Here is a 288358-nt window from a genome sequence, read left to right as displayed (position 1 = left end):
CTGGACCACTGGCACAGAGCTAGGCCTCTGGTCTGGCCTGCTGCAACTCTTCTGCCATGTCACAAGGCAAGAGAGAGTCCAAGATGACCACTAATTGGAAGTGGCGAGGTGATTTGATGAGACTGCAGGGATATTCTGGTTTGTCACAATCTGTAAAGGCACTCACATTTCAAGGGTGGCTGCCTTCAAGGAGGAGTTAACACCGCTTGCACCGCTTAACACAGAGTTCTCATGACAGAGCACAGTTGCCAGTATCATTGTAACTGAGGTTAAAATCAGCTAGACATTTCAGGATGAGACTTATTTCCTCCACCAAAGCCATTACAGCACAGAAACTGTATCTTCAGCAATAAGTCATGCAAGAAACTATACCAATAATTTATGTGAACATTGTCATCTAAAGCAGACAGAGCAGCTGACAAGCTTGTGATTGTAGAATCATACCTTAGCTGCAACTGGATAACAGACAGCACCACATTATGCAGACAGTCATGATAGAGACCCTGTAAAAGAGAAGATGAAAATTCATAAACTCGGAGCATAAATCAAGGTCAGAAAATAGTGATTCCATACTCAATCGATTCCCATGGTATCTTCACTCCCTACAGCACATATGATACTATTTCCCAACTACTTTCGTCACACTCTTGAAGTATTTTGATAAGGGGCACAGGGAAATGGAGGAGGAAAAAAGATGCGTGTGTCTGGGTACATGCCTGGGCCTAAACATGTCACATTCTTACATCTAATTCTTTTCTAGAGTGAAGCACATGAGACATTTTGTCTAAACCTCTATCAGTTTAGCTGCTCCTCTCTCAGACGTGCACATTACCAGCCACCCACTTGTAAAGTTGTAATTTACACTTGTGTACTAAAAACAGCTTGAGACAAACACACATTAAAATTACAAATGCTGAGGTCTTCAAAGTGTGCCAGTGGTTGGACTAATTTACTGAGATGTCCTAAATGTAATAGTAAGCCAAAGACTAGTAGTTAAAAGCTTGTGCACCAAACAAGTATTTTTTTTTTGTTTTTTTTTTTGTTTTGTTTTTTTTCATTATGTTTGTCCACATGTTTTCTAGAGCTTTCTATCACATGTAAGACCAACTTTGGTGCTTTGCCTAAGTAAAATTAAGATCTTTAGAAACCAATTTACATTGTAAACACACCATGCAAATCTTATTTGCTGTGTTGGGGGTCTGTGTGCACAGTGGTTGGTTGTAGGTCTGAGCATGGAGATTCAGGGAATTTCCCTGGACCACCACACACACGTAAACACACACAACACTCAACCCTGCACCCAATGACAGTATGCCCCCCTGGGGAGAATGCCCACCTCCTGACCTCCTCCAACAGAGGGGTCAAAGGGAATTTAACACGAGGGTCCCACATTCCTCCAAGGTGATAATTGCTGTAGCTGCTGGCAGGGGGCCATCAGGCACAGGGTAAACAAGCCATGACTCTCTGTGTGCCCCCCCCCTTCCCACCCAGCTAAACACTATGCATGGCTGTGACCTGGATAAATTATGCCATCAAGCCTGGTGTGACAGGGTGTCATCCATTGCTGTGGAGCGGCTGTGTTTGGTGTCTGAGCACCCAGGTGTTTCAGCTAACTGTAACTAAACCATCAGCCAGACAAGCCACTTCACACATGCTGCCAACTACAAGCTAGAAGCTAAAGGGAATCTGTGTTACAAATACAGTTAGCTCAGAGCTAAGTAGAGAATCCACACAGAACAACAACCCTGTAACAACAAAATCTGTGCTGCCTAATCACACCTCTCCATCTTCTCTGTAGCTCTACAACCCTGGGAGCAGGTTAAGGAGGAAGTGATGGATGCAGGGAGGAAAACACTGAGATCTGCTCTACTCCATCTTCCACTCTGGGTCTGTTTCCCTCTCCTGCTTCCTGTTGCATGGGTCCTCATCCTTATCACAGTGCTCACAGACCAATATGTCACTGTCTTATCAGGAGAGCCTGACTTTTTAACTTATAAGTACTATCCAGAAAAACAGAAACCTGATGCAAATGTAATACTTCGCATTTCTTAGGGACCAAATATAAACACATCTTTAAAAATATGATTGTGATATTCTACATTTTTCTTTTCAACAACAAATATCTTAAAAGAATAAAACCAACAATGAATTTATCCTATTGAACTTTCTCTATATAGTCAAATCCAGATATAGCTTATTCCTCTGTGCCACAGATCTCCATCATTGCGAAATTACACCATACACCATTGTGCTACCATAAATACTGCACCAAATGTGTATTAATCCATGGCATAAAATAGTGCCCTAAACATTTTCCAGCTTCTTGAAAACTATGACCTCAACCTATTTTTAAGAAAGTGCTTGGCCTTTTTAAAAGGCAAAACCATTCATTTTAAGGCTCATTTGTGAAGATTAAGTTTTCAATGGGTACAAACGCGTTTGAGGTTTCAAAGCACACAACAGACTGTTGTATGTTTTGCTCTATGTTTTGTTATTGCTGACAATAAAAATATTTTTTAAAATCTTGACTATTGTGACAAAACATGAAATACTATAAAACAGAAAGGAGAAAGAAGCTAGGTTTAATAAAAATATACATGTATGTTATATTTCAATGAAAATTTAATCAATAATCTATAAAAATGAATATTTAACATGAAAGATTGATATTCTACATTTAAAATACTAAGAGATTGCATATGTGCTGATGTCCTGTGCATTGTTAGCAGTGATTAGTTTAGATAAGGAGAGGGCCCTGGCAGTGCCGTTGTTTCCTGGTTTCTGCCCACATGTGGTCCCCCCACACAGTCACACACTAAAGCTTGTGGAGGTTATAAAAGCTGAGGGGGTGATTAAGAAACAGGAATAATGGCCTCCACAAAACTTGGAATGCGTTTAACTGCTACAGCAGCTCCGAATCACTCTAAATCGGACTGCTGCCATTAATATCAGGGAAGTATTCTGGTGCTCTTGAGCAGGGGATATTACAGGGGTTTTAACATGATTTTCAAAGGTATTCGTCCTGGGAAAAAACGAGGCATGATGTTCTGTAAGGTTTATGATTTATGTCCGAGGGTGACCAGGGTAAACTTAAGTTGGGTATATCTACAGCTGTGCTGACCTACCTACCAGTTGTGCTTTGTCGGAGTTTGGTGGATCCTCCTAAATCCAGGATTTAAAAAGTCAAATATACAAACACCTTTACCTCTCCCCTCGTTCTCACATACAGACACACCAAGAAGACAGAGCAGTAGAAAGAGTTACAGTTGACTGCTGCCTGCCTGCTAAGCATGCCCAAACCCCAAACCCCATCACTTTCCTCATTACTGGAGCTTCATGGCTTTTTAGGGCTCTGGGCTTTATCGGGGATTTCACATTTCCCAGACTGCCACTTGACATGGCTCACCCAGCTGCCAGCAATCAAGTAGCAGAGGGCAGCAGCAAGCTGACTGAGTCTCCAGGCTGCACCTTGATTTGAGAATTGCACATCACAGCCACTGGCCCCGCTAAGCTTCGGTAATTACAGGCCACACATCCCATCATGCCTCCAATCCTGTTTCTACCCCACATCATACACTAACCTGGCATAATGGTTGGAGTGCAAGGAGACTGCATAGAGAGAGATGGAGATGGTCATGGGTCAGGGGTAGCTTTTAGGGATGTGGATCTGTGCCTCAAAAAGCATAAAGTATCTGACAGAGTTGGAGAAAGAAGTGAGAATATGTTCCACTAAGCATCCATACTGTCAATCTTAAGCAGCTGCATGTAGGCAACATCCTTGTATGTGTTTCTATGCATGTCTTTGTATATATATGGGTGTAACTGCAACAACAGTACACACATTATGTGTGTGCCTAATTGAGAGGTAAGCAAAAAAAAGTTGCCTTTAAAGTTACCAATAAATATCCTGCCTGTAATGTTAAACACCTGCCCGTAAAGCCCAGAGGAATGCTAAATGAAACCAAGTTGTAGAGCCTGTCTCCTGTCTGGGGTCTCAAGTCAAGACAGCAGGATTTGTAATGGCTGTAACCAGGATTATTGAGTTCAAGCAGAACAGCCAGGAAGCAAGAAAAAAAATGACATGGTCGGCAAGGTTATTTTTCTCCTTCTAATGGCCAGTAAAATGATTCATGTGTGTCCCCTCTACAGTGAAGAAAAATATTCCAGATTATTCTTCAAATTAATTACAAAGCAGAATCAATGCTAAAACACATAGCCTCCAAATTATGTCAAAACAGATAACGGCAGGTTTTTTTTTCCTTTTTTACCACTGCTAAGTTGTCAAAGCTCGTCACTGAGTGTTTAAACACAAATTGTTCCCAAACATCTTTGTGCAAGTGTGAGCTAGACAAAATAAGACAAACAATTGATATAATTCAAAACAGGCCTTTCTGATCTTCTCACCCTCATACCATACAACACCAACTACTTCACACATACACACACACACTCAAGTACACATGCATGTTCATGCATAAAGGTAATCATGCATATATGTGCATGCATTAATGCATAGGTAATTAATATATTCACAAAGACACATAGTCATGGCAGGAAGAGGCTCCGACTGTGTTTTGGGGCATCAAAGGCTGAAAAACAGCAGCTGACCCCACAAGCCAGAGACACCGTCTTTTGGCCTCATCTCTGGTTTCGATTCCCTAAACTCCTGACGCCTTCCTCCCACTGCACCTGTCGAGCACCAATAGACCCCCTGCCCAGACCCTTTCACCATAGAGAATATATGGCCCTACTCCCTGGTCCAGTCTGACTAATTACTACTGACCTCAATCTGGCCCCAAGTGCCAGAACAGGACAGGGTGTTTAGCTGCTTTTGCCTCCCTTGACTGAAGTCTAGCTCAGCAGTCCTTCCTGTGTGTGGTGCCTCTTCATTCCAAAACAAGAGCCTGATAAGGCTGACTGAGCACAAGCTTTTACTTCCAGTCACAGTCTGCCCCATTAAAAGCAGAGATTAAGCACTGCTGTCTACACGCAACCATGAATAATGAAACCATCACTCCACATAAGCAGGTGACAGCAATGTGAGTTATATATACCAGGAATCCCATAGGATGTAGGTATGCTGCACACACACATGCCAAATGGATACAGTAGCAACACTCATATATTACTTCACAATGCAGAAGACTCAGTTATTGCCAATTAAAGATATTCAGTGATCCTGACTGTTACTCTAAGATATGATTAGCTTTACTGTTATTACACAGCAGGATAATTTATTGACAGAAAAGCAGAGGCCCAGGTGCTACCAAGTGTTTTGTACAAGTGCCTTTGGGAACTACTTGAAGGAACAGTGTGCTGCACCCTCACAGCCTGCACAGAAGTTTCTTTGCTACTATCCATTTAAACAGCAGTCAGCACTGCTGTGCAGTCAGTAACATGTAGCCCAGGTGTAGCATACGACACAGCAGATCTGTGGGAATATGTGTTAATATTCCTATAAATGTGTTAGCATTTCGGTTTAACTGTTAAATTTCAACTCATTGTCTGGTAATGTGAAATAAGGAGAAAGGTCACATTGGCTTTTGGCAGGCAGTGCTAGTTTAACAAAACCTGACTGCTAGGTATAGTTCAAATTGTGTCTGTATAATATCATCAACAATTACTACCTGTAAGGCAAACACTGCCCTCTCTACTTAATATCAAGCTAAGTGCTGGCAGTCTGGACATTGGGAGGTGAGTTGATGGAAGCATCTTGTTCATCATATTCAAAAACCAGTGTCCATCTATCCACCTGTTTTTCACAGGCAGCTGGAATTATCCTATGCCATATTTTAAAGGTTTTTGCAGTGTAGTTGGAGTTCAAGTGAGGATATGATCATTTAATATTTCGATGTTATTAAAATGTATTTTTTTAATGTCCAGACTGAAATAAATACCAACTGATCAAAATTATTATGACATAACTTATTTATTATTTTATTCCTTAGTCTTTGTTCACAACTTCTCTCAAGTTGAAATTTTATATAATAGTAATACATCTTTTTCACCTGTAATTGTGCAACAAACCCTCCCTCGTACTGCCTGCACACAGCAGTAGGCTGTACCTGACGTGAGGGTGGATAATAGCAGACACCACGTGACTGCAGCACTTTCCGTCTGGACTCACGGCGGGGTTGGTCAGAGCCTCCCTGGTGAGGACGGCACACACGCACTGGAAGGATAAAAATAGACGCCATTCATGTGCTGAGAGGGGGCTTACAAAGCTACGTGATACACATCCAACTTGGCGAACTTCATCCCAACCGTTTTTTTTTTTTAAATTAAAGTTACCATCAGGAATCAGCCTTTAAAACAATTTGCTCAGTTTATTGTATCGTATGCGCAAAAGTGCACCGACCAAACCCCGCACGGATTTCCCTCCTCCACTTGCCATTCAAGTCAAAACAGAGGTGTTTTCTGCCTCGTCGCACCACACTCCTCACCCCGTCTCATAAGGGCGACACCGACACGAATCGTTAATTCGCACATTAAGTCCTATCGCCTCCGCTACGCGCTGCGTCACCGTCTTCAGACAGGAGCAAAGTATGGCACCACATCTGAACTTGCATGAATGAAAGTGACGGCATTATAGCACTCAGTCCGGGTTGGACTCACTCAGCCTCCAGTGCGTCAGTCTGTCTCGCCTGTGTGGCGCTCTCCTGCATCCTTCACTGAGCATCACTTTGTGGAGCCGGTGCGAGGCATCCTCCTTTAAAAAACACCGGTCCTGGACATCATAGACAGCCCGTCCTGCGACATATTTTTAGTTTGGACCCGTTGATGTCACTTCCTGCTTGGGTAATAGCCTGTCCAAATGAGTCCAGGGATGTGGAGGGGTGTTCGGGGCGCCGATAGCGGGAATTTTCGAGGTCAAGCGGCAGGCGAGTTCACAAGGTCATGCATGAGCGAAATTTCCAAATGTAGACAAGAAGAACGCTTGTCTAACAGATGACAACTATCATCCCATCTGGCTCATTCCAACTGTGCCCTATACTTTTATATAACCAGTCACATTTACATCATCCTACCCCCCTGCGATGCGCCAGCGAGTTTCATTTCCTGGTACGCTGTGCGCATTTATGGCCGCAATTATGCAACAATGAAGGCAATATCATTACTTTGCTGTTTTGACGAGTACTGTGCATCACAACGGTTAAGAATATCACATTGCACATGAAGCACCTGTTGACATCAAATTACACTAGTGTTAAACTCGTGTAGGTGATTTCAGATGTCTTGTTCTGTTTAAAACAAGCTCATAACTGAGTCTGACTGTACCACTCACTGCAGCGTTTAAGCTCCAAGCTACTCATTGCTTTAAGTAGTGTATTTGTCCTTGGACACATGTTGAGTGAGTCATAAGGAGGACGCACATTCGTCTGGGTGCCTGGAGGAGACCGTTGCTCTTGTGTGATGAGGAGCTGTGGTAAGCACACTGAAGTAGTCTGCAAGATAGGAGATGGAAGTTGGTTTTAAGACTTGACTCCTGCCAAGAGCACTATCCTCTTTCCTTGCCCTGGTTGCTCTTCTTTACCTTTGAACCCAGGCCCAGCAGCCTATCTCTGATCTACAGAGGTTCTCCTCTTACTCCATCTCCTCGCAGGCCCCTGTGATAGATGACCATCAGCATGCCAATACTGCACAATATTTCAATTTCCTGCACAGGAAGAGGAATTTAAGGGGTTGAGTGAAGTTCAGAGGCACAGTGTGGTGCCTCCAGCTCACAACCAGACCTGAGATCCAAACTCTCAGCTGAGAACATTCCAGAAACCAGGTCCTCTCTGTGTCAACAAAACAACTCCTGCTGCCATTGTCCTGCCTGACAGACAGCAGCACAGAGGACACTGACAGGACACCCAGCAGCCATCATGAGTGCAACATTACAAAGATAAAAGATTGCTTTATTCAGAAGTTCCTGCAGGGTCAGGCCAATATTTGCCTGTATTGGCTTGCTGAGATACTTGCTGCCCATGTGACAGGTTTCAAAGGCTTCTATAATTATAAGGCTCAATTTCTGAATAAATAATCATTTTTGGAGCATGGTGAAATTCAAGCTAGTAATATTTTAACAACACAGTTTTGTTCTTGATGTCACTGATGTGCCCACCTGCTAATAGCTGTGGATCACAATGTTTGATTATTATTGATATTAAGACTGTACTCTGTAAGTTATTTAAACACCAGGCAAATATTTGTTTGTTGAGTATGAAAGTTACAGAAACAAATCATCACTGGTGTTTGGTGTTTTGCATACCAATTTAAAAAACTAAATCATTTTTTAGGTAAACAAATGTACTTTTGAAAATTTCATTTATTTTTCATATACTGTAATATTCAGAAAGATAAATGCACACAAGCATAATGAAGCTGTGTGATTTGATTATGTGGACTAGTTATATTTATATGCCACAGTCATTCAAACAAACAGGATTATTCTACATTGTATTGTATCTATGTGACTAAAGCAGGCAGATAGCCAGTGTGTTGGACTGTGAGTACATACAGCCTCTGCACAAGTATACCTACAGTGTAGCATTTTTTGATAGGATGATGCTCAGGTTTGCCTGTGTTGTAAAGGCCTGTGATTGGCTCAATCAGTCAGAAGGCTGTGGGAGGCAGGAGGACACGCTGTGAGGCAGGCAGTGCGACCTAGTGGTGGGAAATGTGTGTGTGGTGCAGAGGGGAGTGCACTATGGATCACAGAGATACACTCATGAATACATATTTTCTTTCTTATTCATAGATACACGCAAACAGATACTCCCAATGAAACCCACATGCTTTGTTAATTAACTGTATAATAATTTATCTTCTAGAAACACATGCTCCTAACTTCTTAACCGTGTATTTTATCTAATGTTCTCAACGTAGTGTTCCAGGTTTATAAATAACACAAACTTCCCTGTAAACCACCCACGCACAACTCAATGCTGTCTAACTGTATTTCTTAACATTTGTTATGTCAGCCCACCCTTCTTGCCCCTCCACACCATCCCAACTTCCATCCTCCCACAGGGTACCCTGTTTTAAACCAAATGGGTCTAATAATCGAAGTTAGGAGCTTTCCCAAAACAACTCATACTGGACTTGCTGTTTTTGGAGATGTTCAACCTTGGAACACAATTTAACCCCCAGACCCCCTTAAAATTGACAGATTACCCCACCCTTCCAGATGTGTTTTAGCAGAGATTGATAGGGTAGAAGGAGGAGCTTTGACAGAGGGGGGCTGCACATAGATGGGTGGGTGGAGCTGGTCACCAGTTTAGGGAGAAAGAGTACAGTGTTGATAAGTCCCAAAACCAGGGTTTAGCAAGGGCCCAGCTCTATCAGTGCCAGGACCCATTTTGCCTTAGAGGGGATTAATAATGAATTAAGGCACTCCCACCCCCCTTCCAAAAAGATACTCATGCATGCTAATGCATCCATTATTTATAGTGTGGATAGAGGATGACTAGTGATGGCCACATGCAAGTGGGAGGGAGTAAAGATAAAATGAGGAGGTAGGGGTTTCTTCCCCCCCGAATAAAGCTACTAGGCTCTGGAAGCAGCATCCGCCCATTGTGACTGGGCTGGAGCTGGGTGGGGATGGGATTGGGAGTCGATATGAACAAGTAAAAGGAGGTGGGGGGTAAGGGGGCCTCTCTGCCAGACAGGCAGCTCACACATAGGGTGAGGGCGGCCAAGTGTTGTGGGGGGAGGGGTGGATTAAACAAATAAATACATGATAAGAAATAATCATGCCGAGGAGGGAGGGCGTGATGGAGACAAAGAGGCTAAGCTGGATGAGGCGGAGGCGAGTTAGTTAAGGCAGACAGGATTTTCTGTCTGGACAGACCCCATTCTTGACAAAAACAGATGTGGAAAACATTAGAACTTTCTGGACTGATTTACTTTAAAATGACTGCCTGGTTTGAAAGTTCACAATGATGATATCTTCATATAGATGCTAACAAATAGCTTTTCTACTTTGTCAGCATGTCCAGATCAGAAATAATCTAGATATATCTAATAAATGCCACCTGCAATTTCAATGGCAGGCCTAGCAAAAAATATTAAGAAACAGAGGATGATTAATAAAACGTTACACAAGTCCATGCAGTGAAAGTAACACATGAACTAAAAAAAGTGTAAAATTGTATAATGCACAAGTGTAAAGGTAAGAAATAGAGGAAAAGTGTGAAGAGACTCCTTTCATGTGTGCACCATGCCAGGTATGTGGTGATGCAGTACAGAAAGGATCAGGGCGACTAGACTGATAAGATAGAGCAAAGCACAAGCCAGATGTGCTTTCTACCCTACTGATCTCTACATTAGCATAGATACAGAGTCATCAGCATGGCAGAGCACTGGTGTTGTGAAGATGACACCAGGGCTATGACACCCCAACTCATCTCCATAGATACCACTGGGGCCATGCAGGTAAATTATATATCAGGCTTATCTCTGCTGCATACATGGTGCATGTCATTTTGCCAACAAGCTGCTACCTTAAGCTTTAGTAATTCCTGTAAGTGATTCATTCCTAATACTGCTTTGGTTGTCACAGAAACGAAGAAATTAAGGACTAGTCAAAAAATCTGTGCTCTCATTGATTGTTCAGAAATGACTGCACAGTCACTGGATAATCCTGGAGACGCTACTTAGAGTTCAATGTTCTTGCTTCATGTGTGCATGAAAACACATCTGCTCAAGATGTGGTGATTTCTGGGCTTAGAGGTTATCTGTGCCTTTTGCAAAACCTGTTTCAGTGGATTTGCTCTCACAATTGAAAGTACTGGCTTGGATTCTACCTATGACATGCTAGTAAAGCAAATCCCCTAGAGTTAGCATGATGGCATTCTAAATGGTTGCAGCATAAATGGATCAAATATTGTTACATGAACTGTATGATTCATGAACAATGCAGGTAACAGCTAGACATCCATTAATGGCAGACATACAACATGTTTCTCAACAAGTAGCACTGGAGGCAAGACCTCCCAGAAGGGACAATCTGCATTGTGCAAACATTGCAACCTCTGCTCCCCCAACAAACACAAGGTGAGACACATAAGTGTTTTTAATACCAAAACCTCAACCACACACAGGAAAATCCATAAACATTGGAATGATGTCAAAACAACATTGTGAGGTTTGACGGTTTTAATTTTCCACTGCTCAAAGTAAAAATGGCTCTTGCAACATTTCCTGCACCCCTGGTGATTTTTATGACAAATACAACAGCAGCTTAATTATACATGTGACCACCACCATAAAAGCAGAACCATTAACTACCATCTTGTTAACACAGAGAACCTGCCTTTAAAGTGCTATAGAGTCGCATTTTAAAATCTTTTCACTCAGCGCCTGTCTGCTATGGCAGATTGGCAGCATTTACAGAAAATATAAAAATTAACGTGGCAGTGCATTTACAACTCTTGCATGGCGATCTGTATTGAATGAAGAGGATAGTGACATGTGAAGGTAATTCTGATGACCTACTCTTGATGTACCAGCTAAAACATAATGAAAGACATATGAGTTAGTCACATACAACCTAGATACACACATATTCAAAAAACAAATCTGCGCCACAGATACTTTTGTTGATTTTGAGTTCATCCTACAGCTGCATGGATACAGGAAGAAAGGTGGCTTCTGATGTCCATGACCTGCCCCAGCATGTCCAAGAAGAAAGATTTTGAGTCTCCAAATAATACTGAACTTCCAACCTCTTCCCGAAGAGATTTTGGTTAAATTTCAAAGGCTTCCTGGTTTTATATTACAAGCCAAACACACCCCAGCTGTACACAAAGTGGCCAGTCTCAATGAGACCCTATGGAGGCAGAGGGTGATCAGACACCCCTTGATGTAACCAAACATCCCAGTTTAAACCAAAGTGAACAGAAGGATGCCATTGATGTTACTGTTTGCTTAAACAGGTCAGCATTCACTCATGGCAAGTGTGATATTACAGAAAGTAATATTACCACGGACTTCATAGAATGTGTCAATCTCTTGAGTGACACAGTAGAAAACCCACAACACCCCTTCCCCACTCCCATCAAGCAGCACTCATGCAAAGATGTATAGCCCTATGTTAAGCAAATCCATTATAACTCCTCCTATATTTATTGTCTTAAAGCCTGCCTTATGTGCCCCAACTGCCTTTAAAGACATGTTAAGAGAAAAGATCTCTGCCTTGGAATGAGCTAACGTAATTATCATAGCAACTGGCAGTGCTCTTTAACATGTCAATGGTACTTGGCCTGCATGCATAATTTTGCTGTGTTATTGTGGTGGCCTCTGTGTTTCTCACTGACAAAAACCCAAACCACAGGCACGGGGGCCTTTTGTCATGGGCGCATCCATCTGGATCAAGGCCATTAGAGGATATTTGCACTTCCTCTGTGGCTCCTGGCTCTTTTTGACATGCAGCAGAAGGACCAGGCATCACCCACCAGTGCAGGGCCAATTGAGGTGCAGATTGACCAGAGGGACAGTGAAGAAGGGCAGCCAGCAGGGCAGCACTCCTGTCAAATCCAGTGATGGACACCCACGTGGGGGCTGGTAGTCAGCCTGTGGTTTCTGAGGTCCTATAGCAATTGATGGGACATGACGAAGCAGGCGCCCTGTTTTCATTCTATTGTCCCTGGGGATGTTGGAGGGTGTATCAGAATGTCAGAGGCTCTTAACTACAGCACACTTCTGGTGTCAACTGCCTAGGATATACAGCTGCCCCTTGCCTGCCACACATACAGAAAGCAGTAGCGAACAAGCATACTGAGTCTTAAAGAAGAAATACACAATGTACTGTTTTTTTGTTCAACCTCAATACTGTACATAACTGTATGGGAACTATATGTTGTGAGCATGAGTTACAAGAAGCTAAGAATGCAATCTTCACACAAATGGATAAATGGTGCCCTTTGAAGCAGTGGAAAAGTGGCATAGTTAGGCCTGATGTAGTTAGCATCACAGCATTGACAGGGGCTTTAAAAATGTGTTCATATGTGTATGTACACGCATGTGTGTGTTTCCTGTATGCATGTGTGCACAGGTGGGGAGGATGATTAATCGTAAAAGTATAGACTTCTATAGACATATGAAAAAACATCTCTAAGAGACATATCAAATAAAACCAATTCAGCTCCAACACATAAACCCGTTAGCTGTCAATCCATATCTCCCCACATGTAACTTATATGCTTGTTGCTGCATACGCAGCCTCTCTCAGCTGTGCTGGAATGTTGACAGCACAGAGATAGGAATCTTGATTTGATTAAGAGTCAGAGTTGAGGGTCTAAGCACTGGAGCCAGTTCAGGCGGGTGGGCAAGAAGACTGTTGCAAAAGACGTGAGGTGGAGGGAAAGAGGCAGAGTGTGATGGCAAGGGGGTTACCTGTGGCCCTGGCTCCAACTGGGAGTAATTTGGAACAGACTGCTCCCAATGTGTTCATTAGGTTGTGATTGGGCTGTGCGCAGGTGGGGAGGGCCTGCCCAGCCTGACGCTGAATAGTCCTGATTGTGCCCAGCATAAAACGCCATCTGTTTCAATGAGGGCATGAAGGGGGGAAATAGAGAGAGAGAGAGAGAGAGAGAGAGAGAGAGAGAGAGAGAAAGAGAGCGAGTGGGGAAGGAGGAGGGAGCTACCGGTGAAAAGTCATGTTTTATGATGTCTGGACAATTTTTTGTAGTAACAAGGGAACAAAAATCAAGAAAAAGTTGGTGGTTATAAAAGCACAGAGATTTTTGTAACACTCTTGCTTGTCTTAAATTTTCAAAATGTGGAATATATAAAAATAATAATTTTGATGCAAAAAACATTAGCCCATAAAGCAAATGTATGACATGGTGTGAAATTTATTGCAATGTAACCAAGCTTTGTGTAAAACACAAGTAGGTCAAAAGTCGTTTAATCTAGAAAATGGCATCCAATTCCAGTCTAAATGGCAGGTTTCAGTTGAGCCGTGGCTTGCCACTGTGAAGAGACAGCTGAGGAGACAAGGGGATTGGAGATTGGACAGCAGAGTTTATTTATGGGTTGCCTGCTTCAAAGCTGGGATGTTTTTGGTTAATCCTGTGCTCATACCAAAAGCAGACATACAAATATTAATCTAGGTGTTTACACACACATTTACACTCACTACTTTGCTGTAGACACAGCATTAGCCAAAATCATATTCATAGGTTTTAGGAGGGTAAAAACACAGTAGACAAAAATATCTTTTTACTCAGTTAGTCTCTCTTTCTGTCTGTCATTTTCTTCTCTCTCTCTGCAAGGCCCTGGGAAGAAAAAGGAGACAGCAGAGGAGAGGAAGGCCACTGTTTGCTGCTCGACTTTTGAAGCGTCTTTATCGGGCTTGGCAGCGTTGTCCTGCGTGTCCAAGCCTCGTCGGGCTTTTCATCCTTTGTGGTTTCCAAGGTGTGTCCAATGCACTGGAGCTTTGTGTGGGGAGGGAGATGACACATCACATTCTGTCTTCTGTCCTGAACTGGGGGATGGGGGGATTGGGGGTCTGTATAACAGACGGGGGACAAAAAGCAAACTTATAGAAGACTGCGGTGCTTCAAAGCTGCAATGCACAAAGGCGTATAAAGCGTTACTTCATGCAGAGTTGTGCCAGATGTAATTGCGGGGTTCCTGGAGATAGAAAATCACATGCAATGCCTAGCCCCGCCCATGACACCATGAAAAGGCTGTGGCAAAGACGCTTCAACTGCAAAGGGGGGAGAACAGAAAAGTTTGCTTCACTTTGATGCACAATAAACAACTGAGTAAATAACTTATGTCCTGATACAAATCCCCCACTTGCTGCCTCAAAAACGATCATTTCATGTGTGAAGCCTGATAGATGCAGGCAGACTGGCTGCCCTCATTAGAAATCAGGAAGAGTAGAAACTGCACAGAGCGACAAGTGATTCCCCTCCCCTTTTTTGCTCTTCCATCACCTTCATGGTATAGACTCTATCAAGTCTGAGCACTGCTTTCTACAGAAAATTACATTGATTTATTGTTAATAAGCCCAGAGGTTGGCAACGTTAGCATGGTGCATGGCAAGACTAGGTAGGCTGTAGTTTTCTCCATCAACCTGACTAGTCCTCATCTGTTTCCTGTGGCCTCCTGCTGAGATGGAACGGGTGTTGAGTGTGCATTGTTAAATATGTTTCAGGGCACAAGCGCTGCCATTCTCAGGTACATTTGCACAGCTTGCTCCCTGATCAGTGTATGATGTGTGTTTGTGTGTGCAGGTGGGTTTGTGCATGTGTGTGTTTGTCTTACTGACAATGAACAGTGATGGGTGTGGAGGAAAGGGTGGTGCTATCACTTTAGGCCCACAGATGGGGTTCCCATAGGAGGGACACGCCCCGGTGTTTTTCAACACAGACACGAAGGCAAGCATGGCAGCAGATCCATCTTTGCACCTTAAAGGTTCAGCCCATACTTCTATAGCCAGAGAACAGTAACTTCTTCTTGTCTCTTCATGTGTTATGTCCAAAGGCCTCCTGCTAGGGATGTGAAAACTGCAGTGTCTCTATCCACAAGGTCAAGGCTTAGATGTCTTGCACAAAAGATTTTCTTTAGCAGGGTTCATTTTAAATGTAACAGAGAAAACTAAATCATGTAGAGCTTCATCAAGGTGACATAGAAGGAGCACAATAATAGCATATAAATGTAGCTCAGTGTCTCTCATCTTTGCAGGATGGGTTTACTCAGGGACCCGTGTTTGTTTTACAGACTATGGACCAGAATTCAAGTTTACTTTATATCTTCACTGCAGTAAGAAGGCCTGGGTTTCCTCTATACCAGCAGAATTACAATGGCCTTTCACAGCAGTGAAATCTTGATTAGAGTGGAAATGAAGGATCTGGTGTATATCCAAGTGATATTAAATGGCACCTGGCAGAGCAGGGGCGCAAAAGCCTCACCCAGTACTCCTTTGCATATTAATAGGCAGGTACTCACGAACATTGGTTTACTGTAGAACCACAACTTGCATGCAAAGCCAACAGATGAAATATATAAAATAATCATCAAAAAAGAAAATGAATTGCAAATGGAACGGCAGGGGAACATCCAAACATGTCGCCACTCCTTGTATTAAAATGGCTGCCATTAGCGAACATGGAAACGGATGAAGGTAAATGTTACATGCAAATACGGAGGAACATATTAGATCAACATGCACCATAAGCACAGAAATAATGGCGATATATGCACTGAGTGCAACAGTGTGCAGCAATCATATGGTGACTCACCACTGCAACCTGTGTCAAAGTGAAACTTTTGGATTAGCTGTAAGCTGTTCTCTTCAAATGTACACACCATTCTCAGGTCATAGAACAAAGCACAAGGGCCAGCAAGCAGGTGTCAGAGGTCACGGTATCCCAAGGGTACCTTAAGTCTCATCCCCAAAACCTCTAACATTTTTCAAAGGCCTCCTGCAGCCTTGGCCCTCATCAGCAAGTGCCCCCAATGGCCCCACGCACATATGCACTACCTCACACTCCTCTCTGGTGGGTGAGGAGGGAACCTGAGTGCATCACCTGGAGGACCCAGTACGTGACAAACAGGCTGGGGCCCAGTGGGGGGGGCAGTAATGATGCTGAGGGGGCAAAAAAACATACTGGGGGCAGATTTCATTTTCTCCTTATTTCACAAAGGCTTTTCGCACATTCTTGTTAGTCTCAAAGCCTTGCTGTAGAGGGTTTCACCCCATGAGAGATAATTACTCCTAACCTGCATGGCCCTGTTAGCTTGGGTTTATGTACACATTGACTCATATTTCAAATGTTCTATCACCTTAGTTTTACTCAAGCAGAACCTCAGTAAAAAATTCTGTTTGCATAGAGCCAGAGAGTGATCTTCCCTTACATTTCCAACTTTTGACTGTAGACACTGACAGAAAAATAAGCTAAACTTTAACCACCACCAGCTTAAAGAACAAGGACAATGAAGGACAATCATTTAAAAAAGACAGGAATACTACTCATACTAATCCTGCATTCATTTGATATATCTGTGAAAGTGTCCATTGGGCCTTGATAAAGTGATGTGGTTAAAACCACTGATGCAGCAAATCTAAACCCCCATCCCCTTGTCTGTCCAATCAACCATCAATAAAATCTCTCCTCTTCACTACTACAATTACAGCACTGGCCCAGTCCTGTGTTACATAGGGAAAGGAACTCTGTGGCCCACTACGTTACAGGCAAGAGGGTGAAAAAAATTAAGGTGATCTATCTTACAGCAGATTATACTTTATCCGAGATGAAGGGTTTAAAAGGAACGAGCGTAGTTCAGTCATACTAGCTGCACGGGACAGAATTAAGATGTTGTAGCGTGGGATGAGGCAGTTATGCATACATAATATGTTGAGGCTGGGACCCCCTACTGGGGAGAGGCACGACAAAGCCTCTCTAACAGCAATACCTCTGGGACAGCTAATGATTAATTAGCTTGTGTCATTAAGTGAGGCAAATGTCACCCGAGCTTCCTGGGGAAGCTGTCACACCATGTGTAGGCTACTCACAAGTTTCCCCCTCAGGTGCTGGTGAAGTGGGGGGGTGGAGGGTAGCGTGCTGTTACTAGTCAAATCCTGACATCTAGTGGTCAAATGTAAAACTACATCAAATCACCAGCTGCCACAGTAAAAGTCCATACAGAAAACTTTTTTCCCTTTGCTTAGCAATATATCTTAATACAGAAGAAATTATTATTATGCATATAACATATAGCTAACATTTCAAACAACAGGAGTACAACAAAAAAGTTATCCAGATTTAGACTTGGGATTATCGCATGATCTTTGATTCCTTAACACTAAATTAGGTGAGGTGACCTCTGACCTTTAAATGTCATTCACCTCATTGACCATTGCATTGACGTCAAAATCAATGAGCTAATACTCGCTCACAAGTTTCCAAGTTTGTGAGGAGGCACGAGCTGGCATGTGGGGCATGCCTGGCGAGGCAGCCACAATCACTCAAAATTCATATATATAGTTTTTTAAATAATACTTCGTAGATTTAAAAACTAGAAAATCTGTGATCTCAAACAAATCAGCAGACAATTTAAATTCTCTTACCAATAATCCGAGATCCAGGTGATTTTCTTGCCATGTTTGGAACTAATCCATATGTGAGAGACCATCAAAATAGTAGTTAGAGCCAAGTTACCTCTTACCCTATTTTCCCCATCAGCTGACACTGGCCTGCAAACAGAGGATCACTTAGCCTGATTCTTGTGAAGGTCACTCAGCACTGAATCCTGGCCTACTATAAGACCAGACCAAGGAGAAGTGAGAAGGCCTCTCTCTCGTCACCAGGGAGTGGCAGCACAACATGGAGAGGCTTAACACACACACACACACACCTCATGTCTGTTTATTCACGTCTGCAAGCACACATGCACACGCACGCACACATACAATCTGCCTCACACTCACATAGACATACGCATACAAAAGCACACCTGTCAGGGCCTTTCCACTGTGTGAGCAAAAGCAAAGAAGTCTGGCCCCCCCTCTGTCTCTCTGTATGTGGTATCCCATGTCTGTTATATTAAAGCAAATGCATTCAGTTCCCACTTTCTCATCTGAAATAATGGCATGAGCAATTTTCACATTTAGGCAAGCAAGGACACATGCAGTCTCTCTCTCTCTGTCGCTCGTTCTCTCTCTACTTAATGAATGGAATCGGATCTGGGCCCCCATGGTTGCAGTCTAATCAGCCTTTGAAGATTTCTACAATTTCCAAATTAAAAAATAAAACTAAACCTCCTTACACAGATACAATTTTTTGCAAAAGACACCAGTAAAAAGACATCTACTCATATCCATTTATACATTTACTCATATCTACAAGTGCATGTGATTTCTGTGTTATTTACCTTAGCCAAAAGGGCCAGAGGCCTTGCCAGGAACCTCCCAATTGTGCCAGTCTACTGGTGTGTGACGTCCATTTGAAGGGGAAATCTGTCAAATAGAACGACTGAATTAAAGTGCACTTTGGTCCGGAGTGCTCTCTCTTTGCCACTTTGCACCATAACATGTCTTGTCCTAAAATAATTAGAGTGAGGCCTGGGTGGTGGAGTGGCCGAATCTTCAATGGTAAAAAGAAGGAATGGTCTTGCTTTGAATGGATGTCTCCCATCTTAAAAAAACACTTTATTTCTTTACACTTGAGGTTTGTTGTCTTTTGTGACTATTATCCCATTCACCATTTGCTTTCATGCAGCTGTGCCCCTCTTAAAAAAGTCTTTGTGCCAGCACCATGAATACAGGGAATGTGTCCGTGGCAGGTAGCCCTTATTGCAAGTTAATCTCCTGAAAGAGCCTCATACAAGTACTTTTAAATTCTCCCCGAGCCACAGAAGGCTCATCATCAATCGAGCACTTCTCCCCTTTGTTGGGCTGATGAGTGTGGTGCATGGCCGGTGACAATGGCTGCCAAGTGTGGCAAAGTAATCACCTTCTGGGGAAAACACAAGTAATTACTTCTAAACTGTTTGGGCTTCAGAGACAACTGCTATTGTGCAATAAAATGAAAGGCTCCCTTCAGAGAGCAGCACTGGATGCTCTCAGTCTGTTTGTCATCTGTTTGTTTACAGAGATTTCTATTTGTAGTTCTCCACTGCAACAATGCTTTATCATATATGTGTGTTGTGCATGCATGTGTTTTTGACCCTGTGCCTATGTACTTTTTCACCTATGTTTCACACAAGAGACAGCACATATCAACATTCCTCATGCATACAAAAAGACACTTTGCATGGTATAAGCGATAATGTCAACAGCATGTTCATTTCAGGTCAGCAAGTATAATGTTCTATATAAAATGTGCATGTTAATTAAACACATTACTGCATCCAACCAGACCTGTATTCATCCTATTTTCAGCTAATAAGAGCATCAGAATGACTATTCCCAGAACTGCACAACAGACAATATTTTTTGTGGATCCAGTTCAAATGTTCATGTGTTTAACTGAACACATCAAAGATAATTTTGCAATTAAATTTAATCGTCCTGTCTGTATACTGTCAAAATATTATTTTTGTAGAAAAACTTTCAGTATACTGTAGGAGACCTTATATTTGCTCATTTGTTCAAGTATGATTTCTAGTAACACTAACAATCAACTCTATCAGCACTGTAATAGTTCTAGTCACATTTATGCTTATTTTAAACTGTCCTAGTTATGGACATTTCATTGTATTTCATCATATAATTTCCTTATTTTTATACAAGAGCTACAGTAAAATACTTATCTTACCAGAGACAGAACTCTGATTTTCGCAGAGAAGCTTATATAAACTCCTGATCACACAATATGCCAACACTGACAACAAACACAGTATATGAATTATGCTGCATGTAGTAGAGGGACATAACTTGAAGGTTTTTGTCTGAGAAAACATATTGTTCAAGGAAAAATGCATAATAGACATGCCAGATTCACAATATGGATATTAGCAAGTGAAAGATGTATGTATATATATATAATATTTATTTTTTTTATTATGTGTAATATATATATATATATATATATATGTATATACATATGCTGTTGACATTATAGCTTATACTGTATATAATCTATTTATTTATTTACAGGGATCATCAATAATTACACACAAGAAATGGCATTAAAAAAAAATTAGGAAGTTAAACTGTCCTTCAAGTATGTAAGACTCAGACATCAGCAGCACTTACTTTGATTTCATCCCATCACTTTGACACAGCAATGTGGACCAAAAAAAAAAACATGAATTCAATTGACAATTAATACTTTTATTACATGGTTAAGTCTCTTTGGCCCATTTTAAATGTTAAATTAATTATAAATAATGGCTGGGAAAATTGCTGCAAGATAAAATGTTGCATAAACATTGCATTGTAGTTGAACTCACGTGTGTTGTATCTGACTTATTCCTATCATTGACTGATGTTTGCATTATTTTTGCTTTCTTGTTTAGTATCACATTGTTTTTTATATTGTAGCATATACTCATGCATGCTAATACAGAGTTTGTGTCGGTGGTTGTGGCAGTGATTAAGAATCTGTTCTTTGTTTCTTCATTCAAACCAACTTGTTCTTAAGGAGACCCTTTAAACTGAGTCCAATTTTGGTCAGCAGAGGGCAGAAAACGTCAAAACAAGCTGATAGACAAACACATCTCCCAAACACAAAACTGAGTTATTGGGACGAAAAACGCTTCTATCAGACACAACCATTGTTTTCTAACAATTGAAAGGGTTGTGTTTTATCAGCTTGTTTTGTTGCTTGTTCTCCTTAGCAGCCAAAAAGTTCCACATCCAGTAAAAAAAAACAAAAAAGCATTAACATTCATTTGGAGTCCTGTTCCTGACCAGCTGACTAACAAAAGACGAATATTTGATCACATTTTGACTGTTTTAGTCTCTGCCAGTTGCTAAAAAACACACTTTGCTCTTTAGCTTAGCGCTGTGGCACTGAGAAAAAGACAGGAGGCAGAGCTGGAGGTAGCAGAGCTGAAGATGTTGAGGTTCTCTCTGGGAGTGACGAGGATGGATAGGATCAGGAATGAGGACATCAGAGGGACAGCTCATGTTAGATGTTTTGGAGAAAAAGCCAGGGAAGCCAGATTGAGATGGTTTGGACATGTTCAGAGGAGGGACAGTGAATACATTGGTAAAAGGATGCTGAGGTTAGAGCTGCCAGGAAGGAGGCCTAGAGGAAGACCAAAGAGGAGGTTCTTGGATGTAGTGAAGGAGGACATGAGGATAGTTGGTGTGGGTGAGGAGGATACAGAGGATAGGGTTAAATGGAGGCAGATGATTCACTATGGCGACCCCTATAGGGAGCAGCCGAAAGGAAAAGAAGAAGAAGAAACTCTTTAGTTTAGCGCTAGTTGCTAACGTTATGCTAACCAGGCACAGAGCTAAGCTAGCTAGCTACACGGCTAAACAGCCAGGTATTTTCTAAAATTAGGTGATTTGTGGGACAACAGCGTTACAGGTCACTGCGACACTTTTGTTAATAACATTACAATGTCATGTTATAGTTCCTTTACTCCCATCTGGCCATACATTACAAAAGGCAAAAATTGTTAACATGCTAACGTTAGCCTTATTTCGCTAAGATGCTGCAGACACAAATCAACATTATCATTAACCCGAAGTCAAATTTAACCTCAGTATTTAACGTCACTCACCTGTTTTAGTCTCCAGTAACTTATAAAGAAACGTCTTGCTTCTTTACCTACTAGACTGCTGTGTTGACCATGCACTGCAGCTGCCACAAGGTTTGTTAATGTTACTTAGCCCCTTTTTACCGACATTAAATCAGTGTTTATACAAGAGAGCTGTTTCCTGCTGAAAACCACTGCACAAGGAGCCAAACAGCAAACTGAAAGTGTTAGAAAGAAACAAATAGCAGCTGGCAGGTTATTTTCTCTGGAGTCAGCCATCAGTAATTGTTTTCTAATGTAACTTACCAAATCTAACATGCTTAATGGTATTTTGGTCAGGAACAATTCCTGTGGTTAATATGTTAACAAACAACTGACTGTGGGTAACTTGTACACAAACAAAACAACACTAGCATTCATTTTAAGTGAATTCAATTTCAATTCAATTCAATTCAATTTTATTTGTATAGCGCCAAATCACAATACAAATCATCTCAAGGCACTTTACAAAAACTAAAACTAAAAACCCAACAATTCCCTTATGAGCAAGCACTTGGCAACAGTGGAGAGGAAAAAACTCCCTTTAACGGAAGAAAAAACCTCAAATGCGAAGTTTTTTTTAGCTCTGCTCTTTCCTCCATCTCGTCCCACAGACACACTGACTGTTTAGTTTGCTGGATGCTATTTGGTGTGGTCACCAGGCTTTTGGTAACTTTACAATTTGTGCCATTTTGTACTGAGTGGGTGGTTTATCCTACACAAGACTAACAAGTGTTTCATGTGGCAGTTACACCACACAACTGAACAGCAGAGGTGAAGAGAGAGAGGGAGAACAGGTTGTGCCTGCAGAACTAGCCCTTCCTGCCCATTGTGTGTTTGATTGTGTAAACCCATAGGTTTCAGTGAATGACAGTGAATGGATAAGACTGAATGACAGAGCTGGAGACAGAGACATGGACATATGACACTACTGTGAACATTCATTCATGCTCTATTACCAATCTAATAATCCCATGAGGCAGCAGGCCTGTGGGTTTCCCTTTGAACCAACATAAAGAACAAGGAAACATGTCCCCACCTTTTTATGGTCACCAAAATTTAATTTGCAATCAAAATCTAAAACACAGGCTATTCAAGAGACACATCAAAGAGCTTTCTGATAGCTCGGATAGAGGAACGACCTGAAATAAAATAGCTAATTATGAGTGTAGGCAATGTAAGCTACATGCTAATTGGATTGTACATTGTTGTGCCGCTCTGATTTTTCTGTGCTTTTTAATTAAAACCCATTTCTAGAAAAGCATTATGAAAAGTCTATATGAAATAAACATTCATAGTTTTTGACGTTGTAGTTATTTGATCAGAAATACTAAATGCAAATAAATGTCTCTTGGTACAATGTGGTTGTTGTTAACTATTCAGTCTGTTACATTTTAGGACAAATCATCGAGTGAACAGTTTCTCAGCTGCTGAATGAAAAGCCTGGAATCACTGTAATAGAATACATTTCCTTTCTTTCACCTGTGAAGGTTTTAAAATTCAAACTTATTGCAAAATAAATGATTTGCTTTAGGCCAAGTGTTTCTATGAAGTTTATTCATTCATTATCTATACCCATTTATTAGAGTCACGGGAATCTGCTGGAGCTTATCCCAGCTCTCTTTGGGTGAAAGGCTGTTTTATATAAAGTTGTTTTTTAGCAGAATTGCACATTGGTTTATTTATTGCTATAAAACTACAAGTTAGGTAAACCAGTAGAAAACTTGGAAAGGATTGTAACTCTGCCCTTTATCCTGTGCCTGTATAAATCCTGAAGGACGAGTGCAAAAGCTGAGCTGAGGAGGTGCAGAAAGGAAGAAATCTGCATGAAGAAATTAAAAGGTGATTGAAAGCACAGAGCAGTGACTAAACATTCTTCAAATGCCAGTTCAAAAGTCATAAATAAGCTCTGAAGCTCATCATTTTAAGCCCACATGAACATGAGGTCCTTAAAATGTTCTGCACAAAAAATAACATTTGAACACTTACAACTTAAAAGTAGGCAAACCTCATCTGTTTGTCCAGGACAGCTATAACTGGACCTTTATGTGTAATTATATTGTGAGAAACCATGGTACTGCTGCGATATTCACAAAATGTTTAAAAAATACATACAGGATATGCTGTGTTTCTGGATTAGACCCGATAGAAGAGCATAAAACAACCCTGTTTGTTTAATAACATTTTACTTTCAAACTTCCATAAGGTATTAAGATATTTTACCAAGTAACAGCTGTAACACCTGGGATTTGATGATGGAGGTTGATTTTAGACCTATTTTGTTGCCTGCCTGCCCACAGCCATACTATGATATATCATGCCATATAAAAATATAGCATGAACAGCCCTCTTAGTTTAATTTACAGATCTGAGAGCTAACCCTGTTAGGCTATATGGAAAATTATATTAGTGTAGGGGGAGAGTACAAAATTAAAGACATTTCTTGTTAGCAGGTTTCTTTAATTAACTATCATCCATCATCTATAGCCATCTATAGAGGGCTGCTGAGACTGACTCCCAGCTGACACTGGGTGAGAGGCATGTTCAGACCTCATAGACCACTGATAGTCTGCGTGTATTTTATTTCCTCTGAAAAGTCAATCCAGAAATGAAAAGTGTGGACAAAGCTTGTTGGACCTTCAGATGCCACCATGTGTCAGGAGGAATATGGTGAACATTGCACATTCACAACAAAAGGGGGAAACGGATGGGAGGGGGTCGGTGACAGGCTCCAGCGGGGGAGATTTCAGTGCAGGTGTCCTTGGTTTTCTGACACCTCGGAGACAGGACCCGACCATAAGTAGCCTAAGACTGTTGAGCAGGATTCAAAGCAGATAAAATTATAAATGTTTGAGCTGCCACGAAATCCGAAAAGAGCAGCGAAGGAGCGATATGCTAGTCTGGATGAGAGACCCCCGCTGGGTGAAGACACGCAGCGTATGTTAGCTGAGCCGTGAGAGCTCGCTGCCACTGGCTGAAGCTGAGGCTGAAATGGGAGCAAAGCGATGGGAGTGAGCATCCTCAGGCAAATCATCGCATCACTGATCATTTCAAGGTATTATACGTCGGTTACAGATTAGTGATCCGCGGTCGCAGTCGATCCTGGCGGTTTGGACGGGGGCATTATTGTCGCCAGACAAAATCCATGTCTCACCCTGCAGATGTGGGCTGCGAGACGAATAAGGCCTGATCGGAGGGTGACACGTTCAGGGATTAATCACCGATCAGTGAATCAGAGTTGATAATCTCCAGCATTACGGGGCACTCATGGATGGGTCTACTGGACTGTTGTGGATGATAGGTCATGTTTGCAGAGAGAATAATGAGAATAATGTGATGCATGTTGAATGTTGAAATCCACTGCTGTGACACCCTGAAAAGCAAACATAACCTGAACCGGTTTTCCCTCATGTTATTGTGCTGATCAAGATGGCACTAACCTGACTTTATGTCAACAGTGATGCACACATGCACTCGGTGTGCCTAGTGTCAGAGGAACAATGTCGAGCTCTCAGGCACTCAGTATGCACACAAATTACACTAATGTTCCCTGGGAGCCCGGTTCCATTGGTTCCAGTCAGGACCCAGTGTGGTCCTCCATAGTCAACAGTGTGGTGAAGATGGTGCTCATATCTGTTATTGTTTGTGTGTCATTGTTTGGGAATGTGGTGGTTCTGCTGGTGTTCCAAAGGAAGCCTCAGCTCCTTCATGTGGCAAATCGCTTCGTCCTCAACCTCCTCTTGGCAGACCTACTCCAGACAATATTAGTTATGCCCTTTGCCATTGCAGCGACCGTGCCAGGCGTGTGGCCGCTGGATGCCAGACTGTGCCAGGCCCTGGTGGTGCTGATGCACCTTTTTGCTTTTGCTGGGGTCAACACAATTATAGTTGTCTCTGTGGATCGCTACCTGGCAATCATCCACCCCTTGTCCTATCCCACACGTATGACTCCACACTTGGGCACCAACCTAATCATCTGCACATGGGTGCTCAGCTTCCTGCAGAGTACACCACCACTGTATGGCTGGGGGGCCATTGATTTTGACCGCCATCACAATTTGTGCTCAGTGGTGTGGTCGTCTAGCCTGTCCTACTCTGCTGTAGTGTCCACTTTCTCTTTTTGGCTCCCTGTGCTCATCATGCTCGGCTGTTACTGGATGGTGTTCAGAGCAGCTCGGAGACAGAACGCTCTTGTGCACCCCATACAGACACAATCATCCTCCCAACCCTGCCCACAGGACTTCCAGGGACCCAGCAGTCCACAGCAGCAGCCCCAAGCCCAGCAAGGAAGTTCACCTGACGGTCCCTACTCAGCCAGAGGATGCTCTGTTCGAGTTAAGCACAGACGCTTCCACTACCACTGCAAGGCTGCCCGTGTAGTTTTTGTGATCATGGCTTCATATATTCTTAGCATGGGGCCTTACACCATACTGAATACTATATCTATGAGCAACAGAGCTGCTGTACCACCCTGGCTGTCCTCCCTTGCCCTTGTACTCTTCTTCTTACAGTGCTGCCTACACCCTTACATTTATGGTTACATGCACCGTAGTGTGAGGAAGGAGTTCCTAGCTTTACTCTATGGGCTATTCTGCAAACAAGGCCGTCCCAGCCAGAGTTCTGCTGTGGAGAGCTGCTTCACTACTACAGAGGGTCGCTCAGGGGCCCGCCCTCACCTGCCCAGCCTTGCTGCCAGAGTCCTCCCTCTTCGGACTTGGGCAGAATGCACAACATCCTCTTCTCCCACTTTTGAGAGGAAGTCAAGGGACAGTTGTAAAGAAACGACCTCTACCAGTGTCAGCTCTGAGAGGGAGCTCACAGTCCAGAGCAAACAAAGCACATAAACTGCCTTTAGGATACATCAGTCAGACTGTAATTAGTGTCATTTGAAAAGCATGACATACAGTGTGTTCAAACATGAACAAATATTTCTTCTTTACAACAGGGTTATTCTTTCAAAAGGTAGCTGGCAGTAGAAATAGTAGTATACTTCTACCTTTTACTATTTTTTCCTCAGTCAGATGAAATAATTAAACAGTGGTCTAATATATCTCTTTGGAAAAACTTCATCCATGTATTGTTGAATTATGAATTTGAACAATAAGTATTATTTGATTTTCACAAGTCCAAATCTTGAGAAACACATACTCTTTGTTTTATACATACAGTAAATGCAGTTTTAATATTAGAATGTGCAGTTGATAAAGTTTTGTCTCTAGAACCTGTCATTTAAATGTAAGCAATTGTTTTATTAGCTATTCCTATAAAAACATTTCAATCAATCTCTATTTTCAAAAAGGTTTGAACTGATAAAACCATAAACCATTTCATTTCTATTTTACACATTTGCCTGCAGGCCTACAATAAGTGTCACTGGATTTTATTTTCAATTTATAGTTGTTGTGTTGAGATAGAAACTGCTATGTTGAATCAGAGTGGTTGGTCTCCTGACCACTGTGGGCCATAGATTTCTCTGATAAGGTATTGATCTGAAGTATCTGCACAACTTTTGAATCTCCTTTAAACTTTCCATGTGTTGTATTCTCTGTGATCCTGCCACAGGACATAGGACATACCATCCTTGTGTTAGTGCGAGCAAACTTTGCCAGCGACTAATGAACTCAGGGTATGCTTGTGCCCATTTCCGTTCATAAATCTGGTGAGTAAACATAATGTTTTTACATCCGCAGTAACTCTTCTTAGTCTAAAAGCACCTTTTGAATAAAGGAATAGAAGAATAGCGATTCATTGTGTCTGTCCGTTACAAAAGGCTTGGTGACTCCATTTCTGCCAGTCACACATAGAAGTTGGTCTTAGCCGCTATGTTTCCTTTAACTCAGCTTCAGCTGAGGTGGAAATTTACTTCAGCATACTTTAATATATTTTGAGTAAATTGTGTGGGTTCCTTGCACCAGTTATTTAACGTAGGCTGCACACCACAAGATCTTATGTAACACAATTCATATACTCCACTGAACACATGTAGATTTGTAAAGATACCTCATGAGTATTCAGAGTGGAAAAAACCTGCCCGTCTAAAGCCACAGATAGGATGAGTACTTGTGTAAGTGTTACATACTTACCCTATGTCTCAGAAAAACAGTTCATTTTGTTGTTTAGGTAGATCGTGTGTTGCCAAAGGATGTCATAGGTGCATCACAATTAAACAGTCGACCGATATGGGTTTTTCTACGGCTGGTGCCAATACTCTTTGAAAATAACCCCTTGTTTTTGGACGATATGTTGGGTTGACTTTCTTTTAATGGGTTTCGGCACCAACTGAACTGAATACATTGGTGCTGATTATATTAATTAATCGATCAAACACTAATTACAATATGTGCATCACTTATGTCTAGTCCCAATGGTTTCTTTCATGAAACGAGAACATGTATTTTGGTGGATTTGATAACACAAAATAATTATAATACTATGGTATTATGAGTGACAATCACACTTGTATAATAACTTTATGTTTTATCTGCAAATAGACAAAATACTGTTGTATAAGTGCTTTAAAACAACATTTTTCTGATTTCTGTCATGGATTTGTATTATTTCTGTTTTTTCAACATCAGAAGTTGTCTATTGTTTAATAAAAGAAATATATGTGACTTATACTTAATATGTGTAATCGTAACATGTTTCATTTCACATGTAAGTGTTTCATACCAAACAGAAGGCTTAAGTTAACCACAGTTGCACATGTGAAAACCTGTACATGTGAAGTCTGCGGAGTCAGGTCTGTTTTTGACACCAGGAAATACAATATACTATTTAACCTTTAGAAATCCAGGGATTTTCAGCTAAGAAAATTACACAAATCAAATTAAGACTAGACAAATACATTAATGACATGATGTCAGTACAAATAAGAAAAAAATGTATCTTCCTGTCAGTTGTAACTGGGTGCCACTCCCACAGAAATGCACAGCCCAACCAAATGTGGAAAATCATGACCAAAAAATGGTAAGCATAGCAGACCTCTTTAAACGTGTCTGACTTATATGTCACAATTTTGTGTTTTGGTTTCCACCCAGATAAACTATAGTTAGGAGCTAAAAACTGAATCCTATGGCCTTTTGCGTAGAAAAAAAAACTTAACATGTATCAAGAGCTTATGTATGTAAAAAAAAAAAACAGACTCCTCATATGGAATTAACTGCATTTATTTGTAAAAATCTTATCACCTTGGGTGACGACCCCGCACTGCTTAAAGAAAAAGGCAGCAGTGTTTTATGTAGTTACTATTAAGCAAACTTCTTATTAAAATCTAACAGGGTGCATCTTAATGGTGTATACATACTTAATGAGTCAATTCATGGACTGCATTATGATTAACTAGGTGAGAATCTCTCCTACGGCCAAACAATTCAAGCATGTCACCGAGCGAACGTCTTTGAAGTGCAACATACTGTAGCATATTCGTCTATGATAAAGATGTGCTTCTGAGTGCACCCTTTTTTTTTTATGCAAACTTAAATGTAGCCATCAATACAATACAATGGACATGTATTATAGTAATGTCACTGTTTTATATAATTCCTTAACTACAATACAGGCTGGTTTTTATTGATTTATAGCCCCATCTGTACAGCTAAATAAAACTCCTAAGGAAGGTTACATAATGATGACAAACTTTAAGTAGCATTCTTTCACTCGTTCTCTATACAGTATATTTACACAAAAGTTTCATCATTACAATACAGGAAATGAAAAACAAAATCATACGGGAATACAAAAGCAAAATACAGAACATCTTTCTTTAGAAAATTAAAACAAGACAATTAAATTGTTTCGTTAAATCCACCAAAACAAACTGCTAACTATAACAACCAGATCTCCGGAACCCTGACTGATTTTCAAGGTTGCACGCAAAATATTACTGGTCAACAGTGAACACAAAATTATATATATTTTTGAAAAGCGTAGGTTTAAAGCACAAAAGAGGATGGGCTTTGCTCTTCAGGTCTTTTCTATGATGGTTTGAGTTCAGAACTTTGTAGACCACTTTATCACACAGCCAGCACTGATGATGCTAGAACTGCAACTGCAAGTAGTCACTTTTTCATCTAGTCCACCTTGACCACACTGTAGATCTTATTTACAAACCAGAAACAGGCAAAGAAGCCAATTGTACCTGAAAGAACAAGATGCATTCATTATTTGACACATTACTACACAACATACAAATAAGAGAAAACACAACGAGCAGCCACACTGACATATTTAAAATATCGAAGTGGCACTAACAAGTTTTGAAATCTGTTTGGGGCCAGTACGAGCCTGTTAGGTGTTACTGTGCTAACCAAACTCCATCCAAACAAAGTTTGAAAAATAACTTTTGACAGGGTTGGGACTACAATTGCCACACAAGACAGCAAAGACACCAGCCGCAGCACTTCACTTTGTCAGGGAGAGAGCATGTTTGACTGAGCTGTTCCAAAATACGACTGGTCAAAGTTCTGGATCAATTTAACTGAGTATAAAAGTCTGATCTGACTGCTCAATGGGGGCCATGCAGCACAATCCTGAATTATTAAATTGTGATCAAAGTTGGGATGAGGTAAAAAGTACAGGCATCAAAATAAAAACGTAAAAATTGGAAATGAGAGAGATTTGGATTATTTAGATCAAAACCGGAAGCAAGGACAGAAACTGATAATCTTTTCCTTCAATCCTTGGATTATTTCTCAGTGATAAATCTTCTGACACCTCATCCCATTGCTACTTACAGCGCTGTCTTAAGATAGTGTCAAAATGTGCTGCAGTGACAAGCAGGGATACAGGCTAACTCATCTGGCCTAATGACAGTATAACACAGGATATATGTCATCATCTGACATCATGGTGAGCCGTATATTTCCGGATGACATAAAGACTAGGCGTGTATTTGCCTGTTATCTCGTCCTGTAAATTATTCTCTTCATGCCCACATTCTTAGTCTCATCTGAGAGGGGGTGAAAGAGAGCTGGACAGGGCCAGAGGATGCTGTTACCATGTCAACTACCTACCTTTCTAATAATGAATGGTACATAGATCTGCACAACCTTTATCAAACAGCTGGACTTTGAATGCAAGCATAGTTAAAATGTCGTAACAGTAATCATCAGAAATCTGGAGTGCATATAGACCTATTATAATATTTCTAATTATCATCCAAAGCAACGAGTAAATGTGGTGCCAGCTTCTTTTGATCTACAGAAAGAAAACGAACAAAAAGGAACTCCCTGATAAAACTAGGCTCTGGGTTGTCAAACAGCAAACCATAGACAGCAGAATTGACCCAAATAAGTCAGCACAACTAGATCTGACCAAGAGGGACTTTGAATGTTCGAGTCTCATTTCCCTAAGTCTCTCTGATTTTCATTAAACTTCAAATATAAAAATGACAGTTCAAACGGGACCCTTGCAAATAAATGCTTTTCAGCTTCATTGACACTGTGTCTGAACTGCCAGCACAGAAACAAGAAGGCCAAGGCTTGGCTTTAAACTGAATGACAAGCAAACAAATATTTAACAATTTGAACTTTGACCTGCTTCCTGGTCATTTACTGTATGTCACAGAAACAGGATAAAGATCCTGAATCTTCACACTACAGCTGAAGTGACGTTAATTTAAGAAGACTGAGCAAACACTAGCACTGACATCTACCAACTACACACCCCTTTCTGATGCTAATACAGCATGGTATGTTAGGTAAGCTATAGTAACTAAGCTCACCATTAAAAGAAACCATTCCCAGTATGATATTCACACATCTTTTCAATGCATCAAGACAAGAAGGATATCACTCTGGCTCCCTAACGTGCTCATAAGTCACTTAAAATCAAAGCCTCACCTGTGAAGAGAAAGAAGATGAGGACCATAATCATAGTGTATCCAAAGTAGAGGAAGGTGCTGGCTGCTCCAATTATTTGCAGCTTCGAGAAGAAGTAATGCACAGCATAGATGAAGAGATAGACTGCTGTAAAGCCACTGGTCAGGAAGGAACGCCACCACCAATGGTAGTCCTGGACATTAGTGATAAAAGAAGACATTTTAGAATGCAGATATGAAGATATCTCAACTTTAGTCTGAATCAGATGAAGAGAAATAAATAAGTGACATTGCTCTTGATGTAGTTAACCCGATGCAGCCGTCCTATTTGTACTTAGGGCTCTACAGTCATGTGAGTGAAAAATATGGGTATGAATGTAAGACATTCAGAAACATGATAACAAGAAAGGAGAGGCTGTAAAATCCTACTTAAAACTTATATGTACTATTTACCATGAGATTATTTTTGATGTTATAAAATTGCTACTATAAAAGTGTTAAAGAATTGTGATAAATGAGTATTCAGGTACCTCAGCACATAGGTGGAAGTAGCAGAGGAGAATGGTGGCCTCAGAGCAGGTGATGAGTAGAATAATGAAAACCAGAAACAGGAATCCAAACATGTAGTACATCTGGTGAGACCTACAACACCAAAAAAAAAAAAAAAAAAAAAAATTTTTATTAAGTGGTATGTGAATATGTAGCAAGGAACAAAACTCCTCCTTACTTTGCCAGTCAAAATAGCAATGCCTGTCAGTCAGGAAAGGCTGCATTCTGGGCTCCTTACCAAATGCTGTTGAGGATGAAGAATAGCTGGATAAAGATGCAGCCGAAGGGCAGGATTCCACCCATTACTATACCAGGGATAGGTTTAGTAAAGAAAGACTGCTCAGGAATTTGACGGGGGATTTGGTTGGTTCGCACCGGTTGCTCAATAGCCTGCACAGGAGCAGAAAAAGAGATGGAACTATTACAAATTTGAATCTACTAGCAATAATTTCAAGATGGACAAATAGACAAACTCACAGGTTTCTTGAATCCAAAGTAGGCACCAATGAAGGTGAGGGGCACAGAGATTCCAAACCATAGGGCCAAAATGGCCACCAGGGTGCCAAATGGGATTGCTGCTGAGGAACCCTCCACCCAAAGGATCAGGTTCATCAGGAAGAAGTCTGCAAACACAATACTAGGGAAGAGAGGTAGAAAAAGAACAATGACACAGATAAGATAATAGATGTGAGAGGGACAGAAACAGTGTCCACAGCAAAAGAGAGGGTATATACAGTGTGATGTGTAACTGCAACACTTCAGGGTAGAAATAAAGTTCAAAAAATGAGAGAAATAAGCTTAAACTAAGCCAGTGTGTCATGTGAGGATACCCTGGGCACAGGAGTGCTGTCAGCAACACATTGGTCTTCCACTTTTCACCTCCAAAAGCTGAGAACATAAACAGTTGGGTAAGTTAGGCTAATCATCAGAATCAGATTTATCACTAAATGTGTTGGACACAGAAGGAATGTGACATTAGTTCTATGGTGCTTCAACATAAGTTAACAATATATACATATAAGTAAAAAAAGTCTGAGTCTTTTCTATGAGGTTTTCACTGGACTTACTTTTGTAAAGGCGTGCAGAAACATAGCCAGCAGGCGTGCCCAGCAGAACCCAGAGCACCACGGCACATGTCATGAGAGCCCCTCTGTTGGCTGGTGACAGGAAACCCAGACAGGCCAGGACTACAGAAGACAAGCCATTAGCACTGACTTTGACTGGTGTTATCGTGACAGTTCCACATAACGTCTTGCAATAACAATTGTGTGTGCAAGGAACACGTGACTTAGGTGTCAATCTTTAACGCATAACGTGTTGAACATGAAACACAGCACTTAATAATGAAAACTAATAATAATGAAACTATTTAAATCTGTGAAAGAATTACTGGCGTTACATATTAGAGCATAATGTCAAATAGTCCTTACAGAGCGTGATGAAAGTCATGATGAAGATCTGGGTGCCCTGTCCGAGAAATACAGACAGCAGCATGCCCTTCCTGGGTGGACGGAAAACATCCCCATGTACCTGCTTCCACCCTGATTCTTCTTGTGCATCCTCCTGAGAAGGAAACAGACAGTGGCACAGCAATGGTCACAATCAAGCATTTTTTTGAGTTTAGGAGCCATAAAAATAAAACTTAATTGAACTTAAGTCCCAGATAATAATAAATGAAAATATCAAATGATCAAAACAAGAGCTTCACCGTCCACCAAACATTGAATCCTATAGTACCTCCAAATCAGATAACTGCTCACAAAGCAAAATTAGGTGAATGAGAAAAAAACCTAATTTTCCAGAAGCTGCTACATTTGTTGTAAAAAAAAAACAAAAAAAAAAAAAACCTGTCTGCTCCAAAGTACAAGCCCCTTTATTCAAATTTAAAAAATGTCCACACCACATTTCACATTCTGTTATAATGTACCCATTTGCTGCAATCATACACCTGAAACACCTGATTTAATTGTCAGTAAAAGTTTTGTTTAAAACAGCTTTAGGTAAGCTTACATACGTGGGATACAGAGGAATTTTCCTTGGTTAACAGAAACTTTATAAGGTCTGCCTGTGAAATGTAACAAAATATTTTTAAACCTGGGTGCAGACAGTGCAGAATAAAGCATTAGCCATATAACTCTGACAAAGGTCAATACACACAATTATGGCCAGTTGAAAACTTCAATCTCTAATATTTGTGAGATAAATGTTTGAGTTAATTAAAAATCAAATACTTTCATAACCAACGGTGGGATAAGAACCGCAGATATTAACTGGCTGTTTAAAGCCCAATAACATAAGTTCAACAATGCACTGTAGCTAACAAAACCCTACTCTTTAAAGTTGTTAGCTTGGAAATATGAGGTACAGGCTTCTGTGAATAGTTTATTTTGCATTGTGACATCCTGCAGTACACAAAGAGGACTAGTGAGATTCAATCTGTACCCTTATGAGTATGTTTTTGTTTTCATTTCTAACAACTGCATCTTAAAGGAATCTTCTGGTATATATCAATAGTTCACATCCACATATGAACCAGTTCTAGCTGAGAGAGATAATAATGCCTTTACCTGGTCCACCTGGTTGTATCTAGCAATGTCCTTGTGCAAGGTTCTCAGCATGATCATGGCAACCATACCGGACAAAAAGAGGACAATGACCAAGGAGTTCATGATGCTGGAAAAACACAGAAGACATTCCCTGGTATCAACTAACAAGCATCAAGAGCCACAGTTTTCAAGAGAGTTTCTCTGGTGAGAAATATCCTCATACCTAAACCACTGGATGTTGGTGTGAGGCATGGAGACCAGGATGTAATCCCACCTGGAAGCCCACTTGATTGAATTGTTTTCCTGTAAAAAGGTAGTATATTTGTTGGAAAAAAAACATTCCACACAAAATGTTTCTCTCAGTTCCTTGAAAGGATAATGTTATCTCATATATTATGTCAAATGTAATTAGTCTCACAGTTTAGAGGCTTACCTCAAATGTAACAGAGTAGGTGTAAACTATTGACACATCGTTTTCAAACTCCCCGGGAACCTCCATTGGGTTGGCTCCCTCACAACTTGGGTTATTCCCATCTGCCTGTTTGATACTGTTTTGTACAACAAAAACATCGATCTTAAATTATAATCTGGATTCGGTAATGGTGAGTTTCATTCAATTGACACTGATATGGCTCAAAAGATGAAATCAAAACATGATTGCATCATATCCACTACCAACCAACATTTACCTCTTTGGCTCCAGAGTGGCAGCAACCAGCCGAGCCCCTCTCCATCCCTCCGACTCCCCACTGTGGTAAGTGATCTTGATGTCCACATGGTTGAAGACGTAAAATGTGTTCTTCTTGTTGAACTCAGACTAAAATAAATAAATAAATAAATTAATTAATTAATTCAGGTGCTCAGATGGATAGTACAGTATAAGACTCGGAAAGAAACCTCTGCAATGCTGGGTATCTGCTATAGCCAATTTAAAGATATTTATGAAATTTCTTCCAACTTCATCGTGCATGAAGGATTGTTACAGTGTATCTGTAAGTATCATTGAATTATGTTAATGCTCAAACTTTCTGTGAGCAGCACTATCAAGTGTTTTCATTATATGTGAATCTGACCTGAACAAAGGCCAAGAGCAATTTTGGGCTATGCCTCCTTACAGACTTTTCTTCAATTCAGAAGCTTCTTGTGAACATCATACTCAAAATCTTTGAGTGTTTTTTTATAGATCAAAGTAGCTCTATGCCCACATGACACCATTAGCCTAAGGGTAAATAGTTAAAAACGTATTTATTATGGAGAAGAATAGCACAATGGTGTATGTGTTATTAACTAAAACAGATTGTATTTGTTTGTGATTCTAACTTAATTGAAAAGTTGACCATATTATAGGACTGAATTATACATTTCTTGGCACCATGTGTACTTTATAGCTAGTCACAAAATAAACAAAATTATATTTATTATTATTGAAACTGGGAGACTGGGAACTAATTATACTCAGATATTTTAGTAGGTGTGAAATTGCGAAATTACTGTACCTGAATTATTGGACAAATTCAAGTAGTATAAAAATGACAATATACCACAAACAGATGACCACTTAGGAAAAACGTAATATCTTAAGTGGACACGTTCAAGGACAGAAAACATGACTCACATTGATAACACAAGCATCTTTAGCTCTACCATCTGACGTGACAAGACAGCCAATAGGGAAGCCAGGGTTGCAGTACTTCTGACCATCTTCCACGTCATAGCACCATGTCACTGGCATGTTGTCAATGATCCTAAAGAGAATATGTTTTCATGCCAATTTGCTTCATCTTAATCTTTATCTTTCCAACTTCCATGCTACAAAAATGCTGTAACTCACGAGTAAAGAATTGTAGCATGATGCAGTATACTGTATATTTTACTAACCAGTGGTGCTGGTAGTTCAGTTGCATTCCCATTTTCAGAAAATCCAGTTGGGTAGCATCCTCTTTGATACCTTTCTTGTAAACTTTTGTGCACACTGCCTTGCACTTCACATCTTGTTTGAAGTTGAACTGGAAAAGGAAAATGAGAATCATGTTGCATGAAGGGAATACATTTAACAGGTAGAGGTGATAGTCATCATGCTGGCTTAGATTTTTTGATAATACTCACTTTGTATGGTGAAGACTCAATTCGTTCCCCAAAGAGCACCTGTCCAAGATTCTCAGAAGGCCTCATTTCCTTCGCATCCTTGCAAAAGTCAAATCTTTAACAAATACACAGATTGACACACAGAATGAGAATATGACACTGAGCTGGGAAACATATCTCAAGACATTATAGAAATGGCATCAAAAGAAACTAAATCTTACTTACACATCATACTCGTATGGCAGTACTGATTCCACTGAGTCCAAGCGATTGACAAACAACTGAATCACTGTCTGTAAAGAAGTAAATAGTTTGTTACTCACGTTGCAAAAAAAAACATTGTCCTACAAGTCCTAAGTGTAGGCTAGAATCAGCCAAGATCATGGCTGCGAGTGTTGAGTAACTAGCAGGACAAAATTTGACAGAATGCCCATGTTTCAGGTCCATTTATACAAATAATAGTATTAAGTAGTAAATGACTTAAGTCCTAACCCATGACTAAGTTATGGAATATTGTTATACTGAACTCAAATACATAAAGTACCAGTCTCATTCTCATTCAACGCTTTTTTCTTTTATTTTCTATATTGCAGAATAATACTGAAACCATCAAAAATCTGATTTCACACATATGGTGTTGTCTACTATGAAAAAGGTGTTAAATAACACAATAGACACTTCAGATTTTACATTGCTCAAAGCACCCACTGCTTTTATAACAGCTATACAAAGCAGTGACAACATCTTAACCAGCTTCAAGAGGTGGTCACCTGGCGTGGTTTTCAATTCACATGTGTACCTTGTCAAAATGTAAATACTGGAATTTCTTGATTTCTTAATGCATCTGAGTTGTGTTGTGTTGTGCCAAGGTAGCGTTGGTATACATCCAACAGCTCTACCTGTCAGTTCCTTAAAGTTTCAAGCAATTTGGGAATTTCTTCAAATGCAGTCCAAATCATATGTCACACAGACAAATGACCCAGTGAGACCAGTACTGCATCAGATGACCTGGCCTCCACAGTGACATGACTGAGATCATTTGGGATGCGCTGGACTGCAGGGTCAGGGAAAAGCAGAAAGTAATACTGACTAATACTGATGTCTTGGTCAGCCCAAAACTACATGGATTTCTCCAGTGACACGTTAGCAGAGCAATGACCACACATCTTCCTTATTTATCAGTGGTAACGTGCTAACGTTGTCCATTTGGGCTGGTACTATGCAGGAAGTGTATCTATAACTATATTCCCTTGGGTAAGTCAGCGAGAGCCAACCCCCACCCCACTAAAATCAGCAATGCATTAGAACATGCCAGTTCTCCGATTCCAGGTAATAGTCGGGGCCCAAGGAGAAGACTGGCCAGCTAGCAAGGTTAAGGAAGGGAGCAAATATATATGGATATGTCCATTCAGGCGTCAACAGGAAGGCCACTCCATAAATAAGCCTGTGAATCCTACGTATTCACCATACCTGGCAATCTCCACCACCGCCGTCTTCACAGAAACTCACTGGGGCCAAACCCGGAAGATAAAACGCTGAGCACGTACAGAACAACGACACTAGTGAATAAACCAACAGAAAACCAAAATTGATCCGCGTCTTCATTTTTATCACGTCCACGATGCTCCGAAGACCTGGGTGTAACTCTGTCAAAAAAGCGTCCTCCTTTTAACGGAGGAAAGGGTTTTGTGGCTGTTTACGGTTAGCGGGCTCTGTCTACGGCTGAGCTGTCCTCCCCAGTAACGTCACACGCCATCAAGTTACGTGGAAGCTACGCATTTCGCACCGGAAGTAAAAAGGTTTATCTTCGAAATAAGTACGTGTACTAAGCAGTCCGCTTGCTCAGTAGGAGTTCCGCATTTATCGACGATGCTGTTAATGCAGAAAGCTTTTGTGGGATAGTTTTGTGCACATGCATAATATATATACGATTATAAAGTCAAATCACGCAAGGCCTACACCGGCATTTATTTTACTTTGAAAGGAAGAAAATCAGCTATATCCCAGGTAATAACTGATGTTGCAGCCCGATACGTCGTTTTTCTTCAGTTACTTTGGAAAAACACTACACATAAGTTAGAAAATACGCTTTATGGAGGAAGGGCTACAACGGTGATGCAAAAATAAAAGTAATAAAATGAAGCAAAAAAGGAAGGAGACCTATACTCAGATAATAATCGATCATTGCAAAAGGCAGCTGAGTTAGACGAGAAAAACCGGAAGGTGTTGTCATGATACAAACAGCTCTTGTAATGAAAATGGGAGAAAGTGTAAAACATCTTCTATTATATTATTATTGTATATAACATGGTTTCCATTAAAACGAAGCACAAGAACAAGAGGTAGCTACTGGTGTAGCCACGTGTGCACCTGCATGGCCTGTTTCTGTCTTTTTTCAAGCCCTGATCAAGGTGATATGTGAAGTCGAGTTGATACTTGAAATGAAGTGTTGGGTTTTGTCTTTCTAAAATTCTCAAACAATAATACTCTATGAAATAAAATACTTTTGATTTTACACATAAATGCTTAAATTGACTACCATATTACCTTGTATCATCCGGTGAATCTCCCATAGCCCCCCTGCCTCTGTAAGTGACACCAGCCAGAGGGTCAGAGTGTCTCAGGTTGCTGGCCCTTTGAAGAACACAACGTAACATGGTTGGAACCTCATCAAAGTCCAAAGCCTGACAGCTGTACGGATAAAACAGCTTGCTTTGGTGATTTGGTTCACTGGTTGAGATCCAGGGCCAGAGGGATAGTTGGTTAAATGACTTGGATCATTATAACCAATGTGACTGACCAATAAAACTAGAAAACCAAAGTCTAAGTGGTGGGAAAAAAGAGAGAAATAAAGTAAACATGTAAAATTGAGGTGCTAATTGGTGAAAAAGAGAAATAGCCTGAAATTTTTTAATCAAATTCTAAGATATTTTAAAGGCTCAACAGCTGCTTGTCCCAAAATGAGTCCCAGCATCGAAAAACAAGGCCAAACATGATTTATCAACAGATTGTTTCCAGCATTGTGTCACAGCATCTATCTGTGTCCAAAAAATAAACTTAAAAATACATTAAATTACATTTTTAAAATTAATTTCTAGAGAATTATCCAAATATTTACTTTGCTTTAGATTCATATTCATATATTTGTTTTAGCTTAGTACCTGTTTTTCTCCTCTGAGTAGTTGAAGTTGCACAAACCAACCACTAGATGGCAGCCTGGAGGGTGAACCAAAATCTCAATCTTTACTTAATACAAATACATTGAGTTAGTCTTCATACATGTCACTGAAAACACAGACACGTTGTTTTGTCCACAAAGTACAAGTCCTGATGACTTACAAAGGATGTATTAGATCTCAAACTGAAGGAACTGACCTGCTGACTCTCAACCGACCTAATACCAGCTGGTATGTGCTGACAAGCCTGTTGATCCATCCTAAAGTAAATAGGGTCCTTGTGTGAAAATAATGGTCTCCATGAAGGGTGGGAGGACCCAGATTTCTAAAATTGTTAAGATTATTAAGATCATTCTTTGCCAGATTCTGGTTGTTGCCACTAAATTTGCAAGCAAATGCTGGGACCTACTGTATTATCCTAACCAATAGTACACTGTAATATTGACAAAGGGATGTCATTAGTCTATCAGATTTTTGAGCACTACTGCCTAACTTGGAAATCATCTGATTTAACATAACACACCCATATGGGAACACATGACAAAAGCAGCTCTACTACCACCTCTCGATGTGTAAAGGTATTCATATTTTTGTAGTCTCATAAACTAATCACACACCTTATGTCGCTTTATAGATTTTACCTTTAATTACATAGCCAAAGAGAACGAACGAGAAAATTGAACTTCAACCAACGGTTATTTTCAGTAGAGATCGATGTCTGATTACTGAATATTTTTTTGACAGTTGATTGTTTGCTTAGTGAAAATTCTGAAAACAGTCAATAACAGTTGTGTGTCTGGAGTAAAAAGTTCTCTCTACTGGTGCTCGTTGAGTTAGCACTTTATCCATCCATCAATTTTCTAAAACTCTTATCCTGGAAATATCAAGGGGGCTGGAGCCAATCCCAGCTGACATAGGGCGACAGGTGGGCTACACCCTGGAGAGATTACCTGTCTTTCACAGAGCTGACACAGAGACAAATATTTACACTATTAGCTATGGCCAATTTAGAGTCACCAACAACACCAACACCAATCTGCATGTCTTTGGATTGTGGGAGGAAACCACAGAAATATATGTCAATCATAAATGTAATTTGTCCACTCATTATTTAGATGGTTATGTTACTTTTGGGTATCAGAAACTTTTGTTTGAAAATCACTTGACATGAAAGTTTATTGTTATTTCACTTAGATTCTGTGGTGCAGAGTGATGTACAGCATGTGCAGAGTTTCATGTTAATCTGCGAAAAGGATCATTAAACAGGGGGTTGTTCTCTCAGTCTTGTTCGCGATGTTGACTGTAGGGGGCAGTGCTGTGCCTTGTGGCGTTTGTTCTGCTGGGAATAGAAGGACAGAAGTGCGGCAACCATCCGTTGTTCGCTGTAGTTTTTACACGGGGGGCAGCGGTATAGTGTCGTCAATTGGGCACGTGTTTGCATGCTTTAGTTATTGTATTTACGTTTTAAAACCAGAGTGCTCTCATTAGTGAAGCTAAGGTTCTTCATCAGTGGCTGGAGTACTTGCAGGCTACTGTTAGCCAAGTAAGTAGCTAACGTTAGCTAACGCTACAATCGTTGGCATCGTTATCGCCATTTTGCGCATTCAACAGTTCAACACTTTCTCCAGCAGCAAGGTAAGACACATGTAACGTGTGTTTTACACTTGTGTGTAAGGGAGCACAATTTCAGGGACGTTGTATAAGCCTTACGTTGTTTCAGGTGGTGGATTTTACACCATGGCAGAGGCGGACCGACCAGGGAAGCTTTTCATTGGCGGACTGAACACCGAGACCACCGAGAAGGCCCTGGAGCAGTACTTCAGCAAATATGGCAGGATTGTCGAAGGTTGGAGCTATTGTTGGCTGATGTACTGTGTCTTGCTTTATTTTTCATCTGTTAAATATGATATTATTGATTAATTCTTCTGTTTCGCGATTTAAAATGATACCAGATGTGTGTGTCCTACAGTGGAAGTAGCCTGATTGTAATGGGGTCAAATGTGTCTGAATTTAAAAGGCATCAGTGTGAACTAAAAACTATTTTGTCTATTTTTTTATGACTGTAATGGAGTCTGATGCATAATAACAAGGTCAATTTTTGCTCCTTTACTCCAATCTCGGTTTTCAGTTCATAGGAAACAAAGATAGTTCCTATGCAAATGACCTTATTTACTGTAAAATGGAGTTTTTTCTTATGGCAGAGAAAACCAAAAACCTTTGAACCATGGCTGCAACACGGCAGATAAATCTGTAAACAGTGTCCACCACAGTCGTTTAAAACAACTAATGAGGGCAGTAATAAAAACAAGACCTTGTCCAACTTAAACTGTTGCAGAGTAGGTTATAGTACCTTTGTCTGTGATGTAATCAGTCCTAAGCTGTCTTCTCACTCAGTATTTCCTGATTTCAGTTTTGTTGATGAAGGACCGTGAAACCAACAAATCAAGAGGTTTCGCTTTTGTTACTTTTGAAAGTCCAGCTGATGCTAAGGATGCAGCACGGGAGATGAACGGAAAGGTAAGAACTTTGCTTAATCTGTTAGAATCTTTAAAAAAAAAAAAAGAAATATGTATGAAACTAATTGAAATTGTAATTCTTTAACCACAGTCTCTTGATGGAAAGCCTATCAAAGTGGAGCAGGCAACAAAGCCTCAGTTTGAGAGTGGGGGCAGGCGAGGGCCTCCACCCATGCACTCTCGCAGTCGTGGTCCACCAAGAGGCCCTCGTGGTTCCAGGGGAGGTCCTGGTGGCATGAGGGGCCCAGCTTCCAGAGGTACGTTTTTGTTTTTGTTTTTTGTTTTTTTTTTGGTCAGTTAAGTTTGTAAAGTTGTGGAATGTGCACCGATGTTAAGCCTTTTCTATCAATGTGTATATTAATAATTGCATTTCTTGTCTGTGAAAAAGACTACTATGATAATTCAGGGAATGTAGAACCCTTCTTTAAAGGGATGTCATCCAGAGGTCCACCTCCGATGAAGAGAGGACCCCCAATTCGTAACGGAGGTCCACCGCCCAAGAGATCTGCACCATCTGGTCCTATGAACAGGCGTAAGTGAGGAAAATCTGTTAATTCACCCTTCTATCCCAAGCATTTATTTATTTATTCATTCATTATTTATACCACTATCAAGGGGTATAAATAATGGCTCCCCTGGGGGGGCTGGAGCCAGTCCCAGCTAACATTGTGCAAGTGAGTGTACACCCTTGAGACTTCACCAGTCTGTCACAGTGCTGACGCATGGAGAGAGACAACCAGTCACACTGGAGAAAATATATGCAGACATAGGGAGAGCATGCATAATCCAAAGAGAACAGTTAAAACCTTCTTGTTGCGATGTGATAATCCTAACCACATCTCCACTGGTTCATCCAAAAATCTGTTAGTAGTAATATGAATCAATCAGTCAATGCACCCACAGATTTGTAAGTAAATAAGAATGCTGTACTGGCCAAATACCAACACAGTTTTGGAAACATCTGAAATTGTTAGCACTTACCTTGAATTTATCAATTTTTTTTCCTTCTTACATTCGAACAGATTTAATAACCTCTGATCTTATCTTACTGTCCTTCAAGTACCTTGATGGGGTGTATGTATTTATTTGGTGATTGAATGAGCCAGTTTGCCATACTTTGTGTGTTCCAGCACCTATGTCAAGGGAAAGGGATCCTTATGGTCCACCCCCTCCTCGCAGAGACTCCATGATGTCCAGGAGAGATGATTATCCGTCACCACGCGATGACCATTATAACTCAAAAGATAGGTAGGACATTTGATATATACTTTTATATAAAGTGGTGTAAAACTGTTTGGACAAGCTTTACTTTCTGCAGAATTTAACTCAAACCAGTACCTGGAGGTTTTACAGATTTATACAGGGTTTGTCAATAAATATCTGTATCAGAATAACATGAATTATGGCTCAGATTGAGTTTTTATGCTATTTAAATTGGATTAGCTTTCCTTTATATGTGAGATGTCCTGTATCTGTCAAGATAAAACTCGACTGAAGGTTTAAGTCACATTGGTTTAATAAACAGTAACTGTATAGTTCATAGACAAAAGAAAAAAAAAACTGTCAGCTGAAATGTGATATTTGTTTTAGTAATAATTTTTGTCAGTTACTAAGTAAATATTTAACATCATGGTTACAACTCTGGACTTGTGCTGTATTTTACAGCTACTCCAGTCGGGATTATAATTCCAGAGATTCAAGGGACTATGGACCTCCTCCCAGGGATTACTCATACAGAGAATATTCCAATTCCAGTTCCCGAGATGACTATGGATCATTGTCAAGGGGATACAGGTAAGTGTATCACTTGATGTGAAAGTTAGAAAAGGAGACTGGATCTCACTTGGTCATCAAATCATCTTTTGCTATTTGCAGTGATCGCGATAGTTACGGGGGAGGCCGTGAACCCAGAAATTATATGGACCGTCCAAGTGGTGGCTCCTACCGAGATTCATATGATGGTTACGGTAAGATATGACTTCATGAGTGTAATCACAGCAAATAATCACAATGGCCCAAAGAAGAGCTGCGCAGATAACCAACCAAGTCATAGCACTGAGTACCGCATTCTCCAGTCTCAAGAAGCTTCAGTTTTTCCCCTCCTCAGAGGAAACAACGTTGCAGGCAGCCTCTTTAAACTTTTTTTTCCTTTCCCTTTGCTACATGCCTGAATTGCAGTTCAAGTTGCATATTTTCATGGCACAATTATTAGAAATGTATAATCATTAGCATCTCAACTGAAAAACAAAGTTGTGACCACATATCACTAGTACTGCTGCATCCATCAAAAGAATCAGTATCTTTGGCAATATAATGCAGAATATGTAATGTGTCCCAGAGAGTTTGCAACCATAAGGAACCCCAAAAAGCCTTTGGAAACATCCGTTGACAACTCACTGTGTGTGGCCTAGCAAAACACTCCCTCAAGGAGTAACCTTCAAAAAACCATCAAGACAACTCTGAAAACCTCCTCCTTACCTGCAGTTCTAACACTTGGATCTCTGAAAGGAAAAATGTCTACTGAAATCAATGGCATGCTGAAATGGGTAGCACTGCCCATTTATTCCCTGTGCTTGGATGTGTTACTCCACATGTCAACTAGATATCCAGGTTAAATTTAAAATATCATAATGGGACATTTAAATGTCTTCCATTATTTGAGTGAATAGATTCCATTGGCACAAAATGAGCACTTGACAGTGCAATAAAATGTTTAAATGAAACTTTGCCAATTACCTGACCCATTGACCCTGCAGGTAACTCTCGCAGTGCCCCACCTTCACGGGGCCCCCCACCATCCTATGGTGGGAGCAGTGGAAGCAGTCGTTACGATGACTATGGCAGCAGTTCCCGGGATGGCTATGGCAGTCGTGACAGTTACCCCAGCAGTCGGAGTGAACCGTACCCACCTAGCCGTGGTGAGCGAATGGGCAGGCAGGAGAGGGGCCCAGCTCCCCCTGTTGAGAGAGGCTACCCTCCTCGTGATTCGTACAGCAGCTCAAGTCGTGGAGGGCCACGTGGTGGCCGTGGTGGCAGTCGAGCCGATAGGGGAATGGCTCGCAGCAGATACTGAACTGGACTTGGGAAATCACAGTAAAACAAATTCCCCGTGCTCAGTAAATACGTGTTTTGGAAGAAATCTGACACCACCACAAACTAGCCATGTCTAAATCTGTGGAATTTGACGCTTAGCTTTGAATTGTATCTTGACTTTCCCAGTTTTTTTTAATGTGTAAACTTTTTTTTCTAGTATTTCTCTTGCTCATGTAACAGTACAGTTACCAAGTGAGTGTTAGTTTTTGTACATTCATTGCTGTTGGAATCTGCAATGCCCCATAAGTCTGGCTTTCCTACTCTAATAAAGCTTTTAGTTGTACCTTCACCACTGCTCATCAATTTTCCAAACATCGGAGACAGTAACATGAATGTAAAGCAACAACATGGTCTTTACAGAGTTCTTTGTAAACCTTAGGTGAGTCTCTGTTCGTGCTATATAAATAGTCAAGTAACTTGAGTTCATTCTTAACACAAATGTGCTTCCAACTGGACCTTACTGTTTTCAAGAGTTAGGCAAATGTTACTGTCAAAATCTTCCAATGTAGTTTCCTTGGAAATGGATCCATCACCCTAGAGCCATTTGATGGCATGCAACGACAAAACCAAAGGCAACAACAAATGCAACTCGACCGATAGTCAACAGCTGGTAAGCAAAGCAAACCTCTTTGTTTCTCCTCTGTAAATGAGTTTCTCATTGTCCTGTATTGCAATCTCCACTGAAAGGGTGATATTCAAGACAACTTCAGGAGACAAAATCAAAAAGGAGGTCAACTGAATGGGCCTTTTTCATAGTAGTCCATTATCGTCAGTTAAAAGTTGTCAGAAGTGCAGCAACATCCCAAGACGTTTCGTCCTTTGTCAACAGTGAAAGTTTAACAGCCATTTTGCCAACTCAGCCTTCAAAACAATGATCCTTTTTGCCTAACCAGTCATCCAAGCTCAGTAAAATGATTGGCATCAGCGCATTTTTAAGTGATAGATAAAATATCTAGTTAGCTGTAATTTTTTTTTCTTGTAACATCTAAATTAAGAGCCTTTCAGTCTGAAAACTTTTCACAAGCATGCCAATTCAAACAATGGAGACCTCTGGAAGAACACCATCGTCCTAACATCCAAACTGGAATCAATCACTGAAATGAATTCGCAGTCGGACTAAGGACTGAAAAACTAATTTTCATTTTATGAATACATTATTAAAGGGTGGACACCATGTTAATTATGTGTTCTTATTGCAGGATGAACATCTCCAAGGCACCTACCACTTGCAACATACCGGAAATCTGTCCTGAAGTTGATGGGCCAATGAAACCGCAGTGCATCAGTGCAGGTGTGTTGATCAGATATTGCCTATCAGTCATATAGAAATGCTTTGTTCTTTTGCAAATTTTTTTAAATTTATTTATTTTTCCATGGGAATTTTTACAAAATGTACTTTTTGAAATGTTATAAAGGTTGTGCGATAATGGATTAATATTCCTTCAAAATTCAGCTTTTTCAACGATTACTCCGTTTTCAGATGCCGCCTCAGGCTTCGGTTGAGAGTGCTAGCCGTGTGCTGTCTTCAAGCGGAGCAACGTGTTGAAAGTGAGAAGAACACAAGCAGAGGAGTTATTAAAGTTTACAGTACCTGACGTTTTCAATAAAGACTTTGAAAAGAGACTTGTTCAGTTTTGTCTTGCCATGAAAGATTAATACAATTAACACAACTGTCCCCAGACTGAGATGTTTGTGATATGTTTTTGTTGTCATTTGTCTATGATCATTTTTGGCTTCAGTCTGCTGCTCTTGAGCTGCAGTACATATTTCAAAGAGCTGATGTTACTACTGGGCAGCATGGTGGCTGAGTGTTGTCTCACAGCAAGAAGGTCGTGGGTTCGCGACCCGGCCTTTCTGTGTGGAGTTTGCATGTTCTCCCTGTGCTTGTGTGGGTTTTCTCCAGGTGCTCTGGTTTCCTCCCACAGTCCAAAAACATGTATGTCAGGTTGATTGGTGACTCTAAATTGCCCATAGGAGTGAGTGTGAGTGTGTGAGGTTGTTTGTCTCTATGTGGCCCTGTGATGGACTGGTGACCTGTCCAGGGTGTACCCCTGCCTTCCACCCAAGGAGAGCTGGGATAGGCTCCAGCAGATCCCTGTGACCCTGGTTAAGGAATAAGCAGGTATAGATAATGGATGGATTCTGTTACTTTGTCTCTCTCATTTTTAACTGAGCTACAGCTAGTGATGTAGTAGTGTGCAGCTTTTATTGTCAGAAACCTGCTGAAAAGAAAAGATTCATTTTCTATTAAAAATACTGTACTGTATATACCAGTGAATATCAGACCACAGGCCATGCCCAGTCATTGCTTAGTCTGATTTATTTCTAGAGTAGGTGGTATATTTTTTTGTCCTCTAGAGAAATCTGATACACATCAGATATCACTTCCCTAGTGGCGTTTCCTGATCCTCACTGCATTTTATCTTATTATAAAATATGAGAGGCTATACCCTCTACCACTATGTGCTACTTTGCAGAGGAATAAAACACAACTGTATTGTTGAGGTGCCTATTTGCCAGTAGGGGTGATCATCAGTTTTGCGTGTCTAAACAGCGTCGTCCTTCCCCCACAGCCTCTTTTTTTTAACTTCTAGCAGAAGTGCGGATGTGAGTTGCATATTGATACGGAACAGGCCGCCAAATTATTTATCTTTTAAAGCAACGCTTGCTTAGGCAATGATCATTTTGTGGCGCTATGAATCCAGAGGAGCAGACCGTAACGTGGTTAATATCCCTAGGAGTGCTCAGCTCGCCTAAAAAGAATATAACGGACCCGGAGGAGTTTCTGAAGACGTCGCTGAAGGATGGGGTCGTCCTGTGCAAATTCACGGAGCGCTTCATACCTGGCTTCACGCCTAAGGTGAGCTGCTGGTTTAACTTCAGGCAACAAATAGCAAACGATAGGCGGCTGAGGGGGGTGGAAGGGGGTTGAAAACGATACCGAGGAGAACTTCTCCCTGCGCCAGGCCTTCAGTTTTTCTAGCGCACAGTAACCCACTTGTGCCGTCAGGCTTTTATACTCGCCTCTTTTCGTTTTCTGTTGTTGTTGTTTTTTTTGGAGGGGGGACTATGCATCGAATTACACCTGCGTTTGGAAAGTTTTCAGATGTGAGATCTGGAGATGTGATTTCCTGTGAAGCTAAGAAAATGTTCCGCATTCTTGAGCCGAGAGAGTCGGTGTGAACACCCACCAAAACAGAACAAATTCAGCAGCAAGAGTGCGCGAAACACTGGACAGAGACCACAGCGCAGCACTTAAACTTCACTGACGCTTCTTAAAAACACCTTTTCCTTGACACGGTAAAAATGATCGATTCAGTAACACATGTTTGGTTGTTGAGATGCCAAAGTTGATAATGACAAATAACAGTTGCGAGACAGTTCGTCACTTCCTTCTTAAAGGCTCGGCTCTTCCCGGCGCGGCTCTCCGATGTCAAGGCAGCGTCAATAAGTGGAAACTGCCAAAATAAACCGGAAGTACTAAATACTCTCCTTGTAACGTTAACATTTCTTCCTAATATGTTGTCTTTTCTCATTTGTTGTTATACACTAAACTTTACTTACAAGCAGACAAAGGCCAAACGTGTCGTAATGTTTGTTGTTAAAAAAGTTGGGACACGGCCGCTGGTTAGAATTTTATTTTGAAGTTTAGTGAAGTGAGCGGATGTTGTGCTTAAGTCTTTTTGTTTTGACATTTTCGTGGTGCTAATGGTTATGTTTGCATGAAGGAGACTAGGAAGAATCCACAGTTATTTTGTTAACTGTAGGTTTCCACAGTCCGATCACTACTATACTGTCTCTTGACCCGGTTGTATGTGTGGCTGAAATGACAGTACCTGCGGCCCGAAGCACCACAGAAGTGCTTGTGTCAGATGTCGACCTGACACACTCAACCGAGGGATTTTTTTAATGTTTATTTCGTGTGTGTGTGCGTGTGCTCAGTATTGCCAGGAACCAAGAACCGAAGCCGAGTGCATTTCCAACATCAAGGAGTTTTTAAGAGGATGCTCGTCCTTGAAAGTGGAGGTAAGTTTCATGCACACAGGGTAACGATGTTTTGACATGAGCTGACCTTTCCTCATCTCCTGATTTCAGTCTCTTAGCCCACTGCAGTTTGCACAGAGGACTTAAACACACTCTTGATTGTGCTGGGATCTGCTTACCCTGCTGACATATGTTTTCCTCACACGACCATGTGGAGTGAGACACACTAACAGGCATGCTGTCAGTCACTGCCACTGACCAGACACTGGCTTTTATGACTAGTGCCTCTGTTTTCAAATTGCCACAACTTTTCATCAGCTTGCGAGGAACAGTTTACTTCCTTGTAAGTTCATTTTCTGTTTCATGTTACTGGGCCTAAAAAAATACAGGCCTGCCATGTATGCAGGCCTGTCCTAATATTGGAAAAGGGGCAAATCACTTGCAGATGTTGGGAGTTTTTTCTGTCTCAGTACCATCCTGTTTGTGACTGCCACAGTGGACAGCAATTCCTCCTTCTGGCTTTATAAATAATCTTTTTTGGTTTCTTTAAACAGCTAATTGAGTCATCAAACCTGGCTCACTGCAAAGTGAAGTGGTTCAGTAGTTCTGCCCAGCTGGCTTGTTATGTCTGGGAGGTCCCCTTTGCTTTTATCCATCAGCCCTGCCCTAGCCCATAATTAGACGTTTTGCGGCCAGCCAGTAGCTCATGGGCAGAAGTTTTTGGAGAGCCACTGACAAATGCATCAGCTCGGGGATGTCTGTGGAGCTATGACGAGCCCTGACCATCCTTTGGTTACTGATGGGATCAGTGTTGGAGAACTCTGCGTCTGGTTTTTTGACATTGAAAATAGTGCCTTTTTGTCCTGTGACTGTATAAAGAGAGCACTCATACTGCTTTCACTTCTGCCCTCAGATGCAGAATGGGGAAGTGCCATTTACTGTTCAAGGCCCCAGATTTTTTTTTTTTTTGTTGCTATGCTTTAAATTGCCAGACATGATTCATTTGCATCAATTCTATATACATTACTGCAGTCATTCAGAATAGTATGTGCTCATAACAACAGTCAAGGTCTCAGTACTGGTGATGAATGACCTAATTATACTTTTATTTTGTTTTATCAGGGCAAAGGGGTTTCTTCAGTATTTTCTGCTTTTGATGCCTGTTGTGTTCCAGCGATTGATTTTTTTTTTTTTTTTTTTTTTTAACTTTATGAAAACTGTCATCAGTTGTCTACATTTTTGTAATTATGTATATCTCTCATCATATATCCAAAGATGTAATGGTGACACTCTGAATGATGATGTACGCAACACATGGCCAAGGCTGTACTACTCAAACTCTATATTTAAGATGTTTTATTTAAAATGTGAAACCTTATCTGCTGAAGGAAAGCAGATAGCTGTCTGAGACAGAGCGAGCAAGCAGTGTGCCTGTCAGTGTGTGAGCATCTACAAATGCTAATGACTGTAGTACTGTCAGTTTTATTGCGAACTGCTAAATCACGAAATATGGGTCACGCTTACCGTGTCAGTTTTCATCTGTCTAATTTCAATCCCTGTGTGCGTTTCACTGTGTGTACTTTTCTATTGCTTGTGCTACATCCAGGAACGAGCTTCTCTCCCCCTCTGTGCATTACTGCTCAGATAGTAGTGCTTGTAGTAATGTAGTCCTTTTTCACATGTGATGGATTCCAGAATTTATGAACAGATTTTTGGGGGGTTTGTTGTTATTATTGTTGTTGTTGTTATTTTGGTGTAACTGAATTCTTCTGTTCTTTTTCTATCCAGGGTTTTGAACCAGAGTGGTTATACACTGGTGAGAATTTTAGCAAAGTACTGAACACTCTGCTGGCTGTCAACTTTGCCACACAAGGTAAGACCTTTGACTCCCCTAATGAGTTGAATATTTGTCATCACTTAATTGTCATCTCTGAAAGTAGAGAAATAAAAAGAGTGAGTAGTAGTTTTAGTTTTACATTTCAGTATTCTGATGCATTAAAGCAAATGAGTATGTAATGCCACAAAGAAAAACATGAATTCAGTTTGTTTGTATATATTTAAAAGACGTGCTTGTTAAGCATTCACACCTCCCTTCCTGCTTAATGCAAACATTCCCATACATAAGCTTAGATAATAAATAAACACTACACGTAGCATTTTGGGTACACTGTGATGGTGGTGATTTTGTCCAAGCAGCCATTCTACATCATGATTTGGGTGGCTCAGCCGTGAGCAGCTGGGATGGCAGTGTGTGTTTGTGTCATGCTGGGTGCTGTGTTCACTCATGTGCATCCGTAGCTTGATATACCCCGAATCACGTTCTGCTTTGTTCATTTTTTTTTTTCTTTTTCTGCACTTTCCGAATAAGCTCCTGTATGAGTCTAAATGCATAATGCAGCTGAATACCAGTGAATGCCTTTTAGTCACACACATACGGCTGTTTCTCAACTGCATTTCTCCAATGAGGATGCAGCATAAAATGTTTCGCAGTGCAGCAACTCTTCAGCAGTTTGGGACAAATTGCTTAGCTCGAGAGTCCTTGTTTGGGGGTACTGACAAGGTAATACCAGTCTCCCTCCAGTTTCTCCTCTGCCAGACAACCAACAGCAGAATTATTTAGTCAGGGTTTTTATACCAGTCCACACCTCTGCATTCTTTTTAATAGATGAATAATGTTCCAGGCTATTTGAGAACATCTGTGTCCTCCCTGTATATAAACAGTGTAACGGGACATGTGCTTTAGATTGTTCTTGAATGACAGTGAAGCCGACGCGTAGTATTAGCTCTGCTGCTAATGATGAATGATTGACTAGTTTGCTGATTATGTTTTCTGATTAACTGATTGGTTTAGAAATGTTAGCACATTGTGAAGACAGCTATCACAGTTTGCCATAGCTTGTTTTGACTAATAGTAAAACCCCAAACATTCACTTTACATTAACAGACAAAGTCACCTGCTGCACTTTTGTTTTGTGATACATGGCACTTTGTTAATGCAAGCTCAACCTCTAATGTGCAGATGCAAATGAAGCAGATTAGTCACATATTAGTTAATATGATCTAAAATAAGAGTGAGCCTCTTCCAAGCCTTGTTTTGCTTATTCATATCTGTGCTCAGCATTTGTGTTTGTTTAGGTTACATGCTTTGAGCATTGCCTGTGGACACAAATACATAACCTCACAGCTTAACTGACAGAAGGGCTTGTTAGGTTTCTCTGTATGTTTCCTTTTAATTGTGTGTGTGTGTTTGTGTGTGTATTTGGGGGGCAGTTTGTGGGATCCATGAGGTCTATCAGCAGTGGTCTGTCCCACTGCTTTCAGTGTCCTTTTCATCATATTGGTTATGCCTCACTGTGATGCACCCTGATGTCTCAACATATGGAAAACAGTAGGGAATCTCTGTCCTTTTTCCATCACATCATACATTTAATACATTTCAGATGATGTGCTGATTTAGGAATAAGCGGGTATAGATGATGGATGGATGGATGGATGGATGGATGATGTGCTGATAAGAGTGCATGAATAATGTTGTCACTTTTATAGCCTCTGAGCTAACGTCCTTATTGGATCTAAACCAGAGTGTATTGGTGAGTGCACCATTTATATATCATTTATATTTTTTGTTCTTTTGTAATTTGCACAAAGATTAGATAGTAGGCCCAGCTGGCATCCACTTGTTGGGGACTCTTCCGTTAGTTTGTTTCTGCTTGTTAATCTGTAAGAGGTTGCAGGGCTGCCATGTGTCACTTTTCAAGTGAGCGCTGGCAACAAAATTGATACCTCCATCAGTGCATCTCAAGGATTGCACTCACCCTGCAGGGCATCTGGCATCCACCGACCCTAAATCTTCTTTTCTTTTACTGCAGTGGTTCAGCTTTGACACCATAGAAGGGTTGGACGTCTGTAACATAAATTTAATTTTGATTTTCTCCACAAGCCACGCACTAGACCTCACTTCAGATAAGAGAGAGGGGTGGAGAAAATTATGTTAAATACAGTATATGTCAGTCAGAATCAACATATTTGCTGCAATAACTCTTCATGCATGTTGCCTTCATTTTTTTATGCTGCTTGATCTTTTTTTTGGAGCTGTGTGCCAGTTTTGGTTAAATCAGATGAATCTGTCAGGCACTGTTAATGCGTGGCCAGAGAGTGTGTGTGGGGGTGTGTGTGTGTGTGCATGCATATTCATGGTCCTGAGGCTGCGCAGAGCACTGGACCATACTCACATGATTTATCATGTTGTCAGCCCCAAGGTATGTGCACCTGCATCAGCTGTGATGATGATGTGTGTATTTTCAAGGTAAAGTTATGCAGTGTACCTGATGAGAACAATGCATGTTTAAACATCAGTGTAAATGAAGTACCTGAAGCTTTCCTCTGTGTGTGTCCTTAGACTGTGCTGGTCAAAGGTCATGTTCGCAGTCCGGTGCTCCCTCTCCTAGTCAGTCGACATCTTCGCACACACTTTCCTCTGCCAAATCCAAAGGCTCTCTGCGTAGGCAATCCAGATCAGTGGTATGATCTCCTCCTCTCTGTCTACCTGTCAATTTTCCGCATTTTGCACATTTTTTTATTTGATCATTTACTATTTATTTACCTGGATAACTACACATTTATTCCCTCACACATAAAAAATAGTACTGTCAAAATGTTACAAAGCTCTAGCCAAATATAAACAAAGCAATATTTATTCATTGCAGCATATTTATATGCATACATGCAGATATTTTTGCAGATGCACTTTATTGTGTTGCTGACTGTTTCTAACAGGAGATGTCTGAGAACGGTGGCGGTGGGCAGCTGATGGTGAAGGCCCGCTTCAACTTCAAGCAGAACAATGAAGATGAGCTGTCGTTCAGTAAAGGTGAAATGATCCTTGTGACGCGGCAGGAGGAGGGAGGATGGTGGGAGGGCACGCTCAACGGCAAGACAGGCTGGTTCCCCAGTAACTACGTCAGAGAGGTCAAACCCTGTGGTGAGTGGGGTCATGAATGCATGGCGCTGGTGGTGTTAGCAATTTCAAAACTTTGTTACAAACATTTTTGGATGATATACACAAAATATTTTTGTTAAACCTGCATGGTAATTTGCATTTAACACCTTGACAGTGGTGTCGTGGCATTAATTATTATTATGAATTAGTTCTGCAATTATGAATTCTGAGGAATTGACCAATCCTTGTTGTTTATCTCCTCTACAGAGAAGCCAGTGTCTCCAAAAGGAAGTCAGCTGACCAAAAATTATTACAGTGTGGTGAGTGTGTGTATGTGTGGGACATTTTCAGATGTGTACCTGCATAAACATTATACACTTTCCTTTGGTCAAAATTCACATTTGCTTGCTTTTGAAAAATAGATGGCTTATCAGATCAGATGTCTGGGTGGAAGGTGGCAATGAGAAAATATTATATTTGAAATAGTGTAATTTAATCAGTCTTTTAGATAGCCGAGGAAAATGAGTTGCGATCTGTAGAGTGATGGGTTTTACTTTGATATTACAATGCTTTATAATCTTCAAATCTGAGTGTCTTTGATTGCCATATTACAGTTTTATTACATTTTCTTAACTAAGTCAACAAATAGGTAAATTTCATTTCAAATGACCCTTTATGACCACTTTGACAATATTGAAGTATTGTGGACTAATAAATGCAAAAAAAAAAAATCTGATTTCCCAGATTATTAATCAGATCTACCAGATTTTATTCATTTTTGGGGAGGAATACTAAATGAAACCTTTATTGTGCTGATTATGCTGCTTTTGCAGGTGGTACAGGACATCTTGGAACATGAGCGGGAGTTTGTCAAAGAATTACAAACATTGCTGAGTTGTTATCTGCGATCCCTGCAAGCCAGCGACAAGTAAGAGCAATGACAAAAAGATGTGATGGCTCCATTAAAGGGCAAAAGATATAAAGTCAAAGGGAAATGTGGATTACCGGGGAAACCTCTTTTCCACTTTCATCATTGAAAATTATTGACTTTAATAGTTAACTTTCTTTTAGCATGGATGTTGTCGGACTGTTGTTATTGTCTCTGCTTATGCTACATATGTATATATTCAGGCTGAGCACTGCAGACAGTGCCACCCTGTGTGGAAACCTGGAGGAAATCCTCACCTTCCAGCAGGGACTGTGTGTGGCTTTGGAGGACTGCACCAAGTAAGTCATGCACTGGTGGGAAAACACTGACACATGAAACTACTGGAAATAAGTGGCTACTTTTAGGGAAGGAAAATGTGTTCATACATATAGGAGGGTATGGTATGCTTTGAGAAATTACCTGTAAGAACTTGTGCAGTCTAAAAAATAGCACTTAAATTCTTAAAATAAGTATTTCAACTGTAATTTTATCATTTTGAGGTTTAGGCCTCAAAATACAGGGATGGATAGAAAAGGAAATGTCTTCATTTTGACTGAAATGCAGTTTAAGAAATCGTAAGATATTATGGTTCTGTGGCTTTCTTTCACTTGTTTGGAACAATATGATCATTACACACATTTGACTTTGTGTCTTTCCATATTTGTCTCGCTTCCATCCTATCCCATCCCTGCTTTTTCCTCACTATTTTCACTTCTCTGACCTTGTTTCTGTTGCTCCAATGTTGCAGAGTCCCAGAGGGCCAGCAGAGAGTGGCTGGCTGCTATTTAAACCTGATGAGTCAGATCAAGACTCTGTACCTGGCTTACTGCTCCAGCCACCCCTCAGCTGTCTGCATCCTCACCAACCACAGGTCAGTGTACACAAACATGCAAAGACATACAGTACCACGCCAGGTATGGCCTTGCTTATGACTCACAAAAGTCACAAGGGTAAAGTGAGAAGAGCAGTGAAGATTGTTAGTCTTTGTGTTTCATGGCAGCTGCCTTAAGCCACATGCAGTAATTCTGAATAATGCAAAGTATAGTAAGTATAATACAAAAGTGTAATATAAGCATGCAGGTTGGAATTCCCACAAGGATTTGAATGAGATTTTTTTTGTATAGGAACTGAGAAAAAAACAACTAATTTCTGTTGCCTAAAATGATCATTCTTCTTTTATCTTATCGTATTTCCAAACTGTCAGACTTTTTGATTCCCACTGCACGGTGATTAAGCCGATGAGCGCTGTAATATAGCTTTCAGCCACAGGGTGTCAGGCGTCCCATTTGCAAATGACCAGGAGGCTGAAGTAAGTCTGAGTAGCTCCACCGAGTCCCCTGTTTACTGAACGTTTCCTTCAATCCAGCTGTTAAAAAATGCATCATTCTCACTGAGTGAGATTTCTGTATTGCATCGATGACTTTTGCAATAACTGTTCGTGGTGCAGGTTAAATAATAAAAATGTGGGTGATTTAGAAGCATATTGTCAAGTTGTATAATGTGTTTTAAAGTTGAATTACACACAGGAAGCTGACTGTTGACAGGATATATAGAGTTGTGGTTATGATGACAGGCAACCAAGGCGCTTTTTCACAGTAAGCACATTTGCATTTCAGTTGCAAGAGTGCATTTTATGTTACTTTTAGATTTACCTGATGTTGCCAGTTAGTGTTGCTACAGGATATGATATGATTGAAGTTTTGGATCTTTCTAAGCATGTTTGCAGTGAAGTAAACATGCTCCAGTTGACAGCAGAATTTTAAAAACCATATTGACACCAACCGTTAAGAAGTTACAAAATACTGTAACAGCATTAGTGGTTTTAACAGCGGTGACAGATAAATGGAAACCTTGTGGTTGCATTTCAGTTTAACTAGCGATAGGTTGAAGTATTTCTTTCTTGGATTTGCTCTTACACAATCTGAATTCAGTACCAATATTACATTCTTACTATATTTTATTACAGAAATTAGTTTAGCATTTAATTGTATTTTGCTATACTTGGAAACAGTTACCTTTGTCTAATGTGGCTTTCACTGTTTTTATTTTAGAATACGTTTTAGACGAAAAAGTGTAATTCAACTCTCGGGTCATCCTGACCTGAACCTGCACAGTCAGGGTACTCCTCTGTACTCTGTAGTTTATTCCCATAGAAAAAACCATTACCCTCAACTGTACATAAAAAGGATGTGTTTGCATGTGTTTAACAGTGAGGAACTAGACAAATTTATGGAGAGCCAGGGAGCAAGTGCTCCAGGAATCCTAACCCTGACAACCAGTCTCAGTAAGCCCTTCATGAGACTCGACAAATATCCGACCCTGCTACAGGAGCTGGAGAGACATGTGGAGGTAAAGGCGCAAATATCTGAATATGTGTTGACACAATATATAATAAAATATTGTACTTTATATAAAGAACTGAAAATATTAAAATGTTGTATTCACATCTCCTTTGTACATTTGTGTCGCTAGAGTATAGTTAGTTTTTACTGTTATATATTTTGACGTGATTAACCTCCAGTACTTGACCATGAATACCTTATAAACACAAATCGGAAGCTGCGACCCTGATGAATTTGTGTCTCACAGTGCATCTTCTTGCTTTAAGATTCATAGCACAATGCTTTGATTTAAGTTGCTGTGTGTGTTGTTCTCTTTTCGCCACAGGAAGCCCACCCAGACTACCCTGACATTGTGAAAGCCACAGCAGCATTTAAGAGTCTAGTGGTAAGCATGGACACCCATAGGGCTGATGATTAAACTAGACTTAAATTTTATTATCTTTGATTAAGCCTTAAATAGGGAACAAGCCTCACTTTAACAGTTCAATTACTGGGCTGTAAATGCTCTGGATTATATTATTATACACACGTTTTTTTTCAAACATTTATTTCAGCAAACAAATTAATGACATGAAAATGCGGCTGAAGTAACAAGTAATTTCTCTTCAACGTTTCTCATCATCATTTCTGCTGATAATGAGCTGATTAAAATAGTCCAGTTAGCTCTTTAAGCGCTTTCTATGATTTCTACACTCAAATATCTACAAATTTCACTATCAGGCACCGCTTTGGTGAAAGCTTAATGAAAGTGTTTGAGCTTCGTCTCTGTTGCATGTTGAATGATCATGTTGTTCCTACAGTGGGTGTCAGCTGAAATGCCATTTTAGAGGAGTTGGATTAGAAACAAGCAACCGCCTTACACCTGAGTGAACAGTTTCCCCTGCATAGCCCTGAGTTCCTATCAAGAATAGATGCGGTGACTCACACACATTTCTTCAGTAGGGCTGCACAGGAAAGCATGAAACAAAAACACAATACTATAGTAATTTGCAAGTTTCATTTTTTTTTTTTTTTTTGTGTGTGTGTGTGGTTGAGTGGGTAGACGCTGGAGAAATGTTAGTTATGTCTCTGTAGTGCTCATCCTCTAAAACCTCTTTTTTGTATAATGTGCAGTGGAAATGGCAGATGTTGCATTGTCATTTTTCCTGTTTGAAGCGGGAGAACCCCTGTCTAACACCTGAAAAAATACTACTTTATTTTGCAGGTTACTTCTATAGCTGTGACAGAAAAGATAAAAACACATACTCGATGAATATCAGAAGAAAACAGTTATGTTTTCTAAAGCCATGTGCATGGTGGAAGACAAATTTCCTGAAGTTCAGTATTATCTAAAAGTCATAAAAACACAAATGTTACTTTTAACATTAAGCAAACACTTATTTTGTAAAAGTAGGTATCAAATGTTTGACACTGTGGAACTTCAACTGAAAACATTTAGCAGTCTATAACTCAAAGATAATTTGTCCAAAACAGTACTGTGTGTAATTTCCAGTGAATTATGAAACTTTTTGTCATCTTCATTGGCTTATATACTGTGTGTGTGTGTGTGTGTGTGTGTGTGTGTGTGTGTGTGTGTGTGTGTGTGTGTGTGTGTGTGTGTTTAGACACAGTGCCAGGAATTACGGAAGCGCAAGAATTTGGAAATCCAGATCTTGTCAGAACCTGTGCGAGGCTGGGAGGGAGACAGCATGAAGAGCCTGGGTCATGTGGCCTATATGTCCCAGGTTCACGTGAAAAATGGGTCCAATGAGGTGAGAAATGTTTTGAGGTTTGATGCAGTCCAGGATGACTATCAATTGTCACCTTCTGCATGTCATTAGAAAGCATAAGAAAAGCTGTTATTTTATTTAATCCATTACTCAACTTAATATCTGCTTTATTAGACATAGAGACAACTGTTAGAATGTTTCTGTCTGCATCTTTTCCATCTCCAAAAGACTTCGAAATACTTTAGCTGCAGTCAGTGCTTGTAACAATAAAATGATCATATATATTTCGTACGTCCCCTGTTCTCTTACAGCAAATATTAGACATGTACATGATATAATTTTACATGAAAAATATGTTCTAGGGTTCCCAGCCTCCCCCAGCACCTATGCACCATGTGTGCTAAAAATGTTCCTCCATTTAACCTTGTCACTTATTCAGTATCCCCCTCAAGTGTCAAAACAGAAACCTGTGTAGGCTGTATGTAAGCTTTTTTGTGTGGTTCCTGCGTTGGGGTCGACTTTTATGTGGTAGTTGGAAGAAAACCCCAGATACACATTTGGATCCACCATGTTTTAATCACTGCTTAAAGCTTTCCAACCACCATATACTGGTCCCTGTGTTTGTAACGCGACTCATACTTCTTGTCAGCTCAGCCTATTTTTTGAGTGAGAAAGCTGGTATCTAGTTGCTAACCTTAGCTCAACTAAGCGTCAGCAACAGTGATGGTTTTGCATCAGTGGGCGAGAGAGAAACTGGTAATTGGTGTTTGAGCAACAAAATGAACCAGTTTAGCTGCAGCCACTTTCCTTTCTGTGACAGTAAGAAAGCAGTGGCTACGCATGAAAGCGTTTAACCAGCCAACCTGCTGCAATACATGTCTGCATGAACTAGCAGTTCACCACATCAACCACATCTTTTTTGTCTCTGTCTTGCAGGAAAAAGAGGAACGCTATTTGATGCTTTTCCCTAATGTGTTAGTCATGCTCTCTGCCAGTCCTCGAATGAGTGGCTTTATTTATCAGGTGAGGTACAGCATCTGATCCATTTGGGTGGTCGACCCAAATTGCAACGAAACATATTTTCTTTGTTCCCTAGTGGAATATAGCCATGCAGCAGTATTGCCATAGCTTTTAAGATTTATGTTGTTGCCCCAATGAACAGGTGGTGAGTGGAATTTCATTAGAAGCCATCAAGTAAAAACAACATTTAATATTTAAACTAATCTCTTCCCTGGATTGTATTTGGGTGTCAGAACTCTCAGAGGCCTATTTGTTAAAGCCCCAAAATCTCTATATGATATAGCTGAAGAATTAAATGACAGTTTTCATTATTGTAGTCACATAATACCAACTCATTTCATTCATTTCAGGTAAAAACAAGACATGCTACAGGTTTGCTACCTATGACGTGTCTTATTTCTTCTCTTTTTGTTTGTACCATTCAGGGAAGACTGTCACTGACAGGCACAACAGTTACAAGACATGTAGAGGATGCGGACAATGCCCAGAATGCCTTTGACATCACAGGTAATTGATATTGATCCATATGGCATTAGTTCACCAAACAGCTCTGGGACGGTGTCTTCAAAACCCTTAAGTTCTTACAGTTGTTGCTTCAGTGCCAGTTAACTAATTCATATGAAAGTGCTCTGAAAATTAGAAATTTTAACCAGCTATGAAATTGCACTCCCTGTAACCTCACCTGTTCTGGGGTTTGTACACAGTCGGTAAAAGAATATTAAACTTGCTCCACTTTTTCAAAGGACGTGACTTTTGCACCTTTGTTGATCAGGACAGTATATGACAGTGTTAAGCTTATATTTACTTGTACCTGCATTCCCGATATCAGTTGCTCTGTCTGTTGTTGGTGGTGTGGTGGTTAACACTGTTGCCTCACAGCCCAAAGTTTCTGGGTTTGAATTGAATGTGTGAACCTGAGGTCTTTCTGTGTGGAGTTTGCATGTTCTCCCAGTAGGTTTTCTCTGGGTACTACAACATCCCAAAATCCAAATGCAGACTGGGGTTAGTTTAATTGATGACTCTAAATTGCCCATAGGTCTGAGTGTGACACTATGTGTCAGTCCTGATAGTCTGGTGGTCTGTCCAGGGTGTACCCCGCCTCTCACCCAGTGTCAATTGGGATTGGCTCCAGCCCCCTACCCCTGTGACGCTCACTGAAGGAAGTGTGTTTGTGTTTATGTGTGCTGCAGGAAGCATGATCGATCGTATTACAGTGTTCTGCAGTAGTGCTCAGGAGTTACAGGAATGGCTGGAGCACCTTCAGCCCTTTTCTAAAGGAGGCAGCCCTGCAGGGACTATTACAAAGGTTAGGACACACGCATACATACAATATGAAGTCAAAACAATACTGAAAGTGAGCCATGCACTGCTGAAGTGTGAAAAACTTTTTGATCATATTCTCACCTTGAGGTGACAAACATAACTCTTCTTTCAGTACATGTATAATTCTCACACACACATTTCTCTTCCTGCGACTGTCCTATTTAGAATGTAGAAGGCAAGCCACTGAGCACAGTTGGGACTCCCACTCACCTGTCTCACCTGGGCAACCTCACCCCCATCAGTCGTGGCCCCCTGGAACCTCCGAAGATCAGCAAGCCCTGGTCCCTTAGCTGTCTGCGTCCTGCGCCACCCCTCAAACCCTCTGCTGCACTGGGCTACAAAGAGGTAGGAGGTTATAGAGTTGCACAAATAAACCTACACATGTTTGTTATCCATTTCCAGTAAGCGGACAATGCCCGCTGTGTCTGCATTCATACAGTGCGTTATTAGTCAACAAGAAGACCCCCTCCTTTACATGTCTTTTTCTCCTCCTCTCTCTACTTTATTCAGGCTTCCAGTTTTCTGTTTGACACAAACCTTTCCACCAAACACACAAATAGCACAAGTAGAGCTGATACACAAAGCTTTAATTTATTATCAGACTATGGTACTATTCAGCAGTAAAATATACAGTAGACCAACTACATGAGAATAGACTCAAGTGTCAAGTCCTTATGGTTATTAGTTTTTGGTTAGTGTTCTTTTGAAACGTCATTATTATCAGAATAGGTAGAATCTGTCGATGGGTTAGCCACCTGTGATAAAGTAGCGTTCAGTGTGTGAATTATAAACACACTCTGTGGTCACAGGCTGTCAATACCTTGTACTGTAACAAGAATTGAAAAAAACTGTCACATACATTGGATTAGCACTTCAGCACCATGCGTGGGACAGCTGGATACAGTAGATGCAGACTGAAAGGCAGCAACAAACATTGTAACACTATTGACAACATTATTATGTAGTAAACAGAATAGAGGTAGAAGAGCAACACAGGCTGTGCTATTGTTCTATTCCAGTAATACCAGCATGATCACCAAGTCTGACTGGCATTCCATTGCGCCAGTGGTTATGAACTTCTTGTCCTCGATGAGTGTTATGAGACTCACTCTTTGATCTGCGTGGGAGGTTGAAGTTATCAGTCAGCATTTTAAAACTTTCGATATACACGCACACACACGCGCGCACGCACACACACACAACCCTGCACAAGCTCATTCGTGTCCACTGTGAGAATAAATCGGGCTTGCGGGTCTCTGGGACGTTTCTGCTACTTTGCAGAGATGCATGCATAGTTTTCTGAATGCATAACCTTCGTTCTGCCAGTTTCTTCATTTATATATCATATTCATATTCTTTATATGTTCTTTATATTTATAAATAATCACCCTATGCTACATTGACGAAGAATAGGTGAATGGCAGTGTGGGTGTACAAATGTTCACCGTTAACTCTCTGTCACATCCTTCTTTCACCATATTTTTCATGCGCATTTCCCTTTTTGTCTTTTTCTATCCTGCCTCTATAGAGGATGTCTTATATATTGAAGGTAAGGTTAGCTACACCCATTTGTGTGTACTTCTATTTTTATGAGGACCACTTTGAATATTGAACCAAGGCAGTTAGACTTTATTAGGTTTAAGGTTTAAATTAGGTTTAGGTTAAGGTGAGGTTAGGGGTTATGGTTAGGCATTTAGTTGTCAGGGTTGAGGATAGGGCAATAGCCGTGGAATGCATTTTACCATTGCCTGTCCTCATAAAGATAGAAGCACAAGGAATTTGTGTGTGAGTGTGTGTGTGTGTGTGTCTGTATTTGCCCCAGTGTTGAGCTAGCATGCCATTGCGCTGTTTGCATCACTTCTCCCTCATTGTCATCTGTTGGTTTCCTGTTTTCTGCAGCCCTGCCTGTCTCTAATTCATTTCTCTCATTCCTTGTAGTGAAGGAGCCCCTCACCGTGCACAGTGTCACTAATTTGTTAAAAAGCCATTCTGATTCAGCTGTGGTAGGCATTTCTCTTAGCTGTGCTATTTTTAGAAACGTAGACAGAGTGCAGTTAAGTATTGCCATTCCGCCCTGAGCATATTTGGCTAGGTGCATCTGAATCATCAGCAGCCCTAGTATGTTGTCATGAGGTAGATTATGTCCCTTTTTAGGTCAGTTTAATGTTTCTGGAAAAACTGTTGGGAACTGCTTTTTCCATGCTTGAAGGGTAGCAGTTTAGAAGACATCACAATGATCTGCGTCCATAATTCACCAGGTGGCCTTAAACAAAACTGAGATTGAATGCTGAAGCTTTTTGTCTCAACACATTATCCTGGCATTGTTTTTTTTTTTTTTTTGCCAGGGTCTTGTTTGAAAGGATCTTGTGAATTTCTTCTTCTATGTGGCTGTAAAAACCAATAATGTGACATGAATATTACAGAACGTGTGTGCGCTGTGCATAGTGCACTACCAGTCTACCCCTCAGAAGCAGGTGGTTTGCCTGGAATGCAACCGTTCTCGTTACCAAAATTGCAGCCACTAACTTGCCACTGGGACACCACCCTACTGGAGCTCTCCTCCCACTTTGGTACACGACACCCTAGCGCACCAAACCAGTGAGGAAAGAAACTTTATGCTGCATGCCTCCATTTACATGAAACCCTGAGCCTCTTCAAAGGCTCTCAGAGACTTGATTTAGTCAGTTATTCCTCCTGGTTCTTATGAGTGAGTCTGTGGTAGGTTTATCATGATGCACCATGAATGGGTTTACCATCTTTTTCCCATTGTGTGTTTGACTGAGCTTCTCCATTCCAGCCAAGGACATGGGGAAAATGACATTATGCAAAGTGATTATTTTTTATAAGAACATGCCATTCATAAATCATGTTATCCGCACCCATGAGTACTTCATTATGACTAGACAGTTATTTTCCAGTTAGTTAATTATTCATCAAACCTCAACTTTAGAGAGAAAACAGAAGAGAAAACAGTGGCTGCTTCAGTTTTCAGATGCGTAACTCAACCCAACAATAAAAGAAGAAAGTAAAAAACCCATCACTTTTTATAGATTAATGTAAAACATTTGAACTTTGTTTTTTATAGTTTTATAAAGATTGTACACAATCATAAGTATTCTTTCTGCTCTTGTTATAACTGTAGTACCTTGGAAGAAATATGGAAATTAAAAATCTTTTTCTTTTTGTTTTGTTTTGTTTTTTTTTGTTGTTTTTTTTTGGTACAGCCTTGCTAGGCCAGATTCCTGCTGGCACAGATAGATACCTGGCTGGTTTTGTCACAGTCATCACCATATGCTTACTGCTGTGTTTGTTGATGGTATTTTGTTTGTTAATGTTGTTTGTTTATAAGGGATGTGCTTCCCTGTGAGCTTGCATTCTGTTTGGTTTGGAGCCTTGGCTTTATCGGTGTGTGTTGCAGTGTGTGTGAAGAGAGATGGACTGAATTTAATGTTGTACTCCTTCAGGACTCCAGCAAGAGCCCACGGCCCATGAAGAAGTTTTTGCCGGGCAACAGGAAGAAAGAGCGGAAGCCATCTGATGACGATGTTCAAATGAGGAAAAGTAGGAGTTTTGTCTTGCTACCATTTGCCATTTTCAGATGTTTTTAATAGTATGTAGTATGGAAATTGAGCAAAAGACCAAGTGCCTGTTCTTAAAAAAACTAAGAATGCCTAGGATCGTATTCATGATATTGATGAGCTCTGGTTATTTCAGGCACAGTTGCTCTGGAGGAGGATGCTCAGATACTGAGGGTGATTGAGGCCTACTGCACAGGAGCTAGCCTGCACCAGAGCACCACAGGTGTGGGTTTTTCCATAATGGATAAATCGTTTCTACAGTGCATTATTAGATTGCACATCTTAAGCCACTGATACAACTGTAAATCAATTTTTAAAGTTTATTTGTGTATGTATATGCAGCGGTGCGGAAAGAGTGCATCCCTCAGGTGCTTCTGCCAGAGGAAGAGAAGATCATTGTAGAGGAGATGAAGAGCAATGGACAAACAGTTATTGAGGAAAAGTATGTGCAGTATTACCTTGGAAAATATTTATTTTGTTGTGACAGTGACAAGTAGGGCTTTGTGATTAGCTGTATTTAAATTCTGATTTTCCCTGTCATTAATTTCAAAAATATGATCCTATTTATGCTATGCATTTTCACACAGAATCAACACTGGGTTTGAAGCCAATATATGCTTCCTATACAAATGTGTTAGTAAATTCAGCTTTTACATTTGAGTTAAAAATAAACATTGATATTGTTTTGCAAAGCTGACAGTATTTTCTTTGTATTTCTTTCAGGAGCCTTGTCGATGCTGTGTATGCCTTAAAGGATGAGGTTCATGAACTGAAAAAGGTGCAAACTTTTATTGCCCACTGTGTTAAATATGCTCAAACACTTCGCCAACACAGTGTGTGTAGACCGTTTAGCATGTGTCAACAACATAGGTCTGTGTCCTACTTCTTAAGTGTTGATATTTTTGTGGGTTGCAGGCTAAATGCGCCTGAGCCTATGCCGTATTATTTGGTCAGGGGCAGATATGAATACATGAGTTCAAACAAATCTAATATCTGATATAGACTTTTTTTTTAATACACATACTATCATAAAAATGAATTTATCATAATTTACAACGAACTAGTGAATGGTTTGAGAAAACTAAAAACTGGAATGTCTTTAATTTAATTTGAAAACTGTAAATAAAACATAAAAATCTGTATAGGCATAAAAAATGTAGTCAAATATACATTCTAAAAGCCACCAATAAATTATAAATCATTTTTTTTGTAATTTCTAAACATTGTATTAACATTAATTAGTTCTTTAAAATGTATGCATTTACAAAAGATAGCATGACAGTAAAGTAAGAAGTGTTCATGGAAGTCATAACGTAGTATGAGCCAATCATATGATAAATACTGTCATTGTCTGAATATTTACAGGAGAATAAATGGATGAAGCAGTTTCTGGAGGAGGAGCAGAAGTCTCGCAAAGAGCTGGAGAGAGTGGTTCGAAAATTGGCCAAGCAGAAGAACGATTGTGCTTGGGATGACAGTGGCCACTGAACACATCCCAGCAATCACCCTCGTCTTAGTGCTGTGTGTATGTGGACACATTTGTGTAATCATGCTTCTAGACGGGACAGGAGGTGTCAGGTGTGTGTGTATTTGTGTATCTGTTTACGTTGCATCTCTGTATTTCAGTCACACACAGTAGAGTTGGACTCTCTTTGACAATGATACTTGAAGTTTCTTAACTTCATATGCTGGAGTTTTGTTTGACATTTAAGCATGACAAAATCTAATCTGTCTTCCTGACCCAGCCTCAGACCTAGACCTGAGACTACAAATACACTTCCTCTTGAAACAGCTCATCTATATGAAGACTGATAAACAGATGTTTTTAATGTACTGCCTCTTGGCGACTGTCACTGTGAACACTCCGCAGCAAATGGAACAATTTTGGACCATGACAAAACAATTTATCCACTGCTACTTTTGCTTAAGTTGGAAATAGAAAAGGAGTACAAAGCCATCAAATTGATGATTTGACTGATTTTCTTCTCTTCAAATCATAACTTTTTTTTTTTCCATTGTCATATTATTTGTTACAAGGAAAATGGATTTAGCTTTCATGGGTATGTGTGATTGGATTTTTTTTTTGTAACATCTAGACATTCATATTCAAGTTTTCAGACACTTTTATAGGTGTTTAAACAAGTCAGACAGTTGAGCTTCTTATCATACACTCACTTGTTTCCAGATGCACCTCTTGACTGTTTATTTAAAAACTGCATGAATGTACAGCGTTTCTACAATATGAATTCTGCATCAGAAATGAGATAATCAAGATATTCAGATATATAGTCCAAAGCTATCAGGGATGCAGCTGCATAATAAAATAGAAAAGACCTAACATTGTATCATTTATTATATGAAGCGTACGCAAATAATGACAGAGATGTCACCCTTACTCGTCTTACTAAAATATGTTCAAGTATCATTTTAACATATTAATTACATAGCCTTGTTTTATTTTGGATTTTTAAAAAAAAAAAAAAATCCTTTATTTATTGTTCATTCAAGCATTTAATTGTGGAGTTAGAAATACTGTAGTTTAGCTGCCTTTACATCTGTCTCAAATTTTCTTAAACTACACTGATGTGTGAAGGCAGAAAATATATCCTTGTTTTAGTCAAGGCAAAATATATATATATATATTTTTTGCATCGCAATAGAGGAAAAAAGTCTTTAATAATGAGTCTGACTTGAGAACTTGAGGTTTTTTATTTGCAGCCTCCTAGCATGTTCCTGTAGTGCAGATGGAGACAGACTGAGGAAATGGTTTGTAGGTGTCGAGTAGATCTCAAATGTTTAAGTGCCTCCCGAAAGGGTCGATAAACTTAGAGAAGTTTAAGACCAGACTGGGACTAAGTGTGTGATTTATTATTGAAAGTGTCAAAGATGGTTTGTTGTACTGTTTCAGTGAGAACGGCTCAAACTTATATTGGGTCTGAAAAACAAATAGGACCATGTGTGTTATTTAAAATGCAGTCTCTTCCCAAGAACCCACAACGGTACATTTCCTCATGAGGTTGAGTGTGCTCAATATCGACACTGTTATCTACTCTCGCTGCACTGCAGAGCAGCAGTGGATTTTACTGAAATGCAATAAGTGACTGCTTTAATGACGGACCTCTGGGTTAGTCACAGAATGGTAGGCCAGGTTTGGAGAAATTGCAATAATGATAAATGAATTAACCCAATTTAATAACCAAAAACAGCCAGACCATGTTGTTTAGAAACTTCACATTTAGGCTATTGATTATGTTCCATTTGCATTTATTTAATCAAGCCTCTTGGTATTCACGCTTGTTTACAAATCACTGACCATGTCCCAATTTTCATCACCAATGATCCAAAATGTAATAATATTGCAATACTGTACAGTCCCTGTTAGGAAGTGCCATCTTGCACCTCTTGACAGGGAGTTAAGAGCACTGTGTAGGGTACAAGGCAGCACTGGTACATCTGCACCAGAGTCAATGTCTTGCCTAAGGGCACTAAAGCAAGGTACGAACTTGCTCAGGTGCTGGAAGTGATCTTGAATTACTTTTTCCCCTAGGATGTGCAGTTGGCAGACAGTTTCTCCTCAGATTTACAGACTCTGTTTCCTGTATAGATGCGTGACTCTGTCTCATCATATGTTTGTTGATAATAACGTTGTGTGGTTTTCACCATTTATTATGGGTAAGGGGGGTTTATCTCTGGTTTCAATTTGCTTATCTGAAATGACATCTCCAGACCACTGTGTATTGTTTTTGAAAGGTTGTTCTATGCAATTATTGTTGCAGATATTGTAATGCTTTGTTTTCTAGCCACTCTGTACTTTATGTTTGGTATGGTCATTCTTTTATTAAAAATTTAATATAATAAGCAGAGTTTACAGTAGCTTGTGGCATAAATTTCAATTTAGTAATGGAAATAGAAAACTGCAAAAACTGACCACACATCATGAACTGTGTCTTCCCTCATTCATACTGGAAAATCCACCAGGTTAAGCTTTTCCATGCATCATTCAGCGCATGCACGTTTTGGGAGTTTGTAGGTTGTTCAGATTCTGTAGGAAGAAACCCTTTACAGGACGGAAGGAGTGACTAGAATAGCTGACATCCTGTGAGTGCACCCCCTCTGCATCTCAACACACCTCCAGAGGTTTATACTTTCCATGCTGTTCTACTCCACCACAACACTGATATATCAGACGCTGCTAGGTTTTGCAATGAGGTGCTAACTTTAGACTTGCAGCTTTACTTTTGACTGGGTAAGGGTACGGGGTAGAACATTTGTATATTACTCATTAAGGGTTTTTAAAATGTATTAGTCACCAAGTGGGGATAAAGTTACTTGTATCTGTTTTCTGTTGAGTAAGGTGAAACCACTGATTAACAAATACTAGGTCAGATGATTTTTTTTATATTTTAACTCATATTCTATAAATAATCCCAATATTTGAAATTACTGAGCACTATATTTAAACTCAATTTGTACTGTTTCTTAGGCAACTGTTGGCCTATAGTGAATTCAGTTTTATTCTGTATAAAAATCAAAGAGCAGACTTTTATGTCTTACTCGAATTGCGTAATCCAGAACATGGTATGTTACAAGTACAATCAATTGTGTCAAACCTACAACAGGATTATGAGGTAGTTCCTATAGTTTAAAGCAAACTCTACTACCACATCTCTATTACCACATTATAATAAAAAACAGAAATTAAATATACACTGTGATTGATTACACAGATCAAACAGGTTGATTAATGATTCATATGGAAATGAACAGAAACCAGTGGCTGCCTAGAAAGAAGGAAAGATACAAAAAGTGGAAAATGGAAAGTCTGTAGTTTGCTCTGGAGAATCAGAAAAAATGCTGAATATTATTTTGAATTAAAATCAAACTTAAAAAAAAAATATAATGTCCTTAAAATAATCAGACGTTGACTGAATTGCTGTCCACGGATTGTCTGTGCTATAGCATTGAAAGCAACATGCAGTGTGATACGTTTATAATTCTGTTAAAATTACTGAGTTTTGGCACCTTTCTCAAGAGGTCGCCTAGTTATTGAGTTGTCCTGGTTCTTGTGGCTTAGTACCATGAGAAAATCTACTTTTGCTTTGTGGTTTATTGTATCCTAGAAATTTAACAACCACAGTAGTAGAGACTGAGCCAAAATGCAAAATGCATTGTGGTGTGCATTTTCTTTGGGGTACTTCTAACTTAAATACACACAATCACCTTCATTCAGATTCGTGGCGTTATTGGTTTATAGAAAGAAAAGGTACAGATTTGCGGTGCTTTGGTCTGGATCTTTCAGTCTAATGTCTATGTCCTGTATTTCGAACTCTTGAACTAAGTAGACAGAAAACAAACTGAGGAGAGGTGAAGAAATAGATAAAATATCAAAATTTTTTCATTGCTGTACATCATGAATAAATACAAAACAGGCACAAAAAAATATAACACAGACTATATAATAAATTATACTTTAGATTATAGTTTATGTGGTCTTCGTCTCTGAAATCCACAAAAAAGATTTCATTTATTTAATCATGTTTTCAGTAGATTTAAATCCAAGTCCACCGCCTTAATGAGTTCCTGCTCTTCAGCTTAGGGTCATTCACTTGCTCGTCCTACAGTTTGTAAATCCCAAATACTGTGGCTCCTTCTTCATAGTCCACCAGTGAAAGATTTTGTACCCAGACACTGAGTTGGTTTCCTTTCACCAGTGTGATAACCTGTCCCTGCGTGGCTGAGCACATGTGAGGGATCTCTGTGGACCCATGGTGACTGTTCAGGTTGCAGTAGGCCTTCATCACAGTCTTTTCCTTTTCATTCTCATTCGTCCTCAGTTTGATTAAACTTGCCAGTGGGAGCTTAGAGTCACCCTTGGAGAAAGTCACCTTGGAGTAAACATAGTAGAAACCAGACTGCTGGATTGTCAACCAGTTTTCGTGGTAGTAGTTGGTTTCCTTAAAAACTGAGTGGCTTGTGTCCAACTGAAGGTAACCCGCTAGAAAGACAGAGGGAGAAATTAAGAAACATTATAGAGAGTACTACTATTTTTTGCACTGAAAGAAAATCCAAAATATGGTGTTTTCATTGTGCCCTACCCTGTGATTCCTGTGGTTCCTTTGCTGATTGCTTCTGCACCACCACATGTGCCAGAGGTCTGTGGAAGGTTTCTTGTTTTTCTGATGCGAGTAAAGCAGCTAGAAAAGCAAAGAAACATTAGGTCAGAATCATTTTTGAGACTGGATGAAACTGATTTTGTATGAAACTTAAAGTATGAAATTATGTTTAGGGACAAATAAATAAAATTGATGTACCTTGTACAGCAGATGCAGGGAGTTTTCCCTGTAAGAAAAAAAAAAACATTACTGAGTGACAGGTAACATCTATATATCTATATCTATACACACGTATTTTATCAGAATATCAGAATATCAGACCTCATGTAATGCATTTCTTGCTTTTAAAGCAGAGTTTTGCCTGCTTGTCTATTACACCAACCAAAAGTGTGAATTAAAAAGAATCTGTTATATCACTGATATAAGCAAACACATTTGCTGCTTTTCATAAACGACTTTGTTTTTTAGAGTGAAATTGAACTAATTTGCTATTAAAATTGAAAGATTTGATTTAAAAAATCTGCCTGATTTTTAAGTTTTTCTTTTACCATCACATTTAGTGAATTTAGTGAAGTAGTGTGAATTTAACTTGAAATACCTTGGAAGATTAGTATGTAATTACTGTAAAAATATATGCAACAGTCACACTATCTATTACTTGTTCCTGTTAAAATGTTTGACTCTAAAAGAGAAAATATTTACCATGTTGAAGGTTTGGTACAGATAGATGAATCCTGTGACAGACAGCACTAAATGCAGCACCACTACACCAACCAAGAAACGGATGAGAGGCTTGCTGTGGCCTTGTGATGGAAGTGGAGTCGGGATCAGGACCCGATCGGACCTGTGAAGGCGTGGAGGTACTGGCGGTGGAGCCAGGCTGGTCTGGTATGTGTTGATCATGGTGGAGAGGAGTGGTGAAACCTAGAGAGTCCTGGCGCCCATGACATCCCATGCACTTCTACACTACTGCTCTCTCAAGCAACTGGGTTTTACTCTCGCTACTTCCTGGAAGATCTGAACAGGCAGAACTGTGAGAGATGTGACCTTTGATGGTACATGTGTGTACGTATACATGCATCTGAAATACCTATTTGTGTTTCCTCCTTCCTTTCTTACACATATGCCTCTGAATGACACACAATGTCATGTGACCTAGTGTTATTTAGTAATTTTATGTCACTGTGGAAAATGAAAACCAAATTCAGATATGAAATGTAATATATAATATAGTATGCTACTATGAAATGTAATATATATGTAAGTACAATGGTAGTATTAGTAGTAGAGGCAATATTATCCAGAGCATACCCCAAAACCTACGTATTGAAAGTTCAGTGGTTTTGTCAGTTTTTGATGCAGCGGTCTGCAGTTTTGTGCTCTACATAAATGATCATGGAAGCAACAAATAGATATGATTAAAATAGTTGTGGCAGAAAGAGGAAATAACACACTTGCTGTAAAATAGGTTCCACGATAAAACATCAGTGTAATGGCTCAGGCAAGAAAAGTCAACAACCCTGCAGTTCCAAAAGTCTTCTGCTCATTTTCACAGTACTGGTTTGGTTATTTGGATACGCACTTCACAAGGAATCTAGAAAGGACACATTTTAGTCTGCAGCGGCAAAATAACAGATCACTATACCTTGCTCAAAACTTCCTGAATTTGTTCAGTTTAACGCAAGTTGAAAATGTTTATCCATAGACAAAGTTTTCAGTTTTAATAAAAAACCGCAAAATCTGTGAGCGCTTCTTGGTTGTGGTGGCACAGTTCTCTGGAATGAGACCCACTAATGTTTTTCATGGTACCCACACGGCCTAGTTAGGCTAATGTGAAACGTTTTTTATGTGGCACATTCACACAGTTAGTGACAGTTTGCTGCATACAACCAAAGGCAACTGAACCGATGTACCTACATCGCTATTGTATTATGATTTTATGTGTACGAAGCTGCAGGATTTGTTGGTTTTTGTCATTTCTGCACAGTAGCGGGTCCAAGTTATCTCCAAGAGCTTTGTTTCACACATAAACCTCAGAGCATTAAAACACATATTTACAGATACATAGATAGTTATATTTATGCTGGATTAGTTACCCAAACTGGAATATAATGTATAAAAAAATACAAAGAATTGTGTCAATTCAAGACATAATTCTATAACATTAAATCTCAAGTTCTTGTATCTGGAGGAAATCATAATCAGCAATGTGAAACAGAAAAAAACCTTGACGCTGTTGATATAAATGTCATCTCTGGGAAGCAGGCAGAAGGTTCCACACACTGATTACACATTTTTTAAGAAAAGCCTAAGGCAGAGCTCTGAGTTGAGGGGCAGCTGGTGTCCTGACTTGCCAGCACAGTGTCTGCAGCCCATTTATGGGCTGCACCTTTAGGTGCCATTTGAAAAAAAAAGTAGGTGAGCAATAGTAACACTTGCTTTCGCAATCTAAGAATACCTTGCAGTTGAGTAGCAGCAGCAAAGTGCAAAAATGACAGCCTTTAACTGCCAATTATTTGTGAAACAGGTTTATTTAGAGTAAGTTCTACTGAAGTGGGATGGAGTCCGTGGGAACTGAGTCAGGAATGTATCCAGACGAAACCCCACTTGTTTCCCCCACAACAGTTCCCTCATTTCTTCTCCTGCTGGGGGAATTAATTGTAAGATTGTGAACACAGAGTTGTGGCCTCTAGGATTATCTGCCTGAATTTAGTTTCAAACCATTTGTTATTCAATGATTTTTTATCTGTGCTCAGAGCAGGGTGTTCATATTCCCAGTATATAAATACACAAATGCAAAATCACCAGAATAAAAGTCAAAGTCAAATTTGTATTTAAGCTTACTTGAGCAAATGGACTTTACTTTCCACAACTGATCATATGTATTTTATCTGTACGTCCGAGTACGTCAATGCAATGTATCAATCTTGCCATCAGGTGTCACTGTTGTTCATTTTGTGCAATTTGGTGTTTGATGCTCTTTACAAAGTCATTAAAAGCGTTGTTTTTTTTTTTTCATTTTATTTATGTACATTAGGAATATACAGTATACAGTGGCTATGTGTATTGATATCTTCATGGTTTGTCTACTCACTGCAGTCTTTAAAGATTACCACAAGTTTAGGAAAAAGAAATAGTCATCAACATAACATCACTGTCCTTCATTTTTGTGTTCATTTGGACATATAAAAATATTTTTAACAATTAAAACATCCTGCATTAATATTTATACAATAAAAGCATCACAATGTTTACACTTTAACTTAATACTGGTCTATTTACTGGTGTAAGACCACTAAGAAAATGCCCTTCTTCCAACTCCAATGGAAAGGGAGTAATAACCAATGCAGCGATCTACAAGAGGAATGGCAAAATAGAAAAACAGGTTTGTCAGAGATTGTTCCCTTTTAGAAAGGTTCTTCCTGTTGGCGCATGCTGAGGTCATTTTGCTGAGCACAGGGCAGAAAATAGAATCACTGCGGTTTTTTCTGTGTGTGTCACACTCAGAGGCCTGTTTGACAAGAAAATATCTGAACAGAAATTGGTTTCACAGAGCTACAGGTATAATGTGGAGATGAAGCTGTTCACTGTCCCTGTTGCTCCATTCACTCTTTCTTCAATACCAGTACAAGTCCTTCTTGTCCAGACGCCGTCCTGGTGGAGAGGACACAAAATATCAGTGATTTCTAAGCAGTTTCAGTGGCAGCATACTGATTATCATCTTTTTAACACAGAAGTGTTTCTCAGAACAAGATGTACTAATGTTTGAACAGTGACCAACAAACAATTTAGGAAGTCAGAAACTAAAATACCTAACAAGTGCCTATAGAAATCCAGGTAGGTTATCAAATGCCTAATACTTCCTTCATATATTTAACCCTCCATACTGATCACCCTTTTAATGAATCGATCATGATTACACCACATAATTACGCCCCTTAAATAAACATGAACATTTTTAGCTGTCCATTAAGTGGTTTTTGATGCTAGAACAGTAAAAAATGAAATTGGTTGAGTAATGTGACACCTCTACTCTCTATGATGGAGGACAAAAATTAGAAACACACAGTTACATTATAAGAAAGTAATAGTTATTACTTACATGTCATTTAGTTTTGTATTAGGAGTTCAAGCAGTATTCTAGCAATATCCACACATTCTGAAATCTACACTAATGCTACATGATGCCATCCTTTCATTAAACCCTAAACAAGGCAACCCTGCTAACATTGCTGCAAGCCACAAGAAGAGGAAGAACTTAAGTTTTATCAGTTTCTCTGTCTGAAGTGCAATAATTTCACTGCTCAAAAGTTTTTTTGACCGCACACTCACCAGGTTCAAAGCCTACCGGAGGCTCCACAGACTCTCTAAATCCTTGAGGCACTGTCCAGCCGGGAAGCAGTTCTGGCTTAGAGCTGGAGGCCATGCTAGGTGCCATCTCCCCCCGGTCACTATGCAGTAAGTTAAGCAGGGAGTTGGCGTATTGCTGTCCAGTAACACTCAGGCCGTCCGGGGACAGAGAGTAAGCAATGGATGGCATCCCTGGAGCCTCTACTGCCCTGGCACTGAACGAGTGCCATGAACCCGTAGCATCATCTGCAGAGTTGAAAGGTAGGAGACGTCCTGCTGCAGGAGGGACCTGTGGCTCAGTGTAGCTGTCAACAGCACTGCCCTGACAGGAGCTGCTGCTCTCTGCAGGGACAAAAAAACAAGCCACGCAGTGGGGATGACTAGCACTGACTCTTTGTTGTTGCTGTTTTTTTGTCAGGTCAGAGCATGTTATTTTTGTGTGCTTACCCATTTTTACAGTTTTGCGAATTTTCTTTGTCTTTGTTACTGGAACCTTGTCCTTGCAGACTTTGCTGAGAGCGCGGGTGAAGTGAGCGTCCACCATGCTGTTGATGTCCCCCTGGAAGTAAGTCAGGATGACACACTGGGAATGCTCCTCTATCTTCACAGCCAACGGACTGTCTGTTCTGTCCTCCATGGGTCAGCTGTGACTGACTGAAAAGAGAGACAAACAGGATCATTAGAGCAAGTTCTGAATAGATTATTATTATTGCTACATTTTTCTATTGCTAAAGTTTGCAATGTACAATGTGTGTACTCACTACCTGGTTTATTTCTGTTAAGAAATCCATTTGATGGTAGCAAGATATTTTTTAATTGCTTTAAAGTGATGAGAATATATTTTAGCAACTTTTTCATTTCAATTCATTGCTGTTTAAAATCCATATCAAAGTTTTCTAATCTGTTTTCAGAAGAATTTTAAGCTTAACTTGCCCTGGGGAATTCATGTCATGGGTGGCTGACATGTTTTTGAAGCAGGGCGATTGGAGTTTCTCATAAAATGTACAAACACTTCACACAACCACACAATATGGGTCCATCTTTTGCTCAGAAACAATGTCTTTTTTGGAGCATCTTATAGACACAATACATGAAAACATACATAAATGTCGTATAATGAGCTTTAATATTTCTGTTTCTGTGAGTTGACTTTGCAATGTGTTGCAACATGAGTAGTATTATTGGGTTAAATATTTTGTATTGTGTGGGTTTGAACAAGCAGGATGAAATGCATTTGTAGTTCCTTTTTTTAAGAAGAAAACATTAGATCGCATCTCTACATGTATCCAAATGAAGGAACATGATTATATATTATATATATTATAATCACACAGTATTATAACCAAACCTGACTTGTGAACAAAGAACTAAACCACTGCACCATTACACGCATTTATATTTTAAGTAGCTTCACTTACTTGACCTGATGATTGACCAGAAAACCAGGGAGTGGTTCCTTGCACTGACTGGTTAATCAAAGCAACGACAAACAGAGGCCAGAAGCCAGAATTGTTGGAAAAAATATCAGTGGTAACATTGAGTAATCGATTAGACCCAAAGAGCCATGCCTTTCCTTTGCTCACAGATCCTCCAAAGTAAGTTTGATGTGTGTGTGACTATAGGAGGGTGTGTGATGCTTCACTAGTGCAGACAGCTATGAACAGAATGTCATCCTGCAAGTTCCACCAGAACCTGCTGACACCTTATTAAAACATTCCTCAGTCGCTCTGTTGGAAAGTTGTACACAGTTTAACAGTAGCAGAGACTGGAGAAGCTAAAGTCCATATTGGATCAAAAAAAAAAAATCATCATGGATGTTAGAACAGAGAGTAAAGCTTCATGAGCTGTGAAACAATGCAACAAAATCATGCCACAGACACACACACTACACTTAAAACAAATACAGACTTTAGAGAAGACATAAAGTAAAGAATCAGCTGCACATCAAGCTGTTCATGACATTTTTTCTTTTCTTGACTGTAAATAAAAATTCAGTCTGAGTTCAAAAGTCTGTTAGTTTATGTGCTTGCTGAACAGATTTGATGTCTTAAACCAAGGTAGCACAGGAAATGTAAAATGGCAAATAAGGTCAACGAAACTAATAAGATTTTTTAAAAATCTGATGGAAATAAATTTGAAAATGAAATGACAGGAACAGTATAAATGTCAAGGCTTTAAGAAAAATACTGTAAAATGAGAGCTCTTGTACCGAAATATGGTTTAATTTTATTTTACAAATTACAAAAAATACATTTGGTTAGTCACTCTCCTTTCTATTGCTTTTCTATCTCATTCCATTTAAATGGAAATCTCTCATAACATCTTTGTCTGCAACATTATCTTTTATAATTAACATTTCGACAACCACTAAATGTTATTTTTGTAAGCAACAGAAATGCGGTTATATTGTAAAAGTGGACACAATGAGTAGAAATTACTCTTTTGATGTAAACTCTATATGTAAAGTGTGGATCTAAAGCTGAACATTCATCTAATATCACTTGTGGAATAAAAGCTGTAGATTCAAGTCTTTCAAGCTGTTAAAGAGCTGTTTAGATTTAGGTTTCACTGAGATCTACAGATCTATAGTGTATAGTGAATGGCAAACTCACACCCCCTAGTGGTAGTGTTTTGAAGCTGATTGGGTAGAGGAGTCAGAGTCCTTCCTGATGGCAGAAGTGTTGTCAGAAGCAAGTGAGTCACATTTAACAATATTTTTCTTCATACAGTGCCCACCCACTGTCACGGAGCGGCTCCAGTCTGAACAAAGGAGGCAAAATAGAAAATACAATCACACACTGTAGAAAAGCTTCACTTCCATCACCCATCTGACCATGATTAATGTCACAAGCACTCAGCTGCTTTACAGTAGGTACCTGAGTAATCAGTGGCTCTGAAACGTCCACAGCACAAGTGGAGTCTCCACTGTTTCCTCACATTTTCCTTCATCAAACAGTGGAACAAAAATACAAAGAACCCTGGAATCAAGCAGATATAATAAGCACATTCCTATATTACTTTACCACTCATTTTTTTAACACTACAACATGATACACAGCTCCCCTACATACTTTTCTATGAATTGAAGAAGTTGTATCACAAAGATGTAAATGATACACAACTACAGCTCATATTTACCCTGCAAAGTGTTGAAGATGGAGAACAGGTACAAAAGGACCAGTTTTCCTGGTCCAAAGGAAAAGAAGCCCATTGACCATGTGAGACCGAGCAGGACAGTGAGACTGGCCACTGCCCTCAGGTCATGCAGAGCACTATGGTTTTTTGCTGACAGTTTGTTGGCCTTCATCTGTCTGATCTGGATCAGAACCAGGATGAAGACAGAAATGTTGCACAACAGGATGAGAAGAACAAATGTCACCACCGTCACATAGAAGAAGATGTCATTCTGCAGCCAGCAGCTGAGGATGGGAGACAGTTGGTCAGTTTTCTTGCCTTTCCTTTTTGCAATTTTCTTGATAAATTTGTAATTTTATGTAATTATAAAACCTAATCCCAATATTTTTTACACAAAATTTAATGATAATAATGATTTCAACTACAGTGCAGTGACTGTACTTACAATGGGTGAGTGGAATGAAGCACCACTGCAGTCTCTTCACCACCACTATTATAAACATCTTTATTTATGGCCAGCACCAGGCTGACTATGACCAGAGGAATACCTGTGAGAGCATAAATCCTCATTTATTCTGCTTATTCAATACAGTTCATTAAACATATTCACTGACTGTGACCATAAGAAGGTACTCCTCTTTTTAATCTTGATGTTGATATTATAAAAAATAAAGTTCATTTGCTTCTTCAGTAAGGGGTACTTGAAGGTTATATCTCACCCCATCCTACAGCACAGAACTTGAGGATGTAGGAAGGCACATAGCTGTTAAAGACCTTGACCAGGGCGAAGTACATGTGCACAGCCTCCAGGCCCATCCAGGTGAAGGAGGCCAGCAGGAAGTAGTGCAGTGTTGCAGCAGTGGCAATGCACAGGCCATAGTTTGAGAATGATGACAACCAGGAGTCAAGAAGAAAGAGCAGGCTCAATCCCAGCAGGGCAGCTGACAAGTTGATGAGTATCTTAGATGGGTAGTCTCGACGCAGCTTACTGAGGTGTATGAGGGATAAACAGAGAGACTTAGGGATAGGAAGATAAATGAAAAATCTGAAATCTTGAGGTCCCTTTGCAGACAGGCAAGATTTCACACATGTTAAAATTCTATTAAAACATAGATAAAAACAATTCTAGTCAATGTCTACTTACTATTTTTTCTGGATCATTGAACAATGTCGTGATTTCAAGACTGTCAATGACCATTTCTTAAGCAGCAAAGCTGGGAATTGAAATCTAAACATGTTGAGATGTGATCAATAGATAAGTGTCAGCAACTTACTCAAAAGAGAGGTAGGTGAGTAAAGTGATACCCAGAAAGATGGAGGATATACCGCAACCAACGTATGAGATCATTGTCAGTATGTAATTGTCTGCATCACTGACGGGGGTCCTGGATAAATCCTGAAACACAGTATGCAAACAAGACAAAACTTTGACTTAAAGGTTCAATGTATAATATTTAGTGATCTATTATCATGATAAAATACCAACTGTTTCTTGGTAGTCTTTCACATTTTACACAATGAGCCTTAAAAGTCAGCATTGGTCAAATCTTTATCATAGCTGATGTTGGCGCACCCTAGTGGTAGTATCAAATAAGACTCTAGGGTCAGCAGGGCAAACTGTTCCACCAACATAATTATTTACAAAATAATCATATATTAAACAAAAATGAATCATACAATACACAAGCAGACAGAAAGTGACTACACTGCACACAGTATGTTGGTGCTTGTGGGACCCTGGTTTCATTTAGAAGAAGCAGATCGGTGACTCACCAGGAGCACAGCGAAATGTGTGAGGTGATCGCAGAGACAGCTGGTCTGATTAGACGAAATACTCCAGGTTTCACAGCCTCTGCTGTTCCAGCCTCCTTGCCCATCTGACACAGACACACCGAAAGAACGCACCTTTGATTAAAGCTTCTTATCAAGAGGCACATAACGTCGTGTCTCTGGTTCATAGCTCTCAGTGACTGAAATTCATGTAAATCCAGCTGTACACATATAAAATGTGATAAATGATTATCATCTCACCGTTCTTCTGGAAATCCCAAAACATACATTGTACCTTATCATCCGGCTGTAAAAAAAAAAAAAAAGGGAAGTCAAATACAAAACCCTTCTTCTTACTGATGAACCAAAAAGCATTGCTGTAATTTCTCACCTGTGTGAGTGTTTGATGGCTGAGGGTCACAACCACTCGATCCGTCAGGTATGAGACATGGCTGTTATTGATGCTGGCACATACTATATAGGAGTTCAAAGCCCAGCTGCTCTGTGTTGCATTGGTTGTTAATGGGTCCTATTAAAAATTAGATGGTTGTCAAATTATAATAATTGCACTGCCAAATTTGATAAGTAATCATTGTTTCTTAAAGGAACAGTCTGATATTTTAGGACATATGCTTATTCAATTTCTTGCCAACCTCACTACTAATCACATGTGTGTATTTTTAATATGAAGTTACAGACAGAAACCAGTTAGCTTAGCATAGAGTGGAAACACAGAGAAACAGCTAGCCTAAAAGAGTAGAAAAAAGTAGTTCTTTTAACACCTCAGTTTTTATACAGATTAAACAAATCAGGTATGCTGTGTTCATTATTGAACTTAAGACATGATAGTAGGTGGATTTAGTTATCGTTTAAAAGAACAGGGCTTTTACACATTTCTAATCTTTATGCTAAGCTAAGCTAATAAGCTCCTTGCTATAACTTCATCCCACAAATATAAAAGTGCTGATTGTATCACTGAAAAAAAGTCCCAACTTTTGAAGTGTATGTGGTGTATGTAAGATAATGTTTCTTCAGGTGAAGGTAAAAGGGAAAACAGCAAAACAACAATAAAAATAATAAAAGGACGATATAACAAAGAGAAGAGATAAATGCAACCACCTGAAAAAGTTCATCTGTTGCATAGAACTGAAACTGAACACGAACTGTCTTTCCCTCACCAGAAGGGAAATAGTTGTGGAGCGCAGAGGGTAGAGAGATAGTTGCCACTGTGTCAGGGAGTGGTTTATTCGCAAAGCTGTGGTTCACAAAAGTCTGAAAAGAACAACACAATTGTGAATAACACTGCTACTTGATATCCACAAATACAGTCTTTATAGTCTTACCTCTGGGGTCAGGAGAGCTGAAATGGATGACACACCAAAAGTGAGACCACTGAATCCATCTGGATCCACATTGATCATGGAGAGGGCCAGTGAGGGTGCTGTTAGGCAAACAGACTTATCTTGGAAATCCATATTGTCCCCTATTCTCTCTGTCATATTTAGGACACTTTAGGACAAGAAGTGGATTAACAACAAAATAAGATTAGAAAAGATAAACTATTCCAAATATGATTATTGATCAGATGCCCAACTCCCTCTCTACTTACAAGTTAGCCACTGGTGTGACGTCAGTTTTGGAAAGCAGGATATCGGCAACTATATCGATGATGTTGGCTCCAACAGCGGGCTGAATGATGCTCATATCAACCACTTCACTGAGCTTCTCCACCACTGACTCCAGCTCAGAGGAAGACAGCTGTTCATTGTCACCCAACTGAACAGCCACAAGGTCCTGAACCATATCCACCACCTCAGCTGCATTACCTGTGAATAATATCATTAGTGCTTTTTGTTGTGTTTTCCCTTTTTTTTTGTTTTGTGGTTTTACTGACATTAGAAGATAAAGAGAAAAAGGGGGAGAATATGTCTTAATTTAAGAGCTTTGGTAAATGCTATTTATAATATTTTATATAATATTACAAGAACCTAATAAAAGAGTATGCGTAACTCATCCACTTACCAGGAGTGACAGTGATGTTGTTGAGGTTTGACATGTTCACAAGTTGGTTGCAGTTTGTCATATCAGGCTTAGCCCAGCTGGTCATGTCAGTTTCAATGTCTAGCTTGCTGAAAAGAGAAGATAATCATAGTGAACAGAAATAACAGAAGGCAGAAGACAATAAATCTTTCAGGTCTGTTTTTGATTGGTTGAGGGTCTGATTTTAAATTAAATTTGTGTCTTGCTTCCTCAGACATAAAATTAATTCCTAAAAACGATTGATAAGAATTAAAACCACCTGTCTGATGAGTGTGTTATTAACATCCATAAAACTGATTACCCATATTATTTGGTCTCTTCTGCCCTTTGATTGATATTAAAATAAAATTTTAATATCAGAGGTAATATAAAGACATTTTATAACCCTAATTGCCTTAATACTTCAATGATTTATGGTTGTGTGCAGAATGGGAGAACTGGCTGGAAAAATATGTTGTAATTGAAGGGACCTCTTGTATTGCTAAGCTCTCACTATGGACACAGATTGTTTTGACAAAGATGAAATGGGCAATATATTAAAAAAATGTCCATGCTTTTATTATACTTTATCACCATAGCAAATATTGGCCAAGCTGAACCCTGAATATTATTATGCTTTCCCTAAAACAAACATTCTTTATTAATACATGAAAAGCATTTTAATAAACTCTCGTATAATATTTTATAATATGAGTCAATAAAACATGAGTCATTTTGTACATAATAGCAAGCTATCCTAATAGGTGCCATCACTTATTTTTGGCGTTTAGTGTGTTTAGGTCATTCTATTGTAAGTTGGCAATCAATGTTTCAAATACTAAATCCACTGTGTAAGAGGAAAACATCTTACCAAAGCCTATAGGCTCTTTCTGAATTTGGTTTGATGCATCCCATTTCTTGGTTGACTTGTGGAAATGCTTCAGGCCAAATATATGTTCCATAGATTGTTGTAGTGGTGACTTCTAAACAGTTTTTTGGCACTGAAAATGAGAAAAAATATATATAATGAATGCTACCAAGTCCTGTTCCCTAACATCATATTTTTATTTGTTTTAGAAATCCATCTTACCAATGTGCTTGATTGCCACATTCATAGCTTGAATAATAATGGATCCATTTTCATACTTTCGTGTCAAAGCAGCATTAATGAAGGTTTCAGTGTCTGCAACACTGTTTATGTTGTATTCCTGAACATGGAAGATGCAGTAATATCTGTTGATGAAATGCACAGTGACTATAACACTAGTACCTCAATCCAGTCAGTGATGAATTAAATACAAATCCATCAATGTTACAGTCAAAACAGGTAGAAGATGTGGCTTGTGGCGTCATAATTCTTTCTTGTGCAGCCACTTACTGTTGGTCATAAAAAATCTAAAAGGAAGAGAACAAAGAAATATTGCATTGTAAATATCAACTATTACAGTAGTATGAGATAATACTCCTAGGATTGCCCAAAACTGTAAAATGAATGACAGGTCATTTGTATTTGTTGACGAACTGCTACTAAAATGACGTGCATACTTACTGTTAGTCCTTTATAGAGCTCCATGTTTCTATGAAATATTACAGATGGATAGCTGGTCAAATACGAGCTATTTTAAAGACATTATATACCACTGATTATATATATATATATATATATATATATATATATATATATATATATATAATATGTTATATACAGAAATGAATTTAATGGGACTGACCTGCCAGCATTCTCCTTTATGATCAGATTCAGTACGACCATGTTGCCATTCACCTCAAGTGCTTCTTTTACCTTTTGCCAGAATAGAACAAATGAGTGTAGGAAATTTTAGTATTGGGGATTTTACAGTGCAGTTGTATGAGCCTCTTACCCATTTCTTAATAATATCCTTTGGGTTTGTAGAGTTGCCAGTCATACTTAAAGTGAGATTAACTCTGAACAATGTATCTGGTCCAACTGCAGGGTTGAAGACAGATTTGTGTATTTGGTCATTATAACTAGTTCAAAGAGATCTGAATAAAACGGTTTAACATTTTACGTAAGAGCAAAAAATGGTGGTGTGTTTAAGCAGCTTTTGTCCTCCATAGACTCCCTACAAAGTCTTGTTCTGTCCTCACCTTAATTTTTGTGTGGAATTTGACTGGGTTGAGTTGAATCTAAATAACTGGCTCTCTGTGTTGGACCTATGATAGACTGTTGATCCGTTCAGGGTATAACCCACCTCTCGCCCAATGTCAGCCAGACTCATTCAGTGATTTGTTGGGATTTTAAATATGTGAAGTGAAATCAATTAAATCAGCAAGTAAAATCGCTCAAAGTCCATCCTGTCAGGGGTTAAAGGTTTCAAAATTTAGATGTAGTTGCTTGAAGTTTTTATCTTGTATTCACTATGAATTTTAAACTGCTCCTTGCTTTCACCCTGTTCATATTGTTACTGTTTTTCATTTATTGCAGTCAGTTTTTTGTGTGCTACCGTCACCTAAACTGTTTTTTGTTGTCTCATTGTGTTTTTATGGTTTTTATGTTTCATCTTTTCATGCTGCTTTAACTGCACGAAGAGCTTCCTCTTGTGAGACAGCAAAGAAGTGACGAGCTGAAGAGGAAACAAGAATGAAGAACATGCAAAAACAGAAGAGAGTAATTTATGAGTTATTTAACTAACCAGCAGTCTGGTTGAGATCTAAAGGATCCCCCGTTGTTGACACGTGAGCAGGTTGATCTGCCAGACTTTGAGTTGAATCTGTTTTTGTGAAATACATAACATCTTTTGCAATAAAAAATAGAAAAATAAATTTAAAAATATAAAATTAAGAAAATAAAATTGATACTCTTATTACAGATTAATCATTGTGGCAATGGCATTGTTAGTCTACATCACTTCAGCAGAACTACATAGGGACGTGCTTTATTCTTTCTTGCATGATCACCTGTTGCATCAGTGTTGACTGCTGTTGGTGGTACTGTTGCTGCAGGGAATGAGCCTGAAAGAATTAATTCCATCAATAAGTGAAACTTTGAAATAAAAATGGAAATTAAGAATATTAATAATAACAAACTATGCTGGAATGCAATTTTTAAAAATAATTTCTTGTCATTCATTCTGTGTTTTTAGAAGCACAGGTGTCCTCTCCCTCTGTCTACTTCTCTACACAGGAGTTGAATCACTTTAATTTGTCAATGTCTAATTAGTAATACATTTTTTAACATGTGTATTTTAGATAATAAATAATAATAATCTTCATATGACATAAACATCCTTTTTTGCAGACAATAAAAATGATTTTTTTTTTTGGTTAATCTTTGATTGACCCAGTAATGCACTAAACACAACAGACAGTTCATTTGCCATGTATATACCCACCAACAGGTAGTATGCTGAAGCTATTAGAGTCAACTGTCAGGTTGAGGAAGTCATAAGAGAAGGTCGAACTCAGTAACTTAGTGATCTCTGCCTGAACTGTTTGTACATTAGCAGCAGGATTCACATATACATAGACTTCACAGTTGAAACTGGGAGGGGAAACACAAGCACAGATTAAATCTATGTTACATGAGAACTGCAGCTATATACACTATATTATCATAATGCTTGTTTTGTCGTAAGGTTTTTTTGTAGGTCTTGAATTCATCTTACCATTTGTCACAGGTGGATAATTCTTTTGATCCCTGATAATACAGATTTCATGTTGATTAAAAGATTATTTTATTCACTTTCTCACAACTGATTGTTTTCCTTGTAAAATAATATCATCTCGATCCAACAAACATTTGTTTTAATGTGTTTTTCTCTTTGAGAATATTGTTTCTTTCCATGCAAAATCAAACTGAGGAGTGATGTACCTGAGAATATTGCACGTGAGAGCCATAATTATTAACCACATGGCATGTATGGCTATATGGGAACACAGATAAGAGAAATTACAGGCAGGAGTGTTATTCAGAAATGCAATCATGATTGTATCATACAGTACCTTTATCTTTATAATGCACCAATCACTTTTGTCTTTCACTGCCAACCCACATACACAGAACATGTGCTAATGTGAAGCTATTCTAAAGCTGTGTTACCTTGGGGATGGCACAAAGATGTCTCGGACAGAAATGTTGGAAGGGAAAATGCTCTCCAACTGATGAGAGATGTCATCAAATGCAAATTACTTTTAAAGACAAGTCTGTCTGAATTGATTGTTCTTGATCACTGGTCACCAAATTCCTTTGACATATTCAGTTAATTCTGCATACCCAGTTTCTTGTGACTCCCTCCGGTGACAATGAACAATTTCCAGGTGTTGTGGAGTGAACTATGAACGCCCACAGTTTGATTTTGTACTGTGACCATTCTAAAAAATACACAAGTAAAATTACAACAATAAAATATAGAACATTTCCAGTGAAAAATGTTACCCTATCAACAAGCTTATAAATCAATTATTGCTGAACTCAGCAGTGTATAATCCGCCCTTCTAGTTCAGCTCTCACCTCTTGTTATGTGAATATGTGAATAAACACATTAATTTTAATTACAGCTCATGGATGATCATAAAATGTAACAGAAAGACTTTACAATATATTTACCACAATACAGGCTGTTGTCAGGCACAGGAGGGCAGGTGTGTTTCCACTGCCGTAGATCCCAGCTCACCACATCTCCGTCTGCACAGCTTGGCCTCCTCAGCTCCTCAGCTCCCCATTCTCTCTCCCATATCCCGAACAGACCAATGTCACCAAGCAGGTTATTCCCACTCTCTTGCTGCACTTCACCATTTGCGTCTACATAATGAGACACTCCCAGAGTCAGGGTGCCATTTTGGGCCAGTTCTTGGCGTAGGCTGGGCTTCACTGGGGCCTCATGCAGACAGGTTCCATTGATGTAGATCCTCAGCCTCTGGGCTTGGCCTGACCAGGTAAGACAGACAGAGTGCCATTCATCCAGTTTGAGTTCCACTTCAATGTGGTGTTCTTGTCCAAACAGCCATACTGTCAGATATGAACTTATACCACCAAGTCCCAGCTCTATGTCTTTACTTCCTGGAGCTTTGTATACAAAAGCTGTCCAATGTGTTGCAAAATTGCGGCGTAGGAGTATGCATACACTCAGCTCCTTAAGGGCTGGTAGCACAGCATCTGGCTGTAGCTGCCACACACATGGGCGAGCATTGAACTGCACCTTCTTACCCCAGAGGCTGGTACTGGCTGAACCTGCTGAAATGGCACCAATGATACAAAAGCCCAATTTGTGAAACAACAAATATCAGTTCAGAACTGTACATATTTTTGTATTTATGGCTGTTACTATGAGTTATGTTGTACTACTTTAAATAGTGTCAAGTGTTTAAAACGTTTCAATTGATCTAAAACCTTACTTGTACCCAGGAGGAGCCCTGAAAGCTGTATACACAGACAAACAGTTAGAGAAGACACACTTCTGGAGGGATTCATGACAGCAAACAAAAAGGCCATTCAAGTGCTCGTCTGCTGAAAGGTGACAACAAGGTAAAGAGTTCTTTTCATTTGTATTCATCTTAAAAAAAGCAACACAATGATAAACTTAAATTTATGTGGATAAATACATAAGTGAGACTTACCATGGTCTTCTCTTTGCAGTGATTAAAGCCAATGTTTAAGGTATTTTTTGACAAATGAAACAATTGGTATCAGTTCAGAATAAGCTGGCTGAGCCATGAGTCTGCGGACAGGCGTCATTTAAATGCTCTATGAGAAGATCTCCACACCCTCTGCCTCTAGTTCACTAGTTACTCATTAAGCACTGGCAATAAACATAACTAACAAGCATGATTATATTAAAACCACCACTTCATAAATCCTTATTCAAATCAAATCTAAAATTTCCAATTTTAACACATTTTAGTCCATATTGCTTAATATAAATGGGACCAGTTTTACTTTAGAGTTCCAGAGGCTTAGTGAACATTTAAATGGGGATAAATCTCTTGAATTTTTATAGATTGAGGGAGATGTTGAGAAATAGTCTGATATGGTGCACACCTTTGTTTATATAAATATGCACAGATGAACCACTAAATCTGATAGATTAGAAATGCTAACTACAACAATAATTTTTAGGATGAATATGTTGATGACCCAGGTGACAAGTTTGTGTGTGTGTGTGTGTGTGTGTGTGTGTGTGTGTGTGTGTGTGTGTGTGTGTGTGTTCTATATCAGCTTGCCGCTACCATAAATCTTCTGAAGGCAGAGTGATATTCTTGTCCTGCTCCTGTGCTTTACTACTATCCTCTAGTGATATCTGCTCAAACAAATCTAATTGGCTTCTCACTGTGATGTATGATGGCAGTGTTTGTCTTGTTGTGTACAGGCCTGAAAGTAAGGCAAGTCCATAGTTCAACTTTCCTTTAAGTCATTATAAAACCAATGTATGTCAATAATCCCACCTTCTTACATCCATAATATCCTGTTAGTGTGAGTGTGGTGAAAAGGTTTGAACAAGGAGGGACAGGAGGTTTTTGTCACTTTTATGGCTCCATACCACCACAAAGTGGTCAAAGACTGTATTGCACCTGTAGGATTTCATCTAACTTTTAATGACACATAACATGGGTGTCACCTTCAGTATGCCCCTCCTCATCTAAGGCAGTACCTATAAGGAGAACAGCTCTTTTAAAGGTTTATTTCCATCTGCACACACACAAAGTCTCTTTGTTTGGAAACAGGTTCAGTAACAAGGGTCCTATTCATGCATTTTGATTCCCTTCTCTCCTCCTCCTTCCCTGCCAGAGCCAAAACGAGTGGGTTCCCCAGAGGAAACATGAGAAGACCATGTTTGGCATGATGTGCCCAGGTAAGGGACTTGAAAGTCCCCTATTCATTGGTCCATTGGTGAATAGTTGAGTTGGGAATCTCTTTTACGTCACAAGTGATGTGGAATGATGGGGATTCCCATAGATCTCAACCCACCACTTTACCTCTGCTGAATGGGGAGTAGTTTGTAGGGAGGCAAAGCACAATGACATTGCTAGCGGCAGATTAGTGATTAGTCTATGATCGATACACTATTTATATGAGGCATATTCAAAACTTGCTGAGTATATTTTATTTTGTTAGCTTTTGGCCTTTAGAAGTTTGCATTTGTTTGGCATCTATTGTCTTTATTATGTGTGATTTTCTTTACAAAAGAGAACACATGCTTCTCTAGGGTTGCAGTGTCAGTGTGCCAAGGAAAAGCGTACCATTCAAAGAAAGATGGACATTTTGCCAACAAAGGCTTGGCTCTATGCTGCCCTGTTCATGGTAGGTGACATTTCAGCAGTTTCTTTTTACAGATTTCAAAAACTTTGAGTGTCTAATCTTGTATTAATTTAAAATAATCACTTTTTTTCTCAGGGGTAGAAAGTACATTTAGTACTGTGTGTAAGTAGAGCTATTTGAGCTATTTTATCTTGTATGTATATACTTTGGCATTTTTTTGATGGTTTATACGTCTACTCCATTACATTTCAGAGGGAAGATCTATTTTTTTCTTTAACTACATCTATTTGTCATCTAGGGTTATAAAATATAATGCTTTTATCAGTGCAACCTGTATACTTATTATATCAATTATCAGCTCATTGACATTTTAACAAGTTGATTTATACTTGTAATCTAATAGTACTACTTTCTACTTTTAGATACTGCTTTTACTCTAGTAGAGACTGAATACTTCTTACACTGCTAATTATTTTTAATGTGCATTTCCTCAGCTTTGGTGTGTGCTGGTACAATGTGAGCCCAGTTGTGATCAGACAGAGTTTTTACACACTAATGGCTCCTGTGTCGCTTGCCCTGTTTGTGGACCAGGTGAACAGCTCTCAGAGGTAACACTTAACAGCACAACACAGCATAAATTTTCCCCCTTAGCTTTCCTATTTTGCCAGTTTTGCTACTTGGCTCCAAGTTGAAATTGTACATTGTTCTCAGGATTGTGGTTTCGGAGATGCTGGTATAGGTGTCTGTATGCCATGTGAAAAAGGGCACTACAGCTCAGACACTAGTGTGGCTCCCTGCAAAAGATGCACAAAGTGCAGAGTGCTGAACCGCCTGGAGAAAAGAGCATGTGCTGCCACTAGTGATGCCATGTGTGGGCAGTGCCTCAGAGGGTGAGTTACATCTGCAGAGCCTACCTAAACAACAGATAAATGCAATTAGTGGCTGTTTTTGTGTTACGTTGTATGAATGTGGTTGTGTTTACAGGTATTATGAGCTCAGGAGCATGACAGGGGAAGTGGAGCTGCCCTGTGTGCCGTGTTATAACCATGATACAGTTCATAAAGAGTGTTTGCTTTTTACAGCTCAAGGCTCCAAATCAGGTAAAATCCAGGGCTACACCATAGATTGAATTACAGTACAATGTTAATAGTGAAGTATAAATAGTTTGTTGTCTAATGAGATGCCATCAAGGAAAACTACTGTTCTCTAGCAGACAGTGGAGCCACTTTGTCCAGAGGAAATTTTAAAGAACCTGAAGAGAAGAGTGAGTAATCATATATATTTTCATAAGAAAACCTTTTTTGGTTTCAACTCTTGTAATCAATTTAACTTTATTGATTATTTTTTCAATAAAGGGGTAAAAGAAAGGACACTTTCAGTGGTCCTGATTGGTTCTGCAACAGCCTTCTCAGTTTTCCTCATTGTTTTGCTGCTTTGGACTTTCATTCTGACTGCTGAGCGATTCAGTGAGTTAAGCACATATTGTTTGATATTCCTTTTACTTTCCGCATCTGTCTTTTGTTTACTGGACTGGATTTAGATAACATAAGATTGTTACGATACTCAGAGCAGGTTCTGGAGTACCGTCCTGGGCCTGAGGGACTTTTTTCTGCAGCAGATCTCCAGGACACAACTCTGTCCAGCCGCACAAAGAGAGCAGAACCACCAGAAACTATTTTAAACTCACCTTCTTCAGCTGAAGATCACCTAAGGTACTTTGCAAATATTTCATACTGTATGGTTAGGCTACTCTTTGAATATATAAGTAATTGTTTACACTACATTCAGAGCCCTCAACTCCATGAACCACGAAAATGAGATGTATCCTACTTCCATTGTGATTAATGTTACCACCAACATCAAGCCCTCAAGTCAGAATAAAGAGAATATCACACAGGAGGAACAGCGAAGCAGCTGCTGCACCACAGAACAGGTACAGTGGTCCTGCAAGGATAATATGAGAATCAGTACTATTTTTGAATTACAGTTATTATTTTTCTTCTTTTTACGTGTTCAATGTCAGATGGAGCAAAAGCTGCAGACAATATGGGAGTTGGCTCAAGGTATGCAAGTTTTCCTCAAGCCTCACATCTACTGGATAACTAGTCGCTACTCATTTTGACCATTTAGGAGCCCATACATTTTGCCCAGGGGCCTCCAAGCAGATTAACCATTCTATGAATAAGTTCAGATGTTGGCACTTGTTTCTAAAGCATTGGTGATTGTAGTTTAACTCTTTCCATTCTGTGCAGATCAGAGTATTGAGACGCTTAGCTATGACTCAATCCAGGACCTGTCCCTGCTCCTTGACACTGTGGACAACAGGAACACATTAAGGAGACTGGGGCAGTCTTTGGGTGTCCCTCCTCAGGTCATCCCTCATCTTCAAGGCTTCCAGGACCTCTTTCAGTACCTGCGCACCTCCACCTACACACTACTGCCCCATCTGGCCCAGGCTGCTGCACTGTTGCCTAATCCTGAAGTTGTTTCTGTGATACACCGAGCTGTGATGAACAGGTGACCCCCATAGCCCCCGTGATGTGTTACCAGCGCTCCAGTTGTTATGTGGTGTTTCAAACTCACTTTGTATGATGATACTGTTACCAGCAAGATTACTCAGTATACCTTATATACATGGTTGGGACAAGAAGGCATTCTACATAGTGAAATTAGCTGATTTTCAATGGACATTTTGTATTTTTGAAGTTGAAAGAATTGGCAGGAAAGTAATAGCTTAACTAATGGATTGACTTTTTATTGATTTTGTTTATTTTACAAGTTTCCTCTGAATAAATCAATCAGTATATTAAAACCGTGTGACTGGTTAAGTTGTGAGAAGTCCTTATTTTAGCCTCAAGTGTTAAAAAACTTAAACAATTTTCAGGCCAGTGCAACTGAGCCCCACATGTGGTGCTACTTCCTGTTTACCATGTAAAACAGATGAGAGGCCTTCTGGCTAAAGCATGTGAGACAGACCAGGACAGAGGGTGTAGTGTTCAAGGGTAAAAAAAAAGCATAAAGCCTTGAGAAAAGTTAGTCTCTTGTTGGGAGAAGTTTGTCAAATGACCATTTTCCTGATCTCTAGCTTTGCAGATCCTTCGGCCCATTAGCTCTGGTAAGATTTCTCTTTTTCATCACTTCCTTTCAAATATCCTATTTCAAAACCAAATGTCTTATTTAGGTGTACAGATCTTTCTTCTTTGGGTTGCCCCCCTTTCTTCTTCTCTAACATCTTTCTTCTGCTCTGGGAACTCTAAATTTCATAATCCTAATGAAATATATTTTATATCATGAAAGTACTATTTAACTGAACTTTCTTGTTATGTCTGCTTTATTAATTGACTCCCAGACCTATTTAATGATCTTGTCAGCATCTCCTGTGGATTTTTAGCATGCAACAACTACCCGATAAACGCCAGGGGGCGCTGTCTGCTGTCACTTCAACTCTCTCTTGTTTCTCTTCCTTAGATTATGTATTCAAGTGATGTATCACTATTTACTAATAATTGACAAAATGGACGCTTCGAGCAACTGTTCCTCAGTGGTGGAAAGTACTTTTACTCGAATACTGTTCATAAGTAGAGTTTTAAAGTACTTGTACTTTACTAGCCCACCGCGGTGCAAAGAAAAGTATTGCACTTTTATTCAACCGCATTTTTTCAACTTTAACTGCTAGTTATTCTGCATATTGAGATTAGTAATATAAAAATTAAAAGAAATACATTATAATGTATAAGATAAAAAATATTGATCTTTGGAGGGAAATTCAAAGTTATCCAGTAATATAAAAGTAGGTTAAGTAAAATTAAACATTACCGATTGCAGCACTAAAGTTACATACAGGTTAAAGCAGCAATAATTTGAATCCACTAATAAATACTAGGCCTAATACGAATTGGGTGTTTCGACTATATTTTAATGACATTGCGTTTGATATTTGAGTAAAATAAATTAGAATTAGCTTAAAGTTGGCTGTAACTGACTATTTATACACTGCCATATTGTAACTTGATCTCATCTACATGTTTTTAATGTCGGATGTACAAAACTCTGAAAACTTTCCACTGACGCTGCCTCTTGCTTGCTGACAGGTTTAATCTATCTTCCTGCGCGCGGTGCGAGCGTGTTTTTAGTTTCCGGATAAAGTGTCAGAGTGAGACCTCTTACACTCTCACGGTCTTTGATGTCCACGTCCCCGCGGTGTCCGAGTCCTGCCGGCTGTGAGCTGTTACGCGCCCCAGCTTCAGAAAAAACAGAGAAGGAAAACTTCATAGAAATGGCGGAGGGCACAGCGACTCTCAAAGGCTTGCGAGCCCAGATGGGTAAGAAAATCCTGCCGGTTGTGACTGTTTATGTGGCCCTGCTGTGTGTTTTAGTTTCGGACTTAATTTGTGATGTTTGCTGCAAGCTGCTCCCGCTAACCGGGTTATTTGAACGTGTTGCGACGCGACCCGCTTTTCTGGCTAGTAACGTCGTTAGCTGTCCGGTGTCTGCTGACAATGGGCGCGGAAAACCTGCAACCTCTCCCCGCATTAAACCACAGAAATTGATTTGAAATGCCGAAACCAAACTAGCCCATAGTTACTCTGATACCCCCGGAGAAGCTAAGCGAGCTGGTTTAGCTAGTTAACTTAGTTAGCTCATTGAAGTTAGCTAGCTAAAGTTGTGAGGTTATATTTTGGAGCCGCTTGACATCTTTCGACTTTTCTTGTCTTAGCTCTGCTTTACCTCAGCTTTACTGCGCTTCAGTCACGTTGTCTGGCACGTTGCTTTTGTGACAGACAAAGTGTAGGTGCTGTGTATCTGACAGTAGCTTAGATAACTTGGGGATTATTGTCAAAAGTATCAGGAGGAGGTCAGGAAGCGGCTTGCCTTTAGGTTCATGTATTTCTTTTTATTAAAATTGAAAACACCTATTACATTTGCAGTTTTGTAGCTTCCTGCTCAAAACTCATATGCAAAGTGATCTTTTCTCTGCTATATTCCATGGTCGCCACTTGTGCTTATTTGTTGACATATGACATAGCCCCCTCCACTCTCCAGGGATCATAACTATAACAATGTCTGACCTGAATTTCAGATAAAGCTGGATTGTCAGACCTAGAGCTCTGATATGAGAATAAGGCCGCATAGTTGCATTGCTTGACATGCAGAGATAAAGCTTTGGTTGAACTAGCAGCCCCATGTCACGATGCACTTTGCGTTTTTGTTTACAGTGCTATGAAAAGTCTCTGTTTGAACCAGTGCTTCTCATCCATGTCTCAGCTGGCCCCTTCCAGACTGTGTCTGCATTTGCAGGCATGAATGCACAGTTTGTTATATCTTACGCTGCAGTTGGACTGACAGTTTTCTAGTATCTTATGGTAAGAGGGAGTTTCTGCATAGCCATTGTGGGTGTTGGCATGTTTTACTCCTGGCAAAAACCACATTTAATGTTGATCATCTTCCTGTTTCCGTTCAGTTTTCCATTCACTATTTTGAATCTGGAATTTACATCCACCCAGTTCTCTGGTTTTATGAAAATATCCATCATGTTTAGTGATTTGAAGAAAGCTTTGTGAAGAATAAAATGATGTCCAGAGGTTTGATTGGCCTTCAGTCAGAGTAAAAGGCTAATAAAATAATGTCAGGAATCTAGCCCATGTGCATGGGTATTTCCACAAGAATGTGAGCAAGGAGAAAATATACCCTGCTATTATGAAGCGAGATCATACTGCTGCAAGTCACACTGCAAGGTTATCGTGATGCTGGCTCAGCAATTGCTGCTGCAGAATTAAAAGCATGAAAAATATTTCTGAACTGGTTGGATTTAACCAAAGGAGGAATTGAACCCGCCTCAATTTCATTTTTTCTTGGATCTGTCCACTTAGATTTGCTGTCCTAGCTCAAATACTGTACCCCTGTTCTATTTTAACCTTTTAAATTGACTGATAGAATGTAATACAGTAAACAAACTACAAAGATTTGAATAGCAAAACATGTTCATTTGTATAGACTAGAACTAAAGTCAGTCTTGCTATTAAAAAAGTTTTGTTCATAAGTCAGTTCATCAATTTACAGTTTGAATATCATAAATATTTCTAGTTTATTTGGGGGATGATTTGAGGAAATTCACATTTAAAAACAGCTCAAAATTGTCCAGTTCTTGAGTCAGTTTTCCTGTCAACACTGGAACATAGCAAATAACTACAAAACACTAGTATGTGCAGTGAGGCACAGTGCCAAAGTGTAATTCAATATGGTACTCAAGCTTTAGGGAGTAAAAAAAGCTGATGTTTTGGTTCAGTAAGACCTGTAAACCAAATAATTACATGTCAAATTATGGTCTGCTTCTTGGCATGTAACAAGTACTTACAGAATAGTATTCATTTATTGTCACCTTGACAATTTCTATAGTATTTGCCTTTTTGTAATATATATCTCTAATTTCTGCTGTTACCATAAAGAGAGTTTAGGTGAAAGGCATAAAGTTTCAATAAACAGGAAAACAAAAAAAGTAACATAAAACTGTAAATTGTCTATAGTATGTGATCTATTTTAACATGGATCATAAAGGAATAGATAGTCAAGATCTGAATTGATAATTATAACAATGAATTTGGAAATGATTCAGTGATTTTTATTGCCCTTTTCTTCAAGAGAATATGGTCCACTTGGAAGAGGAGACTCCTTGGGAAACTGTGATGTGTCATCATTATCCTGCTAGTACTACAAATAGCCAGGGCTTACCTTTGCATGATCAAGTCTCAAGTAATCCCGTAGAAGAGCTAGTGTGTTTTAGCATGCACATTTGTGAGTTTGCATCAGCTGTATTATTCGAGGATTGGAGTCGGGAATGTGGTGCTCTGTGGCATGGACGGCCAAGAATGTTAATGTTTTTATTCTTGCCAAGAACAATATAAGGCAGTCTCACTGATCGGGGCATAATTAAGCACAGGACAAGAACTAATTGATTGCTAATGTCAGTGAAATCATCTGTTTTAGTTAGTGTAAATAGTTCTTGTTTACCATTCGTCAAATGGTTGTCCACCCTTCCATTTAGCGGTGCAGACACTTCCCGTGCAAAAAGCTACTTAATTATACCATGCTACAGGAAACAGTAAAGCATGCGTTTTGAAGGAGGGACAGAAAAGAGACCTTAGCCATTAATGTAACTATTCCTTCTCTGTTATGCCATGTGTAGCAGTGTGTGAGACAGAGATTGCTGAACTATAGTTGACGATCTTGCTTGTTTTTTAGGGAGCTAACATTTGATAGCAATCGACTAAAAGCGTTATGATGTAATCCAGGCTGGTCTGTTTCCTGTGTAGTGTTTTTGTTTGGGCTGCAGAGCCAGTTCATCACCAGGTGGTATTGATATAATAACCCAGCAGCACACATGCTGAGCCACGTCCAATTAATAGCTACTGTATTTTCTAGACTATAAGTCACAACAGAGTATTAACCGTAAGTCACATTTCTAATTATACTAAGTATTGTATAAATTAGCCTATAAAAGAACATAGACTTTAAATAACATCAAGCAGAAGTGCAGTATGAAATTCATTCATTCATGTCAAGTAACGTTAAACAACTGTGCCAACGTCGGGGTGGGGGGAGATGAAGCGTCGTTTCCACCTCCTCTCGCAGGTTGCCTGAATGCTGACACTCACTCCAAACTTTGTTTTAGCTGCAGACCTTATTACCTGCACTTTGAAGTCTGCAGTATTGCTCTTTCTTTTGGGCAGCACTTTCACTTGTGTTACATGAGGAGTTATAGTTTAGTATTTTTACTTTTTTGGCGGTACAGTATTATATTCAGTTGACTCAAGAGTGCTGAGAGTGTCATCTAACACCAGTGACTACTGGACAAAATTACTGTAAATATACACCTATAAGTCGCTTCCCTGTATCATTTGCAGGACAAGCCAGAGGTACAAAAAAAAAGTGTGACTTATAGTCCAGATGAGATGGATCAAATTTTAACAGAATGGAAGTATAGAGAAATATTACAGTCCACTCACTGTAGACTGGATATTTACCACTAAATGTTTACCCAATAATATAGCTACACACCTGAGAAATTGATTATTTAACTTAGATGCGGCCATCCATCTGTATGATGTATGCTCAGAGGCCAGTTTAATTACTAGTGTTGTTGTCCTTCTAATCTGAGTCTGTTGATGCAGCAGCAATGATTTATGTTAATATCTGTAAATCTCCATAGTGATGGAGTGGTGAGAGATGGCTCCTCTGATAGACTCTTTTCATTTCTATGAGCACACCTGGCTCTCTTGAGGCCTGTTGGGAAAACGGGATCTCCTCCTCTCTCTGATTGCAGCACTTCAATCAGCACATGAATGTGGGTGTCAGTGGGGAGTCTGCTCATTTTATTCCAAGCTGCTGTTTCTGCCTTGGCCTTTTTGTACTTACTGTGCCTCTCTGATCACTACACCTCAGTAAATTCAATGAGTAGGTACATTAGTGTTTATGACAGAACAGCTTAGCCTGGCTAATACAGCCAATGGTTTTATGTGTAAGAAGAGTCTGCATGGTTTTAGTTTTAAAGCTGTCTCCTCCTTAGCCCTTTTGCTTTCCTCTAAACATCAGATAATGTCCTTTGTCAGTAAGCCTGCCACTTCATCGAAGATTGCTATGCTATCGAAAGTTTAAATTGTCAACTACATTGTTTACACAATTTTATGCAAGTCATTACTGTTTGAGCAGCCCCTTCATAGATTTTATCCTGACTATATTGTGGATTGAATGAAATAGGTTTCATTATTACTAATGAAGAGTATTGTACAACCAAATATGTTGCTTGTAAGTTGACAGTCAGTCTGGCAAGTAAGTTATCAAAGCTTTATTTATTTTTGAATGATCTTGTCTCAGGCCTAATGTACCTGAGAAGTACTTCATTCATCCGAATGCTGCTCTGTGTATCACTTAGCTTACACTGTTTGGCATTTATTTATTGATCCTTTTGTTTTTGCCTTTGTAAGAAGGTAGAGAGAGACTGGGAAATCTGCGTAATAGAGTAAGATACATGTACAACAAAGATTCAAGGCTGGGACCTTTCAGTTACACAATCACAATTGATCACTGCATTGCAAGTTTTGGCATGATGGCATCTTGCCTTTTTTTTTTTTTTCCACAGCTTTTTTTGGAGACATAAATGTTAGGTGTTTTTCTTTGGAATATAGATCTGCTTCTTTATGTCCATAGTACCTCATCTGTGCTTCCTGTCTGTTCTCTTGAGTATTTTTTGTGTTATAAAGTTAACTGCAGTTTCACCAGTGTCCTCATATGCTGACCTATACTCTCTGTTTAATATTAGGCATGATACACTATTTACATGCACCATAGTTGGCTAAATAAACACAGAACTTGCATATAACAGCAAGATTATGCAGGTTTCCTTTGTTTGATGTGAGATCAGAATTGGCAATTAATAGATAATGAAACAAAACCAGTTATTCTTGCATACTGAAAAAAAAAATTTAAAAGTCCAGTCAAATCAGAGGCATCCTATCTTCATTTACCCAACTTTTGGCCTACGTGCCAGATTGGCTGATGGAGGGAGTTTACTGGGAATTAGCGGTAGACTTTGACCTTTCATAATCTTTAACTGGAGAGCACTGATGCTGCTACAGAATACATATCAATGCATTTGTGACTGCTTATCCTGTTAGCAGTCTTTTTTTTCTGTTTGTCTCCTGTTCATTCTGATAGACCTTTATTTACTGTTCTTCAGCCAGTTATCCAATGGGAAGAACCAGTGTTTTTGTGATTTCCAATGCACTTACTACAAATTGCTTACATTGCGACTAATAAATAATAATAAACTATTTTAAAGCATACAATAATTTGTTTAGACAGGTACTGTAAATGTGTTTTTCCTTGCAGAAAGAAATTGCTTCGAGTTGTAAATGCCTGAATTTTAAGCGGCTTACTCACAAATCTCAGACGTCAAAGCTTTTAAAACAGTTTGTGCATTTTATTTCATTATTAGTTTAATCATCATGGCATCAGTAGAATTTTATGTTAGTAATGGAGATTGCAAGACTTTGTGTTTGTCAGTAATATCACGTGCCTAACCATCATATTGCCTCTTTGTCAGCAGTTCTGTAATGCTGAATACACACTGACACAGAAGGAAAGAGACCAGAGAAAAGACTGATAGTATAACCCCTAAAGCCCTGAGTGTTTCCTTCCTTCCTGCCCTGGTATCTGCGAACCATGATGTTTGTGACCCTGTGGAGGTCCTGTTAGAAGAGTTGATGAATTAACTTCTTTAAACATCTGGTTTCTCTTCCTAAATTTGATGTTGGTCGATATTCAGTGGGTAAAAGAACAGAATGGATTGTACAGACACATTTTCTGTCTGTGGTGCTAGAAGGCACATCCTTCCAAGAAAAACAGCCCAAATAGTTTAAATACACAGAAGGATGACATATGTACACGAAGACCTGATATTCTGGTTTATCAGGATGATAGACCAGAGGTGAGTGTGTAAGTGAAGAATATTAATTTCAATAAATATTTATTTATAGAGTTCTGTGCTGTGCTCCACTGTGTGTATTAGCTGTATACCAGGAGGTCCACAAGGATTTGATTCCAAACATGTTTCTCACACCAGCCCTTCCCTGTCAGCTTGTCACAGAAAGCTGTGTCTGGTTGGATGCAGCGTTGACCATGGGCTGGGGGTTATGGCTGGTGGCTGAATAGCTTGATTGTTCTGTAGCTTCAAATCCATTGAAATTCCTTATAACTAGAGAGAAAACAAAAAACAAACCTCAGATTTACACTTGATTTGAGTACCCAAAGCAATTCTCTTTCCTTGATTGATGTACCTGCTTTGTCCGTCATGGTGCGATATGACAGTAGTTCTCTTTGTGTAAACTGTGGTTGTCTGTGTGTTTTCCTACATACAGCTGCAGCTGCACAAGCACAAGCTGAGGAGCGGCGCAGCCTGGCAGGGAATAGTCCGGGACCTACAACTAACACACCAGCCAAACCTCAGGGGTGTAGGCCAGGTAAATGACACCATACCTTGACCTGGAAACTGCCTTGTCACCACACTGTTGTTTTCCATAATCTGAACCATTAGATGCAACACAATCCACTTCCACACCCTCTCAGTGTGGCTTACGACGGGTAAACAGTAGTCATCGTCTTACTATTGTAACAGTTGACCAAAGCTCATCAAAGACAGTGACATGCACACATCAGCGTTCCTCATTCAAAGCCATTTTTATCCATCCTTTGTGTTCTCTATATTTGCATGGCTACATATATTTTATTCTTTAATCTTGTACTCTATACACACATATGTGTTTGTAGTCATTGACGGTGCCACACTGAGAATAGACGATCGACTGCGAGTGGCAAAAGAGAGGCGAGAGGAGGCAGAGAGACAGCACGGTAAGCAGGAAATCCCAGCGTCTGTAGAATTATTTTAGCCAAAGCCAGCTCTAATCTCTCTTATCTGTATGTAAAATTGACCTTGTTAGATGCATCGACATGAGACAAGATGTACATCTTGTTAAAACAGTAAATCATATTTTAGTACCCAGAATTGATTTCTGTTGCAGGTAAATGGACATAAATACTGTGGATATCACCTGTACAAATATTTTTAAACCCTTGTTGGCTTTTAATGAAACAATCATTGAAAGCTGTTCATACGCATGCTGTGTGTTTGGTTAGCTTTGAGAGAGTCTCAGATCATGGAGCGGGAACGTAAGGCAAAGCTGCAAGTGGAGCGCCAGATGGAGGAACGTCAGAAGAAGGTTGAGGAACAGCGAAGGAAGGAGGAGCAGAAAAGACTGGCTGTGGAGGAGAAGAGGAAGCAGAAACAGGAAGAGGAAAAGGTAGCTGTAACACTGGTGGAGAACCTTAGAGCAGAGCATGTTGCAGTACTTAAATCGCAGCACAGGTCATCTTCAGGGCTCACTGTGGAATCTTTTTGCATTCTCTCCATGTGCAATAGTCAGTATACAAAAAAACAATATGCTATGGTGTACGCAAAATAAAATGCTCCTGGTTTGGGGCTAAATCTTTGACTGCTGTAAATAACTTTTTTCATTCAGCATTTTCCTCTGACTCTGTTATGATGCAGGAGCACTACGAGGCAGTGATGCGGCGAACAATGGAGCGTAGTCAGCGAATGGAGCAGAGGCAGAAGAGATGGTCCTGGGGAGGACTGTCCACAGACTCAGATGGACGAACAGGTAGAGACTCTTTCCTCACTTTTGTGATCAGTTTGACTTTTCTCATCAACTTAAAGTTCTGCATTAAAGAACCAGTTTAGATGCATAAAACTCCTCATCACGTGTGGCCTAAATGGTCAGGTTCAATGTGTGCTATGTTTAACCATAGCCAGGGTGCTATTCAGCCAGTGTATATGAAAGCAAGTTAAAGCATTTTTTCCTGTCAGCAACTAGCAACTGATCATAATTTCAGATAAAATGATTTACATTGTTGGATTCCTAAGCAGACATGGTTCAATAAAGAAGGACACAAAACTGTCCGTTAATTTGCCACCTGAGATTCTAAATTCTCAGGCCAAAGTATTTTTAGTCACTAGGTGTCAAGCAAATTCCAACCACTTTCCTGCTCCATCTTTCTGTTGAATGAAGGACGTACCTCATCTTCTTGTATTTTATCATTCCTCCCTGAGAGCTGTCTTATCCCACAGGAGACTCTGATGCCAGCACCTCATCTCCAGTAACTATAGTTATCTCCCCTGCCTCTCCAGAAAAGCCACCAAGGACACGACAAGGTTTTGTTTGTGGATAATTTGCTTACCAATGTAGCAACACAGCATGAACTGGCACTAAAACTGTCAATAGCTTGTTTGCTTACTGTTCTTCCCACCAACCCCCACTTACAGTCTACCTGGCTGGTTTTCACTGACAGGTTTTCTATTTGGCCTGTATTCCGAATGTGCCTGGGGCTGGGTGAATAGCTGGAAGTGTAGCTTTGAGTATTTCACATACTTAACACTGTTGAGCACTTCCAGGGTGCATGGGTGACTTTGCATGGGAGCCCAATCAAATGACACATGAAAAACAGAACTAATATCACCTCTGGATCCCCTGGCACAGATCCTGTGGTGTTGTTGATGCTTTCCACTTTAGATGTAAAACAGTACTTTTACTAATTAACAAGGCCTGGCTCTGAAACAGCTGTGATATGGTTTGTGAAAAATGTACATTCAAATGACATTTAACAGCAAATGTGTCTATAAATATTATATGTTTTTCTAAATTTTCATCAGAAAATGTTTACCATGTTAGCCGCACATTTGATGGATGGGTTAATGGGGATTAAACTGGTCTATGTGTCACCTATTGGATATTGGGGATTTTAGTATTTTAAATAATCTTGCACTCCCTTTTGTGCTCCCAACTGCCCTCCACCATTGGCTAACCTACAGTAAAACCCCCTCCTCCCTTGTCTGTATTTCCTCCTCCCTCCTAGCAGACAAGCGCTCCACATCCACCATGAATCTGAAACAGCCATCTGAGGCTGGCATCAGCAAACGCCTATCCTCCTCCTCTGCCACCCTGCCATCTCCTAGCAAAAGTAAGTGTCTCTCCCCCCCGCCCCATCTGCTCCTTCTCCCACTTCCCCAAATCCTACTCTCCAAGTATTCCAGTGTTGTTTTCCTAACCAATGTACTATGTTTCAAGCAATCTGTTATGCACTAGATGAATGTTTTTCTGTCATTTGTGATTCTTCGTTTACTGAAAGCTACCAAGTGACAAAATTATAGAAGATCAACACAAAACAACACAAAAAGAACAGGCTGGTAAAGTGCTCTAAAGTGCTCTAGTTTCCTGTCTCTCATTGTAGCTATGGATAATCTGATAATGATCACCATGGCTTCCCAGTTGTGCTGTATCAATTTATGAACCTGAAGAACTGACTCAAATTTTCAGAATCACACTGTCTCAACCATATACATATGTCAGATTATTCGTTAAAATAATTTGATTAACAAGAAGTGTATTTTATTTTGAAATAAAAATGAATCGACACAATCATTTGATTTATATTTTTCCACAGGTTCTAAAGGCTGCCAGTGCTATTTCCTCATTTAACTACTCTTTACTTCTAAAATGTTTAATAAATATGCTCAAATTCTTCCATTTCCAGGTCTATGAATATATTCTAAAAAGTGAGAGACTTCTACCATTCACGTGAAAGCCCTGTGTAACCCGATTGGGTGTTTCATCATTGTCTCTCAGGTGTTAAGCCGAGGAGTTCATCTTGTAACCGGTTGCCTAGCAATGGCAATGCTGCTCAGACCAGTAAGGAAGATGGCAAAAAGCTACAGGTGGAACAGACAGGTGCAAAAGATCTCCTCTCCATCCCACACTATACAGTGCTGTTTGCCAAACTATTATAAATTCAGCTCTCTTGCTGCTGTGGAAATCACATAGCAGGCTGACTTAGTGCATGCCAATTGTTTAAACACAGCATTTGTTTATATTAACACAAAAATTGGCAACTCTGATTTAGGCAGTGTCAGGTAGTATGATCAGATTGAGCTGTTACAATTCTTGTGTTTGTGTTTAGGCATTGTCTTTGAAACTGGGGCATCAGCTGGTATCTGTCCTAGCCTGGTGACTCACATAAAGCAAACGAAGTGCACATGACTTGCAATCTGTCTTTGGGGATTCCTTGTTGACTCCCTCCCAGTGCCTGCTTGGCTGTAACTCCACTTTCATGTCTGTAGGCACTTCCGTGAAGAAGAGAAGTTCCTCCCTCACTCGAGTAAGTGTGGGCAGAGCACAGACCCCTCCCCAGCCTGATAAGGGGACAACGGATGATCAAGGTGGCTAGCATGAACAATCAGCAGTAATTTTTTCATGCCCTTATCAGTATTGCTCAGACATCCCTCTTTTAATAACAAATATGTGGCTTTGGTGTTAATGGCTTGCTCGATCCCAATCCACTCGTTTTTTTTTTTTTTGTTTTTGTTTTTGTTTTTTTTAGTGCAGTGGTATGAAGATATGAGAGTCTTTTAACTGACCACCTCTTCCTGCTACATGTTACCTCTTTACATCAGTGTTACCCTATACTCAAAAGTCTCTGACTGCTGACTTACACCCTAGGCAGCTGCTAAGCTACTCTACACTTTATTTCTTGGGAACACTGTGTTTTGTTTCATGTATACCCTAATCATTCTGCCTTGTAACAGATTCGTACTGTGTCATGTTTCTCACTGACAGCTGATTTTCCTTTTTTACTTTTCTATTAGTGTCAACCCCGGAATGCTTTTGTTGTGTGGCATGTGAGCGCTAACACAGTGTATTGTTTTGTTTTCACAAAGTATTGATTGTTTTCTCCCTCCCAGATGATGTCATAGCAGGATTTAAGTAGCTGGGCTCGTGCTTCACTTTGGTGTGTGTTAGTGCCATCCAACAGGGCACCCCAGATCACAGAAATGACTACAGCAGCTCAGTGCAGTTTGTGTTTTGCCATTAACCACCAGTGCTTTTATTTGTCCCATAGCCCTGTCAGCCTTGGTTGGAAAAAAAAAATGTCCCTTTTCTGTCCAGTTGTACGTACTGTGGTTAACCTTACCAATTATGCAACACACCTAGAAGCATTCATACTTGGCTTTTCTCATCTGCAATTAAAATGTTTGCTTAAACTTATTTAGCCCCAAATCCCCTTACACACCATTTTCTCTACCAGTGTAACCTTATCGCAGACTAATAACCGAGAATCTTAATACCTGACTGCAGAGTAGTGAGCCGTGCTGCTGTACTCAAGGGTCTAGCACTTATCAGCTAACAAACAAATCTGTCAGTAACAGATGTCCTCTCAGTAAGAAGCTCTAAAAGGAAGTGCAACTTTTCAGTCTCATACTGAAGAACTAGCATATAGAGAGAGGTGGTGAATTCAACACTTTCAAATGTTCTCCTTGTATGGTTTCTACTTTGTCATTTATCAATCAACAATGGCCTAAATGTGGAATTGCAAATTTTTTTCGTTTAGGAAACAATAAGTCCTTGTTTCTCAGATCAAGGTCTGTCATAGTACTTTTTAATATGCTGATTTGTTCAGTATTGACCGTATGTACCACTAAAGGAGTTGTGATCAGCCTCCTTAGTTTATCTTGATTTAAATTTGGCACCTTCTTTATTACAACCATAGAAATGTTTTCACAACAGACTCCAGACTCCTGTCTGGTCACACCCTCTTGCACTGCCACTTTTTAGGCTTTGGTCTGTTTCACTTCTCATCTTCCTACCCAATAGTATTCCTCCGTTGTCTACAAAGTTCACTAATGGTTTGTTTTCCCCATCAGCACATTTTCCTCTGCCTCAAGGAACTATTGATTTGACCTCACTGTCTTCTTTGACTACAGTTTTAACTGATCTGTCTTTGGTCTGTCTTAGTATTCTTCCATTGCATCCTTTTACTGAATCTCACTGAAAGATAACATGATAAAGACAGTTGATAAGGACTCAATGTAAGATTACTGAGACATATAATAACCTTTGGTTTTCTAAATTGATTTTCTCCTCCTGGTTAAATCACATGGTGACCTTTCCAAATTTCATTGACCCTAATCCCTTCTTTGTTTTGCCTTGTCATCCCCCATTCTTGCCCACTCTTTTCTTTTTGGCCTTTTCGGTCTTCTGTTTTTTGGGTGATTTTTTTTGGCCGCGTAGCTCGCAGGCCACCGGCCAGCATTGTGGATGGAGGGGTCCTTAGTCGTCTGCTCACCCCCACCCAGGCCTCACTAGCTAGGAGCAAGAGTGCCGGCGTCCTGTCTGCTGATGGAACAGATGCTACAGGTAACCTCCCCATAGGAGACCCAGACAGAGAGGATGGATGGAAAAATTCTGGTCCTTTTTATTTACCCTCATTTTATTAGGTGAAAGTCTGCCCAGTTGCTCCCAGCGTCACGTTATTAGAGTTGATCTCATTCCAGTGCCCAGTTGCAGTTTCATGCTTCTTGGTGGTGGTAGAGTTACAGAGGTTGCTTCTTGTGTCTAAAAGCTGCTATTTTAACAGTCACCTGTTTGTGTAATATATGTGCAGTAATTTTCAAAGTATATCATGTGAGAGAGTAGCATTAATAAATACTGACACACATGGGTCGAGCTCACATGCACGCTGTCTGATACAATTGACTGTTGTGTGGGGAGTTGTGCTGAGCAGGGCAGACTTGGCAGGTGGCATTTCTCTGCATCTGAGGAGCTTCGGAGCCATGCTGGGAGATTTGCTCTAAGCAGCTTACCTGTTGGTTCAGAATGAGACTGTTGTGCTATAGCACGTGTTCTGTTAGTGAGACCAGGATCCTTGGTATTCCAGTTCACTGCTCTGAAATAGGAAACACTGGCATCTCTATAGAATATATTGGCTTGTACTCACACTTAAGCTCAGTACATTGAATTTTTTTTTTTGTTGATTGTATGTTTGACAGGCTAAAGAAAATCATACTATAAAGCACTGACTTGCTCAAAGCAGCAGCTATTTTCCTACAGTTGGTTTTAGATCATGGTGTTTATTGACTATTCCAAACCCATTAACAGCTATAGATCTTCTGCTAAGTATAGCCCCAGTAGAAACATGACACATCTGCATTAGCAGCAGCAGTGGTAGTTAATGGCAGGGTGAATTTCTCAGTCACCATAGCTGCTAAGTATGCAGTCAGAGCGAATTACGAAGCACATTTGTGACCGTGCTGTAACAAGGAGAGTTCTCCAGGTCATGGGATTAGCATGGCTAATCCCTCAATCTGACACAGCAATCTCATAGTCAGTGGACAACAGTATTTCCTCTCCGCGCTTTTCATCTGTTGTCACCACAGGTATATACTTATTTAGCAGCATCAACGTTTTAGTGCAGCTGGCCCTGTTTAATTGACATTTGTTTGTTTAATTTTTTTCATTGCCTTACATTTTCTAGACAAATGCTGTTTTGAAAGCAGAGCAAATATTGAGTTACTTTAACAGTATAATAATAGGAAGCACTCAAAGACTGAAAATTACTGTCACTTTTTAGTCACTGTGACAGAACACAACAAACAACTCTGTACTAATAAATCTATGTGTACAGTGTCAGTGTTGTGCTGTGTTGGTGGTAGGATCTGCTTTGTGTGTGCTTATCTGTGGTGGTTGATGTTGAGATTTTTGTTTGGGGTTTTTGCGAATTTGGTGAGCTGTCTGTTCTGCATTTCTCCAGTGATATCCAATCCAGCCAAAGCTTCAGAAATCAGGCTGTTGCCTGCCCCAAGAGCTATATCTAACAAATCACATTTTTGTGTGCTCTTGTCCCCTTACAAAAACATTCTCCTGCATTTCTTTCAACCATCATCTGCCCTCCCTTCCTGTCTCGCTTTCTGTCCCACTTCACTCTTCCCCTCCACTCTTTATTCTTCTCTCCCTCTGTTCCTTGCTGCTTTGCTGCCCAACTCGGCTGCTTATCGCACCTCCAATTGGTTGTGCTCCCCTGGTCCTGCGATGACTGTGTCCTTTACCAGAGTGTCACCTGTGTCCTCGCTCAGCCTCTGCCAGTCCCCTGCACCCACCGCGCGGACCCGTGCGCAGCCGCAGTATTGACCGGCAGAAGAGTGGCATGACCAACTCCGCCTCAGCTGACGGAGCCCTCGACCCTTCACTGGTGAGAACCTCTCTTGATGTTAATGTTACTAACACCACTGGTTTACAGATGGAAGCTGTTCAAATCGGTTGTTTTTAAAAAAAAAAAAAAAAGTGTAAATGTTTATTGACTAGTTGAAATGAAAACTTTCACTGCAGCTAGTTCTGATGTCCTCCTTGCTCCCTTTTAAAGCTACTTTTGTATACCCAGTTATTTGTATACCTTACATGGCTGTTCACATATAGATAATTAGCACACATGTAAAATGATGGATGAGGTAGCTGACCGGCTCATATTATTTTCCAGAGAATGACTGTTTGTGCAGGACTGGAAAGGAAAGTTACTCAGTGATCTGATAAAAGCTGAATTTAGTGGGTCAGGTCACTCATATTTTTGCATAATGCAGAAGGACCTTGAGAGCTTGATGAGGGAAGATGACAATCTGCTTTTGGAAGTAAGATAGATATATTATCACAGAAGCTTTTTGACATTGTTGCACAATACAATGTTATACAGCACAAGGTAGTTGCAGCAAAATAACAGTGCTATGCTTGTGAAACTATATTATGCCAATTAATGGCATTATTATAGTTTTATTTCAATAGGAAAATGATTGAATTTGACATATTTGAAATTGATTTAAAGTTTGGTAGCGCTAAAAGAGAAAGAACCCATTTCCAGTAGCAAACTAGAAACTAGGCTGAAGTTGAAGTAATGATAACAAATGCATGGCTCCTGCTGTGAAAATATATTGCTGAGACAATGGAACCAAAGACTCATTTAAAGATTTAAATGCACATGGCTGGCTCCATTTGCCTGTCAAAATACTTCTGCAGGATGCTAACCATAGGGAAATGTTGTTCCTCCTGCTGTTCCTTGAGCTTTGCCGGTCACCCATAATTACCTTGTACATACATTGGCAGGATCTTATCTTATTTACTTATACTCTTAAGAGATTTATTTGTGTTGTCTCTTGGAGGCCTGTTGTGCTTGGCTTTTTCTCATAACCTGCCTCTTCCTCCCCTGAAGATGTGAAAGCCCTCATTGTCGCAGCATGAGACAAAGGGATCCACTGTGGCCTGATTATAGACAGATCATCTCATGCAAAGTAGACCCCACCCTGACCCTTTGACTTTTCTCACTATCTCTTTGTCTCCTCAGCCTGCAGATTGGTGTGGAGATAGAGATTCACAGTCTCATGCTTATCACTCAGGCGTTGCATGACATTTGAGTTTAATTGCTGCTTTGAAGTGAGCTGAAAAATACACTACATGGGTTTTCTGCAAGTGTCTTTGTCTCCATTCTTTTGTTTTAGCAATGATATGAGGTGTTTAGAGCTGCCATGTGAAAGTAATTGGCTGTCATTGTGCGTGTTTTTACAATCAGTTCTTTCACTTATACAGTGACACTGTGTCTATATGCTGTTCTTGCTGCAGTGCTATGTTGACATCAGTGGGAAATGAATCTTATAAAGCTGTACAGTAACCTGTTTACTGTCCTGTTTTTAATTTCCTGTTTTGTCAAGATGATTATCAAGCTGTGTGACCAGAGATGAGAGCAGTTGCTTACAGAATATGCATTGTATCTAATGTTACTCTGCTTCATTACAAACAGCTTAGGGTGGAACAGGTCTGTGTACTTCTAAGTGTCACATGTTTGACCTTGCTGTGCCCTGTTGTCATCATGTTTACTGTACCAAACAGCACATGGGCATTATTAATAGATTAATGAAAACCTGACCAATGGCCTCTTTCACTCTAGCAATATGTAAATGTTTGAGGTGCCAGTGGAAAAAGAGGAGGGAAAACATTTTATTAAAATGTCAATTATCAATTTATTTTGTTGGAGTCTTAGACATAATAGACATGAGTTTTTTATATGTTCTTTAGGATTTTGAACTTTTATTGACAAACTTCACATTCTGCCCAAATGTAAGGATAATTCAGTTGAACAAACCAGTGATTTGGTTCCCAGAATGGGTCCTGACTGATCAACATTAGGGATCAGAAGATGACTAATGGGATAAATGTAAAAAATATGTACAGTGTTTACTTTTTCTCTTTTGTTTTTCTTTCATAATACTGAACACCTTCACATCTTTGGGGTATCTAAACACAATTTCTGTTTAGCTCATCATTAGCAATGATGAGGGATAATAAGTAATCATTCATTTTAAGGGAAATTCTGAAGCACCTACTGTACTTTGAAGAGAAAAAGTTTGAGAGGGTGAAAACTCCAGCAGTACTTGAAGCTTAAAGACCAAGTTTATTACCAGCCCAGCACAGCTAAGCTCGTTGCCACTATCCTAAACATGCTAATCTGATAATCCACAAGCATGGATCAGTTTTTAAGGTTATGGAATTATTCTTTTTGGTGTTAATGCTGCTTGTGTGCCTTCTCTACTCCTGTGTCTTTTGTGTGGAACCGCAGAAGGACAAGCAGTTTACAACACCTAGAGACCAACGACCTGCCTCCCCATCCTTAGGACGCAACCGCTCACCCTCCCCAGCCCCAAGTCCAGTTCCAAAGAGGACGCCTTCACCATCAGCAATCAAGTACAACTACCATAAAATGTCTTTTTAAGTTGTTGGAGAGATTGGTTGCAGCTTTTCGTTTTTAAATATAAAACACAAAGGAACTCAGCTTACATTTTGTTCTTACAGACAGAATCCCAGGACTCGCCCACCCTCACCTGGTGCAATGAAACAACGCCCACCATCCCCCCAGCCTACATCAAACAAACCCCCACCCATCCAGAAACCAGCTCTTACTCCAACAGGACCTACCACTTTGCGAAAGAGGAACTCCAAGTCCAGCGATCCATGTTCTGCACAGGTTCCACTGTCCTCTGATACCAGCAAGACCAAAGAGAAAGATGGTGAGCAATTAACAGTGAAGTGAATTCAGCCCCCAGTATAAATGTATGTCTGTACTCCATAAAAATGTATTAGTAACATGAAATATAGCACCATATAAAGGCAGATTTTATTTAGCTAGTATCAATATTTATGAAGACTGGCCGTTTTTCTCGCAACCACCATGTTTATCTGGTGCATCCAGATATGGATATTTCAGAATGTAGTAACTTATCAAATTATTTAAAAGCTGTGAAAATGTTTTAGTTAAACTGACAAATTAAATACCTCACAGATTAGAATACTAATCTCAGTAATTTACCAATCGCATTGTTTCAAAAGGCATTTGAGAATTACCATTAATTATTCCTCTTCATAATTTCCCTTGCCTTAATCACATACTAATTTATACAGCATGGCAAATCTCTCAGGATAGACCATAATTATAACCTCATAGCAGATGTCATCATATTGCCTAACCCTAATGTGTGTAAAAGAGGACAGAGATTATTGGGAAAGTCACATGACAGTTTGCTGTGTTTGTCTGTCACAGTTAGCCCACTGTACCAACCTGGCATTCTCTTTTCTCTGCCATCACTCATTCTCCAAGCACTGGTTCAAATAACCGGCCCCATGTGCTAACATCTGATCATCACTACAATGACAAGTTGATAACAGAGTGAAATAGAGTGCTAAATATTCATCTTTCCACCTGTCAGACTCTAAGGCCTCCATGGGCACCAACTCTGCTGCTGAGGCAGCCAAGATCCTGGCAGAGAACCGCAGACTGATGCGAGAGCAGAAGGAGAGAGAGGAGCAACTCAGAATACAGAGAGAGGAAGAAGAGAGGTGAGAATATTGAATATTGAAATGTCCATGTAAATCTCTCACAAAGGATGATTTTTTTTCTTTTTACTATGTTGTCATTTTGGTTTTTACATAGCTACAGGAACTACATTAGTATGACAAAGTACTAGTGCAAATGCTCATTAAACTGAAAGTATAATTAGCATGTTTCTTCAGCATGTTGGAAAAGTATTCTCTGAATATTCACTGTTGGTAGTCACCTTTACTTATTTGTGAGTATGTTGTTAACCCATTTGCTGCTGTTTCTTTACTGTCTCAGGCTGAGGAAAGAAGAGGAGATGCGTTTAGCAGAGGAGGCTCGACTGAAACGCCTGGAGGAAGAGAAGAAGCTTACAGAGGAGAGAAGACTCAAAGAAGAAGAGGAGGCTCGCCTAGCTGAAGACGAGCGGGTGAGACTGGCAGAAGAGGAGGCTTTGAGACAGGCTGAGATGCAAAGGGAACGGGAGGAGGCTGAGGCCAAGGCTCAGGAGGAGGCAGAGAGAGTCCGTCAGGAGAGAGACCGCATCATGCAGCAGAACCAGCAGGAACGCATGGAGAGAAGGAGGGTATGATGGAGAATCTTCTCCTTATTTGTCTTTCTTTCTTATTAAGGTATAAATATAAAGATATAAACAAGGAATGCTTCATAATATTACAGTACAAACAAATAATGTAAAATGCTCTCATTTCTCTCAGAGAATTGAAGAAATAATGAAGAGAACTAGAAAGGGGGACCAAAATGACTTGAAGGTAAACTGACATTTGTTCAGCCTGTAAAACCTTTGGTGTCTGTCGAGAAACTCTTTGAGTCTTAACATGCTGATGGTGTTTACTGTGTAGAGAGATGACGATAAATGCACACAGGAGAATGGAGATGAGGCAGTGGACCAGATGAACTGTGAAACCAAAAGTGAGTGTTTTTGTCCTCTGGATTTCTCATTGATGGCAGGTTCAAAGCATTTTTAAATTTGCCAGTGAGAGTGAAGGCTTTTTGTGTATGTTTGCATGTGCTTTTCTTCAGCATGTTTGTGTGAATTTACATAATTCTCTGCATTTTATGACTTGTCTCATTCAAATCCATTTTATTAGTTGACGGCATAGCCCAGACATATGACGCAGACATGGAGGTCAGCAGAGATGAATGTGTCCTGTCCTCCGGTGAGCTGGTGGCACAACGAGAAGGCAGTGTCAATGGAAAACCTGAGAATGACAACAAGGAGAATGACAATGGCATAAGCCCAGATGAGACCCATGCAGTAAGGTAATAATATAGAAAAGATGGTGCCCCCAAAACCTACACAGAAACTGAAGAAGGCTGTGCTGACAATATTGTGATTGGGAACTGCTGGAAATGATGTACTCTGAAATACAGGTGAACCTTCCCAGTTTACCAGTTTGAATGAAAGGTAGAAATGAGTGGACTGTTGCCTTTGGCCTTTCTGTGGGATTTGTTTGTTGAAATAAGCGAAATAACACCAGCCTGATCCCCTGTTGGACTGGACTCTAAAACAAAGTTGTGTTATGCTGTGAGAAATTTGTTCTTCACCACACAAATCACTTTCCTAACCACCTGTCACTTCCTCTTCCCCCATCCCCTCTCCAGTCCAGTCTCTAAGGGCCCCCTCATTGAGGGCTCTGAGTTTCTGAATGAGCAGGACTCCACCAAAGTGGATCTAGTGTCTGGTTTCAATGGTAAAGCCAACCAGTGGAGTTTCGAGGAACTCATTGACCACAACCTCCACTCTAAGACCCGGCCGCTGATCGAGGCAGAGGACTGTAACCAGGTGCTGATCAGCTGCGACGGTAGCTCAGATGGGTCTAGGGTGGCGTTTGAGGACAGCACCCTGCATTCCTCTAATCAACCCATAGAAGCCTTGTCAGGTGAGGGATGAGTCACGCTCATTATTCTACTGGGACCTCTCCAAGACAAACCCTTACTCTTTTCTTCTGTCTCTGTAGAGATTTGATGTTGCAGGCATCGCTGAGAAGCCTCTTACTGTTGCACTCCTAAAGTTCCTGTCCAGCTGAGCTCCCTAAAAACGACCTACCAATTCCAGTTTCTTCCTCTTTTCTTCTCCTCCTCCTTCCACTGGAGGTGGCACAAGATGAAGTGGAAAGACCACCCAAAGTACTACATTTGCACCCTACATGATGAGGAAAGAAATTTATAAAAATTATATATTTAAAAAAAACATAATTTCAGGGAAATTCCATATGTTCCTTCAACATGCTTTCTTTAGGTCTATTTCCTCTTCCTCTTGTGTCAGATTTTTTTCTATGTTGTGTCTAATATTGATTATGTTTTTTATGAATTCTGTCTTTGTCAGGAGTGCATTGCTGTAATTTATTAATTTTGGCTTCTTTTGGTATAATTGTTCTCAAGTGTGTTTAGTCATTATGTTGCGTGAGAACGTTTCAGGACACATGAGTTGACTATGAGGCAGTCATCGTGAGCTAATGGAAGGAACAATAATACATTCTGTTCTGTCAGGGGTCGGGGAGGAACAGCATCCCAGGTTTTGCATGAAATTTATCTAAAACTACTTGACCTGCTGCTTTTTGCAGCACCCAGTGATACTGCCTTACCATTTCTTTCCTAGCTTCTGTTTTTTAAGTGTCACCTTAAAATTCAGAAAGTGTTTGTGTTGAATGTCATACCAGTTTAGCAGTCTCCCATCATGTGCTTACAGTTGGGGGTGGATTCTATGTTCATGCCACACTTCACTTAACAGATCTCTGTACTCTCAGCCATTGTTTTTGTGTATAAAACACACACACACACACACACACACACACACACACACACACACACACACCTGTCTCCCTGTGATTGCTTCTGTGACCACTAGAGGGACCCAGGAGCATAATTGTTGGATTTGAAGAGTGGTGAAATTCATGACAATACTGTACTGAATTCACGTTCAGCGATGTGTCTGCAGTTCTGAGCTTGTTATCCATTTAGGATTTGCTTTTTTTTTTTTTTTTACATATGTATACAGAATTTATGTTTACTAACGTAAGTTGAATTAGAATCTGAGACATATGCAGTTTTAGTCTTATCTAAATGGTGACTCCACTGACTGTGTCTCTTTCATACAAATGTTTGAATAACCATAACTGCAATATATTAACGTAAATAGAGTCCCTTAGTTTCATTCGTGGCTGCTTTTGAACTTCTTAAGGCGGCATTCGTTTGTTACTGAACTAACCTTGAATATTTGGCTGTTCTGTCGTGATGTCCAGACTTGATCTTGGCTGAAAGTAAAAATCAGGTCTTCAGTGGTTGTAACTTTAGCTTTGTCAGCTCGTCCACACACACTTTTCCATCCATGTATGTATGTGTGTGGTTCTGTCATTAATTCCATTTATTTCCCACTAACCTAAAATCTGCTGCTGCATTTGACAAATGCATTTCAACATTTTTTTATTTAAAATTTGTTTGTTTATATATGAAAATGCATTTCTACATATATTTAAGTGTTGTTATATTGTGTACATAATCAGTATTAGGCAAATGAAGCCATGTTAGGGATGGAGTGGCGCCACAGTTTGGGTAATTGAAGTATCTGTGACTGTGCTATAGTTTTCTGTTCTCAACTTGGCCCCTGCAATAGGGTAGTCAGGTTAGATTTGGGCTGCCTGGATATCCACTATTTAATTTAATCCCCTTTCCCCAAGACCTTTGCAAAACAACGGTCCAAGTGGGGACCCACTATATGTTTTTCAGAATATAGGTTGTGTAATTGTGTGTGTATATTTGAGAGCTTTCATCTATGAGAATTTCCTCAGTCCCTAATTCTGAATGTTACCCAACAAAGACTCCATATCTGACCCATGAAAACAGCTGTGACTTTGCCTCACGATGCCTTCAATGCTGCCAAATAGGGCTGCTGTTCTGTTAGGCATTTCACCTCAGTTTATAAGCATTGCACCGTGTCGTTTGAGACAGAGAACTACTAGAAAAAAATATGTGGGTCTGACAGTTTTTTAAATACTGTTTTCCGTGTAATGAAATCTAAAAATTCCTGTTGTTTCAATAGTCTGAGTACAAAGGTTAGGAACCTTGATTTTTGCATTGTTCTCTGCTAGCTAACTAAAATCTCTGTACATAAAGGATAGGGGCTTTTAGATCTTAGCTTTTATTAATAAGCTCAAAGATTGTAACAGACTTCATATGCCGTCCTTCATTATTTACCATGGCTTCCAGAGCTGACCGCTTTTAGCTTTCATACATTATTCATCTAGAAAACACAAGTGTTTGCACTGTCGCCAACTGCTCACTGTTAGAAAGAATGGTTACTGAGAAGTAGCCGTTAATGTACAGACTCATTGGAGTGGTGTAATATTCTGAAAGAAAAACGTCATTTGTCTTTGGTTTGTTCCCATTCAGGTGTTTTAGAAATTTCATTAATAAACTCAAAACAAAACCTGCCTGAACATAAACTCCCCCCTGCAAAACATTTCCTACCCCACTTCCACTCATTAGCAGCACTTCTCTGGGGGCTGTACTAGCTGCTGCTTGAACAGATACTATATCTTTGTCAGGTGCTGCTGGATCTTTAAAGACTTGAGTACAGAGCCGACTGTTCTTTAGTCCTCAACATTGTCTGTAACTATAGGATAGAACCGTGCCTTAGATTGAGAGCTATTTTTGTTGTGTCACAACTAAGAAAGCTTGTCCTTACCTCGGCCTCGACAATCAGTTTACCCAAACAGGGAAACTTCGTGAATATGAATATTTCTCTGGAAGATTTACAAACTAAGTAGTTCCCTGTCCACAAATAAAACCTGTACGATAAATATATCTAAAGTGTACTGAAATGAAACAAACTGTTAAAACAATAAAGTGTTGCAAAAATATTCCGGTGCCACATTTTAATTTCTGTTATTTTCTGTTGTAAAGAAAAGACAGACTTCATGTCATTTCCTCTTTTATTCCTGTTTTGTATCAACCTTTTTTTGCCTCTTGTATACATGAGCAGTTTATATTTCAGTATCCATCTCAGAAAAAAAGTCATTTACCCTCAGACATTTTTGAAATAAAACCCCTTCAAACATTTAGAGATGTAACAGACTATTAATCAAAGCTGGTACATATGAGCAGCAGTATGCATGCCAGAAGCATTTTATTCTGTATTACTTATTCCAGTAAGGCACTAAAAAGATTTTTGTTTCATAAAACTGCAGAGTCCTGGATAAGATTAGATTAGGAGTGCATATCTCAATTCCACAAAAGAAAATATGTTGCCATGTTAGTACACAACCCCTGACGCTAAAACACAAGCTGCAGTAATATATTTGTAGATAAATGGTTCAAGCTAGTACATGTTGAAATAACTGCTAGTCTAACTTCATGAAGAGAAGTTTCACCAAAATTGACTTTTGACATTTTTAACCAAAGGTTTATCTCTTATTTTGAAGCCTCAACTTCACACTCGAAAAACCCCAAACAGTGGAGTTATAGAGAAATTGCTGAATCACAGTCTAAAAGTCAGTTTTGGTGTAAGTCCACTTTAAGCATCGATGCGCTGCAAAGCTGTGTGATTCACAGCTTCTTAGCACAGTCAGGGCAGTAGATGTTATCTGCATGTATGACAAAGCGCTTGTTGGCCAGTGAGAGGCTGCACTTCTTGCAGTTGAAGCAATACTCGTGCCAGGAGTATCCCTCATAGTTCACCACGTTGGTGCCGTGGCCAAACCCTATACAGACAGAGACAGGACACCTGTCAGCACAACTCAGGTAAGGATGATAACAGAGACTATATCCAAAACTTCTCTATCATTCAGCACAGATTGGGTTTAAATAGTGAAAGATTTGAGATTGTAATTTAAAGCCCCTTTTTTAGGCTGTATTGTCATATTAAAACAATTGAGTTTGAGTTCTGGTGTTCAGATACTCCCATGATGCTGTAAACTACATTTAAACTCTTTCATGATGTTTCATTTATGCTCTTTGTAATATGTCAGTAGATTATAATCTATCAGAGACCATTATATTTGAGCAGGAAACACCCAAAGGAAGAAAACTAAAGTAATAATGTTTTCATTCGGTTTTCTATTAATCCCACAGTATTATTTAGGACGTCCAGACCTGTGATGGGGTTCTTGCAGCCATGGCACTTCTTGGCCACATCAGTCTTGTAGCAATCCACGCAGTAAACGTTGTTCTCATGGGAAGTGAAGCGAGCTCCTGCCAGGGGTTTACGGCAGGTGTTGCACACGAAACACTCAGAGTGCCAGGGCTGATCCTGGTAGCTGATCCCTCCAGAGGTGATGGGCTTTGAAAAACAGAAAAACTTTGATCATGATCTGATCTCAAACCTGAAGGCTATTCAACTGAAATAAAGTAAAGTGAAACTATATTTTTTTACCATGTAAGTTTTTATTGGATTTATATTGATAGGACACTCACTGTAGGAGGTAGATGAACAGATTATTATTATTGTTGTTGTTATTTTTTACAATAACAAATCATACACAATGTGACAATCAGTGCTTGTACCTGCTTGCAGTGGAAGCATTTCTTGGCAAACTTCTTGTCATGGCAGGGAGCACAGTAGATGTCATCACCCTTGGCCAGGAAACTCTGTGTGCGGATTGGCTGCTTGCATTCAAAGCAGGTGAAGCATTCCTCGTGCCACACCTTGTTCTTGTACTCCACGTTCTGGGATCCTGAAACACAAACACACACACACAAAAAACCAAACAAAACAAAACAAAAAAACATTTTGAGCTTATAGCCTCTTAACCACTGTAGTTTTTCATTGTTCTTTCTTCATAGTGCATCAGTTTGCGCCAACTTTTCAACTTTATGATGCTTACATGGGGTTAAATATTAAAATTCAAAACCACTTTTTTTTAACTTCATCTTTCAGTCAAACAGAAGTCTTCTACATGTTCGTGTAAAGTCATAGGTTTCTCTAAATCTAAGCCTGGTATCTCCACTGGAGTGTATATTACAGTTCTGTGGCCTTGAACAAACTTTGTAGACACATTAGTTTGTAATGAGTTAGCCTTCAGCAGGCTGCCACTTACTGAGGGGATTTAATGGATATAAATGAGAAAGCTTGCTATTCTAGGACCTCCAAGGTAACTGGTAATAATGAGTGCTCTTTATGTAGAACTTGACTCAATTATACTGAGCTTTGTATAGAGCAAAACAATATCACAGAGAGGTCAAAACAGAGATCAGGTGCAGCAAAACAACCTTACAAACCAAACAGACAGAATCAGATGTAAGAACTGATTATATTGATTTACACTTAAACTCGTCAAGGACAATAGTTGCATGTCAATACAAATCGATTGACCTTTTCATTCTAAAGATTGGTTCCAAATGTCACCCACTTGTCAGGAATATTTATGACTAAGAAAGAAACAACAATAACAAAAAAAACACCCTAATGTATTACTTATTAGGAAAATGCCAAAACCAGGATCATGCACCTTATCAGAGCTGTGTGGTTGTGATTCTGACTCAAATGTACCAACAGCTAAAACCTAATTGGCATATGGTATGTGATGTCACATGTTTTTAGTTGGACCTCACTCACTCCAAACCAAGTGCACAGATGACAACAAAAATACTGAAATCTTTAGTGAAACAACCAAATAGTTTTAATTGAAAGCTGTTTGCAGGAGCACACTGTGCATAGTAAGAAACCAATGGAGATAATAGGCTTTAAGGGCCTTTACAACACAATACCCACCTGGCATGACCACCTTATAGCAGCCCTGGCAACGGTTGCCATCCACGATGGAGCTACACTTGCCACACATTATCTTGCCATCGTCCCGGGCGCTGAAGGGCTCACTGGCCAGCGGCTTGTAGCACTTGGCACAGCGGAAACAGTCCTCATGCCAGTAGCGGTTCTTATGGTGCAGCTCCTGAACAGGGACAGGAGGGACAAGGTGAGCAGAGGTGCCCTCAGTAAGTCCTTGTGCAAACCTCATTAAAGTGGAGTTTGTTTACTCATCATGTGGACTGAGGCTCGGGGCCAAGACACCAGCCCATGTGGAAGGTACTAAAGTGGAGATGCAGTGAATTGGGATGTGGTGAGACATGAAGGAATTAGCTGGCTTAGTGATCCATGAAACATTTAGGGCCTTTTTAACATGATCTATTTTGAATGTCACGGTGAGAAAGCACAGGTGTAAATGCTAAAAATAAGGATGAATTCCATTTAGCTGCTTCAGTTTCTACTTTTCCTAACATGACAAGTCAACTTTCTGCTGTGAAAAAGGCCTTAAAAGCAGATAAGTCTACATATAGATTTTTTTTTTTGTTGTTGTTGTCTTTCGATTCTGATAAGAATCTGTCAAAATCCATAAAAACTAAATAACTGATGTGGAGCTAGTCAAAGTAAGACTTCAAACAAGAGGTCAGACCAATTGATTTTTAGGTTGTTTTTTGACTGAACATTGCTGGCCAACACAAACTAAGTATCTCTAAATTTTGAAATTTTGATTTTGGACATATTAGATTTTTCTTGTGAAAATTCTCATTCTTAAACTAAGTGAGCAATTTCAAATCCTGTAATCTGAAAATCATTACAAAGATTAACACAGGACTGTTTTTCTTATCTTGTGAAAAATGTCAGTCAGTAAGATTAAACCTTTGAATGAAATGAAATGTTTTCAGGACACATTTTATGTATGTGCTGTACAAAAATTATACTGTGTAAAAACATCTGCGTTTCATCTGTCTACACTTGACCTCTAAAGTTTGTTAATATGTTATTTAAATGCTTTATGTCTTCACTAATACACCCAGACACACTGTGTTTTCACCTTGGAGTCAGCCCCAATGGGGCGTCGGCACTCGGCGCAGGTGTTGGCGCAGAGCTTATCAAAGCACTTGGTGCATACGTGCTTGTCGTCCTTCTTCACGTACTTCTTCCCGTGCAGGTTGTCACGGCAGTAGTAGCAGTCAAAGCGATCAGTCATGGTGGAGGTGAGATAACTCCTGGGACCTGTAAAAAGGCAAAAGACGGTCAGATGATGCAGCTTTAATCTTCCCTACACGTCTGCTGATTTTCCACTTGACACCAGGTGGGGACAGTATTGCCTTTTATAATAACCCCCAGGGCTCACTGAACAATGAAGGCCAGTGTTAAAATGTCCCATTCAGCATTGATCAATATATTTTATCTAAGCAGTAAAGCACTTTAAACATCATTAAAACATTCAAGTACTTTACAACATGATGAAAAAAGAATCCAAAAATAGTGACAACAAATCCTGCACATTTGTGGCTGCTGGTCAGTGAACACCAAAGTGATGCTGAAAGCAGTTACTGTAAATCTGACCTCTTAAAATGCTAAACAAATCTATGTATGATCTTCTGTGTTTTCCCATTAGGACACAATGAGAAGCAGCTCTAACAGCAGCATACCTAACTGATGAGGGCAGTGTGACTGTGGTAAAAAAAAAACACATTAAGTAGCCCACAGATGTCTGCTTGTTGTCTGCATGCTTTCAGGCTTCCAGACATTTTATCAAGCTCTCCCTTGAAAGCTTATGTCATATTTTTAGACTGTCTGGCTCACTGCCTTTAACCCCCATCCAGAAGACCTCCCGGCCAGGTCCAGCACAGTCTCTCTTTTGTCTGCATTTTTGGTCAGGTTATTTTATTTTGGCTGTTAGTGTAAACACTGTAAACTCAGTTGCCCTTGTTTCTTCATTCATCAACATTCTGGCGTTCCAATCAGAAGCAGCGTCCGCTGGGAGCAGACTGAGTAGTTTCCTGGAACAAATGTGCACAGGGTGGAGTGTGTGGAGCTTTATCTACATTTGCATCACCTTAAAGCTCTCTCTCTCTCTCTCTCTCTCTCTCTCTCTCTCTCTCTCAAGATGTCAGGGAGAGCAGCTGAACAGTAAGCGAACTTTAGCAACAGTGATTTAGTGGGTGACAGATATCACTTTAATCCAGTTGAAACAACAGGAGCAATGGAGGAAACAATGGTTGGAATGGCATTTTGTCCTAGTAACCATAGGGACAAGGAAAATATTTACAAAAAGGGACTGCAGCTATTTAAGTGGGATGTGGTAAACAGCCGTGTGAAAGAGATGAGCCTCCAGGAGTGTGGTATGTGCCCCTGGTGTGTGTGTGTGTGTGCGAGGATGGATGGGATGGGGTTTTGAGGAAGTGAACTATCTGCAGCTGTGCACCAGGGATAAAGATTGGACTGAGCCCTGACATACCTCACCTCCATTTAATGGCACCGAAACAGTCAAAACACACACGTTCCAATGTGGTCATACACACACACACACACACACACACACACAATACTCGGGTCTCATTACTGGGCCCTGCCAGGGCAGAGATCTATTTTAGACTTGAATTTTCTATTTAAAGTGTGTTGACCTTCCAGAGGGGACAAATGGAGAGGGATGCAGAGTGGCAACTACTGGAGCTACGCAGTTATTGTGGTTCCAGTTGAAACACGTCCAGCATTTTAATCTTTTGTAAAAAATGGTGTGACAGCTGCCCCCTGTCAAACAGGCATGGCATGCACTGTCGTTCAGCTGTGGAAGGGAGCAAAATAAACCACTGTGATCCCTCTGAAGCAGAGTCCTCTTTAGTGAGAAAGGTCAGAGTGGGACCAGTTTGAGAGATGAGTCAGAGACTGGATAGAGTGGATCAAAGATGGAATGACACTAACAGTGTATCAGCTAAATCAGCGGCTAAGTTGTTAAAACCTTCTGTGCTTTTTTCACTTTGGATAATGACAGGATGCTTTTTTAAAGGCAGGTCGCCTACAAAATCAAGTCATTTCAACACAGTCACAGCTTGTTATTGTGGTGCTATGGAGACAAAGCAAATGCAGTGCTAACAAATATTCAAAAAAGTACAGCATAAACCGGGAACAGCCTGTACTTTTGTCTTTTGTGAGCCCCAAACTGTCATAATGTGCAAAAAAAAAACAAAAAAAAAACACACACACAATTAAATACTCCCTCAAAATCAGTGCATCAATATTGGCACTGTGTAATGTAACTATACACGCCTCCCCAACCAGAGGAACATTTTTGAGTTTAAATTTAGGCATTCAAGCATTGCTGCCATTCTTTTTGCTGGGAAACATAGTTTGAACATGTCACACACCAACAAAACAAACAAAGGCTCCAAAAAGCCATGTGGACCTCTGAGCTTGGACATTAATTTAACAGTTGCAGCCTGTAAACAATAAATTTCTCATAGAAATTCTTGTGTTCATTAGAAAAAGCTTCACTGAAAAATATATTACAGTTTAGTATCTAAATGGAATAATAATAATGTGTATCAGCTCTTTTTATTACTTCTAAAGCTAAATCACCCATATAAAAATACACTGGATTAACTGAAAAATCCTAAATACAATTTTTGGAAATACCAGGTTTTCACAGGACAGCAACAATATGTTAAACATTCTTTTACAAACTCACCTTATATTTAGGAGAATTCCCCCTGAGCTTACACATACGAACAATTTTGAACCTGATTATGAAAAATTATCTACTCACACCAGATTTGTAAATGTTACCTGAATGTTTGTAGAAGGTCATGTTTGGTTCCTGTCAGGAAGAAACAAAGGAACAAAGAAAGACAGGACACAAGGGCAGGAGGAGACAGTAGCATCCACAGAGGGTCAAACCCAGAGGCCACACAATCCCATTAAGCTATGAGGTGGCTGTATATACCCTTCTGTGACCCACACACACACACCCCCAAACCCATGTCCAAATCCAACCTTCGGCCCCTGCAGTCCTTTTTAGGGTATGCATTAGAGAATAGGGTGATGCAGAGGAGATAGATTAGGTGATACAGATTGGATTCCACTGCTGTAACATCAGAAGGTTTGAAAAAAAGAAAACAGTCTGAACATTTTGAAGGATAGCCACGAGGGATAACAGATATTCCCACTGCCCCAACATTAAAGGTTTTGTGTTCGGAACATGTAGCAATGACATGTTGGATCTTTCAACATCATAACAAAATAGATGCCTTGAAGGAGGTGCACATTGATATTACTGACTTAATGTACAGCATCCTACAGTATACTACGTACAGTAAGTATCCCTTCTTATATCTACATGATGGTTTATATATATATATATATATATGTGTGTGTGTGTGTGTGTGTGTGTGTACACTATCTATGTATCCACTTTTATATGTTGAATGTTCCAGAAGATAATGTGGTAACTGTAAAGTGAGCCAAAGTAGAGTATTTTTATGTGTGTGGCCTGTTTACCAGTCAGTGATGGATTCCTCTCTGTGTTGGCTTTGTAATTCTTATTCCAAGACAGAATATTTTCTAAAACCCCAGGATACGTCCACTGGATTCCTGAGGGAAATGCAAAAAGAGCATGAATCCTCTCACAAAAACGAATGTTGTAATAGTGAAAAAATTCCCTCCCCCAACAATGATACACGAAGCTCAGGACCAGAAATGGTCAGTTTTAGGATCATTATGAGTAAGTTGTGTTTGTATAGATCTGTTTTTGGTCGATACTCCTCAGGGGAATATGTGTCTCCTGAGCTGCTTAATACTACTTAATACTACACTATTTAAAGTTTGGCTGCTGTTTGATACTTGACAGGTAGTATACACTAGGTTTTCCTTTGTGCTTTTCTGCTAAAAAGAGTTGCCTGCTGCATCTGAAATCTATGTTCTGAGAGCAGTTCAAGTGAAGAAAAACAATGAAGTTATAGGCTGTAAACCAAAACAAAATATAAGAAAGATGCTGTAGAGCTGAGGGGAGATCAGATCAGATGATCATTTTTGGTTTGTTCATTACCACAGGTTGACACTGCCAAAATATTGTGCACTTATCTGATTCTTTGTTATTAAATAATGTTGATTATAGCAGTTTAAATTCATTTAAATGTTTAAAATCATTTAAATGACTATTTTGATTATTTCCAACTAACATGATGATCAAAATCATCATAATCATCATCATCATCATCATCATCATATATTCAGCAGCATAGCAAATGTGGCACTTTACCCTGAGCTTAAATGCAGAAACAGAGGATGATTATGGAAACGAGAGGAAACAGACAGCTTCAAGAAATGAGCTCTTACAGGAAATAAATTAGACTCATGATAAACACACTGAGCTCAGTTAGAAACTGCTATACCTTCCCTTTAAAATAAGAACCACTCATCTTTTAACTCTATTAAATAACCATCTTCAAACATCAAACACAAAGCAAAGTCAATACATTGAACTAGATTGTGTGCATCTGCATGTTTGTGCACTGTTGTTTAAAGGACATATGGTTGTAATTACAGATTTGATTTGGTCCATTACCACAGAGCACAACATTATATTTATCCTCTTTTTATAATCTGTTATCCAATTAGTCTAAACCCACAAAGACTAATTAATGTGCAGGAAGGCGCCATGTCTCCCTGTCTACAACAATTTGCCCAGTAGATGATCTGCTCTGTTTCTTCTCCACATCTATTTCTTTACATACTTATTTAAATCTGTTTGTCCTTGTTTCAGATGTTTTGATCTCTCCCCTCATCTCTTCTTTCTCCGTTGTTTTTATCTGTTTTTCCTCACCTGGGTGCATCTTGTTTTGGTCTGGCGGTGCAGCATTAAGGTAATGTGGATTGTGACAGTCAGAGGTGTGTAGATAGACTGAACAGGTGGCTAAACTCTTCCTAAACTAAGAATTGACAGATACAATAATGATGATGATGGTGCTTAACAAAGAATGGAGGCTGCTGAAAGCTGCATGATCTTGAATGTGCACAACAAACCACTGTGCGCTCATTACGTAACAATTACAGCGACTGACAACAAATACCACTACAAACAACATCAACTTTCAAGTCCAGGCAGAAAATAGTAACTTCATAGTTTCATGGTCTTTTGTCTTCTTGGATTAGTTTCAGTTTCATTCTTTCATCATGTTTCAATTGTCTGACCACGCTAACACACGTCTGATTTTACACTGTGTGCTGCATGTTAACTATCTCATCTGGTGACTGTGTGACTTCTACAGAGTCACTGCTGATAGACAATAAAGCTGGATAGATGGATGTAGCACCCACCATAAAGGCCCTGCTTTTTAAAGACAACACATAAGGAACATTCAACAAAACTTTTCCAAATGACAGAATCGTGGTTATAGTATTGGTGATTGAGTAATTTTCTACGTAGTTTCAGAAAAAAAGAGCATAAAGCTTCAAAATTGTCCAAACAGCTAATGAAAACAGACAGTAATATTAGCTTGCACATACAGGGCTTGCTTTTTGAAACTCATCAAAAAACTCTGCATATCAACAACTGTTTGGTAGCTGTTGCTTCCTGGCTACAAGTCCATCACCCTTCACCTCTCAAAAAAAGATAGATTTGAGGTTTGGCAACATACAGAAACAGGAAATCCGACATGTGCTTCCTGAGCAAATGAGAGCAAAAATATATGACTGGAACAAGCGAGCCACCCCCTTTTCACTAATAGCAACAGCAACAAAAGCCTTGAGTATGTGTCTGAGAGCTCGTTTCTCAACGTGACCTCTCCCCCTGGACATCCATGTGTTTTAGTCACTCTCCAAATCTGGTTAGTGGGCAGACAGACGAGTGACAGACTGAGCCACACTATCTCTGTTAGGGGAACTGTGACTCACCAGGCACAGAAAGAAAAACGTAGCGTCTCATTTGTCCACACAGAGCTCTATTGCAACACGTACACAAGGTCAGCAAGCAGTAGAAAAATCAGGGTGTGGCTTCAAGACCCAGACACACTTAGGTCAAATATTTGTGGTACAGGGGGACTCTGTCAACACAGTAACACTCCAGGATATGGCCTGGATAAGAGTGTTACCAGCGCACACACACACATGCATGCACACACACACACACAGAATAACTTTCAGATAAAACAAGAGCATTTCACCTCTCACATGACTCAAGGCTCTAAACACAGAGAGGTTGAGAGCTGTGGGTTCAGTTTTTTAGCCTGGATACCCACAAAACATAAGATTATATTTTTTTTCATGGACAGCGCATGTAATTTCCTGTGACATTTTCTGAGACTTGCATCACACAAACCTCAGTTTTGATAGCAAATGAAGCTTTCAGTTTGTACATTATATCAGTAAAAAGAAAAAAAAAGAAAACTTTTTCTCACCTCCTTTATCTTCCCTGAGACTTTATTAGTCTTTTTTAGCCTCGGCTTTATCTTTTCTGGCTGTATGTTTATGGTTTGGGGCATCTTTGTATTTTATTAACTTGACTAAAGGAGAGACCAGACATAGAACTGACTTTGTGCTGCAAAAAGACAGAATGTGCATGTGGGGGAAAAACAGTTCGAGCTATGTTAAACAAATGAGAACAGCAGAAATGAACCAAAAAGAACCCAGACTCCAGAGAGATGTGCGTTTTGCTGTTAATACATACAACATTTGCTTACTTAAAGTCAATACTTTTATCAGTAGCAGAGCAAATTTGTGTTACTTTACATTTTCTTACATTTTAATTCAAAAGAGGATGTGAGTGCATCTCATTGCTGCATAAAATCAGAAATACACTGGTTTCTCAGAAATCTTACAGAAGCTATCCCCATTTCTTTCTGACTGTCTTCCTCTTTCATCCACACAGGACCACAGCACAGGACAATTACTTTGACATCTGCTAGATAAGATGTCGCCTCTGCTCAGCTCGGCCAGCCCACATGGACAAACAAGCAGAATTGCCTATTTAGGAATCTTGTGCTGAACTGGTGAGAGCGCTGTTTCATGTGTTTCATCAACTCGGTCATCTACACTCTGGCACAACCTCTTTTGCTCTTCCACTGCCTTTCTGCTCCATTTTGCAATAATAAAAGAGATGATGAAACGAAAACACGAAGGCACCAAAGCTCCCAGTTGCCCTAGCGTGACAAATGTCCTCCTGCTGGCTTAATGGAGACCTCACAGCAACTGACATACAGCAGCTTCACTGAATAGCAATATAAATTATACACCAAATACCAGGCCAGCTACTCTGTTGGATTTGCCCATTGCTTTTGTGCTAATTTCAAAAACTAATCAAAAACTTTAAATGAAATACTCCTAAGATATATATCACTGTTAAAACACATCCATTAAAAATAGCTGTGTTTTTAAAGCTGAAATAAATTATAAAATTTATTACTTAAATTATATACGTTTTTATGGGTTTTAGAGGATGGTGAAGTCATACTGGAACCACAAGGAGGCCCGGTGTGCCAAAGAAAAGACTGTAATCTCCTGGTCTCTTTAATGACATCATTCATTTGGTTTGGCAGCTGCCCAAATCTGCAGGGAGGAGACCTAACAGTTTCACATGGTACCTTTGGGCTCTGCTGTTCATTATACAGTCACCAGCATCACTGCAGTACAGTCTTATGACCACACACCATCTGATGTGCAGGATAAATAGTTAAACATCTGTTGCAGTAGAACTGCAACTGTTCCTACAGTGCTGCGTTGGATTGCACTACACAGTATTGTTCAAGGCTTTATGTATGAAGGAGGGGTAGGCAGGTTAGCTGAACATCATAAGCTTCAGTAATAGGTCGATTGATTGAAGGAAAACTGCATCACACGACATTATATAGTGTAGTATGACGCAATAAAAATCTTTACTTGGGATATGTATGGAATATAAGTTTTGACACATTGTCTTATAGCCTAAGCTCGACTTTATATTGTAGTTGGATGCTGGCATAAAAACGTTACTCTGAAGAAATCAGTAGTTGTCAAATTGAGTATAAAGTGCAGTACTTCCCTCTGAAATGTAATGATGCAGAAGTACAGAGTATCATAAAATGGAAATTCATGCGTACACGTTGCCAACCCCAGAACTGTACTTAGGTATGTATTTGAGTACCTGTTGGGACCTACTTAGGCTTTAGCACCGGTGTTTCTGTTTTAAAAGATCATCCCTGGGAATAAGAATCACTCACTAACAGACAAAAGGTGAAACGCGGCGCGACAACATATAAGTGAAGACATATAAGTAAAGACGTGCCATGGCTGTGACAAAGAAGCACATCACCTGTTGCGCAGCGTAACAACGTGAGCAAACTGGATGGACTCAAAACAATTGTTCGCACTTTTGTCTGGTTTTTTTTAAGAACCTCCGTGAAACTGAGGCTGTAAGTGACTTCGTATATCCGATAAGGTAATAGCTGCCATTACGCATTTGGCATAACTGTTCCTTAATGGACCAAACAGAATTCTTGTGATAAACTTTTTCTGTAGCGCGCCTTGTTTTATAAAACCTGAAGTGATCTGAACATCTGCCTGGTAACCTGAGTTAATAACCAGCTGTGGACTTTGGACTCACCTCTGCAACGCGTATAGAAGAAGCGCCTTTCACTCGACACCAGCAGCGCGTCCGGTGGGTTTGGCAGAGAGGTAAAATCTGCGGAGGCGACGCAGCTTTAAAAGACAGGGAGAGGAGAGAAAAAAAAAAAAAACAACCGCAGGACATGTGCCAAACCTCTGTAAGCGCTCATAAACAATGACTTCAACCAGGAATTTACAAGCTCTTAGTAAAATTCTCTTTGGCCTTCCACTCGAAGCATAGGAGAGTCACTAGAAAATAAAATCATAGCTTTTGCGCATCGGCATCAGCAAACCGGAGGATTTCTCATGTTGTTTTTTAATTAAGAGGCAGGTCAGGCAGAAAACGTTTATTTCTGTTCACAAAAGATTTGCTGACTTGTTAATTGAATACACTTTGTCCTCCTGTATTGGCCTCACTCGTCTCCTTCTTTGGTAATGAATAGGAGAGGTACATCAAGATGACTCATTCTTAACCCAAAGTAAATACTTGCAGCCTGTAAACCTAACCCCTCAAGGTTAATCCATTACAATTACAAATCGGTGATGAAATTCCCCCATAGTTGTTCCTGTTATGTAACACAAAAGCTTTTAACACATAAACGGTGTCACTGAGACAAAACACTTATTTGAATCATCGTTTGAACCACATCCAAAGTGTATCCATCCCCCGAGATAAACATCTAAAAAAGAAAAAGGTGAGAGTGAGGATGTATTTCTCTGTAGAGTCAGGATGAAGGAATGAGGGGAGTATTTTCAGATCATATTATTTTGTGTTTAAGGCTGTCAGGGTTACTCAAACATCAAGCCTAAAAAAAAAAAAAAGACTATTTTATGAGCTGCAGCTTTATTTTCCTGCAACAATGTGTAATAAATATGTCTAAGCTCCAGATAGGTGACCCCTCACTCTGCATGTAAATACTGTACACAGTGGCTGTATCAATATATTTAGCAAGTATAATCAAGTTACTGTAGATGGGATTAATGCTGAAGTAGTCACATGGTGAGAAGTTTCACTGTGTACATGGTTACTGTGCATTTTACTAAACAAACAGGAAGCTGGGATGCATTCAAATGTAACACAGGATGCACAGCGTTAAATACATCTGTTAACCTGTTATTGCTGTAAAACAGTCTAAAGTGTAAAAAACACAGTCACTGAAGAATGTGACATGAGTGAGGCAGGAGTCTGAATCAGATTTAAAACTGAAGATACAGAGAGAGATCTACTGAAGCCTGAGCCGAGTGCTCCTCTGAAGCCACAGTTTCCTCTCTGGTCAGTAATTCCACAATACGGACATTGGTGAACAGACTGGAGGGAGTTGTGTCCATATTAGGAATATGTTACCTGTTACTTGTCATCAATTGAGCTGGGGAGAATAAAATTGCATCAGTCCAGGCTGCAAAAGGTGCAGCTTTGTATTATTGTATAATTTAATCATAAGATAAGCATGGTGTTGACTTCACATGGTGAATTCATTTTTTAATGATTACAACATTACAACACAAACTGGAGACGGTTTTACAAATCTAGGAATATGCACTTATTGTCACTCACATGCCTTCAAGACATTATACACATTTTATTATTTTTTTTACCTGTTTGCAATATTAGAGCAGTGGCTTTAGACTATTGAGTCTGTGTCTACCTGTTGCTCATTGTAAAAGGTTGTAACAGTGTTGGCCAGTTCAACTGAACAGTTGTGTTTTGAATAACTTTTAAAGCCCTGGAAAGGCAAAACTCTTCAATGTTCGACAATAAAAGTAGAGAAAAGTCTGGGAAATTCATTTTTACAGCAGAAACAGTGGATGTGTCATTATATTATCTTGTAACCCTTCATTCTGGCCTGAGCCCTATGTTGGGAAGGACATCACTCCATATTTTGGGGGCTAAATCTGCTGCTGTTGTCCAAAGCCAGCCAGCCCTAGTCTAAAGTCAAGTTTATCCCACTCAAATATTTGAAGATTTTGAATGGCTTGCAGACTTGGGACCATTCTAAGGCTATGAAGATTATAAACCTGTATAAAAAGAAACCCCCTTCAGAGATTTATATAACTCAAAATCAACTGTGGCAATAATCTTGTTTCAGTATTTCCTGTGGATGGGATTATCTCCAGAGCTTGGCAGCTACATTCCTACACAACTGAGACATCCAGTAGAAACAGAAACCAGGTAAATGAGCTGGCCTTTACTGCAAGAGCTTTAATCAAAAGCACAAGCTTCTGTTTATTGACTGTTGCACGCACATGAACAGGTGAGAGTATATTTACACAGATGTAAACAGTCAGTACCTGCAACACAGAGGACAAGAGAACATAGTATCTCGTTCTCTCATTCACACACACATACAAGTATACTCATTCACATACACTTGCAGGTATTAACACACACACACACACACACACACACACACACTTTGCAGTATAAAGACAGAGTGGACTGTCAGAAAACACAGAGCACAGCAGGCCTCTTTGGTCAGCTACTTCAAACAAGATTTCCAGTGATCAAAGCCTATCACAAGTCACCATTCAGAGAACAGAGAGAAAACACACTGGCAGAGCAGCAGGCAAATACCACAACCTATCAGAGCTTTTGCAGATTTCACAGATTTTAATGTATCATTTGAAGAACAGTGGCACACTGCCAGTACAGTATATATTCTTTTCTTTTTTTTCCCCAAAAGGGTCCACTGTCAGCTGAGGGTGAATGATTCATGCACTGTAGAAGTCATGGCGACTGCATCCAAAAAGCAATTTGTTGCAAACACACACACACAGTACTGAATGGACAGTATGGAAGGACTGTCTCTGCAAAGTGGAAATAATTCTTTACAAAGTACCACTGAACCAACTTAACTTCTACTAAATACTAGTTCGCCATTCAATAATCTCATAAGATGTTCTTTTTCATAACTGTGAAACACAAAGTGAATAATATAAAAGCAACTGTTGGATAAAACAAACAACAAAAACAATAAAACAAAAACATTCTCAAAGCATGAGTGCAAATTATTTCGTTTTTTTAAGACTTTATCGTTTCCCTTCTATAATATAAAATTTAATAGCACAAACAAAAAGTATAAAATGCTGGAAAGCATAAATCTTTTCCTGGGTGATGTGGTGTGTAGATGCCTGATTAAAAAAAAAAAAAACAAAAAAAAAAAAAGTGAACACTTTGAATTTGAAGTTCCTGCACAGCAGAAGATAACTGTGGAAGGAAGAGCGATAACTTCCTTCCACCTCTGTATCATCCCCAACACATAAACACATAAACACACACAGCCCCCTACCCCCCACCGAAACACAAACACACTCTATCAGCCCTATTCTCTGCCTATCCTCTTTTTTCTCACTTTAAAAAAAAAAAAAAGATCATACTTTCATACTTTTGCCACCACCCACTTTGTGTTCCATTGGCTCACCAAAAGGGCAAACCACCAAACCGTCATGTTCAGCAAAGTCACGAAGTGTTTTCTGGCATCTGTCCACATCAACACTGCGTTGCCACAGCGACAAAGGCTTCCTGTTAACCTTGCATCAACAGCTGCTACACTCTGCACCCGGAGGAGTTCGGTTTTTCTTGTACACCCACCAAAAATAACCACCGCACATAAGACTACAATTTAAATGGAACACATCCAGCATGAGAACCCTTCCAACAGTGTTTATTTTAATGGTTTTATACATCTTGATGTGAGTAAAACTCCTGATAAGCATCCAGCATGTAAACAACATCTATTCCAGCAGTCGCCACATGATGAACTGCACAGTACCAACACAAATATCTGCTCATATCAGGGATGAACTGATTTAAATGATTACCCAGCCTTTCCTGTTCCTATTCACAAATTTTATTACCCTACTTCTATAAAATCCAGGGCTGCAACAATTACTCAATTAATTGATTGAGAAAAAAATGCATCTGCGACAATTTTGATATTTTGAGAGCTGATTAATTGTAATTTTTAAAGCAAAACACCCTGAAGTCAATGCATCCAGCCTCTCAGATGTAATAAATTTGCTGTCTTATTTTTGGTCTTACACAACTGAAACGTAAATATCTGTGCATTTGACTGTTAATCAGAGAAAATACAACATTTACATTCACATACTGTGTGTCAACTTAGGCTGTGGGAAACTGTGGGGAGGGGGGTAGATTAATCAGTGAATCAAAAATAGTTGGCAGACTCGTCGATTAATTATTATTATTATATTTATATTATAAAATATTATTTTTGGAAGTAGTCCTAATAAAATGAGTCAGTTCTCTGTTTTGCTAAAATTATCCTCACTTGTGTGCTTAGCAATATCATGGTACTAAGTTCCTTTAGTGTCAAATTTATATTGATTTGTTTTTTAGGTTAATTTATTAAGAAATTTTGATTCAAATTGTTGACATCAGTGAATTATTTTTTAAAAATGTTTGCACAAAGCAAAATGGGTATGAAAAATGTGACTCAGCTTAAAGTACCTAAAAAAAAAAAAAAAAAAAAGAATACAAAATACTTTAGGGTCATCTGCATTTGGTTTTCACAAAAAGTCAAAATGCAGGACAGACATGGCACTAGGTTTTCTTCATCTGGATCTCCTTCTCACGCCAACAGCACTTCATTCTGCTATGGGCGACGTCAGCTTCTAAAATAAGGTGTAAAGTCCCTCTCCATTCACAGTCAAAGGTCACTGGTAGAGATCCACAACTCTCACTGCCAAGTTACTCTGTATCAGTGGCATCACATTGTTACACACTATTTACAAGTGAACAGCACAAACTGACAGCCCAAACACCCACTGAGTATATTGCTACCTTGTGGACAGAGGTGTCTGGTTTGTTTTTGTACATTTTTTTTAACTCTTTTTTTTCTTTTTTTACAAAGGAAAAACTACAACCACAGGGCCACCCATTCTGAGCTGGCTCTGCTTCCCAGAGCTGATCCAGTATGAGTCACCAGGCTTTAAACTACAATTCCCAGGCACTTGATTGTAACCAAATGTACAGTAAAGTTGTCCACTGGGTCAGCATGCCTCTGATGCACAGAGAGAAGGCAGCAACATTCAAAGTCAGACCCAAAACACAAAAGCCCTCAGCCTCCCAGACAAAGAAACAAACAAGCATCCTCAGCATGCATATCAAAGTTATATAATACTCTTTTGATATACTGTACATCAACGAATTAGCTAGTTGTTGGTACTTGCATTTACACAATAACACATGCTTCTAGACCTCTGTAAAATGCTACAGTAAAGTAACTGACACAAATTTAAGCCAAACAAAGCGAAGCTGACTTTCAATTGAATACCAAAAACCCTAGAAATAAATAATAAACTATATTACAGTTATGGCAAATGACAGAGAAGTGTGGAAAGGAGCACAATGAGAATGAGGTAGAGACAATGATTTGCCACTAGAGGAAATTAAAAAATTTAACGATCAGGAAAAGTGTGTGTGTGGGGGGGCAAGAGGAATGAGGCGAGGTGTAAGAGCAAAAGAACCAAAGTGAAAGAGTGAAAGAAGGAGAGTCAGGTACTGCTCTTTTGCTTCATGGCTCGGGTCAGTCTGAGTCGGACGGTTGTCTGGGTCTGCGTTGAAAGATTATCTTCACATCCGCAAGCGGTGGTGGGGATCTGTGAAGGGGGGCTCAGAGTCATCCATGGGCAGCACCAGACGTGTGCCCCTCATCACCAGCTCATGATCTCCAGACGTTAGCTCTCGGTCTAAGTCATCAGAGGTGGCACCAGCAAAGGCTGGACCACTGCTGGTGTGAGCGCCTGTGGCATCTGTACTGACTGTAATGTCGCCGTAGGTCAGGTTGATATCGCCATCTGTCAGGATGAGGTCAGAGTCGTCATCCTTCAGCTGGCCCTCATTCTGGAGGAAGATGAAAGATGTCAGATAGTCTATCAACATCACACAAACCAAAATAAAACACAGGATGTGACTTTGATGCTCCAACAAAATACCAATAAATAATTCTGGCCTGTATTTATTAGCTTTTCCTCTTCTTCCTAGTAAAACCCATCTTTCAAATTGAGCTTCTGTGCTGAACGATTCAACACAAAGACTTTTTCCATTCATTAATACAACATAAAAAAAAAAGAACACAGTTTGGTCAGAAATAGCTCCTGTATGAACCAGCATCTGACCTCATAAGCCTGAGGGCTAGTCAGGAAGCGGGCGAGGGGGCCACAGCATGGAGGCAGCGTGGCCGTGAGAGGGGGACCACTGTGAGTCAGGATGGGCATCAGGAAGCTGAGGAGGGAGCCTGAGTCAAGGACATTTACATAGAAAACAAGCACTGACAGACAGTTATTAGACACCACCAACACAAAGACCTCTGTGTCGTGTGATCACCGAATGCCAAGCAGATCAAAACAGCCAGTCATTCATGCTGAAGGCAAAAGTGCAAAATGATCAAAATTACACTAATTTAATTAGGTCATTTTATAAGATGCAGTTAACTTCATTACATTCATAAGACTAAACCAGTGAATGAGATTTGTCTTTTAACCTATACATGGTACTCCCTCTGCTGTCTCACACTGTGAACAACAGTAAACATGACTATTTGACACTGCTAGCAATCACCCGGTAGCCTTCATTTACCCTTTGTCCTCAGGTTTTGCTCTGTATTAGTGGTTTGTCAGACTAACACTTTGTGACTGTGTGATGTGTGATTAATAACATTGCTTTTAAGTTCCTTTAGAGACTGGCCATTATGACCATTATGTGTTCATCTGTCATGACAACTGTAACAAAATGCTGATAAAAAACAGTTATCTGTCACAGAAGGATACTGGTGGTCGAAGTTGTACCAAATTCTGAAAAGCCAGGCACTTTCTTGTTTAGTGCTTCTTCTCTCTGAGCCTTCAGTGATACTCATCTAGAAAACATTGGTAATGTTTTAAAATATTTTCTTATGGTCATTGTATATCTCAGTCCCATTATATTTAGTCTTTCTCAAGGGCCACACTCACAGAGTTATCTTGATCAGAGTCTACTCCCACTCTGTAAAAAACAACAAGAAAAAATTCATATGAATCAGGTTCAATCAGCATTTCTCAGCTAGACCTGTGTAGTGTCACTGAACAGCAAGGTTGGTGTACTGTATATAAAAAGCTTCAAGCATTAACCAGAGCATGTTCAAAGGTTGTACTGAATTACTGAAGTAACTCTTGGAGTTTAAACCTGATCTGAGAATTAGATGACCTAAATACAGAGTCTGGACAATCATTATTAAGTAATAAACAAAGTCGAGGAGGAGGGGCGGTACCGTATACGCTGGCAGGACAACATCTGGGTGGTGCCACCTCCACAAATCCAGACAGTGAAAAAGACCACGAGTAGAGTGGTAGAAAACATCATCTGACGGGCATATGTGGCCGTGTCCCGGATGGACAGGGCAAAGGTCATCGCTCCTCGCAATCCTGAAGACAAGTGTGTCATACACAAACAAGCCATAACAACTTCCAATGAAAAACAAATCAGGTGATCCCTGTTTACAAGTCTGGTTATCTTTTAATCTTCTCGAAGTGAATTACAAGAACTTGTAAAATATTCAAAGTGCATCAACTTGGTGTAAAAGCCTAATTTGCATGTAATTCTCATATTCTTAACTTGGTGTACATTGAAATATTGTACAGTACATGATATGTACATGGCATCCACATCTGTACACCACCAACCTGCAAACATCATCATGTGCTGGAAGTTGGATCTGATCTTGTTGCGTCGTCCCAGATTAAGAAGAAATGAGAGCGGGTAAATGTTAGCAGCTCTTCCCAGGAACACTGCCAGCTGGGTGGGGATGAGGTTAAGGAGAGGGCAACAAAACAAAACGGAGCACTAGAGAGCCGTCCTCGCTCTGTGCCAAGCTTATTTTACTACAATTTTGAATCATTTACCATTTCCCTTTTGGTTAGTTGTAATGCTGTTGGGAATTTTTTTGCCACCTGAAAAATGCTGAAATAGCACCATATTCCTTTTCTGCTGCTAAAAAGTGAGAGAACACATCCTAATACTGTGACCAAGCACTGGAGTTTCAGGCTTTGCGTGCAGCAGGTAGTTATGTAAGGTAAAGATACAAAAGCTCCAACAATGAACATCGGGTTAAAAACGTGGTTCTGGAACGTGAACAGGGTCAGACCCATGTAGGAGAAAATGAAGTTCTCTGCCAGGAAATTCAGCAGTTCGAATAGCTGCGACAAAAAAACAAACAAAATCAACTACTTTAGGTAACAGCAGCTTAAATGAAAAAGAGAAGAAAATTACAGTTACCAGGAAACACAGTTAAAAAACAAGATAAAGACTTGAAAGAAGAAAAATAAATTAGCATTGTTTTCAATAATAATAAGAATCTAACTTTACTTTCAAAATAAAAGGGCAAGCACAACTAAAGCATATTGTGAGAAAGAGCAGAATGAGCAGTGGTATGGTCTCACCTGTTTGGTCCTGTCCTGGGACTCAGGGGACAGGTTGTTGTATGTATAGTGGGCCTGAGTGATTCCACAGAAGAGCACTGCCACCACACCTGAGGGATGGAGACATAAACAATCCAAAGTGATGACCAACATGTATGTTCTCCTCTGTATCTAAACTACTCATCAAATTCTTAAAATTTAGTCAAACCAGAATGGATTGGCAACAAATGAAAACACATCATGCTATCACTACCAGTGTTTGTGTGTTACCTGTGAAGCCACAGGCCTCAGCCAGCAGGAACGTGCTCCATGACATGAGGAAAAACAGAGCTGTCTCTAGTAGTTGGAAGTCCCTCAGCTTGGTGAACTTGGTCACGTACAAACAACAGTCAAGGATCTTAACAAAATATTTAGACTCTGCATTAAATTCCTATTAAACTTTTATCCATTATTTATTTATGACATATAATAAAATAAAGCAACTCTCCTTTTTAAATACTCTCACCTGTTTTGCTTTGTAAAGAGGATTAATTGGACGCACTGATCTTATTCATAAAAAATATTTTTTACTTACATAAAAAAAAAAGATAACAGAAAAGATATGAGAGCAGTGACGACTCCGGTGGCCACTCCCAGAGCAAAGGAACCGCTGAAAACTCCGAGGAAGATCCCAAAAGACTTCAGCATTGCCATCACCTCAAAGGTGTGACTGTTGTCTCCTTCTGGCTGGTACGCTACTATAGACCTAATGTCATACAAAATACAACCATTCAATGGCAACCATTTATACAAAGTGTACAGAGAGTGTAAGTCATGTCCCACTTTAAGGAAAATAACCACTGACTGTATACAATAAACTGAAACCTGCATACAGAAAATATAGTAAGAGTTTTTACAACATAACTGCCTAAAACGTACTGCAAGTAGTTGTCCTATTATGCAAATATTGTACAATCTGATACTTTAATAGGTCTATGTGTGTAGCATGTATTGTTGAAAACATTTCTGGTGTGCTTTTGTTGCATAAGAGCCTTTTCACAACATATAACTCTCACTCATATAAACTCATAAACTGCAGCACTTAAAAAGAAATCAGAGTAACACAGAGGTCAGAGGGCTGAAACAAACAGGATAAATTCTATTGGGATAATTCAGTGTTTATACTCAACTTATAAGAAACTGGCTTGCTTAAAAGTCTACTGAAGTAATATTTCTGTGTGTGTTGTGTGTGTGGTTATGCTTTTTTTTTTTTTTTTTTTGCAAGCGACCCATATATTCTGTGCAGATTTTGAAAACAATAATTAAATTGAAAAAATAATTCACAGTGGGAGATGGATAAAAACATGTTTTTTTGGTATAAGAAAATGATCTAGATCTTTCTGAAATAGAATTTTGTCCAAATAAAGAATTCAGGTTGGAAAATGGTGTGGACAGAAAAATGAAAATGTGATGGTGAGGTTTCAACTTTAAATCAACTATTGGCTGAGGATAAACACTGAACTGTTTCAAATAAGCCATGCCCAAGAGAGCAGGACATCAAACGTTGGTCAAATAGCTTTTGAAAATAATTTAGTTTCTTGGTTTTGAGTTGGAGTCTGGGATGAGATAGATTTTACCTCAGCACAATTATTTAAAATTTTAGCAGGCTAGTTGTCAGTACAAAACAGCAGTTATAAAAATTATTTTTTCTTATATGTTGTTGAGGTAATTTAGCAATAAAATGTATTGTGAGAGGCAAAAGCTTTTTTAAAATTATAGTTTCAAATACTACTTGAACCAAGCTCCGCACACTCACAGGACAAATCACCAGGCATTTTGTCTATAAGCACACCTGGCATCCTGCCCTCTCCTTGATATGTATATATACAGTATATTCAAAGATAATAGGAATGTGTTTTTAGCTGACTCACAGCATGAAAAATTAACCCAGAAAAGCAAAAATTAAATCAGTAAATAATGAAATGTTCAGCATTTGAATAAGCCACAGTGTAAAAACAAGCTGCTGGTGATTTGTCATGTTTGTCCCAAGGCACTGTAAAAGCACTCAATGCCAATATTCTACTTAGTAGACCAGTTCAATGGGTTGGTCTGAGTCTCTCCACTGGAACCGGCCCCTTCACTGTGCCTGCTATTATAATTTACTATTCTGTGAAAATAGGAACAGTGAAAATAGGAACACTGAGATTGAAATAACAGGAGAAAAACTGAGTGTTACCTCAGGGACCAGATTATGTTTACCACAGCGTTAATGAGAAGCTGATATTAGATTAGTTAAAGGTCAGTGATGTCTACCATTTGTCTTTAGATAAAACCAATAGCCTTGCAGCTCCAAGTACATTCAAGACAGTTTGGGATAGATGCAGACTCATGGGGTTGTGTGTGTTGGCATTAAGACTCACGAGGACAGAACCACGGCCACTGCATCGTTGAGCACGCTCTCCCCGAACAGCAAAGCATACAGGTCTGCATCTACCTGCAGCTCGTTGAAGATAGCCAGGACAGTCACTGTGACACAAAGACAATTTTACTGTATCATATTCTTCCAAACTACAATTTTGTCATACCAGTTTCTTCCAGGGTGTTTTTCCTTATCTGATTTCCTTATCTCCTTTTCTTATTTTCTCAGTTTTATACAAACTTGCTGCTCCACAGTTTTGTCCTCTTTGCATCAGCTCTATATTCATTTGCATTTCAGTCAGACTGGTGAAAACGTTTCACCATCAAAGCCACACCCACAAGGAAAGCAATACTGGTAGACATTGGAAGCATTTCTAAGCATGCTTCTTTTCGATTTGTTTTCCTTGTAAATGTAGTGCATCCTCAGAACACAGTTAAATTGGTATAACATAATATGCAACTTTTATTGAGTTTTCATTTCATTATAAATTGTTTGTACCTGTAGGCAAAAAAACTACATACCAGGGTCTGTGGCAGAGACAATGGCTCCAAAGAACAGACAGTCAGTGAAGAAGAAGTCTCCACCTAGCTGTCCTACCTGCTTCATCAGCGTCACACAACCATACATCAGCAACCTGAAAGAGGAAACAACACTGACTTCAATGGCAATTATGGTCACTTTAAAACCAGAGTAATTGACAGATATAAATTCTGATTTAGTATAAAAGGTTTTCACATATTCTGGCTACAATATAGATTTGTTCATCAGAAATCAAAAGGGAGGTTTTAAGAAGTTTTCCTTTGAAAAATGGAAAATACTTACCCAATGAAAAAACAGGAAATAACTGTCCCCAGAAAGGCATAAGCCAGGATGGATCCCATGTTACGGAAGAAGTGTCTCTGGAAGACAATTTACTAACAAGTTAACACATCAAGTTATCAGTGTACTGACTCTAATCTAAGGCTAAACGTATTGTAACTATTTTCTTCTCTAAAGTTGGATTTAGCATTTCTTACTGATATTGATCAAGAGTCAAAGTGTTGAAACCACTCACTTTGCAATAAACAAGTATTTACTACTATACCCTTTTCAAGCTGTAGCCAGCATGGAAGATGATAGGTGGCAGAAGAATGTTGAAGAACACTTCAGGGTCAAAGGTCACCTGAGTTACACACACACACACACACACACACACGCACACGCACACGCACACGCACACACACAGTATCATGTTGCAGTTCTGAATCACTTGAACTAGGAGTGAAATATTAATACTTTCATAAAAGACACATCTGAGACAGTAAACATCATGTATGAGACTGAGTTGGTGAGAAGGAGAAAGGGAAGAGGCCCAAGACATCCCAGTGAGGACAGTTTTTACATGTAAATCTAAAATGCTCACAAAACACCGTCTCAAAGGCAAAGGACATTAGACCATAGTCTTCAATAAAATCTGTCTGTAACTTTTCTACACATCTCAGGGTTTGTGCTCCTGCCACTTATTTTTAACCAGATAGTAACAATAACCCTTTTAAGAACAATTATTATATTTAGTGTGGAGAATTGATGGTACATAAAGACACAACAACATATAACATATTTCATTAAGACCATAGCTAACAATTACTTTCACTTGAGTGGCTGTACCTTGCGCAGCATCTCATTATCTTGCACGCTGTTGACCTCGTTGGCACCGATCTCCCCTTTTAGAGTGTACTCGTAGAATTTGCCGCTGACATTGACCAGCAGAGTGGCGGGGCTGGCATTAACGTGGCAGCTCATTGTGACATTGCTAACATCCCGGGGAACATGGATGCCGTACCGTAAGACCACGCCAACAAGCAGGCCTGGGAAAAGAGACAGAAAGAGAAGCAAGAAAGGAAGAAAGAAATACAATAGTTAGCCATGTGCAATGAAATCAAGGTCTGAAAAAACATTCGACAAATAAAGTATATGTGCCGACAAATTGCAATAACTTTGAAGATGTTTTTAGCCACAACTTTCTTAAAGGCCCTGTACAGCCACAATCTTGTTTTCAGTTACCCAGTCTGATTAGACCTGAGGTCAGGAGGAAGCTGAGTGCAGCTATGCTGAGGATTGGATGTTGCCAAAAACTACAAACTGAAAAGCTAGAACAGAAGTTGAAAACCCGGGAGGGAACTGTCAGACAGGCGGAGCATGTGCAGACCTACCTTTGAAGAGGTCTGCATGTTTATTGTGACTTATCAAGCAAGAAAAGCTCATATTGTTAATGATGGCTCTGTTCTGTTTAGCACTTTAGTAAAAAAAGTCAGTGAGTACAACACACAGACTCTGGAAATGAAACACCTGAACAGAATGCAGTCATTGTTTTTGTTAACCACAATGGGACTTTTTCTACTATGGCATATCTAATCTCCTCTGGTAGAATAGGATACAGAACTGAAACCACCTTGTGGGTAGACTATGGGTGTGTCTCTTTTCAGCAGTTAGTGAAACCTGTCATTGTATGGAAAGACCTGCTTCTAATCCATTCTGAAAGTTATTTTCTGCCATAGATAGGGAGACTGGCAACTCTCTAGATCCTGCTATCAGGTGTAGGCATGGCTGATCTTGGTGACTGAGTGAGGAAGCAAACAGTCACAGTCAAACATTCATGGCTTTTTCATGCTACAGTAGTCCAAAATACATGGCTGCAGAGGAGGTGATTACACTGCCGTAACTAAGCTCGTTACCGGGCCGTATCTGCCTGCAACAGGCGGGTGACCACATGCACTAAACTGCGCTATAGTCGTTTACTGCCAGGGCTGCATGTGTTGAAGGCCGCTGCTGACATGAAATGGTGTTAATCTACTCATCAGCACGACACCATAAGTAATGGCACTGGTGACGTCTCTCAGTCACGCTGGAGCAGCTCACCGTAAATCATCGCCAGCCCGGTTTCGTGCAGGAACCTGAACCGCCGGTGCTTGAACAACCAGATGGTGAGGATGGTGAGGGTGAGGAGCATGATGAAGATGAGCAGGTCCGCGCTGTCCTGCCTATGGCTCTCCTCAGCCTTTTTCTCTGTTACGATGTTCTCCATGGCACTGTCCTCCTCCTGAGGTGCTGATGCTCTGCAGACACAGATGCAAACAGACAGACTCACTAGCAGGAGCAGCCACAACGTCCTCGTCGCCCTCCAGGCGCCGTCGACAGTCACAGGAAACAGCATTTGGGCTGCTCGGCGGTGAAATGATATGGTGTCGTCGTGGACTCAAGGAAACTTTGTGCAAATATTATTCACGAGCTGGAGGCAGTAGTCAGCCAAAGACGACAGCAACAGAGGAATCGATTCCGGCCCGGAAGTGAAAACTAATTTTTCCAGAAAGTATACCACGTATACTTTAAAGTAAAAGCACCGTTGCTGCATGTTAATCGCTTAAATCAATTCTAACGGATAATTCTTAGCATAGCATACAGTGTTGATTTATATGACTTACACATGAGCAAAGATACAAAGATATAGACTTTGTCGTTTTTCAAGAAGCTATTGTTTTAGCAAAAGATACGAGTTGAAACTGATGACTTTTATTATGAAATGTTTGATATACATAACAGGAAGTGAGGTGATGTCATTTCTGCTATATATATTGACGAACGTGGCGTTTAAACGAAATTACAATTTAATGTTTAATAAAAATGCTTTTGGTAGGACATATAAAGGTTATAGTCCTGTTTTTTTAAAATATTTTTTTTGTTTCTATATCATTATTTTTAATATATATATATATATATATATATATATATATATATATATATATATATATATATATATATATATATATATATATATATATATATATATAGCACATCTTTGCATCATCTAACTAGCTGCGACTTTAATATTTCACAATGTTATTTCACATGTTAAAGTTATTTAATCAACTGCGCTTACCGTTTAACAAGTCTTGCGAGTCGCGGTACAGTTTATCGGAAATGTTTATTATTATTTATTTTTTGTGGGAAAGTTTATTATTACTAGTGTTAATTCAAAACGCCATTTATATGTTATAAAGTTTGGAGTTATATTATATGACATTATTGGAATTTAAAATTTAACTGTGTGACATATGATGGGGTGTGTGTACAAGGTGCTGAAAAGTCCAAGGAGCCCGTGAACGTAGCAACAGTAATGGCTGTTTCATGTAGCTGAGTTGTGTCGATTTTAATCAGCGTTTTGTATGTTCACTGTTTGTCGTTGAAACACATTTATGCAGCTTCATCGTACAAACTACAAAAACGAAGATGACTTCGAAACTGAAAGGTACGTTAAAATTTAGTAGCTGCTAAGCTAACAACAGCTAGGTTCCCGTTTTGCACCGATAAAGCGAGTGTGCGTTAAGCTAACTAGCAACATCAATTAATAGTTAGCTGTAGAATAACATAAAAATAAACAACAGGACACAGTTCATCTGCTTACAGAACGATGTGAGCGATGGTGTCCATCATTCAAGGATTTTAGTTGTTAAATTACGTTACATTATTGTAACACTAACTGTGATAGATAGCTGCTGTTAACGTTGTTTTTATAGTTAGCTACCGTTAGCTAGTATTAGCAGTTTGGCTGCTTTATTACTTATCACAAGAAATTAAAAGTCAGCACTCAAATGGGATACACGGGATATATTTCTCTTCTATTCCCTAGCCGTGTAGTGGACTTAACTGCTGATGTACTCTAAGGAGATTTCATTAATTTTATTGTGTAATAAATACGTAGTAGCGTTAGTACCAAAGCAGAGTATAGCTAAATATTACAAGATACAATAAAAATTAGTGCATTCATAAAATCTCCATAGAGAAACTAAATAAAACTATGACCTACAAGAAAATATTGTTTCAGAGAGTTGCAGCTTTTCTCTATTTTTAGTGTAAGGCCTTTAATTTGTTAGAAGTGGCTATATATGTCCTAAAAGGTTTAGTGTGAGGTTAAGGACCTAAAACCTCATAAAATGCTGAAGAACCACAGCCCAGACATGGTTGCTTCTGTTAGTTCAACATATGCAGAAAGAGGATCATCCTAATACCAGCCGATCTGAACTTTGTACTGTAGCCGCAGAACTCACAGTATGCTCCTAATGAATTATGACATTATGGTTTTCTGAATGCATATCAACCACAAAGGGAGGTGTTTTACCACTTTGGTGATGTGCTTTGATTCTAGTTGGAAAGGTCGGCTCTAAGAATAAGGAAGATGCTCCTTATGAGTTGGAGAGCCAGTTTGTCTTGAGGCTTCCTTCGGTGAGACTGTTTTACATGCAGTAATTGATTATTTCTCTGAAATTCAGTGTGGCCTTTAACTGAAAAATGATGTGGGTTCATCTTTTTTCTTGTACAGGAGTATGCATCTACAGTAAGAAGGATTGCCCAGTCTAGCAGTATGAACATGAAAGACAGACTCACCATTGAATTGCATCGTAAGCATAATACCGGTGTTTGTCTGACCCGCGTGATGTCACTGTTCAAACACTAATTTAATTTGTCTTTAATACCTGTTCCCTTATGTAAGCTGATTTCCTTATATTATGAAATGTGTATATTTCTAGAGTGAAATCAAAATGTTGGTAATTAGGGGTACATGATATCTACATACTAGCACAACTAATTTGACTGATTTTTGTTTCCTCTTTTGTGGTTATATGTTAATCATTACATCTGTCGAAAACAAATTTGAAGTGTCATTACATTTACTAGTAAATAACCTTATGCAGCTAATCTTATACATGTCTGAAAACATGTTTTGTGCCTGCATTGGAACTGTTTTTCAAGTTAACACTGACTGCAGTATCCTAATGGCAGTGGCTACTGCAGCCTCACTCACAACATCTCATTATAATCAATCATGTTGTCCTGCTTATTTGTAGCTGATGGTCGTCATGGCATCGTGAGAGTGGACCGTGTCCCTTTGGCCTGCAAATTAGTGGATCTACCCTGTATGATTGAGTCTCTGAAAACGGTGGACAAAAAGACATTTTATAAGACTGCTGATGTCTGTCAGGTAAGCAATAGCATTAAATATACTGAATTCATTTTCAATGGATACATTTGATGTTCTTCAGTAAAAAGTTTTTTCTTCATGGTCACTACTGTGGCATTAATTTTAAGATGTAATGTATCTAATGAATAATTACAATTTATTTCATGTATACTGACATGTATATCATGTTACATAATAAGGTCAAAACCCAACAATCCCAGTTGAGCAAGCACTTGCTGACAGTGGTATAGAAACCTCTTAACAGAACAAGGCTCACTGTGGGTGGTCGTTTCCCTTGTTTACTGATGGTAACATTTGTTGTTAACAAATAAATCGATAGCATTTGTTATTATATTTTAGATACAAATTGTCCCTACAAAGTATATTAAACACTTTTTACTTTAACAATATCTCACCCTTTCTTATAATATAGTAGTACAGGAGCATTAATGAAAGCAGAATGTAGCAGTAATTTGCCTCTCATGTTTGCATCCATGGGTTAGATGCTGGTATGTACACTAGATGGAGACCTTTATCCCCCTTTAGAGGAGCCAACTGGCACTGACCCTAAGACCAAGAAAAAGGACAAAGACAAGGACAAGAAATTTGTTTGGAACCATGGCAGTAAGTAGACAGACATCTACATACATCAGCTTTTTGAACTGTTAATGGTGGCAAGTTGGCACATCAGCAATGCAGGAAACATAGTATGCCCTGCACAGCTGATTGAGTCATTTGACTTCACTAATCTTGTTATTTTGGTCTCCAGTCACCTGCCCTCTGAAGAACACACGTAAGAGAAGATTTCGGAAGACTGCGAAAAAGAAGGTTTTGACATTTCCATTTGCCCTTCAGCACTCCCCTCCCTTTCCCATACATCTCTTTAGCATCCTGTCTGATAATCCATCCCTTTCCTAGGCTCTCTTCCAATAAGACATTTACATTTCATAAAACAGGAACTGTGGTGAAAGTGAAAACTAAGATTTACATATAAATAAAGCCTTTCCATCATAGTTTACCCCAAAGGTATGCAAAAAAAAAAGCAATTTCACTATTGCTTTGATCAAAGTGAAAGCAAGTGTGCTTGAGCACTACACTTCTACTTTGTCTTTTGAATAAATCTTCCTCAAGGTGCAGAGCCAAGCCATATTGATTTGGGCCCTTTGGTTTTTAATCGCTAATGTGCTTCCTGGCATGCGGCCAGCTGCTACCTTTGTGTGTGTGTGTGTGTGTGTGTGCGCATAGGTGTGGGCGTATATGTGTGTGAGAGACAAAGACAGCAAGAAAGATGCTATGAACACTACATTGGTCATGTAACTCTATCTCTTTCTCTCTCACAGTACATTGAATCTCCTGATGTGGAAAAGGAAGTGAAGAGATTGCTGAGCACAGACGCTGAGGCTGTCAGTGTCCGTATCCTTTTAGACATCTACAAATATTTTACACGCCCATCTTTAAAAAGCCCTGAAAGCAGCAAGGCTGTACATGACCATGCAAGACAATGCAGGAAAAGTACTACTGGTTCAGAAAGGGAGTGTTCGCTCTTTAATGTAGAATTAGCTGGAAATTATTTGTGCTGTGAGTTTGTCTTTTTAGGACAGTTAACCTCACTCCCACCTCACATCCAGAATAGGTTGATCTAATGACCAAACAGGTGTACTGACTCCTGCCTGCCTCACCTCACTTCACTCTGTCTAATGCCTTTGTGAGAGAGATGCACTTTGCAAGGGTGCTATTAGCGCTCTAATGAAACTCTAAACTTGCCTGACAGAATAGGAGCACAGCATGGCTGCTTTGAGTGGCTGCTTGCTGTGTGTTAATTGAGATGGACTGTTCATTATCGTTGCTTATTTGGTCAGAGTGAAGCTGGGTTCTAATTATAGTTTTAGCTTTTTCATGCAGTCGCAGACATACACATGGCAGACTAATGAATGTTAAAGTTAAGACAGTTCCCGTGGAGTATCATCTGGTTTTTACCCTTCAAGTCTTCTTCAGAGAAGTGAAGGCTTTGAAAGACTGCAAGTCTTTTAGTGTAGGACTTCTGACAGCTGAGGGGGCTCCACAGAGAGTGTGTTGACCTTAACTCTTGATGTTTAGGGTGGGAAGTAATAGCAGAAGATGAGTCCAAGGAAGCAGATCAGCACGGCTCTCTGGCCAATCTGGACTCCTCGCCTGGCACCTCTGGGCATAAGTTGGGTCATGGGTCCTCTGGTAAGTGAAATATGTTTCTTTTAGTAAATGATGGTGAACAAGTTGCGAAGTGCTTCATTAGCACAGCAGTTCCTCCACTCAGTTAAGGCAGTAAAAGCAGCATGTATCAGTACCATGACCACACGTCCTATAGGAACACAAAGCACTACATTTTTAGTAAATGGTTTGGGTCTGTATTTATATTTGATTTTGTTTTCTTTTTTTGGCCAAATATGCAGTCCACCTTGTCAGTTTCTTTGTTTTTTTCTTTTTATATACTGTATCTTGACACATATACTGTATATCTGCAATAAAAGAATATTGGCAAATTTAAAATATACCATTTTGATACAAATATACAATGTCATTTTGAATGGATTTTTCTGTTTTTGTGGCATAAATGTACAGTTGCTTTGAAATGGCACAGATGGGGCTTTCAGTTGACCTGACTGTTGCACAGTGCTTTCTTCAGTGCTGATTCCTTTACTAGCAAAGGTCTTCATCATTTTGAACTTGCACACTACCTTTGTCATTCCTGATAGCCTCTGTTCCAGTGATATGAAATGGAAATAGAGTGCACTGAAGCATTAGTTTACCTTTGGCTTTAAGATTATTTTTGCCTCTATATTCCTGGCACCTGGGTGCACAGTAAATGCTGGAACTTTCAGGTGCTTTTAAAAAGTGCTATAACAGTGTTGAAATAAGTGATTTGTTTTTTTTTTTTTACTTCTCTGTGAATGTAAACAACAATCTGTAGTTAGTTCGTGCTTCTGTGAATACAGTTCTTTGCATCTCAGATACTTGGTTTATGTCGCACCACAAAAAACACTAGAAGTATTCTAAATTGATTCCATCTTTGCTAATAACATGCTAATAACGCTCACATTTTCCTCATGCCCAGCCCAATGTGACGAACTGAGGAAGATTTTCAATGACATCAGCAGCTCCAGTGAGGACGAGGAGGACGAAGGGGACCGGCACGAGGACGAGGATCTGAACATCATGGACACAGAGGATGATCTGGTCGGACAGCTCCAAGACAAATTCAACGAGTCTGATTCTACGCAGCATGAAAGTGACAGAAACAGCCAGATAGGTGAGAGAATAATCATGTTTCTGGAAATACTGTATCAGTTTAAAATTTTAATCTTTAGGGTATCCTTGCATATTGATAATTGTAGCTTTTTGAAATGTCCCTTTATATAATAATGAATTTTATGTTCCTAACATCTAGGGCCAAAAAATCTCAAAATGGGTCTCTTTATTTTTTGAATAAAAGTTACTGGCTGCTAATTTTCAGTTATAGTTTGATGTAGTATAGTATTCGTTCGTTTAATAGAACAAGTACACATCCAAACTATTAGGTAAATAACTTTTGGATGTGTATCTTTTTGGTGGGAGTTTCAGGTTTATGTAAGCCATGCTGTACAGTCTGTGTTTATTCATACTTAGGTGGAGCAAGCAAATGCAGCATTAGAATTATGCAGTCATTGCTCAGGTACTTGCTTGATGACTTTAGTGCAGATTTGGAGGCTTGAATTAGTCAGAGATGAAATTAAATAAAACCCACCTCAGATATTTGTCAAAAGAGATGTCAAAATAAAACCCATAGCCAGGTATCTGGTATTCTAATCAGAGCTGAATTTTCTAGGTCAGACAGCACACACTCAATCAAATAAGTAGCCCTATTTTCACTTAAACACACATGCTGGGTCCTTGCCCACAAAGACGCACACAGCCAGCTCTCAGCTCTCCTGCTCCCACAACCTGTCTGACAGGAGTTGTGGTTTAGCGTGTGGTTCAGTCAGCTGTCCCACCCTGACAGCTCAGTGCCTCCTTATCTACATACATGGAGCTGCCAGTCAGTTCTCCTGGTCTGGTCCAGTACTCCTGTATGTTTCCAGCAGCTGTGTTGTATGAAGTGAGTCTGCAGGGACTTCATGCTGCTTGTTTTTGAGTATTAAATGGGCTGTATCAGAGTTGGGGGAAGCAGAGGATAAATACAATTAGTTTGGAAGATTGCTGATTGTGATGGAGCCACACGTTGTCGTGATCACTTTGGCTAGACTTAATGAGAGCTCTCAGTGGAGGTTAGAGCGGACTGATTTAGTTCTGTCTTTAGCGCTTTGGACGGCAGGCTCACGTCCTTTTAAATGAATTTGTTGTTCTCATTAACAACAATTTGTCGAACTAAAATGCAGGCATCCTTGTGGTTCTAAGGTGCATTTCTTGTCCTTGTGGCTTTCTGAATGCAGTGTCACCTTCAAATTGTATCTCATCTTCTTCTCTTTCCAGTTTACTCTGTCTTGTCTTCACTGCAGAAAAAAGCAGTATCATGGATGATGTGATTATTTAAGAGTTTTTTGACAGTTCTGACATGTGGGTATACTGCTGTGCATTGCAGTTATGGAGTATCAGGTGCAGATCAACAGCATCAAGACCAAGCTTCAGGATACCCGTGCCCGAAAGAAGCAGCAGGAGGAGCTCATCATGAAAGTGGAAAATCAGGCCCTCAAAGTAAGCAATGAAAACGCATACGCATACGCACACACACACACACACACACACACACACAGACTAGGTCTGCATCTGCAAAAACATAAAAAAGAACATGCAGATGAGGCTGGAGGCAGAAGTCTTTGTGCAGGATAAGATATAAAAAAAAAACAGCTGATTACACACAATGTGGAGGCCTTTTTATATTATTTAAATATTACATTTCTCCTGTCAGCCCTTTACTGTATAGGCATATCCATGCACCATAAATGGCATGAAAATGTGTTGTTCTGCCAAGCACTCTTTAGCAGGGCAGAGCATGAGCAGACATGGTCCGTTTTACATTGCCATTTGGAGATCTCATTGCCCAGTGTGTTGAGGCTGTCAAAGCCCCATCTCCAGTCGTTATTATCACAGACACAGGGAAAAGGTCAGCTGTCTCTGACAGGCATTCCAAGTGGCCTTTCTCTCAGAGAGGAGATAGTGACACAAGCAACCCAGGCAGACACATTTAAAGCCTTTACAATTTAATGAGGCTCAGCATGTCGACTCAAACAAATCTTGTTTGTCTCTCTCCTCTCTAAGAACCGATTCCAAGCCCTGTTGCATGAGATTATTCAACAGGAAGAGCGAGAGATGGAGCAGGTAAGAGCCTTTTCGTAAAAGCCAAGGATCAGTGCTTGCTGTGAGCTTTCCACAGCTTTCAGCATTTTGCATGAATTTAATCTTGTATGAATGTCAGATACCATGTTAGCATTGTGCTTGGTGCCCTTTTTAAACCCAGCAGTTTTCATTCCTAATAGCAAAGTTGAAATTCTATCATTTGAAATTTTATTTGTAAGCGGCACTTAGCAGAGTCCTTTTTGCAGATATGGCATAGTGGCCACCCACTGTCTTGGGCGGTTGTTTATATTGATAAATGAAGAGAGCAAATTCATGTGAAAAGACATGTTAATCTTTATCCACTTACCGTCCGATTACACCCCAGGGCTGTTGGGCAGCTATCACACCTTCTATTTTCTGCTCCAACAGCTGGCCTCCCTGCAGGAGCAGCTGGATTCACTGATAGAGAAGTGACCACTAGGGGGCAGCCTGCATCTTCAGCCACACACACACCTTGACACCATAAAGAAGAAGAGGAGAGCCTTCATCCAGGAAGGAGAGAGTCTTCATTAGCTTACTTGCAATGTAATCTGTGATACCCTGTTACTTTCCTGCATTACATTGTTGTTGTTACTGAATTAAAAAATTATTTAATGAGCTTAAAGGAGATGAATAGCTCTGTTTTAAGCTTTTCGTTCCAATGTTAACTGTTATTTCATTTTTAAATCTTTGTATTTCATTTTCTGTATGAAGAATAAACTACAGTGATACAATAAAAACAAAAACTTGCAGTTTCATTGTGTCACAGCACTGATTTTGACAGAATGTTTAAGACAGGATTTTAGTATATCATTTTCATATGTAGATGAACTTTTCCCAGTGTTTTTACAGTTTAAAAGGCTAAAGCTCAATGCAGATGCCTCTCACTGAGCCCGAGAGCTAAACCACATTATGTCATCAGATTGCTCTCCTTCCAGAATGATCTTTACCTGCTCGAGAATGACCCGGGCCTTTCTTGTACGTGTGGTTCTGGACTCTGTAGTCATCCCCCACCTTTCTCCTCTTTTCTGTGGTGGTTGCCCCACCAATCACAGGGTGAGACAAGGGATTAGCTCCTCAGATTAAAGTGGCCATCTCCAAACCCTCTCTAATCCTACCATCTGTCAGAGAGCAGCTAACCAACCAAGATTCTCTCCATCACCTAATTAGAAAGCCAGGAGAGGGCAGACTGAGAGGAAAAAGAAATCACTAAAATACACAAGCACTTTTCTGTCAGGTACCGCCAAAGGCAGAGTGATAATGGAAGAGACATACCTTATGAACTATCCTGGAGTCAGGAAGAAGATTCTGGCTGGAGGCACGGGACCGCTGCCACACTTTCCACCTGGGACAAAGGTATTTTAAATCACATTTAACCTGATAACTGAAATAATCGGCTACAAGATTCAAAGCCATTATGTTGAAGAGAATGATTTCTTGCATAATTACTATTATGGTGTAATTAATGTTCCACAGAAAATGTCTCTTTTTAGCTGTGTGTTGCTTTGCCCACTGCAATTAACTTCTGTTGAATTATTCATGCATTGAGGAAATTTATTCTGTATCTGGCTCTTACACACAGAGCAAACATTTGGTTGACCAAATTGCAACATGTATTTTGGCACTGTGTCTCTGGTTCTGTTCGTCCACTGATCTCCTGGTCACTGACGTTTTTCCCCTTTAGTCACATCCAGCCATATGGCACAGAGCCTGAACACTGACAGATATTTTCCATGACAGTGCCAGCACAAATTTCCATTTACCTGCATGTCTGTATTACAGTGTGTCTGTGTGTTCGCTCCCCAGTGAGGTGATTCCCAGTTGCTCACAGTTAAGAGACTATTATATGCAATCTGTCACACTATAAATAGAAGGTTACATGTAGCCAACTTCATTTTGCAGTCAGAATGACGAAAGGCTTACACAAAGGCTTTTACCACTTGTGCACAAACATATGGAACATGTCTGTGTATGTAGAAGTGTCTGTCTATAAATCTATTGTGATGGCATTCATATCAAAAATATATGTTGTATGTAAAAATAATGAAAATAAAAAAGTAAATGTGTATCAAGCTTTAAAAATACGATTCTCTAATGCATGGGTTTGTTCATTTAGCCAGTAGTGAAAAAAGGCTTTGAAAGTTCACTATTAATGGACAAAAATTAACATTTGCAATGAAAAGCAAGAAAAACATGGGAATCATTAATGGACTGTCCACAAGGGATTAGACTATTATTATTATTATTACTATTATTATTATTATCAAAATATCCATTATTCTCTGCTTTCTAAACCTTTGTAACCCTCCATTCGCCTCCTTCCATCCAAGCTGGTGTTCCACTTCCAGACACTGCTGGACAATTTTGAGCGGACAGTCATTGATGACAGTCGACTTACTGGCAGGCCAGCTGAAATCTTTGTGGGGAAGATGTTCAAGATGGAAGTGTGGGAGACCCTGCTGACATCCATGAGGATTGGAGAAGTGGCTGAGTTCTGGTGTGACGCTATTGTGAGTTTAACTGCACACACATACATCCACACTTAGATATTTTGACCCTAGACGGGGTCCTAATGAATGTTCATGAGTGAAGAAGGGAAGCTTTTGCTCATTAAGATGCACATGAATCAACTTTTTGAAGCCTCCTAAATGCTCACTATTACAAACACAAACAGAACAGTCTTTTGTGCAAATTTTAACAGTGTTCCTTCTGGAGAAAAGTGACATTTGCAAGTATAATTGTGGCTATGTCTTGTGTTTTCCTTGTAGAACTGATTGGCACAGACTGGCGGCACCAGGGGGTTAGCATGATTAAGAGTTTCTATGTTTTGCTGCAGTTCCTTTTTATGTTTTTGTTGACATCTTCATTTTGCAGCACACAGGGTTGTATCCGATTGTGTCCAAGGGAATGAGGTTGATTGCTCAAGGGAAAGACCCTCTAGAGGGCCAAAGACACATGTGCGGCATGGGAAACCTGTTCCACTATCATTCCACTGGCTTCCCAGAGCTGGATGAGCTAATGAAAACACCTCAACCACTTATATTTATCATGGAGTTATTGCAGGTAAGCACTAGTGGCAAAATACTGCACTGTATGTCCCACTAATTAGGGAAAGAAGAAAAGACGAGCTGTCTTCTGTTTTTTATTTTTCAATAAACAGCATTTCCCATATTTTAATATCTTTAAACATATTGTGACAGTAAAAAAAGACACATTTACTTATTCTTCCAACCCTCTTCCAGATTTGAGACGCTCCTACACACTACACTTTCTGTCCACTGACAGCAATGACAAAACTCAAGCATCTTCTGGCTAGAACATTCAGCTTTAAAATAAGACTTTATCCAGGAAGCCTTAAACTCACCAGCGGTTCCAGCACTGGCAGCAGTAAATTAACAGCTTCCCATTTCAGATAGACTCACAGTGCTTTTCTGTGCATGAGCTGACACCGTTTCACTGATGGAAGAAGTACTCAGTTCTTTTACTTAAGAAAAAGTAGTTATACTACTATGTAAAAATACTCAAGTATAGGTGGTGCATTCACAATTCCACCTGAAGGAAAGTACTATTACCAGAATTTATTAAAATTTTTCTGAGTGCTCATTTTGCATAATGGCTTCTAAGGTCCTGAGTGATCACTTTAAACCCTTTAATGCCTATGTGCATAAGATAATATTTTATGCATGCACGCTATCAACAAATTAAAAAATACTTTTCATTTTATGAGACTTAATGGATTCTGTTAGTGTTTTTGCTGGATAAGTTAAATAGTTATCATTACTATTGCAGACTTGTAAATACCAGCCCGCTTTGCACAACTCCAACTCTAATCAGCTACATTACTGAAAGTGTCTGTATGTATATATACATACTGCACTGTACTGCACTATATATACTACTATGTATATATATATATATATATATATATACACTAAAATATACAAATATATATACACATATATATATATATATATATATATACACATACAGTATATATAGTGCATTCTCCCCTGAAATGTAGATGTTTTGGATACTATTATTTAAGTACATGTTTGTTCTGTTTTGCTCTCACCTTGTCCCTGCTGCTTCCAGGTGGGAGATCCCATGTCCTACCACAGGGAGTCATGGATGATGGAAAAGGATGAGAAGCTACAGATGGTGCCGGTTCTTCACATGCAGGGCAATGCACTGGTCAAACAGAGACAATTCAGAGAGGCCGCCAGCAAGTACAAAGAGGCTGTGCTGCTGCTGAAAACAGTCCAGTCCAGAGTGAGTGAAAGATTAAGAAAGAAAGATGGGATAGGGAGGGAGGTGATGAGTTACATGCAAACTTGTGAATGTTTTCACAGGATTTTAGGTTTTTGGGACATGCAACTTGTGTTTGCCAGTAGGAGATCTATGTGTTACTGTCTTGCTCTGGCAAAGGAAAAATAAGGGAACGTTGTGGAGGGTTGTCTAGGATAAGAGGGGGATGTAAGGAATACTGAAGGGAGAACAAGTTGTGTATGAGATGTTTTGATAAGCATTTGCAGAATTCTTTTGCACATTTTGACAGCTTTAGACATATCCACAAATTTGATGGCATGTGTGCTAACTGTTAGATTTCATTATCCTTTAGTATTTCACAGCCATGACATGTTTGAATTTGTGTGAAAATATTTAAACCTGTTGGATTCACCCAGTTTTTTTAAAATATGTGTAGGAGATGCCAAGCACCATTTCAGCACTGATCATATTCTTTTTCTTCCATCTTTGCATGTGTGTGTAGGAGATGCCCGGTGATATAGACTACATTAACTTAGGTCGAATGATTGTGCCCCTGGAGTTGAACTATTGCCAGTGTATGTTGGAGCTGGAGGAGTATTATGAAGTTATAGAGCACACCAATGAACTGCTGGAGAAACACAAAGGTAAAGGCATTATAACAATTTTTTATGGCATTTAACAGGGAGAGAAGAGAGTGGTAACCATTTTCTTATCTAACTCATCATCAAGAAAGCAATGAAGATAAGACACAAAAAGTATTTCCAAAAATGTCAAACTATTTTTTGTAAACTACATGAGAAGCTGCTCAGTCATGAGTAAAATAAGAGCATAAGAGTTACTTCCACTCATGAATATGAACTCTAAAAAATTTCAAAGGGTTGTAAAAACAGGTCTGATGCTTGTGGCTGGTTTATTGCAGTAGCTGTTGCATGTTTCTGCTGTGTATTCAGTGACTGTGTAGGAGGGCTGAGGACATTACTGGGGATTTTACAGTTGGTCTGCACTAGGAATTGTACTGTCATACCCATAGCTACTCATATAATCCTAGAGGAGCTCATATGCTGGCAGTGCCTCCACTTCAGAGCCTTCTGAGTTATGCCCCTCACCCAAAGACAGGATCCACTGAGGCAGTCCTTATTTTACTGTCTGTCTCTCAGCCACTTTATATTTGTCTTTGTGTGTGTGTAGCATGAGGAGTGAGTGTGTACAGTTGTGAATGTGTGTGCTCGCATGATGTGTGTGCTTGTGTGGCAGCAGGAGGAAAGCTGTAAATGTGCTTGTGAGTGAGCATGAGAGTGACATAGTATTGTGGCTGGCAAGAGTTTCTGAGCTCCAGTGGCCCAGTTCAAGCTGTCGTCACGAAGCTGCAGCTCCATCCAACAGCAGCACAACTCCACCTTTCCCTCTTCTCCTTTTCAGCCTCTTGTTATCTCCCTTCCTGTCTGTGCCAGCTGTGCCTTCAGATTAATTTACCCTCTTTTCACACTTGTGTCCCATTTGCTTCTCTACCAGTATTCTTCTTCCTGTTGTTTCCCCTGCCATCAATAGCATGTTGTCTGTATCAGTTCAAGCCAGCCACTCTACTGCTGTTTCATCCCTTCAATCCAGTTACTCTTTAGAAAAGCACCCAGTGGTTGCTCACTGCAGTGTCTCAGCTTTGGCCAGAGGCAGCAAAGAAATCTGTTTAAATACTGTCTGAATGAAGATTTAGCGTAGAGGGAAATTAAATACAGAGGAACAGAAGAATGGATCCATCACAGAGTAACTAAAACAAGCACTGCTTCCATTCTGCTCAAAGAGGGATAGTGTGCAAGAAGATGTGTGTGTGTGTGTGTGTGTTTGCATGTTTTAAAAGCATAGTCTTACAATTTAGGGAAAATGCTTAGCAAGTAGCAACATGTTAATCAGTCAGCTGGACAAGAGAATTTTGTTCTTGCTGGGTGGAGCTGTACTGACTGTTTCCATGTTTCCAGTCTTTGTGTAAAGCTAAGCTACTGACTGTAGCTTCACGTTTAGCCTTCTGCCAGTGCATTTCCAAAAATGTCATACTATTGTTTTGAGGCATAACAACTTAGTGAAGAATAAGAACAAAGCATGTATGCATTTTGGATTATATTTTTTTTGGATTTTGCATTATATTTTTTGTTTTGCAAACTCTGCTGAAGAAAAATACACATGCAGAGAGTACACACCTTCACACCACCCTAAACATAGACAAATCACCACCTCAGCCTCAGCAGACAGGTGTGTTATTGAATATCTAGGTTAGACATCAATAACTCTCTTTGTAGCTTTTCTTATTTTTCAGTTGTGTGTGTTGTGTTTTTTATTGTTGTTTTTCTGTTTTTAAGACTGTGTCAAGGGTTACTACAAGAGAGCCAAGGCCCACGCTGCCGTGTGGAATGAAAGGGAGGCCAGGAGAGACTTCAACATGGTGGCCCACCTGGATGTCACTCTGGCCTCTCTTGTCAGTCGTGAGCTGAAGGCCTTGTCGGAGCGCATGAAGGAGAAGTACTGGGAGGAGAAGGAGAAATACTGGAACATGCTGGAGAAACAGAACAGAAATGCAGATCAGATGGAGGAGGGTGAGGAGAAAGAAGGGGAAGACAAAGGAAAACAAGAAGGCAGTGAGAGTGCAACTACAAAGTGTAAAGATGAACCAGGGAAAGATAGAGGTAAAGAGGAATGTCCATTCAAAGGTGAACCCGGAGGATATAAGGAAGGTCCTGTAAAGGCCACACTGGCTGAGGGAGCAGATAATGAAGAGGAAACAAGAAGCTTTACTGAGATCAAGCTAAATGTTTCAGATAAAACAGAGGAGAAGGACTGGCAGCAGATGTTACGACTGGTCATGTTGCTACAGGATGAAGGAAAGTTCCTTATTAAAGAAAACCACTTTCAGGAGGCTTCTGGGAAGTTCAAGGAGGCCATAGAATATGTGGACTGTCTTCAGAATACGGTTAGTGGAGCCAATTACATAGCAAGTTTTATAAAAGCATGCACGTATGAAATGTAAAACAATGATGACTGTCCAGATGGATGTCAGAATTGATTCTCACCACATTAACAGCCACTAGCTCAGTTCATTCAGTAGAATGCATGATCAAATGTGCCAGAAAGGAGTCTTACAAAAAGACTGTGGCTCGTAAACTATAATCATCTGTCACTGTTGCCTTTTTACTGAAGAGCAGCTGTGTTATTGTAGGTGTGGTGGTGAAGGGAAAAGCAGAGAAAAAGGCACTAAAAATAACAGCTATCCACAGAGTATCATTGTGACAGTGCTTGCCTATGCTCCTTTTCTCCGTCTTAAACTTCTGCCACACCTGTCTAACTGCCAAATGCTTTTCACACAGAAACTCCTTCTTCTCATCAAACTCGACCTCTTCCATTTTGATTTCTCCTCCTTTTTAATACAGTCTTCTGCCCCTTACCTCCTCTCTCCAACATCAGCATCTTTTTTCATCATCCGTAGAGACTTCAACTTTTGTCACAGTTTTACTCTAGTTGTCTTTTCATTATTTCCTCTGCTGTCTATCGCTAACACCTCTTCCACCCTCATCACCCTATCTCCCACCCAACCTGTCCTCTCTCTGTACTCAACAGGTGGATCAACAGGGTGAGGACTGGGAATCACTGGAAAAAGTGCATCTTCCGCTGACTCTTAACCTCAGCCAGTGCATGCTGGAGCTGAAGCAATATCAGGAGGTGGTGGAGCTCAACAATTACCTGCTGAAAAAGCATAAAGGTAAAATATGTTAGTGAAGATGAAATTTGAAGCTGGGATGGAAAAAAAAGACATTTTGATACAGGAAAATGTACATGAGTATACATTTATTATACATTAGTTTGTCTTTTATTGTACTCTATAGGTAACTTTAAGGCAGTGTACCAACGGGCGCGTGCACACGCTGCTTTGTGCAATGAGGATGAAGCTCAAAGGGACTTTGATATGGTGGTGGAGTTGGACCCAAAGTTCAAACCCTTTGTCCAGCAGGAACTGAAAAAGATGGCTGAGAACATCCGCACCATGCACGCACGCCAGAATAAGACCTACTGGGATATGACCCAGGAGAACTGGGGGCCTGATGGAAGCAAGGCCAAGAGAGCAGTAAGAAAGAACAACAAATTTGTACAGAAAACCAGAGAAGTGAAAATTGAAGCAGATAAGAAGGCAGAAGAGAGGAAGATTAAAGAGAAATCTGTTGAGACTGAGGGAGTGGATGATGTAGAAACAGAGAAAAATCCAGATGCGAAAGCAGGACAGAGTAGTCAAGTGCTGGGGAGTGGGGGAGCGAGTGAAGAGGGGTTAGATAATGAAAATATAAAGAGCATTGTGTTTCATGGAGACTGGCAGGGCGCACCGGATAATCGAGCAACTGATGAAGATACTGATACTGCACCCACTGGCATAGAAAAAGATAATGTAGTGCGTGAGAGATCAGCATACGATAAGGCCAGGAAGAATGTCAAATGTCAATCAGGTGCTGCACAAGGCCCTTGCAAGCCAAGGGAACAAAGCCACTAGTGATAAGGCAGGACACAGTAGCCCTTAATCAGAATAGACCAATGGGTAGAAATTGTTTTGCGTAGAGCAAAAGGCCACAGGGATGAGGGCCTCATAGATCTAAAGCAGAAAGAAAAGCAATATGAATGCAGAAAGTAAAACAGGAGCAAAGAGAAGTGATAAACGGCCAAGCCTCACGTCTCAACAGGAAATATTGATTCTGCTGCAAACAAATCCAAATTTAAACACAGGAAGAAAAATTAATATAAACAGCCTGTGTTTGGCATCATTCTGAGTTAATTTTCATTATTCAATTCTCAGAGGGATAACTGCAGGCACATAAAAAATCCCCGGCAGACAGGGAGTTTGGCAAATACAAAGTTTTTATTTCTGTACACAAAGAGTACAAAGCAGCCAGTAACCCACTTGTTATTACAGTAAAAAGCCTTCCTTCAGAAAACTCTTTATACAGATTAAAAACTCCACAGAAAAGATAGTAAGACATGTTTGAGTGCTGGACAATAACATAAAAATAAGCCAATAAACTTTTAAAAGATTAATGAGGTATATTAATGGTGATTAAAGAAAAAAAAGGAAACTGCAATTCACCAGTAAGGTCTGAGTGTGTGTATGTGTTAGTGTTATCAACACCTTGTTTGAGGTTAGATGATTCAATGCCCTGTTATTTATGAGGTGACATACAAGCGCATGTGTCCTTGATACAGTACAAGCTCAAAAGCAACGATGATATAGAGAGGCAGGTCTGATGCAAAGGCAGGAGAGTAATGATGGGGTTTGTTAGCATGTTGGGCGACTACATGCAGTAAGAGAAATCTGGAAAGAAATAGCAGTGTCCTCTGGGGTGACTCTTGGAGAGTGTTGTTCTTCAATCACACAGCTTCAGTCACGCCACAGGGAGCAGGATGTGTATTATTGGTGTGTGTGGGGGGAATATAGCCAGCCAAGTACTAGAACTGAAATTTGTATATGGAGCAGACATCAGATGATCACACAGTCAGACAGAGCTGAGTCTGCGTATGCGACGCTTCAGGATCACTAATTTAGATGCTGGCGTCAAAGAGAAGTAGAGTTAAACATGGGGACAAATGTATGTATGATTTTAACTCTGTGTATTTATTTCAGTCTGCCTCCTCTTACAGTTAACACAACAAATACAATGTCTCTGTTTTTCCCGTTACATCATTTTTATGTACCCACATCAAAAAGTATGGAGGTAAGACTGTGTGAAGCCTCGCTGCTCGTCTTTGTTCTGACTTGTAAGGGCTTTAACAAAACTCCTAAGCGATGCTGGTGCAGAGATGGATTCAACAGATGATAATGACTATCTTCAGCAACAAAACAGCGGCAGGTTTAGTGGAGGTGGAAGTGAAGAAGAGGAGAGTTGTATTTGGGAAACAAGGCACTGTTTCTTGCTTCCCCTAAGGCTGTTAGCATTTGTGTTACAAACGGCACATCACCTTTCCAACGAACAAACCTGTGGAACTGTGTCCTTGGGGACAGTTCCCTAGCAACAGTATCAAAACTAATAGGCGATGAGTGCTGAGGAGGATGGGTGTCAAATATGAGCATTATATGTGTGGGGGAGGAGGGTGCCTTTAATGAATCAGCTCATGGGATTCAAGCTCATGTATATATATATATATATATATAGGTCGAAGTGTCGTGTTAAGGTTAAGGATGAATACTGAACTCTATATCTGTCTATTCTGTGAGAACAAGACAGTTATTATTGCAAAGAAAAACAAAGTCACATCTTACTTGTTTTGGACAACCTCTTGTACTGTTTCAGGAGACTTTGCTGTGGCAGGCACATCAAAGTGGATCTCTCCCACCAGCTGTCAAGATTTTTTTTTCCCAACTTTTCTTTTTTGTCTCTCAGATCTTTCATCTCTCAATATATGGGTACTCACGCATTGTGATTCCCACTTTTCCATTCTGCCTGTTACTCCAAATTAACCACTGGACATTGATACACAAACACTCCCGATGCAGTCACCTTCCCTGAATTTAAAACACCCACAAAAGACTTAAGTCTGGTTTTATATGGATTCAGTATGATTTTAAGGCATTTTTCTGAGAAATAGAAACAAATAATAACTTGGAACTTCTGATTTTAATTATTTATAAACTACTGACTGTGTATAGGGCTAGAACAGGATGCACCCTATGACCCTGGTAGATTCAACCACTCATTCTCTCAGAAATCTAAAAGCAAGCAAGCATTAGCAAGGGAAATATGTATAGCACATCAATAGCTGCTGTTCTTCTCAAATCTACAGGAAAAGGAGGCATTATTGAGGATGAGGTCAGTGTAGGACGGATGTTGTGGTGCTGTGCTTGCAGCCCTCTATAATGTCTGGAATTGGCTTTGACAAGAGAAACTATGAGCTTCAGCCTGGCAGCGCTATCACCTGGAGCTCCTTCGTTCTCTTTTTCTGCACACTCAGATTCCGGTGCAGTTGCCTGCATGCTGATATTTATCAGTAGACATTTCCTCAACAAAACCCAATTTCAGTCCCAGCACAAACTGGCTCAAAACTGAGAGCTTGTCTGAGGCCTGGGAGCCAAGGAGATAAAATGGATCTCCATTTTTAGTAAAGTGTATGTTGTCTGCATGTTTGACACATCACATATAATTGATCATGCAATGAGCAATTTGTGTATTTATGCACAATGAAGCAAAATAAACAGTAAGTGTGGATACAGCAGCATACGTGTGTGTCTGTGTGTGTGTGTGTGTATAGTGATTGAATGCTTCAGTATGAGCATAAAGGGCTCACTTAGAAGAGGGGAGCAATGAAAGCGACAAGCAGTTAGGGAGGATTAGTAGAACACAGTGTGTGTGTACAGAGGCGCTGTGCTAGCGGGCACTTTGGCTGTCTTAAATAAATCATGGATTTAACTGATGATGTGTCATTCTCACAAAGTAAATAAGCTCGTTGTGGGTGCTGTCAACTCCATGAAAATCTGCATCACGCAGCCACATGAAATGTAGTCAGCCCAGCCCTCATCTAGTCCACACTGGTGAGCTTTAACTCACCATCTCCCTTTTAGAAACAAACATAACATTTAAGGGAAAAAAAACACACACAGAGAAGAGACAGACATTCTGACAAAACAAAGGGATATCTTTTTCATTCCTATGTGCATTTTTAAAGTTCTTTTCATGGAAGGTCCAATTTGTGCTATGGACTGATATAAAGCTTCACACCTCTGAACTACTACACAAATACTGGTAAACACAGTGTCTTGGCTGGGCATTTTCCTTTTCTTTAGTCTCTCCCTGACCTGCTGCTAACGTTAGTTTCCTTTGGCGCGTTAACATTGCGTCAGGCTGTGCCACTGAAGTTATCAAGCACAGCCTGGCCAAACGGACATCAGCGTGAGCCTTGAGCAGTTTTATGTGAAAAAGGCTTTTAGTGCACAAAGTTCCAGTGAAGGGTTAACTCTGGGTATCGTAGCCACAGCAGTGGTCACATGGCCTGGTGTATGGTGGCCTGACCTCAGCTACATGGAGCTGGTCTCTCTGCACTCAGGCATCCTTTCAGGCTTTCGCTCTACTCCTCCAGGCCCACTTGGGGTTAGATGTGTGAGGTGGTGCCTGAAATTAAGAAATAATAGAAGAATTTTAGAAACACATGCACAAGACTGAGGAAATGTTCTTGGTTATAACTGAAAAGGCTATAATTATGATAATCCCTTTCTCTGTTCTAGTTACAGGCTTTGCAGACTGCCCAGAAAATTGCATTTTCAATGTGACGGGACAGTTTGCAACACATGTGACAATGACATTCTCTCTCTGCTACTGGCACTGTCTCTTTATCTTACTCCTCCTCACTGCCATTTAATCTCCCTATCCCTATCCTCAGCTATCGACCCTCAGTAGTTCATATTTACTCTCTTCTCCTACGGGTGATGGACATGCAGCTAGTCAGCCTTTGAAACACGTGGTGCTATAGCAGCAAAGATCTGTACAACCAGGACGAACTGACCCGGTTCTGAAGGGAAGACATTTCTCAGCTGCTCGATGACCTCCTGGAGCTGCAGTACTGTGTCCTGTTCATGCTCCATGTCATCTCCTAACAGACAAACCACACACACACACACACACACACACACACAAAAGTCACACATGTACTGGATGCATGAATTACAGGAGGGATAAAAGGGAAAACATTCATTGGCATGCATACAGTATGTCAAGCATCTGAGGCTGGCTGCACATTGCTAACCTGCTGCTTCAGTGTCAGTGGTCTCTCTGCTGGCTGGCTCGCCGTGGTGACACCCTCCAGACAGAGGAGAAGACACGGTTGACGGTTCTGAGCCATTGGCCTCTGAGTCATCTTTGGGCTGTTTTTACAAATTCAATGCAATATCATTTGATGCAATTTTTTGCTTATATCCATCATGTTTCAGACCTTTCACATACACGTTACTGTGATTTTAATGCAGATTACAAAATTACAAGACAGATTACAAAATAGTGGATTGCCCTGGAGACAGCAACATTGTTGAAAACACACTGATAGATGAAGGGATGTCTCAAATAACAACGTTACATAATTAAACCCTTGAGGATATTATATGAAACCTCCTATCCTTTGCATTGTTTCTAGCAATGCTGTAGCAATACTCAAGAGGTGAGTAAGTTCAGTAACTGCAGTGAAACTGAAGTGTCTGCAGAGATTGCAAAGAATTCATACATGCATTTCATATACTACCAGGACAGATTCTACAGATGTTATTTTTTGAGGAAATGAAACTGTGATATTGGTCCAGGGAGAAAGGATTATATGAATTAGATTTTTTTACCCAGGCATAAACCAACTCTTGCTCTGCAGCCATCACTCTTCCGCTACAATCCTTTTTTTTTTACCACCTATTCTCAATTTCCTTTTCAGGTCTTTAACCTGAAGAAGGAGCATCCTGTTTGTCAGTGTCTTTCTCCTGTTGTCTCAATCATTTTGTGTTCTTTCAATTCAGTGACCTGCATCTGCACAGCACCAAAAATGTGCTTCTTAAAATAGTAACCTAGTAACCATGTGTTTCAGCTCATATTCATGTCTTTCTTACACCTTTCCTGTAGACTACAGTAAATCCTTTTTTTATTATTATTTATGCTCCAATGTCTTAAGGCTTGTTTTCTTTCTTAACTCTTTCCATACTGTACCTTTGTGTTCTCCCACTACTGGTATTTCTGTCTTAGAATATCAAATCTCCAAAGCCCAAATTTGACATTTTCAGAGCACCTGTACTTTTGCATATTTTCCACATATGACTATTTGCTGTTTTATAAAAATTGTATGTGACACACTGCACTGAGTTGCATAAAACTGTATATTACAGTATTTAACACTCCAGGTAAGACATCACAAGGGTTTATATACTCTCCCTCACCTTGTCCACATGGAACACCAAAACCCTTCATACACATGGTAGGAGATTCCTTTTTGCAGAAAACTGTGAACACCATCGCTACCTTGACAAAACGAAATGTTCCAACGGACTGTGTACTTTAGCTCCTTAATGGCCTTAGTGTTGCTACTTCTGGAAAAGGCCCAGGTAAGATCACTTAGTGCTAGCTATTGCCATAAAAATAGCTGAATTGCTTATTTGCTACTTTCTTGACCCATGAATGTGTATGACAGATTTTCTTTTATGGCTAATGTCCTCTTTTTAGGTAGATTTATAATTCTTAAACTTGTACTTCTTTTCATCCCCCTAAAAGTAAGTGGTGGGAGGGTAAAGGGGGTAAAAGTCCAATATTTCCTTATGACTTCCCTATGCAATTGATTAGAAATATAAGTACTGCACCTGAAAACTGTACTTAAGTAAAGAATATAGGTGTAGTATTTACACAACTGCTCAACTTTCTCCTCGACTGCCCATCACCTCTTGGATGTGTACCTGTAGCAGTAGCTCCCTGAGCCTACGCAGCTGGGACTCCAGCTGTTTGTTGTGGTCTTCCAGGATCTGCATGCGTGTCTCCAGGCGCGTCTTGTGTTGTCGCAGGACTCGTGCCTCGGCCAGGAGCTCTTCATCCTGCTGCCCTCCCGCTGTGGGTGAACCAGGGCCACCCTCTCCAGCCTCAGTCAGCATGGGAACTGACACCGCCTCTTCGTGCTTCCACTTGAGCCGCCTGTACTCGCTCAGCAGCACCCTGTGGACCCACAACAGATGGAGGGAAAAAAGTCAGATCCACAATTCTGTGCAGAATACATACAACTATACTACCAGTCAAAAGTTTGGACACACCTCCATTTTCCCAGATTTTATTGAAATTTACACAGTGTAGGCCTACTCTGAAATTAAAGCATAGAACAAATAAGCAAAATTTCATCTAAAATGTTGACTCACAAAGTAGCCACCTTTTGCAGATACTGTATAACAGCCGGACACACTCGTGGCATTCTCTCTACAAAGAATATCAATTATTATTCAGACAGTTCTTCACAGCCCTGTTGCAGAACTTCCCACAAATGTGTTGCACTTTTACGTTGCTTTGCTTTCACCCTTCTGCCCAGTTCATGCACGAACAAATGTGTATTCTTTAATTTAACAAAAATTAATCTACAGAAAAAGACACACATACTATGTTATCCTGCTACATAGTGACATTACTGTGTTCAGTCGGTTAGACAAGACCTATTCTATACAAAGTATTCTAAAACTCCAGTACAAGAAATCTACAGATTGATTCTATTATTTACAATTAAGTTAAAGCTGGAAATGAAGATATGCACTCTTCAGCACCATAAAGACAAGACTAAGATCATAACCCAACTGAAGACAAGAGAAAACTAATCATATCAACCGTTCACATAAAAGTTGACTCTGGTAACCAATTAAGTGAATAAGAGAAATGAATTAGCTTCTTTTATAGAAAATATTTGAGCCTCTTAGCTACCAGGACACAACAAATTCATCACATCTCTATGTGGTTCAGAGATACTGTACACTTGTATCGCACCAGCTAATCCATAATAGGCATTTGTGTCCTTTTTGCAAGACACCAACAGATTGTCAACCCAAAGCATGATTTAGTTTCCATCACCACATTATTTCACAAGCTCTACTGTCAGCTATGCACAAAAAATACTTCTTGTTAAGGCTGTTCAATTGGATTTAGGGTGTGAAAGTGTCTCTCTGCAGGAGGTTTGCAAATGGCAGCAGCCATACCAAAAAGCGTGGGAATCCTATAAGTAAACATATTTGTGTTATTATGCTTCTAGAGAGCTTCACTGATGAAAATCACTCCTCAAACCAAACTTTTACATGTCTGCTAGAAATCTTATCCCAAAGCTTGATCTAAACTTCATTCGAATTTATAATCAGATCAAATTTAACCCAATTCTCAATGCTGACAAAATAGCTAATTTCACAGATGTGATGGAGTCGGTGAACTTTGTTGTCATATAGCAATATGTGCAATAAATGTGGTTCAAAAGGATTTATTTTGGGTGAAGAATATACAGTACTGTCTCCACCACCCAGACAAAAGAAGAAAGGAACCAAGCTCTGAGCTCAATGCACTATGACATAAAGAATGTTTTTGTTTTTTTCCCTGGTACAGACCTGTTCTCATTCTCCAGGCGGGCCAGGGTGCATTGGAGCTGCTCCTTGTCCTGGTGCTCCAGGTGAGCCAGCAGCATGTGCTGTCCACAGGGTGAGTCATGGTCCAGGGCTGGGCTGGAGTGACGCAGGAGGTACTGATCTTCATCCCTGAGTCCCCCACAAAGGAGACAGCACACTGAGCCACCAGCACACAGCCACCAGCAGCACAAAGCAGAGCCAGGGATAGCATGGGACAGCATACAGGCCCAAGCAAGGCAAAGCAAGCTGGATGAGAACAGGTCTTACAGGACGAGACACAATGAAACAAGAGTGGACACAATGGGATGGGTCACTGTGCCAGGTTTACAGTCCAAAGATTGAATGTTCTGTAATAAACTTGGCTCAGTACAAAATAAGAACTCATGCACATTTAGTACAAATGGAAAGTGGATCTAAGCCACAAGATAATATACTGTCCAACCAATAAAGACTTTATTGATAATGGAAAAGAAAACATAACGTGTACTGTAGATCTATAATAGCAGACCTACGGCTTTAAAACAGTAAATGCATCTATGAATGCTTGGCAATTATTTTAACACTTTGTCAATTTATATGCTACAATTATGCTTCAGGCTATAGAGCCCACAATGTTTAAGCCATAGTCAAAAGAAAGTTACAGGCTTTAGTTTGTAATATCAAATTATGCATCACAGAAGTGTTTATAGGCCTAGTTGAAACAGACGGAGAGATGAGTGGATCCACCTTAATTAAATGATTCCTTATCTACTGTAAAGTCTGTTATTTAAGACATCCCACTTAATCCTTAGATGCACTGGTGGAACATGGATTTTACATTGATTTCTTATGGAAATTTATAGGGAACATTGTTTCTCCTGTCAAAGATAAACAGTATTTACTGTATTTACTGTAGACCACATCTGTGCTTTCAATTGACCAATACATCTTAGGGTTTAATCATTTTCATGTCCATTACCTGGAAATAGGTAGCAACACTCAGCTCAGAACAATGCGTACAGGTGGAGCGTAAAGGCTGTACACACAAGCAGCATGGTTCAGGGCAGAAAACAGTATGTTGCCAACCAAACACCAGCTGGAAGCACAGATAGCTCAGCAGCATGTGCAGAGCCATGCAGCAGAAAAAAAACAGAAGCACTGACAGACATAAGACAGGCTTGCAGAATAAGAAAAACAAAAAACAAGGACACAAGAGCAGAAAACTCTTGTACTACTACAAACGAGGGGTAAAGGTAAAGTGCCATGCATACAAACACACTCTCAGGCACAGAAATATATAATAACACATATGCAAATACTGTATGTACATGCGCTAATGTGTGCATTCACAGATTACATATATGCACTTGTTTTTGCAACAAAGCTCCGAGCAACGCCTCCAGATGCATGCACATGGCAACAAACACATCGGGTGCAGGCTTGAGAAGCATAGATGTCAGTAGGAAAAAGTTTTGCAGTGCTGAAAATTTGTTTTGTCTAAGCCTAAAACTATCTTTTAATGTGGTGTCAGTCATAGTTTTCTCCCAGAACAGACCCATAAAACACATTTGAAAAGAAATAATGAGTATACTTAACAATACACACACTTAGACATACCCCTGGAGCCCTAAAAGACCAGACAACACTTTGCACAAAGCTGCTGGGCATGCAATCTTATCTTTGATGCAAGAAAAATGAAAAAGCTATCTCAGAGAGGAAGGAAACAGTTAACAGCCCACATAGATGTCAAAAAAAAAAAAGACATGGACACACACACATACATGATCTTAAACAAGCATAAACAACTCTCTCCACGTGGCACTTTCTCAGCTTTCCACACAGAAGACTCGACCCACTGGCTCATTCACATTAAACATCTCTTTTCCTCTCACTGTTATAACCTCACAATCACACTGCCACTAACCCTGCTTCTACTAACACACACAGACACGCACGCACGCACACACACGCCTCTGACTCCTCAGTGTATCAGTGGGGCTACCCACAGACACAGACTTTAATCACATCAGGCATGTGCATGGTGAAGGGGGGCCGTGTGCACACCGCTCGCTGTGGGTTATTTTCATTATGGAGCTATTATTTATACAATTACCTACTCTTTACTTAGCAACTGATTACACATGGACATGCATGGAAAAACACAAAACAATCAATGTATCAAGAGGAAGTGGTGTAAACACATAAAACACACATAATCTACGTATAAGACTACAGTTGTAACTAGTGGGGTTGTAGTGTGGGGGTGGAAGCATACTCACAGACTTTCATCAGGAGACAGGCTATCCGTGAAGAATGAACAATTCTGGCTCTCCATTTCCGCCAATCTACAAATACATATACACAAAGGACAACAATGGCAACCACAGACATTCACACAAGAGAGAAAATATAAAAGAGTGAACTTGTCAAAACAAATACAACAAAAACAACAAACATATATATCATCACACCTTGAGCAAACCCACAAGATAAAACAAGCAGTCAGTACAGTTTAACTTTTAAGTAGTGTGGATCAGACCTCTGGCCTTTTAATATTATGGACTATGACTGAACAGCAGTCTGTTCAGAAACATGTGACTGACAAGACTGCAGAGTGGCAGAAATTCTACTTGCCACAGATCACAAGCAATAAAAATGTCCACCAGGAGGGAGGACAAAATACTGTACACAATCTACCAGCATGCAGGCAATAAAAGAGCCTTTTATCAATGCACTGCTGCTCAGTACCATGGACAGCATAATGTGTGTGTGAGTGTGAAGAAGCAGGCTGTGGTGCTTTTCAGGACCAAGGACAGTGCATCTGGTTCTGCATTATGTCCTGCTGACTGTCTGTGGACAGCTGCACTGTACTTGCTGCTCTGTAAGCTGTTTCACTAAGATAAATGTGCTGCGGTAGGGAAAAAACTTTAAGTGCATTAAAAAATACAGGTGGCTTATATTGTCTTTGTGCATGATGCCATAAATAAGAAAAATCTGAGCTCCAACCATCACCAATGTGGTAAATAATGAACAACAACAAAACATGGGCATAACATAAAACTTTTATGCCAGGTAGAGCATAAATAATATATAATATGTTGCATGTTTGAAGGATAGGTTCATGTATACAAGTCTATCTCAACAATACATAGATATGTGCAAATGTATATATGGGAATATGTAAGCAATGCCCACAAGTCATTTTTGCAAGTCCAAGTCAAATCTCAAGTCTCTTATGAGTGTCCTATGACCTGCTGCATGCCAGACCGCTGAGAAAACTGTACTCATGTATCTGAGGAATTCAAGGTATGCATTGTCATTACATCTTTATCTAGTAGTGTACAGATTCAGCATTAATTAGTTGCTTGTTATTTAGCAATTGAAACAGGCAATTGTAATAAGAAAAACATAGTTCCCAGCTATGCAATAAGGTAAATATTGGACATAGACTATTTATCTGGTTTCATTTCATATTTGTAATATTTTCTTCTTCTGTCAATTTGGCAGAGTTGGGCACAGTTGGGCATCACATTCAGCTCATCACACATTTCCTTAATGTTGATGCACTAAAATGGAGAAACTAAATCCACATTCCTTGTTCAAAAAGTTCAAAAACAGAACTTTTGTATGCATAAAAAGGTTCATGTGAGGTTTCAGCACTCTGAATTAGACAGCTTGAGTTGTGTTTGTCTTGCAGAGCGACAGTGGAGGAAATTAGAAAAAAAAAATCTAATCTGGCTAAGTCTGACAAAACCTCATATCAGCTTTAGTGAAATGTTTGAATGAATTTTTAGACTAAATGAATACTGTGTATTTCAGTCCTCCATCACTTATTTCAAAATCAGGTTAAATGGTATGACTTCTGGTCCACTACAGACAGAAGCAACAATTACCTCAACCACAAAACTGTTTTAATGTACAAACATATATGTGAGCATCATTTTAAAGATTAAAAAAAAAAAACATGAGCGTTGCATTTTGACCCAGTATTTGATAAACAAGCAATCTTAATTGTTCTCGACTTACAACCCTTCACTTATCATCAGTCTACATCCATTACTGTTTCCTCTTCCACCTACACTACATTTACAGCTTACTTGTTATAAGGAAATGTAGGAAACCATCTTAATTAGATGTAGGTTGAGACAATTTGAATAAAGAGGGTACACCACAAAGTTAATGCATCACAAATTGCTGCAGTCTGTCAATATCATGTCAATATTATATAACACTAGACAATCACACAGTGGGATTCTTCTTAATTAACCAGCTGAAAGAACTAAACCACTGATGCAAATCTGCTATCAGCCTTGGGGCTGATACATTCATAAATGCACATGTGCCATATGAAAGCAATCTTAAATCTTCACTGCAGCATTTCCAGCACTCACAAGCAAACACCCTCCATGCTGCATCATATTTCGCACAGTGTCGTCAGCTGAAGGAGTGAGAGTTTGAGGAAGGAGGATGGGTGAGTGATGTAGAGGCTGTCAGGGACATCCACATTATATCCCATTTCCTTCCAGTGTCCAGTGAGAAAATAGGAGTGAGAAAGTTAAGATTTATCCATGTCCTGTTAGAGGAGGGTCCATCCTGTGAACCTGACTGCTCATAATTCAATCTGCAACACTATTTATTAGACACCCTCCACAAAACTAGAGCCTCAGTCACAGGGACAACAGTGAATGAGAAAGGAAAGGGCAGAAAGTTGTGTGGGTGTGTGCATGTGTGTATCTTATGCATACATGTTTATTTATCTTCCTGCATAATTTATATTAATGTGAGAGGAAAAGAGAAACAGGAGAGGGAGCTGATCATGACAGAAATGAGCTCTACTCCTGCACTGATATGTGGGGAGAGCCAAAAAAAGTGAGAGAAAGAGACAGAGGAAGAGACAGATGCAGTCTCTCTGTTTGACATGACTACAAATCTTGCTTTTCTAACCCCGACCATCAAATTCTTTATCTCCCTTGAGATGACTGGAGACTACATTATTGCCATGGATTATCAAGTATACCCCTCACTGGCTGAAGGGCCCTTTGACACAAACGCACCTTCATACTCCAACACAGCTGTCTAATATGTCATCCCATGGGAAGAATTTCAGACACCGACCTGCTCGTGATGACATCTTGTATTTTAATATGGGCATGACTTTACATTAGTGTTCAGAGTGAGTGGTGACTTATGATTAATATGTGGTATGAATTCAAACAAGAAATGTGCTTTTACATCCCATATTAGCTGACAGGTCCAGATACAAGAGAGAAAGAAAGAAAGAAAGAAAGAAAGAAAGAAAGAAAGAAAGAAAGAAAGAAAGAAAGAAAGAAAGAAAGAAAGAAAGAAAGAAAGAAAGAAAGAAAGAATGACTGAAGTCAATTCTGTATGCTGCCAGAGTATAGATTAAATTGCCATAATAAGAGCTGTCTACTCCTATTACAATGGTGCTCAGATCATGCTGGAAACTTTGCTCACGTTGTCTTTCTTTACTTGTGTCTAAATATGCTACTGTCATTCTCATTTTTAGCCATTATATTTCTTTGGTAAACACTGGAAATGTATTTTTGGTAAAAAGTGCATTTATTTAAAGTTATTCATTTAACAGTGCTTATGATATTCACTCAGTCCCTTATCTTTTGGCTGTAGACAGACCAATATGAAGCCAGAGACAGAGCAGCCAAACTTGTGATTAGTGGTAACTAATGCAGCTACATACGGCTTCAAAAATGACTACAAATCTGAGTTACCACCTCTCTGACTTTCTCAATAAACTTTATAGACCTGTCTGCAAAATAATTTAATGTTGGGCTTTAATGTTGGATTGAGCAGATGTTTGTATTATTGTATACCTTTAAAAATAGATAAAGATAGTATATGTGAGATCTTTTTGTTCTACACACTGGAACTCACTACAATTTTGTTATAAAGACAAGTTTCATTAATTTATCTGTAACTTCTCTTATGAAACATTGGTGGTGTATACACAATCAGTTAGCTTTTAGCTGTTCAGTAGAAATGAACAGGTTTGAGAAATTATGGAGGACTATCATGTTATTAGTTGTGGTCTTTTCATGGAATTTGTTGATATGGAACTGAGCACACTACTCATAACAAAATATTCAATATTTCCAGGCTTATATTAAGAGATTACAATTAAAATATATGATTGATAAGAATACAACTACCATGTTCTCAAGCATTCATTATGTGCTTCTGGACCAGTAAGAAAAGCTTCATATGAGGAGGTACAGTTCAGAAATAATAACACAATAACACAAAGATGCAAAAAAAGCTTGATTTGAATTATTTCTATGGTACAATAGAAATGCAACATTCAGCCATTCAGGTTTTCTAGCATTTTTCTCAGCAAGTTGAAAATGGCATACACGTTTTCTTTTTCATTTTCACAAAATTAAACCGTTGCACTGTGATCACTTCTCCATTTGTGAGCTTCTCGTTTTTTGGTGAAGGCTGTTGGCAGCTAGAATCACTGTATTACGCTGGGTAAGATTTTTCTGAGCGACTCAAGAGTTTGAAGCAAATTGTACTGTAATTGGTAATAAATGAAAAAATGTAAGAGGATGTAATAGAAAAGGATATTAAAGAATGGAGAAGGAGACATGATTACACAAGAGAGCAAGATAAGAAAAAAAAGAAGAAATAAATGTGTGGCTGAGAGACAATAAAAGAGAGGGATCAAAGATATGAATAAAAAGAAAAATGGGAAACAGAATACAGAAGAAAGGGAAAAAAGGGAGCGATAAGAGGGGTAAAGAGGACAATTGTGCCCACTCTCTTGTTGGTGTGTGTTCTCTCTGTTTTGGCAAGGTGTAAAGCAGTTGTGAGCCTCAGAGCCTCAGGGAAGTAACAGACAATGGCACATTTACCAGCACACACACACACCCAATACACACTCTGAAGGCTCTGTGGAAAGGGTTTTGTGTGTCCAGCTGTGTGGCACTGTGGGCGGACATGCCAGGAGTGTGGGACTCCAGTGCTGTGCCCTGTTTATAACCTGTCAAACAGACACTGATCTATGCCGACAGCTCCCAGGTGACCAATGGGCTCACTGCCCTAGCAAGTGACAAGCCGCCAGGCATGATGAACCCTGCTGACCCCCACACATACACACAATAACCATAAACTGCCCTGCTTGTGTGCGCCAGCGTGTTTTTGTGAGGAAACCGCTGGGCAGTACTGTCTCTACCCTGGCTCTGAAATACAATGCACAATCTAAGCAAATCAATATTTCAATCAGTGTGTGGCAGAGAGTAAAGGGTGGTGGAGCAGAGAAGGCAGAAGAGGAGAAAAGGTGGAAGCAGTGTTGAGTGAGTACAACAAAAAAAGGTAGGGCAGAAAGAGGGAGAGATTTTTCGTAATTATTTGATATACAGAGAAGCACAGCAATCTGAGCCACGTACCTGCTGGCATAGTGCTCAATCCTGCTGTGTGTGTCTGCGTGGGGCAGCTTGGGTGAGGAGCACGGCCTGGGAACAGCAGAAGCCTATGTCAGTAGATTGTAACACTGGAGGTTTGACTATGTTGTTGAAAATCTAAACCTAATTCAGAAGCTCTAGGAGAAGAGAGTTATATAGAGTTTTATTTGTGAACATGGAAAATATGTTCCCAACAGTTTTGGGTTGTGAACCTTTATGGCCAAGTTTCACCTACCCAGTACCCACAGTGTGTGACTGTGTTGACAGTCATTTTAGTCATAACTGAGTATTGTTATATCAGTTCTTCCACAACTGGGGTCACATCTATGCTATTTGTTGGTGAACAGAATTATTAACTCACAGATTCATAGTGCTTAGGGCTATAAAAGCTGACCCTAATAGTGACACAACACATGGACCCATAATTATGCAGAATCTTTCTGGGTACTCTCGTAGTCCTAAGACATGTTTCATGATGATCTCATAGATTTTAATCTCATGGTTCTTGTTTTTCCCCTTTGGGCGAGACTTGCTCATGTGTCACAGATCTGTCCCTTTGACCCATCTCAGCAAATTGTAATGCCTGAAATTGTCAGAGCATGATAATTAACCATGATAATTAGAAACAGACAGGTGACAGAAAAGTGGAAACAGAGAGTTGACTATCTTTGCGTGAGTTTGTGTGTAGGACTCACGTCTCCGAGCTCTCGGCTTCCAGCACAGATTGGACTGGCAGGTAACCTCTCTGAGGATGTTTGGTGAAGTACTGCTTTGACCTGAACTTATTCTTCAGAGTCTTGGCAAAGTCCCTCATCTTCTCCCCTGAGGTTGTCTGGAGTGTGATTTAGGAGGCAAGGGGAGTCAGGAGCATATGGGTGGGAGACAAATTACACCGCTTAAGAATGCTGGGAGATGTTGCTTTCTCCAGAATGACCTCAGCTAAAATTTGTCCACTCTGTCTTTAGGCAGGTTTGACTTATTTTACTAACTTATTTCTTCTTTCTTGTCCTGTTTCTGCTACTCTTTCTCTTTGGATCCTTTCTTTTTATGTGGTTTTCAAATGTTTCACTCCCTTTGGCTTTCTCTGTTCTGCATTCCCTATCATTGCAGAAATATATGAGCACCTGCCTGCCTGACCGTTATGAAAAACGGTAGCTAGGTATAATATATTTTTGCCCAGAGAAAAAACAATTTTACAGATGTCTTTTGCCATATTTTTCAGTGCAGAATTGATTAGAGATTAAATCTGAAACCGTCTCATCACACTCTAGCTCTCTGACTACTATGCTACAGTTACCCATTTCAAATGATCTTAACTTCAGAGACTGTGCATGCAATCGTGTAAGACTCCGATTTTATTAGGGTTTAGTGCACTCCAAATAACACTTAATGTGTGCAGTATTGCAAGTCAAAAAGGTAAATGGTGCTATATCTCTGCATGCTATAGAGCCAGTACAAGCATGCATAACAGTACACACTTAGAGATGATCAAGATCTTACAGTGTAGAGGTGAGTAATCTGTGACTGGCAGCAGGAATCAGGGATAATTGTTTTTAGTGGCTTTTGAGTACAGGTGAGTTTTATTTACCCCTGGAGCCTTGACTTAGTATTTATTTAAAGTGCAATATAATGTGTGTCTTACTGGGGTGTAGTACTCCATGATGGGATAGTGCAGCTTCTTTCCCTTGGTAGTGCGGCCGGTTAGAAAACATGTCTGACAGATGTCCACATTAAACTGCTTCAGACTGCGATACCTGTCAGCATAAATACAACAGAGAGGCTGAACTGATGTTTGAAAGCGAACTGAATGGAGTAAAAGTGTGTGAGTATGTACACAGTATAAGGTTTGTCTGCATTGAATTTACGTGCTTGTCTACATGCACCCAGTGCTACAGACAGGGATGCACTCCATTACAGTCACATCTTAAATTATAAAATTGTAATTAGTAACTTTAGGTTAACTGATAAATTGATGGAAATAGAAACAGCAGCTGCAGAATGTAACCTTTGAACCAACTTTTGGTCAAGGGTCTTCAAGTCTCAAACCCGAAGCTTGTCTAAATAAATAAATATTTTTCCACAGATTGGATTCTGTCTTATTATTAGACATTTTCTCTCCAACCCACCTTTTCCTGTGAGCAGTGATTCTTATATAAAATGAATGAAATAAACAGATTTAGTTACTTCTTCCTTTCACATTTAAAATGTTCCCAGACATTACATGTTACTACAAAGCTATCAAAGCTGTGCATGTTACTACAAAGTTATCAAATAACAGTACTATTTTAACATTTTTATACATGTAATGTTATTCCAGTGTTTTTGATGTTTTACTTGTGTCCTTTCTTGGGTATGTTCTTTAACTACAGTCTTTGTAACCAGAACTCTCTTATGCTAATATTTTTTGATTTTGTAAAATTTCACACTATGATCACTAAAGAATGACTTTGTCTTCTTAGATTGTATGTGTGTCCATTTACCTACAGGGCCTACTGTACCTGAAGCCCTTGATGGGACACTGTTTGCAGACATAGCATTTGGCTTGGTGCTTTGTCGACTCTGCAGCAGCCACACGGTGCAGGACTGGCAGCCAAACCATCGACTGGGGCTCGAGGCTCATCCACTCCAGGAAGTGAGACACCTCAATTGCAGGTTTCCCTGGGGCCTAGAAGAGAAAGGTGGGAGGGAAGAAAGAGGAAGACTGTAAACAATCCAAATATAGACCAACAGCAGGCCAGGTACATAAAGTAATGAGAGCAGAATGTGTGCTTCCTTTCCACAGGTTTTCCTGCTGTTGTTAAAAAAAATCAAAGAGAATACAATACAAAAGGTGAGAGAAGACATACTACACTGTGGGATATATTTTGCTTTCATGCAACTAGTGAAACAATTATAAACATATAGGCAGCAGTCATAAATTCTGTGTCTGTGTGTATTCTGTATGTCTCCATGTAGTCTGGCTCTCCAGGAGACACCTTGTTGAGAATTTCAGAAAGTGGGATAAAAAGGAAGTCGACCTAATAAAAGAATGACTCGCCAAGCGCTAAAAATCTGTGATGTGCTAAATTCTCATTAAGTCTGCATCAGAGATGCATTAAGAGGTTGATTTCCCTGGGGCTTCCTCCACCGCTCAAGCAGAGTAGCATAATAAATGCGTGTGTGTGTGCGTGTGTATGCGTGTGCACTAATCACACAGACTGTAAGGTGTACAAAAGTGTAGAGTCTCCCGGGAATGAAGAAGCTCCTTTCTGGTAGTAGAGATGACAGCTTCACTCCATGTGGGAGGTCAAATACAGCAGCCCTGTGCATACTGAACACCTGGCACTGGCTGTGACTATGCTGAGCTTGCTACTGCATCACAAAGCAGCATGTTCTGCAGCTGGGGTGCTTTAAAACATCTTTGGAAATGAGTGAAACATTAAGTTATCCCTTAAAACTCTGCACTTTCTGCTCCATATATTCACTAAATGGCACATGTGTGAATCAAGAATGAACGTACAAAACTTCCCATCTCCACAAACTGATTCCACCCATTTCCAGGCCAAGTGATAAACAGACAAATGGGTCACCCCCACTTTGAATTACTGGAATATTTAATCTACAACTAAATGCCCTGATATAGAGCAAATCAAGAAAGGAATTGATTTTAATCAGTCGTAGTTGATACATCAAGCATGGTCCAGAATTGAGTGTGTTTAATTAAGTTCTGTCTGGAAAATAAGGAAATTAAAAGGCTTTGCATAGGCCATGCTTCAAAAAAAGTTGTGATTAACAATTCATTCCTAACAACTCAGTAATTATCTGCTGTCCTGGACTGGATGTCACATGGTAAAGTTCCTGCAACTTACACCAAATAAGTTCTGATACATTTATAACAAGCAAAGGAGGGAGAGTGAAATTAATTCATGCTTTAATGTCTCTAGTGATGCTATTTGCTCTGAGCACTACTGCAAAAAGTACTGATTTAGCTTTATCCTCAATATTCCAATAGATATTCTATAATGAACTTTCTTATTTAAACTTGTCAGATTTTATGTGTAGTCTATGTATAGTTTCTAACACCACTGACTGTTCTCCCATTGACTGTATTTTACGTGCATTAAAAGCAATGTAATGCAATATTGATGTGCCGTAATGCTTGTAAAGAAACATTTGAATATGTGTGGACTTGGGGCTACTTTATATAGAATAATTATAACTTCCCCATTTTCTGAGATAGTGCATTTAACCATCTACCACTGCAGGGAAAGTCAGACTGTGCTGATGTCAGTGAAACACAGTTTGCATACAGTAGCTGACAGCTTCTTTGTGTGGCACAATCATTTTTTTATACTTGCCTTTTGATGAAAAACTTCCAAAGGCAAATGTTTGCTTTTCACACTCTTTTTTTTAAAGTTTCAGCATTTAATATTCTGATACTGTATGTGTAATACTGTCTATTGTGATTATCAACAGCATTAATAATTGCTTATCAAGCTATTGATTCAAGCACTGGGAGTAGCACTAGTGAGTCTTAAAAGCCTGCCTGCTGTGGTGAGTGTCTTGCATCCTTCAAGTGTGAACATGTAACTACACTGCGTTACTAAAATCCAGATGAACTTATCCGCTTATAGTTTAATCTTCTGACAAACATAACAGAACGTCAAAAGCCGGAACAGTATTTATCAGGTCAAATGGGGTAAGGTCACAGCATATTCCAGACAGACTTACTGTGCATATAGTGTGTGTATCACACTATGTATCTGTAAATATGTTCAGGTGTGACTGTGTCCTCACCATGCGGAAGCAGCTACGAACACTTGGCTCCACATTGCTGCCCCCAAAAGCAGCAACTTCACCCAACTGGCGGGGGATCTGGATGGCTTCATGGAGTAGCAGGCTGAGGTGACGCTGGTCTGTCAGACCTCCATGACCAGAGACCTGTCGGAATAAGTCTGCAAAAAATATTCATATCTGTTAATTAATGTGATATTATGACATTAAGAACTGTGCGTTGCATATGCATGAAAAACATTTGAATTTTAATTTAGTCTTATTATCACATTTAGGTACATTGTCTTGCAAATGTACAATACTTCTGTTGATTAAGGGCTTTTGTATGTAATGCTACTTGTTCAGATGTATATTATGAGAATTGGAAAGTGGGAAAATAACAATTTATAAATTCCCAGCCATGACTTGACTTTCAAAAATGCATCACTGGGACACAGGCATAATCCACAGAGCAGATAACGGGGAGTTGACGATGCAGCACAGGTTTTAAACTCCACAGATATATCAGTGCAGTTTTCTAAGCAGTCTAGATGACATGTGCCAGGTGAGAGAAGGCTCATTTCAACCATAAGAGACTTGAGACTAGATTTGGACTTACAAAAAAAATGACTTGTGAGCATCTCTGGGTTTGTTGATAGCACAACACATCTGGTTTTCATCTATTTTTGAACAATATGCCTTATTTTCCAGGCACCTAAAATAATTTTTTGGAATAGGCCTCACTTAAATGACCCATATTGTAGACAGAGAAGGAATCAGTATTGGTGCCGTGACTGTTTTGGAGATGAAGGAGCTGCATAAGTGGAGTCTTGTCAGGTTTTGAATGAGGCCTTTACCAAGACAACTGGGACTCACTGAGGAGATGAATCCTGACAGGCATGTGAGGGTGAAGCACAATGGCAGTATAAACATCCAGTGCATACCCCTCTCAGTCTAGTTATTCAACCCTACAGGGATACCGCTTGACTTTGACACCTGCATGCTAAGCAGACTCACAACCTGAGCTGAGGCATGTTGACATTTTAAATGTTATTACTGAGCTGTTTGATAGATATGAGGTTTGGTCATGCTTTATAGAGACAGTATATAGGCTGTTTTCAATGGTGCAAACCGTGCAGTGAGATAATGCATTACTGGATTTGGCTGCACAAGCTACAAACTATTTGAACATTTCTTACTAATTTTGTGACTTTAATTATTTTTTTATTAATTGCTACTTAGTGTGAAATTAAATCTTTATGAAATTAAGATTTCAATAACAAAGGATTATCTGTAAAACTATTGGTGTCTTTTATCTTTTATCCCCCCTGCAGTGTTTAACTAAATATAAATAAATATACAAAAAGTATATAAAGCTAAATTAAAACTCCTTATTTACAGGATTTATGCTGTATTTAGGCACATTAATGCTTTGAGTTACGTATTAATGCCACTATGCGAACATGGTCACAATAAAAATGCCAAGTTTTTGGGTAAATTCTTTTGCAGTAGTATAAATGTTTTCAAAAAACTGTCACATTTGTGTGATATGAAAATTAGAAGCAGGAGCCAGTGACAGAATCGTAGGTGGTGTATTTGCTAAATCAGATGTGAAAGCAGTACATGCTGATGTCTGCAAAATTGTGCCTGTGCAGAGGCAAACGTTAAATAAAAGCAAGTAACTATGATGTAGTATCAAAAAATACTGCTACCATAAAATCGAGTAATTAAGCTACTTTTGAAAATGGTAATGACAAGTAATGACAAGCATATTCGGTTTTTGAATCACAGCCAAAAACTGGTGATGATGGAATAAACACCCACCATCTGTATCTCAAAGCAGGTTGATGCAAATGCTTTAGATTTATTTGCAAATATTATTTCAGTGATGCGCGGAGTTGGCAAAGAAGCGAGATCAGTCATAGAAGTGGCACACTGTTAAGGGCACCACATGTCTACCTAAACCTGGAAAAAGAGGGCTGACTCACCTCAGGGACCATTCAAATGAAGGCAAATCTGTTATCTTTCAGTCTTTAAGAGCTGACACAGATGGTATGTCAAGCATGAATAATCCTGGCATGCATGTGGCAGCTTAGTCTCAGATTCAGATCAACTACAAGCTGTCCCAGGTCCAGCTATCAGCAGCTCAAATGGTCTACCTCATTTTACTGATATTTACAGAATGACTATGAGTTGGGTTTACAGCAGAACAGTCAAAACGTATCTCAGACTGGAGTGGCACACTAATAAAATTGTACAGCATAGTTGATTATCAAAAACAAAGGGTGCGGCTCAGCTTTTTGCTGGATGATGTGTGAAGAAAAATGAGAGTGCGAGCCATAGAAAGAGTGTGTGCATGAATGGTGTATTTGGCAAGCCCTTCTTTTAAAGAAAGCTTTCTCCATTATGGCAGCAGAGTCATTTCCTCTATTAGACTAAGTGGATGTCTTTATGTAATACTGGCAATCAGGGCCGTTTTGTTTTGACTCATTGTTTGCAGTTGAGGAGATGCATTAGGCACATGAGTGCACATTAAACTTACATTTGTACTTCTCTTGGACATCTGCATTGCACAAGCTCACCAATCCCATCTTGAAGCTGAGAACTCGCATCTTGCCATTTCGAGCACTAGAGAAAGGAAAGGGAGTTGCAAGTTTGAAATTTTGATTTAACTCCAGTCGTTGTGTATTGTGTCATAATAATATATTCACATGTTGGCTGAGTCCTGCTGGGAGGAAGAAACTATAGAGAAATTATATGGGTCAAAGCAGTACAGTATAGGTCAGTGCAATAATGTGAAATTGTGTTAGAGCACATCCAGATTAACTAAAGGGACTGCAGAGGCTTGAAGTTTTATGTCCATGAATTTATACCCAGGAAAGCAATGAACTCACATACACCACTGTCATGCATAAACACATTTAAAAACAAGCATGAGTTACACACATCCAGTATTTATGAAGATCCCCCACTGAATAAACTGTCTGATCACTGCCCAATGGCAAAGCCAGTGTTGTGCCCTGACCTAGGCTGTAACCTTTTTTCAGCTGGAAATAAAAAAATTGAGATGTGTAGAAGCTACAGTGGAAACACAGGATTTTGAAAGGCAAACATACCACTGCTCGTATTTCAATTTTACAGCTCTGGTACCAAAACAGCTTGGAAGAATTAACTGCCAAGCTGAGCAGCACCAGCAGAAACCACAGGCTTATCAAATGAACATTTGAATCGTTAAGTGAGAAATCAAGAACATTACATTCATCAAAGAAGATCTAATCAATGAAGTATAAAATTGAATCAAAAAGTGAGTTGAGTTTCCAGAGCTGGATGTTGCTTTGAATGTTAAAAAACCAAAATAGGGGCATTGTTTTTTAATTTGCCAATAGGTCAGAACACTACAGAGTGAAACATTACTCAGGCAAGACCATTAAAGTCATACTGAGAAAATTAGAGTCACATAGAGAAAATATGAGGAGTCATAAGGAGACCATTACTTTTGTTCCCCTATTAGATTCAAGGCTAGAGTGGGTCCAGAGGAGGTAGAGTGCATATGGGGAACGACTGTCTGTCAGCATCTTTCATGCACACACGTCTTCTGTGTACTGCATGCCATCATCAACATCATAAGTGCTACTCCTCAGGGGACATGTCACTGCTAAATGCCCTGCCAGTGTGACACGCCTCTGCAGCAGACACACACAAAAATACATGCACAAAGGCATGGTCATATAATGCAATACACATTCACTGGAAAATACGCACACACACACACACACACACACACACACACACGTAAAGATAGACACACAAACATACACACACAGCTCACTCAGAGTCATTGCTGCTATTTATTGGAAAACAAAAAGCAATTACTGAAATTTATGTAGAGGGTAACATCTCTGATTGTCTCTCATTAGCTGCAAGTAGTTAAGGACTACCAACTGAATTTACAGCACTCATGGGTTATTCCTGTATTTCTGCATCTTTGCTTGAGGTTTTCTTCTTGGAGAAGGCACAAAATACTCATCTGGAGCAGAGATGGGGTAAATGTTGGTGTGAAAGAGGATTTGTTTCTGTTTCCTTCCATGTCTCAGAAGGGATGCTGGCCTTCTGCCCGGGCATTGTTACTGGAGCTTTTGCCATTCTGGCTGTTTATAGCTGTTTGTACACCAAGCAGTTGAAGTGTTTACATCACTCTGCTAGGACTCAGGATTTATTAAAAAAAAAAACAAAGTTTATAGTCATTGTTTATGGTAGACTGAGATCAGAAATAGCATTGTTCACCACAAATTGTATATATGTTATTTAAATGGTTTGCATTATACTTAAATCAGAGCTCTTTAACTCTTTAATATTAGCAGTCCCACTTCTTCAATTGAATCAATTACATGTGGTCTACTATACTTCAGGGCCTGATTTTGGAACCAATCCTGTTTGCTTTGTATATGCTTCCCTTAGGCTATATCGTTCATAAACATCTTGTCTCTTTTCACTGCTACACTGATGATATCCAAAATTATTTGCCTTTGCAACCTTGAGAAACTACTGGGTTTGTTTCTGTCCTTTACTGCAATGGGGAAATAAAGGGTTGGATGGTTACTAAATAGTAATAACACTGAAGTTATTGTTTTTTGGTCCTTCACATCTAACAGCTGATTGTGATCTTGTCAAAACCTGGCACATACATTACCCACAATGCAACTTGACAACACACAGTTCAGGTGGAGATTCAGGTGTATTAATAGTATTAGCAGCTAATGGCTCAAGCTGCCAGTCTGAAACAGGAACGAGGAATGGGCTACATATGCCTGGTCAGCTCACTTCTTCACTTTTTTTTTTTTTTTTTTTTTAAACACTCTGACATCACTTGAGAGAACTGATCCCTGTGGAGCCACCAAAGGCTTTATACAACTTTTTTCACACTAGAGATTCCTCTAAAAGGATGTAAAATTGACACAGTTCCCCTTTAAGTAGCTGTCCAGGTCATTGAATAGCAGTATAAATGTCCTGGATGATCGCTCAACAGTAAGCATTTACTGTACCTCATCCTTTTGGCTTTTTCAAGCAGCACATACTGTAGGCCATATGCTCAACACCATTTTTTCAGTATAAAACTGCAATGACCTTAAATACAGCAAACACTCAATTAGAAATTCAATCATTGCTGGAATAAAAGAGACTTTTCTCAGCCTTTCTTTTTCTCATTAGTTGATGGAGACAGAAAAAGAGCTATAAGCTATAGAGATGAGCACCCAATGAATAACGTGAGATACTTTGAATTACTCAAAGGTATGCGGCAGCTGGGTTGTTTAAAACATTACTTGCTGTCGTTTTTTCTGTAGTTGTAGGTTTTATTAAACACTTTTCTATAAAAAAAGCTGACCCACCTGTCATAGACATTAAGAAGCCAGTTCAGACACATGTCAACACAAAGTGGAATGTTGACCAGGATGGACCTCTCCTCCTCCAGCTTCTCATACAGAGAGGTCAGACCATGAATCACCTCCACCACATCCATCACATGCTCCCCCTGCTGCAGCTCCTGTTCCCGAAACACCTCCACGAGGCTGCTCAGAGCTACTAAATCCACTAAACACACACAAAAATACATTAAGGAATACATGTCTTGTTTCTATTAGGTTGTGCATTTTGAGAACTGGCCATGGATACAACTTTATAAATGAAAATACTTTTATTATGAATATGTGCATGTACTTTTTGATGTAATGCATCTTATGTGTGAAATACAGTGGGTACGGAAAGTATTCAGACCCCTTTAAATTTTTCACTCTTTGCGTCATTGCAGCCATTTGCCAAAATCAAAAAGTTCATTTTATTTCTCATTAATGTACACTCAGCACCCCATCTTGACAGAAAAAAACAGAAATGTAGAAATTTTTGCAAATTTATTAAAAAAGAAAAACTGAAATATCACATGGTCATAAGTATTCAGACCCTTTGCAGTGACACTCATATTTAACTCACATGCTGTCCATTTCTTCTGATCCTCCTTGAGATGGTTCTGCTCCTTCATTGGAGTCCAGCTGTGTTTAATTAAACTGATTGGACTTGATTAGGAAAGGCACACACCTGTCTATATAAGACCTTACAGCTCACAGTGCATGTCAGAGCAAATGAGAATCATGAGGTTGAAGGAACTGCCCAAGGAGCTCAGAGACAGAATTGTGGCAAGGCACAGATCTGGCCAAGGTTACAAAAGAATTTCTGCAGCACTCAAGGTTCCTAAGAGCACAGTGGCCTCCATAATCCTCAAATGGAAAAAGTTTGGGACGACCAGAACTCTTCCTAGACCTGGCCGTCCAGCCAAACTGAGCAATCGTGGGAGAAGAGCCTTGGTTAGAGAGGTAAAGAAGAACCCAAAGATCACTGTGGCTGAGCTCCAGAGATGCAGTAGGGAGATGGGAGAAAGTTCCACAAAGTCAACTATCACTGCAGCCCTCCACCAGTCGGGGCTTTATGGCAGAGTGGCCCGACGGAAGCCTCTCCTCAGTGCAAGACACATGAAAGCCTGCATAGAGTTTGCCAAAAAACACATGAAGGACTCCCAGACTATGAGAAATAAGATTCTCTGGTCTGATGAGACCAAGGTTGAACTTTTTGGCGTTAATCCTAAGCGGTATGTGTGGAGAAAACCAGGCACCGCTCATCTCCTGCCCAATACAATCCCTACAGTGAAACATGGTGGTGGGAGCATCATGTTGTGGGGGTGTTTTTCAGCTGCAGGGACAGGACGACTGGTTGCAATTGAAGGAAAGATGAATGCGGCCAAGTACAGAGATATCCTGGAAGAAAACCTCTTCCAGAGTGCTCAGGACCCCAGACTGGGCCGAAGGTTCACCTTTCAACAGGACAATGACCCTAAGCACACAGCTAAAATAACAAAGGAGTGGCTTCGGAACAACTCTGTGACCATTCTTGACTGGCCCAGCCAGAGCCCTGACCTAAACCCAATTGAGCATCTCTGGAGAGACCTGAAAATGGCTGTCCACCAACGTTCACCATCCAACCTGACAGAACTGGAGAGGATCTGCAAGGAAGAATGGCAGAGGATCCCCAAATCCAGGTGTGAAAAACTTGTTGCATCATTCCCAAGACGACTCATGGCTGTACTAGCTCAAAAGGGTGCTTCTACTCAATACTGAGCACAGGGTCTGAATACTTATGACCATGTGATATTTCAGTTTTTCTTTTTTAATAAATTTGCAAAAATTTCTACATTTCTGTTTTTTTCTGTCAAGATGGGGTGCTGAGTGTACATTAATGAGAAATAAAATGAACTTTTTGATTTTGGCAAATGGCTGCAATGACACAAAGAGTGAAAAATTTAAAGGGGTCTGAATACTTTCCATGCCCACTGTATATGTGATGATATATTTCTTTGATATTATAAGAAATAAAGTAAGTTGTGAACAAAAAGCACATACACTTGTATGCATATTAACATGATGAAACCTAAACAGGTTAATTCATCCATTTGTGGCTGCACATTCACATTCACTTTCACAGCACAAACACACAGAGGCACACGATAGGATTATAATCCTCACCTCTACAAATGAGGACACAGGTGACAGCAGTGCTTATTCTCTCTTTTTACCCACTTACTGTAAGTCCTGCCAGATGTTTCAAGTGCAGTGACACAAATTTGATTTCACTCTCCTAAACTAATTTAAAGGCCCATCCCTAGGAGTGGAATTAAAAGGGTGTCTATCAATGCCATGTTTAATTGGATAGCACAATACCTAAGTAGAACAGAGAGAAGAGACAACAAAAGTATTCCCAGTGGTGAGTCAGTATCAGCTAAGAATGTAATTCTGATGGGTTCTTATACAGCACTGTTCAATCATTCACAAAGTGAGCAGAGAGTGAGTGAGAAGTCTGCAGTTATCAAGACAACCTGGCAATTAAATTCTGTAATAATATCAATGAGTGGGCCAGAGGAGGGTAAGATAAGAGAGCAAGCAAGAAAGAAAAATGAAGAGTCACTGAAAAGGTTTTTCACAGTGGTCAGAGTATGCTGATTTTTTTATTGCAGCAACTCGGACATGATCGGAGAGAAAGTGGGATTTTGCAAGAGGACATAGAGAAGGAGAAGGAAAGGAGGTGAACATGAATAAATAAAGGTGTGAAAATGGCCAATTCCCATGGCTCATCTGGGATCACTGTGGAAGTTAGAATGATGGAAGCAGTGAAAGAAAAGATTAAGTGGTCAAGAGCACAGAATGTGAGGCATAAAGAGAAACATCGGAAGAATCAGCAATGGTAATAAAAATGGGTAGAAAGTGAAAGTGTCTAGCCCAAGTAGGATACAACAAGTGCTGTGACCCTGATGGGCCACACAATGAAGCGTCAGTCATGTGGTAAAAACTAATTGCCTTCTCTTTTGTAACTGAAATGAACCAGTTAATGGCTCTAATTACCTCACATGCCAATGATCCAGGCCCTAATGAAAATGAGGAAAGAATCTGATGGGTGAGTGGTTCTAGACGCTCTTGAGTTTATCAATACTTTTGAATGCTGCATTTTAAAGCCAATAGGAATGGAGAGTACTGAATATGTTCAACTACAGTACATTATAATGTAAAGTAGAGGGAAGTGGTGATTCCTTCAATAACTGCATAAAAAAATCTTCTACAGCTAATCGTTATATCTCATTTCCGAAGAGAACTTGTCATATTGGATGGCTGATGGTGCAGGGTATCAGAATAAATTCCAGCACTGCAGACAGAAAATACCGTGAATGAAAACTGTACGTACATCTCAGGGCTTTTTGAACTCTCCTCAGCTTCATAGCTGTTCTGTAGGCTGAGAACTTGATGTTGTTCAGATCCGCTAATGAAGGGAGAGAGAGAAACAGAAGGAGATTAGAGTAAATGAAAAGATGGGAGAAGACAAACCGATCCTGCACTGCTCCACCCTGCCATCACAAAATTAGATAACACTATCTTTCCCCTGCTTTACCACGCCATTGCATGCGAGTCATTAGTGGTGTACTGTATTGCTACTATTATCTGTCTATGTGTCTGTGCATATGCATGTACAGTATGTCTCTGGGTGAACATCCTGATCTCCCCTGAGAGCTCCCCATGTCGGAACAGATTAACAGTAAAACACATGATGTTGTTTAATCACAATTAATTAAAGGCTAAGGATAGAGCAGTCACAGCACTGGAAAATTGGGCCTCGTAGGTTAATGACAGTAGCAATGTAATTCCTAAGGTGTTTGAAATACAGGGCTCTTAATGAGCTTTTTGACAGGGCCTTCAAAAAAGAACCTGATGATGCTCTTACTGCCCAGTGGGGATCCTAGCTGAATGAGCAAGACCTGGAGTGTGCTTTAATTGTCTGCTTACTCACCCAGCGCTTGGTACAGTTCTGTCATCTTTGGATGGTCCCAGCATGTTGTCTGGGCTTGATGGCTGGAAGATGGCAGAAAAATGACACTAAGACAGAAGAAGTAGGCAAGAATGGAGGTGCACATTTTCAGGCCAGAAAGATCAAAGTGAAATGGAGTACAAATGAGCTGATGGAGCAGACAGTTGGGTGAGTGAGATCAGAGGTTAGTAAGTGAGTGTGAAAGAAAAAAATGAGAGGGCAGGATAGGGTGACCATTGTTGGCAAGAGATTTCAGGCCTGGAAATTGCACACATACGGCAGACATGATACAGGATTCATATTCAGGCATCAAAGTTATGTCCCACTATTGTAGAGATATACTGCCAGTAACTTAAAAGGCTGAAATCCCAACCCATACACACACATTAATAACATACTTTTTTACACCACCTTCCAATCCCACTACTAGCTCTGTGGGCATGTTCAGAAAATGTACCATGAGAAAAATAGCTATAATAAAAACAATAAATGACAACTACAGCAAAATAAATGAGAAACCCCAAAACAGGGGGCCTTCCAGGACCCAAGGGCCTTTTCAGGTAGCACTCATCATTTTACCTGTACAAACATACACACTCATTGATTGGTACCCAGTGGAGTGCTACCCAGACATAGACTACTACCTCCCCAGTTGTACAGTAATATGGTCCATAAGAATTGACTAGCAGACTAAAACAGGACCCAAGAGTTTCTGTTGCAAATGATTATGAAAATAAATTAAAATTCAGCACTCTGCACAGCAAGAGGACATAGAATCACTTGCACACATTAAAAAAACAACAACTTGTAGACACACACATACACATTCTTTGGTAAAACCAGCAGCACTCTAAAGCTGAAATACTATTGATGAGGTAAATAAAGAAATTTTGTACATTGTACAGTAAAACTATTGTGTGATTAGAGTACAAGGTGTTTAGGATAGGAAATTCAAGAAAACCAGAATTGACCTTGGGGCGGATTTTGTAGTTGGGGAGAGAAGTAGGAGTCAGTGGGAGTACATGAAGGGACACTGGGACAACCAAAACACCTAGAGCAACCTAACAGACATGTAACCTTGAAGAACTGTAGAGTTTTATTGATAAGAGTTGGGGATGAGAAGTGTGGTGACATCAGATGTTTAGATGTGGGCTTTTCTCTGTTTATTGTGCTTTGTATGAAATTAATTAATAAATAAAAAATATTTAACCATTGTTTTTGAAAAAGTCCTCACTTAATTTTTAGTGTCTGAAATAGCAGAAAGAGTCTGAAAAGCGAAGAGAAACTTTTAGGCTTTTGTTCCAGAAATGAGACATCTAAATTCCATAGACAGCAGATATTACAGCTTATTTTGGAAATTACATGGGAATTATGGATACTAACAAATTTTATTATATTATAATATTTACTATATGTACCATTGTAACAAATTGAAATGGATTATAATCTAATAGGAGGTATTTTTTCTTTATTTGTCTTAGAATATAGATACTGCAGTAAATGGTTGGATTACAATTAGTCACAGAAGCTTGTGAAGCAGAATTAATGAGTTGGAATTCATCACTATTTCACCAAGCTCTTTTGAATCACCTCTCATTAGGATATCACAACTGAAGAAATACTGCCAGCCAATAACAGACCAATGTGTTTCACAGACATACAGTAGAGTAGTCAGATCATTTGGTCACACAAATAATGTCCTTGCTTTAATTCAGCCTTGCACAATTTTGACAGTGATCCTGAAGTTGGACTTACTTGATGTAATAGGGCACTTTGTTTGGAGAGATGGCACGCTCCCATGGTATCTGCACTGAACCTGTGCAAACACATAGAAACTAAATCAATTTAAAAATAGGCATGCCATGCATGAAAAGCAATTGTTCACAATGTTTCAGACACCGTGTCCATTCAGATATTCTTAACCGAGCTGCTCTGGTGTACAATCTGTGCAGTAAAACCAAAGAGACAAGTCTATTGTGCAGGGTTTTCACAGAGTGTTGGTTTGTTTGACACAGCCTGATGGAGTATGGGGAGGTAGAGGAGTACGTGACACAGGGTGACTGCAGCGTTTTACCCGACCTCCCACCTGAACCCACAGGGGGTTTAGCTGAGGATCAAAGAGGACAGACAACACTTGAAAGAAGTGAGAGGCAGACACATTGATACAGAGGTACAAACACAAAATACCCACATCATGCCTGGTTCACCGGTGGGATTGCTGTGCAAACAAGCATTCCCACAATATGTTCTCAGTTTCTATTTAGACTGATAACAGTTATTGTTATTATTATTATTAGTAGTAGTAGTATAAGTGTAACAAATAAAAAGATTGGGAACCATAGGTACACCCTTTAACAACATCTGTGAGATAAATTTATAGTGGAAATAGAAAGTAGCGAAAATAGAAACACCAAAGTAAAGTTTCTAATATTGTACTGAAGAAAATTTACATATCATAGCATTGTACAGATTAGTATGTATACTTATGTTTAAGAAGCACCATATGCACTATACCATATTTACTAATATATCATATACTGAAATATATCAAAAACACATATATAATAGCGTGCAAAAGTTTTAGGCCCTAAAAACTCACAGGGGATGATTTTAATATAAATTCCAAAAATAGTTTTTCATGTATCAATTAATTTCATACAAAGTGCAGTAAAGGAAACAAAACCTAAATCTAATCAGTGTTTGCAGCACTCCCCTTTGCCCTTAAACCAGCAGAAGCTCTCTTTGGTTTGACCTGCTGTTTCTCCTGGTTCTTTGCAGCACTTTGGAGAAGCTGCTGCAGTTCTTCTGCAGAATCAGGCTGTCCCAGTGTCCTCTGCCTCTTCACGTGATCCCAGATTACCCCCACACTGCCCAGATCAGGGCTCTCTGGGGGTCAGACCATCTGTGCAGGACTCCTGGTTTCTCTTGCCTCTAAAAATAGTTCTTCATTAACTCCGGTGGGCTCTTTATGGGCTAATTGTCCTGCACAATAAACCTGGGATCAGTCAGACACCTGATAGTGTGTAATAAGAATCTAAAATATCTAAAGTGCAAGACTTCTGCAGAGTGATGGATATGCAAACCCATACATGCCTGCCTGGTGCAGCAGGCTGAGTGACAGCTGAGTAGTGGGATAAAAGCCCCAGTGTGGCATTTCTGAGCCAGCATGACAGCAGTAAAACTGGATGGGAATTGTGGCACACAAATACACACCTCCACTTCACACAGAGAGCCCTGCAACACACAGCTTTCCCACTTCTTCATCAGTTTAAATTAGGTAAAATAAATCACATCTTTCAGCCTGCTGCTACCCTGCTGTACAGCTTTTGAAGAGCAGCCGGTAAAAATATGGAATTCACAAATATGTATCTCAGCTCAAATGAACACAATGACTGTTGTGATGAGCATCACTGGGGGTGCTTATCGCAACAGTGTGCTGGAACTTATGAAGACAGACGAACACAGCCTAACTACTCCACCTCTAACCCAAACACACACACACACACAGAGACACACACTCACAGGCAGTGTTTTCTAGCCTTATCACAACAAAACAGTGATACACGCAACCTTCTTTTCATCCCCCCACACTCTGAGTTGGTGCCTTGGCACAGCATGGAACAGACTAGTGCGACATGAGGCACCAACTTCAAAAAGCAGAAGAGGACTCTTACTGGAAAGGAAGTGCTGCGATCCGGGGCCAAAGTCTCTGTGTGCATCCTGGAGCTGCTTCAGCCGCTCCTCTATGGACCCCTGAGGACACACACAGAGTTAAATCAAAGGAAATCACGCTGCTCATCCCACTTTACCACAAATCCCTACAATAGAAATGCACGCACACAGAACACCTGCTTCTCCATTAGTTAACTGCAGAATATAAATTATGTCTTCTCCTCTGCTGCCCCTCTTGAAGGACTTTGAACACCTTTGAAGAGGAGCAGGTAGAAAATGAAGACAGAGATCACTTAAAAAGAGAGAGATTTAAATAAAATACAGCATTTTATTGAAATGAGGACAAATGCAATATCAGTGTGGAAATAAGCTGGAGGAAAAGAAGATGAAATGGTGGGGTTGGGTTGGTGGGGGTGGTGGGGTGACATGTGTTGTGTCAATGACCATGGAGACCAAGTTGACAAAATTAAGTTTGCCATTGCCTCTGTGAAAGCATTTCACATCAGTTATGTTTCCCACCAAATAGGATTTGGTCTGACTAATCCTGGTTTATTTGAAATGTATTGGATTTGGCACATGAATCATTGTCAGCTGGATGTTGGAAACCCGTCCTTCAACAATGGAAGATAAATCCACTCGCAGTGAAGTAGAGCGACAGAAAAAGAAAGAAGAAAAAAGGAGAAAATAAGAGTGGACTTCAGACTTCAAAGAAAAGCGCAGGCAATGAGTTGTAACGTGTATCGTTAGATATATTAAGCTAGCATTCCTGTGTGCACGTCATTGCCTTCACACCAGGAAATAAAACAATATAATCTGAAAAGGGACTTAAATACTAATATAGAGCATTGTCAGTGTGCTGTGGAGACGTTATTGCCAACTGTGCAGCGTTGTACAGGCAATTTGGGCTGCGATAAAGAAGACAAATGACTAAATTATACATGATCGACAAATATTAGCAGATTAGATTTGGAAATACATTCTCACTGGCGTCAGATCAGCCAAAATCAACAGGGCACAGGATGTTGTTTGAACTTAGCATTTATAATTTTAATTGAGCTGGAAATGGGAGTCACATAGAGAGAGAGAGAGGGAAAAAAGGTTTCTCCATTCTCCTTGGTTTTACACATGATGCTAAGTCAGTGCAACTGATTCAACTGAAATGAATAATTGTGGATGAGGAAACACAATAAGTCAACGAGGATGCAAACAGCTGAAATACACAGAAAATATGTTCTTTCCTGAATACCATTTGCAACTTCTGGCTCTCCATGCATTACTTCAGCTCTACTGATATCACAGAGATTCTGAAACCAATCCAAGGTCTGGAAGATGAATATCTGCTGGTGGCTGTGGATGCTAAAAGCTTTTTTAACAATGCTGATCGTCAGCTGGGATTAGAAGCTCTCACATACTTCCTGAATCAAAGACCCCAGAACCCACTACGTACTGTAGCACACATTTCATCAAAGATTTAGCAGAAATTGTCCAGTAAAAGCACTTTTTCATGAAGACTCTTTTTACCTCCAACACAAAAGGATATCAATGAGCAGGCAAGATGAGTCATAATTTCTCTTCATGCGATGTAGCTCTATTTGAAAAAGAATGTGTAATGAGTCCCCAAAAATGCTTTCCCAAACTACATGGGACTGTGGCGACAATTTGTACAGGATGTCTCCTTGATGATTCAGGCTCCAGAAAGTGTGTTATTGGAATTGTATGCACATCTGAATGATTTTATGATCATTTAAACTTTACTATGCATCATGACCCCCATGAAAAAAAACAAACTCTCAGACATTTTAATTATGAAGCTTGGCTATTGATGTGTATAAAAATAAGACTGACAGATGTTCTTAATTATATGCAAGTTCATTCCATCCCACAGATTTAAAAAAAAAAAGGTTGTCTATCAGTTATAATAGTTTCATCTGCAGGATATGAAGTACCTCACTGGTTTTTGAGCAAAGAGTATTTAAACTTGATCAGTTTGGTCAAACAAGTATCCTAAAAATGGACCATCACAGCTAGAAATAAAAGTATGAACTTTACACAGGAAAACTGCCTTCCAATATGAAATTTAATTCAGACATAAGGGCTTTTTCAAACCCATCTTTAGATTCTGTACTACAACAATCATACACGTACTGTTTTAATAACAGTTGGTTGCAGAATTTAGAGAATAGCATGTGCCAAATGTAGAGTACACTCAGAAATCAACTATTTGGTATGCTGCCTGGTAATTAGTAAGAAATCCAAAGTACAGCTACCACTGCAGTTATTCATACACTGGTACTGGTAAAGTACTGGACATTTTAGTGGTGCTAGAGGAAACTTCACGGCATCATCTAAGGACCATGAATGTCTGTGCAAAATTTTGTGGCAGGCTGCCATTATGCTGATCTATTTCAGACTGGACCACAGTGGGACCAACACTGCTGTCTTTAGCACCACACTAGTAGCATGACTTAAAAACTACATAACTCCATTCATTATCTGCTACCTTCAATGTTGTAACCTAGGCCAAGAAAAAATCTCTAGTGTGTGACTAGCTGTGAGCAGTTTTGCTGAAAATCCAACAAGTTTAACTTGGAAGACAAAGGCTTGATGCCAGAACACAGGTTTACAAATTAAATACAAAGCTAGGCTAAACTGATCTGATCTTGTATTGTTGTGTTCTCCTTATGAACTGCTTGGACTGTGTCTGGAAGCAGCAAGTGTGCAAACTGGATATTGGAAATTAATTTCTAAGAACTGCAGCAGGGACATTAAAGTCATTGTGTTCAGGCGAGGGAGAGACAGAGCGTAGGAGAGACTGGAGCAGCAATTAAAACATCACAAGTGTCTTTGTCTGCCTTCATCAGTTCCAGCCACGAACGACAGACTGTGGAGAAGGTGTCATAGAGGAACTTGACTGGGAACAGCGTGTTCTTACATGGGGTAGTGAAGTCTCAGTGGGTCTGACTTGACATAGAACACACCCTAAGCTTGAAAGTCACACATTGCAGACTTACAGTAATGCTTACAGGACAAAGCTTTGAGGGGAAGCCCAAGGTACTTTAATCTTGAAAATTTAGAAGCCTTTATGAATAGGTACCCTATTCATGTGCAAGAGTTAAACTTGTGATTCATTTCATTCTTGTCCTCCCTTTTTCTGTTTTTTAAACTTCCAATTCATAATGTGTCAAGACAAGTTTCCTGATAATGATCAATTTTAAAATTTCAGAGGTTTTTTTTTTACAAGCATTTTTATGAATGGGCTTAAATTAAATGAAATCTACAATTCTAGCTATTTCAGAGCATATGCACATGCATCCAACTGAGCTCCTAAAAGGTCAGCTGTCCTGTGAACAACACAGACAGACAGAAATGTATTATGTCTAGAATTGTTGATACAAATAATGTACATTTACAGCAGAGGTCTACAGCTTTCAGCTTGCTAGCTTTAATGATTAATGTGGAAGTCAGTTTAAGAAAGTAAACTCTGACTGTTTTAGCTGCTACTTAAGGCAGACGTACTCTGCCCTGGCTGTTTGGTGCATTAGGCAGAACGGCATAAATCTCACCTTTGTTTGATTATATTAACTTGGAATCTATGTGTGACAGCTTATATGTCTGTAGAAGCAAGCATCGTAGAAAGCACAGTGTCTGTTAGCATTACAGCTGTGTCAATCACATGCGCATGTCTGGATAATAAATAATTATAAATAAGTAAAGCGATAACACCTGCTGTGCCACATGTGTAAATGTGCACAGCTCCTCTCTAATTTTGGAGATGCACATGTCAATCCTACTGATGAGTGATGGCTGCAAGGATTTATTAAACTCGGAAACTCATCCTACATACAAACAGCTGTAAGCAACAAACAGAACTTCAATAGGGATGTTTGACATTTCAGAAAAACTCAAGAGGAGGTGGCAAGAGGAAAAATAATTGGTGAGCCTCATGAATGTTTAGAAGTGAATATGATTGATGTCATATGTATCTAGGCTAGCTGAATTATATTAAAATTGTATTTGCATGTGGGGGCGTGTGTGTGTGTGTGTGTGTAGATGAGACAGAAGATGACAGATACTGGCAGATCAATTTAACTTGTTCCATTAATCTGTATGTGTGAGTCAGTGTAGCTTTACTTCCTTATTTAACTTTCACTCATTTGACATCAAATGTCAAAGATCTGTATTCATTATAAAATTGTAGACTTAACAACACAAAACAAGAATAAAAACTTTTTGTTTAACCTTGCAGGGCCCATTGTGACTGAACATGCTCTTAGCTCCCTATCAGCAGTTAGGAAGTACTTGTTAAAAGAGTTTATTCAGTTATGATGCTTTTGGGAGACATCTCCTAAATATAAGAAGGCTTGTAATATGGATTTTATGATTATCTTAGCCTGAAGATGTTTTTGAGAAAATCTGTGCAGTTCATACATATTCTGACCAATAGTTATACTATAGAAATAAGGAAGTTCATTATAAAAAAAGAGCTCAATTCATCACAGAATTGAAAAGCTACTGATAAAAAAATTGCTGTTACAAAAATAGTCCATACTGAGACTTGTGAGTTAATCATTCAGTGTGTAATATTTAGAGCTATTAGCAGAAATGATATATAGCATTCATAAATATGTTGTCATTAGTGTATAATCACCAAAAAATACAAATGTTCGCATTGTCTTAATCTTAGAATGAGCCTTTTAAATCTCCATCCATCAGTTTTAAAGAATGGTGAAAGGTCATCTGTTTGTAGTTTTTACTAAAGTTAGAGCAGCTCTGATAAACCAGTTCTCTGACACCCGCATTTAATGGGCTTTTCTTATGTCAACAGACAACACTGTTATCATTTAGCCTGGTCACTGCATGTATTTTTACTTTTTTAAAAATCCTGTCACAGCTGTAACCACGCTTGTTATAGAACTGTGTCTATGATTCAGTGTTTCTATTCATTTTAAGTTTTCATCCAGTTCCAGTCACTGTAATGGCTTATACAACATCAGTAAGAGCCTCTTAATTGATCTGAAATGAACTGAGATGAACAAAACTCAATAGCCGTCCCAAAACTTAAAACCAAAACAAGGTGTCCTGGTGACGAAAGATATTTAACACATGATTGCCAGTGATTTTTGCTTCATGTAAATTTCGACTGTAAAAATTCACAAAAATATACCTAAAACTGCAGATTGTACATTCAAAATGTGACCCAGAATGTTAAATATACAGAGGTAATTGTTACAGCAGAGGTCTACAGGTACACTCTTTCTTCTATTTCTGGGACATTTCGTGCCTTTATTTATTAGCAGATAGTAGGTGGATGACAGGAAAATGATGGGAGAGAGACATGGGAAAGGCAGCCATCCAGACAAAGGAGAGGTGCTGTGGTTCTTTGTCATCATTTTAACCCCTTCATCTCCAGGGCACTCATTGGGTGGATCTTTAAGCAATGGGTACATCCTATAGGATTTTGATCTATATGTCTAGCACCTAAAAGTAAACATTTACTGATGTTTTATTTTCATATGATGGTGTGAAACTCCAAGAATAGTGGTTTTAAAAATACCTGAGAGTAACTGGCATCTGGCATTTAGAGTACAAAAATACCTGAGAGTAACCGGCAATCTGTCAGTGGGATAATATTAATATCACAACTTCTCATTACAGTTTTGTCCATCCCCTGAAACACTACTGTGCATCATAAGCTCACAAAGATATTAAAGATATAAAGCGGTTGGAAACCTGAAGTATGGACACCACAGGAGCATCACATAAACCTTGCATTAAAGCAAGTATTACACATGAAATCACTCTCCAATGTCGTCTTTGAATTTGATGATTGCAGAGGCTGCTGCTCACAATGTCACTCAGACAACACAGACATGGCAGTAAACTCTACCTGAAGCACTTTCCATCTGCTGTTGAGATGCTCCAGGGCGCGAGCATTCTCCATCGATAAATGGACATCGGAGATCGCCAGCTGGTGAGCCAGATCATTGATGTGCTTCATGCCCTCCTTCACCTGGGTCAGCTCCTCCTTAAATAACTGCAGGAATACAAGAGAAAAGAGAGCAAGAGAGGTAGAAAACAGATGAAATACAAAATATAATCAATTCAGAAAAATATCTGGCACAGGCAGAGCAAGAAGCAAACATCCAAACATATATATATATATATATTAAATCATTATACATTATCACTTTCAGCTCTGTTTTAGTAACTACTTCGCACCGACCATGTATTAACTTCCTGAATCAAAGTGAAAAGAATATATGATATCAAACTAGCACCAACCTTTGTACAAATAGATCTTAAATGTGAGCAAATAGAAAAAAGGGGGAATTTATACGGTAAGCAATGCCTTGCACAGAATACATCATAACTATATTGTGTAACCAGCTTTTATATACATATGGTAGTCTACAGATTACTAAAATATTTGCTGAAGATTTGACAATCACAAATTTCACTGGAGGTGAAAAGTAATATGCACCATTCACCATTGGTGAACCTCATAGCATATGTTATAGCAAAATCAGCCTTAGGACAGCCTGAAGTCATATGCTTTTTAGAGTTTTTATTGCTGCATTTCTCCCTAAGGGTTTCAACTGAATGACAGCAATTTGAAGTCATGTAAAAACATTCAACTCAGGCACATTCAAGTAATGTTACTGTAATCATGTTAACCATAATAGATGATCTACGGTAACAAAGATATTCACGCAGTATAGACATGAAATTCACCAAAAGGCTTCATTTGATGGCAGGAAATAATTCCTGATATCTCCTAATATGCTCACAGTGTTCAGACTGCAGCAGAAAAATGTAAAAGAGAAATGCAAAAAAATGCATCACGGGAGTCTAGGAGCAAGTACTCACTGTGACATCTGTGTGTTAGTGTAAGTGAGTGAGGGAGTACTCAGATGAGGCCAACTGACAACTCTGCCCTGAAGACTGAGCTGAACAATGTGCTGGCTGTGACAGGAGTCCAAACAGTGACATGATTATTGTGAAGTGTCCTCACTTCTAATGAATAGTGCCACACAATTACGGGCAGCAGCAACACTCAGCAGTCCGTAATGACTAAACCAATGACCTGCCATTTGTTTAACAACATCTATCCAACTGAGGATTGTAACCTCCACCATCTGACTGTATCAGTTTGAAGTGCCATGTCCTTGTCATTATCTGTCAGATCATATCTACTTCTGAGTACGCAGACAAGTAAAAACAAAACATGTAAAAGCAACACAAGCCTACACAGATTTCCCACTTATTTGTGATTTGAACATATCACTAATGATAAAAAATTGATGTCATGGTCGTTGTGTTTGTTTACAATGTGTCAAAACCTCACTATATGTTTACTGTTTTAGGGTTAGCCAGAGGGGATTATCTCGAAGAACAATTAAGTTACACCACAGGTAAAACCAATTTATATCTGGGATTAGTGATAGCATGTTATAACATGTTTTATAACACTGTGCATGTACAGTATGGCAGCAATAAAGAGAAGGAAAGAGATGTTCAATGTGTCTACCTTGGTGGCGTCTATGTGGTCCTGCAGAGAGTCGATGAAGAGATCTCCAACAGGCTCCCAGGCGTCTCTCACCCCCTCTGCCTGTTCCAGGGCTACTGCCAGCTCCTCCATCGCCGCCTGGATCTGAAGTAGACGCTCTAACGTTCTCTCCATGTGTCTGTGGATTTTGTTGAAAATATACTTCATTAAAGTTAATTACCTCTATCATTAAAATTTGGGGAAATAGCCAAGAAATGTATCAAAATCCACAAAGCATGCAGTCAAACACATAATTTCAGTAGGCCCATGTTGAGAATTATTTTTACAATTTCAGCAAAGGCCATCTCCTTTGAAAGCACATTTTAAGATTCTCAAAAGTAAGTTCTAAAATTTGAATAATCTTAAATGTGTTTTCCCAAAGGTTTCTGATATGGGTTATAAATGCAGCACTTTAAGTTATAGTAATTGTATTATGTGTATTATATATAAAAATCAAGAGGAAGAAACATATATACCCCAAACAATAAATAAACACAAGAGACAACCTTTAAAACCTTATCAAGCATATCATAATATTTGTATTTATATTTATGCATGACTGAGAATTAGATGTCCACTTATAATACATACATTACTCTCTAAACTCTCTGTCTAAATGTTTAGTATTTTCATTCTGTTTTTTGCAGTTCATGACAAGAGCCTTGTAATATGACAAAATTCAGAAACCAGGCCCTTCACTTGAATGAATATACCAACACACCAATGGAAAAATAACCTATTACAAGTGAAAGTCCTGCAAAGTCCTACCTAACTATTTGCTGGAAAATTTATTTTAAATATCAAAAGTAAAAGTACCTGTTTTGAAGAAAGATTGTATTTGACTGATATATGTGACATTTAATAATGATGCATCACAAGCAGGATTTACTCAAGGTCCAGCTAATTTTACTTTTTATTTGGTAACGTACTGCAGTGATTCTCAACCTCAGGGTTGTATACACTACATGCAGTAGAGTGTCACCAGGAAATTTCTATTAATTGTTTTGGACTTTGTAAAATCTTAATCTAATCTTAATCTGTAAAGTGATGATATAGGAAAAGCACAATATTTTCTCCCTGCAATGTTAACCAGAAGTATAGAGCACATTCAATAAATACACTCAAGTAAATTTACTTCCACACACGCACACACACACATACATAACCTGAGCAGGATATACATAAATAAACATAAATAGTAAAATTACCTATGGCGGTCGACACAGCGTGCTGTCAGTTTTTCCCACAGGTCACTGGCCACGTTCGCCTGCTTCCACACTGAGCGGCTCACATTCAAGATCCGTCGACGTGGAGACACCTCTGCAGAGGATGGAAGAAGTTAAACAGGGCCACATCTGTGGCATGGTGATAAAGATGCAAAGAAGAAAATAAAAAATAGAGTAGATAGAGAAATAACAGTGTGGAGACGAGGGAAGTGGTTAGACATCAGACAAAGAGATGAGCAGTGATGAGAAAGGATACTGTACTAAACAAGCAAAAAAAAAACTTAAAGGAAATGAGGAAAAGCAAGTTAGAGACAGGGAGATCACAATAAGGTAGATTGTTACAGTATTATCCATGTGAGCATCCAGTGGTGAGAGCCAAACATCGTGCAGAGGACGTGCTAGTGGAGAAACAGCCGAGGTTGCTGTATTGATCTGAACAGATGGTACCATAAAGCTGGTGAACCAAAGCTAATTGGCCCCGACCCAGACCCTTTCTCAAAACTCAGTGTGACACCAGAGGACGGATCACTGCTAATAACTACTAATGGAAGATTTCACCTGCATGAATCCAATCAAATGAACGTGGGGGTTCAGCTGAGGGGTTTTGAATATGATATTTTGGCTGGCACAGCAGTTGGCAGAGAGTATGAAGGGAACAGACCTTTTCCTTCGGTCAGGGTCTCCTCTGGCTCCTGGAAGGGGTGCTGAGCCAGAAAGGCCTGGGCAGACTCCAAGACTGAGTAGATAAATGGCCCACGAGACTTAACATCCTCCATAAATGCCTGCCGGGAGACAGAGAGGGCAGAGCATTTTAAACAGAAGAGAATAAAAGACATGAGCTGTTTCCAAACAAAGAAGAGGAGAAGGGTGATTCTTGTAGCCTAAACTACATGTGCCTGTGCCTGCTTCTCAAACAAGACAACCTTGAATGACACAGTAATAGTGTTGAAACAATTAGTTAAGCAGCTGGAAATAAATAGGCACTCGTTGTGAATAACGTTGAATGACTAATTCATTTCATTCATCAAGCAAAAATTGCAAAGATTGGCATTTTTTTCTGTAAAATATCACTGTAAATTAAAAAATGTTATTTGGGTAAAATAAGCAATATGAAGACAGTTCCTTGGAGACTGGGAAACTGTGATGGACACTGCTATTTTCATATTTGATAGACTAAACAATGAATCAATTACTTTGAAAAATAAGCAGCAAATGAATTAATTATGAAAATAACAATTAGTTGTAGAACTAGTGTATGTGAACATCAAATTCAGTAATCCCCAGTTGTCCCCAAAGAGTTTCCCTTTATCACATGAGGGAAAACTGGCAAACAGTGTAGCATGCTAATGATGAATATATACTGTTTACATAAAGGCTACGGATCTTACCTTATCTTAACTTATCTTACCTTATTGTTCATTTATCTGGATCAAGAGTCTATGGATAGAGGGTGACAGTACAGATACAACTCTCAAAGACAAACTTGACTTAACTTCCAAGTCATGTAATATCCAGTGATTCATGATATGACAGGCTGCTAACAAGAACAAATAAAAGTTTATGTCGAACTTCCATTATTCACATCCTGCAGTGAGGTTTTCATCAGCCTACTTTGAATGATATATTACCAGTGACTACCTGAGTGCAAATACCTGGCACATAAAATATGGTGACATGATATTTCCATCCTCTCCAGTTGATGAGAATGGTGTAAACCCACCGGTAGAAAGTGGATTGCAGGTTGCTGACACGTCCTCCAAATCTGAGCAGCAGAGAGCTGCAATTCTTGGCTTCATTCGGAGAAGTGTTTGTAATAGAAGCCTTGTGAGCCTGATCCGACTTATTTCATCTAAATAGCACAGACTTTTTGAGATCCTAAGACACACCAACAGAGACATCTGAAGATCAGTGGCACCAAACTACAACAAAGTCCATCATCCATTACCTATGCCCACTTATTCCTATGTAGGGTCACAAGGACCTGCTGGAGCCTATCCCAGTTCTCTTTGGGTGAAAGGCAGGGGTACACCCTGGATAGGTCACCAGTCCATCACAGGACCACATAGAGACAAACAACCACACACACTCACACTCACTCACCAATCAATCTGACATACATGTTTTTGGACTCTGGGGGAAACCAGAGTACCCGCAAGCACAGCGAGAACATGCAAACACCACACAGAAAGGCCTCTGCTGGATTTCGAACAGGGTTGTGAAGCAACAGTGCTAACCATGCCTCATCCACCATGCTCCCCTACAACAAAGTCATTTTCTAATTTGGTATGTGTGGTGAGGTGTGTAATGCAGTACTCATGTCAACAACTAGGATGAATTCAAACATTTATCTGAAGTCTGACTATTTGGTTGAACTAAACTGCTGTTCGTTAACTTTTAATTTATAAGATCAGCAACATGTTATCTCTTTTCTCCAAAGTTAGATTAGTTGGTTTTAAGATAACATTCACACCCACACGCTGGCAGTGAGGACCACATGGGATTACATAGCATTCTGCTTGTGCTGAGAGCCTAGGGCACAGTAGAAGACCAAGTCTACTGGGAGCACTGGTTAGCTGGTCTTCCTACACAGAAGGGCCAATTAGCTGGAGAGCCCAGCTTGACTGGTCCACATTCAACAGCACTCCCTATGCAAATTACAGATGAGGAGCTCAGTGTGTGGAAAAAACACACAATACACACCCTACACTCCACAACTGAGCGGATATCCAGAGCCTCCCAAGGGCCTTGAAGAAAGACAGCTTGCCAACCCTTTTCATTCTTTTGCAGTAATCTTTGTTCAGTATAAAACATACTGCAGGTGCATGAATTAATGCTTGGGATATTCATTCTCTTCAAAGTAATTTATTTAGGTGAAGCTGGCGTACTCAATCCTCTTACAGTATGAAGAGATTACACTTTCTGCTGAAAATCTCCATTACTAGCTGGAATTAGCAGGGTTGTGCACTTACAGCAATGACAGTCTTTCAGTGCCTATTAAAAAACCAGGGCCAGAGCTCAGCAGGCCTGATAACACCCAGTGAGCAGAGTTAAACAGAAAACCCTCAATGAAATACCAGCACACATCAGGAAGCACCAAGCAAACATGCAAACGTGTGAAACGGTTGGAAGCTGCAGCATGAGATAAGATTCCCAGTGCAACAGTCATGAAGAAAACCTGCTTTCTGTCTTTTCTGCCCTTCCTCTCACACTTCTTCTATAATCACAACCAAAATTCCTGTTCAAGCTCATATCCTTGCCTCCATACACTTCCTCCCTTTCCGTTCGCTTTGCCCACTTCTCATCCTCTTCAACTCTCTATTCTCTCCATCCTCTTTTTAGCTGCTTTGCTGCCCAAAGACGAGCTGAGCCATGGATTCCTTGAGCCAGCTGTCATGTTAAAACTTTAATTCCAGCTAAATTTCACACTCAGAGGCTTCGTCTTTGGTTGAAGGAACATTAAGAGCGAAGCCTTCAGATCAGATTAAGATACATTATGCATGCAGCAGAAAAAGTCAGAGGGGGGAAATGACTTTATTGACTTCGTCTAAGCATGTTGATGCCATTCTCTTTACTCCTCCCATTGGATGGTTCCTCTCAATATGCTTCTGACAACACAGTGGAGGATAAATTTTCATATCATTTTTCCCAGTGCATGAGGCAGAGAAGCTTCTGCAGCTGCTAGTTCAACAAAATCCCTTCTATTACCAAACACAAGACCCTCAGAAACATATATTCCCACCCAAATATCCCTCCATCACCACCCCAAATACAAACAGTAAACATGCTCCCAAACTAATATACGTGAAGCTTTTGCACAAATGCACAAAATAATGCAGCACTGAGGGGAACTCACCCTGTACATAAAATGACATCAGAATAAATCCATTTAAGATTAATAATTCACATTTCTTAAAACACTTTAATTCTCCATAGAAAAGTAAGATGCAATTTCCCTCACTGCTTTGTTGGAAAAGTTTTAGAGCAACCAGGCGCTTGGGAAGCATAGGCATCTCAGATTATAAAGGCGTACTGTGCTGAAAATGGGACATATGAGCAGAGAGAGGAGAGGAGAGGAGAGGAGAGGAGAGGAGAGGAGAGGAGAGGAGCTGATTTTTAGCAGGGAGTACTATGAAATGCTTGGATGCAGTGGTTTGGAAGTTGTAAGGTCAGTTAAAGGCATGGTGTGGAGGAAGAGCCATGAGGCAAAGATACTGTATGAGGTGCAAGCAGGTGCTCCAAACCAGCGGTGAAGTAGTTACTGTAGCTTGGTGCACTGTTTTGACTGTCACAGTCATAACTCTGAACACACAGACATGATATATATGGGAATCTCCAATGTTTCTTGCAAATCAATGTTCAAAATGTATTAAGAAACCGTTTAAAAATCACACTATTTATAACTGTCTGGGAAATATCACATTTGTAAGTTTTATTCAGTATCTAAGTAATTCATTACACATTATACTGTACTTTTTGTTTACATCCTAATATCTATAAAATATATAAAAAACCCATAATATGGTTATCTCCAAAATGGAGAAAAGGTAGTGGTGGATGTGGGAGTCTTGTGCATCAATACCACCGTCACTTTTGAAGGGTTAGTTGTGGAAAGAGGACACAGTAATTGTGAGGAGATGGTGAGAAGCCACTGCAGGATAGTGTGACGTGCTAAGTATTTTTTGGTTGTACTGGTAAGTGGGAGGCTGATTCCAGAGAGCACCAGCTGAGGTGAGAGTTGGAGTGGGGTGAAACGAAAACTACAAAGCTCTCACTGTCAATACGTGTCGCCTTTCAAAGCCACTGCCCAAACCAACAGTACAGAAAATTGAAAAGAAGGTGGAAACGGAAACTGTGTAACTCTAGTCACAGAACCAATTACAATCATGTGTGAAGGCAGGCTAAAGTATGTGTGTATACATCTGCATGTTGAAAACAGTCCCTGTTTGTAAGATACACAACTACTGTTATTTACTGGGAAATGCAAACAAAAAAACAAAAAAAAAAAGCACACACCCTGAGCATCACAGGCGTGCTTTCTCCAAGTACATACAAGACTCCAAAGAGCATAAATTTTAACACTCTTCACACACTGTCAGATATATTTCAATGCCTTTGTGTGAATCTTTATTGTTCTCTTCATCTTGATACCATGAGAGCTCATTATTTTTTTATTCCAAAAATAATAATTAAAGGTATTTTATTGCACAGTTCATCTACAGTATCAATTTCTGCCTGGTGTCTGAGGTGTTTCTGAACAGGCCGACAATCTGTATGACTCCAACAGTAAGCGAAAGACCACACAAATGCAAACACACACACATCTGCCTGCTGGGCAGTTCCTGTCTGTACCAACTTTATGAGACTCTGCCCTAACTCAGAGCACACAGGGCTATATAACATGTCAATTAAAAAGATTTCAGTGGAGAGACTTTCATCCCTTAAAGACATCCTGGGATTTTTGTTATTGTCCCACCAGTGGGTATTTTTAGCATAGAGAAAAGTCATTTATTTTCTTTTGATCTATCCAATAAAACAAATGCTACTGACATGACATTGAAACACTATCCAATTATTCTGTCAGCTTGCTAAAATAAGTATGATATAAAAGATCTTGCAAATTGGCGATCTATATGTATATATAATATAAGGCTACCAGAAACCACAGGCTTTCAACAGTGTAGTGAGGTATCATCCACCCACATAATAGGTGCAATTAAAGTAAAAATCCATCAAGGACAGTCTGTACACGACAACACAGACTTGAGAATACGACTAGGAATGCAAAATAAAGAAAATGTCTTTAGTTAAGATTCAAGGCTCAGAGATTGTTGTAAATTGCCAATTTTATTGTGGTCTATGTTTGTAAATGAATATACCCAGAATTCTGTTGAACTCGTCACGGTGCTCCGGACAGCGTCCTGTGGAGTCAGTTGACAACCAATAATTTAAGTCAAGGTTTCAAAAGGAGGGTTGGTTCCCTGTCCTCAATACGTGGGTGAAAATGTTATTGCAAATATAAACAAGTGCTGATTTGTGCCATCATCAATAAGGTCCCAGTCTCTGACTTCGTGAGTTTCTGTGCCCTTCTAGCCACTCAAGTCCTTGAAGGGATTTAAAGGGCAGTTCAATTCACTGAACCATGGAGAACTTATCTGAGAGCGGGAGGAGGGGGAGGTGTCTCGTTCCTCTGTCAGCAAGTCTAACTGGTGTACCCTAAAGCCTTAGACTTTGAATTTGAAAAAAATAAAACATTAAAATGGCTATCCAGCCCTACAAACTATAAACTGAATAACCAGAGCAGTGCAATTTCACTTCTGTTTTTAGTATCTGATGTGCAATGAGAGTCCAGACATGTGGCCTTTGTTCAAATCCTGAGGCAAATCCTGACATAGCTCAGGGTAATCAGTGTTTTTCATTCCTTTTTAAATTATGGTTATACTGTACTGATACTGCAATGATTCTGAGTTCAGATGAATGTCATGTCAAATGAAACCTTTGTACTGCCTTATTGTCCAGTCTGCTGCAACAATCAGCTGATTAATCAATTTATGGATCATCAAAACCATTAATTCGATCGATTAATTAATCTAATGGCAATTTTTAGGTCAAATGCTAAAAATCGTTTGTCAACAACAGGGATTCCTGCCTCTGATTTCTTCAGCCACAAGATTTTTGCTAAACGAGTACTACTGGCTGGTGCAGTATGCCCCTTCTGAAACATCATCATGCAAATAACTTTCATTTAATTGCATGATAAAATTTTAAAACAGCTAGACAGTCTAATCTGGTTTGGAGTGTAAACACATTGTTGAGTGGCTTTAATTGATATTTTTCATTGCAGTGTATGAATCGTGTATGTGGAAGGGTCACTTAAAGTGGTGAACCTACTGAGAATTATCAACTAAATCTGCTGTTCCACTTGGTATTATGAAGCTTTATAGGGAGTTTCAGGACACTGTTTAGCTCTCAAAATACCATTTTCAGCCAGAGTGGCCAGCTGTTTTCAGCAAAGATCCACAGCACAAAACTGCTCAGCACTACCCAGCAAACAAACACATTTAGCAGCTGAAGAGCCAGATACTCCCTCAGGAGTTGGTAGAGACCAACATCGGAGCTAAGGGAGAGTGAATATCTGTTAGGTGGTCAGAACACCCATAATGCTGTTGAATGTCAATATTGGAATTGCAAATAGTAAAGAGAGTGTTAGAGTTTGCTAATGAGTTCACCACATCAACTTGATAACTGTGTTCACAACTTGTTTCTGTTGCAAGCAGCCAACAAAATCAGTTACTGCAGGACTGACCTGGCAGTTAAACATCTTCCACAATGCAATGCCAATAAAAAGCAATGTGCATATTCAAGGACTGGATTCAAATTAAAATCAAATTGAATGATAAATTATTGTATACATCACCAAATTCAAGATGAGTCATCAATAATATTGTACTGTTTTACATAAAGGAAAAAGAGGAGGATTTTCTTGTAAAAACACTCAAAATGATTACTTGACAAAGGTTGAGGCATAATTAGAACTTGGACTTTTTTTTTTTTTTTTTGATTGTTTTTAAGGATTCAATAATTATCTATTAGATGTTGGAACTAGTCTTTGGCACTCCCAGCACACACTGCAGTACCTCCATTAATATCAGTGACAGCTAAACTTGGACAAAGTTTCAACTACAGTATCTGGTATTGAGTCAGAGTGGACAATAAACTGAGCTTTGATCAATATTGGTGATATCTACAAAAGCCGCTAGCAAAGACTGTTATCTGCAAACTCCAAGCTCTCTGTTCTGTTCTTCACCTTTTGTTGCTGCTCTGCAGAACACACCATATATTTCTTTACAGTGCTGACTCCAGCAACAACACATTCACTCAGTTAACAGTGCCCCAAAAACCACTGCCCTCCTAAGCCACAGCCTCTCAGATCTCAAAGACAGAGCCATCACACACATTGCACAGATCATAGCACATATCCCTGGGCACACCCTCAGTCCATTTTTCACACTGCTTCCATGTGGATAAAGACTGAGTGATGTGAAAAAAGCCACTGGATGAGGAGATGTGTGCCCTCAGCCACACCTGATACTAAACACAGTATCCCTGTGAATTCATTTGTGTTTTTTGTCTATGTATATAAATTCAACTATTGACCCTTTTATCTACATACATGTATCCTGTTGGTGCATTCAGTCAACAAACTGGAAATTAATGTTGATATTTGCACTTAAAATGTAAATGCATTTTACCTGGTGAAATTCCCTCTGGTGCTGAACGGCCCCCACGTCGCCTCCTATGGGCAGCTGCTCTGATAGCTCTTCGTCCTTGGCTGTCAGCCATTCTATGATCTCCTGCAGAGAAAGCTGCAGCTTCCCACTGTTGTCAGAGAAGGCCTCTAGCCGCACCCTGCCAACAAACAACACACACGCACAGTGTTAGTTCACAGTTAGGGCTCATAGTTTGCATATCATAAGCTACCCAAATTCTTTAATAGGTTACATTAAATTTATATACCTGCAACAGTGTTAAATAATGCTGCCAGTAAATGAAACCAAGTAGAAATTGAATATGTTGTGGCACAGGCAAGACAAGGCGAGACACAGTCATAGGTTCAGGCTGCAGGTTTGCTGGAGTAAACCAGGAACAAGTAACAGAAAGAACCTATCTGCTTGCCACCTGCCAGTGACAACCACTGCTCCGGTATCAGTGGCACAGCTGGCAATAAGAAGAAGTGGAAGTAGGGGGATGTGTATGTGTCTCAATGTTTCAATTACATATAGTACGAGTAACAAGAATTCAAATATCATTATTCCTGCACATCACAATTTGCTGTCACTGTCACATCAGAGATGATGAGTGGGAGCAAGAGAGGGTCAGAGAGAGATGTAAATGAGGGGGAACACTGCAAAAGCGTAATTGGAAATGTAATTATTCAGTGCGGTGTAAGTGAAGTCAGAGTAGCACTTTAGGATTTCTGAGTAAAAAGCACGACAAATGAATCACAATGATGCAATTCAGCAAAACATAGGTTTAACATATGTATTGCTAAATAATGAAGAGTCCAAGAAAATGCTTCTCTAAAATCTCTGGACCTTGTCCATTAACAGGCCACCATCAGCAATGTCAATGGAAAAAGAATTATAAGGCAATTTCCGGAAAACTCAATTTGGCGCAGATGGATTCTGACACATGAGGGATTAGGTATCACTTCAGGGATGCCGGTTGCAGGAAGGCATGTGAGAAAAGCTTTGAGACTTTAAGGGGAAAAGACAGAAAGGTGAAACCAAGCTTGTAAGTGCACATTTCAGAATTGATAGTCCTCTTTGTTCAACCCCCGTGTCAGGAAACCTGTGTGAAGCAGACCGTGCTGTCCCCTAGCCTCTTGTTGCCCCTCCAGCTCTGCACACTGTGGTAATTGAATCAGAGAGGAGCTGTTTTTCTGTGGTCCCTTCAGAACAGGCTCTCAGTCCATAACAGGCGTGAAACACACACACACATGCACAAACACACACTGACTCAAATCAGGACAAACACAGGCCTCGGATATGTCTAAGTAAGGTCGTTCATCAAAGGATGACCCTGGCACTTTTGCAGAGAAGCTTCAAAATGCTTCACACCACACAGCCATGATTCACATCCTCATACAGAAACATGCACAAACACACAATTCACAGTACACTAACCCATCACTGCTGCTTTCATTACATATACAGATGGTGAGACAAATAGAGCACTGCCTATACTGTAATGGAATTGCTGGCAAGAACAACTACTGCCCTGATAAGCTGCAGGGTGGCCAGTGTAAAGGTTTGCCAGTATAGGAGGCTGACTGGAGCTATTTTGTCTACAGCAGAAACATCATGATATGAATTTACAATAAATTCTATTTATGTGCCAAATTCTGCTGCATTATAGGTGATGGCAGGGATTTTAGGTGTGTGTGTGCATGTCCAGAAAGGCATTTAGGGAAAGACCAAAAAAGGAAACAGACAGGATGTATGTGCACTTTGTTGTGAAAACTTGTTTGAGCTAAACACATAAAATTTGCATAAACAGTTTTTTTTCTGTCACTGTGGGCCAGAGCAACAAGCTGTAACAACACTCATTTTATCGCTATGTAAAGTTGATACTGCAAACATGTTAGCAAACATCCTATTTACAAATCCAATAGTCATTTAGGAATATTATCTGTCGTGTTTCTGGCCATCTGACAAATATTCACTCTCCTTTAAGTAAAGTCAGCAAAGATAGTTGTTAACTTTGTCTGTCTGCTGTTTACTGCTTGGCAAGTAGTCTACAGAGGTTTTTTTTAGAGGTATAAGGTTGAGCAAAATAAAGCAGTGATGTTGGCTGGAATACCAAAACAACGAGCTAAAAGTGGCTGAAATGCTCCACTGAGCTCAGGGGAGCTGCAGAATCAGGGGATAATCTCTGTTCACTGCTCTAGTGAATAATTACAACATCAGGACAGGGTATGTGAGAATGACTCAAAACTACAGCGCCCATGTTCCTGCACTTCCAGGAACATGATTCGGTGCAGCAGTGTGGTTTGTTGTCAGTTTTGTCAGCTAAGTCTGGTTTTGGATACAGAGGTAATACTTACTATTCAGAAAATCAATTTATTGTTGATTTTGGTCTTTTCATAATTTATTGGTAATAAGAAAACAGTAAAGATTGCAGACATTTTTATCTCCTGGATTAATTTGATCCAAATGAGTCAGAAAAGATCAAATATGCAGCTCGACATCAGATAGACCAACCTTTGTTCTGAATGCAAATACAAAGATTCATGCTGCAACAGACCTGGAAATAGCCAACATTTGTGTGTCCTTGAGAACAAGACTGAACTGCTATCAGCTCATCACTGCATTCATAGCTGTGGATAAGACTCCTAATCACCAGGTTGTGGGTGTAAATATAATAAATATAAAATGGTGTTGCAGTTTATCAAACTTTTAGTTTTGTATTCGATTCAACTCAGTTGGAAAAACTCTGCTAATTACAGTCATATCGCCACATTTCTTGACAGTTAATATGCAAAATAAATATTGTGGTCAAATAAAATCCAACTCTCAAATCAGTCAGAGATTAAAAAGAGAATCTTCGATGATTAATTAATACATAGGAGATCGGAGCAATGATTCTGCTGTTTCAAGACAAAGGAGCTAGCTAGTGTGTTGCCGTGGGGCCTGGAGAAGCTTTGAGCCCAGTCCCATTCCTGTCTCCTTTCCTTTCCTCCCCCTCAGTCTTTCTCTCTCTATTTCTTTGTCTCTCAACTGAAGAGATGTTGCAAGAGTGTGAGGGTGTGGGATGGGCACATTGACACAGCAGTGCTTCATTTAGTTGAAAGGGTATACATTCAAAGGTATGTATATGCATATATGTTTTAAACTCTACAGGGATAGCAGACTGAGAAAGCCTTAAATCAAAGTACACTGAGATAAGATGTATTTACTTTTTCATCTAGTCACTGAGTAGTGACCGTAGTGCAGTATAACCATAATTTAAAAAGGAATGAAAAACACTGATTGCATTGAGCTACGTAGTGACCATAGTCACAGATTTCTATGGTGGAATACACAGTGCAAAGAAACTATGAAACACAACTGAACACAAATAACACAACATCAACATAAAGATGGCGTGACAGATACAAAATAACATGCATGATTGTGTATAGAGGTCAAGATTCAAATTAATTTTGTTCTACATCTGATTCCATAATAAGAATCCTATTGACAAAAATCTCAAAAGCTCCCTTCACCCACTAGCATGCACTGAGACGATGTCTAACATCCGTTTTCGATTTCTTGTTTTATGAGAGCAGGTTAGACTGGATATGAGTCCTCCCGGCATTCACTCAACTTAAAGATCTTAACTAAAGAATCACCACCAAAGAGGGATAGCCAGTGGGCATCCTTATAAACAAGTTTGGAGCACGTCAATAGCCATGTCTCAATTTAAAATAGCTGTGAATTGCCAAACTCCACATAAGGAGAAGCCTCAGAGATTGTGTGAAGAGGTATTGTTTTCCACAGACCCTGCACAACATAATCCAGCAAACAATGGGAGTCACTCTGATGTAAAATTTTGTTTCAGACCTTTGGTCCTGGTTTGCTGTGTTACGCTACAGTAATTTCAAACCAAACCAACCCCTTTCTGTTGCAGCTTCACATTTAAAGCCCACTGGAGGGCTTTTATCGTGAAGCAGCTGCAGAAAGTGCTGACTTACTTCACTTTACACTTCGCGCATGTTTTTGCATCTGCACTAAAGTTTGCTCATCCACCCTCCAACCCCACTGAGCAACATTTGAAGGTTTTCCACCATCACTAAGAAAAGAGATTGTTAAGACCCATGAAATACAGTTGGAGATCAATGTTTTGCCAAGTCAAATGATCACTGACCGCAGCAGGAGCATGAGCACCCGTACAGACTGGAGAGAGGCACGCACTTCTCTATGGACAAAATATTGTGTGGTAACAGGTCAACTCTGAGTGTTATTTTCCACTCATACTGCTCTGAGATATTTTATTATTTCAGTTTTCTTTCTTACAATCTAAAAATGTTATCAGTAGGGTTATAGTGACACATACTGCACTCTGGGTGCACAGACTCTATCATAGCTTAACTGGAAACCATATAAGACCACTTGTGTTCAGGTACACTCAAGTACAGCTGTCTGGTGCATGAAAACAGGCTTTGGTACTGAGGCTAGCAAACAATTGGAAGCAAGTTAGAAGGTTTACATCTACTGTACAGGTGGTAGAAACATGACCTTGACCACTCTGTCAGTAAATTAACTGCATGGTTTCCTGTTTGATTCAGTATGCTTTCAGATTTGGGCAAACTGCAAAATACACACGTCCTTTTTGGATGGCATTCAGTGTGTGGAGGCATATGTGTGCCCACATTACCTGCTGTGATCAAAGTTTCTCATAGTACAGCATCAGAGCCCATAAACCTGACACCATATGAAGCTGTATCCATCCTTTACCTGGACTGAGCATGCTGTGTACATAAGAATAAGGTGCAGTAGCCCACAGACAGGTGATGGCAGTCTCAAATTGGAGAAGTATGTAATTGGGCATCTATATTTTCAGTATTAATAAATCATGTGGTGTAACAGCTGTAAACTGTAAACACTGGGCCCACATTTGCCATCCTTTACTGAATTTCTCTCTTTTTTGATTTTCTAGACTGTAGGGTTGAGTGTGGTGTATATGATGCATTCAGGGACGTCTCTCGTGGTGGAGGAGCTTTACTGATGCCTTGCCTAAAGCGTCTCTTCCAACAACCATCTAAGTGAGATTTGTGGGAAAGACATTTGATGAGTGACAAGAGTAGACCAGCCGCTGGGGCTGTTTTCCACAACTGGAAGTACTGTAGATATTTGAAGATTTACAGCAGCTGATGCCCAAAAGGAATAGTCTCCTTTAACAAATTCATTCCTGTACAAGGCAACTTTGCAAATCCAAGTGACAGTAAATGGTTAGAAAATAAGATCAGAAAATATCAGATACACGAAATGAAAAACTGTACATAAACATCAGTACACCATGGAGTGTAATATCAGTAAACTGCACACAGGCTGCTTGTTTTTACTAATCTGGCTGGTGTGAAAATACTCTTACACTAACCTCCATATTGCAAATTACTAAGACTAATTCTCAAACACTGATATATCCAGCTTAATTGTGTTTGTGTACTGTTATTTAGAAGTCACTGTTAACATATCATTTGACAAATAACACATTTCTGGCTCTCAGTTAAGATGGAATTATTTTTTTGTCTCCATTGCAGCCTGATTATGATGTGATCATTAAAAAAAACACATGTAACTTTAAGAACAAAAATTAAAAAGCTCATCCACCTCTACCCAAGTGGCTCACTGCTATAATTAACCCACATTCTTGTATGAATCATACATTCTCATGCATCAAATTGTTAGGTGTAAAACAATTTGCAGACATATACCACCATATACATGCATCTGTAGTGTGAACAGTAAGGCTAGATATACTTTCTACTACAATGGTTTAAAAAGATATGATACTGGCCATTTAAATGGTTCAGTTGAATGCAAATACAAATGGACACATGGATGCAACAAAACAGAAATGAGCATGCATGCATGCACAGAGAAAGAAGCCTTTTACCTTTTGTTCACTGACATATACTCAAAGGGATCATAATACATAAATGCAGAGTGTCGTTAGCACAGCAGATAGCAGAGGATATGTAAGAGGTGTGGTGGGAAGCTGAGACACTTGAAAATAATAAAAGATGACAAATAAGAAGCACATGAGACCAATACCCAAATGGTCATAAGATGATCCCACTCCTCTCTTAAAACCAGAGTGCTCTGAGTTCAGTGTGTGTATGTGTGAGTATAGAGATAATACAGGAAAGCAGTGATAGCATTGGTCAGGTTTACTGTGTGCAGCTTTGTGTGTGAGTGCAGATGTTTTCCATCAGAATTATTGTTCCATTTTACTGTGTGTGTGAGTGGTTGTGTTTGTGTTCATGGGGATATAGATCTGCATGTTTATCACCATTTATGTGCATGACAGTGTGGAGAATTATGACACCAATTCAGTGACTCCCTCATGGTGTTTATCAGTTCCTGAAATAAAAATACCATGCTGAGTGAGGACTGAAGACAAGAGGGAATCTCTGTTTTCAGTTCTGTCCAATGGACCCACCCAAGTGTTCTCCTAAAACTCACAACCAAATAAACTACAAAAGCCAATGTGGTTTTCAGCAAAACCCCAAAATGACATTTGTTTATGTTCAATTGACAAAGCCCTCTTGCAACATGACTAATTATGACTCATGTCCCGCAGGACCTATGGTGTGTAGAGTATAATATACAAAGTTTGCGAAGGGAGGAGGTCAAGGTATTGTAGGTGGCTGGGACAACAAAGGGTCACACTGTTTGTTTGTTTGCCAGTGGCAGTCACAGACATGTATAGGGAAAAAGTTTATCATATAAAATAAATAATTTTTATTATTGGTCTTAAAAGATATCATCAGAAATGCTGCTGTGGTTTCAAAGTTTTTGAAGCACCTAGTGGAAGGTACTTAATAAGATCAATACTCTCCATTATCCTCTTTTGAGTCAGATTAACACATAAATATGTGTTTTTTATTTGTTTACACTGATTATAATAATCCTGCTGTTCAGTATCTTCTTGAACAAGTAAAATTATTCAAATTTCAGCAACAGGAGTTCAAAGTGAGAGTAAATGAAAACAGCATGTTTTGTAATTTGTAAACTTTTGCTGATTCACAAGAAGAACAGCTGTTCAACTGTGCCTATTATGGGCAAATAAAAACACGGGGCAAACCGCCTATAAGTGATCTGTGTTTGCAAACATTTTAATGCAGTAGCAGTACAACAAATTCAAGGTCATGTAGATCCTTAACCAAAATGTCCCTCTCACCTAAAAAAAAAATCTAACACAAGATTAGAATGTGTTTTCACCCACAAAATATAGTTTGCTTAACACCAGGTGACAACTAAATTAGATGCATGGTTTTGTGGGGCTGTTTAGGGTCTGTTTACATCTGCAAGGCTTGTAATGCACTTTTATGATCTGCATTTATGTGAACCTATAGATCGACCTCCTTCGACCTCCATGCAGGTCTTGGTTTGGTAAGTAGACAAGACTAATGTACTCTACAAAGTGATTCTCCAGCCCTCATTGTTCTTCCTCAGCTCTAACAGCACAATGTTTGTACTCCTCTGGGGATTTGATTTGTTCGGTATAAACCATTCAGCATGCCTGGGAACAATGTGCACAAAACCGATTATCTTCTGCTGCTAGTCAAACAAACACTGTAGCAGTTCAAAAAGTTCAACATTGTCACTAATCTGTGCCAGACCATGTCTGATTTGTTCTGCACCAGATGATGGATATGAAGGCACAGTTCAGTTTTCTCCTCACAGCTACACTCTTGTTTAATTTCAAGCTCTACATACACACACCCTTACACATGGAGTGGTAATTCATCAAATTATTTACACAGCTCCTAATTCCCCAGTGGTATGTTTTATCGCTAAAGTGTATCAAAGTTTGTTTTCGTCGGCTCTGCCAACAGACATGGTGTCTGTCCCACAAGTCTCGAAACTGTAAATCCTTTTTCATTAAAGCGTCATTCTTTGATTTACCAACCTTTACCCAGTGTGATACATGTGATGTCAATGGCAGTCTCTCAAGGGACAGATAATGGGTCTTTGTGCGAATCTTAAATTAATTACAACAGTAATTGATTAAGAGATTTAAAAAATGGCTCTAACTTACAAATGGAACATCAGGTAAAATTAAAAAAAACGTGTATCGCATTTGTTATATTTGACTTAGCAGATCAAACCACATCCATCAGTACTCTGCACAATACTGTGAAACTGAGCAAATATATGTATATATCTCCTGGAAAATACTGCTTTTGTTTACCCTGAAATAAAACACTGCATCTCAAGATGATTCTAAGGCAGCAGTCAAAACAAAATCCATTCTTTCAAGGTACTGAGCTGATTGATGGCTGAATTCCCCAAAAGAGCCACACACATACCTGCCACTGAACCCCCCCCCCCCCCCCCCCAGCAGCACAAGGGTTTCACCTCTGACCTTCAACAATAGCACTACCATTAACATGTAACTGGAGCTCAATATGTCCTGCAGACAATGTACTGTAACTTGCCTGAGGACAATATAGTGAAAGTGGGACACAGATTCACCATAGGGCATTGCACTAAGCCTGGGCTGACTGTAGAAGTCGCTAGCAAAGGAAAGAGGATGTGGAGAAGAATAGAGGTGGAGGATGGAAATGTATGAGGTAGCACAGAAGCAGAGAAGAATAGAAGAGGAGGGAGAGCAAGAAGGGAGAAAGTGAATGGGAGCATAAATGAGTATAAAGCAGATCTTGATTGAGAAAAGTACCAACAGCTCTGCTTGTGAATAGAGATAGGAACACTGGTAATGACAAAACAGTCTCACAGGGCTCCCCTTGCCCTCAGACAGCCATTGAGCGTGGGTGGTTGGCTCTCTGCAGTTATCTGAGCCATGCAGTAAATAAATTCATAGCATGCCACTGAGGCACCCACACCAACCCCGGTGGCAATTCCCTGCAGTGCAAAAGAGTGGACACCTCCCTAAGGGGCACGGCCCCAGCTTCAACAATGCTTGATATTGTTACCAGTTTGGCTGACACTGTAATCAGCTATGCTACAGTCTGTGTGAAGGAAGCTAGCTCATACCTGCCGCTGTGATAAATCTAGACTGGGTAACATTTATTATATCAAATCAACAAGCTGTTGTTTGTCTGACTAGTTTGTACATTTGAGACGGCCGTTTGCACCCAGGTGGTGGACAGACTAACACTGCCATGCCTAGAGCTATGCTGCTAGAAAACACACTCATGAGCATATATCCCACCGGATGATCTCAGATCAGTGGATCACATGCAGAGGTCAATTTCTCCCATTAGTTCCAAAGTGCTCTTGAAATACTATCACATCAGACTATAATAGCTTGAGAAGCACAGATTTGTTGGATGAAAAATATATTTCCAGTTTGAAATGCATCACTCAAGTGTCTTACAAAAAGACTAATGGAATGTGGCAGCTGTACAAGCTTCTCAGTTTAAAGCGGTGCTTCACTGACAAGTTGTCAGAAGTTTCACGTTCCATTTTTTTTTCAAATGTGTCAAACACCTGTGCAGTCCAAGCATATGGGTTGAACAAAAAAAGCCAGAAAATTCCCTGACTGACCACTGAATGAATTACACAGCCAGTAAAAAATGACTCATACCCCTCAGGGACTTGTGGGGCCATGACCTGGGGATGGTTATCTCAGATAATGATGGCAGTGATATACTGCGTTTGGTGTAATCTTCAATATGCGCTAGGCATGGCTTACTACAGTACAGAGTGATACATAAAGCACACCTTACAAAGGCTAAATTAGCCAGACTTTTTTTCAGAAAAAAAAGAGTGATCCAAACAACCACCAACTGACCACACACAGCTAGACATGCCCACAGCCTCATACTCTTTGGTTTGATAGAGTCAGAATGCTGAATCAGCATAACCTCTGATCCCTGGGATATTGCTCTTTGTTTAATAAAGAAATGTATACAAAAAAAAAAGAATCATCATTTCAAAAACACTGAGAGTTTCTGCTAAACTAGTAGCATATATTCACTCCCACACTCTCATACTGTATTTTCTTATATAATAGTTACAGATGGTTGAATGGCCTCAGCAATATGCTTGCAGTAATAAATGTCTCTTTTATATATATTCATAATCATTCAGTGGTGATTGTAATAGAAGCAGTGTAATACAGTGTTGTGGTCCACTTGTTTGGGGCTATTATCTCAATCCCTGCATAAGACATTAAACCACAACTTGATAAAGCACACAGCAATAAGAACAGCATGCCTACATTTTTTGCCATTGGCATCAAAACAGTGTTTTGCAGTCAATCACACATGCTACACAGCTGGTGTAGACTGGCTCACAGTGTAATGATTTTGGTTACTTTCTATACAAGATGCCAAAAAAGTGATCAAACCCCTAACCTTCTGTTATCAGCACCGAGTCCAATTAGCTGAGCGACACTGTGTCATACTGATAAATTCTCTGTGCCATTCCCATCTGTAAATGCTTAGAGAAAGCATTTTGTTGCGCTATTTATTCCTTATCTTAATTAGTTAAATTCTCTGGGTATTTTCAGAAATAGGAGTACACAGGTGCTTTCACCTCAAAGAGAAATTTGGGGAAACTGTTTTTTAGCCAAATTAGCTGCATGAATCTAATTATGTCGACCTGTTCATCACTTTGATCCAAAGGGGAAATAGGTCATCAAGTATTTAATGAATTACCATGAAATTTTGCAGAAAAAACACATCCTCACAATGCCAATAATATGGCTGAAGAACAATTTGCTGCATGTGCCCAACTAAACATTTGGCCAAAAGAAAAAATCATTATTCATATTAAAAGTTACAAGATTCTTAAATTAACTTTAGGGAATGATGTACAAGAGCTTAAAGGATAGAAGAAAGCAGCCATGACAGGTACAGACCCTCAACAATCTGTCAACTGACACCAGACTGGTTATTATAAAGTCAGTCATCTGCACTTGTTCAGCCACTGGCATTATATACGGTCTGGCCAGCACTCACTCTCAAGTTTAGACAGCTTCTCAGTGAAGCTCTTCCTCATTCATTCATTCTGATATTCTTCCTCCCCTCTGCTCCTCTCATTCTCCTGCACCCCATTGCTCTTCTGTGATGATTTAATACCAGCCGTTTGTTCTTCGTCTTTCTTTTTATCCCCCCTCTGACTCCTTCCTGTATTCCCACCCCCCTCTCTGCCTGATGAAGTCAAAGTGCAGCTTGGGTATAAACAGCTACTGCAGGCCATCCATTGTGTTCTCATTACACAGGACCGCAGGGGAAACTGTCTTAACCAATTTCACAACTATCCTTCCTTAACCTCCTTTCTCCCTCTTAGATACATCAGGGTCAAGTAAGCAATTAAGGAGCCAATTGTCTAAACAGGATGCCAGTTGAACTGAAGAAACAAAAATGATGCAGCAGCAAGCATGGGCAGTTTCCTGTTAACCATCAAAGACCAACATGAACGCCCTCTAATTGTTTTGCACTGGCAAACCTCCCAAGTGTAACTTGTGCAATGGTAGTATTAACTAATTTTATTACAATAATTAATCAGCTCACTGGAACTAATGCTGAAATATGCATTATTGTGTGACAGCACAATATTTTAGCTGCCTAATACATCACATGATGACAAGAGGACAAAACAAACAAAGACATATGTACTACAGAGCTGTCATTAGGCTCAACTCTGAATTGATTAACCTTTCCCAACAGATACAACCACTAAAGAAGACCTGCCACAGTAATTAAAAGCATAATTCTCACTTAATATTGAGTTAATAAAAGTATTAATTTTCTGGCAGTCTGTATAAAATGACAGTCTTGCCAATATTCACAAACAAAATTACTTTCATTAATTCCAATGGGTTGCGTAGAAACAGTGGCTAATTTACAGCACCTGGATTAAAAAGAAGGATTTGTCTTCACTGTGATGGACTGGTGACCTGTCCAGGGTGTACCCCTGCCTTCCACCCGAAAGAGAGCTTGGATAGGCTCCAGCAGATCCCTGTGACCCTGGTTAAGGAATAAGCGGGTATAGAAAATAGATGGATGGATGGATTTGTCTTCAAATTTGGTCCTAGTTGCACAAAAAACTCTGCTCGTGCTCTGATCTGTCCTCCCACAGAAATGCTTGGAGCTGTGGCTTAAGAAATGTTCAGTAAGTAAGTCTTAATTAAGATGATGTGGTTAGAGTAATACAGCGTGGGCATGCTGTAGCTAACAAACACAATTTAAGATAAAACTGATTAGACATTTACCTGGGAAAATTATAGCAGCGTAATTGAGTGTAATCAGATGTTTTGTTGCCGTGCTGTACAGCTATGGATCTCCACTGTGGTTGAGGGACGATGCTCCATTTAATCACAAACGGTTCTACTGCAGCCACTTTTAACTCAAATACAGACAGCATCTCATTTCGAAAACATCCATCACCCACGTGTCTTGTTCTCAGTAAAAACCAGAATGAACATCCCCTTACCGGATGTTGTGGGACTTGCGTTTGATCTCGTTCCAGCAGAGGTTCATGTCTCCTGTTTGGTGTGGGCCACCTCCTCTTAATCTCCTGCACTCAGTCCTCTCCTCCTGCCCCTCACCATCCACTGTGGACTGGCACGGCACACAGCGGCATCTCGGCCACAAGGGCCGACCCGCAGCTGAACATAGAAGAGACAGAGCCCATGTGAATATTACAATTGCTATGTTTTTATTATTATTTTTTAAGTTCATTAAAGTAACATTTTAAATGCCTGTTTGCTGCATCCTGTGTATTTAACTCTGATTAGATTAAAAGCAGAATACTCTAATATGGCAAGGAGTGTCCAAACATTTGCACACAACTATTATTGTGCAGGTTTATAAGTTACAAGAAGGTAAAACAACAAAACCGAAAATCAGTGAAGAATGGTACTAAACTAATCCAGATTTGTGCATTTTGAAAAAAAAAATTAAAAAAAAAAACTCCTTATACATATTTCTACTAAATTTTAAAAAAACACTGATCGAACACAAAACTCTCACATGACATTCACTAATATTTTAAGTTTAGCAGCTCACAACCTGAATCATAAAATGGGGAACAGCGAAACACATTAATCCTTAATATAAAAAATTAATCTAGTGAAGACTATTTCTGGACTAAAATTTATAGATTGTCAAGAGCAGAACCTCTAACCCATCTGCCATGAAGTGACTGAGCATTAAATAAATCACAACTAGTAAAAGAATAAATCAGCCGCTACCTCGTTAATATAACCCCTTGTTAAAGACAGCACGGTGCACATGCACTCTGCAGTCAGGCTCAAAATATGAAGTTCCACACAGAACAAAAAAAAAGATCTAGTCAACAAACGCGAGCCAAATTGAATAACTTTGTCCTGTGGGTAAGCTGGAAAACCTGTATCACGAGACACCAGCAGTTTTATCCTATTATTCCATTCCATTAAACGCAGGGAGGCAAACACAGACAAAAAGTCTCTTTTTTCACAGACTTTCAGAGTGAGGGGGCATGTGAGGCTAGACTTGAAGAGGCACAATCCCCTTGATGTAGCTCAGAGGAAAAATATCAAGGAGGCAGCTCATGCACACAAACACACAAGAACTATGAATCGCACACACACATACACACATTATAGTAACTTGTAGTAAGGGCAGGAGATGCTATTGCAGGTTCACAGGTCATGATAAATCTGGTGTTTGGTCATTGGGCTGTCAGAGTCCTTTCTGTTCATTTCATAACCTTTAACTTAGCAGCAGCTGGGCCTCTCAGCTAACACCCTTAGCCTTACAACATACACTCACACAAACAAACACACACACACACACACACACACACCCTCACACACACACACACACACCATAACCAGGAGCTCCCCTTGTGTTTGGTCAGAAGACTCTTAACTAATTGTTTTTTTTAAACTGGTTGGTCTTATTGTGCATTAGGGCACAACCTCAAACCAAAGCCATTAATCTCGTGCAGCACACAAACACATAGAAATTGCACTCATACAGATACACAGCTATCAAAACACTTTGGTAGAGCACATTTTAAGATGTAAATTACTCATACTTTACTAAACCTACTTGACTCTTCTCAAGGACTCTATTGAAGAATGTTAGGAACCAAAAAATTCCCAGGGTGCAGTGCAATTTTCTTGTTTTATTAATGTAGTTGTGTTTTCGGGGACTTCATGGACAGAATGACTTAAATTAATCAGGTGCAGCTGTCCCACCACAGTAATGATCAGTCTAAACTGGTTCTACAGAGACAGAAATGTTTTTTTCCTATCAAATCAAGTCAAGTTCTTTTGTTTGTCATTTTAACCACGAATACAGCCCAAAGTAAAGTAAAACAACGTTCCCCCAGGAACCATGGTCCTACATAAAACAATACAAAAATACATAATAAAATATCCCAAGAGCCCCAGTTAACATAGTGTTGACATATGAACAATAGGTAATTTAGGTATTAATTCTATGGTTACATTTACAGGAAACTGCTATTTTATAAGCAATTAATCATTTTTTTAGTCTTGTAAGAAAATAAGACAAAAAATTCACTGGTTCAAATTTCCACATTATGAAGTTTGTCTGATTTTTTGATTTATGTCATTTGAAATATTTTAATCAATATGACATCTGAAGACATCACCTTGGTGTCAGAGAAACTGGGAAGGACATTTTTCAATATTTTCTGCTATTTTATAGCCTAAATTATCAATCAATCACTGCTTCCTTACTCAAATTGAGGTTGTCTTAAACAAACTGATCCCATACTGAAATAATAAGAAAAAACTTTTGTTGCGGTGTCAACATTTGAATCAACAACTCCCCAGTGAGAGCGACAGAGGAAAAGACTTGCAGCACACTTCTCCATCTCTTTATTTTTACTCCTCCATGCACATATTCATTCTTCTTTCTATCGTTCCAGCTTGTTCCGCAGACAATCCCACATTATATTGGCTAGATGAGGTTTTATTTTTTTCTATTTCACATGAATCATCACCAACTAGTTCCCACTCCTGTCTCCTGTTATCGCTCCGCTTCCTCCCCTCCCTTTTCTCCCTCAGACAGCTCCCTTTAGTGTAGGTGAGTCTTGTATGAATCAGCAGTACCCTGCACATCTCTCCCACTCTCTCCTGCTCTTTCCCTCCACTGGTAATCAGAGGGCACATGCAACTCTGCATACTGTTAGCACTTCCGAGTCCTCACTTGAGCTCAAATACCTAAAAATAATAACATTAAAAGCTTTCCATACTGTGTGCAGATTTGATGCACTTTGCTGCTACAGAATATATTTGAGAAATAGGAAGAGGATTCTGACCATGAATCATAAAAACAATGAACACATGGACACACGGAAGTGAATGTAAATGAAGCAACAGAACCCATACATGACACAGTGAAGCTGAGGAGCACAGTGGCAGCATGACTGTTTGTTTGCTTTGGAAAGCTGCCTCTTCAAGATGCGAAATGAAATTGAACAATGACAACTATCAACCACACCACGGCTGGCTAACACCAAGAGAATAACATGTGGATGAAAGATAGCTCTAAGAGAGGTTTGTTTCTAGAGTGAAGAGGGAACCGAGTGACAGACAGCCCTGTCTGCAACCTCAAATCTCTTTTTCTCCCTCTTCACCTATTTTTTTATATAGCTACTATTAGGGTCTACATAAAGACATAAACTCATACATCATTGCACCTGAAAGAATGTATTTATAAACTTGTTTAAATATTAAAAAATTTGTTCTTGTTCTTGCTGCAAAATACATTAGAAGCCACCACAAAAAGGAAAAGATGTCTACAAAAATTATGTCATGTAAATCCCTGTATTATCTCTCATAGGCACACAGGCTGCATCATCCAGACATGTATCACCCCACAGTGCAGGACATTAGGTGGGTCTGTCTCCCGCTTTAAGCTTCAAAAACATGAGTCAAACTATAAACATGCATTATTTACGGCCTTTATCAGATGTGGCGTTGCTCAGTCAAGCGTACGTACTTCATGTTTTTCAAAGATGCTGAAAAACCAGCAGAGATTTCACTGACATGCCACAAAGTGACACAGATAATATTCATCTTGCTGCTATGGCTACGGCTCTCACCTCCATGTATTCATGACTGTTTCCTGCAGAAATCATAGCTTAACACATTAAAAATTGCCCAATTATGTGAACTGCACAGGCAGATTATCCACCTCTAGTCTTTTTTCTGCTTTTTTTTTTCTGGCTACTCGAGTCAAGGCAACCTGGAAGGACATTTTTTAGACAATATGAGAATTTCAAATCAAAGGAGTTGAAGGTGATTAAAGATAACACACAAAGGTTTGCAGGATATCACAGCAAAAGAGAAAAGACAGTTCAACTGTGTAGATAAAGCATCACAGGATCAAAGCCACTGTGCCGCTACACCTTGTCTACACATTGATATTAATCTAAAGAAATTAAGACTGTAGCTGAGATATCCCTAAGAAGCAATAAAATAGCAAGGATTTGCTCCCATTACTGTTAAGCTGCAGGTAAATGCAATTTTCTTGAATGCTATGCCTACCTTAACATTAAAAGGCTCGCTGTGCCTTTGTAACTCCAGTCTCAGACTCAGGTTGTTAAACCTGTCACTAAGGGTAACTGAGAGTTGACATTACTTACCCTGTCTGTTGGTTGGCTTGGTACAGAATGCAGTGATAACGTGGGCATGCAGACAGGGATAAAAGAGACAAACAGGGAGAGAGATGGAGGTAGGGAGGGTGAGGAGGAGAAGATAGACACAGGCACTGAGAGATGGATGACCTAATAAGCAGAGACTTCTCTCTTGGTCAAAGACTTCTCTGTCCTTGTACATTCCTGCTCACACCTACATGGCACCCCACTCGACACAACCAACGGGATGAAAAGGCCATCTGCCTGACGTCCTTCGACCCACACACAATCCGATATGCAAAAAAAAAAAAAACCTGCACTACTGGTTCTATGAACAATCTTGAAAAAATTTTAAATTAAATAAATTATGTTCCCACAAGTTTCCATTCCTACATTACATTCTGGAAGTACGCACAGTTAATAATAAGGAGACCAATAGTCACGGCACAGTGCCAGTACTAGATAATATGTAGTATGAAAACAGCAAGGCTGGATTAAATAAGATAAGATAAGATAGAGGTTTTTTTTTTTCCTTAGTGTTATTCCTAAAGTTTCTGATAGTAGTTTCCTTTGTTTGGATTCCTAACCACTCTAGCAGCACTGAATTAGGGACAGTAATGTCAAACTGTTTTTCAGACACTAAGGTCCAGACTGAAATATCTCAAGAACTATTGGATGGATTCTCATAAAATTTTCATACTGACAGTCATAGTGCCCATAGGATGAATCGTAAAAGCCTCTCCTGATGACTTCCCCTCTAGCGCCATCATGAAGTTCAATTTTATGGTTTTGAGTGAAATATATGCACAAATATTGTCGTGAAATTTTGTACAGACATTCATGGTCTATCAGGATAAACAGTAGTCGCTCTTTCCTGCTTAACATCAGCAGTGAAGCATTGTCACTGTTAGCATTTTAGCATACTGATATTACCATTCAGCTTAGCAGTGTAGCATTATCACAAAGTCACACAAAAACATTGCATTTTCAATGAATTTCCAACATACAGCTTTGTAAGAGAGCACCTTCAGGTACAAAAGAGAGATACTGACTTAAAAGATTACATTCTTCTTCAAACACGTTTGATATTTTAATGCCTGATATGAAAAAGTTTTTTTCAAATTATAGATTATCTAGTACCAGGTATGAAAATGTAATTTTTGAAAGTTATCCATTCACAGTGATGAATTGTTCACAGACTTTTTTAGCTTTAAAGCAAAGGACTGTCTGCTTGTGACACTGTCTCACAGGTCATTGCCTTCATTGTATCACCTGAAGGGTTTCCAGAGGCTTAAAAAGGTGGACATAAGTATTGTGTTCAATATTTTATGAGAAAAAGACAAAATTTTCTATCTTAATGCTTAATGCTTAATTTTTTCTGTTCTGTGATATCCCCCCACTCCACACCCAGATTTATTTGTAGAACCCTTCAGGAGGGTCAAGCCCTGAGTTGAAAATGTTGTAAAGGAGGAAACGTTTTAGAGATGCAGACACGCATTCATGACTACAGTTGTGAAACATGTACTTATCTTGTACTTTCTTATTCTCCCAAACAATAAACTCATGAAGGTGAGGGTCTGGGCAAAGAGGTGTATATGGTTTTCTTCTAGGGCATTTTGCTCCCAGAGATTAAGGATTCATAATAAAATACACATTAGGTGTCACAGATGGAGTGATTTTAGTGAAATGGAACTAATTCTATACTGTAATTGTGAACACATCCTTCTGTCAGCAGGCTAAAGCCAACAACGATTTGTAATGTCGTTACACCCACAATTACAACACTTAATAGAAGTGATAAAGCCATCGAGCACTGTCTAAAAGAAGTGGTGAGCAAGCACCAACATGGACACTCAGATCTCAGTGGCTGGTCATCGCTGAATGTGTCAAACACTGATTTAACTTTGACAAAATTAATGCCAACTATGATTCAGAGCATCAGCGTCCAGGACACTTGCTAGTAAGCGAATACAAGCTGGTGCAAGTGTACTTGTCCACTTCTGTGAATGCATGTGTTTATGGATGAATGTTGCATGTGTGTGTCCTGGCTTGTTTCAGTAGCAAGCTCTTGGCTTTGCTGCTTATGGAGGTTAGCAGAGATTGGACCACTGCCTCCCTGCTGCTCTGTCCCGCTGTCCTACAGCCCCTCAACAGCCACCACTTAGATGAGAAAGGGTAAAACACGCACACACGTGCACATACGTACACATGTATACACACACACACACACACACACTGGCTGGCTCTCAGTCCCTTTTTGCTGCTGATGCAGGATGAGTGAGCTGAGCTTCCTCTCACAGCTGCAACCGTCACAGACTGCTGGAGAAACTGGAGGAGCTCCAGTGACGCACACATATTCGCATAGGCACTCTTGAATATCTTCTGTTAAATAGTAGGCATGCAAAGAGACACACACATACTGTCAGACAAAAAACACACACACTGCCAACTACATGTCTATACCCTCCACACCCCTGCTGGGCACAGGCACCTGTCAAACTGTTACTATTCCCTCCTGAATCATCGCTGTACTTCCTAAGCTTGACTCCTTTTGTCTGCAGACATGTGGCACAGTGATGGGAGGCACCTAACAGAAGAGCAAGAGCAAAGAAAGACTTTCACTTCCCCTCCTCCTGCCATCTCCCATCTCCCCCTGATACTCTCATCACGACTGCACATTGTCATGCTCAGAGTGTTTTGCCCTCCAACCAGATATTTCATTACCCTTTGTACTTTATTATCTTTTCCACGACAAATAATTTTCCCCTGGAGCAAACATGCCATCCACACATTTATATATACATGGCAATACTGCCTTCCTTGACTCAAAAAGACAGCCTTGATGCAAGAAATAAGGGCTCAGCTGACATTAACATCATTGCTCACTGCATCATTGGAAGTGGAAGTAGGGAAGTATTATATATAAGACATTCCTTGTGTTGATTCTAGTGTCAGGTGAGTAATTGTTATGATTTTCATTCAACTGTATAATGAGTGGAGGCTTCTAGAGCAGCAGTGAACTGACGTCAACTGGCTGTCTAAGGATGTTCTGTGATCATTTCTGTGCATGCGTGTGTGTGTGTTTAGGCATGGTAGTCTGAGTGTGTCTTCACTGTGTTGCCCATTAGCTCCCAGAGGTGTCGGAGTCTTACCCTACAGTGGGAACCTGCACTGGAAAAATCTATTTCATCTAAATTATTGTTTTTGTTGTTGTTTATTATTGTGTTGTATCACTTAATAAAGTGTTTTGTTAATCAAGCATAGAAATCAGCAACTGCAGTAAAACAACTTCAAACACCAACAAGCTATAAAAACTAATAAAGTTGATTTGGCAACCACATTAACAATCAAATCTCTATTTACATCCAGCAATGGAGCAACATAAACATTTATTTGGAGTTGTGTTTTTAGTAACCTGATCATTCCAAAATTCACTCTCATTTTAGCTCATTTTGGTTTCCCGCCAGTTCCTGAGGTAAGTACGTGGCTCTTCAGCAGCTAAGTGCTCCACTATGTCCTGCAGCTAGTCACCACATTGTCTGTGTCTTCTTGGGGCTTGGCAAGAAGGTTACTAAGGATTTATCAAAGGTTTCTGCTGAAAATAACTGGAACCCTTTGGAAACAATGCTATGAGGCTAGTTTAAGTGAACTGTAAAGCCATAAAACCAAAACAACCAGTTGAAAGGTCATATATAGCTAGAGCTGAAGGAAACTGCAGAGGTGGGGGATAATAATTCGCTGTTGACACTTTTTATTTTTGATTTAGACTAACCAGGAGATTTTGCTCCAAATGGTATTACCTTAACATATTCAAAAACGACTTCTCCCAAAACTGGTTGATTTGTTTTGGAAACAGACTCAAATACAGACAGACAGGTTTATACACCTTCTGGGACTCCATAGTGAACAGAAATAATTTGATAACTTAGAGTTATTTTTGTTGTGTGCCTGGTGTGGTATCTGCCTCAAACAGCTACCCCCCACCCACAGGCAAATGTCCACTTTACTTTCTTGATGCCACTGGCAGACAGCATCCTAATGAGCTTATTGTGGAAACGTTCCATTTTTATTTCATACAGTCACTGTGCCCTTCCCAGCGGTTTAATTTTTTTTAATTTTTATTTTCAAAAGACCTAATTTTACTGCTGTGTAGTCTTAACAATAGCTGAAATACCTAAATACCATATGCAATCTGATATACAGTACAGCTTATCTAAGCATATGGCCTTTCAGTCTGTATGACTAATGACTAATGAACAGAGTTTTAGATTTAAGAAACTGTTTCTAATCTTGAATCTATTTCAAGGCAGTAAATGACAGATGAGACATTTCATCTTTCATCATAACTTCTTTCAAAAATCCAGTCCCTGTGCTATAAAATGGCTCCTGAAAATGACACGCAGATATGAATCAAAGGTACAAATTAAAAACAGAGGACCTCAGGGCTTGAAGTTTCCAGTCAAGGAATCAAAAAATGAACTCAGCTCATTTTAGGGATGTTAAAGCTCATTGCTTAAGCACAAGCAAAAATGGTGATTAACCTAACAAATTGGAAGACTTTTCTTGGGTGGATGACTTTGAGCGTACCTTTGGCATACTTGAGTGAGCAGCCTAAAAAAAAATACATGGGGTGAAAAAGCAGAGGAACAGCACTGGGACTCAGCAGCCAGAGGTAAAATAGAAGCTGAAGCTTTTACAAATGATAAAATTGTGATATCCAGTCCAATATAACCAAAAATTAACTGCCCTAAACAATCTCATTTCATGCCATAATTTCTAAAAGAAGAGAGAAAGTATCTTTGGGATAGTTGCAGTCTTCTTTGGTCTATAGCTGTCTCATATATAAGATGTATGACAAGGTAACTGGCAAAGAATTAGAGGACAAAAGTGCACCTAAAAAGGATTTAATACATATCAGTTTTGTCTTAATCAGATTAGTTTTTCACTCTTTCATAATTATATCTTAAGGCATTTTAGGGATTTGCCTTTTAATCTCAAAGGGGTTCATATTGTGCCCCCACTCCGAGCTAAATGACTTGGAGTTTCAGAGAAAGATTCAATAAATTAAGACAGTCCTTGTGGTGAAAATGGATTTTCTGACAAGTGCATCTGCTGTGTTTAGACTCAATGAAAGAAAATTAACACAAAGAAATGCACATACATCTTACAATGTGTAAGTAATGCTGATTAAAAGTGAAGACTGTCGTTGCTTAATAACATGCAGTGATGGGTAGAGAAGGAACGCCTGTTTCAGAAAAGAGGTAATTTAGCAAACCCCAACTGAGAACCCAGCTAATTAAGATGACTTTCTTCCATTGCAAAGAACACAAGCTGAAATATTCTGTTGGGGGAACATGCAGACATTGAGTCAGCTGAAGTTTAAAACAAAAAGATAATACTTTCCCTCCTGATAGTTAAAATCCTATACGCTAACTAAATCAGTCTTCTGGTTTATCTCACACTATTTTTTAGTGCTTCAAAAAAAGACACTTGCATCATAATGAAATGTATAGTTCCTAATCAGTTCTACCTTTCTCATGGTCACAAATCATTACTGGTGTCACATTTAGGATGGCGACACAGAAAAAAGATTATGCATAGAGAAAGCACATTAACTACATCTACCTCAATGAGTTCTGTCATATCTGGACTACCTCGGAGGTTTGAATACCCTGGTGCAAACACAGAGATTTCATCCTTTGGGCTGAATGAATAAAGTTATGCCTAAGATACTTTGTTGTGAAACAAACAGGATCAGTGCAAAACATTCTTCAACAGCAGATACAAGTTATTTGGTTTAGTGATGACATGGCAGCTATCAACAACATCAATCGGCCTTGTGGGAACAATAGTGCACGTGTGACACAGCTGACATGTCCTTGAACTGAAGGTGTGCATTTCTAGGTTTAAAATGAAAACTGCTTAAGTTCAGTGTTGGCTTAATGAAAGTAGCAAAATAAAAATTAAACCATTAAAATGAAAAGAAAAATGTAAAGAGGTTATATAATAGTATATTTTTACTGTTACTTTTACTGTACTATAATTCCAAAACATTTTCAGCAAGCACATCCAGTATTTGTAATTTCCTTGTTTGATTTATCCCCTTTTTTGCTGACATTTTGCTTTCTGAAGTCATTGAACAATCCTAGTATTAGGCCTATTAATAGAGTTTGTCTTATCTTATAGGCACAGCCCCACGGCCTAAAAGGTCAGGAGGCCCCTAGACTAGAGAATTATGTAGAGGTGGTTAACCTTTCATTGGGAAGTCAATCAATTGACTAGAAAACAATTAAAAGCCACAAAAACAAAAAATATATGCAAAGCTTTACATTTCTGTGCCCTGAGACCTATTGTCTTATACGCCATCCATTAGTAGAGTCTTAGACATAGTCTGCAACAAAAACAACAACAAATCTGATCATAGAACTTCTCCAACTGTAAGACAGCCAACCAAATTCACATTTCAAATCCATCTGATGGTCTGACAGTGTTGTGACACTGCTCACACTGAAGGTTTTATGACAACCAATGTAAACACTCTAAGCAGCTATGGCTAACTCCAAATTTCTTGTGTCTATGTTTTTCCTCACAAATTACTTCCTGTTGTACTTCCTATATTAGGACCTAATGCTAATCTATCACTGGTGAGCTTTTCATTTTTCTTCTTGGTACTGAAAGACTTTGCTACGTAGGTACAGTTTAATCCAATGTCCTTGTTACTGGACAAAATATTTTTACAACAGAAAATAACATGATTTTCTTTTGTTATCTGATCCTTTTCTGATTTGTAACCACTATGATAATAATGTTGGTTTAATAGTGCTTACTTAGGTTCTCAACTGCTTCTAACTCCAAGGTCTAAAAACTTTAGTGGAAGTGTGTGTAGCTGACTGCATTGCTGTGCACCTACACCAACAGAACTGTGAGAGCAGAAGACTGATTGACAGACTGATATAAATGTGGGACATGCTGCAAAACGTATAATTTAAAGTGAGAACTGTATACAGTATACACAGTGTATATAAAAATATTGCTCAAAATGCTCCACAGAGAGGTTTTAGTGTCTAAAGCTGAATAAGGTATAATTACTGAATATTCACAGCAACTGTGCACAGAGTGCCAGCATGTGCTAATGATGAATGTCTGCAGTAATAAAGGCAGCAGACAGCACAAATCAACAGGGAAAAAGCTTTAATGGATTCAACACTCCACCAAGGCTCATTCGAAAGCATGAATCTCATTATAACAGCAAGAAAAAGGCTTTTGACAAGGTATAGTGTGACATTTGGCTCTCTGCTCAACTGTCCACACTCAGTGGCCTGTCAACCTTGTCACTTCCTATTTGCTGAGGGAGCCATTGAGATTCCAATAGACAGAAAGCTGGTTGACAGCTTGGTGTCCATTAAAAAGGTGACAACGAATTCCACAAAATATCTGCAGCCTACAGTATGAGTTGCAGCTACAGCATAAATCAGATTCTGACTGAGAAAGAGCAGCTCTGAGCAGCAGTGCACTTTCCAAAAAAAAAAAAGGAAGATGCAAAACACACAGGAGACACACAAATTTAACAAATATTACAACAGAAATAGAAAATGCAACATTGATGCTTTGTGTCACAAAACACTGGGACATAAACTCTGCCGCTGACTAACTATGTAATTGGAGCAGGCATAAATCCAGTGTGAAAGCAGCTGTTTGCGCAAACAGGGTCATATCTGTTTTCATCTCACTGAACACAAATACATTCATATAAAAAATACGTTTTGAAAATCATTTACATGCGTCAAAACAGGGCAGACTAAAGGGAGAACACTGGGATGAAACGGGACACAGAGTCAGCACCAGTGGCAGAGCACAGTGCTACACCTTAGAAAATGAATGTTTCAGTTCCTCAAAGCCTAACCTAAATAGCGAGTCAGAATAAAATAAAATCAATGCCTAGACACTGTATGGTGCTGATTAGTTGTAAGTAGATGGGAGGTAAGAGAAAGGAAAAGGAGAGAATAATTTGTTTCCATTAGATAAATCCAGGGTGGATTTCAATGCACTAATGAAGAGCTAATGATGGAGGAGAGTTTTAAAATATTCAGGTAGCACTCATCTGTGATGAAACTGAGACCTGCATTAACATACCCTTACTTCTTTTTACCCTTCTTTATTCCCTTTATTCAAGGTCTAGTCATATGGACTCCTTTTGATTATTTCAGAGATTTCACCCAAAGGAGAATAAATCCTGTTTAAGACCCACACCACATTTGCCGTTGATCATTACACGTGGGACAGGATTGCGAATCTGGCTGGGAAAAAAAAAGCTGAGTAGGCCTGACAAACGCATTTCCAAACAAACTGTCCTTTCAGCGAAGGACAGTAGGCTGTGAGCTGGATGGAAAGAACGGACCTGGCATTTAAGGCTCCTCAATCTACTGTTGAAATAAAGTGAACTGTGAATGAATAATTTCTCATGAACAGGTTTGATACATAACGGCATGTTCTCACAAGCCTTGTGATAATGGCCAAGGATGATAAAGCTGTGAAGGGTGTTAAATGATAAACAACTAACAATTTCAGCTACAGTCTAGGCAGAATAAATGCTCCAACAGGTGTCAGAATGGTAGAGACTAAAAATATTCTGTAATGGAGCACTTCACCAATCCTAAATGTGAGCCACCTGTCATTAAATTATAGTAAATTAAGATGCTTTTGAGTTTTTTTTATCATACACTGAGGGACATTCAATCTCACTAATGAACAGAACAGATTACAGCCCAATTCTTTCTGTCCAGTAAGTTTTAACGAATAGTATTTGCTCTGTGCTGCGGAGTAAAAACAATATGTGAGGCTATATCATGACATGACAACAATATGACAGAGAGAGGTGAAAGAATTATTCAGAACTGACACTGACCTCGTGCCCTTTGTTGCAAGTCATTCCTCCTCACTCTCCTACAGTATTATTTCATTTCAGTATCATTTCAGGATATTCCATCCAGTAACATCAAGATATTTCAAAGTGGTGGTTTCAGACTGTTGACCCATAGAGCCACACTGGTGGATAAAAACAGTACTTAGATAATTGTACCTCATTTCTTGATGCCTGTTTGGATGCATGACTCCTCATGTTTAAAGTGGAAATAAGCATATAATACATTAAAATGGAGAATCATTTTAGTTTTTAGTGAGTTCACTGTATCCTGAGACAGTCCAGATGGCCCAAGAAAGTGTAAGGTGCCACCTTCAATCTATAGCTCCCACTCATCTATACCACACAAGTGACAGGGACACATTTGATCTGCAGCCTGACAGTGAAGAACCAATCACTTGTCAAAACGTCTGTATACGTTTGCTCTCCTTCTCTGAGTAGCACATTTTACCTTCTCAGCACCAACGCATGGTGAAATCAGAACACACACAGAGAGCATTGGGGTTGACACTGACAAGATCTCATGAAATAATTATGGTCCGATTCCCAGCCAAACCTAGACAGAGAATTAAGGACATGGCATCCTCCACGGTACTGCAGTTTCTTATTTATCAACTCTGACGTCTTATATAATATACAATGTTCCAAGCAGATTCTGGTAGGAGATCTGGTCTGGGGTTTGATCAAGGTTTTTCATATGAAAATGCAAGTTCTGTTTGATTTCTGGTGTTTGAAGTTTGAAGCTGGTAATGTTTCTGAAGGTGTTGCTGAGGGAGGAGGAATAAAAGGTGATGACTTTGATTTGTGGCTCTTAAAATGCAAAAACCACAGCTGCTGCCCCCAGAATACATATATATATATCTTTCATTTAAAAACTAAGCTGTATGTGACTACAACACTGTGATCCCACCACAGTTTCTCTACTAATACCTAAAGGAGACCTGTAATCAGTGGACAAATACATATTTTTCACTTGTCAGATTATGTCCTAAATCCAATGTTCTCCCACCTTTTCAGCTTAATTTGAGTCTTATAAATATTTAAAGTGTGACACACACTACACCCACAAATGAATAGCACTAAGCTCAGTGGGCTTTTGTGTTACAGAGAGGATGTAGCCCCAGCAGAAAGCAAGTCCTTAATCAAGTGTCTAACCTGACTGAGTCATAAACTACCATGATAGGCCTCCCCCTTAGGCATCTTGCTGCATGGGTAAACAATGCCATCATTCTGTCATGATCTTCAATTACGATATTACCACATGCATGTGATTAACATTTGTATTCAGGCCCAGGACAATATTTCATCTTAATTAAATAAACACTGAGCGATACCTCTATGAAGAATGCTGTCATTTTTGTTTCTGAAAAGGGCCTTAACAGGATTGAATGGAAGGGATTTTCAAAAGCAGGAAACAGGACACGCAAGGTATTTGTAGAGCACAAAAATAGCAAACCCCCATCAAAGCAAGTCCTCCCCTATCTCAGAAAAACCGAGCCAGTGGCCACACTTTAGATGTGAGCATTGTCCACAGTGGCACATCTAGCTTTTATAGGCCAGGCATCAGTGATGAGGACGGGATGAAGAGAGACCTGGTACATGGTGACACTTTTTTAAAGCTTAGCCTGTGGGAGACAGGTATGAGCCATGGAGCCATGAGAGAGAGAAATGTACTGTGACTATTGCCTTGGAAACAATAATGAATTTAATTAAACCTTTTGAGGAACAGAAAGAGAAAATGTGTTACCTAAATGTTCTTTTTGGTTAAATGATTATGAAAGTAAAGTTGTTGATATTATTAACAAAGAAATACAGTGAAGGATATAGTGAGCTTGTAAGCAATGAGATGTTAGATGATAGGATCAAAACTTTAATGCTACAACAGCTTCATGCCTGTAGCCAGCCAACATATGCCCTCTCTAGTGAGAAAACATGGGCGCAAAGGAATGAAATGGAGTCGGGGGGGGGGGGACACTTTGAAGATCAGAGTCCTGCTATGCAGTCTGGTGTCTGGTTCGCCATCAACAACCCTCATGCTCTCTTTTCCCAGTCACCTGTGGGACTTTCTGTTTTCTTCTCCCTTGTTACCTCCTGATCTTTTACTCAATCCCAGAGAAGGTGGGCGATGTTATGTTGTTTATTCCCATTAGCCTTGAGTTGTTGCAAACTCCAGTACCTGACACCCGCATACCAGAGAAAAAAATAACAACTAGAAGAGAGACAAAGAGTGACAGGGAAAATGTTGTGATGAGGGACCCAGGGAGAATCAATGTGAAAGGGGAGAGGAAAACAACGAGGAACCTGTCAATGAGAGATGGGGATCTGAGCGGGAAAAAGCTTAGCAGTAATCAACAAGGCCGAGTCCCGATGGAGCATGCACATTCTGTGAAGAAACAAATCAACATTTCCAGGAAAACGACTCACTTAGACAATGACTTTTTAAAAGATGGTGAATAGAGGAGGAAAAGGGAGAGTGTAGGAGAAAACAAGATGAAATGAGAAAAAGGGCAACCAGGACACAACATGTGCAATATTTCATTAGTGAAACTCGCTGTTGCACTCTCACTGCTATGAGAGACACAGGAGCTATTTCTGAACTCACCACAAACCTTGCACTGGTGACAGGAAGATTGCCAGTATGCTCAGCTGTATGTCACACCCGCCAGTGCTTCCTTGCTACTACCATGGCACCCCACGTTAGGGCTGTGTTCAACGTCACACTGTTATACTGAGAGCTATCAGTCGCGTTTATAAAAACGCATTGTCATCATAGCCCATGGCACCTTTCTCCACTCAGCCTCAGATTTTCTCTCTCTGTTATTTTTGCATGTTTCATTTAATTTTTCAAACCCAGTAACACCTGCTCTCTGGGTACAGCTCACTCTGCTTTATGCATTAAGATATGGTCACATTTGCCTTCACGTTTAGACATTTTGACCAGCATGTACAATACCATGGCCATGAAACTGCAATGATTAAATGTAGAGGAGCCAAGTTTTGTGTTATTAATTAAACCTTTGCTTTTCCTGCTATGACAACTTAAAAGTGTTGGCATGAAAAATGTTTGTAGCCCCATTTTTAGCACTGAAATAACTGGTGGATCAGTTTAGGTAAGAATAAAAATAAACAGAGCAATTATAGTCTCGGCACCGTCCATATGCCTTTTCAGGGAAGATATTTTGACACTTCTTTGCTTCATTTTAAGGGTCTGGATGTTGTGTAAAGCTCTTGTTAATATTGCTAATAGCACCTATGCTTTTCTAACCATAACAAAGTCAAGACGTCTGCTAAGGCTGCTATAATGACTTTCAAACATTGTGTTTGACATTTTCAAACACAAGATGGATGAAGCATACACTTTGTTATAGCTAATCCTGTTTGTGTCAAATTTGAACCGTAAAAACACGCATTCTTGAATGAATCACTCACCCTGGGGTTGAACTGAAGTAATTGCAGTTTGGAGCAAATATTTACAGTGACTGGTCCAAGCAGGACCTTTAAGGGGTCACTTTACTTTATCCAAAGTGGTTCTTGATGGTTGAACAGTACATCAAACTCATTCGGCCTAGACCTTTCCAACTTCAGAACTAGGGGATTATGACAATTTTTGTCACTTTTTAAAACCAAGAATCCAAGAAGCATGCACATGTCATGGTTTGGTATGCTGAGGGGCAACTAAAGAGGATTTTAGTTTCTCTCTAAGGCTTTCCCTCTATTCACCATTCCACTTTTCACCTGGGTCCAACACCTTAAATGCTCTTTAAAGAGAGACTGTCAGACCCTCATACATATATATTTGTACCATTCATCATAGCTTGCCTCTTTCTGTGACTGCAAACTTTTCACCCCTCCTCCAGTGTGGCTCTTCAGACCACATACAAATACAATTTTGCCCTTAGCTATGATTTGAAGAACCTGATTTTTTATATCACAGCTTTTTTTTATCTCACAGTTTACTATGGCCTTTATGTCAAATTGTCTATGATGCTTAGCTTTCCATACTGGTCTAGTCTTCCATCTCTGAGGTTGTGCATTTCTGCCTTTACCCTCAAAATTTATTTACCTGCACTGACTGATATTTGAGTAAAGCCTCTTTTTACTAAATCTACCTTGTCCCAGGAGTCTATTTTTGGGATCCACACCATTAAATCAAACAAATGTAAAATCTCATTCATCCAAGCAGCCAGGATATGTTTCTAAACCTACATAAAAATTTCAGACATTAAAGGAAAGCAAAACAGTTTCTCCATAACAGGAGTACTCAAGAGACCATCCAGTAGCAGAATGCAAGCTAAATACGGCTCTATCCCCTGGTAGGTATGTCTATGTTGGGTGGAAGTCTGGTTAAGATGCTGGCTGTCACTGGGGTTTCTGGTCACGCTATTCTGCCTGGCATTATTACACCTCCCATCACTCAGGTCCACTGTGTACATTATTCATGCCCCTAGAGGAGTTCGTCAGAGGCTGTGACCGCAGGTGCTGTGACAGCGCTCTCAATCACAGGCACCCAAGCCGTCTGCTCGTCTGACCCCACTGTGACATGGCAGCCCATGGTCCAACTCAGCTCAGCTGGGGAATGACGCTCAGAGCTGGGAGTAATTGGCCAGCATCCATTCACAAGTTAATCCAAACATAAAGTATTCTGGAGACTACCTTTGTGTTTAAGATAAAAGCCTGAGTGCCTAAAATGTTAGCCACACAAATAACAAACCACACCACAGATTTCAGCTCACGCCTGTCAACTTGCGCACACTCCTGTGTAACAGATCGCCAGGGGATTTTATTAACTTGTTTGTTCAATTTCACAGCACCACATAACTCCTGTTGCCAACACACATGCAAAGGCAGAACTTCTCAAAGCAGCAAAGCCTGTGAGCCAGAATGTGCATTTCCACTCAGTCGCTCAGATGTGTCCTGTCATCCTTCATAACAACAAATAATTCTAGTGGCACATCCTTCTGCTGACAAAGTGAGCATCCATTTACCTAATATTACTGCAAATGATAGATACATTTACATGTGATCTCTCACACCTGTCCCGCTGCCCTCATGCATCGTTCAATCAGACATTAAAGGGAGTCAAGGTGAGCTCTTGTCAACCAAATGTGGTGTTATTTATGGCTCCACATCTCTGACAATGTGGGTAAGGTCTGACAGAACCATCAGAAGCGTTTCTTTACAGCATAGTGCCACTCAGATTCTTCCCTCATCATTTCACGAGGTAGTCGACCAAGCATAATTCTGCAGAAAATCCCATGCCTCTGTCATTTACTGTTTTATGCTAATGCCACTTCAGTAAAATAGCACTATATTATCCTATTTTCTTTCTGAATAAATAAGTGAGATATGGAAACTACTGTATGCCTAATTTGGCACTTTTCTGGGTATTTTCAACTGAAAATTACAACTTTCAGTTTTAATCTGATTCTAAGATGTTATGTTACAACTCAAAAAATCAAGTCATTTATTCATGTTTTACAACTTTTCCCTTGAGCTAAGATGTTGAATGAAGAGATAATAATAAGTAATAAAAATCAATAAGACTGGTTTTCATATTGGGATATTGGCAGCATTCCCTTTGTTCCAGGTCATTTATGAAGTGAAAGACGGATTTAGTGGCCAGCTTGCCTATGCAAAGATGGTAAACAGATGATGGGTATGAATTTTGACTAATATAAGGCACAGAATCTTATATAGCTCCCAAAGATCAACATATTTTTTAATATATCAGAGTACAGTACAGGATTAGTAAATCTTCATATTATAACAGTATCCACACCTTTGCACAACCTGTCATCTTCACCTAAATATAAGTTTGCTCAGGCTTACCCACATGTACAATATAAATGTGACCATGGTGTGTGTGATTGTATAAGCCCTGTGACGAACTGGAAAGCTGCCTTCAGTTTTTCACTGACTTATGCTCAGGGTATGTTTGCACAGGCTTCAGACCTCACAGAAATGAGTAAAAGGATGAAAAAGATAAGTAAAACACACAGAAACACACACACACATATATATAAACAGCTATGCCTCAAGAATGCAAAACATTATAAATACACCCATTCACCTTGTCACTAAGCAGCTAATAACAGCAGACTTGTCCTCATCATCTCATACAAATGCCTGTCTCCAGCAGAGGCTACAGAATAATGAATGTGTTGACTTCTTAGTGTCTGCCTACACCACTATAAGCAGGGATTAACTTCCACCTAATGAAGGGCAAATCAGTGCTGGTATTAGGACCAGTGAGAAGACCTTATGTCCCTCACCCTCACAATTACTGTGCCCCAGGATTAGCAGTAAATGTGTGAAAATGCCTACAGAATGCTAAATACAGGCTGATATACAGGACAGTGTCTACACAGACATACACCACCATGCATGGCAACACAATCATATAACCTGACATCTGCATATGTTCAAACTGCATATGGCTTTTATTGGTACACACATAAAAGCACACACACACACACACACACACACACACACACACACACACACACACACACACATATAAACAAAAGATCAATGACTTCTCCCCTTGAACCTTGGGTTCATAGCTCCACTAATGGCTCATAACACATCAGACTGACAGCATCACATACACACTCCACCCAGCTACATTTCAATCACCTCCACTCTATTTCACACAGCAAACATGATAATGGTCCCGCCTGCATAAAGAGCAGGGCAAAATGCGTGATGCCTCCCCTTCCCCTACATGGGTAAATCACAAGGGCATACAATTCATTCTTGTCATGGTGGAGATAACACTGATGGATCTTACAAAAACAGTTTAGTCACATTAGTCAACACTAATGAAAGAATAGTCAGATCTGTCTCTTAAGTATAGGTAGCAACACAATATGAAAATGCTCTAATTTAATTTAAAAGAAACTGCTTGAGATGAACTGTTTAACGTAATTTAGTCCCAACCCAGGGTTCAAGGCTCACAAGATAAATCTAAGAGACTGTGAGATGTTTATTGGGGTTTTAAGGAAGAATATCACAAAATCTGATGTATTTATGTATTTATGGGTTTTATGGTGTGAAAATGTCATGGTTAACATTTGGTTAGGTTTAGGCACATTAAAATGTGGGTGCTCTCACATGTTAAAGCCTAATGTTTGGTTGACCAACCAAAACCAGAGTTTGTCCCTCACAACTTGTTGTAAAAAAAAAAGAACTTTAAATGTTTATTTTTTAAATCTTAATCTGTAAAGTAACTATCAAGTGTAGCTGTAGTAAAAGAGAATTAAGTTACAATAAGTACAGAGGTAAATATACCTAGCTATTTTCCAGCACTGGCTGAAGCTACTGTATATAATCACCTCATAAATGTGCAAACTAGTGAGACAGTTTTCTTTAAAGTTGCCCTTGCAGGAGAGATTAAACAAATGTGTCTGTTTTAGCTGCTTTAAGACACTGTGTTATTTTTTTGGCGTTTTATTCCCTCACAATGGTACTTATGCATAAATGATAATTACATTTCCTCACTGTTGCCCTTGGTGACATCCCTGTGACATCCACTGTGCTTATGTATAAATGATGGCCACATTTATCTAAGTGTTACTCACTCACCCACATTGCAGGCCCATGTTCTGCATTTTTACATGAATCTCTCTCTTTCAGTATGCACATCATCAGTTATGTTGGTAAGCTGTCAGTGAAAACAAGACATTCAATTAAGATTTGTGTGCATTTTTACCCAGTCATGTTTGTATTATGGCTCTTATGTAAAACACCAGAAACCATTTTTCAAATCATGGCTGGTACTCCATTCAAAGCAGAAGTCATAATATTGTAATTTAGGAGGTAATGACAAAGCAGCATGAGATTCTCAGGGACATCCATCATATATGAGCCAGATGAATTTTTAATTTGTTCCACCTTCCACCTGGAAATATAAAAATACTTTTTGTCAACATTACACTAATAGTACAAAACATTTTTTTAAAAAACTGCCTTTCCCTTATTATTATTGCTTTTACTGAAACAATTTGCTGTACCACCGACCTAGCCTGCATATATAATATCAGCATTTATGGTCATCTGTCTACTGAGGTGAAAGTGTGTACTCGGAGCTAATTGGCTTCAATGTGGCATAAAACAAGCCTTTAATCTAAGTCATGCTCTCCTAATCACCCTGCCCTGTAATAACAATATCAGAAATCAAATTAATTGCGAGAACAGGTCTTGCTGTGGGCAGGCAGCGTAAGTGGGGGGAAATATCCTCAGACTGAGATGAAATGTAATTTGGATGGAGGACGATGGAGAGAGAAAATGTTCTGAGGGAACTGGAGCAAGCATCTGTCTCCAACGAAGAAAATGCCAGGTCCTGTTAATCTTATGTGAATGGCTGCCTGCTGACGTGGATTTAATTTTACACAAGTGCACGGCCAGTGCCTTGCAACAGTGCTCACCACACAGTACGTACATACAGTACATGGAGTGCAGACTCCTGGGGTGCTAAAGAGAACATTCAGTTAAAAAATAATGATATTCAGAAAACACAATAAAGCTGTGCGGTGGCAAACACAACAGTTTATCAAGCACACTGATAAATTAAAAAAACATTTCTCGAACCACAAAAATGTAAACACCACATTTTTAAAAACAACTAAGCCAAAAACACAATAACAACTGAAAACACTAATTTTGTTTTCTAAAATTTTGCCTTTTCTGAAACATTGGATTTTCTGTGATGTTGTTGTGCTTGGTGCCTCAAGGCCACTGTGGTTAACACATATGCATATGAACACCATCCTCACACATCACTGACCCGCACTTCACAACTGAACCCATGTACACACATAAATTCTTGCTTCCTCAAGTGGGAACACTGAGATGGAGCAGACAAGAACACACCTAACCTCCCACATATCCCCACACCGGTGTAAAGACAAACCACCACCCATTTACCCATCTACACTTCAATAAAACAGACAACCACACACACATCAGAAGAACAAATAGTAAAGCTGATTCTGTCAAGAAGCTATATCTGTTCCTTCACCACCTCGATTCCCCAAGCATTACCTATCATTCTCAGGAAAGAGAGTGAGGGAGAAATACATGCTAAGTGAAATGGGAAATAAAGGACTTGGAGAGGAGAAGTGGGAGATGTGACAGCAAAAAGGGAGACTACTGAGAAGAGGGAAAGGATGATAGTGGAGTGCCACATTTGCTCATCCTCAGGCCTGCTCCCTCAGCACCAGGAGCCAGGCCTCTGGAGGACAACACACATGCTGGAAGCCTCCGGCTCATCGCAGCACACGCACAACAACAAGGGGAAAATGAGAACAACAAAATAAAAGAGGGAAACAGACGATTCAAATGAAAGAGGATCAAACTTTGACAAGGGAGAGGAGAAGCAGAGTTGGAGTGTGAAGGACAGCAGAAAGAGTGGAGCAAGAAAATGTAATGTGGAACACAATGCTCCCAGAAATCACTGTGTTGGGTGTTTGACACTGGGACGCCCTTGGGGACACTCAGGGTTGGCAAGCAGGCTAAGCTGCCTTGAATGTACTGTAGATTAATGGAGAGCCACAGGAACAGTGAGTGATGTTAATACTAAGCTCTGCAGTGCAGAGTTCACGAGGGATTTAAAAACTTAAAGCACTGAAGTGATGTTGACATATTTAGCCAGCTTCAGATGTACAGAGTAATCATATGCTTTATTAGGACATATTGAGCAGAAAATGATGTATCATAGGTTATATGGAAATACATGGGAATCAATATAGAAGAATTATGGGCTGGGAGCTGTGGAGGAGATAAACCTGTGGGAAACATGTTGATGTTTCCTGTTCATGCTATTTTGTTGTTGATTAGCATAGAAATCCAGTGAGTGCTGCCACATTAGCTTATTGACGTACACATTTGGCTGGGGATGTTTGATGACATGGGTGCCGCAACATGAGCACAGGCTTATTTCAGCAGTTCAGCAGATGAGGATGTTAGGGCACAGGCTTATGGTACAAATGCTGTACTGTTTTGTAAATAATAATAAGCTTGGACTACACTTGCAGACTGTCAATCCTCGGCTCAGACTATAATACATCAGCCCACAGATAAGAGAGGAGGGAAAGGAAAGAGGAAAATTTCAATCAGTGATTAAGTGTAGTAAAACCCAAATGTCTTGGAGCGAGATAGCATTTTAACAGGCTGCAGCTCCAAAGCCTGATTTTTTATGTGTAGTAGTTGAGGTAAGGCAATGTTCCCTTGTGCCACACCAGTTGAATAACCGAGGGAGTGCTAATTTTCCTGCCAACCTGGGCACTGAGCTGGGCTGATGTCCTCCACACTGTGTATCTACACACAAGCTCCTGCCTTTTTTCTGTCCAACAGCTACCTTTTATGACCTTCTCTAAGCTCCCTGCTTGTTCTCTCCCTTGCCTCTGTAGTACTCTGATGTGAAGACTGGGCTGAAGCTCAGTAATTTGAAGTTAGAGATAAGGGCAGGCGGAGGATATTACTTGTGGGTAGACAGTGATTGAATTGGCTCCAGAGGGTCAAACACACCTAAATGACAACTCAGTGGAAACCCAGGACCCATTTATTTAACTCGGAGAAGCCTCAAACGATGGGCCAGGAATGGCGGCTGGGTGTGGGCGGACACAATGATGAAATGCACTATAGCAGAGCTAGAGGGGAGAGCAAGGAGGAAAACAAAAGGATGTCATGCTTTGCATCTCTCTTTGTCATCATGTGAGTCTAAATTTATGTGTAGGCAGGAGACAAAATAAACCTACACAGACATAATTTCACTTAGGTCATACAAGGCCTTTCCAGAGATAGAAAACTAGCAACACTGAGATGAAAAAGAGAAATAAGTAGGTATTTAAATTATACAACGCTGTTACACCTACTGCAATGCCTTAATGAAATTGGCACCACTGTCTGTTTATCCTATACACCCAGCTCCAAATACAGTAACATAATAATGTATTTGCCCAGCAGCAGTCAGTGAAGATGCAGTTTGCCAATTTTCAGAAAATTTAGTAAAAATGACACTAAATTTGGATGGCAACTAGAATACGGCTTAAATAAAAGGTGGGAACTCAACTCTAGTGTCTCATTTTGCAGCCAAACTTTCCAGTACAAGATTTCTTTCCCCATGTGGCTAAGCAGACAGGATATTGGGGTCAGTAGGACAACTGAGTGTCCAGTGGACCATACACTCAGACTGTCTAAGAACATATAAGCATAACATTCATATAAAGCAGCAATAAGTCAACAGAAACAAACTAATAAATATCGCTGTTTTGTGAAGTTACTCATGTATTCTGTGCATACTGTTTCCTAATAAACATCAAATATATATATAATGATATTAGCATTCATTTAAAGTAATGCCCACCCACTGAATGCAAAGCAATTATCAATGCTGCTTTTACCTCTGTTTTGGTCTTAACCAACACCCGAGGGAAAATTCTGTTGTTCTGCTTGTAAATGTTTTATTTATCTGCTCTATAAACTAGTCACTATCCGTGTCTGTCTACCTTCTGGTGCTGAGCAGAGTGAGTTTGAGAAGGTTTTTAACTGAAAAAAGGAACCGTAGTTGATGAGAATGCACCAAAACAGTAAAGTTGTGGGCTGTAAAAAACAAAAAAAAACAAAAGCGAAAACGCTCAGTAGAGCTGAGGAGAAGTAAGGTTTCTTTTCTTCAAAGCATCATTTGAAATGCAGTGGCCAAGTTTAACAAAGTTCAGTAGGTGACACCTGGAGCCAGTGTCCAACTAGTCAATGAATTAAAAAAAAGACAGACACAACAGTTCTTATCAAACCCCTCTAGTTTCCTCCTGAGCCCTCTGGCATCTCCATTTGTGTGTGTGTGAGAGTGCATTGCATGCTCGGCTGGAGAAAATAGCTCTTTTACATGAAAAATGCACACATGAACAACCCCAGAAGCAACAAACAAGCACAAAAAAACAATTCCAAAACAAGACCACATAATCTCAAATGTCTGCACTTCTCATCCCTGAAATCTTCAAAGGCAGGACTACTCTGCTTGCACACTTGATAGTTACCCAGCGGTGAAGACGTGATTGACGTGGCTGCAGGATCGGCGCCTCTCTGGAAACGAGCCAATGCTTCTGTGGCTTCAGAAGGGAAGGAGGGGTGGGGGATGGATGTGGGTCTGGATGTGGCAGAAAGGTGGCTGCAGCAGCAGTGATCTTCTCACACTGGGGGGGAACCTACAACACAGGGGACAGGGTCAGAGACTCCTTCCCAGTGGACTGAAGGAGATTTGATAAGAGGCTGAAAAAGGCACACCATTTAACAGCTGTCTTTTGGAATTTAATCCTTTATTGGTGCTGGGCTAAATGCCAATAACCTAGTTCCCCCACAGCTCCCTCTTTCCTACAAGCCCAGTGGCATTCAGACCTCAGGGTAAAGCAGTAACAGCAGAGGTTTTAAAACATGGTGACACTGAGCATAAAGTAAAGGTCTCACCCAACCTTTGAGTGAGATAGACAGAGTAGGGCAGGCTCTAACTCAACAAACCTTTGTGACTCTAGCACGGTTGTTGGGCTGTTTATTATCAGCAGACAGCATGCTTGGGCCTGGACTATAGGACTGCTGAGACACTGGGTGCTGGCTGCTAGGAGGAAACAGGGAGTGAGGTGATGTAGGAGGAATGCCAATGAGTGTCCCCTCTCCTCCTTGGGATTTCATTTGCTGCTTTGGCACAAAAATGCCCCGCAACTCTATGCTGGTCTCAGGTTTGATAGCAATGTCAACACCAACTAGCATCTTTTCTCTGCCTCCAGGCCTCACATCCTGACCATTAACCAACACCAATAATGGCATTAATCGTCTCTGACGCAGCCCTATCCAGGAGGTTTGCAGGTGTGAGAACCAGGGTTCTTAGAAAAGTAAAAGGGAAGAAGATACTAAGACAAAGTTTGTCTGCAAATAAGATTGCTTAGAGGTGTGTCACATTTCCAATAAATCTAGTGGGGGTGCAGTGCAGAGGTTGGCAGGGAAAAAAAGAGAGCACTCCCAAACAGTTCAAAACAGATATAAAAGTTTAATGTAAAGCTGGCAGCAAGAAGCTGGCTGAAAGGGAATGAGATGAACTATTTTCAGAGAAGTAAGTGGCATTCATAATTCACATTATAGTTTTTTATGAAGACATAGAAGATTCCTTCATACGTATTGTCTTCTTCTCCCTGCCTATAACACTTTAAATAGCAGTGATGACTCGGCCGTAACTATTTTGTTTGTATCTTTATTTACATTGTACATTTGTTTGAATGACAGAATATGTCATTGGTTTAATGGACTCAATATCCAAAAGTTTCAATTGATATCCCACAAGGGTGTCAAAATAAAACCAAAATGAAACAGTCGGGCTTTATATCACAGACATCTGCAAGAGACAAAGTGAGAGAGTTTTCATTTTCAAATCAGGCAGCCAAAATCCAGAACAACAAATATTTCAGATATTCAGTCTCAGTAAATTAAATCTTCCAGCTTACAGCTAATAATGAGACATACTGTAGATGTGTGTATAAATAAGGCCAGACAAGGTGAGAAACAGAACACTATACTGAGCTGTCTGTCTCAGTCTTTTAAACTGTTAAATATTATGAAGCATTATCACAATGGTAAAGAAATAGTGGTTTATCATGGCTGCATATTGCTACATATACAAACAGCACATGAAAACTACTACTACTACATCAAAACTTTGTTGCTTTGCTAATTAAAACCCCTGAAAGCCCAAAGCAATGTGCAGATTCTTTTGCCTGTTTTTTTTTTTCATTTAGCTTTGACATTTTACGACTTGCAGAAAGGAGACTAACATGCACGTAAATGTCAAAATATTATGCAACAAACATCTACAAAGAGGTCTGCCAATGCACTGAACAACAAAACCGATGCCACTTTATACATACTTTTAATTTGGATAGAAACACAAATGTGAATGCCATAACCATAACCATATGGCATTAACAGGCCCCAGAGAGTAGATCTCCATCATACTAAATGAAGCAAAAACACAAGAGATCACTGAGTTTCCCACTGTACTTAAAACAGAAAACAATACTTGCCGCTCGAGACAGATGTTTATGTCACAAAACAATGGAAGTACAGCTTTGTTTTAATTTTGTAGCCTCTTCCACGTGAGAAACCAAACTATAGCAATTGTTTATCTTAACCTACACTGTCAACTTATACATCTTTTAATCTTATTATTCATAATCTTTTTTATATGCCTTTGTACAAACCAACGCTTTGTGTACTCTACTCAGTGCTGCTCAGAAGGTGAACGTTTGTTTGGTGGCTAATCAATTAATAAAACATAGAAAACTGGCGTCTGGTATGAAAACTATTCATAGCAACAAAACAAAACCGTGGAAGTGAAAAACAAAAGGCAAAGTGTCTACTTAACAGCAATTTGTAAGAGCTCCATCCAGAGACTGTAAGGCACCCCAGACTGTATTTCTTATTGTTTTTCTTACCCCATCTGGTGCTCCTTAGTGTCAAGTGATCTTATGACATGAGGTTGCTCTTGAACAACAACTGAAGCCAGATAATGCAAAAAAACAAAAACCATGGCAGCATTTAAAGCAATATTAGTCCTGTGTGGAAAAAAATGCAGCTCTCTCATTAATTTGAATGGAATCAGGTCACTGGTGCAGTATGGGTACTAACAAATAGGTCTGTGTCATGACATTGCAGGCTTGTCCAGCATTTAAGTTGAAACAGGTTCAAATTTTGCTGCAATGCAACACAGCATCATCCAGCAAGGCAATGCATTAGCCAGTCATGCTCCTGGTTAATGTAGTGTAGTGTGATCTTGGGTAAGCTGGGGAATGTGCAGGCAAGGGTTCAAAGTCTGGGAGTGCCAGGCGAGAGCCTCCAAGCACCTGCCAGTTTTATTGTAGAAGAGTGCAAAGCTCAATTTTGTTAAATAGATCATAGTACTCAACCATTGCACCAGTCGACTGGGAATTGTCCAGTCCTCCAAATTGGGATCTTTTTTCACTGGTCAGTGTATTTCCATCTACATGTTTTTATGTGCTTTTCCACTGTGTGCATGTATGTAAAAATGTAAAAAAAAAAAAAATCTCAATGGAAAGCAAAAGGCAACAAAGTGCAGCGAAAACAGAGCAAATCATTCATGATGGACATAAAGCATGTGACTCACATTACTGTCACTTAAGCTTCCACTATAGAGATGAAAAAGTTGCAGCAGCCAAAAGCTTCAGATTGCCTTTAAGGTATTTTTCAAATTAAATAGAAATGCCATATTTCAATGACCATTCCATTTTCATGTTTCCACACAGTGACAATCTTTTAAAAACGTCATCTGGCTCAACTCTCACTTCTGCAGCAGCACCTGACTGGAAAATTAGCACCACTATCTATTAATCTTGATCCACCAACTCCTATTAAGTCACATAGGAGGAAGCAATTTGCCTCTCTCTCAAATTTGAACATCACAACAAACCTCTGTCTCACATATTTTAGAAAACGTCTTTCACAGAAGTACAACATTAACGTGCTACAAAATACTAGGATCCCCACTCTGTTTCTCCTTTAAATCCTCTGTGTCCAGACACTGACCTGAGCGTTTAGCTCCCTCAAACAACAACATTTCAAAAGGGATCTAGTGTGTCCAAGCTTTTATAGAGGACACTCGGTTGTCAAAGCATCTCTCTTGGGTGGATAAGGGGCACTTACTGCCCCAAGCAATTTTTACGTGTCCTGCTAGCTTTTCCGTACCAGGATATCGCTATAAGAGTTTAGTCATATCGCCACAGAGGTTGCTTGTCAATTTAAATAGGACAGCACACTGAAGTGCACTTCAACTATAGAATGCAATCCATCATCCACAGTGTTAACCCCTACTGTCACTTTCATGCTGGCTGATAATGAAGCATTTTGCCACTGGCAATGAGTGTGCACTCATTCATAAAGTCTCATAAACTGTGGTTGTTGGTCATCAGGAACAACCAGAGCACCCAACCTTACTGACAAGGAGAAAGGGGCACCTACACACACGGGCAGTGCCAGACACATACAGAGTAATTAAAAAGTGTTTACACTGGGAGTGCAGAGTGTTGTATTCACCGAGCAGAATTTAAAGCAGGAGGTGGGAGTGTTTTTCCAACATAAGACGGGGGGAGTCAAGAGAAAGAGACTAGGAAGGAGAGAAATTAGAAACACAAATTAACACACATAGTTTACTCAAGCAATAAATTATTTCCGACACTAAAATCACGGAACTTTTCTGTCAAGCAGACTCAACACAGCTATAAGGTGTAGAGTCAGACAACCACACAGTAGTTTTTATATCTATAAAATGTGATGCATTATGAACATTGTCATTAAAATAATGTACACTATGGACATCACATTAAATCCATGCCAATATACAGCACATGTACAGTCAAAATGGTGGCTGGCAACAATAGTCCCTTTATGTACAGTGAATAAAGGGAAAAATGATTATTGGATTAGATTCAGATTTTAATAATTGAATAATTGTTCCCTTGTCATTTTTCAAACATATTGCCAACAGAAGAAAGCAGAAAATAAGACAAAACAGACACAAACCTAATTTCACACTGGTCACTGGAAAATTATAGCAAGCATTCTTCACTATAGCTTATGACAATTTCTCAACAAAATGATTAATTGGGAAAATAACTGTCACGTTAGTAGTTAATATAAAAAAGGTTAGCTGAAGTTTTATGTAGAAAAGCTGATGCCACTCAAACCAGTGAATTAAAAACAGATCGATCGATAAAGCAAGAAAGGAAAACTCATGTTAAAATAGAGGAAAGTGGAAGCAGAGAATGAAGAATCGAGAATAAAAAGAATGACATATGAGCAGGGTAGATAGGCTGTATTCTGAGAGAGGGAGATGAAAAAAATACAGACAAGTGCTGAATACAGCCAGAAAGAGATCCATAGAACATGGCAGCAGGCTTGGTCCAACACTTCCCATTAAGCCAAGGTGTGTGGAATAAGAAGTGAAATTCTGGGAGGATTTACTGTCACTCTTGCTCATTTCAAAACTATGTCAGCGATCCCATAGCAGGACCCTGCAGACAGTGTTTGAAATAGGAACTATCTTTAACATTATATAGCAGCTAGATCCCAGAGCACATTGAAAATAAAGACTTCTCTACACACTAAATGGAGTAGAGCTGTAGAAAATTAAAGTTACACAGGACAAGGGCTTACCAATATAATTTTCCTGCCACAAACAATAAGAACTAAGCTGCTGAGTTGAACTTTTAAATCTATTGTTTGTTTTTTTTACTGTAATTTGTTTTTTAAGATAAGATTATTGTCACTTAGCGCTGTAGTTTCTGTTCTGCTGAGCAGCCCTTAATGGAGCCAATAGTGCTGGGTTGTCGAGTAGCTGGTGGCTTGCAAACACTATTGTTTTCCTAAAATGCTTTTTCAGTTCAGTTCAATACAATTCAATAACTCGTCCTCAGCAGGGCAATTAAAATAGTAGACAGAACACAGCACACACACACAAATCTCAACAAAACACATATAAGTTATACAATAAGTAGCATAAAAGTACAAAACGCTAAACCTTTCTGTTTACCTAATTCTACTCTGTATCATTCTATATTTTACATCAAATTTGTTTCCAACTTTGTGGCAGCAGTTTGTGGTTTACCTTTTTAGCAAGGTCCACAAAGATCATGAGTTTGTGCAGACCAGGCAAGTTTTTCAACACTAGAGCTCTGACCTCAGACAAAACCAATACATCTGGAATGAACAGCAGTGTCTGACCTGACTGTCCAAAATCAGCGTGGGGCCTCACCAATGCTCTTGAGGCTGAATAGAAACAAATCCCTCCAGCAAGGTTGCTTTTCAGAAAAGGGGGATGCAGTTACCGCAGCATATTAATGCCCATGGTTTATGGAAAGAGATGTTCAGCAATGACAGCTAGGTGTGATTTTGCTTTTTTGCATGGCCACACAATCACCAGTAAATCAATCTGCATTTATCTGTAAATTAGTACGAGTGATTCTTACAGTATGTGTTGTCCAGCAGTACTTTATTCTGTATGTTCAATGAATCCCTGAAAGCAGCAGGGCCTGCAGAAAATGTTGATGAATCTGGACCCTTGGATCTGAGAAGTGCAGCATCAGAGCACAGCACCATTAAGCCCTGCTGTCCACTGTGTTTACCTTTATTAAATCATCTGCAAATGACACCAGGCTGGTATACAATGCTACACTCAGACTTCTCTGTTATGACTCAGTATTCTGTTTTTTTACATGAGAGATTTCAGATTACAGCAACTTATCAGTCCAGCTTCTCTTTGCCTCCTTCCAACTTTCTTCTGAGCATTTCATTTTCTATTCATGAAATGCATTTCAGTGCAATTGCTGTTGTGTCACATTTTATGGTATGAAACCATTTATGATGTGAGATACATTAGAAATCAAATAGCATCGAATCAATGGTGTCGTGTACTGTAAACAGCTTCATCAACATTATCTGTTATGCATTTATATAGCTTAAATAAAAAGCTACACTATCTGCCTTTGGCTGGAGATTTGAGGTGTTCAAACTGTGTCGCTGTGCACCATTCAAACAGCAACCGCTGAGGTGGTGTTATAATGCATCATTGTGATTGGTGCAGCTGCTTCAAAGCAGTGACATCAGTGATGTGACTGGCTAGCAGTTCATTTATTAATCACCTCAGCCCTTAGCCAGCCCTTTTAGATTTTGTACAGCCTCATCTTCAGGAGCCAAAATAGCAGATGCACTTTGAGACACCCACACAGTCCATGTGCCCAAGATCTGCCGTTTTGTGCCTGTCGTTGCCCTTTCTGCAGTTAAAATAGGGCCCTCTGTCATGTTCTCATGTGGCACTGAAGTGTGAAAATCATCTTTCCAGCTTCAGCTTAAATCAAATGTTGCAGTTGCCAAGTTGTCTATCTTGCCAGGCAGCAGAAATGCAGAGTGATCAGACACCAAAATCCTACAGCCTATAAGTAGAATCCACCTACACAATTATCTCTGCAAAACATTTATTTGAAACATATGTAAAGTATAAAACAGAAAATCCTGAGCCCTGCAGATATAATGTAGCACCTTATCAACAGGAAAACATATCTACATAACTTCCTTCAAGAGCTCATTTATTTCCTTCACCTTTCCTGTCAACAAGAGTCAGAGTGTTGGGACAGAGCTGAATAACTACATGCCTAGCCCAGCATAACACCCTTGGTGTCCAGCAGAGGTAGCAAGTAACACACAGTGACCACCTCTGAGCATGTCCTCTCCATTTCAGTGTCCTTGCTACCACCCTGCACTCAAATTGCAGTCACTCTATTATTCAAGCATGGCCGAGACTCGGCCAAAGGAGAAGATAAGACAGCATTAGAGTTTTCTTAGTGCTGCTGAAGCCATGCAGGTGCAGCAGGGGCTTGCCCTGAAGTTACAAAGGCTGAGGAATAATACCAGTAGGGTGCACACACTTAAACACAGATGGCTGAAGTGTGAATCTGAATCGTCACATTAGCAGTGTCAGTGTCGTGCTTTACACATTAAGATACAGGCTCACCAGCAGAAAGTTTATTCTGGCTGTGAGGCTGACTGGAGCGTAGCATGAGTCTGATATACTGACTGTTATCTTATTTTTTGAAATAAGTCAAATACTTTTCTCCTGAATGAAAGGACTATGTGAGAAGACCTGAGAGGAAACTGCTCATAAGGAGACAGGAGGAAAATGTATTTACACTCAACTGGCAATATTGTGCTTTAATATCTATGACAAATTTTCAGTTTTTAGTTTAATTTCTCATTTAACAGCAACAACAACTTTAGCCTAACCTCTGGTTCCTTCACCGTCTAACAAACAGATAAATTAGTGTGTCTGATTAGAATTACTGTCACATAATCAGTTGGCAGCGGAGCAATGTAATCATCATATAATTCATGTCTGAAACAAGTAATCTGTGTTTGAAACAAGGTGCTAATTTCTCTAAATTTTATAGACAGTGTAATTATACCTCGCCTCTTGGCAAAGACTCTTTGAGCAAGGAATTTAAACCCTAAATATTACACTGCTGCCAAACACGGACTCTAAACAAACGTATTTGTTCTGGGTTATGTGACTGTGAACGTAGCATCTAAGAATTCAGCTGACCTTTACATCTAGTTATATTTTACATGGGCAGCTACAGCTTTAGCTGTCACCTCAAACTCACATGCCTCTGAGAGTAGGCTGACCACGCCCTGACTCTACTGCAATACTTTGCCTGAAATAAGAATGATTTCATTTTCCAAATGGAAGGACATTATACGCTGCCCATGTATCCAGTCAGACGTGAAGTTTTTGCCCCTGAGTGTCTCCCAACTGGGCCTCTCCAGAGGGCTAAGTGTTCAAATTTCTTGCAGACCATCTTTTCAGCAAAGAACCCTGTCATAGTACCAAACTGTAGCTGAAGGGGCACAACAGCATCTTGCTGCTGATTGCCCATCTTAAATAGCTTTATTCTCACTTGGGAGACACAATGTTACAACAACTTATGCATAATTATGGTGGTACCTTTTGTTACTGTGTCTAGTGATAGTCTGTTTCCGATATCATGGCTAATAAATCTGACCAGTAAATCTGTTTTCACCCACATTAACAGTGTCCCTGATACACAAAGACTAAAAACAATATAACCAGCAACTGAGGTATATTATAGGTGCCAGATATGCTGTGTGCATTCAGCAAATCTCACTTGTCACCGCTTCTTTTAACTCTCACCTAAGAATTTTAAAGAATGTGTTTTCTTCTGCACAGCTTTGTGCGCCTCTCTTTCTTGTACACTCTACTTCTCCTTTTAAGCCTCTGGAAGATGTTGCCCTCAGGCGCTGCTCCAGTATCAGCTCATGCCACTCACATCCCTCAATTAACGATCAATAAGATCATTTTAAGGTTTCCTTTTCAATGCCTCAGTGTTCTGCTTACATGAACTGCATTAACATGAACCTTTATTGGGATAAAAAGGTGAGTACTAACAATGTACTACACAAACCCTGACACATGCATGTCTGTCGCATCAGCATTATTCATTCCTATACCGTAAAAGCCATTAGATGTAACTGCATTTTTTATGAAGCTCCCATAGAAGCTTGCAGTGTTTAATCAATAGAAAGGCTTTCATATTTAGGAGAGGTCACTGGCTTTGTGTGAGGTCGCCGTAGAATCCTCCTTGAGAGCTCATCCAGGTCTATTACCCTGCAGGTCAGCATCACACAGCACCCTGATAATCACACTCAGAAACTGGAGGAGGACTACTTTCTCTAAGACCCCCTATCTGGTCCTATAATCACCCACCATGCTGCTGTAATAGGCTTTCTGTTGACTCTGGTAGATTGTTATCTTGCTCTGGTTGATGGGTTACAACATGTTTTGCAATCTTGTGGGCATATCGACCTGAGAGGAGGAGGTTACTCGATTTTATTTCATTTTTCTAAATCAAGAACAGATGGACTGAGACAAAAAACTATCACTGTGGGGCAAGATTGATTTTGGTCATACATGAGCAGGCACTACACTGCAAATTCTTACCAGTTAGGATCATAATCATCCACAGTAACCTTACTGACTCCTCTGGGACAGCAAACTAAAACATTACATTAAGAAGTCTACGGCAACGCAACCCCTTAGCTTTTTACTATCCACATACAAGGTTGCAGGAAGCTGAGAACACAGGGGACACATCAGCTCCACTGCTAAAGAGGATTAAGTTGTCCCCTGCAAAAATCCCAAACAACACAAAAAAGCATTGCATGCATCAGCTGAGCTGCTAATTATAAACAGAGTATTGACCCCCACAGGTAAAGCAGAAAGACTTATGCAGTTCATACTTCAAGCTAAGAAAAATTAAAGTTGGACCAGTCAATATTTTTATTAACAACACTTCACAGTGTGTAATGTCAAACTGGCTTGTTGTAATAAACCCAGAGGGAATTTTCATCTGTTTCTGCAGTTTCCATCTATTGAGTTTAATAACTTTGGGAATGACATCATGAATATTTTGAAATCAACAATTGGTGGTTGAATGGTTTTCAAGTTTGCAACTTTACTTTCACCAAGCTAGTTTAGCAGGCACGGAGTTCCAGCAAAGACGCTCTAATAGACGCTCAAAGACTGCACATCACCTACCTAGCACCAAACAGCAGTCAGGAAAACTGAGTATCTGATGATGAAAGTGAAAGATGAAAGTGAAAGATGGTGAAGGTGGAGTATTTACCAGATAAGGAGCTATTTTGGTCTTTCAGTTGACAAGTGGCCAGAAAGAGAACTCTAAATGAATTTTAATATGGCTCCATGCCTGCTGGATGTGCACAAAAATCAACTATTTGCAAAGAATGCCATTAGATCAAACATTGCCACACTGTGGAGTCAATCAATATCGACATTCTGGTCTGGTGATGGAGTTGCTATAAAGAGTGCCCCCAATAATCCATTTTTAAATAGGTTTTAGTGCAAACTATCATTAAAATGAAAAAAAAGATTACATTATGTGAGATGTGGACACAACTGTTAAGTGTTACAACCTGAATCATTAGCTATAAACAGCAAAACATTAGCCACTTGATAAGTGTAAAGTACAGTTCAAGCGAGTGTGACTGCCAAACCATCTGTACTGTTCTTATTTTTTCACACTTGGCTTTAGCACCAATCCACAGTGGTTAATAGCTGCATCACCCACATATGCAAGAGAAATATGTCAGTAAACCACTTATTGTTAATATTATCTTTCCTTGTAAATGGAACAGAGTTTCCTCGCAGTGTTTATTGTTCATGTTTGCTGTATACCAGCAAGCCATCTTAATTTATTCTCATGGTCACAGCGTAATAAGAACCAGAGCTTGATTTATGCAGGCTACAGACAGAAGACACAAAGAAAACAAGCAAGTGTGAAATGCTTGTCCGGTTTCCAGGAACTGGTTGCTGAATATCAGTCATCTTCCTCCTCCACAGCACATAATAAAATGACAGAACAAGATCTAGAAGAGTGTTGTTACAGTATGTGTTGGATCATTGCAGGCCAGAGACAGCCTCCTCATCACCAGACAAGAACAGAAAGAGAGATGCAAAATAGTATGAGCTCATTGCTAAGGAAACTGTTGAAGTAGAAAGATCTACCTTCTTGTGTTTTCACCATAATTCAGATATATTTGATCAGACAAGCACGAGACGCCTTCACGATCGATCTGATCTGATGATCTCAGTAAACAACTCCCACCACCACATAAGCCACAACACAGCCGATGTTTGCCCCCCCCTCCCCCTTTCTAGTCATTTTTGAGTAATGTGATGTTAAGACCAAGTAAACACACACTGGGCTCATTTTTCAAACTAAACACAACTACAGTATAAAATCATGCCTTGTGCTGGCATCTATTCATTTTTAATTTTGTCTTTCAGGAGCAAAATGGATGACTGTTTGAGATGGCACTTTCCTATTCACCACACATTAAACCTGATTCTATAGTACGCCGTATATTTCCAACATGTTACCACAACAGTAATTTTTGAGCTATACAGAATGCACGGTAGGTATGTTACCAGATATGACCTGATTTGTGCAATTGGGGGCACAGTATATATACTGCATATATTGGCAACTATTGTCATTATCAAAGATATTGGTCACAGCCTTAGACTTTTTCCTAGAGGAAAAAAAATACAAAAAATCCCGAGACTATCAACTTCAACGGCTCTCCTTCAAAAGAAGTGTTTATGGAAAAAGGGGCAGTCATAACACACATTTCGTTTTTGGACACTCACTCATACATATCCACTAGCAGACACTTTCAAATTGGCACACATATTTCTTGCTATGTGGGATACACAGGCCTTCTCTTATGTTTACTTTTTGTCAGAACTGTCATGTTGTATTTAAAATGAGCTGCTCCATATACGAGTGTTGTGTCTCCTTCCACCATCTCCTACCTAAACCCTTCAGGAGCATGGCCAAGGACAAACACATGCCAGCTAACCTTGTCCTTGTGCTAACTGTGCTAGCTGCCATTAAAGCATAGATGTTACAAGACTTCCTGGGGCCCATTCCCTCCACAAATCACCAGGGCCTCTTCCCTCCTACCCCCATCATATGTTTCCCAGTGCTTCCTCTTTTACACCCCGGTCTTCGAAATGCCAGAGTTCAATAGCAAACCATGGCGGCATTCGGCTTCGTGTGGCTGAGTTATGTTGACAGATACATGGCTCCCTCAGTTCCCCTCGGAGTCTCACGTACACCCACATCCTCCCCGCAAAACAAAGTGACATTTCAAGATAAATGATGTTTGGGAGTTTTATTTTGGGCAATGATATTAGCCAAGGTTAAAGAAAGAAAAACTAATGCAATCAGGCCATTGATTTTTAGAATGAAAATGGCTATGCAGAGATCAATTGGTAGCAATAAAGAAAGGCCATAAATAAGGGAGCTACACCACTGAGCAGTGTTATCAGCCTTAGTGCTCTATACAATACAGCAGTAATGTCCTTTTGTTTCTAGTTATAAAATGCACTGTTAAGATGGAGGAATGATATTTTACCAAAGACATTTTCAGCCTCATACGTCTACAAAAATCACCCTTTTTGTACACAATTCATCCAGATTCATACCTGTGGTGAATCAGACGGTTCAGCATTTTACGTGAATGCTTAAGTCATCATTCCCTCTGCAGGGGAACGCTATTCAACTGTCACCTAGTAAGGAACAAGCTCAACCACTGGAAAATTACTACCTGTCCTTGTCTGTCTTTACATCCTCTGTACCCTGCTTTCATCCCTATGTAATAAGATGTGAGAAGCACAAGAGCAACTTTTCTATCCAACACTGTATGAATGAATGTGATGGCAAAAGACAAATCATAGCAAATTACAGCCTGATGCTTAAGCATTTCATAACATTAGGTGAGCTCTCCTTTTCCCTGTTTGATATTTTGGGAGATATACTTGCTTTCTTTCTAAAAATTAGATGGGAAGACCATTTTCACATTGCTGGTTAAATGTGATAATACAATCAGGGGTGAAAACTCAGACATCAGAGAGATGTAAACTTTAATTTCGAGATAGAAAAAAATGTAAATAGTGTGATGTCCAGTTCCAAATTAAACTTTACAGTCCATGAGCGCAGCAAAGCCCTAATAAAACACAGGAGTTCAAATTCATTCAAACTAGAGATTTTGAAAAAGTGCAAGTCTGTCCTGGAAGGTATTCATTATGTTACACTCATCTCCATCATGAAAGCAGCAGAATTAAAGTGTAACAAAAGTTCAAGCCTTGCTTAATTTCTCACCTTCACACATCTGGGCAGTCACTGATGAAAGCAGATTATGAATAATGGGCTGTCAGTTTCATAAAGATGTACATAGACCCCTCAACTCATGTTGGAAAGGGGGTTTCCAAAGCATGTTTGGCCATTTAACCAGATCCCTGGCAGGTTAAAGGTAAAAACAAATGCCCCCAGCCAGTACCACTAATGACAAAACCACTGAAACCATGAAATTCAGCCAGTCATCTAAGATCTACAGTTTTGCTAGTTTCGATCATTTGTCAGGTGTTATGGACCCCTCCCTCAAGCTGAACATCTGCATCTGACCAATCTGCCCTCCCCAAAGCTCATCGTTATCACATTATATCCTGTTAGTTTCATACAATCCATAAAAGAACTGCAGGTTCATGTATCAGTGAAGTGACATCCTGCAGATATAACCTGGTTTTTACAGAAACTAACATAACAACTAACATAATATTGATTACTGAGCTTTACAAGTGCTTGTAGGTGAGTTTTATTACCTTTTTAAAGAGCCATTCCATCTGCTTTCAGCTAAACTAACCACCTCCCTGCTCTGCTACACATGTAATGGCCAGATATCAGTCTTCTCATCAAACTCTCAGCAAAAATTGATGAGCTACTGTATCCCTGAGGCTTTAAACAACACCTTAACTGTATATATCAATGCAGCACATGGGTTAATCTAAGTGATACATCTGTAATTTGACAATCCTATTTACCATAACAAAATATCTGACTTATAAATAGGCACTGGTATCCGATTTACATATTAATGTCTCACTTCAAAGTCCTCTGGTATCAGTGAGAAGCAAGATAAAGCATGAAATAACCCTTCTATGACTGAAGGCCCAATGAGATCCACATCAATAGGCTTTTTTTTTTTCATTTCAATAAATACATAGCAAGCAAAGCACGAAGGGTGGAAATTCCACACCCCTGAGCTAGACATCTTGAGAAGAATAGACTTCTTCCACTGCCAATTCAGTAAAGCCTGCACAGCAAATTTCACACAACCATTTTGTGCTCCGCTGATAAAACACTTTGAAAGCCCAATGACACAGACAATGCCTTCAGATAGGAAAAGCCACGTTTTGTCCCCATTCCTTTTCATCAATGTCCCAAATACAACCAAGCCTAACTGAGCAGTGGAACAGAAATACCCAACAAAATCTGACTCCACCATCAAACATCCACACACGCTTCAAACAAATCGCCTTGTGTGCCTTGTTGAAGACATCCTACTAAACACCTGATTGTGTTTTGCTTAATAAGCAACTCAAATTGAACAAGCATCACTGTTCTAAGCACTATTTGTGATTATGTCTATTAGGCATTTGAAGAGGATGTGGCATAATGGCACTACAACCCTGCACCTGTCGCCCTCTCATTCACGCCTCACTCCATTTCTGTCAATGAATGTAGCTCTCCTCATTTCCATGTCCCACTCTTTACCGATGAATAAAAAGACATCACTGGTGAATGAAAGTGTGCTTTTATTGCCTCATACACAGGAAAATGAGATGGATTATTGAGTGAGAATCCCATTTATCACATTAGGCCTCCACCTCATTGCGTTTTACTGATCTTGTCAGGAACTGCCTTCGTTTTGATTAAGATTTCACATCTGGAAGCCTTATGTATCTAGTGCCATCATCTACATCAGTGGAGCACAGAATAAACTCACAAACCCTGGTTGGTAGACCTCCCCTGGTAGCCTCTGTCTGGGGACCGATAAGAAAGGTTGCTCAATTAAAAGGCACTTTGGAAAGGCGTCTCTGAGCCCTGCCTGCTCCCCATGCCACCCTGATGCGCTATCTTGACATCCAAAGGCTCATTAAAAGAGGTAAGCTGAACGAAATAGGCAAAGTGTAATGTCTTTCTTTTTTTATGTTAACAAAACTCCTCCCCTGAACAGTGATTGCCTAATCACAACTTAACAAACACAGGGCACACCTTTGGATTTCTCCTCAGTACTGTTCAATGGTGAGCAAAAACAAGTGTAAAAGTGTTTAAACACTGTGTTTATCTGTTTATCTGTGTGTTTATCTTAACATAAGTTGCATTTTCAATTACAGTTTGTAAGGTTACAGGTTAAAAAAGCCACATATCTCATGTAGTTGCTCAGTGTACGGTACAATAGAGTGTTGGCTGACATTACACCCCAGCAATATCAGCCAAACTCCTTCACTTATTAGTTAGTAGGTGTGTAAACATGTAAATCACAAGTTTCATCATGATACCATCTTATATCCATTCTCTCAGCTAGCAATCCAGAATTCAGCAAAGTATGCCATGATAGAAGTTTGATTTGATTCAATTCAGGGGTCCAACTTTTTGTTTACACCTTCACATTTATACATAATATTGTTTGTGTTTGCCTTGTTTTTTCACTTGCGAGGGGTAAATCTTCTGCCTTTGTCAACCTAAACTGTATATGCGCCCTGTGACACTGGACAGCAGCAACAGGCTTAGCAAACAGCCAATTCTCCTGGAGTCCCAAGGGATGATACCTTGTGCTGTAGCTGCAACAGCATGAAGGACTGAATATGGTGCCTGAGAAAAGAATGTCCTGGTATAAACTGCCCATCGCTAAGCACTGTACTTTCCTACAATAGCAGAGTAGCTGGGATGAGAGACCACCTGATATTATAGCCACTATTTCTGTATTTCTGTTCTCTTTATGCACTCCTGTGAGCCAGTGAGTGGCAATGCAGTGTCTCTCATGGAGAATGACAGCAGCACCGCCCTGCTGGCTCCACACCCACCACAGTCAGTGCCTTCATTCCTAATCCATCTAAGAGCACCCTCCCACTGCCTTGTACCCCTTTCACAGTTTGAAAGCCCTGCTTTCCCCATTACCCTTGGGCCGGAGCTGGCCTTCTCTGGACCACACTGACATTCAGACGCTATTTAGAGCCATTAGGCCACCAAGGTCAGCACTTAACTTACATTTTCACAGCTTCAGGCAGCACTTTTTTCATACTCTCTTTTTTTTTTTCCTTAACAGTATTGTTGTTTTTGGAGCACACTGCACACAGGGCAGTGAATTGCTCATTAGCTGGGATTTCTAGTGCCATAACATTTGCTAAGATGGGCACAGTAGAGGAAGAAAGTGAGAGCATTCAAGGCGACATTTTTAGTCATCATAGATACAGCATCTAATGAATTAGCTCGCACCGCAGGATCTACTTCTAACCCTGTGGAGAACATTTTGAAAAGGAAAGGAAAAGGCCAAGGATAAGTCATTTTAATCACTAAGAACCATTTTAACAGGATGAGATTGAAAGGCAACTAATGACAGACCATGCAAGGTTTTCAGGTTTCCTTTTGAGAGAGCTGTCAAGGTCCATACATCTCTTGATGGTGCGTAGGTTGACTTGGTTAGGAACTTCCGACTTCAGAAAGTAAAGTCGTCTATGTCAAGGTACAAATTATTAATAAATATTATTTCAAAAGCCCAGTGCATTATCCTTCAAAAACAGTAAAAGATCACACTTTCATAAATATTTTGTGAACAAAATAATAATAAAATAAAAATTAATTCCAGACATATCAAACAAATTATTAGGCCATTATCCTGTCTCCAATAATATTTATTCCTCCAGATGCAATGATGACAGAAAGCAGTGTACAGCCATTGTCACAATTCATTTAGTTTGTTTTCTTTTTGCTTTCACTTCTTATTTTTTTCACAGCAACACAGTAACCTCGAGAACCTACACAGAGCATTGTTTGATAATATTCTGTTAAAAAAATTTGGCACTGAATAAATTAGATGCAAGAAATACTGATCATAATGGAGTAACACTTTATAAAATGTGTTAAAAGTTAAGCACTTAATATTTATATTGGTTGGATTTATAATTATAGAAAATAGCATAAAACAAATGTATCATCCTGTGACAACCACAACAATTTCAGTAATGTTTCACCAGAGAAGATATTATGAGCGTATATAAATGCTTGGGTGCAGATGATGATGTGTTTTCATATTTGTTTTTGAAATTATGAGGATGGATTACAGGAAGAAGCTGAAATAAAAGTCTTGATAGCTTCAGCTGGGAGCAAAATATTCAAAGAATTGTGTTAAGTTAATATGAACATTTTATTTGCTGGGTGTTTCTGTTAAGCCCTGCAGCCATGTGAGGAGTGTCTTTTGGTCCCCCCCCCCCAAATGCAAATGATCAAGCTGTAAATGACCTTTAATTTCCTAATGACAAATGCAATTCTACTGCAGCAGAGGTATGACATTCATATTTGATGAGCCACTATAGCTCACTTCAAAAGTCTCAATAAACCAGCTAGCAAGCATTTTTATAAATATACAGCACTGCACTGAGCACACTGCAGCCCCTTACTGCCTGGCAACTCCCCATAGGCTGCCATTGCTCATTCACAGCTCCTGAGATGTCAAGATTTGGCAGTTAAAGAAATCCAACTCCAAACTCATCTTCACCCTAGGCCAGAAATTGCTGAACAATGCCCTGTCATTTTCACACAGTGCAGAGACTAATACGTGAACCCAAGCAGGCATCGACAAACACAATGCCACGGTTTGACATATTGACCAAGGTAGAAGGAGAAGGTGTGTGCTTTGTAGTGGATGTAGTGAGGAAATACTTTATAAAGGGAAAGTGTATAAAAGAGAAATGGATAAAGACAGAGGGAAGGATGGGGTAAAAAGAGGAGGGGCCCTTTATTAAATTCCTCCAACATTTATTCCAAACATTAATTTCATTGCACTATCAGAGGCGTTTCAGGGTTGAGGAATGAAGGAAGAGCAGGAACAAATTGCTTTCAAGTTCCACAGAGCATTCCCTCTGGAAGGCACGGGCTGGGACGCCTCTCCTAATTAAATCCCCCCTGTTGTATTTAAAAGCATGAGATCCAATTAGAACATTTAGTTTCATTTAAAAAAACACTTGAAATTTTCCCCTCCTACATGCTACAATTTAATTATATTTGGCATATCGCGGAGTCCTGACAGGACAGAGTTGCTATAGAGATGACCACAGCTGAGCTGGGCTTGGAAATCCTTCAGAGTAGTGAGCTTTCACACACGCGCACACAAACAAAACCACCACATGCAAACGAGCACAAGGAAGAGACTACCTCTCTATCATTTTTAAGCTGAAGATACATGCAGAAACGCATGTATAAACTGCCACATTCTTAACAGCTCAGCCAGACGCACTGCCACCACCAAGCAGAAACAAACAAGCAGATTATTCAATCAGGTGCCAGCTCCTCGCACAGATACATGGCACAGAAGATGCTCCTTTATCACTGGGAGAAGACGCTATCCTCACTCTTCCCCCTCTCTGTCTGTCTAAACCGACCTCCCTCCCTCTCTTCCTGCCTCTCAGTGTCCTGGAGCTGCAGATGCTGCCGTAGGTGTCTTCACAGCTCTCCCTCTCTCCGCCTCGACTGGGGCTTTGAAAACAGCACAGCAGAAATCAATGGCAACGTGATGGCTGCTGTCACAGTCATTACATAGCCTTTTTCTGATGGAAGAATGGACTGCATTCATGCTCCTCAACATAGATCAATTATCCTAAACTGCTTAAAGAACAAAGTCACCGGGTCACCTCGCACACATGCTCTCCCGTGCTCATTTCCTGGCCTATTTGGCCTTCTCTCTTCATTAGCAATAACATCATGTATTAACTATAGTAAGTCACACCCTAAGGCACCAGATATCAGTTGTAGCTCATTTTAGAGTCGATGATGCATTTTTACAGAAAGATTCATGAGTCATAGCAGTGATTTAGGCTCTGCCTTACTAATCAATAGTTGTAATACCCAGGCACTAGCAACTGGCAGAAGAGAGGTCACAGATATTATAGAGACGGGTCTTTGTGTCATGCATATTATACAGCATAATGCTTCAGCATCTCATAATGCTGAGCTTAGATATGGCTGCTTGACATTTTGCAAGCAGAGAAAGCACACTCATCAAATAACTTTTTCTATTAAAAAAACTCAAAAGTGCAACACTGAGAAAATAACTTCAAAAAAACAAACATCTCAATCCTGAACACTGAACACACTGACACTTGATCTTTGGTAAAAGCAAAAGAATCAGAAAATGTGATAACCCATGATTTCAAATTAAAAACTACTGACTGAATCAAATAAAAGAAAAAAATCACAACTTCTCTTTAATGAACCTAATAACTGAGCAACTTTTCACAATAAAATTATGAGCAGAAAAATATCAAAAGAGTACTATTTATGGCTGATCATGCAGCTGGTATCTGATATCTGATGATTTTTTTATTGCATTAATTCCAGCCTGCATTACTGCTTGCCAGTGTGTCTCATCTATTACTGTTGGCCGCAACTTAAGCACACACACCTGTGGTGACATGCTCCATACCCAAAAAGTGATCATTCCTCAAAAAACAAACAGAGTAATATGATGTTCCTGCCTGTAGACCATTACAAATGAAAATAAAACTGCACATTTTCTCTTTCTCTTTCTCATATTCCTGAATGCACTGAAGCTCTCCTGTTCCCACTGAATAACTATGAGTAACTGTATCATTGGATCATAGTGAACAAGATGGCTGGCATCCTGCTTATTCTTTTGGCTGCTAATTACTAAAAAAAAATACTGTAAATTATCAATCTATAAATTATTGATCTGCAATATGGCAGCCAAGCAGAAGGCTGTGTTTTCATTTACATCTATTATATATAAATTGCACTACCTTGTCCTTAAATGTACCTTTGTCTTGTACTGTACTTCATCTACATTACATAGCTTACACCTCTTAGACTAATTATTAGATATATTTGCATTATCGCGTTTTTGAATTGTTTTATGTACATTAGATCCTGGAGGAACATGGTTTCACTTCACTCTGCACTGTATTCACTATACATGGTTAAAAAGATTACTTGACTTAACCTCTAGTGGTTTAGCTTTCTGGCGACTGGTAAAACTTTCCCAGTAATCCTCAGTAATCCCTTTTTTATAAATTGTAAACATTTAGATTGGAGACTGGAAGTAAATATCACAAAACACACAGCAGGGATCACTCCCCTTATGACTTAACAATTTCAGTGGCATTTGGTGGCAATATATATGGCAGGACCGACTTTAGGGGAAGATCATTGGACTCAAGCAGCCGCACACAGAGATGATGATATTTGTGCAGTGGATTGAACAGCCGAGTCCCAGCAGTATCACACATGTCGAGCTCGCGCTACGGTGGCTGATTCAAATAAACTTCGGGCATCCACACAACCTGTCACAACAACTCTGCCCTCTTTGCTGCAGGCTGAGCATTTCAGTTACTTCTCACCCACAGAGGAACTAACTCAACGGTGTGTCCTCTTTGCTTCTATCCCAGATGGTCCCTCATGCTACATGGCTTTAAACTACTAAGACAGCATTCAGAAAACATGTTCTGTAACTCATTCCTTCTGACGACGTGTCCCCAAACTGCTCTTCAAAATCATTCAAGAGTCCAAATTAGAAATAGGAGTCTGCAACCATGTTAGGAGATTTGTGAGGCTGTACCAAATTACATCATCTAAGAACAATGGGCATCTGTACAAAATGTGCCAGTCCACCTGTCAGCTCTTAGATATTTCACAGGAAAAGTGAAAAGTTTGACAGTCCAATGTTGCCAGATTCAGATTTCTGTAAATTTTCACAACTGGAAATTTCACGTCCATAACCCCTTTACACAAGGACTGGCTGGGTGTGTGCAAGTAACAACAATTTCCTTTTGTGTGAACAAACTGGTGCAACATCACGAACTGTTTCCAGGAGAGATTGTCTGTGTAAACAGCAGAAATATAGTGTTAAAAAGTAACATACCAGGAAAGCACATATGCATGCACATGATTGTTCCTTGCAAGGTTTCGTCAGCTGACATCGCATTGCAGAAAATGTTGAACCAGATTTCCCTGACCAACACCATATTGTTTAGATGGAGCCCCCATGGAATTCCAGCTCCTGCACTCCCCCCATTTAAACTCAATGAGAAGGGTTGTGTGTTTTACACAGATGAGAGCAGAGAGCAGCACAGGCTCGCAGAAACATGAGGAGACGTGTGTCTACGTTCATGTGTACACACCATGTATGCGAACACTCATTCACATGCATGCCCATGCGGTAGCTTTGCATATGTGTATTTGTGTCTTTGTGAATACCTTCATGAGTCAAAAAGTGTCCAGATGAGCCATAGTGAGTAAGTTACAGTGTGATGTCAGGTCTAAGTAGCCTGCCTTGCCTAAGGCTCATTACTCAGAGACTGCTGGGAGAAGGAAATAGGGAGAAGAGGAGGAGAGAAAAATGAAAAGGCCACATGGGGAGCACTTACAGCCATTTGAGCTTCATCTACACTGCTTTCTCAGTAGGAACGCAACAAGACATTGATAAGGGCACATGCACTGTACTCAAGACCTCATATCATCCTCCTCCTGTTCCTTTATGCTTCCCTATGGTCAACGCCTCCCTCCCTGGCTCTTCAAGCACGCAGAAGACGACTCACCATGGGATAAAAAAGCGTGGGTTAAAATTAAGCTGATATGATATGAGGATATAAAAAAGTTATATGCACTGCTGTTGCCCTGGAAACACATTTGTTCCCATGTTTAGGTGGACTTAAGGGACCGTACCTTAATGATGAGATTGCTGTCAACAAAATATATGTAATTAGCTTAGCATTCATCTGGATGGCTATTATTAGTGGAGACATGTCTGATCACTGACAGGTTAAGTACAGTGTTTAGTCATCAGATCCATAAACATATTAACCAACCTACAATGAAACCATCAGAATAGTTAATATAACAACAAAAGGAAAAAAATAAGTTTTCTTACCTCAATTTGAGAAAGTAGTAGTTGAAAGTAATTGCAAAAAAGTCAACAGGTTAAAGCTGACCAGTGTTTGTGTTTTGGACTAGTGTGTTGAAATCTCTAAAACTGCACAACCTTCCACAACTCCACCACTAAGACCCTGTCACTTCTGGCTGCTATTGCATTTTACAGGAAATACAAATACCTAAAAAAACACCATTCCCTCTGACAGTTTTCATTTCATCTGCCACCCCTGTTTTGCCCTTGAGGTCCGGCAGATCATTTAATTGTCCATTCTCAACCCTGCACCACCACCTTTGTACCTGAATGAAAATATATAGGCTACAGTATAATGCATCACATTGGCAGGCACTGAAAACACAAAACCTCTGCTTCAGTGTGTTTCGTCTTCGCTTGACATATGTGCAATGAAAAGTACAAGATCATAAAAAGCATCTCTCCAAGTCAAGGCTTGGAGTTCAAATGCTGGCTGTGACAAAAAGGGAAAGGGCCATGTAGGGTATAATGATGTGACACAAAAGCACATAAACAGAATAGGAGATAAAAGAAATTATGTGCCAGACAACTGTTAATTAAATTTAATTTGCAACCTGAACACTGGAGATGACCTTTACATTTTATAAGACTCCCTGATGGCAGTAATGCTGTCATCTCTATTTGTGGCTGTCAGAGGCGTGAATGCAGAAGAGCAGGTGCATCTGCACATGAAAAGGGTTTGTGAGGCTTTAATCACATATAACAAGATGATAGTTACCACTGTCTGTAAAGTGATAATGTATCCAGCAGAATTTGTACTTTTATATTAACCATTTTGATTAAAATTACAGATAGAAATGGGTGTTAAAATAACATATAACTTTGGGGCTGAAGATATTTTGATGGATTGCTTGAAAGAAACAAATCTACTGCCAATTTGCATAGAAATGGAAAGTCAAAATTTCTATTAATCCATTTTCAGGGTTGTAGTGGCAACAAGAGAAGCACAGCAGCTCAAATGTCCTTTTCACCATAAAACATCCTGACTGCTCTAAGGTCAGCTGGAGGACCTTGGAGCTGTTACTATTGTCCCTCCAGCATATCCTGGGTCTGCCCTAGAAATGTCCCCCCAGTCACTCTGCTTGAAAGACAAGCAAAAGAAAGGCAGATAATATAAACAGAGATTAATGTAATAAATAAACATTATGGAATCAAACAAAAAAAATATCCAGAAATTAATGGAATAACCTTTTTGGCACATTGTAATACATGTTTACATTTAAGGTAAGTCTAGTCTAATTGCAACTTTTTTATAGCAGTGTAGTAATTGGGCGTATATTTTAATAACAATTAAAATGTTTTCAGGTCCAGCTTGTGTTTTACACGTCCATCCCAACCATCATGTCACGGTCAGCATGAGCCACATTCCTAAAAACACCATGTACTTCTAATCAAATGCAAACCATATTAAATATAAGTGTTTTTTGATGCTGAAATAAAGTACCTTTTCCCAGAATACATAGCAGAATAAAAAATTAATAATAAACAGGACAAACCTAGTTGAGCTTATGAACCTGTAGCCGAGATATGAATGTATATACATGTTAGAATGGATTGAATAGTTTTATCAGAAATTAAAATTTGTCTATATGTGGCCCTGTGATGGACTGGTGACCTGTCCAGGGTGTACACCTGCCTTTCACTCAAAGAGAGCTGGGATAGGCTCCAGCAGATCCCTGTGACCCTAATTAGTTATAAGCGGGTATAGCTTATGGATGGATGGATGGATGGATGGATGGATGGATGGATGGATGGATGGATGGATGGATGGATGGATGGATGGATGGATGGATGGATGGATGAAAATTATTTAGTTCCTGTCACTTGGGAAGTGGCAGTAACTGAGCACCAGATTTCTCCTAAATCATTGCTCTTCAAACTATATCAGCTATGGTACCAGTCAAAAGTTTCAACACACTTTCTCATTCAAATCAGTTGCAATGTATGTCTAAACTTTTCACTGACCATAAGACCATGCACACTGTGGAGCAACCTAATTCAGCATTGATCAGAGGTCCTGATCTTCAAAGGACACAAGTGAGGAGACAAGAAGCACATTTCTCATAGCTCATTGTTCACCTTAAACATTCCTGGCCCAAGGTAAAAAAAAAAAAAAAAAAAGTCTCTCTGAATGTAGTTGAAAGACGGGTTCACAAACAAATCACTTTCAACTGCTATATCACATTTGAGTTAAATAAAAATGGAACGATTAATGTTAGAGCACCTTTGTTGTCACGGTCACAATTATAAATGCACAGTAGAACATCAGCTTTTCCTCATGTTATAATTACTAAGACTAGTACTACTAAACTAGATGTTTAACAATAAAATGTAACTGAGTCATAGGAAACTCAAGTCATTCCTTACAGGACTCTGGTAAATTAAAAAAAGAAAATGAATAAACTACTGACACTGAATATATGCATGAAAAAGCCGTCATGATGTTTTTAAAGTATCACACCCATCTTTGAAATATGGATCCAACTAATAGCTATATTCTCATCATCAGTAATCAAAAGTTTGTAAAGGTGTGAAAGTGTACGGTTAATGACATCAATATGAGAACCCATTTTAGCACCTCATCTTAAACATTATCCTTCAGCCTGAGCATCACCAATGATGCAAATGAGCTGCCAACACCACAGTGAAAAATCAGTCATATACATACGCTCAAAACTTGAATCTAATAAGACAAGACACAGGTGGTTATGCAGAAACTAACACCTACTCATCTACCAAGCAGTATAATTCCAGGATTTGTCCCTGTCTTTGTTTCCACTTTCTTTCTTCTTCTCTTTCTCGAGATGGTGCATATTCAGTCACAGTCTAACCCACACTCCAAATGACGAAAATAAGACGCTAGCCCGTTTCTTTGAATTTCCTCTCAGGACCATATTAAAGAGCTAAAGTGAAAAAAGCCCTGTCAAATCTCTTGTGTTTTGAATAAGAGCATGAAAGAGTACAGGGATAAGGACTGCCAGTCTGAATGCCAGAGATAAGTTTTGATGCTTAGGCTGTATCTATGAAAGACACAATCAGACTGAAGCATGCGGCAAAGACAAGGCTGGCATTCAGAATAATGGCAGCTATAGCAGCTTTAGATAAAACAATCAGGTGCTATTGAGGTCAGTGTCTTTGTAGCACAGCACCTGTTTCACTGTCATATATCCATCATCTATTTGTAGCTCAACAGCACTTAGCTGATTAAATGCCAGTGATTGGTCTAAGCAGTAAATTAAAGTAAGTTCATGTTGTTTATTTGGCTGTTTTGCATGTAGGCAGAGATCTAAGAAGAAATGACTCTTCAAAGAATTCTCTTTCGGTTCGATCCGTTAGACATAGAGTTGCAACCATAAATATGTTGTTTTAGAAAAGGAATGGGGCTCAGTGATTAACACTATCACCTACAATAAGAACCTCCAGTTTGTGTAGAGGTTCATTGTTCTCCCAGTGCTCATGTTGGTTTCCTCTGGGTGCAACCTCATGCGAAGCCAGTCAAGTCAACAGCACTTGTACTGCACATTTCATCATCCGGAGTGCTTTATATAAGACATACATGCTAAAAAACAAAATGACTGGCAAACTCCGCAGCAGGGAAAAGGAAACAAAAAACAATAAAGTACTCTAGAAACATTTACAATTAGATATAAAAATAGAGCTTCATTAAAAGCAATAACAAAAAGACAAATAGTGTCGGATCTTTTCAAAGTTTTTTCCAGATTTGTGGCGAGTTTTAGCTGAAAGCAGCTTCCCCGTGTTTGTATTTCATTGTGGGAACAGTCAGACTAGTTACTGTATTCTGCAGCAGGACCAGGGGATTTTTTTTTTAATCCTAAATCATTAGTGTTTATAAATGAGAAGCTAATTTAGTGTATTTTCTGTCGGACTAAAATTCAGTGCAGACACCAGAGAATTCATGTGAATGATGAAGGTTTAGTTGAGCAGCAGCTTTCTGAATGATCTGAAGTTGTCTGAGTGCTTTTTAAACATGGGAATAGTTCATTATAGTACAATACAGTAATTCCATCTATTGGTATAAGGCAGCACTTCATTTTTTGTAAATGTTGTAAATTTGCAGCTACAAAATAGGTTGAAAATCTTTTATTATTGTCTTAATGTGGCTGTTAAAGGAACATTTCAACTTTTACAGAGCCTGGAAGAGATAAACAGCAAACATTTTGAAAACTGGTCTATGAAATAAACAAGATAAAATGTGTTTAGAGGCTTTAGAGGCTTTAGTCTTTATGTTAAGCTAAGCTGGAAAGAAATAATCTTCAGATTTAACTGTAGGGAAGAAAGTGAGGAGCATATGTCCCAAAATGTTGAGCTACTCCCACAGTAGCTCAACACATTTTGTCCTAGCTAGCAATGGGCACATCTGTGGGAATGTGTCTGTGTGTTCAGTGCAGCTCAGCATCTGAATGAAGTCACCAGAAACGCTGGTCCTTTCTGTCACTTCCTGTCACTCACTCTCCTCCTGTGAGAGGAAGCAAATTTTTCAAACCTGCAATGCCAAGTTTCAAAACTTGTCTCAATTTGTGCTGCCCCTAGAGGACTGGCATCAACTTGTATCTTTCCATTGTCCCTGTGTGCTCTGGTGTTGCCTCTGTCTGAACACACAGTTAAACCTAAGGTCTGAATGCACAAACACATGTAGGTCAGGTGAAAGTTATCAGTACTCTAAATTGCCAGTGGGCGTTTGTGTGGTTGTGTTGTTATGTGTTAGTCATGAACAAATGAGTGAGCTGTTCACAGTGTGTCTCTGCTCTCTCTCAGTGCATACTGGGATAAGATCCAGCTTCTACAACCATCAACAGGTTTGGCAGGTTAGAAAAAAGATTTGAGGGCATGAATTGCTAATCTGCAGGAGAGGTTTCTTCATTTTCTGCTGAATGTTGGGCTTGTAATCGTGATAAATCTGGTGACAAATTTCAGAGTTTCATCTATTTAGAGACTCTTACACCTTTCCCTCCAAAAACTAAATCCTTGTGGGATGTTTTAAGTGGCAGAAGCTTGGACTGCATTTCTACACTGTGGCCCTGAACTTCAATAGTTTATTCTTGCATTTCATCCAAAAGTTTAACCAGAGTCATTTGGATCAAAAGCCAAGTCTTAGAAACAGATCTTCGTCACTGGAGGCATGCACACCATGGTGGCTGCATAATTGCAATAGAATGAGCTACAGTAAAGTGCTTCCCAGCTGCTGCATGTAATTTCAATCAATAATGACAAATTGTTGCTTCAGATTAATAAGTCATTTCAGTTTAAATAACCCTGTTTATGGGACTGAGAATTAGATGATGTACAAATTCTTAAAAGTTCACTTCAGAGTTTACAGATCTGTCCTCACCAGTTTCAAAATATATTAAATGCATTTTATTTTTTGCTTTTCTAACTCGTCAATTCCATGCGCTGTTGGTGATTAAGAGTAAGATATGTGTGGAATATCAAGATTCCTTTCAACACTTTCAACTATTTTAAGACAAATGTTAGCACCAACCTCCACAGATGCTGGACACATTACACAAATGTTTTTCTAGTACAAGGTTTCTGAAAGCTTTTGTGAACATTTACAACAAGGTCATAAACCCACCACTAAATTGTAGTTTGGCAACTTATGTTGTGAATCTCATTCAAGCCCAGGCCGATCCTGTGGCCTTTTCATTTAGTTTAGTTTTCATTTAGTTATATGTCCACTTTCTACATCGTTGGTACTGTAGCCCTCCTCCTATACATATGCGCTCAGTGGCTTAAGTATAGAGAGATTAAGTATAATGCTAAGGGCTCAATAACTAAACAAGACGGCAGAATCTCTGGGTTTAAGTTCTCCTTACTCCTGGAGTTAAAGTGTACTATACATCTGTTTTCTAGCAAAACTGACCAACCTTTTTACAGAAAAAAGAAAATATTATTGACAGAGACTTACACATGAATCAAGATGTCACATCTGCAGCAGAGGCACAGAGTTTAGTAAAGAAATTAAGGTAATCTGTAGCATGATTATCCCTCAACAAAACTACTATATATATATGTGTGTATATATATATATATATATATATATACACACATATATATATACAATTATTTGTTATAGTTACATGCTGTTGATTCCAGATCTAAAGACCAGATTAAATGATGCTCAGTTGGTGAGCACTGAACATGCCTCAACAAAAGAAATATAAAGGCACGAAGTGTTTCACGAACACGCTACTTTGAATCATTTGAGATGCAGAAAACCAAATAATTTAGACCTTACACAGTCAGGCCAAAACAAATTAATAAATAAATAAATTCAAAGCTGCCACAGAATCTGCTAGTCAGATGTTTACAGATCAGAGAAACATATTGTATCCTGTGGGGAGATGACAGGTTTTAATGCAGCCAGGCAGTATATTTGGGACAAGGTTCGTATCACATCATGGGATTTTGGTTCACATTCATTGGTTTTAACATGACTCACTGCCTCCTCACTAAGACTAAGCACCAACAGGAGATTGACTCTAAAAATAAAGACCAGGCATCATCAGCGTTTCCTCACATATTAAACATCTCGACCTAGTACTGATACAGCCGCCGAGGCGTCATGCACAAACAACCAGTCAGAGCAATTGCCTCACTCTGGGAAAAAAACAGAGTTTAGTATGAGCAACAGGAGGAGTAGAGGCTGATCTCATTGAGATACTCCCAAAGGTTTTTGGGGCAAATTTGCCGATGAGAACAAGGATCTCCGGAGTGCATGTCAGGATTTAATATGTTAATAGCAATGGAGTAGAGCAACATCTACTGACATGTGCAAAGGTCAACATGATTGGAGGAAATCTCAAAGGTCAAGCCAGTTAAATAATCGAACATCTGAATCACTGTAGTTTAGTCCAGGTTTAGTCCCCAGCTTTGGCAATCCCAAAAGGAAAACTGCTAAGGCTCACTGTTTTCAGTTCAGTGACCTCCTGCCCTATGCAAAAAGCAGGATTTAACATGAAAAACACTTTCTACCAGGTCAAAGACTTCTGCAGTCTTGTAACATTTCATGGCTAGCTGATTGGTGTGCATAGCAATGAGTTTGAACTCTTAACACTGCAGTTTCCATAGGAACTAAGTAAGGCAGCTATCAGTTCACAAGACAAACTGATGAGACTCTTTAGGTGCAGAAGCAAGCCTATTTATGTTTAAAACACAGCCACAAGGAACAAAAATGATTTGGGCATTAATTATAAGGGATTATAGCATAGCTTTATTAAACATATTGAAATAACTTGAGATTTGTCATTATGCAAGCGATTTCTACAGCACAAACATCACAAAAATAAACATTGCCTAAGGCACGGTGCCTAATCTAAGATGAAAAGTCATTGCCATCAGAAAACAGAACTGTAAAATGAAAAGCAGCAGTAGAACACAGCTGTTGTCTTCCTGTGGGGGATCCACAACAGGCGGACTTTTGGCTTTTTTTTTTTTTTTTTTAACTCAAATGAGTCTTTAAACACAGCTTCTTTAAAAAATACATCACTGAATATCCCAGACAAATTGTAACACCATAGAGATTTTTGTTTTTATTCTTGACATACAACTGTCCAATTTTTAACCATGCTTGTGGCGTGGCTCTCAGCATGACAATATGGTCAGTTGGTGTTTGGTCAGTTGTCTTACCTAGACAACTGGATTAACATAACATTTTGTCCAGGCATATCCTTAAAAGTGTAATATTTAGATTCATCTATTAGCAGAAATGGAATATGCCGTTCATAAATATGTTGTCATTAGTGTGTAATCAGAAAACACCAAGTGTTGCATTTTCTTAATATTAGAACGGCCTTTTAAATCTGCATAGGTGAGCGGGCCAAAGTGGACACACCCTTACCTGTTAGCACACAAGCACTTTTTTTCTTTCATCTTTTAGAATTTAATTAAAGCACAAGACCCAGCAAATCTTCAGCACAGTTTAAAACAAGTGAAGATTCATGAATATTCAGTAGAACTGCATTATTTTATTTTATAAATTCCCTTTCTGCATTCCCATCCTGAAGACAAACCATGTAATGATATGATATGTTACTAATGGAACAAGCCCTCCTGAGCAGCGACAAATAAAAGCAGAATTAATTGCAGCCTGCCGTTATGACCTTTTCTAGTTGATAAATCATAAAGCCAAAGAGACTGCCATTAGCCTCATAGCTGGGAAACTCGCAGCTTTGAGAAATGATCTCAGATCTCAGGATCTAGAGCTGTATCGACCCGGCCAGTTTATGCTGGTAACACATATACAGACACAAACACACACACGCACACACTCACGTATTCATGCAAATTGTGTATTATTCTGGCCCTTTCTGCTGGAAATGAGAGAGAAGTCAAATTCCTATTTCACCATCCAACAGGAGGAGCCACACCAGTCTGTGCACTGTGAATAATGTAGACAGTCATTAGGTTCTTTTCTGCTTCATTTTAAGTGGAAACCACATTACATTTGCTTTGTGAAACAGTGTCAGAGCAGAGGCTTTTGAACTTGGCAGGTTTCTAATGCTCAATTTTTCATCTACAGCTTTTGAATAAAAAAAAAATGCAAATGAGAGCAATCAGGAGCTAGACAACACATAAAACTAATCAGGTAATCATAGATTTAGGGAACAGTAATTATGTTCAAGGTGAAACAGTCCGTTAGAGAGTCAAGTGTGATTTCCAGGCAATTTCATCACGATAAACCAATGAGGCTTTAACATCTATTAAATACTGTACAATATGAACTCAGAGTGACTGTGTGGAATGGTTCAGTCAAATTAGTTTTATTTTCATTGTTTTGGCCTTTATCCTGATTATAATAACCTGTGAAACCTGTTCCACTGTGAAGATTTTGGAGACGTAATTGATTATAGTTGACCATGTCTGTCTATAAGAACGAGCATAAGGAAACCTCATATGATTATAGTTACAGATGACGACTCCTTCAGCTGCTTTTAAATTATTATATTTCCATAGATTAAAAAAAGTGACTATAGTACTTTTATGAAATCTTTCATTAGTGATGCATCAATCAGATACACTGGTTCTGTATCTGTGCTTGACCTCATTAAATGGCTCAGCCAGACATGACAATCTGCATTAAATACTGTTTGTTTTTTTTTACCACTGTGCTTATGAAATTGGAAGAACAACCTAAACATCAACTTAACCGAATCTTGTTTGTGATTATCACCAGTCAAATTACACGCATCAAAAAAGGCACATGCCTATTCTACTGATTTGAACCAGAGGTTCTGTGCAGCATGTAAACATAATGCCACATGTACCAGCAGCACTGTAACCAATATAGACCAATAAAAACATATTTGGCATGGCTAATAGAGGCTTACTCTTAAACACACCTAAATATTACTAAACCTTTCACATTCGTGACAAGAAAGCTGGTATTGGAACATTTCCACTTATAACAGTAGATTAACAAAGGAAGTTGTATAGACTGTCAGTTAGAAAGATTGGTACTTGGTTGCAATACAGTGAACAGCAGTCATTGCCAAAATAGATAAAGGAGAATCTATGCATCCCTAGCTTCTAAATACTTACATTTCCACCAAGAATTTGTGAAGCAATTATTTAGAAGTAACTTCAAGTTGTATTTTTGCGTACACATCATTTTATTGTTTCTCATTTTTCTTTTGTTCCATTTGAAGCCCAAATCGTAGACAAACCTGCAAAAAGTCTGATTGTCTAACATATTATCTTTATTATTATTATTATTATTATTATTATGGGAATGTTTGTTTATCATTTCAGTCCACACTGAGATGACAAAGACAGAAAATCAATGCCGTTAGGAATAGGACAATAACAGCCTGGTGTGCACCATGGAAAGATGGAAAAATACTATAAAACAAAAAATTACACAGTCATTGCACAAAAGGGCTTTCTTTGTTGTCAACAGGGTTAAAGCTTGTGTTGCACATGGCCACCATTCTAAAACTGTAATTGGTTGATTTGTTGTCTCTGAAATGTGACTTTCACTTAAGAATAAACTGCAATTATTGATGAATGAATGCAGGAAGTAACACATAAGACCACAGGAGCACAAAACAAGCAAAAGAAAGAAAAATGATACCAAAAATAAAAATGATACCAAAATGCTTGTGTGCATACAAGCACCATAACTTCCCCTCTTGTGCAGATTATGATCTCATTGATATATTTTATTCATTTAGCCACATTCAGAGTCATCAGCCAGATAACAACAGCAGAAAATATTTAATTCAAAGACAGATAACACCTGTTCTGAAGATTTTCTAGAATATGGTCTCTTCAGTGTTTGTTTCTCCGTTATAGCCTCAAGGTTTGACTGGGAAGATCGGGAGTCATTTCTACTGAGTTCATCACCTTGTATATGGCAAAAAAGAAATACTCTATTATGTCTTTAAAATGATATGAAACCAGCAGACTTGTAGCAATTATCCAAATGAACCCATACAATTTCCTGAATCTAAAAAAGAGATTAAAAAAAAAAAATCATAAAAGCTGTGAAAGACGCCAGGGCTACAACACACATCTGCACCATAATGTCAACAATACGCTCTATGAATTTTAAGATTGAGGGTTGAGACAAAACAAAGATAGAGTTAAGTTGCTGAGCAGTGGAATGGAGCCAAGCCCACCCGAGGAATACACTGGGAGACATGACACGGCACTGATCAGAACATGTCAACCTTAATTGAAGCGCGTTAGAACATGTGCAAAAGATGGAGTGTGATCACTGGAGAGCGAACACAGCGTTACCCTAACCAGACCTGACACACATGAGGGCAATCAATTCACTTGCAAATACAGTTTACTGGAGACAGTATAGCACTCACTCAACACAGTTTGAAAAGATGCTGCAACCAGGGAAACAAACTCTGCAGCAACAAGACATATGTTGAACTCAGTGAAGAAGCCATTAAGTCCAATTAGTGTGGAGCGGCTGTCGGTGTCTGCTGATGTAACTTTATTGACCATAGTGTCTCCTATAGGCTGAAGATTCATCCTGAAACGTTGCATATATGAGACTCTAATTAAATTGCTATCTTTGCATTTAAGTGATGCACATAACTTCAGCTAGAATGGACCATTAAAGCATTGAAATGATCACTGAGCAACGACAGAAAGTCCACTAGAATTAAAAATACTTTTCTTTAACAACTGGATATAACTTTAAAGATTAAAACTCTTAGTTACCGACTAACTGTTATATGTTTGATCATCTGTGTTCTCAGATGTTGCTGTCAGAAGGGGAAATCGGGATACACATAAAAACAAGCAGTTCAGGCAGTGAATAGTGAGACCCCTGTCCCACATTTTGACAAACAGATAAAAACAAGACAACCAATGCCAGCGTCTCTAGTGCTGAGTATGACGGGATTAGAAAATAATATCACCTCACTGCACCGCTGCCTCACACTGGGCAAAATATATAACCTCTTTTACTTTTGATCATCCCTACATTTGGAAAATTTTAAACAAGAATCTACAGTGATGCTAGCAGCTCTATTAGGCTGTAATGAGGCACAGCAGTGCTTTGAACTAAACAGAAACTTCTGCATGCTACCATACTGATATTTAGCAGATATGATGTTTACCATGTTCACCTTCATCTTAGTTTAACCTGCAAACACAAACATTTGCTAATCAGCACTACAATTGAAACCAGCGTCTCCATTAATCTCATTAATTTTTCATAAATCAAAGTCTAAATCATTTAAATGTTGACTTGGTAGCGGTGCTAACTGGAAATTTAGAAGAGTGCCCCTGTGATGCATGGTTTTGTCATGACAGTTCACTCAAACACAAAGGTCAACTTGATAATGGCCCTGGATAAAAAAATTATAGGAATATCTGTACCAATTATTGTGCCACTTCATACGGTAGATGTAGAAATCTTTTAGAGATTAAAGGAAAACTTTAATCTGCTGCTGATGCAAAGTTCTTTGGTGAACATAAATGCCTTTACAAAATTTCATGATGATCCATCCAATAGTTGTTGAGGTATTACAGTCTGAACTAAAGTGATGGTTGGACTGACTTGCATTTCCATCCCTAGACACACTGCTGACTAAAACCACAACATGCACAAGACAGAAATAATCAACAGCTCATAAATCTACACACATGCACACTCAATTATCCATCACACACTTTTCTCTTTCTGTTTCTCCTCTCTAATACATTGACAAACTCCCTCATCTGCCCTTAGTTAAAAATGTAAATTAAGCAACAGGTCACCCATCCCTTCCCTCTGCCATACTAAGAATGACTTTCCACAGGGGGTCACAGTATGAGCTGGTCCTCAAAGCAGCTCCCAGAACAAGGATTGCAGCGCCTGGCCCTAAATAAGAAGCATAAACATGTCATGGAAGACAACCCATAGACACCAAGTCATTTAACGTTAATAGGAAAGCATCGGTTACAAGATTCTCAATAATAGTTCACTATCACCATGGCCAAGGATAGGTACCAGGGGCAAAGGCATTTATGGAGTTAGCAAATTGCTTTTCTATATCCATTATTCTGCCATTTATCCATTTTGCTATCTCTCAGTGCAGGGTGGGGATGATGGAGAGATGCAGGGAGATGATGGGACTATTGCAACCTGCTTGACTGAGCACCCTGTCCTGTGGTCACTGAGCTCGGGATGATGATGCTCCATGAGGTACAACAACTATCAGTCCATCTGGGTCTCAGGAGGACCAACCACTTGACAGGGCACTGAAATATCTTTATTCCAACAGGGCCTGAGGTGTTTGGTTGTGACCAGTGGCAATTTTATTGAACCGGAATTGTTAAAAAGGTTACCTTCAGTGAACACAGGCCATGTTTACCAAGACTTGTTAGGTTTGTTTACCAAAAGGTATTTATTCCAGCTTGATTACTATTGGAAGAAGAATGCCACGCCTATACTGACCAGCAATTCTCAGCCCCAGGCTCATTCATCACTATTGAAATCTTTAAAGTGCAACCTAACACGCACCAAAAATTTCCATTTAGATTTCCAGTGGTTTAACTTCTTACTTTGTTTCAGTGATGTACAGCTTTACTTCAGCAACCTAATGTGTGGCTCCAGGTGCAATAGAGCACACCAATCTGACCACAATTAATCCGACACTTTCAACCAGACAGGGCAGTGAAACACTTTTCACGCTGGTGCTTCTTGAAAACAACTTGCTACAACAGTGGAGACCAGTAAATTTTAGTAATTGTTGAGGACTATTTTCAGCCTCTAGTGAATATTCATGGCGGCAGGACAAAGTATGTCCTCAAAATAAGCTGTGGAAGACATTAATTGCAGTGAAAGAATATGTCACAACAGTGATGCTTTTTGATCAGTCTCTGACACAGAGGACTAAATTGTACAAAGCTTTGCCTACACAGACAATACTTGTTAGAAGAAGCAATTCATTAATGGTTTTGGTCTCTTTATGAACATGTTTGACAATAACAAAAGCAACAAATACCACCAGACCTATCATTTAACTGTGCCGCATACTGATAAAGACAGCCCAAATACAAACACAAGTAATGGGTTTTAAAATCTTGCTTCCAGACAATTTCTTCAGGTGGTTACCAATAATACACAGATTAGTGTAACTGAACCAAAAATTATAATAGCATGCCTCTAGATAAGTGTGACTATCTCATATGTTGTCACAGCCACAGGTTTACTCATTCTCTGAGTGCATGGTTAGGAATTAAAACCTCAAACTAAAGCTAGATGAAACAAGACAGAGAAACTTTGACAAAACCTAATTAACACTTCATAGGATACAAACTCAAGTATATTTAGTTGCATGGAAATTGTTTTTCCTACCATGCAAGAGTGAACAGCAACAAAAGACTCCTTCTGAAGGCAAGAAAATATCTCCAGCTAAACAGAATGTGTGCAGCCTCCAGAGGAAATACCGTATATTATTGCTAATTATATTTATGTAAAGAAGAAGCGCAGCCTATACAAATGTCAGAAGCAAAACTGATCATTTGAATACAGAGAAAGTCATAAAAGTTTTTTCACTGCAAATGAGTCAAGTCTAGAAATAGAAGGTAATGTGGAAAAAGAAACCACTGACGTCTTCCTCGGTTCCAGTGAGAGCTAAGTGATGTCAATAAGGTCGGAGCTGGGGTTAGCCGTAATTAAATCACCACAGCTCTTTGACTGGTTCGACTGCATGGGATCTCATCGTAGTTAGCACTCACCACTGCTTCCTCCTGTGATGCAAGAAATTCTGAGATCAAGCTAATTATTCATGATCACAGTGCTTGAAATCACAGCATCTGACCTACAATAACCTTTTCATTGTAAATAAAGAAAAGTCTCTGTAAGAATATGTAATGTCATTCCAGCAGTCGGTAGGTTGCTAATTCTTAACGCTCCACTAGAGTTACTGAAGACCCCGGGCAGACTTTAACAGAGGATGACATTTTCAGATCACTCTGCTGAATTAAAAAAGGGGGAAAAGAAAAACATGCCCGAGACAATCTTTAACACAGTTTGCTCCCTACATAACAGTATAAATAATGCAATCCCAAAATACATGTTTAAGATTCATCAGAGGAGATGAAAACAAACCATGAAAGAAACCAGCTCCCTGCCTTGAAGTAATGCATATTTAAGATTAACCTTTCACACACAAAACTGTGAAAAGACCCACAAGTTGAGAAAAATACAAACGTCTCGACACAATGATTCAAGGTTAGCTTACTTGTGTTTCCAGGGGTAGTCCTGCAAATTGTTAGAGATTGAAATGAGCTAAATATGATCAATAGATGGTTTAGTAGTTGAGTGTGATCTATAGTACAACTCCATATAGCAACAGTGCAAACCTGATCTGACTGACCTAAACAATGACATTAGATGATATGAAAAATACTGATTAATATCCATTTTTATGTAGTTTGTGGTGTAAAATGACATCCTGTTTGAAATTAATTGAAATGAACACATTTGAAAGATGACAATTGGTGCCAGTGAAAGGGTAAATTAGTTCATTTGATGTGGAGGCAGCTGGGTCACAGAAAAGGTTGGGAACCACTGGTTTTACATTTTCTGAAACAAATGACAGTGACACTTTCCTCTTAAAAGCCTCCTTGAAGCCACCGCTCTGAAATTCACTAATTCATGAATTTAGATTTTTATTATTTCCATCTTAAACATACCTTTTCATATATGAATATACTCTGTAATATCACATTTCCAAAGCCTGGAAACTCCTCTTTAAAAGTGCATTGGGCATTTTTATACAATTTACAGCACTGACCTGATGAGCATCAACCTTTTCTGTACTTAAATTTACACCAATTTAAGTTTTACAGGACTAGGAGTAAGAAAAACCTGCAAAATGAAACCCCAGAGTGTTGTCTTCCCCAGGATACACCAAACATGCATGAGCTCTAAATCATTTTGCAAATACAAACTGTTTAAATGTTGAAAAAACAAGCATTAAAAATAGAGGTGGAAATACAATGAACTCCAGGGGGTTAGGGGTAAATAAAGCATATTAAAATAGGATAATGCTGTATGATTTCATCTGTAGTCTCCAAAGCACACCTGGGGGGGAAAGTGCTGAAAATGCAGGACATAAAATATAACCAGAAGGTGTGTGGATGAAGAGAGGCAGTGACAATAGAACCTCCTCATAATCCTGTTTGCATCAGTTATAGTCCACTGCTGTGTGGAGCCTTACACAGTTCCCCCCCTGACAAATCTGATTAAGAGCAGCACATAATATGCAAGACACTATGCTCATCATAATGTATACTGTTCCTCATTATTAACTATTATTAAACCCCGTATCTGCCAAAATTATTCCTTTTATTTCTTATGTCTTCAGTGCTTTGAAGCAGTACTCGACATCAAAAGACACACGGTCCTATCATGGCATCACACTGGACTGCCTGATTAAAACTGTTGTGTTCCTCTTTGGCTTTTAGGTTTTGAAGAAAATTATCTTTCAGTGTAGCTACAGAAAGATTACTGTCCATGACAATGACTTTTTTAAATGAATGCAGATTGAAAGAGTTTTCTTTTCTTTTTTTCTTTTTTTTTAAATGTTGCCAATCTGAAAGTTCAGTGTTACCAGAGAGCTTCAGTTTCATGCTGGACTGAGCAATGATCACTAAGAGTTGCCAGACTTTATGATCAAAGCAGAAACAACACAAAACCAGCTTGGTTTAAAAATAAAATAAAATAAAATAAAAAAGCAACAGGGGGGTGCTTTTGATGTTCCAAGGCCAATATGATATTTTTATGAAGAGTTTATGTCTTTGTGTTTGATTGAGTTCAACTGAAAACAGAATCAACATTTGGACAAAACAGCAACACTTTCAACTGATAAACTGAAAAATTGTTACAATGTGTCACAGTTGTAATCACCAGACAGCCCTTTCAGTAAAGGGCCGTTAAAAAGCCAATCAGTCAAGTTTTCTAACCATGCGATCAACATGACGAATAGCCACATGTTTATGTGTAGTAAAAAAAAAAAAAATCTGCAAATGTGTGGGACAACTGCATCAGCATGATCAGGTATAAACGTTTGGTGTTAACACCTGCCAGTCAGAGTAAGTGCAGGTTCAGATCTCTTGTTTTATTCTTTCAGTGGGTCTGGCCTACTGTTTGCTTTACATTTTATTTAAATGTAGGTTACTACAGTTTTCACGTCCACAGATCCAGACAAGATTATTTTCCTCCGTCCAAATATCTCCACAAATGATCTCACAATGCGTTGCATCCTGGATCCCTTGAAAAAGCGTCTCGGGGCTTAGGACGCGTGTGGCTGTAATTACTCGCGATACTCAGAGTGACCCTCGATGTGACGTGATGTGACGTGACGTGAGCCGGGACGGGAAATTCAGCAATTCAATCTAAAGCAGTCCAATAACCCCGAAATAAATGACTTGTGTAGAGTAAAAAGCCTGTGTGACTGGAGCAGAACAAAAGGACATCAAGTGATCTCAAGCGCAGTAATAAAATGTCATGAAAATACTTTAAAAGTTTTTCAAACTTTTTGAGTATTTTTATTTAAGTACTGCTTGAGGTAACACACAATCTGTGTCGGTAAATTTACTCCCCCTCATCAGCGATCAGTGACTGGAGAAATGTGCAGTGTGCTCATGTTCATTCAGTCCGCACGCTGCTCAGAATAACAAACAGAAACAACTGTAGCATAAACAGAAATACGCTGTTTTTTTGCTGCCAAAACGTCCAGTTACGCACCTTTGGTTCCGATATCTCTGCCGGTCAGAGGCACTCAGGCTGTAGGTATCCTGACACTCACCTCCTAAACCTCATCCATCCATCACACAGATGCCGTCTGGCTAAAAAAATAAAATAAAATAAAATAAAAAACACCCAGCTGCCAAACTGTGCGCACTAGATGGACAGTAGCCTAACTGCAGCACAGAAGCCAGCATGCGCAAGAGTAACCAACCCAAAGGTAATTTAAGAAGCCTGTCACTGTCACACCATGTCCCTCCTTTGCCCGGCTGCTACCTACACATTCCTCCTGCAGGAAAACCCTTATAGAAATAAAAGCAGCTTTCATCAATAACCTTACCTTTGTCCTCCCTAAGGCGAGGACCCGGCTCCGCTAGGACAGACAGCGCTCAGTTGAACGCGTTGGAGAAGATGCTCAAATAAGCTACTCCCGTGAATGGAGGCGAGACATGAGCTGAAGAAAGTGAGGAGAGCGGCAGCGCAGAGAGATTTGAAACGGCGGAGCGGCGCAGCGCTGTACCGGCGGCGGAGTCTCTGACGCTGACATCAGCGGGTTGCTGCCTTTAAGGAGGCTCCGCTCATTCACACCAGCGCCACAGCACACGTCCAGACGTCTCATCCGGCGGGTTTAAC

The 288358-nt window shown here is 39.6% G+C and overlaps 12 protein-coding genes and 1 long non-coding RNA gene across 32 annotated transcripts; 8 read left to right on the top strand and 5 right to left on the bottom strand.

Annotated features, from left to right (window-relative positions):
• The first annotated feature begins 25691 nt into the window (after window positions 1-25691).
• On the top strand, window positions 25692-27110 carry gpr101 (G protein-coupled receptor 101). The gene has a single exon (XM_026330916.1). It carries the CDS (start codon window positions 25692-25694, stop codon window positions 27033-27035), a length of 1344 nt encoding a protein of 447 aa, XP_026186701.1. The 3' UTR covers window positions 27036-27110.
• A 2234-nt stretch (window positions 27111-29344) lies between these two features.
• Window positions 29345-38950, bottom strand: tm9sf5 (transmembrane 9 superfamily protein member 5). The gene is made up of 17 exons (XM_026330760.1): window positions 38662-38950; window positions 37417-37484; window positions 37213-37306; window positions 36985-37112; window positions 36722-36851; window positions 35796-35923; window positions 35540-35654; window positions 35330-35409; window positions 35128-35233; window positions 33991-34123; window positions 33628-33747; window positions 33391-33448; window positions 33038-33197; window positions 32799-32950; window positions 32542-32653; window positions 32034-32205; window positions 29345-30331 (listed from the first exon to the last, which is right to left on the bottom strand). The coding sequence occupies exons 1-17, from the start codon at window positions 38794-38796 to the stop codon at window positions 30264-30266; spliced, it is 1959 nt and encodes a 652-aa protein (XP_026186545.1). The 5' UTR covers window positions 38797-38950; the 3' UTR covers window positions 29345-30263.
• Window positions 38951-41718: 2768 nt separating this feature from the next.
• Window positions 41719-47599, top strand: rbmx (RNA binding motif protein X-linked). Of its 6 annotated transcripts, none has more exons than XM_026330582.1 (11): window positions 41719-41910; window positions 42088-42213; window positions 42778-42884; window positions 42975-43140; window positions 43272-43415; window positions 44014-44131; window positions 44549-44677; window positions 44759-44850; window positions 45640-46586; window positions 47176-47267; window positions 47457-47599. In XM_026330582.1, the coding sequence occupies exons 2-9, from the start codon at window positions 42105-42107 to the stop codon at window positions 45954-45956; spliced, it is 1182 nt and encodes a 393-aa protein (XP_026186367.1). In that variant the 5' UTR covers window positions 41719-41910; window positions 42088-42104; the 3' UTR covers window positions 45957-46586; window positions 47176-47267; window positions 47457-47599. The 6 variants fall into 6 exon arrangements, with proteins under 6 accessions (XP_026186367.1, XP_026186370.1, XP_026186369.1 ...); XM_026330585.1 differs by having other exon boundaries at window positions 41719-42002; window positions 43314-43415; XM_026330584.1 differs by having other exon boundaries at window positions 41719-42002; window positions 43299-43415.
• Window positions 47600-48507: 908 nt separating this feature from the next.
• Window positions 48508-69662, top strand: arhgef6 (Rac/Cdc42 guanine nucleotide exchange factor (GEF) 6). Of its 2 annotated transcripts, XM_026329711.2 has the most exons (22): window positions 48510-48836; window positions 49919-50002; window positions 51749-51833; window positions 54360-54481; window positions 54737-54941; window positions 55167-55219; window positions 55733-55827; window positions 56031-56126; window positions 56576-56698; window positions 58038-58176; window positions 58495-58554; window positions 59774-59920; window positions 60815-60901; window positions 61324-61405; window positions 62089-62204; window positions 62387-62566; window positions 63750-63770; window positions 65686-65782; window positions 65936-66022; window positions 66142-66241; window positions 66523-66577; window positions 67165-69662. In XM_026329711.2, exons 1-22 carry the CDS (start codon window positions 48672-48674, stop codon window positions 67285-67287), a joined length of 2322 nt encoding a protein of 773 aa, XP_026185496.1. In that variant the 5' UTR covers window positions 48510-48671; the 3' UTR covers window positions 67288-69662. The 2 variants fall into 2 exon arrangements, with proteins under 2 accessions (XP_026185498.1, XP_026185496.1); XM_026329713.2 differs by lacking the exon at window positions 63750-63770 and having other exon boundaries at window positions 48508-48836.
• A 1514-nt stretch (window positions 69663-71176) lies between these two features.
• cd40lg (CD40 ligand) lies at window positions 71177-72974 on the bottom strand. Its single transcript, XM_026329714.2, has 4 exons — window positions 72615-72974; window positions 72111-72138; window positions 71895-71993; window positions 71177-71794 (listed from the first exon to the last, which is right to left on the bottom strand). The coding sequence occupies exons 1-4, from the start codon at window positions 72813-72815 to the stop codon at window positions 71415-71417; spliced, it is 708 nt and encodes a 235-aa protein (XP_026185499.1). The 5' UTR covers window positions 72816-72974; the 3' UTR covers window positions 71177-71414.
• A 17440-nt stretch (window positions 72975-90414) lies between these two features.
• LOC113144739 (tumor necrosis factor receptor superfamily member EDAR-like) lies at window positions 90415-92941 on the top strand. The gene is made up of 10 exons (XM_026330964.1): window positions 90415-90462; window positions 90915-91028; window positions 91132-91310; window positions 91405-91520; window positions 91634-91684; window positions 91776-91886; window positions 91988-92132; window positions 92209-92353; window positions 92444-92483; window positions 92673-92941. Exons 1-10 carry the CDS (start codon window positions 90415-90417, stop codon window positions 92939-92941), a joined length of 1218 nt encoding a protein of 405 aa, XP_026186749.1.
• A 1645-nt stretch (window positions 92942-94586) lies between these two features.
• On the top strand, window positions 94587-117590 carry map7d3 (MAP7 domain containing 3). 10 transcript variants are annotated; one of them, XM_026329974.1, is made up of 20 exons: window positions 94587-94742; window positions 101334-101435; window positions 101743-101823; window positions 102109-102272; window positions 102521-102632; window positions 103100-103183; window positions 103888-103989; window positions 104655-104756; window positions 105146-105244; window positions 107094-107219; window positions 108911-109050; window positions 111460-111584; window positions 111693-111907; window positions 112604-112733; window positions 113011-113296; window positions 113427-113480; window positions 113571-113640; window positions 113820-113991; window positions 114334-114611; window positions 114690-117590. In XM_026329974.1, exons 1-20 carry the CDS (start codon window positions 94604-94606, stop codon window positions 114695-114697), a joined length of 2589 nt encoding a protein of 862 aa, XP_026185759.1. In that variant the 5' UTR covers window positions 94587-94603; the 3' UTR covers window positions 114698-117590. The 10 variants fall into 10 exon arrangements, with proteins under 10 accessions (XP_026185759.1, XP_026185760.1, XP_026185758.1 ...); XM_026329975.1 differs by having other exon boundaries at window positions 103885-103989; window positions 108935-109050; XM_026329973.1 differs by having other exon boundaries at window positions 103885-103989.
• A 58-nt stretch (window positions 117591-117648) lies between these two features.
• fhl1a (four and a half LIM domains 1a) lies at window positions 117649-130204 on the bottom strand. Of its 3 annotated transcripts, XM_026329987.2 has the most exons (7): window positions 130047-130176; window positions 124970-125062; window positions 121521-121702; window positions 120440-120617; window positions 119233-119402; window positions 118822-119008; window positions 117649-118430 (listed from the first exon to the last, which is right to left on the bottom strand). In XM_026329987.2, the coding sequence occupies exons 3-7, from the start codon at window positions 121674-121676 to the stop codon at window positions 118276-118278; spliced, it is 846 nt and encodes a 281-aa protein (XP_026185772.1). In that variant the 5' UTR covers window positions 121677-121702; window positions 124970-125062; window positions 130047-130176; the 3' UTR covers window positions 117649-118275. The 3 variants fall into 3 exon arrangements, with proteins under 3 accessions (XP_026185772.1, XP_026185771.1, XP_026185770.1); XM_026329986.1 differs by lacking the exon at window positions 124970-125062 and having other exon boundaries at window positions 130047-130204; XM_026329985.1 differs by lacking the exons at window positions 124970-125062; window positions 130047-130176 and adding an exon at window positions 124259-124414.
• On the top strand, window positions 124578-128352 carry LOC117152695 (uncharacterized). Its single transcript, XR_004463158.1, has 3 exons — window positions 124578-124784; window positions 126234-126333; window positions 128337-128352. It is a non-coding gene; the product is annotated as an uncharacterized LOC117152695 (long non-coding RNA).
• A 2043-nt stretch (window positions 130205-132247) lies between the features above and the next one.
• slc9a6a (solute carrier family 9 member A6a) lies at window positions 132248-144051 on the bottom strand. The gene is made up of 16 exons (XM_026329984.2): window positions 143757-144051; window positions 142506-142705; window positions 141943-142020; window positions 141681-141757; window positions 141380-141492; window positions 140860-140965; window positions 139064-139205; window positions 138731-138836; window positions 138482-138570; window positions 138125-138238; window positions 137726-137837; window positions 137314-137467; window positions 137018-137048; window positions 136838-136923; window positions 136187-136292; window positions 132248-135911 (listed from the first exon to the last, which is right to left on the bottom strand). Exons 1-16 carry the CDS (start codon window positions 144049-144051, stop codon window positions 135642-135644), a joined length of 2079 nt encoding a protein of 692 aa, XP_026185769.1. The 3' UTR covers window positions 132248-135641.
• Window positions 144052-145051: 1000 nt separating this feature from the next.
• On the top strand, window positions 145052-152870 carry taf7 (TAF7 RNA polymerase II, TATA box binding protein (TBP)-associated factor). Its single transcript, XM_026331235.2, has 12 exons — window positions 145052-145143; window positions 146041-146117; window positions 146215-146293; window positions 146741-146874; window positions 147357-147477; window positions 147623-147681; window positions 148194-148266; window positions 148951-149064; window positions 149945-150139; window positions 151448-151560; window positions 152125-152184; window positions 152572-152870. The coding sequence occupies exons 1-12, from the start codon at window positions 145125-145127 to the stop codon at window positions 152614-152616; spliced, it is 1089 nt and encodes a 362-aa protein (XP_026187020.1). The 5' UTR covers window positions 145052-145124; the 3' UTR covers window positions 152617-152870.
• Window positions 152871-153151: 281 nt separating this feature from the next.
• Window positions 153152-160972, top strand: LOC113144738 (uncharacterized). The gene is made up of 8 exons (XM_026330962.1): window positions 153152-153537; window positions 154512-154691; window positions 155056-155244; window positions 156274-156450; window positions 156950-157091; window positions 158799-159406; window positions 160051-160192; window positions 160317-160972. Exons 1-8 carry the CDS (start codon window positions 153442-153444, stop codon window positions 160970-160972), a joined length of 2190 nt encoding a protein of 729 aa, XP_026186747.1. The 5' UTR covers window positions 153152-153441.
• Window positions 160973-161316: 344 nt separating this feature from the next.
• drp2 (dystrophin related protein 2) lies at window positions 161317-248409 on the bottom strand. 3 transcript variants are annotated; one of them, XM_026331149.1, is made up of 25 exons: window positions 227412-227497; window positions 223242-223416; window positions 222660-222775; window positions 210822-210978; window positions 203234-203354; window positions 202555-202666; window positions 201329-201485; window positions 199688-199834; window positions 193803-193881; window positions 191884-191944; window positions 190111-190172; window positions 189511-189585; window positions 186120-186321; window positions 183275-183360; window positions 180757-180914; window positions 178479-178645; window positions 177623-177734; window positions 176676-176812; window positions 175966-176031; window positions 170824-170889; window positions 168548-168694; window positions 166880-167132; window positions 165205-165322; window positions 164965-165051; window positions 161317-164573 (listed from the first exon to the last, which is right to left on the bottom strand). In XM_026331149.1, the coding sequence occupies exons 5-25, from the start codon at window positions 203346-203348 to the stop codon at window positions 164554-164556; spliced, it is 2427 nt and encodes an 808-aa protein (XP_026186934.1). In that variant the 5' UTR covers window positions 203349-203354; window positions 210822-210978; window positions 222660-222775; window positions 223242-223416; window positions 227412-227497; the 3' UTR covers window positions 161317-164553. The 3 variants fall into 3 exon arrangements, with proteins under 3 accessions (XP_026186934.1, XP_026186933.1, XP_026186932.1); XM_026331148.1 differs by lacking the exons at window positions 222660-222775; window positions 227412-227497 and adding an exon at window positions 248358-248409; XM_026331147.1 differs by lacking the exon at window positions 222660-222775 and having other exon boundaries at window positions 227412-227491.
• Window positions 248410-288358: the final 39949 nt, after the last annotated feature.

This window comes from Mastacembelus armatus, chromosome 10, assembly GCF_900324485.2.
Source record: "Mastacembelus armatus chromosome 10, fMasArm1.2, whole genome shotgun sequence".
In the NCBI taxonomy this organism is placed as follows: Eukaryota; Metazoa; Chordata; class Actinopteri; order Synbranchiformes; family Mastacembelidae; genus Mastacembelus; species Mastacembelus armatus.
The sequence above is the reverse complement of the archived record's forward strand: the minus strand, read 5'-3'. Positions and strand labels throughout refer to the sequence as shown.

Excerpts from the sequence above, each read along its gene's own strand:
- gpr101 (XM_026330916.1), top strand. The coding sequence starts at position 25,692 with ATGTCGAGCTCTCAGGCACTCAGTATGCACACAAATTACACTAATGTT.
- tm9sf5 (XM_026330760.1), bottom strand. The coding sequence starts at position 38,796 with ATGAAGACGCGGATCAATTTTGGTTTTCTGTTGGTTTATTCACTAGTG. Across the intron at positions 35,410-35,539 it reads CCTACTCTGTTACATTTGAG|GAAAACAATTCAATCAAGTG; the intron begins GTAAGCCTCTAA and ends ACCTTTTTACAG. Across the intron at positions 33,748-33,990 it reads CATGACTTTCATCACGCTCT|TCCTGGCCTGTCTGGGTTTC; the intron begins GTAAGGACTATT and ends TGTCTTCTGTAG.
- rbmx (XM_026330582.1), top strand. The coding sequence starts at position 42,105 with ATGGCAGAGGCGGACCGACCAGGGAAGCTTTTCATTGGCGGACTGAAC. Across the intron at positions 43,416-44,013 it reads ATCTGGTCCTATGAACAGGC|CACCTATGTCAAGGGAAAGG; the intron begins GTAAGTGAGGAA and ends TGTGTGTTCCAG. Across the intron at positions 44,851-45,639 it reads AGATTCATATGATGGTTACG|GTAACTCTCGCAGTGCCCCA; the intron begins GTAAGATATGAC and ends TTGACCCTGCAG.
- arhgef6 (XM_026329711.2), top strand. The coding sequence starts at position 48,672 with ATGAATCCAGAGGAGCAGACCGTAACGTGGTTAATATCCCTAGGAGTG. Across the intron at positions 66,242-66,522 it reads CAAACAGTTATTGAGGAAAA|GAGCCTTGTCGATGCTGTGT; the intron begins GTATGTGCAGTA and ends TATTTCTTTCAG. Across the intron at positions 66,578-67,164 it reads AGGTTCATGAACTGAAAAAG|GAGAATAAATGGATGAAGCA; the intron begins GTGCAAACTTTT and ends GAATATTTACAG.
- cd40lg (XM_026329714.2), bottom strand. The coding sequence starts at position 72,815 with ATGATCAACACATACCAGACCAGCCTGGCTCCACCGCCAGTACCTCCA. Across the intron at positions 72,139-72,614 it reads TGTACCAAACCTTCAACATG|GGAAAACTCCCTGCATCTGC; the intron begins GTAAATATTTTC and ends TTTTTCTTACAG. Across the intron at positions 71,994-72,110 it reads CCCTGCATCTGCTGTACAAG|CTGCTTTACTCGCATCAGAA; the intron begins GTACATCAATTT and ends TTGCTTTTCTAG.
- LOC113144739 (XM_026330964.1), top strand. The coding sequence starts at position 90,415 with ATGGACATTTTGCCAACAAAGGCTTGGCTCTATGCTGCCCTGTTCATG. Across the intron at positions 91,311-91,404 it reads TGTGGGCAGTGCCTCAGAGG|GTATTATGAGCTCAGGAGCA; the intron begins GTGAGTTACATC and ends TTGTGTTTACAG. Across the intron at positions 91,887-91,987 it reads TCTGACTGCTGAGCGATTCA|AGCAGGTTCTGGAGTACCGT; the intron begins GTGAGTTAAGCA and ends TACGATACTCAG.
- map7d3 (XM_026329973.1), top strand. The coding sequence starts at position 94,604 with ATGTCCACGTCCCCGCGGTGTCCGAGTCCTGCCGGCTGTGAGCTGTTA. Across the intron at positions 113,297-113,426 it reads AACGCATGGAGAGAAGGAGG|AGAATTGAAGAAATAATGAA; the intron begins GTATGATGGAGA and ends CATTTCTCTCAG. Across the intron at positions 113,992-114,333 it reads GATGAGACCCATGCAGTAAG|TCCAGTCTCTAAGGGCCCCC; the intron begins GTAATAATATAG and ends TCCCCTCTCCAG.
- fhl1a (XM_026329985.1), bottom strand. The coding sequence starts at position 124,280 with ATGACCTTCTACAAACATTCAG. Across the intron at positions 120,618-121,520 it reads CCATTGGGGCTGACTCCAAG|GAGCTGCACCATAAGAACCG; the intron begins GTGAAAACACAG and ends GTCCCTGTTCAG. Across the intron at positions 119,009-119,232 it reads AATGCTTCCACTGCAAGCAG|CCCATCACCTCTGGAGGGAT; the intron begins GTACAAGCACTG and ends TGTTTTTCAAAG.
- slc9a6a (XM_026329984.2), bottom strand. The coding sequence starts at position 144,051 with ATGCTGTTTCCTGTGACTGTCGACGGCGCCTGGAGGGCGACGAGGACG. Across the intron at positions 142,706-143,756 it reads CGGGCTGGCGATGATTTACG|GCCTGCTTGTTGGCGTGGTC; the intron begins GTGAGCTGCTCC and ends CTCTTTTCCCAG. Across the intron at positions 139,206-140,859 it reads GTGGCCGTGGTTCTGTCCTC|GTCTATAGTAGCGTACCAGC; the intron begins GTGAGTCTTAAT and ends GTATGACATTAG.
- taf7 (XM_026331235.2), top strand. Across the intron at positions 146,294-146,740 it reads ACTCACCATTGAATTGCATC|CTGATGGTCGTCATGGCATC; the intron begins GTAAGCATAATA and ends GCTTATTTGTAG. Across the intron at positions 146,875-147,356 it reads AGACTGCTGATGTCTGTCAG|ATGCTGGTATGTACACTAGA; the intron begins GTAAGCAATAGC and ends TCCATGGGTTAG.
- LOC113144738 (XM_026330962.1), top strand. The coding sequence starts at position 153,442 with ATGGAAGAGACATACCTTATGAACTATCCTGGAGTCAGGAAGAAGATT. Across the intron at positions 156,451-156,949 it reads TGAAAACAGTCCAGTCCAGA|GAGATGCCCGGTGATATAGA; the intron begins GTGAGTGAAAGA and ends ATGTGTGTGTAG. Across the intron at positions 159,407-160,050 it reads TGGACTGTCTTCAGAATACG|GTGGATCAACAGGGTGAGGA; the intron begins GTTAGTGGAGCC and ends TGTACTCAACAG.
- drp2 (XM_026331148.1), bottom strand. The coding sequence starts at position 223,288 with ATGAACCTCTGCTGGAACGAGATCAAACGCAAGTCCCACAACATCCG. Across the intron at positions 193,882-199,687 it reads GCAGATGGAAAGTGCTTCAG|GGGTCCATAGAGGAGCGGCT; the intron begins GTAGAGTTTACT and ends GTGTGTCCTCAG. Across the intron at positions 176,032-176,675 it reads GAAGCCGAGAGCTCGGAGAC|GCCGTGCTCCTCACCCAAGC; the intron begins GTGAGTCCTACA and ends TGCTGTTCCCAG.